Below are 210507 nucleotides of genomic sequence, written 5' to 3' on the forward strand. Positions count from 1 at the left end.
CCAGCCTGGAAGAACTGCCAGAGGTGGAGGTGGTGTAGAGTAATTAAGGGCTAGAAAGTGGCAGGAGCTGCAGAGGGCAGCTGAATTGTTGGTTGGGGTTTTTTTTCCCCTTGCTTTTAGTCTGATCCCAGTAGGATTTAAGTCCAATTAGGTTGACAAGGTAATGGTATCTTGGTGTCTGATGGCTGTAAAATAGCATTTAGCAAGATGTCAGCTGGATGACGTGTTCCAAAGAGCGTTCACATAGGATGCAGATTTGTCTGTCTCTGGTTGGGGTGAGGGACAAGAGCCACAATAGACAGTTGTGGATTTTTTTTTTTTAAATCAGATTAAGGGAAATGTTTTTAAAAATTAGCAACTGTCTCACATATTACCATGTCTTGCACAAAATGAAGTAGTAGTACTGGAAGGTGCAGGTGAAAATAGTGTTTTTACTCTGTAGGACTCATTCAGTAGCAGCTAATTTTGCACATGCTGGCACAAGGGACACTGAAGCACTTCTCAGTGTGTCCAACACCAGCTATTAAGAGTCTTCATCTGGTATTTCTGCAAAGTAATGGAGATCTCTAGTTAAACAGAACCAAAGTTGGGAAGCATTTTCTCCGTGCAATCTGTAAAGCTGAGCCAAGAATATATTTCTAGCATAACTCAGTTGTATGCTATGCAGACTTTCATTCTCTCTGCAGTATCCAAAAACTTTCTGGTGATGCTCTAAGGGGACTATGTTCTGTTTACATTATCCCATATTCATTCTCTCTCTCTCCTTCTCCCCTCTTCCCTCCACCCCCTCAAAGTACACGCGCTGGAGTGAGTGCCTTGTTTTGAATTGTGTAGTGATTTTCAGTCAGTATCTGCAAACACAGACACTGTGCTGTGCGTGTGTTAAGGTGGCCAAGATCGTGCTTTGTGTGTCATGTGGAAGGAAGCCAGATCTTTATTCATCCTTAGCTCCTGGGGGAGTTCATTCCCCAGTGTCAAGCCAAGGAAAACATTTTCCTTCAGAGGTGAACTTTCCAGAATAACAGTAATTTTCAGTGGTGCCAAAAGAATCACTGAGGTGGGAAGGAACCTCTCAAGATCATCTAGTCCAGTCCCCCTGCTCCAGCATTGGTTGCTCCATCACCTTCCCAGGGATTGAGATGAGGCTGACAAGCCTGTGGTTCCCCAGATCCTACTTCTTACCCTTTAAAGATGATGATATCCCAAAGGATCAGTTAAAACAAGGACCACAGCCTTGAAGACTGACACTTGCTTTCTTCCAGTCTTCAGGAAGCTCTTCTGATTGACATAGCCTTTCAAAGATAATCAAGAAATCTTTCTTCATGCTGAAGGCTTTGTGCATGGGTATTTTATAGTGCTGCAGTCTAGTCCAGAGATGAAGCCAATATAAATTACTGTGGGGTTAGGTCATGGTCCCCAACAAAAGGGCAGATGTTCCTAAGCGCCTGGCTTGGCAGAAGTGTTACTCGGTATTTACAATCGTTATTCACAGAAACAACGCCGACTTCCTTAGCAGTCGTAAAAATGCAGTTGCATTTGAGCACATTTCTGGCATGCAAATTTTCCTTTGCTGCCTCTTTCTTTCACAAGTAACTGCTTCTTGTCTTGCTCGCTTGCATAACCAACAACTGCCCTTGTGGCTCTTGCTGCCTGGGAATTGCAGTGGAAATCCTCTGTTCCTCCATTGTCTGTACCAAGAGCTATGTCAGGCTGCTTTGAAGCTGTTAATCTTGCATCAACTCAACAAGCAGATGTAACACCTTGTCATTACTGATGAATGAAGGGTGAAGCTGGACACTTACTTGTCTCTAAGTACCAAGGAGGAATGAATGAAAATACATTGCGTGTGGTAGGAAGAGGAAAAAATGGCAGGGCCCTTTTTGGCGAAGGGTGGAAGAAATTTTATTTCTTTAGCAGAATCACTATAGAGGATTAGGCACCAATTTCATTTTAAAAAAACAGATTTTTTGGTAAACTATGCATAAAGCAGGCTGTAATGCCTATACTAGATGGCAGAGATCAGAGGTGATGGGCTCAAGTCAGGCATCAGCATATACAAAACCCTCAGCAGCTATTTTAGAGCTTAATGAAAATTCTGCTTTTATAGGGTGCGTTGTATTCACTGCTGTTCCCTCTGATTTACTTTTCATGATAGGACTCGCTCATCTTTAACAGGCTGAAAAGCAGGTAGCCTGGATGTGCATCTCCTCCATGCTCAATAGCCATCCTTCATATCTATAGATTCAGGCAGCTCGGCAGTCACAGGCTCCAAGGCTGCAAACTGCTGTCAGGAGGACCTTTGATTGCTGAAGTCTGTGTTGGAGCTTTGGAAACACGAGACAGGTTTTGTTCCTGCTGAAACTGATGACAAATTTGCCTTGACTTAAACGAGGACAGCATCTGACCCTCCTTAGATAGTAGTTTGCATTATGAATAAATACTATAAAGTCAATTAGATCAGGAACTTTTCCTTTTGAGCTGGCTGTGACAGGCTGTAACTGCCTAGATGCATGTAGTACGAAATTACTTACGTCATCCATAGGATTCACCGCCAAAGAGGTTTATGACTCTCATTTATCGTTGTAGGAAACAGTGAAAACCATTTTAATTGATAATGTGTTCTGGTGGGTTAACCCTGACTGGATACCAGGTGCCCACCAAAGCTGCTCTATCACTCCCCCTCCTCAGCTGGACAAGGGGGAGAAAATATAACGAAAGGCTCGTGGGTCAAGATAAGGACAAGGAGAGATCGCTCACCAATTACCGTCATGGGCAAAGCAGACTCGACTTGGGGAAAATTAATTTAATTTATTACCAATCAAATCAGAGTAGGATAATGAGAAATAAAACCAAATCTTAAAAAAACCTCTTGTCCCCACCCCTCCCTTCTTCCCAGGCTCAACTTCACTCCCAATTTTCTCTACCTCCTCTCTGCCAGCAGCACAAGGGGACGGGGAATGGGGGTTGTGGTCAGTTCATCACACGTTGTCTCTACCGCTCCTTCCTCCTCAGGGAGAGGACTCCTCACACTCTTCCCCTGCTCCAGCGTGGGCTCCCTCCCACGGGAGACAGTTCTCCACGACCTTCTCCAATGTGAGTCCTTTCCACAGACTGCAGTTCTTCATGAACTGTTCCAGTGCGGGTCCCTTCCATGGGTTGCAGCCCTTCAGGAACAGACTGCTCCAGCGTGGGTCCCCCATGGGGTCCAAGTCCTGCCAGCAAACCTGCTCCAGCATGGGCTCCTCTGTCCATGGGTCCACAGGTCCTGCCAGGAGCCTGCTCCAGCATGGCCTTCCCACAGGGCTACAGCCTCCTTTGGGCACATCCACCTGCTCTGGCGCAGGCTCCACGTCCTCCACGGACTGCAGGTGGATATCTGCTCCACCATTAACCTCCATGGGCTGCAGGGGGACAGCCTGCCTCACCATGGTCTTCACCATGGGCCGCAGAGGAATCTCTGCTCTGACGCCTGGAGCACCTCCTCCCCCTCCTTCTTCACTGACCTTGGTGTCTGCAGAGTTGTTTCTCTCACGTATTCTCACTCCTCTTTCTGGCTGCAGTTGCTGTTGCACAGATTCCCCCCCCCCCTTAAATATGTTCTCACAGAAGCTATCACTGTCACTGATGGGCTTGGCCTTGGCCAGCGGTGGGTGCCTCTTGGAGCCGGCTGGCATTGGCTCTATCGGACATGGGGGAAGCTTCCAGCAGCTTCTCACAGAAGCCACCTCTATAGCCCCCCCTGCTACCAAAACCTTGCCATGCAAACCCAATACAAGTGTACTTCCAAAACTGTATTAAAACAAAAGTATAAGGGCATTTGAAGAGATAATACCTTGTGCTGCTCCTGTGAAATATGAGTCTGTTGATAGTTGTAGTTGTTTTTAAATGCTTCTTCCCATATGCTGCATTTCAGTGTTATACTGGAAAGGCTCATGCTGTTGAATCTGAAGCATGAAAATCTAGTTGTGTTGCACAATGAGATTAGGTAAAGAAATTAAATTATCAGGCTTTCTTAAACAGATATTTCTAGATATTGAATCTTTCTTCTCTCCTCCTCTGCCTCACCCCAACCTGTTCTTTTGTGACTGCAACCAGCCTTTACGCTGAATTGAATCAAACCATGTTACTGAATTCATTTACTATTCATTCAGTTACTACGTTACAATTCATGCAGTGGCAGGTGACGAGACGATTTTGTATATTTTGTTGGGGATGACTCCCAGCAAATGAAATCGAAAACTGGTCGCTGATTTCTGGTGTGATGTCATGCTTGTTTGGTTCTGGTCTACTGCAAATTTCTGTGTATCTTTTCTGGAAACAAACAAACAAACACCCCTTCCTATTTCTCTTTTTGTCCATTGTGATGGTGGCTGTATCGTCTCAAGAGTTTTCGTAGTAACTGTTGTCAGCACATGATCATGTATGAGAAATAACCTAAAAGGGGTTAGGAATATAAAACACTTAGGTCTATTCAAATCCTCATGGTAACACTTCTGAAATATTCCCGGTAGCTGAAGCATGAAAAGTAGAAAGGCAGAGTCTCAAAATATACTTGAGAAAATAGCATGGTGAAAAGGGATTTAAGATTATAAGGAAGTGGGTTCCACCTAAGCCGGTATGGAATTAAGTTTCTGGCACTGAAATAAGTTAGAGATGTTTTAAACCAAAGACTAACAAGGAATTTTGTTAGTCTTCACCCAGAAGACTCCAAAGGTGAAGTTACAAAAACTCTGTAACGCAAAAAGACAGATTTAATACATTTTGGGTAGGGAAGAGTAAAAAAAGAATCTTATAAAAAGAAACCCTAAAACCTGTAATTGGGTAACATAAAATTCAGAGCAAGTTGTAATGTATATCATAGAAGTGCTGTTGGAAGGGATCTCTGGAGGTCGTCTAGTCCAGGCTTGCGGTTTTGCTGAGAAGGTGTCACTAAGACACCGTGATACCAACGTTCAAGTTATGTAGAAGTATCAGAGAAAACGTTGTGAGTGAAAGGCAGGCACTGTACGTTTAGGGAAAATTAGAATCAAAGGAGGTAAATAAATGAATACTATCAACAGGTTATAAAGAATCAGTAATGACCCTAAATATTATGCCTGCATATAAAGCATAATAATAGTAGGGATATATTGTCAGCCACTCGACCAGTATGGTAGCACGGAGTGCAAGGAGTTGAGGACAGAAAGAGCAATAACACTGGCAGGCTTCAGCCATGCCTGTGGAAGTCACGATGAGACATGAGAAAACTCCATTTTCGGTGCTACAAATGACTACCCCTCGAAGCACCTCAGCAGAGAGCACAAAAGGAGAAGCAGTCCTTGATTTTTGCCCTGGGAATTGCACAGAACCTGAGTGCTACAACTGAAAGGCACTTAGTAAGAGAGTCCTGTGATCAAATTCAATGTCCTTGAAAGATGTAGAAGCAAGAAAGTAATCTGTCACAGTAAAGCTTAACTGCTCAAAAAAACAAACCAAAACAAAAGAACTATATAAAAGTGAGGGAGCAAATTAAAAGCTGTAGTTAAGTGTTTGTAAGTGGTATGAAAAATGCTAAATTCACGATAGTGAACTTTTTTTAAAAGCATCTCCCCTTTCCAAAGCAAGCCTTGATAGACAGCAAAGTAAAGAGACTGCTTAGGCATAAACAGATCTCCTTCAAAAAAATGCACATCGTGCCTAGAGAAGGAAAACAGAAAAGAACATTACGTTACATTCTGGCAGGTTAATGTCAAGCCACAATAAAGTAGGCCGAGAGACTCAATGACAAGCAATATGCTAAAACTGTCAAAGTTCACAATAAAAACCCCATCAGCAAGCTGCATATAAGGCCACCTGTAGAAAATGGAAGCAAAAAAGGGTTTCGACACAGAAAGACCCCAGCAGGAAAACCAAATTAATTCTTTGAAGTAAGTGTTGAATAAGTATTTATTATGGAAGTGTTCAGGGAAAGCCTAGAGTGGAGCCTTTTTTAACATGGAAACTTCTGAAATTAAACCGTTTGTAGAAAATGTAGGAAAAAATCAATAAATGGTATCAAACCACATGCATCAGTAGGTATTCACCTAAAACTTTGGTGGATCTCAAAACAGGATATTGCTATATGATTAACTGTGATGTGTAAATTGTCTTTAAAGTAAGGCCTAATACTAGAAGAACGGAAAGTAGTAAATATGACATTAATATTTTCTGAAAGGCTCCATGATGAATCCATAGAAATACAGACCAGTAATTCGCACTTCTTCACTGGATAAATCAATAGAAGTGCTATTTAGAAAAAAGACACATGGACATATCTATTTTATATCTTATATTGGGGAAAAGTGAATGCGGATTATGGAGGTGGAAGTTATGCCTCCCATTTATCTCAGTTTCTAGAACGACTTGATGAACCTGTGAATAACTGATTCAGATGTTATAGTGCTTTTACACTTGAAAAAAACCTAAAAGCTCATGTTAAAATCCTTCAACAGGATTTAAAAAACAAAAAAATCAGCCTTGAAACAAGAAGCAAAGGGTTTCTAACAGATTTAAATCTCTTTAAAATGAGACTTGATGTACGATCACTTTTCACAAGCAAAGAGTGATTGCTGGTAAAGTTCCACAAGGTAAGTCTTGGGGCTCAGGGTGTTCAGCACAATCAGTGATCATCCGGAAAAGGGCGGGATAGCAAACAGAAAAACATTTGCTAACAATATAAAAGCAGCCAGAGTCAAAACTGAAAGCTCAATGAGAACATTTCTTTATTAATGATCTGGATGCAGGAGTTGAATGGATGGTTACTACGTTTGCTGATGATTCCAAACCGGGAGGTGCTGTTGACTCTCTCGAGGGACAAGAGGCCTTGCAGAGGGATCTAGACAGATTGGAGCATTGGGCAATCACCAATGGCGTGAAATTGAACAAGAACAAATGCTGGATTCTGCACCTGGGATGCAGTAATGCCAGACACAAGTCTAAATTGGGAGGGAGTGGCTGGAGAGCAGCCCTGCAGAAAGGGGTCTGGGGGTGCTGGTTGACAGGAGGCTCAACAGGAGTCAGCAGGGTGCCCTGGCAGCCAAGAGGGCAAACCGCATCCTGGGGTGCATCAAACACAGCATAACCAGCCGGTCAAAAGAGGTGGTCATCCTACTGTATTCAGCACTGGTGCGGCCTCACCTTGAGTACTGTGTGCAGTTCTAGGCCCCACCATTTAAAAAGGATGTGGAGGTCCTCGAATGTGTCCAGAGGAGGGCACCAAAGCTGGTGAAGGGGCTGGGAGGCATCTCCTCTGAGGAGCGGCTGAGGACACGGGGTTTGTCTAGTTTGGAGAGAAGGAGGCTGAGGGGTGACCTCACTGCTCCCTACAGCTTCCTGAGGAGGGGAAGTGGAGGTGCTGATCCCTTCTCCCTGGTACCTAGTGCCAGGGCGCGTGGGAATGGCTCAAAGCTGCGTCCGTCAGGGGAGGTTCAGACTTGACATGAGGAGGCCTTTCTTTACCAAGAGGGTGGCCAAACCCTGGAAGAGGCTTCCTGGAGAGGTGGTCGATGCCCCAAGCCTGTCAGTGTTTAAGAGGCATTTGGACAACGCCCTTAATACCATGCTTGAACTTTTGGTCAGCCCTGAAGTGGTCAGGCAGTTGGACTGGATGATCAGTGTAGGTCCCTTCCAGCTGAACCATGCTGTGCTATGCTATGCTTCTTCCTACCTCCTCCTTTCCCTATCAGGATGCACTGAGGAAATCTCTGATGACATTTCTTCCCAGCCCTGCACTAGCAGAAGGCATTGAATACCCATAACCGTGTCCCAGCCTAGGCATTGGCTCTGTCACTTTGTGGGAAGGAGGCATGTACCTTCTGATGGGGGTGAGAGCTGTGGATCATCTCAAGATAATTGGACCACATGCACAAATTTGCAAAAAAGCAAGTGTGAAGTGCAGTTTTTGAAAGTCGTCTGTGTCCATCCAGTTGAGCTGGGTTTCCACAGGGTGGCAAAACCCCACATCTCTGACACTAGCAAGGCTCAAAGATCAAGCCCTCAGTGTGAAGCAGAACATGCTCCTCAACTAAATGGCTGCAAATCTTTTTGAGGTGAGCAATACCTGTTCATTTCCTCGTGGATTTTGTTTTCTCTTCCTTGTACTCATTTTTAGAAATGCCTGAGCTGTTTCCTGTGGAAAAACATGCTAAAACACAAGGGCCTGAGAACAACAGTACTCCCTCAGAGCAAAGGTCCCTCTGGCCCAATGCTCTGTCTCCAAAGTGGCCGACCGTCAATGTCTGAAGGAGAGCATATGAGCAGTGCAAGTCCACTTCTGTCGGGGTCCTGGGGGTGCTCATAGGCCTCAATGGCTGGGACCAGCCTCCCCCAGGACCCCCACCACACCGTCTCCTGCCAAGGGTGCAGGGGACGTGTCTCAACTCAGCCTGGGGCCTTCAGTCCCTGCCTGAGCCATGTTGTAGGTGTGTCCGGCACTGGCCACTTTTCTCGGTCAGCAATGTCAAAAGCCAGCTGGATGGCCTTTACTTCTGCAAATTGGCTCGATTCACCTTCTCCTTCAGCAGTTTCTATAACATGTCGCATAGGACTCCATACAGCAGCTTTCTACCTCCGATGCTTTCCCACAATACAACAGGACCCATCAGTGAACAGGGCATATTGCTTCTCATTTTCTGGTAGTTTATTATACATTGGAACCTCCTCAGCACACGTCACCTCCTCCTCTGGCGATATTCCAAAATCTTTGCCTTCTGGCCAATCCGTGATCACTTCCAGGATTCCTGGGCGACTGGGGTTTCCTATTCGAGACCGTTGTGTGATCAGTGCGACCCACTTACTCCACGTAGCATCAGTTGCATGATGTGTACAGGGGACCCTCCCTCTGAACATCCAGCCCAGCACTGGCAGTCGTGGTGCCAGGAGGAGCTGTGCTTCAGTGCCGATCACTTCCGAAGCAGCTCGAACCCCTTCATATGCTGCCAATATCTCTTTTTCAGTTGGAGTATAGCGGGCCTCGGATCCTCTGTATCCCCGACTCCAAAACCCTAGGGGTCGACCTCGAGTCTCCCCTGGTGCTTTCTGCCAGAGGCTCCAGGTAGGGCCATTCTCCCCGGCTGCGGTGTAGAGCACATTTTTTACATCTTGTCCTGCCCGGACTGGCCCAAGGGCTACTGCGTGAACTATCTCCCGTTTAATTTGTTCAAAAGCTTGTCGTTGCTCAGGGCCCCATTTGAAATCGTTCTTCTTCCAGGTCACTTGATAAAGAGGGTTTACAATCAGACTGTAATTTGGAATGTGCATTCTCCAAAAACCCACAACGCCTAAGAAAGCTTGTGTTTCCTTTTTGCTAGTTGGTGGAGACATGGCCGTTATTTTGTTGATCACATCCATTGGGATTTGATGACGTCCATCTTGCCATTTTATTCCTAAAAACTGGATCTCCTGTGCAGGTCCCTTGACTTTACTTTGTTTTATGGCAAAACCGGCTTTCAGAAGGATTTGGACTATTTTCTTCCCTTTTTCAAAAACTTCTGCTGCTGCGTTGCCCCACACGATGATGTCATCAATGTATTGCAGGTGTTGCAGAGCCTCACCCTGTTCTAGTGCAGTTTGGATCAGTCCATGGCAAATGGTGGGGCTGTGTTTCCGCCCCTGGGGCAGTCGGTTCCAGGTGTACTGGACGCCCCTCCAAGTGAAAGCAAACTGTGGCCTGCACTCCGCTGCCAAAGGGATTGAGAAACATGCATTAGCAATATCAACTGTGGCATACCACTTGGCTGCCTTTGACTCCAGTTCGTATTGAAGTTCTAGCATGTCCGGCACAGCAACACTCAGCGGTGGTGTGACTTCATTTAGGCCACGATAGTCTACTGTCAGTCTCCACTCTCCGTTAGACTTCTGCACTGGCCATATGGGACTGTTAAAGGGTGAGTGAGTCTTGCTGATCACTCCTTGGCTCTCCAGTCGATGAATCAGCTTAAGGACGGGAATCAGGGAGTCTCGGTTAGTGCGATATTGCCACCAGTGCACCGTGGTGGTAGCGATTGTCACCTGTAGGTCTTCGACCTTCAGCAACCCCACAACAGAAGGGTCCTCCGAGAGACCAGGCAAGGTGGACAGCTGTTTAATTTCCTCCGTCTCCAAGGCAGCTATACCAAAAGCCCACCTGTACCCTTTTGGGTCCTTGAAATACCCTCTCCTGAGGTAGTCTCTGCCAAGGATGCGTGGAGCCTCTGGGCCAGTCACAATGGGGTGCTTCTGCCACTTATTCCCAGTTAGACTTACAGATGGGTTCTGCCCCTATATAGCTTGATGGTATTAGGGTACACTGTGCACCGGTGTCTACTAGAGCCTTATACTCCTGTGGGTCTGATATGCCAGGCCACCAAATCCACACAGTCCAGTAAACCCGGTTGTCCCTTTCCTCCCCCTGGCTGGAGGCAGGGCCCCTCTAATCCTCATCACAGTACTCATTTCTCATTTCTTGTACGTACGAGTCAGAAGTCTCTTCATTAAGATCAGAAGTAAGATCGGCCCTTTTACTCTGTCTGGGGAACTGCCCGCTGGAAACTGGAGCAGCAATTTTTCTGGAAGAACCCCCTTTTGTGATTGTTTTTCCTTGCAACTCATGTACCCGTGCCCCTAGGGCTGCAGTAGGTTTTCCATCCCACTTCCTCATGTCCTCTCCATGGTCACGCAGGTAAAACCATAGGGTGCCCCGTGGTGTGTACCCTCTATATTCTCTCTCTTGAGCAAAAGAATGCTGACTCCTAATAGCTGAGATACTGGTCCATACAGCTGGGGAGTAGGACCTATTCTCTTCAAGTTGCTGGACCTCCCGGGACAGTTTCTCCACAGCCGAGACGAGGGAGGAAGAGAGACTTTCCTCATATTGCCGGAGTTGACCAGCCAATTCATCCACCGTTTGTCCTCTTTGTCTTTCCAGGTCATCACTGCCAATGAGTTGGCATATGACGATGGTGCACTCCTTACAAACTTGCGCCACATGGGTCGTGTGCACTTGACTTCATCTGGATCTTTGGATAGCTGTTCATTGTTCAGGTCATCATAAATCACCTCCAGCACAGCTAATTCTCTCAGAAACTGGATACCCTTCTCCATGGTGATCCACTTACCTGGGTGACATATGACATTTTCCTTGAAGGGATACCTTTCCTTCACGCTTGACAGGAGTCGCCTCCAAAGGCTGAGGACTTGTGTACCTTTTCCAATCACTTTGTCAACGCCCCCTTCCCTGGAAAGGGATCCCAGCTGCTTGGCTTCTTTACCCTCCAATTCCAGGCTACTGGCCCCATTATCCCAGCATCGGAGTAGCCAGGTGACAATATGCTTGCCTGGACGACGGCTGAAATCTTTTTGAATATCTTGCAGTTCACTCAGGGATAGAGATCAGGTGGTCACTGCCTCGTTTATGAGTTCTTCCTCTTCTTCCTCACCAGGCAGCGGCCGGCTCTCCTCCTCCTGTTCTTGTGATAGTCCTACTCCGGGGTAGTCTGCCTCATCCTCTTCTTCCTCTGGCTCCCTTTTAGAAGAAGCTTCTTCCTCCCTTACTAAACGAGCCGACTTCCGCTTCCAGTATTTCTTCTTGTGTACAGGGGCGACTGATACCGGCACAGGTTGGCTCTTTGGTTCAGCCGCAGGGCCTGTTGCCAGGGTCGGAGTGGCCGCAGGGCCTGATGCCGGGGTTGGAGTGGCTGCAGGGCCTGTTGTTTTATCATCAGATCCAGAGACCTTCTCTTCCCCTTGAGGGTACTGAATAGTGTTGAGCAGGGCTCGGTAGGCACGGGCCAGGCCCCAGCACATTGCAGTGATTTGTGTCTCTCTGGAGTTGCCAGGGTGACAGCATACTTTTTTCAAATATTCTACTAATTTTTCAGGATTCTGCACTTGTTCAGGCGTGAATTTCCAAAACACTGGGGGTGCCCATTGGCCTAGGTACTTGCCCATCCTATCCCACACGCCCTGCCACTCATAACTACACAGCCCTGGGGCAGATCTCTGGATGATATTCTTAAACTGCTTATTAACCTTAGACAAAACCAAAACAGTATTCCCAAGAGATACCAATAGAAGTATCTTAACCACCCAAGGATGTTCAAGGTATTGAAAAGTTACTGTAATGAAGGAGGAAACATCATAGAAGAAGGTAGCGATGCCGCCATTCTGTATTTCCTCCATAAAAAACCTCTCAGAGGAAGAACTGTAATTGCTAATTGTCTCCACGAAGTGGTACCCGAAGTACAGTAATGGCTTCAGTACAAAGCTCAAATACCAGATTAAGCTCAAGGGCAGTGTTTTAATAACAAACCTCCCAGGCAAAACATCACTAATCACTGCAGAGCACAGCAAACTGCAAAACCCAACACTAATCTTTAACATGTACAGCAAAAAAAAGAGCATGATGCAGATCAGATAAACTAATATCGAGAACAGATGAATCAATACTGTGACCCGCAACTATTAACAGATATAAATTCCTTAATGCGCTCTGGTTAATGTTATTATCTCAAACCCTTCGTGCCCCACGTTGGGTGCCAAAAAGGACTGTCATGGTTTAACTTCAGCCGGCAACTGAGCACCACACAGCTGATCGCTCACCCTCCCCCCACCCGGTGGGATGAGGGAGACAATCGGAAGAGTAAAAGTGAGAAAACTCATGGGTTGAGATAAAAACAGTTTAATAATTGGAATAAAATAAAATACTACTACTACTACTAGTTATAAGAAGAAGAAGAATATACAAAGCAAGTGGTGCACAGTGCAATTGCTCACCACCCACCAACCGATGCCCAGCCAGTCTAATAATTCATATCCATTAAACCTACCTCGGGATAAGGCAATGGGTGGCGATGCTGATGTACCCTGTCTGAAGGGAACACTTCAGTCACACTCTGCTTGAGAGACGTGTGGCTGTCTGGCTGTTGAAAAAGCCCCTCTAGTAAGCACACAGGAAGATCTAGCATTTCTAAAAAAGAAATGTTTTGTACTGGAGGAAAGGGGGTGTGGGCAAATCATTGCATTTTGCTGCTTGGGGTCTTCCATGTTGCAGCTGCTCTTGGGGGGGGGAAGGAATGAGGTGTTGTGGTTTCACCTCAGTCGGCAACTGAGTACCACACAGCCGCTCGCTCACTCCCCCTCCCGCCTCCCCGGTGGGACGGGGGAGAGAATTGGAAGAGTAGAAGTGAGAGAAACTCATGGGTTAAGATAAAAACAGTTTAATAATTGAAATAAAATAATAATAACAATAATAATAATAATGTAATAATAATAATAACACGCAAAGCAAGTGGTGCACAGTGCAATTGCTCACCACCCGCCGACCGATGCCCAGCCAGTCCCCGAGCAGCAGCCCCCCCGGCCAGCTTTCCCCAGTTTATGTACTGAGCATGACGTCACATGGTATGGAATGTCCCTTTGGCCAGTTTGGCTGTGCCCCCTCCCAGCTTCTCGTGCACCTCCAGCCTCCTCAGTCAGTAGAGCATGGGAAGCTGAAAAGTCCTTGGCTAGTGTAAGCACTACCTAGCAACAACTAAAACATTGGTGTGTTATCAACATTGTTCTCATCCTAGATCTGAAACACAGCACTGTACCAGCTACCAGGAAGGAAATTAACTCTATCCCTGCTGAAACCAGGACACCCTCTCTCCTGGATGGGCCTGGGACCTGCGCTGCAGAGAGCTGCTCTCCTGGATGGAGCCCTCAGGCCTAGGTCATAGCTTGTCACGCAGAACTCCAGGCATAACATAGCATAACTGTTCTATTCTATTCTATTCTATTCTATTCTATTCTATTCTATTCCCTGCGCTCACCATGAGTCAAATAACGATGAGGCTGTTATTTGCCTGAAATGCCAGGGGTTTTTCAGCTCCAAAAACACTTCCAAGGACACATAACACAAAGGTTACAAGGGGAAACAGGATTTTATTTTATTTTTCTGAATCATTTCAGAGCCAATGCTCACAAGCATTAACACAATGCGCATGTGTGGCCAGGAGCAGGCTGATGCATTCTTCAGTTTAGCTTGACAAAACATCCCTTGCAGTCTGGCAAAGGCAAGTGACAGACCTGCAGAAAGTAGCAGCAGGAATACAGGCCAAGCAGTCCCTGCTTCCTGAAGAACGAGAACTTGAAGAACGAGCATCGGTACCAACCACACACAAAAGAAGAAGAAGGAGAGGAGGTGTGTGGTAGCGTGGGGTATTTTCCAAAGTATGACAGGTAGCGATGACAAGTATAGTCTTTGCCTTCCAAAACTTGCTCCGCTGTGTTTTGTGGCCAGCAATGCATGAAAAGCGCTCTCGTGCCTGCCCTGCGCTTGTATTGCACGCAGGGAGAGCTGAAAAGTGGCAGCTCCGGATGGTGCAGCAAGCCTGGAGCCCTTCCAAGCACAGGCTGTTTTGCACAAGCAAGAACCCCTGGGGAAATGGAGCCAAGGGAAGAGCAGAGCTCGCTCCCGCTCCAAACCTGTGATGGACAAGGGAGCCAGAGAGAGCCAGGGCACGAGTGGTGCCTTGGAGGTACAAGAGCAGCAGGCAAGAACCGAGCCGAAAGGGCCCAGAGGAGCCCTGACAAGGGGCTGTGCTCAGTGCTACAGAGGACAAGAAGCAACCCCCGGGGGCCACCCTGGGAGTCCAGAAAGCTTCCTCCCCCCGGATGCGGGGCACGAGGGCCACCTTCGTGGAGCATGAGCAGCAGGCACCTGGCCAAAATGGCCCAAAGGAGCCCTGGCAAGGGGCCGTGCTCAGTGCTGCAGAGGAAGGCAAAAACCCCCAGGGACACTTGCTAGGCCACCATGGGGGGAAAAAAAAGCCTTCCTCCCCCCAGCTGCAGGGCACGAGAGGCCATCTTCGTGGTGCATGAGCAGCAGGCAGGAACCTAGCCAAAATGGACCAGAGGAGCCCTGGCAAGTGGTCATGCTCAGTGCTGCAGAGGAAGGCAAAAAAACCCCGGGGACACCAGTGCCAATCTGCCCCGGGGGAAAATTCCTTCCTGACCCCAGCGCTGGCGATCGGCTATTCCCTGAGCACGTGAGCAAGACCTGCCTCCTCGTCCCACAGGCTGGTCACGCCTCCCAGGAGATGCCCAAGCCCTATTCTCCCTCAGCCTGGAGCCATCTCAGGGGCTCCCGAGAGTGGCCAAATGCCCCCAGCCTGACCAACCTTGGGGGCAAGAATCCTTCCCACGCCTGGCGGGACACCAGTGGGTGCTCCAAAGCACTGGGACCCCTTGCAACATCTCTGCATCCCATTTCTTATGGCTGCTGCCCCTGGCTCCACAGGGGATGATCACAGTGAGCTCTGCAGTGCTCCTCAAGAAGGCATTCCCTTGGTCTTGCCACTGCCATCCAGCTGAAAAGGCCTGATAGCCTCAGGCACCTGCAGGGCTTGGTGGTTCTTCTCATCTCCTGAGGGGCTTGCGTCTGTTCCCTGAAGGTTGAAGCAGGATTTCCGTCCATCAGATGGGCTTTGAAGGTGGCCCTGCCAGGAGGTGGCCTTGCAGCAGAGAACCTCCAGCAGCCTCGTTCAGCCTCTGTTCTTCCTCCCTTAGCCCCCTCCAAGTAATTCCACTGGCTCTTCAAGGATTTCCTCTTGGATGTCTTCGGGCTGCCCCCGGGCCAGCTCTGGAAGCAGGACGCAGGAGGATGCCCCCTTTTATCCTGCCCCGGGGCATTGTGACTGCTGCGTTGCCAGGTGGTGGCACTGTGACATGGGGGTGATGGGGCCCCCCATGCACAGCCCCGCCCACCACCCCTCTGCCCAGCATCCTTTGGAGGAAGGCCTCTGGGGTGCAGGCCCCAAGGCAGTCCCTGTGCCCAGGAGGCCCAGGGCAATGTCCCTGCCCTTGGTGGCCATGCACTGGGCACAGCTGCCGGGCATTCCTGTAAATTAATCTGTACATTTGGACTATGTAAATAAGGGCATTTATACCATAGACATTCATTTGGTTGTGGTGATGCCAGAGGTGAAAGACAGGGGTTTGGCTCCCTCCGCGTGAACATTGCAGAGATGTAGGGAGCATGCAGGATTTCCTCACCACTCCTTACTAATGCACCAAGGGACATTTGCTACTACACTGTTTATGGTGAGGTCTTCTTCTTGGAAAGAAGTCCTGAATTGTTTTGTGTTCTTTACCATATATTTCCTTCCACTTCAATAGCTCTTTTCCTCCTTTGGCCTCCATCCTTGATACCTTTCTTGAAAGTGATGGCAGCCCTCTCAGTCTTTGTCTTGCTCCTTCCAGTCATCATCTTCTTCTATAGGCCCTCCATGCCCCTAACCAACTGCTTAGTCTTTGTCTGCCTTCATCCCAGATGGAATTTGTCTTTCCTGAACCCAAGGAATGAGAAATGTCCATAGTGGTACAGGTGAGTTCTCACCAGGGCTTTGCACAATGTTTGCCTTCCTCGCCTGACACACAAGAACGCATTTTCCTGCATCACATTCGTGGCTCACGGTCACCCTGTGATCTACTCATGCCTCCAGGAACATTTGCCTACTCCAGTGTTTCCAAAGTGGAGCAGAAACTCACGGCGCTCCACCTGACGTTGTGTTACCTATTTCTGCCCTGCAGTTCTTCACACAGGGTTTATTGATGTAAGGGATATCTCTTCTGTCAGAGCTTCAGCTGGTAGGGAGGATGGGAGTCGTAGAACTATACCGTGAGACAGAGCTTTTTCTGCCTCATGGATGCCATGAAATCCAGAATACGATGTGGACAAGGAAACCTACATTTCTTGAACGATGGTTTTCTGCAATCTAAATTCAAAAGACCTGACCATGAACTTCACTCTTTCATACATTTGATGACAGTGAAGCATGAAGGGTGGAGCCTGACAGATGTGTTAAGGGGGCTTTCACCCATCAGCAGCCTGCTGGAGTCCAGCTCCATGCAGTCATGACCAGCAGATCCAGCCCTCCACCGGCCGGCTGGGCAACAAACGGGCTGTGTAGGTGGGCTCTGAGCATGCAGCTGGTGGTGTCCGTCCAGTCACTTTCCAAATGGATGTCTGCCTCCTAGGGAAGAAAATATCCACGGCTGGCATTAACTGAGCTTCCATTTTGGAGGTTTCATTGGAGAAAGTGCCAAATCAGCCCAGACACTGAAAAAGCTACAAGAGGCGAAACACGGGTGGGTCAGTGTGGTGCAGTTCGTGGCACTGCTGTCTGTGGGGAGATGCTTTGCTCTCCAGGAGTGTGAGTAAAGGTTGCTGATGATTTTTTAAATTAATTCTGCTGGCATTTAGTGAAGAGGAAGGCTGTTGCTGGTAATGCTGATATGGGTAAGGAGGTGGCTGGCCAGGTGGCCATCTGACGCTAAAAGGCAACTGCCTCTCTTTAAGCATCCCTACGCGCCTGTAAGATAGCTGCAAAGAAGGACTGAAGATTTTGCTTTTTATACACCTACCTGAAACCACCTGAGAATGTTGGTGTGATGAAATTACTGATGACGTTATTCAGATACAAAGGAACTTCTTTTTTTTCCTTTAATTAATGAAAGAAACTACGAAAAACAATCTTCTAGCACACACATGGTAGTGAGTTTGCAAAACTGGTGGAGTGAGTGTAGAAAGCTGCCAGACTATATCTGCTCAGTTAAAGAATCCCAACATTTTGATGCAAGCTTAGAGTGTCGAGACAGGCTCTTGCATGTGTCCAAACGTGGATCTGAGGGATCAGCAGGCAGAGCGAGGCTAGAGAAGGACTACCTTGCCATGAGAGCCCCCCTGTCCAGAGGGCTTTGAGGAAAAAGACAGTCTTTAAGCAGCAAGGACTTCAAACGACATGGGTTCTATGAGCTAAAACCTATGCTTTGAGTTACGCTTGAAAATGAACCGGTAGCCCGTGCATTTTCAGACCATGTTTTCCTCTCTGCTAAGGGCCACACAACGCAAATGCATGCTGACATAGCACATCCTGAAACAATTAGCTATAGCTGTTCTAATTGCATTCCTGTACTGTGGGGGATGCAATCCCGTAAATTAGGCCCCACCATTTAAAAAGGTTGTGAAGGTACTTGAATGCGTCCAGAGGAGGGCACCAAAGCTGGTGAAGGGGCTGGAAGTGCAACCTCAGTAAGTTTGCAGACGACACCAAGTTGGGCGGGAGTGTTGATCTGCTCGAGGGTAGGAAGGCTCTGCAGAGGGACCTGGACAGGCTGGATCGATGGGCCAAGGCCAACTGTATGAGATTCAACAAGGCCAAGTGCTGGGTCCTGCACTTGGGCCACAACAACCCCATGCAGCAGTGCTACAGGCTTGGGGAAGAGTGGCTGGAAAGCTGCCTGGCAGAAAAGGACCTGGGGGTGCTGGTTGACAGCCAGCTGAACATGAGCCGGCAGTGTGCCCAGGCGGCCAAGAAGGCCAATGGCATCCTGGCCTGTATCAGAAATAGTGTGGCCAGCAGGAGTAGGGAAGTGATCGTGCCCCTGTACTCAGCACTGGTGAGGCCGCACCTCGAATACTGTGTTCAGTTTTGGGCCCCTCACAACAAGAAGGACGTCGAGGTGCTGGAGCGTGTCCAGAGAAGGGCAACGAAGCTGGTGAGGGGTCTGGAGAACAAGTCTGATGAGGAGCGGCTGAGGGAACTGGGGTTGTTTAGCCTGGAGAAAAGGAGGCTGAGGGGAGACCTCATCGCTCTCTACAACTACCTGAAAGGAGGTTGTAGCGAGGTGGGTGTCGGTCTCTTCTCCCAAGTAACAAGCGATAGGACGAGAGGAAATGGCCTCAAGTTGTGCCACGGGAGGTTTAGATTGGACATGAGGAAAAATTTCTTTACTGAAAGAGTGGTGAAACATTGGACCAGGCTGCCCAGGGAAGTGGTGGAGTCCCCATCCCTGGAGGTATTTAAAAGACGTGTAGATGAGGCACTTAGAGACATGGTTTAGTGGGCATGGTGGTGTTGGGTTGATGGTTGGACTCGATGATCTTGGAGGTCTTTTCCAACCTTAATGATTCTATGATTCTAAGGCATGTCCTCTGAGGAGCGGCTGAGGGCACAGGGTTTGTCTAGTCTGGAGAGAAGGAGGCTGAGGGGCGACCTCACTGCTCCCTACAGCTTCCTGAGGAGGGGAAGTGGAGAGGGAGGTGCTGATCTCTTCTCCCTGGTACCCAGTGCCAGGGCGTGTGGGAATGGCTCAAAGCTGCGTCTGTCAGGGGAGGTTCAGACTTGACATGAGGAAACATTCCTTTACCGAGAGGGTGGCCAAACCCTGGAAGAGGCTTCCTGGAGAGGTGGTCGATGCCCCAAGCCTGTCAGTGTTTAAGAGGCATTTGGACAACGCCCTTAATACCATGCTTGAACTTTTGGTCAGCCCTGAAGTGGTCAGGCAGTTGGGCTAGATGGTCGTTGTAGGTCCCTTACAGCTGAACTCAACTCTCCTCTCCTCTCCTCTCCTCTCCTCTCCTCTCCTCTCCTCTCCTCTCCTCTCCTCTCCTCTCCTCTCCTCTCCTCTCCTCTCCTCTCCTCTCCTCTCCTCTCCTCTCCTCTCCTCTCCTCAAGGATCTTGTCCACTGACTGGGAAGTATTTTATTCAATTTTCACCTAATTTCATTAATAGAAGAGGAAAAAAATAAAAACCAAAGCAGCAACTCAAAGGTGATGATAGAGTTTAAATTAGGTCTTTGAGGATGGAGACCTGAGAGTCACTATATGCAGTTCTAAAAAAAGTCTTCCCGACACCCAGTGAGAGCCAAAGAACAAGCGGAATGGGGAAATTATTAGGAAGAGCAGAGTGAACACACCACAAAATATTGCTCTACTGCACATTTCCTTGGTGTCTCCACTTGTTGAGTTCCATATGAAATCCCAATTTCCATGTCCTCCAAGTCAAAAGGCCATAGTAAATTCTAACAAGGCTTCATGGACCTGATCTGGTGTGGTAAGTCTTGGTGTCTTATATTGAAGTGTGTGTTAGGAAGAAAAGGGAAACAAAAGGCAGGATTGTGGGAAAATACAAACAAGTAATTGAAGGGTAAATTGTAAGACAGACAATACTTTTGGGAAACTAGATGATAACTTCCAAAGTCCAGGCAAAGTCTTCACTATTTTTAATACCATTTTGTCAGATGTGAGAAAGCATATTTCCAAAAATACTTTGTGGCCAAAAATGTTTTCGTACCAAAACTTATAGTAATTCATATACGAAGAAACATTAAGTTACTTAATCTTCTGTCTTGTCACTGAAGAGTTGCTCCCTACAGAACTACCATGTTGTCTGGAGGTATAGAATCTGCTTTTAGATATTTCCAAACAATACCACATCCTACGAGTCCCTTGAAGGTCTACACGTAAGGTCTAGTAGATCATGCCATTTAAAACTTATACTGAGCATGTGAATTTCTTTTATCTTCTTTTGCTTCTCACCTGCTACAAAGACAGTTGTTCCAGAAAAGGTTGAGCTGTGCAGCTGAAATTGCTGTGGACACGAGGTAGCTACAGCATTTACTTCCTCTAACTGTAGCCTGTTTTTTGTGCTGGTGCTCCTCTTCACTGCTTCTTCACACAAAAAATCTTTGGCTAACTTTAATACAAGCTTCACAAACAAAAGAGAAATGATGTTGGGATTATAATGGCTCCATGCAAAGGTTCATTCAGTCCTTGATGAATCTCCTCTTCTGATGTGTGTTCATCAGGTACAAAGTCAGTTTTCCCATGATCCCTGCAATGAGAGAAAGAGATTTCCAGGTTAATGAACCAGAGTAAATATTTTTCCATTCAGATCTGTTCCAAGGTAGCAAATCTATTTTAAAGCCAATTTAAAGTTGGTTAAAATGTTTTGAAGAAGCAGGAAGGAGCTTCAAAAAAGTCCTTCTGTGGAACCTCAGCAATTTCTGGCATGGGGGTAAGTGTCCTGTGTCCAGGCGTAGAGCCCGCAGGGTATGCTCTGTGGCAGCGACTGGTGGCAGGTCGGTGTGTCAGCAGAAAACCCGTGTTTGTGTGTGTCTGGCAGGTTCTGCATCAGCACACTGTAACAGGCTTCTCTTCCCTCCCCTGATGTCAGATGCTGCCCCATCTACTACGGTGGCAGCTCCCTTAAGGGAGATGTGCCAGCCTTTGCTGTGCGCGAGGTCCCCTACCCTAGGCCATTTGACCTGCTTCATTTGGTACAAGCTGCGCCGGGATGCTAAACCCTCCCTGGTGAAGGAGCCAGTAAAAGCAACTTAGCATTCCTACACTAAGCATGAAGGAGAAGTGAAACAGGATCCATCATTTCATTTACTCAATGTAGAAAATTTGGATCCTTCTTTCTCTCAAGCCAGGACTTGTCCCAGGGTTTGTCTCTTTTCTCCCCTTCCGCTGCATCTCACCATAGCAGGCTTCTGGCTGGCTGCTGCTTGGGGTTTGGCATGGGGAATGGAGGTGATGTACCAGAAGGCAGCATTACAGTCCTTCTGAGGTGGTTGTCACTGCTCTGCTGTTATTAATTTCTCTTAAAAGGGTCATTGGCATGAAAGCAAATAGAATCAATGATTTCACTCAGCCAAAATTTGTCATTGAGAATGTCACACTGCAACACTTCCAGCTCCTCAGGCTACTGGGTGCTACAACAGAATCCCGTACCCAAGGTAAGGGCAATCCTGAGAATGCAACAGTTCAATTCCTGCTTCACTTCAAATGGCCAATAAATCTCACTGAATGACAGACGGTTAGGTTTCAGATGGACAATGAAGGAGAAAATTCATAGCTGGTGCTATTCTGAGAACCCTGGGCACCACAATGACTTGATACCCGCATAAAGGTCAAGATGACCTTGTAAATTGGAATTTTCTGGTTTCGTTTCATCCAAAAGGCATACGCTTTGCATGTTGTGACTGCTCTGGGGTGTGAATTGAAGCACAGCGAGTGGGGTTGGTTCAAGGATGGCCTGAACCACAGGGCCAACACAGATGAGTGACAGTCTGCGGTTGTGACCTCCACCTGTGAGAACAGAATAACAAAACTCAGCCAGAATTGCATGGAAACTTGGTTTGGCAGATTTTTAATGGTGCTTATGAATGAAAAGGTAAGGGTAGATTTATACTATAAGTGGTAATATAGTTAATTTAGTTTTTACAGACGCTATCCCTCAGACGTATGCAGTTTTATGTCTGCAATTTTTTGTTATTCTGAACTCCATTTGGATCACCTGTGTAAAGCAAGAATTTTGAAAGCAGAACCTCAGCACACTGATAGTTAAAATCACTGCAGTAATTTTAATTCTACTCAACCATTCATCCTTCTTTTCAATACAACATTTAAGCCTAATTTAACTATGAAAAGCAACAGAAAAAATGTTGCTATCTTATTCAACATATATTCTGGTTGTTTGTTCTCAGTTGTGTATTTTAAGAAGTGAGAGGGTAGTGCGTAACCAGCTACAGAACCTCCTCTTAGTGTTGCGTTAATCTGTTTATAAGATTGCTTCTTTGTGTCTGCAATAGTCTTACGCCTCAAGCTGCTGGTAGGTATTCTGCCAGAGTGCAGAAATAGCCCTGCTTTGCAAATTAAATCAGTTTCACTTGAATATTTTAGAGAGCACCTTGAAGAAAAAAAAAAAGGGAGTAAAAATGTTCTGGTTAGGCATCTTTCATGTGTTGTATTTTGATTTGCACATAAACACATTTTTCATCACTCTTTAACTTCATAAATAAAGCAGAAATGGGTGAGAAAAATTTCATAGTACAGTGTGATCTTTGTTTCCAGGGTTTTAGTATTATTTTATATTTCTTAATGCTCAGTAAAATTCACGTTGAAACCAAATGTCCAAACCTAGAGATCCTCCCTGAAATGATACTTCCAACTTCTGCAGTTTTAGCTACTAGCACTAATGAATATATAACGTGCTCTTTTTAGAGCAAACGGTTTGTTCCAAGGTGGACCTGTTTTCTCTAGCTTATCCTGTCATTAGCAGTCCCTCCTCTGTTACCTGCTGATGAGTGCTACAATGCACTAAATGTATTCCCATCACTAGCTCTTATCATCACATGCCCTGTGTCCTCATCTGCACATTACTCAAAAAACTCACTTGATTAGCTCATACAAGCCAGTTGAAAGAGTCTCATTGCCCTCAATAAACCTCAGACCAAATTCACACAATTCTGGCTAGCTAATATAATCTTTCTGATCATTCAACTTTTCAATTTCTCCATAGGCAGATGATTTAGCAAAGACTGGTAAGAAGATTTTCCTAATTAAGTTAATTATGCACTTTAGAAGGACTCTGTAGGTGTAGGAAAAAACCAGTGGTGTTCTGCTTGCTGCCTTTTGTTGTCTTGTCTATTTTGAAATTGTGTCAGCTCTCGGGCAGCTGCCTTTCCTTGCTCTGTGGTGAGTTATGCACAGCACCTCTTAGGATTAATAAATGGCTGTTCCTAATATGTTCCTCTCATGACAAATGTTCCAGTACAGTCGTAAAGCGCATGACATGATTTATTAAGATATTACAGTAAAACATTGGGACTGCTTCTATGAATACTTCACAAGGAATGTACATCTGGAATTTATAAACGCAGTGGTGTAACTCTCATGTACACAACGCATCACCGGTGTAAAAATTATGGCATCGAAATGATGTTGTGGTCCTGGGATAGTGAAAAATACTTTAAAAATTTAAAACTTCTGAACTGATGGTCTTGAACAATATTTGTATGGTTTCACGTTGACACCAGCATTACTTCTGCTTCCATTACAATTCACTTGCCACATCTCTTTAAACATTCATCATGGCCGTCTGCCTGAACCACGCTGGCTGAACTAGATACCACAGCGTCATTTGATATGCATCCCAACCTCCTCTTCTTCTTCCCTTTCCAGCCTCTGGCCTTTCAGGCACTAAGCAGCATCTACCTGGCTAGGCTTTTACTTTAATCTTCTTTGTGGCCTTTCTTGGTGATGACTTTGATTCATCAGTCCAAATTTTATCCATTTAAAAATGTTAGCTTTAAAGTTCATAGTATGTGGGCCACAGGCAATTGCTGTCATTTGCCTTAGGAGGACAGTGCTTCTACCCATTTGTCTAAACAGAGCCTAATTTCTATTCAGAGGTGTAACTTGTAGAGGGCTGCAGGGCAGGGAGATGAAACCCACCCTTAACAATTACTGTAAAGGCTTACAAAGGAATTTGATTTCCTCAACAACCTTAAACGCTGGCCTCGTGCTTTAATTTTGTTCCCTCTAGGATGCGATACAATTGGGGGGATTAGGCTTGGAGTTTTTCCATTCCAAAAGGAGCATGTTTTCACTTTCACCTAATGACACTGGCTCACTAAGGAAAATGTGTACCTTGAAACTCACATTAAAAACAACTTTAAAGTAACAGCTGCACTGAAAACTCAGAGAAAACCTGTTCATTGTCTTTGCATATAGGCAACTGCACATTAAGGTTGGGTAGTACCAAAGCCTACGTTACAATTAAAGTTGGTTTGTGTTGCATAGAGCCAAAACACGTGGATAGATGCATCCTCTGCCTCAGAGTATGAAATCCTAAGCCAAAGCTTATTCAAGTCAAACAGAAGTTTTTATTGACTTTGATAGTAGCTGGGACAGACCTCAAAGCCCCAGAACTTCAAAGGAGCTTTGTAGTTCTCTATGACTGTAATTAAAAGTCCATGAAAAATGTAAGCAATTCCACCTGGTCCTCTACCAAAGGCTGTTTCTTGATTGCATCAGATTACAAGGGAGACCAACATTAATTGGGCATTAATCTGTTTGTGGCAACCAGGCAATAAGTTTGACACTCTTACACTCATTCGTGTGGTCCTTTACCTCTCACTCCCCGTAAAGACTGAAAGCTTTTGTCCAAGTTATTTTCCCCTCTTCTTGCTTACTTCTAAAACCATTTTCATGGTGTACCTAAGTTAAATGTGTTCTATCTTAGTTATAAAGATGATAATCAATATGGAAAGCAGATTCTGTTCTTTTGCGTCGTGATATGCTTCAATATGAGCATAGACAACTTCTCCCTCTCTCCTGCCGAGTGCTGTTTACCTTTTCCAAATTCTTTATATAGGGGAGTTTTTCAAAGTAATTAATGTTGCGAAAGATGATGTCAACAGAGGGGTCTTGTTGGTTCATGCTATTGAATGATCCTATCATCTTGCTGCCCTTCTGACATCTGCAGGCTAATTTTGGAGCCCAGGAATTGGCAGCACTGCTCTTTTGGATCAAGGTTTTGAGTTATATCTCAAATCATGTGGAAATGTGTCATGTAAGCTCTACATGTTAAGCAATATTTTGATGAGTCATGTAATATAAAGCATGACTTAAAATATCTTTTCACATCTACACTACAACAATCTGGTTCAGCCTGCTTTTGCTCATCTTTATCACGTCCCATTGCTCCCTGCTCACCCTTGCATCTCCATATGTCGCCATCGCCTTTCATCTCCTACCTAGGTCGTTAGGCCCAGATGCAAATAAGAAGCTCAGCAGCTTAGTCCTGCAAAGTCTCCACTGCATTGCAAAGTTGGGTCTAGAGGGGCTAAGACAGTTTCCAAAGCTTCCTGAGCTCTAATGAGTGGGAGAGGGAGAAAAAACTCGTTAACTGTGCAACCCAGACTCCCTCAGTCACATTGTTCAGGCAACTTTTACTATGAGCAGATGGAAACTAATAGCAGGGTTTACACAGTATATCCCACATACACAGGACTTACACTTGCAAAGCAGTTTGCAAATTGCCTAGTTTTTGCCTAATAGCTAAGACTGGTGAGTTGCTGAGCTAATATGCCACCACCCCAGCAAGGCACTGGATGAGTCTTGGCAGGCCAAGGGCTGGCCTCCATACCTCCTTGCAACAGGGCTGAACCTTTATGTTGCTCTTTTGAGTCCTTGTTTTTCCTTTATATTTTAATACCTTTTCAGGTCACAGTTTTTCCTGTGAAATTTCTTCAATTTGCTGTCTATCCCAGTCTCAACAAGTTTGTCTCTGCCTGCTGTTTTGTTTTCCATGCTTTGCACGTCTCTAGCCAACGTCTAGAGACGTCTCACAACGTCTCCTCACGTCTCAGCCGTTATCTCGGGAGCCTGAGCCCGGGTTGTGAATCTGGGCTGTATCAAAACCAGCCCTCAGCTCAGGCGTGGCCACAACCTAGGGAGGAGGATTGCGAACGGGCTCTTCGGGGTGACTCTGACTGCGGGCACAATTCTGCTAGTTGCTATGAAATGCTGAAGACAGAGATGTTTTTCTCACGTGAACGTAGGTGTAGCTACGCGTCTTTGTGAAACCAGGACTCAGCGCCTGATGCCTTAAATGATGATTTTTCTTCTCTGGGTGGGAAGGGTAGGAGGTGAGATTGTTACCACCCACTTGTCTAGTAATAGTCTCGCATTTGGAGCATCTACTCTGCAAAGGGAGACATGGGTTTTGGGCCTCACTTAAAGCCTCATCTCTCAAACCCCATGAGAGCGCTGTCAGCACCGGGCTAGAGGGCAGTTAGTCTGTGGTCAGTGGCAGCAGCTGTTCCTGGCTTTGCAGTGGGTGCCTGCGCACATGGGGCTGCCCCAGCAGAGCTCAGGAATGGCTTTGCAGCAGCCCACACCCCAGCACGGCTCTCTACAGGGCTACCGTGGAGGCCATGAGGGAGTCTCCTGGCATTAGGTGGACCTTACTTCCCTGCAGTCCCAGTGAAATCCTGCAAATAGACCAAAAATGTGCAGCCAGGCTGGAATCTCTCAAGTTTTAGTTTGCCTCAGAAATCCAGGTCTGTTGGCACCCCAGTCTTTTTGACAAGGGATGAAGGGATCATGTGGGGGAAAACTCGATATGAATGTCCTCATAAAGCAAACTAGTATCCCTAGCCTCCCCATGAACTCTTGAGACATCATGTCATCTCCTCCAAGTTTTTAATCTCATTCCTTCCCTGGGGGTTAAACTGAAAGGGCAGAAGTTGCATGCCTGCTCATGCTGTGGGTCTGCTCCCACAAGCACCTCCAACATGGGTGTCATGGCAGGGTCAGGCGCAGAGCTGGACTTCCACCTGTCAGGTGGAGCCCCAGACATCTCACCTCAGCTCTCCCTGCTGCCAGCAAGGTGAGGTGAGACGAAGTCAACCTCACTCCAAGTCTGAGGTGGTGTAATGAGAAAAAAAAGACTTTCCAAGAAGACTCCTCTTCTTCCTTCCCAAAAATGCCCATATCTTTTAATCTTGTTTTTGGATTTTAGAAGCATTTTAGCAGATACTGGCTAAAAGGAAAAAGGGTTTTTGACAGACGAGAAGAGAAGGATCAGAAGAGACTTGTTTTACGCTTGACATACAGAAGCAGTAGAGGCTTCAAAGATTTGTTCACTGGTAGATATCAACTATGCTGAAATAATTAGCTTTGTGTGTATCACTGCTCTGACCCGTGCTTCCGCACGGTTTCTCAGCAGCCCCCTTGAGCTCCTTGTTAAGGTGCACGTCAGCTGGTGCACGTCAGCTCTGGCATAGTGAAACTATTGACGCCTGTACTTACACTACTAACCGTCTTAAATTTTTTTAATGCTCATCTACTATTCCATTAATCTTGATCAGAAATTCTTCCCTTGATGCCGAAGGGGACAAGACTGGATCTTTTGCTTCAAAAGAAAAGTAGGAGGGTACCTGAAAATACCATTTTTGAATGATGCTACACCAAGGTGAAGAGTAATCAGTGCACAGTGAAAAATATTGAATACCACCAGGTTCTACTCATGCCTTTTCTGCAAAGCCTTGCCCCGTCCACTGAAAACCTTTATTCCAGTACAGCACCAAGGGGCCTGAGCCTTCAGTCTGCTCTCTGACCCTGTTCCTCATTTTCCTTAGTATGACAGATTTTATTTTATCTCCCTGTTTTATAGGTGTTCAGGGAATACAGAGAAATATATCAAGTCCATGACCTCTCTCTACAGAGCCATGCATTCATTATTGATTATACAAGGTGTATTGGTCTAAAGGCATTTGCAGGTTTTTTACATTTAATTGATATAATAGTCATTATATCAATTATAGATAGTAATAGTCATTAATTCATTGGTGATTAAGATTTACTAAAGGTTTTCCTTTTAAAAGCACTGCTTCTAAGAGACATACAGTTAGAATATATCATTACTGTGTAGTTAGCTCTCTCGTCTTGCTGCATGCCGTTTCTGAGATACAACAGGGAGAAGAGTAGCAATGTGTGAACATTTCTCAGTACCATTTTGAAGAGGGGAAAGGGAAGGGAGAAGGTGTTAAAATGTAATTTGGATGATGTATAACTTTAACTTTTACCAAGGCTGCCGCTGATAAAAGCTGCAAAAAGCTGCAAAAAGCTGCTTCTAAAATAAGACTAGCATAACATTATTAGCTAAAGACTTTTTTTTTCCCCACAGTGTGAGAAAAATCACTGTCTCACATGCCAAGGACTAGGAAGCCTGCAACAGTAACAGAATTTGGTTCCTATAGTGACTGTTATAGCAACTGTTAGCATCCAAAGTGCCTTTTCATCTAATGATTGAAGTAGTTCAGAAAAATCTCCTTCCAGAGACAGCTGATGGGTAAGTGGAGTATTTATTATCATGCATACATCTATAATAAGGTGATACAGATCAGAAATGGAGTCTGGGGAAGGGCCAAAGAAAGTTTTGCTGGGATCTGGATGCACAAGCTAACTTGTCTCCAATCCCTGCTGTTTGCTTATAGCTCTTTTAAGTGCTGTGGAGATACGTTTCTGGAAAAAAATAAACAAACCTGGAACACAACTTTTCAAATACGGTGCAGAATACACTAGCCACAGCTAAATAACAATCTCTTAAGCCAGTCAGGCCATTTACAGGTAGGACTGCTTTAATTCATTCCAGGGACTGCTTCCCCCTGCATCTGTCCAGGACAACTTTGGGATGAATAATAATATAACTGGGGCCATTGTAAAGGAAAGATTTTCTTCCTGCAGATAGAAATATATGTTGTAACTTTTCAGTGTGCTGCTGTAATTTTTATGAGAGAGGTGCTGGCGTTCCCAAAGCTCTGATGCAGATCAGTTTGGGATACCTTGGAACAATTTATGGATTATGGCAAGAAACTGAAAAGAAGTCAGGACCAATCTAGTTCAATTAAGAACACGCCATGTATTAAGAAAGAAGAGTGAAGAGATTTGCATAAGGATCCTTGATAATCAAAAGCTAGGGGTATCTTCAGAGAGCCCATAGGTTTAAAACCTGACCTTAGGCTCCACAATTTAAAGTAACAGATGTTACAAAGTCTCTAGAGGGGGTGCCTTTTTGGAGTTTGGATTAATCTTCTGCTATGGTCTACGGTTTTCATTATTAAAGTGCCTCTCCTGTGGCCAGAGGTCACGCCATTCCCTGCAGACTCTGGCTTTTTAGGACATGCCTGGTGGGTCTAAGGCTAGCAGCAACAGCTGGGCATGCTCCTCTTGCAGGCAATCTTCTGTACCCCTGGAAGCAGATCCCTGGTTGCTCTAAATTGTTATTGCTTCCTTGAAATCAGTGAGTATCAAGACAAGAAGACCTGCTGCAGGAGAGGAGGCTTCCAACCTCCATAGCCCAGCTCCAGGTGACTAGGAGGAAAAATCTACTGTTATTTAGAAAATGCTGTGTCAGATATTAAATGAGCACAATTAGTCCATAACAGTTTATGTATGTTTCTTCTTGAAGAAAAACAAATCCTATAACCTTCCTAATAAAATAAATGTGTTTATCATTTTGCATGTATATATTATCTTGCATTTCACGGCCTTCCTAAATTAGGGGCACACACAATCAGAATAGTTATGGCTAGTCATCTTTCTCCGAATTTTAAACATTTCAGGATTAGGATTACACATCTTTTACCACACCCCTCCTCTTCGCCCACATGAATGGTGGAAGCGATGACACTGTACAAATGTGCATTAGCACTAGGAATAAAAACGGAGAGGCTAGATGATGCTATATGTGCTCATAATGCCATTATAATCCAATTTATAAGCAAAGAGTAATTTATGGAATCAAATTGATGTCATGCAGCTGTTCCCTTTACAAGTGCCTAACTTGTGACAGGAACTCACCACTGGTGAGGAATTCCCCAATAAAGGCGATATTGCGGTGGCATGGCTTTAAAAAAAAAAAAAAAAAAGAGGTTAAGTGTCACAATATTCATTTTTATTGTTATACAAACGAAAGGTGTGTTTTTCTAGATTCTCACTGTAAATACTGGGAATATCATAAATATATTTGATGGGAAAGAGGAGGTGTATGGAGAATCGCGTGTGAAGGAATACACTTTTTAAGCAAAGAGGTTGGCTTTTCTTTCAGGAGAGATCCAAAGTATGTCCTACAGAAAGCCTTTCTGCCCTTTTTAGCTGCCAGTCAAAAGGGCAGATATTTCTGGTTCTGGCCTGTGACCTTCTGACTGAGATGATGAAATGTGTCAAGCTCATCTATGCCCAGATTTTTCGAAAGCAATTTTTCAATGACCTCTGAATGCTGACCTCAGATAGACTAAGGGAGCCCGAATTTCAGCTAAGGGTGGTTGGTACTTTTCAGAAAAATTACATGCTTCTAAAGACTCTCAGTTTGGGAGCCTCCTTTTTTTTTTTTATTGTGTTGTGGGAGTTTTTCCTACTTAGGTGGGAAAGCTCATATAGTGGGAAAGTTCATATGTTGTCTGCATGATTCTCCAGAATTAATTTTCTTTACCATTGCCTGTGTTTTTCATTTAAAACCTGACACATCAGGAGGAGGCCAGCCAAAGCACGAGTATCCTAGTCAGCATTCATTCCGAATGCTGGAATTGTTACTGTATGCACAGACTGTGAAAGTACTGTTGCCATCTAAATGATACAACCTCAACCAATTTCTTTGCCCAGCCCCTTTTGCAATGGGTCCAGGTTGGCAATTATCCTCACCGGGGGAGGGAGCTGTGGATCCCTGCAGCTCTGGCTATGCAGAAACATTCTTGGATCTCAGGAAAGCTTGTCCTTCTCGTCACCCTAGTCTTTTCCTCACGTTTGTATTTTATAGACACTCCAACTGTGTAAAAAGTAAAAATGCTTGGTATTAATTAAGTGTTACTTAATTCCTCACTCCTACCCCCACCTGCTAACCCTAAAGGATTTTGGATCTCTTCTCATGTCTTCTTATCTCCTTTCACAGCCTCAAACCTGGAAAGATTCACCCAAAGGCAGCAGTAATTCCGAGTATTGTCTCTCTAGCTTCCCCCCCCAGCCCCCTTCTCAATTTGAAGCTCATTTCTCTACTTCCTTGTTTTTCAGGGAAGAGGACTTGGAGGAGGGAAGGAACACACCTCCTCCCTGCAGAAGTCCGGCACAGGCATCCGTGTCCCATGGGTGTTACCCAGGAGCGAATTTCATACAGAAGCATCACAGGTGCTCGTTCTGTGAGCAAGCTCTGCAGGCTCCTCGTTAGTGCTGCTTTCCCACGTAAGGCTCGTTTTGGGGGGTTTTAGAGCCTGGGGTGTCGACCCAGCCGTTCGCTGATTGAAGTCAGTGGCAGGACAGACCTCCAGGGGAACAAAGCGAGGCCAGTGCTGAGCAGTGCCTACCTGTGTGTAGCTCTGTGAAGCCAGATAGGTTCAAACAATGAAGCTGAAATCGAAGGGCACCATTCAGATAAAATGCTTCCCAGTGATGGAACTGGTATTCTGTGCCGGAATGTAAGTACAGGTTCAACATATGTTAGCATGTTAATGACTGAGAGAGAGGTGTTAATCTGAAGTTATGGCAGTGAAGGAAAATGTAAAAAAAAAAAAAAAAATCTATATCTGACTTTAATAATAAGAATTTTAATTAAAAGTAAATGCCTCAGTCTTTAAATATAGAACATGTATGTATGTTTTTTAATTTCGGATGTTTATTAAAAAATTTTGTCCGCACTAGATTTTTACAGGGTTTGGCACCACATTTATTTTATGAAAACATTTTTTCTTTTGATGTGTATTTTCCACTGTGTTCCTTGCTTTCCTTGTCTTGTGATTTGCACAGGCAGCTCTCCTCTCTGTGACCCACATCCAGAGAGTAGCGAGACCTACAGAAACTGCCCTGATAATTTAGCTAGTCTTTTACTGCCCATTATATGCTGCCCTAAGCTGCAAGTATAGTACCAAGCCATCGTTTGCAAAAGGAGATTTAAAATTCAGGTCCTTTACACCTGAAATCATTTAACTTCTCAAGTTGCTTTCCCATGATTGCTAATCTGTTTGTCTTGACTAGCGTTGAATTTGGGTCCATACGTTCTGCCTGCCAAAATCCGCAATTACAGTGCTATTTCAAGTCCTGGGCTGTCCTGCAGCTTCATTCGAATAATCTTCATTTCCCACTCCAATTTGCCACGGCAGTGACTATTAAAGTGGTGTGCTTATGATGGGGTTGTCTTTTATCTGCCATGTCTGGGGTGTGAGTTATGAGTCTCTGTACGCTGCTGTTTGCAGAGCTCTGTGAGGCGAAAGTCGCTGTGTTACTCCGAAGCAGTTGGTACCTATATTGGAGTTATCATTGCAATGGAGATGGCTGCAAGACACCTGCCAATTTTTTTCTCTCATCGATATTGTAAAATTGACTCCTATGGACCAGTGTCTTCTAATTTTATTGCTTTACATGAATGAAGAGTGCTCAGAAAAGCCGAAATATGTGATGAGAAGCCATGCTGTTGATGAGTCCGAAGACGCAGCTTTCTTCTTTTTCTGACCAACATTTTGGGTGAACAGGGATCGTCCCCTGGCAAAAATGGTGATGTAGCAGTAGTAGTAATACTTACCTTCTCCCTTCCCCTTAGAGATTTTACGTTCAAAAATCACCACTCCATTAGGAGCATTTTTCTATGAAAGACTGATCATCCCTGCTATTCAAGAGTGAAACTGAAGTGAAGTCTCATTTTAAAATAACGCCAAATGAACAACAAATATAAGGAGAAAGCAAGCAGGGTAAATTGTAGAAAATGTTTCTTCATTCTTAAACATCATGTATTCCAGACAAAGGTATCAGCAACACAGGGAAAGAAATTTGCTTTAAAATACATCTTAATGGGAAAGCTTTCTCTTAAGAGAGGTTAACAATAAATGTTATATGCGACAGACAGGGAGTACAGGGAGATCAGCCTGATTGTTTGCTGATAATTACTTTCTAAAATCTAGCTGATGGAGAGCGACACATGCATTGATAAACCAGCCAGTGAAAAAGCCATTTCTGGCTGTTGTCCAAGGCCGTTAAATGGGGCAAAGCCAGCGCAGGTCGACTGACTGAGGAGGAAGAGACCGGCTGTATGACTGAGTGCAGCCCACACATCTTCATGCTCCTCATCCACCAGCGTGAAAAAGCATTTTCGGGCTTGGTGGTGAGGGATCTGCTACTGTTATATCAGACGACTGGGCACAAAAAGGCACGGGAGAGTCTCCTCCCTCCCCCTAATAGCCCAAATGCAACCAAATACACTCTGCTCTGCTGTGATGTGCTACCTTGGTTATCCTTTGGTGAAGAAAATGCACGAGTAACCAAAGTTAAGAGCACCTCTTTTCACTATTTTTTTTATTATTAAAGTGGTGTGATCTTTTTGGAATCAGATGCCAAACTGGCCAGAAAGAGAAACTTTGAAGAATATGTGAAAAATTGCTTCAAAGAATTTGGGAGCCCTGTGCACACTGGGATTTTGTTTTGATGTTTCACCAGCCTAACAACATTGTAAGAGACTGCCTGCGATCTTTCCAATAAAATAGTTTCCTTGGTTGCTATGTTGTGTTTTCTTTGGTTTTTGCTTTTGTTTTTTTTTTTTTCTTTTTAAAAGATGCTTATGTGAGAATTAAGTGAGCACCTACCTTGATATAGGTCACAATTTCTTAATAAACATTGTTACTGCTGCAGTCGGTATGTTAAATCTGCTTCCTAATATTACAGGAAAATGTGTCATGCAGGTCTGGGGCTGGACGGATGTCAGAAATACAAGGTCTCAGGAAACAGCTGGACTTACAAGGTGTATGAGACATTTTCTTTTGGCAGGTACAAGACCTTCTGGCTTGTGTTTTGTACCGATCCAAAAAATCGATGGAAAGTATTACAAGCATAGAAAAGCTCCCTGTAGAAGAATATAGGTGCAGGCTCGGAGCCTGGAGCTTCAGTGTTTTGCTTTGTATTGCTTTGCAGTGTTTGCCACGGGGTTTCTACTCTGCGGATCAGAGAACTCCGTGCTTGGCCAAACAGCAGAAATAAATGCCAGAGGTGAACTTGGGGCCACAGTATCTAGGAAGGCTGACTTTACTAACCTTGAGTGACCAGTGCTGAGCAATTCTGTATTTGGAAGATTTTGGGGTTCTTGAGTGTCAAGGGAGGATGGAGAGTTTTATTGCAACTGCCCTCTAGTTTTGGCTGCAAGTTGTAATTTCAGGAACAAGACCAAAAACTTGAAACCAGTCTAGAGCCAGTTTATTGCTGTTGTCTGCTACACCAAGATAGGAGTGAGCGATGGATAGGAGGAGGGTGCCGAGAGCAGCGCAGTGGCAAGTCAATGCGTATCGCTTGCATTCAGCAGCGTGGGCACTGTGAGCCCAACACGGCTGCCGGCTGTGCCAGCAAGTCCCGCTTGGGCCCAGCTAGGGGTGCAGGTCCTCGAACGACAGCGCCCAACTACTGTGCTGAAGGCCCGTGATGCTGCAGCCCCAAAACCAGACCGAAAGGTGTCGAAGGAGCTTGGAAACCGGGAGTGACTCTGACCCTGTGGAAATTTCTAGGGAAATATGCGGGTGGCTCACACTCTCCAGCTGTACGAGGGGACCTTGTGCCGGTAGTGGATTTGGCCATCAAGCGCCGCAGCACTGGTGGCTTCTGGAAATCTTCACCCCCGTTATCTCTCCTGATATTTTTTATTATCTGGAGGAATCGCCTCATCTCCAGGAGACAACGCTGCCCGCCCTGCGGAGGGCCCAACAGCCGCCTCCCCGGGGGAGCCCGCGGGGGGGGCCGCGGCGGGGGGGCCCGCGGCTCACCTGAGGCGGCGGCGGCGGCCCCGCCTCTCCCCGCTGCGTCTTTAAGGCCCTCCTCCTCCTCCCCCTCCCTCCCTCCATCCCTGCCTCGCCACCGCCGCTCGGCTCTGCCTCGCCCGCCTTTCCCCCCTCACCCTCCCCATCCCCGCCGCCAGCCATGGCCGACATGAAGACCGGCATCTTCGCCAAAAACGTCCAGAAACGCCTCAACCGCGCCCAGGAGAAGGTGCGCCGCGGGGCGGGAAGGGGGGGGGGGGGGGGCTGGCGAGGGGCGGCCTCGCTCCGGCGGGCAGGAGGAGGAAGGGGGCGGCGGCGGCGGCGCCCGGGGTCCGCGAGGGGAGGCGGCGGCTGCCCCGCTCGCCCCCCGCGCCCGCCGCTGCGGCTTCCCCTCTCCCTGCCCGCGGGGGCGCGGAGCCGGGGCGGGGGGGGGCGTTATTATGTAACTGGCCCATTTAACCGCGCCAGCCGCCCCCCGCCCGGCCGTGCCGCTGCCCCCCGCGTCCCGGCGGCGGGTCGCTCCCCTCTGGGACGCGGCGGTGCGGGCGATGCCGGTGTCCACCTGCCGCAGGCCCGAGCGAGCGGCCGCTTCCTCGCCCTTCACGCGGAGCGGGGCTTCCCGCGGGGGTAGGCCGAGTGGCTGCGCACCGCACCGCGGCGGGGTGGCCGGGCTGCCGCCCCGGCCCGCGCGGGGAAATAAGGGTTTGCCTCGCCTCACCGCCCGCCGCCAGCCCTCCTAAGAGGATTGCATTTCCTTTAATACCCGCGCCGGCTCATCCCCGGCTGAAGCGATCCTCCTCGCTGCGCCCGCACGGCAGCTGAGCCGGCCGGCCGCAGCGGTGTGACAGAAACCCCCTTCGTGTGACAGAAGCCCGCGGGGGGCCAGAGCGGGGAGTGCTGGCGGAGGCCCACGCCTTCATTAGCAGCTGCTTCAGTTTTGGGGAGCTTCTCAAAATGTCATGAGGCTGGTCGAAATGTTGTGCAGCTGATGGTGTTTCTTGCTTAGAAAACTCGGCGCCGATTCTTGCGTTTACTGTAGCCTGGAAATGAACAACCGGCAAAGTCGGGGAGAATTTGCGGGAGTTTCTGATCAAAGATGAGGGCCTTCTTGGCCATTGTTTATTTTGTTCAGCTTCACTAATTAAAGCCGATAGGTATAAATGTTCTGCACAAGTAACTCCTGTTTAGCTGTCGGCTGTCTCAGAACAGGACCATAGATACTAGACATTAAACCAAGCAGAAAAGCGTTTGTGTATGACTGTATACAGCATCTGTATCAGCTATTAGTACGGTTTGTTATAAAGCTGTTCTCGGCATGAATTTGGGAGGCACAGTTGTCAGCAAGTGTTGCAAGTCGTCTCTTTTGAGGGCTAATAAAACCTTTATATCCCTCTAGCATGTATCCTGTGTTGTTACATGCCCTATATAATAGGGTTCTGGAGAATTAAGAGATTATTTTATGACCACTATTTCTCATAATTCACTGCCTATAAATCCCCACTTCCTTTTTGCCACACAATGAACTCTGTGGAGCTTTAAGGGAATAAAAATTGCAACAATTAATATGTAGAAAAGTCTCATATGTAATCATGTCATTATTTAGAAAAGTCTCATATGTAATCATGTCATTATTTAAGAATCTAATAGTTGAGGCTGTCACAGGCAGGTGGTGGATTTTCCCTTTCAAATACTCCTATCTAACTCACAAGGTCATAAAGTACTAGACTTTTCAATACCAAAGTCATGATACATTTCCATTCTTGCAGGTTTGGACTGCAACCGTTTTTGAGTAAAACGTATAATATACTCTTTAAGAGTTTGAACAGATCTGATGACTTTATGGTGTGAGTTAAGCTGGGCTGGCAGTTGGAGTAGAAGCCTAAAAATACTATTAATTTCCCTGCATCTGGTAAAGCATTGGTGTAAGTCTTAAAAGTCGGATGTACTGCTTCCAGGTGTGTCTGTTCAAACATGGGAGGTCTTGTTGGCAGAAATGTGTGGTTGTACCAGAGCAGACCTTAATCTGAGTACCTGAGGTCCTGGTATTGTGGTGAAGATGGCTCATGCACCAGCCCCGGGGTGGCTGTGTGGAGCCTGATGGGACACCTTGGGTGCAAACCAGGGATGCTGGTGGGCTCTGATGGCTGTGCTGCTCTACCTTTGCTTCAGTAATCAGCCATGCTAACAAGGGGAAAACTTGTCTGATTTGATCTGCATGTATTGCAATCGGGCATCTGGCAATTTTGGCCTCATTATGGTATCTGTGGTGGTTGTTTCTTGTGTCAATGGGTCTAAACATTGCTTATTTACAGGGAATAAAAGCTTTTAGGGGCCTGACACAGAACAGGTCACAGTACCATGTAGCTCTATCCTTGCATCCCTCTTCATGGCATGCATGTGTAGTTGTTGCGTGAGCTGTGCGCATCTGTTCTCTTGTGCCTACGCTTCTGGTTAGCTTTGAGTTCCTTTATGGTTATACAAGATAAAACTCTTCATTATTTTTGCTAAAACTTCACTTTAAAAAAAAAAAAAAGGCCCCCAAATGGGAATGATACAGAATGATTGTTTTTTTGTTTGTTTTCTTTGGGTACATCATAGAATCATAGAATCATTAAGGTTGGAAAAGACCTCTAAGATCATTGAGTCCAACTGTCAACGCAACACTACTATGCCCACTAAACCATGTCCCTAAGCGCCTCATCTACATGTCTTTTAAATACCTCCAGGGATGGGGACTCCACCACTTCCCTGGGCAGCCTGGTCCAATGTTTCACCACTCTTTCACTAAAGAAATTTTTCCTCACTTCCAATCTGAACCTCCCCTGGTGCAACTTGAGGCCATTTCCTCTCGTCCTATCACTAGTTACTTGGGAGAAGAGACTGACACCCACCTCGCTACAACCTCCTTTCAGGTAGTTGTAGAGAGCGATGAGGTCTCCCCTCAGCCTCCTTTTCTCCAGGCTAAACAACCCCAGTTCCCTCAGCCGCTCCTCATAAGACTTGTTCTCCAGACCCCTCACCAGCCTCGTTGCCCTTCTCTGGACATGCTCCAGCACCTTAACGTCCTTCTTGTAGTGAGGGGCCCAAAACTGAACACAGTATTCGAGGTGCGGCCTCACCAGTGCCGAGTACAGGGGCACGATCACTTCCCTACTCCTGCTGGCCACACTGTTTCTGATACAGGCCAGGATGCCATTGGCCTTCTTGGCCGCCTGGGCACACTGCTGGCTCATGTTCAGCCAGCTGTCAACCAGTACCCCCAGGTCCTTTTCCGCCAGGCAGCTTTCCAGCCACTCTTCCCCAAGCCTGTAGCGTTGCTGGGGGCTGTTGTGGCCGAAGTGCAGGACCCGGCACTTGGCCTTGTTGAATCTCATACAGTTGGCCTTGGCCCATTGATCCAGCCTGTCCAGGTCCCTCTGCAGAGCCTTCCTACCCTCGAGCAGATCAACACTCCTGCCCAACTTGGTGTCATCTGCAAACTTACTGAGGGAGCACTCAATCCCCTCATCCAGATCATCAATAAAGATATTGAACAAGACCGGCCCCAGTACTGAGCCCTGGGGAACACCGCTTGTGACCGGCCACCAACTGGATGTAACTCCATTCTCCATAACTCTCTGGGCCCGACCATCCAGCCAGTTTTTGACCCAGCGCAGAGTACACCTGTCTAAGCCGTGAGCCGCCAGCTTTTCTAGGAGAATGCTGTGGGAGACAGTGTCAAAGGCCTTACCGAAGTCCAGGCAGACCACATCCACAGCCTTTCCCTCATCCACTAGGCGGGTCACCTGGTCATAGAAGGAGATCAGGTTGGTCAAGCAGGACCTGCCTTTCATGAACCCGTGCTGGCTGGGCCTGATCCCCTGGTTGTCCCGCACATGCCTTGTGAGCGCCCTCAAGATGAACCGCTCCATAATCTTCCCCGGCACCGAGGTCAGGCTGACAGGCCTGTAGTTCCCCGGATCCTCCTTCCGGCCCTTCTTGTGGATGGGCATCACATTGGCAAGCCTCCAGTCATCCGGGACCTCCCCCGTTAACCAGGACTGCTGATAAATGATGGAGAGTGGCTTGGCGAGCTCCTCCGCCAGCTCCCTCAGCACCCTCAGGTGGATCCCATCCAGCCCCATAGACTTGTGAGCATCCAGGTGGCATGGATGACAAGTAAATTGTATCTAGGAGTTAAGTCTGATTTATCTGCTTTCTGATGGTGTGAATAGGATGGCATTGTGACAGGTGTGTAATATCACCCTGGCTTAAAGAGATTAGAAATACATTCTGAGTGGTTTTATCTTGTTGCTTATATTGGATTTGGGCACCTTCAGTTTACTTAATGTGTCCTTATAGTCAATTGCGTTTATAAAGCATTTATACATTGTTTTCTATTATGTGTTATTGATGTAACATAGGTATTAAAAACATGGAGTGGCTGTAAAATATAAACCTTCATCTGTGGAAACTATTTTTCTAATGATGCTATCATTATCTTCAGTTTCTTGCAGTCTAGGAGAAATTTTAGTTGTATGGTGTAGGTAGTGCATGTGCCCATATACATATGTGACTAGTCACTTTTTATATGACAAAAGCTAAATAACTGACATGAAAACACCTCATATTGTGCAAATCTATCTGTCTTGCATTAGAAGAGTTAAATCTGAGAGTTACATGAATGCATCCTTTTAAACTAGGAAAATAGTATCAACAAAAGCAATCATCCATCTGTGACAGAGCAGACTTGACAATGTCAATAATACTGGTTTTTTCCTTATAAGATTCCAGAAATATTTAGGTTACTCTACACTGTGGAAATTGGTGAGGTAAATGTGTCAATGGCTTGATATGGCAAATGACACTAAAAAAGATAGTGTAAGGCTAAAGAAAGTAAGAAATCATTCACTTAATCATGAACTGAAGTGCTAATAAGGGGAAGAAGGCAATTGTCCAAAATGGGCTGTACCAGGCTAGTACTCAAAATGAAACGTGATTTTAAACAAACAGAAACAATAATTGGTCACACCGTTTTTCACATCATCCAGAAGATGGTATTTTTGGTGGTAGCACATGTGCCCTGGCACCCTGATTTTTGAATCAATGAGTGTCCCATGTATTAAACTACACTGCTCTTCACTGCATTTCTTTAATAACTTTCCCCCAAAATTCAGGAAGCGTAGACGTGCTGAGTTGCAGCATCTGCTGTAAGTTGCCAACAGTGGTTTACTAGGCATAGTGGTGTTGGGTTGACGGTTGGACTCGATGATCTTAGAGGACTTTTCCAACCTTAATGATTCTATGATTCTAACAGTCAGCTGAAGAATCTGGATTAAAGGTTTAAAAGCATCAGAGCAACTTAGGAGCCTACACCCCAGCCGTAAAAGTAAATGAAACACTGATGCACTTAAATGTCTGTTTATACTGAAACCTGAACAGATGTATTGGTAATTGAGGCTGCCTGAGTCAGTTCTGAGGACAAGATTACTTGGATGAAAAGGATTAGTTTGTATCCCTAGGTTCCTCTGGAAATTTGAATTTAAGCTGCTAACCAAATTTATAACACTAGTTATCTCCTTGTCCTCCCCTTTGTAACCCAACACCTCTAAGTGAATAGAATAGAATAGTTCAGCTGGAAGGGACCTACAATGACCATCTAGCCCAACTGCCTGACCACTTCAGGGCTGACCAAAAGTTCAAGCATGGTATTAAGGGCGTTGTCCAAATGCCTCTTAAACACTGACAGGCTTGGGGCATCGACCACCTCTCCAGGAAGCCTCTTCCAGGGTTTGGCCACCCTCTTGGTAAAGAAAGGCCTCCTCATGTCAAGTCTGAACCTCCCCTGACGGACGCAGCTTTGAGCCATTCCCACGCGCCCTGGCACTGGGTACCAGGGAGAAGGGATCAGCACCTCCCTCTCCACTTCCCCTCCTCAGGAAGCTGTAGGGAGCAGTGAGGTCGCCCCTCAGCCTCCTTCTCTCCAAACTAGACAAACCCTGTGTCCTCAGCCGCTCCTCAGAGGAGATGCCTCCCAGCCCCTTCACCAGCTTTGGTGCCCTCCTCTGGACACATTCGAGGACCTCCACATCCTTTTTAAATGGTGGGGCCTAGAACTGCACACAGTACTCAAGGTGAGGCCGCACCGGTGCTGAATACAGTAGGATGATCACCTCTTTTGACCGGCTGGTTATGCTGTGTTTGATGCACCCCAGAATGCAGTTTGCCCTCTTGGCTGCCAGGGCACCCTGCTGACTCCTGTTGAGCCTCCTGTCAACCAGCAACCCCAGACCCCTTTCTGTGTCTGCTGTTACTCCGTCCTAGGTGCAGAATCCGGCATTTTGACTTGTGAAACTTCATCCCATTAATCATAGCCCAATGCTCCAATCTGTCTAGATCCCTCTGCAAGGCCTCTTGTCCCTTGAGAGAGTGAACTGCACCTCCAGGTTTAGTATCATCAGCAAACTTACTAACCGTGCATTCAACTCCTGCATCCAAATCATTGATAAAAAGATTGAACAGAACTGGCCCTAGAACTGAACCCCGGGGAACACCTCTGGTGACTGGTCTCCAGCCAGATGTAGCCCCATTCACTGCAACCCTTTGAGCTCTGCCCTTCAGCCAGTTCTTCACCCAGCGCACCGTGTACCTGTTCATCCCACAGTTGGACAACTTGTCCAGAAGGATGTTGTGAGGGACAGTATCAGACGCCTTACTAAAACCCAGAGGAATTACATCTGCTGCCTTCCCTTCATCCACGAGGTGGGTGACCTTATCGTAGGAGGATATTAAATTAGTTAAACAGGACTTTCCCTTTGTGAATCCATGTTGACTGTGCCTGATGATTGCCTTGTCCTTCAAACGCCTTTCAATAGCACCCAGAATGATCTTCTCCATAATTTTTCCAGGAACTGAGGTTAGACTAACAGGTCTGTAGTCTCCTGGGTCTTCCCTGATGCCCTTTTTGTAAATTGGAATAATGTTGGCTAGCTTCCAGTCAGTGGGGACCTCCCCAGACTCCCATGACCTTTGGTAGATGATTGAGAGGGATCCTGCTGTAACATCCGCTAGCTCCTTCAGTACTCTGGGATGACTCCCATCAGGCCCCATGAACTTGTGAACATTCAGCTGATACAGCTGGTCCCTTACAATTTCAGTGTGCACAAGTGGAGAGTCACTGTTCCCACAGTCGTGGTCTTCCAATTCAGAGGACCAGGCAGCCCAAGGTAGCCTCATGGATGTTAGTTCTGGTGCAGAGAGGGGACAGCTAATAGGGGTGGTCTCTGGGCTGCAGGGCTGGTTTCTGCCATGGCCTGAGAGGAGAGTAACAGCACGAGGTTTGTCTTTAGGAGCTGAGTGGCAGAGGATGCATCAGGGATACCCAGCAGCTGTGCCCAGTGCATGGCCACCAAGGGCAGGGACAGCCCCCTGGGCACAGGGACTGCCTCGGGGCCTGCATCCCAAAGGTCTTCCTCCGAAGGGTGGTGGGTGGGGCTGTGCATGGGGGGCCCCATCACCCCCATGTCACAGTGCCACCACCTGGCAACGCAGCAGTCACAATGCCCCGGGGCAGGATAAAAGGGGGCATCTTCCCGTGTCCCGCTTCCAGAGCTGGCCTCGGGGCAGCCCGAAGACATCCAAGAGGAAATCCTTGAAGAGCCGGTGGAATTACTTGGAGGGGGCTAAGGGAGGAAGAACAGAGGCTGAACGAGGCTGCTGGAGGTTCTCTGCTGCAAGGCCACCTCCTGGCAGGGCCACCTTCAAAGCCCATCTGATGGACGGAAATCCTGCTTCAGCCTTCAGGGAACAGACGCAAGCCCCTCAGGAAATGAGAAGAACCACCAAGCCCTGCAGGTGCCTGTGGCTATCAGGCCTTTTCATCTGGATCGCAGTGGCAAGACCAAGGGAATGCCTTCTTGAGGAGCACTGCAGAGCTCACTGTTATCATCCCCTGTGGAGCCAGGGGCAGCAGCCATAAGAAATGGGATGCAGAGATGTTGCAAGGGGTCCCAGTGCTTTGGAGCACCCACTGGTGTCCCGCCAGGCACGGGAAGGATTCTTGCCCCCAAGGTTGGTCAGGCTGGGGGCATTTGGCCACTCTCGGGAGCCCCTGAGATGGCTCCAGGCTGAGGGAGAATAGGGCTTGGGCATCTCCTGGGAGGCATGACCAGCCTGTGGGACGAGGAGGCAGGTCTTGCTCATGTGCTCAGGGAATAGCCGATCGCCAGCGCTGGGGTCAGGAAGGAATTTTCCCCCGGGGCAGATTGGCACTGGTGTCCCTGGGGGTTTTTTGCCTTCCTCTGCAGCACTGAGCATGACCACTTGCCAGGGCTCCTCTGGTCCATTTTGGCTAGGTTCCTGCCTGCTGCTCATGCACCATGAAGATGGCCTCTCGTGCCCTGCAGCTGGGGGGAGGAAGGCTTTTTTTTCCCCCATGGTGGCCTAGCAAGTGTCCCCGGGGTTTTTTGCCTTCCTCTGCAGCACTGAGCACGGCCCCTTGCCAGGGCTCCTTTGGGCCATTTTGGCTAGGTGCCTGCTGCTCCTGCTCCACGAAGGTGGCCCTCGTGCCCCACATCCGGGGGGAGGAAGCTTTCTGGACTCCCAGGGTGGCTCCTGGGGGTTGCTTCTTGTTCTCTGTAGCACTGAGCACAGCCCCTTGTCAGGGCTCCTCTGGGCCCTTTCGGCTCGGTTCTTGCCTGCTGCTCTTGCACCTCCAAGGCACCACTTGTGCCCTGGCTCTCTCTGGCTCCCTTGTCCATTGCAGGTTTGGAGCGGGAGTGAGCTCTGCTCTTCCCTTGGCTCCATTTCCCCAGGGGTTCTTGCTTGTGCAAAACAGCCTGTGCTTGGAAGGGCTCCAGGCTTGCTGCACCGTCAGGAGCTGCCACTTTTCAGCTCTCCCTGCGTGCAATACAAGCACAGGGCAGGCACGAGAGCGCTTTTCATGCATTGCTGGCCACGAAACACAGCGGAGCAAGTTTTGGAAGGCAAAGACTATACTTTTCATCGCTACCTGTCATACTTTGGAAAATACCCTGTGCTACCACACACCTCCTCTCCTTCTTTTGTGTGTGGTCAGTACCAATGCTCGTTCTTCAGGAAGCAGGGACTGCTTGGCCTGTTATTCCTGCTGCTACTTTCTGCAGCTCTGTGACTTGCCTTTGCCAGACTGCAAGGGATGTTTTGTCAAGCTAAACTGAAGAATGCATCAGCCTGCTCCTGGCTACACATCCGCATTGTGTTAATGCTTGTGAGCATTGGCTCTGAAACAGATTCAGAAAAATAAAATAAAATCCTGTTTCCCCTTGTAACCTTTGTGTTATGTGTCCTTGGAAGTGTTTTTGGAGCTGAAAAACCCCTGGCATTTCAGGCAAATAACAGCCTCATCGTTATTCGACTCATGGTGAGCGCAGGGAATAGAATAGAACAGTTACGCTATGTTATGCCTAGAGTTCTGCATTGCAAGCTATGACCTAGGCCTGAGGGCTCCATCCAGGAGAGCAGCTCTCTGCAGCGCAGGTCCCAGGCCCATCCAGGAGACAGGGGCAGAGACGGGCACACCCACAACATGGCTCAGGCAGGGACTGAAGGCCCCGGGCTGAGCTGAGACACGTCCCCTGGGCCCTTGGCAGGAGATGGTGGGGGTCCCGGTGGAGGCCGGTCCCAGCCATTGAGGCTTATGAGCACCCCCAGGACCCCGACAGAAGTGGACTTGCACTGCTCATATGGTCTCCTTCAGACATTGACGGTCGGCCACTTTGGAGACAGAGCATTGGGCCAGAGGGACCTTTGTTCTGAGGGAGTACTGTTGTTCTCAGGCCCTTGTGTTTTAGCAAGTTTTCCAAGGGAAACAGCTCAGGCATTTTTAAAAATGAGTACGAGGAGAAAAACAAAATCCACAGGGAATTGAACAGGTATTGCTCACCTCAAAAAGATTTGCAACCATTTAGTTGAGGAGCATGTCCTGCTTCAGTCTGCGGGCTTGATCTTTGAGCCTTGCTAGTGTCAGAGATGTGGGGTTTTGCCATCCTGTGGAAACCCAGCCCTGAGGCAGGAGATGAGTATCTGCGTGCAAAAATACATTTGTGAAAGGCATGTTACATATATTGTTCCTGTGCTGACCTGCCTGCAATGTGATGATACGGTTCTAGCAACCTCGGGTTCATAAAAGCAAATTACTGTCTAATGATTTAAAACATTGGCCCCACAGATGTTATACAATCTAGTCCACTGAAGTCATTACAGTATTATGACACACCTCAATGCTTAGGGCCCTGCTGGCACAAGCACATGCAATGAAGAGGCAAATTCGTCTCTGAAGAGTTAATTGTTAATCTCTGAGTTTACAAGCAAAATCAATTAGAAGTCAATTATTTCTCATGTGAATGGTGTGGTCTAAACTACGCAGCTCTGATTCTTCTAGCTTCCGGTTCCAGTATAATAAGAACTTGAATTTCCTTTTTTTAATTTCTTTTTTTTCCTAGAAATTGTAGAAAAGAGGGAGTGCAAGTGGCCATTTGGCCCATTCTTCTAAACCAAAGCAGAATCAGCTGTACTTAAAATTATTCCTTAGGAGTGATTTTCTTGCTAGCTTTTTTAAGTATGTAATGGTGGAGATTTTGCAGCTTCCCTAAAATGATCTATGCCATTACGTAGGCACCTCCAGTCAGAAAGTTCTCTTCTCAATAGAAATGTCCTTTTTTGCAGTTCAAGCCCTTTGTTCCCTGTTCTAGCTTTCCTTGATGTAGAGGAGTGTGTTCTTTCTTCTTGCCTCAAAATTTACAAGTGGTTTTCCTCTCTTGTCAGTGTTCCCTATGATCTAACTGGAATTATCGTATGACCCTCCCAACCAGGCCAAATAGTAGCTATGATTAAAGTATCGATTGCTTTCAGTTGTTTTAGTTTCTATAGTACAGGTTAAAAGGTAGAGGGAGATTCTGGTTGTCTGGGTGCTAGGCGTGGAAGAAAGGGGAGAGAAAACCCCCAGGGCACCTTCCTGCGATGTTCTCATGTGACGTTTTTCCTGCTACGTGAGGGAAGGTAATCAGTTTCTCCTGTTCCAGTTTTCTCCCTACATGCAATGTTAAGCATGATCCTGTGAGTTACTGTGTAATACGCTCTTCCTCATTGTCACTTAGTTTCCATCAAGTCAAGAAAGTGCTGTTTCTTCAGTTTTATGGGGATACATATCTCCATGTTTGCTGACCAGAGCATTATTAATATCAAGGCAACCTCCTCCTCTGTTCTTGCTTGACAATTTCATCTTTTCACTTTTACTCTTTCCCATTTCCTTTTTAGTTCTTGAGCATGCGTCCATTCCTCTACCGTTCTCTCTACACTTCGCTTAGACCCTCTCTTTAAAATAAAATAGAATTTCTAAAAATCTGCTGCTAACTTGTTGGGCTTGGCTCTGGACTCTCTTCTTCGCTATATCTTGCTCCTCTAGCAGATCCTCTCTCTTGCATTGTTGTGTTGTCTAAGACCCAGTGTTTCTGACCCAATGTCTGCCCCATGCTAGCCATCAGTGAGGCTGTCATCAGTGGTCCACAGCCACTCCACAGTGCAGTGCCACCTTCCTGTTGTGGCACAATTAAGAGTCTGTGAATTTACGGGCATGCAGTGGAGAGATGTTGGGGTGGTGATAACCTGTGTATCTGGAAAATACAGGAGTTCCTGCTCTGGATTGATCACCAACACCTGCCTCCTAGAATAGGATGTGATACTGGCCCCTGGTCCACCCAGCTGCTGTAGATGGTGAGGGTGAGAGAGCAGTGAATGAGGGCAGGAAAGGGAAATACACTTTGCCTTTCATCTCAATAGCCCAAGTTTCCTGCACTGGCTAGGAGGAACTATGAAGGAGACTGCTCAGCATCTGTCATAGCAGGATATTTCATTGGGGATAAATGGCGGAGAAAAGCGGAGGTAAGTATGAGGTGGGGGTGAGCGTGGAGGGGAGAGCAGCATGCCTGTGCCCCCGCTGCCTGCAGCAACTCAGAACGGCTGGCCAGGCTGTGGGGAGCCCCTCTTACTGGCTTGCCAGGTAACAAAAGCAAGTGTGGGATGACAGGCTACTGAGTTTGGGAGAAAATGAAAATAAAGAGTGAAAGATGCCTTGTAACACTTTTTTGCAGTTGCCCACATGAAGAGGACCATAGCTCCCTGAACTCGCCTGGAGATGGCAGGGGAATTTTTTCACCTACCTAAAATATGCACAGTGGGATTCACCCCTACCAAAACCTCTGATCAGGCAGCAGTCACTGCCTGCTATGCCAGTCCTCCTGCTCACCTCGGGGACTGCGGAGTGGGGGGAGAAGGTGTACTGATGGCTCTGCTGCTTCAACACGGAGAGCATTTTCCCTAGGGAACTGTTGTTTGGTTTAGTTCATTGGGCTCTGCTGCAAACTCAGCTGCTTGGAGCCTTCAATCCAAAGTGTTTCAAGTGCTGGGTCGCTCTTCCCTAAGTATTCTGCAGCGTCAGTGCTGTTCATCGCTGAGCCTTTGCTGTTCTCGAATACAAGATAATTTGTTCCTGACCTAATGAGTAGCTAGTTAGTTAATAGTTGCCAGAATCATAAACCAATGACCAACTTGGAAAAGCAATTGTGTTGTTTTGTCATGTTGAGTCTCTGCTAATTGGAGTTTATTAATCTGTTTAAGAGGGTAAGGTAAAACATAGGCCTGCAGTAAAGACGCATATAACACATTTCTGAAGTGTCCGTTTGTGCTATGAGAAAGCTAATGCAGGAAATAGCCTGTTCCTCTTCCTGGCTGCTCTACCTTTTTTTCTGTTTTCTGCGTAATTATTCTTCATTATCTGTAGGACAGGAGCATCTGTGAGACTCTGCAGAATTGGGGACTGGTGTAGATAAGCACTTTGTTGGTAAAATTTAGAGTAGTTGGTAAAATTTAGTTTAGATATTTTCTAAGAAGGTTGGTGGGGCAATGGGAGAGGAGTTCAGCAGGCTTTCTGGGGCTGGAGTCAGGGGCTGGACCACACTTCAAGTCTCTGGTCTCTGACTCCTGGTGCCCTGCTACTACTTCTCAGTTGTTTCTGTTGTGCCTTCTTTTTCTTACCTCCTTTTTTTCTGACAAAAAGCTCCTGCTTACTCCCAGATAGGATCTTCTGCTTTGTTCTCCCTGTCTCTGTAGCAGATTAATTCCTTTGATGCTCTCCTGAAGTCTCAGCTTGCAGTTACTTTCACCCCACTTTTTTTGTACCCACAAGATTTCTAAATCTGTGCTTTGTAGTGATACAGAGGCCAGTGCTACAGTCCATGAACTGCAATCAGTCCTCTTTACCTATGATACAAAAGAGGAGAGGAAGGCCTGCCAAAGTCTTGGGCTGTCACTAAAACAACCATTTGAAAAACCATTTCTAGTCTAGATTAGTAAACAAACCCCTATTATTTTTTCCAGAAACATTTCACAGAATGCCATCTTTATAGCGTGTACACACGTGCCTGCACAAGCCTACAAGAAACTGTCAATCCTACTTTTCCCAGGTTTCAATTTGAAAACCACTGTAAGAATAGACTGATGTCTTATTTTTAGCAAAATAGGGGTTTGAGAAAACAAAAATTGGCTAAACACAGAGAATCTGAATTTCCTTTCTAGACTGTGATCATCAGTAAGCGCTTGCTTGTGTCCTTACAGAAGTTTGAGGGGTTAGCGGTATGTAGCTGAGGTAGGTCATGGTCTGCAGCGCCATGGGAACACAGTTATTTCTACTGATGATTCACACTTTACGTCTCAGCAGAGCCCAGTTAAGTGACCCGGATGCACGAGGGTTAATACACATTAAGCACAAAGTAGGAGCAGATGAAACACCACATACAGAGAAGCAGCTTGATTGAATAAAGGTGATCCATTTTCTGTGGAGAGTAATCAGTCTTTGAGGTCTGAGAAATGACATTGATTTTTCACATAAAATGCATATATTAGGTTTAGATTCAGGAAGTTGTTTAAAGATTTTTTGCATGCACGGCCTGTAGAGGAATAAATAAAAATGTGATACTGTTATTAAACCTGTACAGATCTGTGTGTGGACGATGTTGCTTATATTTAAACTAGGCTTCCAGCTGTTCAATTTGCCATTATCACCTAAATCCTTGTTGGTTTTTGTGGGTGTTATCTTCTCACACTGGTGTAGTCACTCTATGCTATTTGGATGAACTTTTTAAATACACAAGGCACACTGCTGAAATGGATCTGCTGTGAGCACGAAATCATTTTTTCAAAATAAAGTTGTCAGTAATTTTAAGACAAATTTTAGTCCTGTAAAAATCATAAGGAATGGTTCATGAAGCTAATCAGAGAGGAAAGAATTTAATTGATTGCCTCATGTTTTTCAGATCTGTACTAACCATGTTCTTATCACAGGGGAAACAGAGGTGCTAGGATCAAAGGCAGAACAAAGGAAAAGAAAAATTCCTGGGTGTACTCAGGCCTGAAGAGAGACAGGAGCACGGCTCGGTCCAGAGGCACGTTGGTCTGGTGCAGGCTTAGGGCAGATGTTCCCATGGCTGACCTTGCTCAGGGAAGAAATGCATAGGGAGAAAAGTGCACGGTAGTAACCGAAGGGACCCCAGGCAGGCAGGGGATGACTAGCTGCTGCAACCACTGCACGGTCGCTGTGGGACCATGTTCAGGAAGCGGTAAAGGAGCGGATTCATTATATGTGAAGCGGCAAGTGGAAAACAGCCACAACAGAATGAGGTTAATGTCTAGGTGAGAAGGTGGCTGGCTGACATCCAAAAACAAGCCAGACATTTGGAGATGAAAAAAGAATTTGAGATCCAGAATTCGGGTTTCAAGAAATGTGGAAGTATAACAGTGCAGGGAAATGTCTTTGATTTTAAAAAATAGTACAGCCCTCCCTCTATATTCTCAAATAGTTTCTGGATTAATTAGTAAAGAAATTAATATATTCCTTATGATGTGACAGTCTTACAAACTGCCAAAATGTAACTTTCTTGATAGCACATCTCTAAACATTGTCTTACTTAATTCTCAGAAAAAATGTGTGGGCAGAGTTAATATCAGGACAGTTGTATCTTCCTTCATGTTTGTTCATCTCCGCTCTTCCTTCTTTGTCCTTCTCTTCTCCCATCATCCTTTCCTTGCTGCTTTCTCTTTCCCTTCCTCTCTTCTTGTACATCTAACCAAACAAGTTGTTGTAGACTTAACCACCAAAGCCATTTAGAAAATTATTTGACTTCTGTTGCGCCATCTGGTTACTTGATAGGTAAGCACAGCTGCACACTTCAGAGATGATTGCATGTTTAAAAATCAGTACTAAGCCTCCAAAAGTTGCAGGCTGTCAAAGAGTACTGAATGTTCATTTTGTTTTATTTGCCTCCTGTTGTGCATGAGAGGAGGGACAGATGGTACTGCTGGAACAGGGCTATTCCCTCAGGGTCTGCAGGGCTGACCAAGGTCCTCCCCGTGTGGTGGGAAGCTGGGAATAAAGTGGCAGCATCCCACATAGGCAGTGCCGAGTACCTGGGGAAACACTGAAAGACAGGGAAGGTGAAACAGAGAGCAAAGTTGCCTAGTAATTAAGACAGCAGTGCATGAAGTGCAAATGTGGAAGCTGAAGGAAGCCACAGTGGGCTCCATTCACAAGCTTTGTTTCTATCGTGAGCTCCAGCTGAGTCCACAGGAATGCCACCCAAATGGTCGCTTTAGGGTTTAGCCCAGCAGTGCTGTCACTCCAGATTCAGGGAAGTCAAGGTGCTATGTGTACCCCGGGGATTTTGAACTTACTTCTGCCCTCTGTTCTTGTAGTAAAATAACCCTCCTATGAAATCTGTACTTCCAGGGTCTGAAAAGCATGTTTCAGAGAAGGCTAACCTCGCTGACGTTTTGCAGAGCTGAAGAGGATTTTATTTTTAACACCACCCTGGCATCATGTTTTCCTGTAGCACCAATCCAAGATCATATTTGTTGCAAGCATAGTGCCAGCATCTTTTGTGCAAAGTTTCATATTAGGGTAAAAATAAATGGTAATTTAGAAGCTGGCTGAGAATTTGGGTTGATTTGACAGCCAAACTGAGAAACAAATCAGGGAGGAATTTAGGCAACCATTAGCTGACAAACACACGTGCCATTATGGCATCTTAACTCCTTAACGAGTTGCATCTCCAAGAGTCATGGCATAGCAATGGGGCAGGACAGGGAGGAACAAGCTCTGACTGACAAATATTTTGGATCAAGAACATGTGTTTGCAAACTGCAAGATGAATGCAAGTTTGAGTACGGTGTGTTTTGCTCAGTGTTTTAACTCGGATTGTGCTGTTCAGTTCTGGTTTCTGTACTGAGGGCTGTCTTCTATATGCAGTGTTTGTGTGGAAAAGAATTTTAAAAAATTGGACCCCATTAAAAAGTGTATTTTAAAGAAAGTACTGTCCGGTATTGAGGTTGCTAAGTTACTTCTCTGAAGAATCTATTTTTGTGAGCAATAAATCATTTTCCCCCCTTCTAGTATTCAATTTCCAGTTTGACTCAAAGCAGTTATACCAACGTCTGTTTGCTAAAGCCCATCCTACCAAAGGCTTACCATGAAGTACGCTGTTTAATACTGGTGTTGGATTGCTCAGTAGTATCTGTTATCAGAAGTGTTTGCAGGATTGAAGTAGTAATATAAACCCGGCACAGACTTTTCCCTCCTCTGGCTCAAAGAAAGGTATTTTTTACACTCCATTATACAGAAAGATTCCTTACTTGCATGAAAGCAGTTGCCATTAAACATTAATGAATCTTGGAATATTTGCACATGGATCTGGGAAGAAAAAAAAAAAAGGCAGTGAAAAGTCAGTCTCAAATTCAAAACACTTGTTATTCCTTCTCACTCTCTCTGAAGCTCAGGATATTTTCAGTTCTGCTTCAGGGAAGGTGTTATCATTAAGTGTTGACAAAAGAACACCTCTGGTGGATTGTCATGGATTTCTGTCTTTTTTTTTTATTAAGTCTTATAAAATTGGAAATAGCAGAAAGGTGGGGAAAGGCTTTCTAAAAAGAGTCACAAACTCCTTTCCACTCTAAGATATGTACACCAACAGGTTATGTCTACTCTAAACCAGCTTTAGCTATACCAGTAGTGAGCAGGTGGTTTCCTATCGGGCCAAAATGACCTGCTGTACTACCGAAAAACGTTAAATAGAGAGCATGTTTCACCCAAGGTTTTTAGCTCTGGGATTTTCAAATGAGCTCAGTTCCCGCTGACCTTCCCCATTTAATTTAGGGTTGTTGATAACTCAGTTCCTTATTCCTGAACGTGCCTTTCTGTGCTGCTAGCACCTGCTTAAGTGTTGTACGGAGGGTTTCCACCTTACGCCCCTCTGTTGCCTAGAAAGGGTGACTCTGGGGAGACGCAGAGAGTACAGTTTTAGGTTACTCTGTGAATGCATGGTGCGTTGTCTGCATCCTCATCTCCACCCAGTGTCTTCCCCAGCAAAACAGGAATTCTCCAAGCCTTCATTTGGTGTGGTATGAGGCAAGGTCTCACCTGAAGGTGTAAAGCCCCATGCCTGGGCAGGGGGGTATCTCTGTGCATTGCAGGAAAGAGGGATTGAATTCGTGTTCACCCAGGAAAAAATTGGGTCCGTGTCCTAAAGCAGTTGGTCTGGTCCTTACAGTATTAGCAAAATAAGTTGTGAGAGCACGTTGTTTTCTTATCCCTAACCTAATGCTTTTGTGCACAAAGAGAAGACTTTAGGGCCAGACTAGTTTGATGCACAACAACAAAGTTGCTGAAGAGTTACAAAACAGAGACATGTAAAAGGCGTATGCTTGACACTGATACATGGTCAGACTAGGCATCTATTGAAGTGAGTGAGAGTAATCACTGGGAAACTTAACTGAACACCAGCCTGCCATGGGATGTTGGTTGCAATGGGAAACTGGTAGACAATCAATGTTTGGTCAAGATAAACAATCACTAGCTAAGTTCCCCTGCTTTACCACATTTGCTGTAAGGGTCTGTCTGTCCTGAATGGGATACACATAGATTTTCTTTGTAGATCTTGTTCCACAATAAAATGCAGCTCCTATCCAAAGTTTTAGGAAAACATCATACCTCCTCTACAATGTCCTTTTCTGTGTTACTTAGGAACTAAGACAAAAAATTCTTTCACGTATGCAGTCTTAACAGAATTTTATCATAACTTTATGTGGACGTGGAGAGCAAGCACACTCATGTTAATATAAATTGAACCCAAACAGGTGGCTGGATAACTTTTGTATCATGTATGATGCTATGAGAATTACAGTACTAAGCCTTAAAGCATTTACAGTTTAGTAAACAATGAAGCAGCTGGGTCTGATACCCAAAAGATAGTGCTGATATAGCACTAAAGTGACACAATGGTTAATAACGGCCAGCACCTCCAAGTGAGAATTTAAGTTTTAGTGGGGCTACCTATTTAAAATTAAAGATAAAATTGGTAACTTCTTAATATCTTTCCACGTACTAAAAAATAAGAAAAGAGAAGGTTTCAAGTATGGACAAAAGAGGGGTTCAAATATGGACAAAAATCAACACTGATGTGTCTGGCATAAAATGTTTTTATAGCTGTATTAGAAAAAATGACAAATTGTTAAGATTTACAGTTAATATCTCATATTTTTCAGAAGAGTGTATGTGTTGTAGAATATCAAATCCAGTTACTCTTTGTGTTATGTAAACCTGAGCTATAGTAAAGAGCATAATAATTTCAAAACAACGGGTTGTTTTTTAATCCTGGATGTGTGGGCGTGTATTGTTGCTTGGCCCATAAAATCTGCGGTAGCTAATTTTACCAGAGACATGAGAAAATGCCTGTACTCCCATCTGGGATCTGACTGATTCTTTGGTCTCTGACGAGCGTAGGAGTGATAGAGCTCTTCCTGCCTCACCCGCCTCACCCACTCCCCCCAAAGAAAAGGCAGTGATTGATTTGTAGGGATAAATCAGGGGAATGGTCCTTCATCGACATTAATGTTTCTGTGATTCATACTCATACCAAGAGGTATTTTACTCTTATCAGTAATCTTACGGAAATGTAATGGACTATGCAGATTACTCCCATGTACATATAGCAGGAAGAAATGTGCAAAAAATACAGTGTCAACCAGCTTTCCACCTAGGTTCCATTTATTCCCTTTGTCTTTTTTTATTGTTTTGAGTTGTTTTAATACAAAACCTGATCTTAAATTGAATTGTGTGGGAGTTTAGTCTGAATAAAAGAATTCAGATCAGAGCCACACATTAAGAAACACTGCTTACATCCATCATAGTATTTAGGCTTTATGCCTATTACAAATTGTGATGAACTTGATATCAAATCCCTGTAGTAGCTATCCTTTAAAGATTTGATTCTGCTCGTGCCAGTTTTATTCTCAACAGGATGAGGCTCTATGGGTTAAATATAATCCAGTTCACTGTGCTAGCACAAAATTTAATGCTACATGTACTCTCTGTACTGGCTCTGCATGAGACTGGATTTAAGTCGTAGCAGGTTGCACAGCTTTCTGCAATTCACACCTGTGCTTGTAGGTGTAGTAGTGTGTACACATATATTCTGAGGTAAGAGGAATTTTTACTTTGAGGATCCCTTCAGTATCAGAAGCCATGCTGTGAAGTCTTGAGCAGTTATAAGCTGGGGTTTCTCCTTGCTCTGATGGAGTTTGTCTGGCTACGCCAGCAGCAAATCTGTCCGGGGATCATAAAATTCCTGGTTGACCTACCCATGGCCTGCATAAATCAGTACTTCTAATTTGCTGATACTGTGAGTTTTGCAGCTAATTATAAGTGTTTCAGCAAATTTGAGTAAGCCTGCACAGCTATTACATCCAACTGGGGGGAAATGCCTGACACTGACTTTGTGCTAATGTTTTGCAAGGGTGCATGCAGGTTCACTTGCTCAAGCCTTTTGCTTGCTCCCCTTGCAACGAACACCTACGCACAAGTACAGAGGGCTTAATAGATCAGTCTGGGGCCGTCTGTCACTGTTTTTAATCTTGCTAATTTTCCCTTGCCTGTTTGTACCAATCAGTTGATGATACTTGGAACATGTGTGCAGTTTGATTGCTCCCTTTTCTTTTTGTACACGTCAACGCCTTTTTTTACTTCTTTCACTTCACTTGAGGTCTGGCTGAAGGTATGCAATGTGTAGGCTCAACCCAAAGAATTACTAACCTAAAAGACAGTTGTCCTTCCGCTCCTTTGATTTTTGCAGGATAAATACAAACTGTTTATGTTGATTTGTTTAATAAAAAAACCCAAACCACCACAAAACCACAAAAAAACCCAGCATTGTCACAAGAAACAGGAAAGGTCAGCATACCAGACTGTTTTCTTCATATTTTGGAAAAAGGATAGGGTTAGATTTTTTTATCTTATAAAAGAAAAAGACCTAACATGGCTTTACTAAAAATGGGAGCAAATGTTTTCCCCTCCTTTCCCTTTGATTAGCATTTCTCAGTGCATTTCTCAATCGCTTATACAGCCTGCACAGTCCCCATTCCCATCCCTTCCTCTTCCTCTCTCTTTCAGTCAGAGCAGTGACTGATCTTTCATTTAAGTTTGGATTTAGAACTGTAGTATAAAGTAGGTTGGAAGAGACCTGTGGATGCTGACTCATCCACCTCCAGCTCAGAGCAGGGACAACTTCAAAGCCAGGTCAGGTTGCTCAGGACCGTGTCCAGTTGTGTCTTAAATATCTCCAAGGTTTGAGGTTGCCCAGCCTCTCCAAACAGCCTGTTGCAGCACTTCACCATCTCATGGTGATTTCTTTTATCCCTCATATCTGCTCAGAATTTCCCTTCTTGCAGCTTGTGACTGTTGCTCTATCCCTTTCCCTGTGAGGCTCTGAGTAGGGCTTGGCTTGGTCTTCTCTGTAATGGCTAGTTAGGTATTTGGAAATAGAAAACAGGTTTCCTTCCCTTAGTTTTGTCTTTTCCTGGCTGAACAAGCCCAGCTCCCTTCTTATGCCCAGTGCTCCAGCCTGCTGAGCATCTCAGTGGTTCTCCACTGGCCTCTTTGCAGTTTTCCCACATCTTTCTTACACTGAGTAGCCCAGAATTGGATGCGACAGCACTCCTGGTGCAGCCTCATGAACTTCAAACAGTGAAGAAGAATTGTTGCTCTTGACCTGTGTCTACGCTGCAGTCCTGGCCTTCGTCCCTGTGAGGGAGCACATGGCTCTCAGGGTGCAGATCCTCAGCGGTGGAGACCAGCAGCAGTTTTCTTTGGTTGGAAGAACTGAGAGTTATGAGAGAGGAACTGGGAGGAGGGAAAAAAACTACTGGGTACCTCAATAACTCTTGTCATTTGTGGTTTTAGAGCTGACTTCCTGAGACAGGTCCCTGAAATGCGTAAGTGAAATTCAAGGGCTGCTCTGCCCCTTTGCCAGCCTTTGGCTCATGTATGCGAGTTCTCTGGAATCAATGGAAATGTATTCGGTGTAGCTGAGAGTGTTTCTGGGTTTTGTTTTTTGGGGGTTTTGTTTTTTTAAACATGTAGATTCATCTCTACAACAGCTTTCGCTTAATCAGGGCCTGAGTTACTCCTTCTCTATTACATGGCCTCGTGAACAGTTCTGCTGAGCAGCAAAGCAATGGTAATACCTCCATGGAGAAGGTCAGGATTCAGTCCCGGACCACCTATTAGCCTGTGGGCCAAATTGCTAAGTGGAGGGACCATACGGAGTGGATTAGTAAATATAGGAACCCTACTTTGCACACTGACTAGGAAAACTTAGGAATTACTTCAACATATTTAGCTTCAGTCTATCTATGTGATGCACTTAGAGTGCCGTTCTGTCACTGTAAAATGCTTTTGTTTACAGCAGCAGCCAAAATATCATAATTATTAAATTGCAGCACCTATCAACTTTCTGGTGTCTGTGCTCTACTGTTAACTTGCTCTCATAATGTTTCTGGAGAGTCCAGTAACAAGAAATAACATCCTTGCGCATATGATATACCAGGTGGAAATGTTTTTGTTTCTCAACAAAACATTCCCTTCTTCAGGGAAGAAGGGCTCTCCGCAGACACCCTCCTTTTCCACACAGACATACTTTATGTAGAGAGCTGGAGATTTTTCACATTTTATTTGACACTTCCTGGATGCATTTACTGTGTGGGAGTAGTTTCAGGCTAGACTTTTTTCCATGCGTGCTGTATGATTGATTGGTAAGCGTACGCTGTATTGATGTGTTCAACACAGGAGCACATACCTTCCTGCCTGGGAAGATTAAGAATGGTTCTTCACATCTTGTCCTTACCTGCTGTGATGCCAGGTTTATGTTATGGAAACTTCTCCTGTGTATGATATATATAAAAATTACTAATTTGAAAGTAACATGGTATAACCTGAAGTGCAAATACAGGGATATATTCTCAGGTGCTGTAAGCTCACGTCAGCCTGCTGCCTTCACTGGCTTTATGTTGATTATCTTACACCAGGTGAAAAGCTGGCCAACTGCTGGTGACTCTACCTACGTTAAATGTAACGTTCTTGCTGCGGCAGCTTCCATGCCCTGGGAAAGTCCCACGTACATGCGGAGCCTTGCTGAAAATGTATTTAAGGATCACACATGCAAATACAGGAAGTATCATCATACATATGACAGATCTTGCCTGTCTGCTGAAGATTATGCTGCCCTGAGAGGTGGACAAAGATGTTCAGTTAGTCGAGGCAAGAGTTGTCCGTGATTCCAAAAGCAGTGGGGGGAAAAAAGGGAAATGCGAAAAGTAAATGTCAAAACTAGATTTTTGATTGTTGTTTCAGTGTTGTTCTAGCTGTCAGAGCCCTAAGGGGCATTACTGTCCCTACCCAGCCTTCCCCCATGCCTGCCCGTGGGGCCAGGACCTCATTTCAGCCTCCCAGCTTGGCCCCTTCATGGTGTGGCCCTGCTCACCCTGTGCCCTGACACCAGCAAACTCCCTCACAAACAGGAGCACTGCCTGAGCAGGAACGAAGTAAAATCTGAGTAAAGGCTTTGAAAATGGTTTTGTCGATAATGAGTGGCTACTGCTATTTGTATTATTTTTGTCTTACCTGTGTGGGCTCTGGGCCATCTCTGCATTTGCTTGTTTGCTGCTGAGAGATTTACACTATTTAATGCAGTTACAGTAGTACTTGATACTTAGCTGATTGTGCTTTACAATATGGCAGTAGATTGCATGCAACTTCAGCCATCTAAGCAGGGAGCGTTACCTGAAATTGTCATGGTCCGTACAGAGGACTGTAGTTGCTGTTGATACATCTGTAGCCTACTACTACCTTTGGAGAAGTCTTCTCTGGAAAGTGCTGATCCTAGGAAGGGCTCCAGACCATTATCAAGGATGAACCTGAGGCAGCAACTGCTAACCAAAAATTCATATTCCTCAGGTTTCTTATGTGGGTCCTGAGCATAGCCTTAGTAAGATGTGCTTTGCTTCATCTCCACTTAGGAATAATAAACCAAAAACCTAAAAAAAAAATGATCAATTAATCTGTGCTCACATCTGATCAGTTTAAAGCTAAGCACAAACTGAAGGGTTTGTCCGAACCAAGACCTAATGGCTCACAATATGTGTCTTTCAGAGGATCTCGCTGCCTGAGCAAACATATGCTGAGGGCAGTAGAGGGCTTGTCCTTCCCCTTCTACCATTCCCCTTTGCCAGAAAGTATAACTTCATTTTTAATAGCCCTTGACAGATTTTTTTTTTTTTTTTTACTATGTATATGTTTAGATTTTTAATATACTCATGCTTTTGCAGCATATTTTACTCTCAATTCTGTTACGTTCTTCTATTTTTTTTTTTTTTTTTCCTGACAAAACAGATACTCTGAAGCACAGGATAGACCCCATATGTTCTTTACCTAATAATTTTTTACTAATTGATTTTGCAAGCAGTGTGTATTTTGCAGTTTTTGGTCTGTGTTTAATATGCAGGTAACATAGTGAATGCCAAAACACAGACCAACTGTAAATCCACTGCTAAAGCTATGTTCTGCTGCAGGCTAGAGATCTGCACTAAGTAGTCTGTAGCATCCTTTTATCTTTAGGATGTTTACAAATAAAAATGTCTATACGTCATCTCTGAAACCGTTCCAAAGATTTGTGAACTGCTGGTGTATTTTGCAATATTAAGTGCATGCAATATATATTTTTATCCCTTCGATCAAAGCACAAAACAGAACGTAGCATTTCTTTTCTTTTTCTTCGATAGGTCATATTTATCTTCTATGTTTTCTCCAACCCCAAAGTACATGGGGATGGGAAAGAGTGGGCACAAGACCCTTAAGGCTAGGGCAGCTTAGAAAAAAATGTTTCAAACCTCTTATCTCTTCTGTTGAGTAATGCCATCAATTCTTCTCTGAACTTTCATATGAAAAGCTCAGGTTGAGTCCAGTGACAGTCAAAAAATACCTCTGATATTGTGTGCTTGCATACATTTTTCATCAGGGGTCATTGTTTTTCGCTATGGACAGAACAAAAGAGGCAACAGAAAGCTGTTAACCTTACACAGCCCAGATGATAAAAAGCTAGTGTCAGCAATTCTGCCCTTAGAGTGGAAGGATGTCAGGAAATCTTTAGATCTCACCAACTTTAAAAAGACTTCCATCTTTATCACATCTCTAATTTTTCTAGCCCTGAGCTTTATTTTTGTAGTGTTCTGTAGGTCATCTTTTGGGACGTGGGAAACTTTTCTGTGTTATTTTTAATTGCATTTGCAAATCACAGCACAACAACAAAGTAATTTGAATATTCTACAAGTCATTCCTCTGGTATAAATTGTGAGGAACACGAATACAATTATTATGAGTGGTAGAAATTTTCCCATTGAAGTTCTTTTCTAAGTTGAGAATGAAATGAAGCTTCAACTGAAAAGTGCCCCTTAGTCTATAAAATATTGAGTATACTTTGTTTGTCAATTAATTTCATCCTATGCTGAAATTATTTTCATTATACTTTTAATTCACAGCAAAATTAACAAAACTGATTTTACTTTTTGCTGTTCCATGAGCCCCTTATTTAAAAAGTCAGTCTCCAGCATAAAGTCAGGGCATCTCACTTTTTTAACTTTTATTAAACATTTCTACTGAAAGTTCATTTTCCATTTAACTTCTATGAATTAAACAAAATACTTTGGCAGCCTAACTGACATAAAACCAGAAAAACATCTATTTTCAAAAGTAACAAAAATATTATTTTACCCTGTTAAGTCAGAAAATTTTTGGGGAAAGCTTCTGATTTTTTCAAATAAGATACATTTTTAGGTAAGTGGTAGAAGCTCAACAAATGACTACTTCAAAATATAAGCAGCTCTCTTCTTTGCTATCTTAGGTGATACTGTGAAACAAGGTCTGCCATTCTGCCCCATTGATTATTTTTCTTACATTTTTTAAAACAAAATTTCCATGTTTCTTTTGCGATTTTGTCAGCTCTTCAGTCTTTACTGTTGTGTGACATTTCCAATGAAGTGTTGGTGTGTTTGGCTCAGGAGATTGTTTTCAGTAGTGTTCAGACAGGAGACTTACTCATCACAGCTGCCCTATAGAGGAATCCAACTACCTCAAGGAAAGTTCACAAAAGGTGTAGATATGATGAGGGAGTTCCAAGCAGAAAAAAAGATTAACCAAATGCTGAGCTGCAACGTTGTGAATCAAACAAATGTCTTAATATATGCTGGGCTGGATGGCATATAGCTTAGAGAAAGTATCTTGGGCAAATACGTATGCTTCTTCTAGAGCACTTTTGCCGTGAATGCTCAGAAGGTGACTTTAAATTCCTTCAATTTATGAGTTATGGGGGACAGGTGGGGTAGTGGAGGGGAACAGAGCCTGAATAGTCACTCCAGTATCTCTGAAATCCACCTACGTATAGAAGTATTGAAAATATCTCAAAACAGCTGACCAAGAAGTTGGGTTTGTATAAATACAACAGCTTGATGAGAGAAACAAACATTTCCATCCCGTACCTATGAAAAGGAGTCCTAAAAGGACAGATGAAAGTGTGATGGTTACTGAACCGGTAGAAAAGACATCAAGCATGTTACAGGGAGGAGGGTAAATCCAGAGATGTCAGAAAGTCCTGTTTTTAGGGGGGAGAGAGTGAGCAGAATCAAGGAGGACATCTATATAACGAGAGGTTTGTTTGGTGCAAACATTATCACTTCTGATAAGAAGCAGGTAGAGAAGAAAGACTCTGGCTAATGTCTCCAATGTCACGCTAACTTGGCCCTGTAGCTATCACTGCTTGATGGAATAGACAATGTGTGTGTTTGACTTCAGACCAGTGCGGGTTTCCCAAGGCAGAATGGAGCGTGGGATGAGGATCCAAAGTAATCTGGCAAACAGAACCAACAAGCTGAAATGCAGTAAAAATGAACCAAAGCCAACAGTACAAGGCAGGTCCAAGGAAGGAGAACTTCACTTTGGCATGATCAGAGCTAGTGGAGAAATGTTTATGAAAATACAGAAGGTAAATTACACAAGCCAGAGATGTTAAGATCTCAGTTGGTGTCCTTTGTATAGCTTTGGGCAACAATTCCTTGAAAAATATGAAGAAGACATACACAGAGGTTCAGGAAGAAAAAATGACACGTAATAAGGGGTTGAGGAAATTGAGTTTTCTTAGTCTAGAACAGAAAATGTTAAGTGCAGATATGATAAGTCTTCTCATGTGTGAAACTACTTGCTTTTGCTTACCTTTAAAGATGATGGTGATCGACTGTCTTCTTTGTTGACTGGCTGTAGGACAAGGTGCAAACAGCTTAATGTGAAGAAAGAAAGGTTTGGGCTGCTTATTAGGAAAAATATTGTCTTTAATGATAATGAAGCACTGAAATTGGCTACCAAGTCATGGAATGTCTTATGCTGTATTTTATTTACTCGTGTTTTATAGAACAGGTTTGACCAACATGTGTCAGAGTTGGTGTGGATATGTGTACCCTGTTTCAGTGCAGGAGTGTGGGAAAATGATGTGTTGAGGTCTATTACTCCTTACAATTCTGAGGTATAAATTAATCTTTACCTAACTGATGGGAGAAGTCAAAAGGCAGTAAGGGTAATTTAAATATAAGTCTTTTCACATCTTTATGCTATTTAATTTAGAGGACCAAACCTTTCTTATGGCCTGTCAAGATGGATCAAGCTCCCATATAAGAAGGTAGCTCAGAACCTCTTTCAAAGTGAGTCTCACTAAAGGCTTGAACCCACTAAATAGTATTAAGGATAAAAAACATATTAGCAGTAAAATTGGATACTTCATACTTGCCAAGGGTAAGCAAATCAGGCTAGTGGTCAGTACTTAAATGAGGGATGGCAGGTATCCTTGGACACTTTGCCTCAACTCGGAACAAGATTTGGGAAGTGGGTCAAAGGCTTTGAATTCTGTATGTGATTGTATGTTTTCATTTAGGAAAATAATTTTTAGTTATTTAAGTATTTTTCTTGCTGTCTTAACTTGATCTTGTTCTTTACTTGAAATATAAGTATTGTTCACTCTTGGGAAAGCAGTTGTGGGGCCAAGTCATACTTTAGGACAGATGTGCTCTGGCAGCCCGCTATCTTGTTTTCTACAAAGCAGCATACCTGCAAACTCTCAGCCACATAGATGACATGAAACAAAAGTGAGCTACATATTACTGGGCATGATGTATGAAAATTTCATTAAAACATAGATAGTTTTCCCTGGGAAGGGAAAATTGTCTGAAAATACTACATTTGGCAAAGCAGGGAGAAAAGCAAAATAATATCAGTAGGGAAAAACTAACCATTTAGGGGGTTTCAGGCACAGATGCATTCTGTCATAATCCCACAGATGGTAGCCTTGCACCAGTGGCTTCTCAGCTCTGCATGTACATCAAATGTTTTTTTTTATATATATATATTTTATATAGACAGAGGAGAAAAATCAAATTTTGTATTCATTATTGCCTAATAGTGCATGACATGGTAATAACAAAGCCTGAAGAAGCACAAGTTCCTCACGCAGGTGGGATCAAAGCTGCATGGTGAGCTTCTAATGCATGTGGAAACTTAACATTTTCATGGTGAAGTTATTGGACATGTGGGGTCTCACGATCACCAGAAATACTGAAGCCTGGTTTCCAATGGGTTTGTGTCTCTTGTTCCAGTTGATCGGTCTGTGTTGTGATTCGAAGATGGATTATGTCAAAGTTCAGCCTACAAGAAAACCTTCAATTGCACCACCCAGGACTCCAGAGAGTCCACATGTGGAAAATACCATGACTGAGGAAGGAATTACTCTATTGTCTTGAACTAAGATTCACAGTTAGGGCATTGATAACAATGCTTTTTTATGTGAGTGTTGATTTTCTGTTGTCTGTTTCTAAGAAGCACGCTTGCACATGCTCTTTACTCCCATTAGGAGCGCTGTAAGGTTTGTGTCTTCTGTCATGTGGAAGAATCATAATCTGATAATGAGTTTGGAAATACTTTCCTTTTATAAGTAGTATTTCTGGTGATTGTGCTTTCTCAGAAGTTTTCTGGTTTTCTTTTGGAAGCAATTTTTAAACCAGAATAGAAATTACAGACCTATCTTCCCCAAAGTTCGGCACCTTGACTGTACACTTTTTATGGGCTTAATTGGGATGGCTGAAGAGAGCTCGTTGTCCATTGAGCTCACGGGAACTTTCTTCTAGATTATCATTTATTTAAGAGCATATATGTAAAATTTAATCATCACACAACTTTAAAATTTTGGTCCATAGGTTGTGGCTTGACTTGAAGGGTATTTATATAAGGACTGTGAATTCACTAAGATGGTTTTAAACAGGAAGGAATTAAATCTCACCAATATGAGACTGAAGTAAGACTGGAGTTCATCCCAAAATATGAACAGTTGTGTGCATTTGGTGTATTTAAAATGCAAAATAGAGCAACTCCCATGTTAATGGAAGGGGGATTGTTGTATCTTCTGAAGCTTTAGACTTTTCTTTCCCTAAACCGCTGTCATGGTTTGCTAATGAAGGTCTGTGCTAGAACATGACAAGTTGCAAAAGCCAGTCTGTAAATATTTATCTTGAATGGTCTTGAATCTGAATGCTGGCATGAACTTGTTTATGAACGAGATTAAATTTGTGCTGCTTTTAGGCAAAATATGAGCCATTGGAATCATTAATGCCTGCAGGGAAACCTTATTAAATATTTTTTAAGTTATTCCACTTTTGCTGAGCTGACAGTCTTTCCTTCTTTGGCTGGAATGCTCTTTCCTGCTAGACTAGATTTCTGAGCATCCACAGGGAGACTGTAGCTTCCCCTGCTGGTGTGGAGGGAAGAGGGATAAAACAATAACATAAAATACCCTGTCATTTAGGATATCTCCGTCATTTAGAGACAGACTGTAATAACACTTATTTCTCCTTAAATTTTGCTCTGTTAGCAGTATTAATGTGTCTCGCTACTTGTCGCCATGGAAAGCGAGAGAACATGTCACAGAAGTTGATCCGTTGTGACATGGCGTAATAATGATGTCAAAATTTGACTGTTAGACCTCTTTAGGGTATTGGGAGGATCCAAATGGAAATTTCCAACCTTAAGGTGCCATACGCTAGAAGTGCTACCTTCAGTTACAAACCGGCCTGCGTAGTCTGCGGGTAGCATACACTTAGTTTCCTTCTCACAGAGCAGTGTGGCACTGTTTGCAGTATCCGGACTGTGAGTGAGATTCTAGCTTACAGATCAATTACAAGGAGAAAAGGACTTCTTCAAGCCTGATATTGTCTTGCCCTGTTCTGACAGTCCTTTGGAGGCTGCAGAAGGCACCAGGCTTGGTGGTATATCTGTGAGCTACTCCCAGGATAGGGCTCTACCTCAAAGGCACAATACAGCCCTTAATTATTTATTTCGAGCATGAATTATTTATTGACTTGAATGCTATTGTCTTCTGCCAAGGCTGGAATGACTTAATGTGTTGATTGCTCACAGTTTTGCTCTCAAGCCTTGATTGTGATGTCTGAATCCAGGGAACATATTTTACTTTTGATGAATGTGTAACTCCCAGAGAGCAGTGTGTAGGCATCAGGAACAGGATGCACCTAAATGCATAAGCTATAGACACAGCCAGCTGTGAGTGAGACATTTATTGAGCAAATACTCCCTTTGTTGTAAAGACCATGAAAAAAGCTGAGGAAAACTGTGTGATGGGTTACTAAATACGTGTCTGTAACTAGTCTTGCATTGCTCTGATGTACCTATGCCACTTCACTAAACTACAGTGGAGTGACATGGTTACAGGGGGCCAGCCTAAGCAAGGTGATGACCCCACACTGAAATTTGCTAAATGGCTGTGATCTCCACTAGCAAAAGTGCCCCAGACATTAAACTAACATGTTTTCCCAGTACCAGCTTGCTGAAGGACTGGGCATGCTCGCTTGCTGACCCCAGTATGGTCTTGCTAACTCATGCCCCCTACAAATGAGGTTCATTTCCCAGATCCCTATTGCTCACAAGATACTTCTAGCCTTCCTGCAATCATGTTGGCCTCTTCCTGCATGGGAGAAGAGATTGGATAAAAATGGCATGATAGACATCAGGTGGAAATAGTAAACACAACTGGAACAATTATGTATGGAGCAATCGTTTGTGTAGAAACACTGAGTCTTACGTTACTGTGGGGTGAAATATAATCAGAAGTGTTAATTTACACTGTAGATTACAGTACTTGCTGCTTTCTCCCCCCCTTCTTTTTAACATCAAAGGGAATTGAGTCAAACTGAAAGAGCCCATCTGAATAAATGTAATCTTGAAACAACTATCTATATGGATATTTTCAAATGAAGATACATTTGCCAGTAGCTTGGAGAATATTGCATGCCTCTCTTCAAATGTCCAGGTCTTTATTGATTGGGTTCATCTGAGTTTTCTTTCTATTTTTAACCAAAAATATTGAGATTTCAATAGAAAATAAGCAGGAATAACAGGTCGTTGGCAGGATGCATTTTAAGGTACAGACGTGCAGTCTTGTGTCAGCACTGAGCCTCCAGTGAGTGCTGACTGGGGTGTTTGGCTCTACCTGGGGTATTGTGGCTGAAATCAGAGGTGTAAAACACCAAGACTAGAGCTGGTGTCTGTGGAGATAAACAGAAGAGGAGAGTGTCACCTTCTACGCTCTCCTCGTGTCATGCGCTCTCTCCACCTGGCATCATGAAGTTGAAATATCTGGCATCTTGCCATCAGTATTTTTCCAGGAGCTTAAAAACATCCAAGGTTCTGCATGTGTCGAAGCATCTCTAGTAGGTTTATGGCTGGAAATACAACTTTTGAAACTGTATGCAGATGATTTCATGGCACTCTTTGTTCAACATCCTCATGCTTACTAGTTTCCAGAACGGGTGGTCCAAGGTGGCCCTTGGTGATACGTGTGTACCAAACATTGAAGTCCAAGCATGGTATTTCAGGACTGCCCTCCTAATACCTGCTTGGGATTGCATTTCAGTTTGTTTGTTTGTTTTTCTTAAGGCCTTTGATACATTGTTCGGTGAGTTTTAATCCCAAGCGGTGATTTTAGCTCAAGGTTTCTATTGAGGAAGCATCTGCACTGGGAGAGCAGGTGAACTGGGCCATTTGGGTGTATCCACTCTGCGCTGTGCAGCATCGCGCAGTGGTATCCAGCTCCCTGAGCAAGTGTCTGGGCACCTGCGGCGCTGTGGGAGTGAGACCCCATGCTTCTGGTCTGTAGGTCTGCTGAAATACTTCCGCATGGTTCTGCATCATGCTTGGTAGGTGCACCCTTTCTGTACGCAGAGGAAACACGCTGTTAGGCAAATAAGAAAACTCAAACTGAAATTTGTCTTTTTGAGCAATTCTTACATTTCGTGGCTGAACAGATCAGAGTGGAGTTACACAGCTGCTGATATATTCTGGTTAGTATAATCCTTCACTGCTGAGAAAAAGCTTAAATTTTTACAGTATTGGCTCACCTCCTCTATAAATTCCCAGACTAAAACTATTATCTGAAAGTATATAAATTGTCTTCCCTACTCTCTCTCCCATACTGCCTCAAAGCTTCGGACTCCGATGTGCACTGCCCTGCGAGACACTGCTCTCACCTTGCTGTGTTTCTGTTGAATAGCTTTTTTGTTAAATTTTGGCTTACATGAAGGAAGTAAACATGTCAAAGAACCGTATATGTATTCCTCAGAAAAGATTGATCACTTATACCCTAAATGTGATTATATGTAAAATATTTATAAAAATATAGTATATGAAAGGCTAATGCATAGATGAACTAGTCACATTACCAACAAACAGCAGTACTTTTATATTCCACTTTAAATAGGTTTAGATAATCCTCTGTGTTTACTTTAGGCTGCAGTTATATTTAAAGAAATAAATGCTTTTTGAGGCGCAATTTAGGCTATTTAATGGCGAGATAGTAAAATGTTGAGATAAACAAGGAGAACTGAGATAAGTTAATTGGAGCATTTTTTATTTATTACGAGCTACTTTTTCTGAGCTGCTACTGATTTGTACACTGCTAATAAGCATTTCATGTGATTAACTAGCAATTAGTGCTTCATAACTTGTTAATGAAGAGTAGAAGCTGTCTGTTGCTACCAAGGATTTGAAAGCGTGATGAACAGCCAGCCTTGACCATTCTGAGGTCTGCTAAGTTAGGATAAAGAGCCTCAAGCCGTGATTTTATTCATAGACCCATCTTCAAAGGAGGAAAAAAACAGAATGGTGCAGGAAATAAAAAATAATGCAAATCAATTCTTTGATTAAAGTTTTCACCATAGTTTGTAATGCAATTTCCAGATCAGGCAGTTGTTACTATTATTTGCTGCTGTTAGGAATAACAGCAATATTGTGTACTGATTGTTGGTTGAGGGGGATGGACACTGAAGCCATTTTCTTTTATAGTTGTCTTCATGGTCCTACCCAAAAATCTGTTAGTTGTTCGACCCTATGGCAAGAGATGCAGAGCAAGAAAAGCACTAAAACAGGATCTTCCTCCTGAAAGTTAACAGATCAAACAGTAGCAGGCTATTCCTGCAAAAATACAAGCCTCCTGTGACTTATTCCCAGGAGAGGCCTTACAAATATGAAACTGTTTACCATTATTGCATAAATATGGGTGTGATTCCCAGTCCTAAGAGGCTGGCTAGTGCTGCTGTGACTGCACAGGGAGGTCTCCAGGTAGCTGGAGATGACAATACCAAAGCATGAGCAGGTGTCCAGTTACAGCTGAAGGAATTACTCTTCTGGAAATAATATATATTTCTGAATTTAATCTGATTTTCTTCTTCTTTTATATTTTTGAACAGATTGCAATCTCTTGAAGTTAGTTATTGCTGTAGTGCACTTTTTAAATAGTTCTTCAATTATTTTTCCTTTCGGTTTGCTAACCTCCAAATTGAATTTCTTTTAATTGTTGTATTCCATGGTCACTCACTGCCTTGCCTATACATAGGCTGTATTTTTTTAAGAACCGATTGAAAAAACAATAATAGTTGAACTAGTCATGCAGGTATTTTTTATCATTATAATGTAGTTTAAATAAATTATTAGTATAAAAAAATATACTTGATTTAAACTGGCAAGAGAAGCTCATTGAGCTGCATGTGTAACTAAGAGCTAAAAAATTACATGTCTGGTTATGAGCGAAGCTTCTGTTTAATTGAGGCAATGGATCTTAAAGGCAGTGCCAAGGTAGGTTGTGCAGTGAGATTTTTAGTTGGAGGTGAAGAGCACCTATCCTAAAAGAAAAGGTGATCACAAAGATGGTGAGGGGAAAACAAGTTGAGGAGAAAACATCTTGAGAGAGAAAGGAATGAGAATTGGACTAAGGACAGAGCAAGAAACGAGAAATCTTGGAGATGCTGGTACAGAATAAAAAGGAAAAACAAAGAATAAAAGAGGAAACCAAAAGGGAACATTTGAAAGGAAACAGGCGGTGATAGTGGAGCTGTAGGTGGAGGGAAAGGGGCAGAGAGCAGAGCTGCACATCACTTGCACATCACTGATTACTGTCTGTACGCGTGTTTAATTTGGGGGAGTAGCAGTTGTTTTCTCTCAGAAATGCTGACTAGTTTTGTTGTTTTCTTGCATGATTTACCTTGGAGGCTTGATGCAGTGTTTCACTCTTGCACAGGAGTATGTATTAGAGGACAGCAAACCCTGATGTAACTTTGTATGCTACGTGTTTGTAGTTGATGGGATTTTTAACACACGAAGCCATGATTCACAGAAGCAATTTGACTGTGCGCTGTACTGTTAAAGGTGCCCCAAAAGATGATTTTCTGGGTTAGCAAAGGTTACTTAGCTAAAACCCCAGTCATTGTTATTTCCTTAAACCTGTTACAACACAGAAAGCCACAATAAATTTCCCCAGGTTTTTCGTATCTGGGTAAGGTTGCCCCTATTTTTACAGCTGCCAGTCTTTTCTTCAAGTATTTCTATTGCTAACATTCAACCAAATTTGTAACCAAGTGTGCCTGTGTGATAAAATAAAAGACAGTGCAGCGATACCAAAGCTATGTCTCCAAGAGCTGTACAGCCGTGTTAGTGTGCCCACTGGAGCTGAAGAAGGGTTTCATTAGCCAAGATGGAGCTGCTACTCTAGCAAAGCCATGCAAACCCACCCAAGCCTGGTGTCTCTGCACACCCCTACACTTATGCTTTTCGATAAGCCATCTGGTATTCATTTAACTGTCGTATCTGCCTCCTTCCTTTGCTGTAACAGCTTCCAAATCCTTTAAGTCAAACAACAACTTTAGACATTTGACAGCAGGGTAATTAAAATATCAAATTATAAGACATTAAAAAAAAAATGAGATCTCTTTTGGATTGTAATTTTCTGCAGCAATCTGGTCTTTCCAATAGCAGAAATGAGTTTTTTGGGGTTTTTTAATAAGAAAACCAAGGGCTCAGTTAATGGGCGAGTATAAACTGAAAACTGCATATTGCTAACAGTACAGCCAGTACATTTTTTCAGGAAGAAAATACTCCATGTTCTTTCCAAAAGTCAGTGTAAATATTCCACCCCGTGGGTCACTGGTATGCCTATGTGCACAGAGGCTCTGAATATATGTCTGTCTTGGTGCTCCCCTCTGCTATATTAAATGAAACTAAGAAGCAGGTAACCTTCAGCGAGCGCTTCCAGCTAAGCTCAGCTGCTCGTAAGTTTTCTTTCTGGCAGCATCCTCCTTCCCGCAGCTTCCTCAAGTGGTGACAGTGAGGGTGTATTTCCATTCCCATTCTCAGCCTTTTCCTGAGCTGGCAGCGACAGCACTCACCTTGCCCAGGGACGCGGTGAGTCAGCAGAACAGCTCAGTGCAGAGGAGCTCAACCAGAGCAGCAGACCTCGGATGAGCATAGTTGTGAAAAATGTTTGTTTACAAAAAGCCCTTTTCTTTTTCAAGAAGGAAAAACAACTGAACAGATGCTTCAGTCCCACAAAATTTCTTTTCCAAGAGTACATTTTTCTTACATAATCGACAGCATCTTCCCATCAGAGACTATATTATCATCTGGGAAGCGTTTATCTGATCTTTAAGGAAAAGATTAAGAAAATGAAGATACACTGTTCTGATACCACCTCAACCACTACAGAAATATCAGAGGATCCTTCTAATCTGATGGCTGCAAACAAGGTCATGTAAATTACCCAATAAATGTTGAAACACATAATAGAGGTTTTATTGTATACCAAGATGTGCTTTCAGTTTTTCAGTAATATTCTCTCATATCTTTCTTTCCCCTCTACATGTGAAAAACTTGTAAATTTGGGATAGTCTGGAGAAGAAAGAAATTCTAGAAGTGGCACAGTTGCTCACCATACTTCTCAAGGGTAAAGTGTCTCAATTTACAATTTAAAAAAAAAAACATGAAAACTTTCCTGGTCTGATATCTTGGCAGACACAACCCAAAATGTAGGAATTAAATTAAGTTCTTGCTGTCATACTCATTGATGATAAAATAGACTTTTCAACCAGAATTTCTTTCTCAAAGCCTGTGGGTGAATTTAATGTAAAATACAATCCAGTTCTCTACTGGCACAGCAATTCTAACAAAATGAGGTATAATAATTGTATTTTAAAGGCCAACATTAGACACGCTTCTTGAAAGGCATTGGAAATTGTTCTGCTAAGTAAGGAGGTATTTTTATATAATGGGTTTTAATCACACAGGAGCTGCACTTCTTGAATGAAAGGTCAGTGTAAGCAGAAGTGGACTTCAAAAGGGCAAACCTTGTAGATAGACAAGAAAAAATAATTTCCGGCTTTGAATAGGGGAATTCTGATTCTCCTTAGTTATGGACTCTTGCTCAGTTTCTTGCGTAGATTACTAAACTGTATGAAAGCGGTTGACTGAGCGGATTAGTTGTTCTTAAAAGAATTTCATCCCTGAATTGCTCAGCTCTTACCTCAAATTCCAGTTAAAATTTGGAGATGTCAATGTAATGGCCTCTGTGCAGTGTACAAAGATCGGACTCTCTGGATCTCACAGAAGAAGATTAAAGCCCACAGCAATGAAGCAGTGTGGGTTGGGACTGCAGGGCAGCACCGTGCCCATCATGTCTCTTTCGCTTAATGAAAATTGTTCCATCCTTGTGTTTTAGAGACAGAGAAAGCTTTTTTCTTTGCCTGTGGTTTGCTTGATATGTGACAGCGTATTTATATTTGATCTATGGTACACCGTAGTACTTCACAAAAAGAGAAAGGAAGAATTCTGGCTGCAAAAGGAGATCTAGGACCTGCAAGCTGGGGAGAAATCTCAGCACCATTGGTGTACAAGGGGAAAGCTAGAGGTTCTGCTGCCCTGTCCCTTGCTACACGTAGTATGAAACGCTTTCTCCCGACATGGAGTCCATCTACTATTTTGAGGAATATATATTTCTTTTAAGTTAGTCCAGGTACAAAGTGGCAACTCTGAAGAATTGAATAATCATTACCTTTCATATCACAGCTATTGCTAAGGCTCTTCAGCTATTTGAAAGCTGTATGTGAGTTTCCAGATTTGTGATTCGGAATGATACGGTGTAGAGGGAAAGTTCTCAAATACTAGTTTTTTTGAAGGAAGTGTTTAGAATGGCCCTGTTGGGTTCAGATTAACCCTTGTTAAAAATCTGTGCTCACAGACTATTAACTTTTCTCATGCCTGGTTATCTACACTAAGTTTTACTACAGTGTGTTCTGAATTGAAACTGGTAGAAAAATCTTTTTGAGGGTAATTTACCTCATGACATAGGAAACTGGCAAAAGATGTTATAGCTTTTGGACAGGCTAAAGGGTTCCAGCTTATCCAAAGTTGAGGTTTTTCTGTCCATAACTAGACATTGAGATACCTTGCAATTTAATTTCTAAATATTTTTTAATGCAACTCAACTTTAGGGTCATTGAACTGTGGCCATATGAGTGTCTAATTATCTTTCAGTCCTCATCTCTTTCTGTTGGCATCTTTACTCTATTGGCATCTTTTTGGAATGTAAAATCTGCTCAGAGGAGAAATAATTGCATTGAAATTAACTGGCAATAATTGCATGGTTGTTTGGGCAGAATTAGATTTCTTAGGTTTATGGGTAAAATGCTGTAAAGTTAAAGCCTTACATTTTATGGCATGTTATGGAAAACACATTGTATTCCTCTCTTACTTGTTTAATAATCCCTCCAGTACTTCCTGGGCTTTCTATCCTGTACAAAGTAACAGGGTAAATTCCCCTGTGGCTACTTCAAATTCTTTTCTAAATTATCCTGGCAGCAGAGTTAGATGTTGCATTCTTATTCTTAATCTCTTTGATTACTTGATTGATTCCCTTCTGATATCCCTTCAATTTAATAGCGATGGCTTTCCAAGTTGTCCTGACTTGGAGGTGAAGTTTTGCAGGGTCCCCTCTAAGCTAAAAATAGGTCTGCTGTTTTTTTCTGTTTTATTTTAAGTTTAAGCAATATCTCTTTGAGATTTTTTTCCCCTTTTTTTGTTCTTAATAGAATGGACAGACTCACTACTAGGAAAAACCAAACATTCTTAATTTTTTTTTTTTTCATCAGAAAGGGTGTATCAAGAAGAGAAGAACTCCTAAGCATAAAACAGTGTTGAATGTGCGTTGCGTACTGGCAAGGGGAGATGTGGGAGTGATGGGAAAATCCACTCTGACCAGAGACTAGCAGATTTCTTAGGGGTTATTCAGCAAATCCGTGAATACGCCCAGCGCTTTCCAGCTGCTCCTGACCAGCACAGGCTGGGAGGTAGGACAGCACAAGAGCTGTTTCTCTCCAGAAGGAGCACCTTTGGCGTACAGGGCTCAGGCTGAGCCTGAGACAAGTCATTTAGTCTAGGTGCTCTGGATGTTGAGTGTATTTCGTAACCCAAATACCGTACAAAGACCAGGATCTAGCTTTATTTATTAAGATTTTTGCATTGATCACACGTATTGCATTTGAAGTGCAAATTCTTGTGGTACTGCAAAATCTTACTGTGGCTCCTCATATATTTGCGGCTGCTTAATGCTATCTAGGATGCAGGGTCCTGCATTCTGCAGTAAATTGAACTCATCTCCACGCTGCTTTTCTCACACTGTTTCTCGATGAATGTGATTTACTTGCAGTGATTTTTATGCACAGTCATGAGTTCTTAATCTGTCTAAGAGGTCTGCATTGAAGAAAAGAAAAGGAAAAAAAAAAGAAAAAAGAAAGGAAGGTTAAAAAAAAATAAAAAAACCAAAAAAGGCAGCAGCTCTTGGGATCTCTTTTATATTTCTGGTCTGTTCCACTGATTCTTTCTATTGTTTCAGGCTATTAATACTTGAGTGTGGGTGCTGTGATGAGGTGGTCCTGCTCAGCAGGGTGAGGAGGAGCGGGTAGCGGTGGGAAGGTCTCTGGATGCCTTATGTAAGGCTCTGAGCCTGCAGCGATTTGCGTGTGGCAAAGCTGACTGAATTATGCCATGTGAAAGAGGAGTCCAGAGTGGTGCCCAGCATTGCCTGCAGCAGCTACGTAACCTTTTAGTGAACCATCAGTGTTTTCCCACTGTGTGGACAGCCTGGTGGATGTAGGAAAGTGATCGTAAGAAAAAAAAATAGCTTTTTGGGTGACCAAGCTTGGCTCCTGTTACGGATAACTGGTTTTTAGAAGGATACTGCTTTGAGCAGTATATGTCTGTTTACTTGATTTCTGAACACCCAAGCTGGATTCTTACCCATCTTTCTCCCCGGGTTGAGAAATTCTTCATCTGGTCTGTGAATTTTTAATAGATTTCATATACTTTCAAATACTACTTTCATACGTGGTAATGAAAACCCTTCCTTGTCCATAATCATAAGGAGTCTTGTATCGCTGTGGTAAAACCATCTATTTTTTTCTTACCCAAACATGACCCTGAAATCTCTGAAACATTTATATTTAGACCAGTGTTGTAATCCATGCGCAGTGATTTCCCAGGAATCTGAGAGATCTTCAGGCATTCACAGATGCATATTTATTCTGAAACAAAATAGTAAATAGCTGAAGGTTAGAACGAGAAATGCTGTACCAACATGGTAGTTTGAATCTCAAAACCTTGCTTTAAATAGCATCATCCTAATTTCAGAGCAGATTTAGAATCAATTAAGTTAATTATGGAAAGAGAAAGCAGAGGACTCATGTTGTGGCCCTGTTAATCACACTGACTTGCATTTAATCACACAGTCTTACATTAATCACACAGCTTTGCATTTATATTGTTTTATGGTGCATGAGGACCGCAGCGTTATATGCAGAAACCATTTCAGGCACTACTGAAATGCAGCTTCCTTTTGAAGGATGTGGCAAACGTCTCACAGCCCATAGCAGTGTTGACAACGGCTGAGGGCAGGAAAGAGGAGAACAGGAGAAAGGAGAAAGTTAGGAAAGGTAGAACATAACGGTTTTATTCGTACTGCTGTGAAAAACATGCTGTGATCAATACCTGGGACTAACAAGATTTAGCTTTGCTACTTTTATGAAAATGTAGCATCTCTGATGGCCTCCTAGCAACCTGATGAGGTGCTGGGATTAATTTAAATTTGAGGAAGCAATGGCATCTACTGAATAACTAACATGATTTTTTGCAGCATCCAGTATTTCCACTGTGGTTATCAATCTCAGTAGATATCTAGTGCATAAAATTCATCTCCCAAAGAAAAAAAAAAAGGATAAAAGTTATAAAAAGGCACAAAGCTAAGATTAATAACTCTGTCCTGTTATTACTTTGGATATTCATAGAATCATAGAATAGTTTGGGTTAGAAGGGACCTTTACAGGTCATCTAGTCCAACCCCCCTGCCATGGGCAGGGACATCTTCAACTAGATCAGGTTGCTCAGAGCCCCGTCCAGCCTGACCTGGAATGTTTCCAGGGATGGGGCATCCACCACCTCTCTGGGCAACCTGTGCCAGTGTTTCACCACCCTCAGTGTAAAAAATTTCTTCCTTATATCTAGCCTAAATCTACCCCCCTTTAGTTTAAAGCCATTCCCCCTTGTCCTGTCGCAACAGGCCCTGCTCAAAAGTTTGCCGCCATCTTTTTTATAAGCCCCCCTTTAAGTACTGACAGGCTGCAATAAGGTCTCCCCGAAGCCTTCTCTTCTCCAGGCTGAACAACCCCAACTCTCTCAGCCTTTCTTCATAGGAGAGGTGTTCCATCCCCCTGATCATTTTCGTGGCCCTCTTCTGGACCCACTCCAACAGGTCCATGTCTTTCTTATGCTGAGGGCTCCAGAGCTGGGCGCAGTACTCCAGGTGGGGGTCTCCCCAGAGCAGAGTAGAGGGGCAGAATCACCTCCCTCGACCTGCTGGTCATGCTTCTTTTGATGCAGCCCAGGATACGATTGGCCTTCTGGGCTGTGAGCGCACATTGCCGGCTCATGTCCAGCTTTTCATCCACCAGTACCCCCAAGTCCTTCTCGGCAGGGCTGCTCTCAATCCCTTCATCCCCCAGCCTGTATTGATACCGGGGGTTGCCCCGACCCAGGTGCAGGACCTTGCACTTGGCCTTGTTGAACCTCATGAGGTTCCCACAGGCCCACTTCTCGAGCTTGTCCAGGTCCCTCTGGATGGCATCCCGTCCCTCTGGCGTGTCGACGGTACCACTCAGCTTGGTGTCATCTGCAAACTTGCTGAGGGTGCACTTGATCACGCTGTCTGTGTCATTGATGAAGATATTAAACAGTACCGGTCCCAATACGGACCCCTGCGGGATGCCCCTCGTCACCAACCTCCATCTGGACATTGAGCCATTGACCACCACCCTCTGGATGCGACCGTCTAACCAATTCCTCACCCACCGGACAGTCCACCCATCAAATCCATACCTCTCCAGTTTAGAGAGCAGGATGTCGTGGGGGGACCATGTCAAAGGCCTTACAGAAGTCCAGATAGATGACATCTGTAGCCCTTCCTGTGTCCCCTGATGTAGTCACTCCATCATAGAAGGCCACTAGGTTAGTCAGGCAGGACTTGCCCTTGATGAAGCCATGCTGGCTGTCTGGAATCACCTCCCTGTCCTCCATGTGCCTTAGCATAGCTTCCAGGAGGATCTGTTCCATGGTCTTCCCAGGCACAGAGGTGAGACTGACTGGCCTGCCCGGGTCTTCCTTTTTTCCCTTTTTAAAAGTGGGGGTTATGTTTCCCCTTTTCCAGCCAGTGGGAACTTCACCGGACTGCCATGACTTCTCAGATACGATGGATAGTGGCTTAGCAACTTCATCCACCAGTTCCCTCAGGACCCACGGATGGATCTCATGGGGTCCCATGGACTTGTGCACCTTCAGGTGCCTTAGATGGTCTCGAACCTGATGTTCTCCCACAGTGGGAGGCTCTTCATTCTCCCAGTCCCCGCCTTTGCCTTCTGTGGCTTGGGCGGTGAGGCTCGAGCACTTGCCGGTGAAGATCGAGGCAAAAAAGTCATTGAGTACCTCCACCTTCTCCGTGTCCCGAGTTATTATTAATTATAATATTATGAGCTTTTGATGCAGAGCACTGGGTCTTTATAAGGAGGAGCATGTGGGTAACTTGGCAAGAACTACCCTCAGAGGAGTAACACCATTATTCAGGCAACCTTTCCTTTAGGTTGCATCTTGTCAGCTTTCATTGCCTTAACACTGCCACAGTTTAGGAATACCTCACATAATCACCTGCCCTTATTTTTATGAATTTACCTGGAGGTCTACAGGAATCATAGCAGTCAGAAGCATTGCATGGATTAAATTAGCATGAGTCACATTGAAATTACAATGGAAGGGTCATAAATAGACCAGGAGTGCTGATATAAAAGTCTTGTTCTAAATTTTTATCACTCAGCGTGACATGAAGTCTAAAAGAGGCATCAGATTTTAATGTGTGTTTGTAGTTTAGATTGCAACAGGATAGGTCGTAAGTCAATTTAAGGTTTTTGTCTCCTAGCTCTGGGATCGTTATCAAGAATTAGGAAATTACATCTGTAAAATTACACTCACTAACAGCTGATTCCTTGAGTTTATAATGTGTGTTAGATAAAGCTTTTCCTGCCTTATTTTCCCACAGCATTCTAATTTATTAATGGAGTCAGAAGAGGTTTGTGTGTGGTACTTGATGATGTTACATTTCCTTAATGTCGTGGTTTAGATTTCGGTACAAATGGAATTCTCTGCATTGTAAAAGGAAGTCTGATAAACATGACAGATATAGACAGATTTTAAAAAAATGTTTTGCTCAATTTAGTGTATTGACTTGCACATTATGTATATATTAGTGGAATTTTTTTAGAAATTATATTTCAAGGAGACTTGAAAGAGTAGTTTTATGTTTTTAATTATTTTATAATTATGCAATTTTAATATTTATATTCTTATTTAAACTATTTCATAGCAGCTGTAACATAACGGATGAGTAGAAAAATAGTCTTCTATAGAATCTTTGAAAACAGGTGAACAGCAGAATTGTGCTTATACGATCCACACTCATTTGTGATTTCTTAATGCTTTTTAAAAAAAAACCAACACCAAAACTCCAAAATTGGGCATTCCTCGAGTACCATGAGACCGGGATGGGACTATACCATCTACTTGTAGCAGAGGTGCTACGTAAGCTGGGGTGAAGTTATGCCACACCACCCAGTTGTGCCTACCTGAAGGAGAGATTGGTCCCAAGCCTCTCCCATCCAGGATGAAATGGCACACAGTGCAATTGGTTTTGTCTTTATCAGTTCCCTGGAGGCCAGGACACATGGGCTTTGTCTACATTAGGATTGTGAACTGATAATGGTCTATCTCTAGATCAAAACAGTAGGTGTTGAGGACCTGGCACTCTACACATTTCTAGGTTTTTTAACTTAGATTAACTCTAGTACCATGGATTGAATACCTGTTTGAGGCTGGAGCGTACTGGAGAGTATGTATACAGGTATGGGTGTGTGTGTGTGCATGGATATAGATATATGTGTATGTGTATATATATGTGCCGCTGGACAAACACACACACACACACATACATGTGTGTGTACATATATGCCATATATATATGGCTGGCTGTCTGTCTGTATGTGTATATATATCCCTGGCCAGACTTACCGATGGATGCCTCATTTCCTGCAGTCCTTGCAGGCTTACAGGCTTGTGGTTACAGTGGGCATCCCATATGCAAGGTCAGAGCAGTGGTGATACCAGTAGCTTGCTCTAGAATAAGGATTTGCAGTAAAGTACAAATTGACCGTTTAATGTTAAACTGCTCCTATGACAGGAAATCAGTGTAATGGCCCCATTCTAAAGTTTGCAAACATATATACATATCTCTAAAGTACCTATTGTTTTGCTGAGGAGAAAAGATAGTCTCTGCTTAAAGACTGAAAATGCTTATTTAGAAGGAAACTGGGTACCAGAGTACTGCTACAATAGTTGCATTTCATGAAAAAAGCATGGGTTAGTTAATTTGGGAAAGTCCAATCTAACTACAACACTAATGACTTGGTACCTTTTCCCTTATAGGGAAAAAGCTGGCCTGACAGCTTTTTGAAATCTCTGGTCCATAGTCTAAGGATGTAAACTGCCTGCAGATTAAGCAACTTGATCACTGCAAATACCTGGAGGGACTTTTTTCCCCATAAACAGGATTAGACAAAGATATGCCATGATCCCATTGACTGATGGATTGGGGAGGCCTTTAAAGACTTGTTCCTAAAAATTCATAGATGTGGGTACCATTCTTTTTTTTCTTCCCATAGTCCCCATGGAGAACCGCAGTTATTTTAGCTCTATCAGCAATCTCACTGTCTGTGCAGAGATAAGCATTGGGCAAAACTTAATAGACTGCATCTTATAGTGTGTAATCTAATACTCAGAGATAAATTATAAAATAAGCAAAGTATTAACCAGCTTCCACAACTTCTAGATGTCAGCTATTATGGGACTTTTTGCTGTGGAATGCATTAAATCTTTCTATTAGAGTATTTTGTTACTGTTACAGTAGATAAGATTTTGAAAATAATAATCTATTTCCCTGGAAACCATAGTCTTTCTGGGAGCTGTTGCCTTCAAGTACCATCCTAATCATCTTGTAAGAAAGGAGCGGGGAGGTGGAATTCAGCAACAGGGAGGTGCTGAGACTTAGACTGAAATATAAGTACTTCCTCATAGGTACGTTGGATCAAGAGGGAGTCTATAATACTCCTCTCCTGTATTATAATAATTCGGAATCATGTGCAGAAAAAGGGTTTGCATACCATGGAGCAGGGTACATCTCCCTCCTTTTCAGCCTTTTTGTAGCCATCCCTTCTTCTGCATGCCTCAGCAGCCAGCCATCAATACCTTCTACCACGGAGCAGAAAGCTGGCTTTCTAGGGACAGATCTGATGGTCAACTATAGTATATACTTTGCAACCCTAAGTTGCGTGTCATATAGATATTTCAGATAAAAATGAGACTGATTCAGTAGCAGTCTTCACCTTGACATTTAAAAAACATTTCATCAAACTTCTCACAAATTCTCTTGATACTATGCTTCATAGCATCTGGTTAACAGAGTAAAATACCAGATAAAGACAGCAATTATATTTGGTTATAAAGGGTGATGCTTCCATCCAAGCTGAAGGGGACCTCTAGAGATCAGGGAGTCCACACATGTTTTAGGGTGCAAACAGGAGAGCTTTCTGCACCATACAGGCAGGCAAAACAGAGACAGTTACAAGTGTGGATCACTTCCATCTGGTTTCAGTCTCTATTTTGCAGGTTTTAGAAGGAAAGTTCCTTCCTTTTTTGTATAGAGTTGTTGTTTGGATCCATTTTCATTGCAGTACTCAAAGTCCTAGACGTTGTTTTCCTGTTACCTTGCAACAGCATAAGGCATCGAGTAATCAGAATATTCACCCTGATACTAAATGCTAGAAAGTCTTTGGTGTCAGGCTGGATTTTCCAGAAGCCCTCAAACGAGACTGGCGGGCTTTGATTCTGCTACACGTGGGCCAAGGCCTAAACAGCACAGTATAGTTCCCCCTACGTGATTAATCCCATTGGCTTCAAAGGGATTTACATCATTAAAGCTGTGATCTTGTTCAGTCAAGGGAATCCTGAAGATACTTGAGATAAACATCGCTGGACAGACAATTTATCCCTGCAACTTTAGTTATTCCATTAAACAAGCTTCTGTGCTATTACAATGCATGGGGCAATCTTTGTTAGTCGGAAACAATGTCTCTATAGGTTTAAATAAAAAACCCCAGTATTTTCTTTAAAGACATCCAAGAACATCATGCATTTCCTAAAGTACTCCTGTCTAACATCCTTCACTACCCGTGCGTGACAAATACTTCTATATTCCTAGAAAAACTCCTTTATATTCCTATAAATGAACAAAATGTTATAACTGTGGTGCACTTTTAACCTGTTAGTAGCTGCCAGAGGTTAAATCTATGTTTATAAATGCCTACAGTTCTGATTGCCTTTTAAGGTCATTATAGTTCATTATGTGAAAAGCATCCTTTATGAAAGCATATAATCAAAATCACTTAAAAAATGTCTTTGTTAAGAAATTACTTGCTGCAGAAGCTATTTTACACAGCTGAAAATTTCAGGGACTGCATTTGATACAAAGAAAAAAAATCAAATCAGGCTTTACAGTTACAGAAATATTCCCAGTAAGCTTTGATTTACTTATTTTGGCACTAGTATCTTTAACTTTTAACTTTTTTGCTACAAGAAATATGACAGCTTGAGTAGGTATGATAGACAATATTAAGTAATTGTTGCCGTATGTATCACTTTATTTTTGGGAGTGATAGAGAAACTAATCCTGCTTGTCTTTCTCACACGTTCAGATCCACAAATCTAATTACCTGAGTGAAATAGTAGAGATTTGGACCTTTTTATATACTTGTACTCTGTTACATGTGCTTTTTTAGTTCTTTGTGTTGCTCAACAGTTGTTGAGAGAGGATTGTATAGGCACAGTGTTGATAAGCAACATCTACATGTTCAGTTTAAGGCTCTCCTTTTGGCATATTGCATGATTAATTACAGGCTGGCACAGATGCTTAATCAATTCCTGTGCCTCAGTTTCCTCCCTTAGAAATGGAGGTGTTATGATCCAATCCCAGAGTGATTGTAAGAGGTGTTTGGGAGATAGTCACTTACTGTGGTGATCATGATGGATAGGAGTATTTAGACTGACTGTATATTTGAGTTCCAAATGTAGTGAGACACTGAGGAATGGATATCTTTTTGATGAGAGATGTGCAAAGTGTTTTTTTCATAGATTTAGCCCTGAATATCAAATTGTTGTAGTTTAATCTCCTTTGCTGCTTTTTCATGTCCGACACCATTTTCAGATCCATTTTCACATGTAATCTGATTTTCAGTGCTTAACACATTGCTTTCTACCACTGATTTTAAAATACATTGAGTGTTTTTCTAATTATTTTCATACATATGACTGATTTTCAAAGCTGCTGAAAAGATGGGAGAATCAAAGGAAATTCAAGGACCTGGAGTAATTTAAGGAAACCCTAATTTAGACATATTATTGCTAGAGAAGAAAGTTACCTACAATCTGGAGACAGTCTAGAGAAAAGCCAAGAGAATAGTTGAACATTAGAAAACTTGACCACAAGGGAAGGTTGAAGTCATGGTATTTGCTCAATGTAGAAAAGAGTAGACTAAAGGCAGGAATGATATTGGTCTTCCAATTTATTTAAATAAGTAAATCTTTTAAAAAGTTATTTTAAGGAGAATGGTGATCATTTTTTCCATCTTTCCCACTGGATGCGGGACACCAGCACAGCTCATCTTCAAAAGAAAGACTAGAGTTGTTTGCCACTGTCCCATGCTGTTCCATGACACTTAAGGTGTGAAAGACTATTAACTTAGTGTCCCCTTCCCTCCAGCTGTACCAGCTGAATTCAGCTGTGTATTCCTGGTGATTTTTATTAGTAGCTAGCCTGTGCCTCTTTCCTGCGGAAGAAGTTCCTTCCATCTTATATGCAATGATGAAGATCTCTGTTGAGCTGTTCACTGAAGCACGGCTTCAGTCTCAGTGCAAACAGTTTGCTTCTGAAGAGTTGGAGAGGCCTCACAGCATAGGACTTGCTGACGAAGGTCACTCCAGCTTGTTTTTGTGGCTGCTGTTTCTCTAGCATGCCCTGGTGACTACGCTAAGAGGTCATATGGCCACAGCGTCGCACTGTTATTTTATTTTGTCTCAATTCTGGAAGTGCTACTTTCTAAATTTCCTTACGCTTACAGAGTTTGTGATATTTTTTCTTACCTGTCTTAAACACCTCTCTGTACTGAAAATGTCCTTTGTCCAGATCCTGAGTTCTCTCTCCTTGTTAATTGTGCTCACACTGTGGTACATTCCTCTGACTTGGTGTTTGTCTGAGTAAGGACCATTGAAAGGCATCAGAGTGTGACTCAGATAAGCAGCGACCCCAGAAGAGATGCCACCCCTGTGGCATCTCTCACAGTAAAGCAGTGCTTGCATGCCAGTTTTTTTCCAGCATTGGCAGATAGGCTCCTTTTCCGGACACCTTTTTCCTGGAACCACCTGTGACTGTTAGAGAGCTCTTAAATGTGGTGTTTTTACAGAAGCACATTGAGTAGAACAGGACTGCTGTTTGCTCGGCAAAGAAGTGACTTCCCTGAAAAGCAGGCCTTACCTGTGCTCTGCATGCTGCTGATCAGAGCAACACCACATCTGTTTCCATGTTCAGCAGCTCTGAGCTATGTCCAGAAAGGGCTAATTCTGGAGTCTCATCCCCAGGCCCTATGGAAGAGGATGAAGCCCTATTTGCCTGCAGCATCTCGTGCAAAATCTAGGTGTCAAAGCTGGGGCACTGACACTACCACTGCTGGTAGTCCTTGCTAACCTCAGCTTCAGTTCAGAGCTTTTTTTCCTTTTGTCTATCAACCTAACGTCCTGTTTCATTTGTGTTGTTCCCCCCACCTCGGGTGTCTGCATGAATGTGGTTGGTTTTTCCTTGCTTTTGAAATAACTTCTGAATAATTCCTTCAATAACTAAAAGGCCATGACCTGGGGTGAGCGTGAAGAAATGATGCACGTAAACTCCTGAGAACAGGCAAGCTTATCCTTAGCAGCAATTAATGAGCAAAGTACAAATATGTTATGTTAGCTGGGCAGCTTTAGAATACTTTAACATTGTGAGGTACTGTTTGACCTTCAGTAATGCAAAAATGCTTAATAATTCTAGAAAGCAACGGGAAGGAAAACTGGTAACTTTCTTCAGGAATAGCTGACTAGCACATAATGCTAGCCATATTATGCTGGTTTAATTATTCCTTTATAGAGCTGGTCTTGGGGAATTTGTGATTGTAATGAGATTATGCCTTCACAAATTCTTCCAATAAGTCAGAAATAAATCTCTCGTGGATCAGTAAATTTTTTAAAAAGGAAGACAGACCTGGGTGGCTTCAAAGATTTCCTGAGTTGTTAAACTAGTTGAACCAAGTCTATGAGCTCTCATCTAATTTTTCATACTGTTGGGAAAGAAGTTCCTCAATATTTTGAAACAAACTTATTTCTCATTCCATCTAGAGAGGATTGAATTCAGCTGGAAGTGTTATTTTAGTGTCACTGTCTTCCTCTGGATGAGGAGAGAGGAGAAAGGTCTAGAGCACTCCAAAGGTGAAGAGTAGCTCATCAGCAAGTGTTGCCATGTCAGGCACATCACTGATATTTAGTGTGCAATATATTCATGATCTACAAAGAAACAGTAAATTTCTCCACAGATGAACATCAATCTGGAAAATGTTTTGCAAAGTACTAGACAAAGTTATCTTCGCGTTCTGCGTTGCTATGTGTGGCGTGACATGAGACTGTCTTAACAGGTGGTGAAATATTCTGTTGGCAAGCCATCAAACCATGCTGTAAACTTTTGGGTTTATTTCCCCAGGGCTCCACTATCAGTCCTGTAATGAAGACTGCCCTGAGTCTGCAGAGAGAAATCCCATCCTTGCTGGATGTGAAGGAGCCTCAGGGTGGGCAGCATCTGCACCTCAGTGTGTGCTGGACCAAATGTGGGCATCTCTTTCTAGCCTCAGTCAACACCTTTCTCAAGAAGTAAAAGTATCTGTGGAAATGTCACAGCTCAGACTGGAGGAGGTAGTCAAGATTAGGCATCTGTATTGCTACTTTGGGCATATGGATTGATTTAGAAGCCAAACTGATAAGACACAAAAACACTAGCAGCCTGTCTTGTAAATGTAATGGTGAAGTGGAAGGAAAGTAAATTCACCTGTTAACTCTTTGAGGCCGTGCAATTAGAAATGTGTGAGCTCTGTTGATTACCCATGTCAGGAATGGCTGAACTCTCTGTCATCATCTCTGCATGGTTACTGATGTAACTGTAATTTTCGGTCTAAGGATGTGGATTATAATCTCACAGGGAACCATTAGAAAAACGTATTATATCAAACCAAAATATCTCTTTTAAATCAGATTTTTTATTCTCCCCAGCAATTCTGATTTTTTAAAAAACTTTTATCTAGTTCTTCCTCCAGGTTGAAGAAATTACTTTCATTTGTAAATTACCTTTTGTCTCTCTTTTGTGATGAGAAGTAGCCTGGAGATACCTATAATGCTATCAAATGAGACTTGCCAACTTCATATCATTCTACTGTGGGGACACTATATTTTTACCACTAACACTCTTTATCTGCTTAGTGCCAAAATCCATTTCTTTTATTATAAATTGGTTCAGTCTGAGTTTAATCAAGACCAATAAGAAATATTGTTGCTGGATCTTGGAACTGAGTACAGAAAATCAGGTACCACAATGTGAATGTAAGAGGAAATAGCCTGAAAAGCATCACTACTTAAAGTGAAAGCCTGGTTTCCTTAAGTTCTTTGATCCACTGAAAGCATATCATCAGAACTAAATAAAGTAAACAAGAGTCTGCTATATATATCCTGTGGAACTAGACAGTAGGAGAATACATGTGCATTTTAAATTCAAGGTCTGTTAAACTGAATGTGATCTTCATTTTGGCCTTGTGACTGAAAAGCTTTTTGCTTGATTATTTCTTATTTGACTCCCAGCAGACAGGAAGAACATCACACACTTGCTGTGATAAATCCAGAGAGACAGTCTGTAAAGGACAAAGTTGTCTTTTTCCAGGTAGAATTTAAATGTTCAATTAAGAAAGTGAAACTATGGTAGCCACAGATAAATTACAATTTTATATTTGATATCTCTCTTCTTGGCCCAGGAAAAACTTGATTAATTTAGACATAACAGACTGCCTGTCACGTATCACTGCTGAGGACTTTGGTAGGATAAATTGTATTAGTTTCCTTGTGCGAGGATGACCTTTAGTAGCCCTTCTGTACAGGAGACATATTTGTTTATTGCATTGTGGCTGCTTCCAGCTTAAAAGATTTCTGTGCTAAATGTCTTTGTAGTTGATTTTAATGTTCTATTTACAAGATCTCAGAAGTTAGTTTTGAAAAAAGTTCTATATAGGCAATCTACTCCTTTTTTTTATAATTTTCCAAATCTAATTTGAATAATTAAAGTTTCGTGAATGGTAATTATGTTACAGTTAGTTCTATGCAACTTTTTATGCGTTGAAAATATGGTGAAAAAATTTTTTCAAATGGCTGCTTTAGCCTTTTTTCTAGTTTCTAAGGACTAGTATTATCAAGTAAATAGCACAAGAACTAGCTGGTTCCGGGTGAATGTAAACATCAGAAGAGAAATTATTATTAATCATGGCTTTTTGGTAGGATCTTCAAACAAATCAAGATGATGGTCCCCTTTTCTTTGGTGCTGTACATGGGTAAAGGATCAGATGGTGTCTCCTTTGAAGAGCTTGCAGCCCAAATAGGGCCGAAAGGGAATAGAAGATCAGGTAAATGAAGTTGTCACATGAACAGAGTGAAACGTTATCAGGGTAGTAAATAACATATTTCTTACATTGTTGGAGGGAGCAGTATTAAGGAAAGTGTCTGCTCAACAGAAAGTGCAGAGGACAAACCAAAAGGGAGTTGGAAAGTGGAGGAACTATTAAGAAAGAGGGAAATAAAGTGATGAGGAGAGTGTAAGTGAGCCTGGATGCACAACCAGTTTCTACAAGTTTGAGATGATCTGGTCTCTACTAGAAAGATATCCAGGTACTTTTCAGCTAGATGAGTAAGTTAAATATAGCAGAAGCAGCAGCGACTGATGGGATTTTTGACTAGTTCAGCAGAGTAGCTTTTTTATTTATTTGGGGTACAGTAAAGGACACAGAAATTCAGCCAAGGATATTATTGCTAATTGTGCAGGCAGTTAAATTTAGCTCTTGTTCAACCGAAAGAAGTGATCAATCTTTTCAAGAAGTGTGAGAGCAACAAAAGCCAGAGAAGGGCAAACAGATTGTCTTTCCAGTTCTTTAAGATGCCTTTTTGTTCACTCTTCCTCTTCTGTATAGCTCTGATGCAGATAATCTGAACACAGGAGATTTCTGTACTACAAATCTCCTTTTCACAGGAGGATAGCCCAGAGGTTAAGATGCTAGTCTAGAATAATGAAATTTGGTACCCTGCTTGTGATTAACTTCCTCTGAACTTGGTGTAGAAGTTACTTGCCTTTCCTGTACCTTGTTTCCCCAATGATAAAGTGAGCAACTATTATTGCATTGAGATTTTGTGAGGAAGAATACTCAGAAGTTTGAGGGTTGTAGATGTTGCTGTGATATTAATAGCTCAATTCAGCTGCCCACACATAGGCTGCTTGAGTTGTATCCTGCCTCGCCTCAAGCTGCTATTCCAGAAGACACTTCCATAGGTCCTGTGTCATGTTTGCCACCTGCACAGAGATGACATCCTGTGTCATCTGAGATGCCTACAGGAAGGCAAATGAATCACACCCATGGTTTCTCAAAGTTGATTCTTTCCTTTTAGCTTGGTCCCTATTCTCTCTTAATGGTTTTTGTCCCTCTTAATTCCTTCTCACTCTTTTTTTTTTTTCTCTACATCTAAGCTTGGTCTATGTTGGTTCTTGTTTCTTTCCATTTTGTTTTCCTCTTTAAGCTACATCCCATGAAAATCACCTGCCGTGCACCATTCCAGCATCTCTACCTGGATGCTGTCCTCTATTATATAGGCTAGTTATACAGAGCAGGCTGGGGAAAGCTGGTCTAAGAGCTTGCCCCTCTAGTTTATTTTTTGAAGTACATGGCAGTTCTTTGAAGCTGTGCCAGGCTTTCACATCCACTGGGGATAAGCACCTTTCAGATTACATGCAGAGAGTGTCTGATGAGCCACCTTACCATATGGGAGAGCCCCATAGCATTAAACCCTGTGAAGGTCCCCAGAAACAAGGAGGAGAAGTCCCTAGCAGTACGTTGTCATGGTTGTTAGTATCCCTTCCTTTCTCACCAGCAAAGCAAGGCCTTGCGAACTCCAAAGCCCATCCTTCAGTCTCCTTAAATTCCTACTGCCCAGCTAAGCTTTACTGCTGGACCTCTTAGAATCTCACTTACGCAGAACGATAGCCAGCTACTATTATGGTAAATTTTGCAAGGGTGCCTACTTCCAGTAGACCAAATTTGCTGGATGTTATGAGGAAAGGGTGAGGAATGGTCTATGCATTGTGGTGGCCTGTGATGTGCAAGTCAGTGCTCTCTGTAAAGTACTTTCTGGTTTTAACCAAATGACCAAGGACTAATGTAGAAGTCTGTGGCTTCATTCTGAAAGGAGTCATAATCTTGTTTATTTTGTGGATCTCTCTAGAGCATTTTTACATCATCTGGGCAACAGTGTACAATTTGATTCTGTAATTTGCAGAAAGGTTTTTATAATCACCTCTCATAGCATAATGTTCACATTTATCATTTAGGCTGTGTAGAAAGACCACATTTCCCTCTTTCAATTTTGATTAAGATAACATATCTTATCATAGTATTTTATGCTTTTCTGGATATTATTCAGTACTATTCTCATTTGTTAGCAAACTGTGCCCATGCATCATGATATTTTACAATACTCAAAAGCACCAGCAAGCAAAAGCTGACAAAAAATTAACAAAAGAAAAGCAGCCGTGAGAAAAGTGAACCTTCATGCTTCTTGAAACAGCAAATACCTTACCAGAGCTTCACAAACAGCAGGAAAATCCATCAATAAGAAAAATCCATCAGGGCTATAAAATGTAAAGAAGCCACATCACGAATTCATTGAAATGCAGTTTGTTAGGAATTGGGAGAGGGTTCTGCAGGAGTGTCACTGCACACTTGTCGTTTATCTTCCCTAGGCATCTTCTTTGAGAGGGTGTGGAGAGAGGTTTGTAGATTATATGGACAATTAGTCTGACCTGTAAAGTCATTTTTATGCTCTTCCATACTGGAGAGTGCCTGGTACCTAGCAGCTGCCCTCTTCCATTGCTTGGGCCATATTTCAGGTATTAATGCAGTTCAGGATATGACTTCTCTTTTGCTTTGTGACCCTGTACAGCAGAAATTGCCTCTGTCATATACTAGGATAGCAGTTGTGGAGTTGCAGTCCTCCACTAAACGGTACATTCCCAAATTGCAGTTTACTGTGATGGCCTTTCTCCTAGTATATGATCCAGTGTGTCAAACTTCAGCAATGAAATTCAACTGTAAATGGTGGGCAAATAAGGATTATTTTGCCCAGTTTAAGAGAAGACCTAAATGGGAGGCTGGGGAACAAATACCAGTACAATAATAGAGATATAAGATACATTACGAGACAATGAATATTGGCTGTAATTTACCGAATGCTCAGAAGTTCTCTATATCATTAATACTGCAAGTGTGCACAGAAAAAAAGAGGTGGTAACTACAGATCACCTAATGTTTATCTGGAAACCCAAGCTAAGTTTAGTCATTTCTTAACATCAGTAATGGAAACAATCCGGACTGCAGATTCTGCTGAAGATGAGGAAGAGGAGAGTGGTCAGAGGAGCGTGAGAGCATAGGTGTTTCTTGCAAGTCTTCTGTTTTCTTCTGTGTCTGATTGAGCTCTTGGAAATTTATTGGCCATCTCCACAGCAATTCTTTCTTTAAAAAAAAGTGTTGTGTGTTCTGGGTTGGAGGGTCATTGTTTGCTCCTTAATGATTTAAAGCGTGTTTTCTTAAATTGTCATCTCTGTTTTACGCACCAGTGGATCTTCTTGAGACTTCAAAAACAGGCCACAGCATCACCCTTCTTGACTCAGCTCCCGTCTCTGCCTGGTGGCCAGCTGCAGTCCTTGGGATGCCTGGAGTAGTTCTGCGATAAACCGGCACCACACGAAGCAACTGCTTATCAGTGAAGAGCTTTATTGTAGTGTCTTTCTGCATTTTCTATAGCGTTCTTAGGAAAATGCTCAGTGTGCTGTTTTAAACAGGTTTTCAGGCTTTTGAGAGGCTGTCAATGACAAAGGCATTTTTTTCCACAACTGTCCAGCAGATATGAATGAGAACGGAGGCTTGGGCAAACGTTTGTCACTGTCAGTTGTTGTTTCTGCAGTAACACAACGGTGGAATAGCAGCTGCAGTACAAAGGCAAGCCTGAGTTCTTGGAAAGTGTAAGGCTGTATAGCATGGAAAGTATGAAATTCAGTCAACCTCTTGGAAAAGTGAAGCGACTGAGCTTGTTGTATTAGAGCTGTGTTGGGATCAAAATATTCATAGCAGAATTGGAACTGAGCAGTACACTGTTCTATTTCAGACACGTGTATCTTAACTCCATGATAAAATGGTAATTTATACTTATTGGGTATGTTCTGGTTGCTGATCTACTTACTTTACAAAATCCTAATAATGTTGAATATGGTATGGTTTCTGGCTAGGCCAAAAAATGGAGCTTGTTTGGAAAGCCAAGACTTTCACCCTAAAAAGAAAGTGTTAAATACTGGGGTTTTTCCTCCTGAAAGTGCTCAACTGCCTAACTTATTAGCATGAAAGCCAAAGAATGTTGATCTTTTGCTCTGTTTAGTCAGAAACTTACTCCAGCACTCTCAAATGGAAATTCTTGGAGCAAAAAACCTGAACACCCCCCCCAAACAAAACCCACCTTTTTTACCCCATGACTCGCTTTCCCCACCTATGATAATAACAATTGCTTTGCACACATACTCTGAGACTTTAAGTCATATTCTATGTAAATTAATTTCTGCAGAAATTAATACAATACCAGAAAGTCCTTGGACTTTATATTTTTAAAATGCATATTACTTATATACAATTATAACTTCGCTCAGGAAAAAAACCAAAAAAACAAAGTGGAAAAAAAAGAACAGCACTAGGCAAAAATTTAACAAGTTTTTAAAGAATCTTTTATTTATTATTTTTCTAATTAGGAAATTCCATCTAATTTTTATGAAATACATTGTGCATATCTTAATCTTACCGTGTAACAATATTGAAAAATACCTCTCTGCCCATCTTCTTTCTCTGACCATATTTTGAGATTTCAGTACTGGAGTGAAATAGAGGCAGGGATAAGACTGTTGACTTTGACATTGTGGTAAAAAAAGTTTTGTTTTGTTTTTAAATGCCACCCAAGTAGATCTTGAGTAGTTAGATATGAATGTTACCTCTCTGGAGAGGAGACTTTTTATTAGGTGGACTAAACATGTAGGTCCATCCACATTACACTTACATATCTGTAATCCAATTCACGGTTGTCTCCTGCCCCTCTTTGCAGAGGAATGGCCGAGTAGCATCCCTGTAATGATTCTCCCTCTGATTTTACTTCAGCTACCCATGTGCTAACAGTGAGGAGGTGGGAATCTCATGTGGCTTCAGTGAGTCTTGAGTTTTTGTTCTATTTCTTGTGTTTAGCACCCTGCTGTAACACTTGAGTGAGAGTCAGTAGATACATTTCGGAATAAGTTCTGTTGCAGATTTCATACTTCGATATGTTGTCTTCCAAGCCAGCTTTTATTTCTGGAACAAACAGGGTTTCTTAAACTTTGTTCCTACACTTCTCAAATACCAGCTGGGTATCATGGATCGTGCTTCGCTGTTCTAATGTGACAATTTTTTATGGTTTTGTGGTGTTGGATGCTCTGTATAGCAGCCCATCACATGAAAATTTTTGTCTTTTTAAACCTGGAGGTGCCTGTGTGGGGTTTTTTTTGGGGGGAGAGGGTTCGGTTTTGTGGGGGTGGGGGTTTTTTTGTCTGTCTGGAATTACTGTCAGGCTGTGGTAAGCTTGGGATCATTGTTTGTCGTTTGAGTTGTCATATACTATTTTGTAGTTAGGTAAGTTGAAATACAGTAATGTTTACTTCAAACTTATCCTGGTGTGTTTCTTTTTTTCACCTCAGATAAGTGTTCTTGTCGTGCAACATAAGCAGCTTCTTTCAAAGCTTCTATTTTATATTGAGCAAATACTTCTTTCAGTTTTGTGGGCATTTGCTGAAATCTATATAATGTTTTGCACATAGATAACTCTAAAATGCTTTCTCCTGAATGGTCTGCTTTCATTTAAAAAAATTTCTGCCTAGAAGTACCATATCGAAACTCCTTTGTAAATCTGCACCTATTACTCATGCAGCCCTAGTATTTCTTTTACAGGTTGAAGAAGAGTATGGTATTAGAAAAAAAGTGTTGTGGAACAGTGTTGTAGGTGCATGAGTTTGCATCTGTTGAGATCCAGAGCACTTTGCTATTCTCAAAAGATTTTGGGCAGTGAGTCCATGACAACGGTTTTGGACTCTTACAAGTGTTTGTCTTGCTTTTCATACTGGGGTTATTCTGTAATATCCTTAAATAGTGCTACTTGTGGCAAGCTTAGGTTTTCCAGTGTTTTAACAGTCCTGGGAATTTCTGATAAAGTCTTGTCCTGGGTAGTCCTGTCTGATCAGTCATGTCTTCCTGCCCTGCGTGACTTTGAATGTGTTGGTTGTTCTTTAAGAATACTGATGCATAACTGAGGATGACGCGTGTTGGGATGTCTGATGAGGTTACTGTCAACTCCTGTCCACCCTGCTGCTGCTGTGCGGGGAGCTGAGCTGCTCTTGAGGCAGCTGCTGGGTGGCCACAGTTTACATCAGAGAATCAGTTTCTTTAGTTTCTTTTTTTTTTCCTTTTTTTCTTTCTTTCTTGAATTGTCATAGTCTTGGAAACTTTTTTAGGGGAGGATGGGTAGGCCTGTTAGGGTGGTAGTCTCAGCAGCTATTATAACACTGTGCATCCTTGCCACAAGACATGAGTTTTCAATATAATCAAACTTACTCAAGCTCATCTGTAATTTTTTCTATTATATCCCTTTCCTTTCTTTGGCATGTTGCAGACGTTTAACAACATTCACTTCACAGTCATTGTACGACTGATCATTTTAATTCAAGATCAGCAAATTATTGACTTTCTGCTCCTAACACTTTAGATCCTCATAGAACGTAAATGTATTATTTGGCAAGTGAAGGTACTTAGATGACTTTAAAGGGAAACTGTTTAGTCTTACGTCTTCCAAAAGGGTTACTGAAGATACAACAACCCCAAATGGAAATATTCTTGCATTTTGTGTCCAGACATGTACTCTTGATGACATTTATGAATGATATCAGACATGCTTGATGTCCTTACTCAAATTTATGTGTTTGTGTAGAATCTGTCATTTATTTATCTCAGTACCACGTTGCCAGACAATTCATCTATACAAGTATTCACTCAACAGCATCTAGGTTTACCATCAGATCAAATTTAGCTTTTACTGCATTCTCAATGCTAATTGGACTTAATTATTTAGCTCATATATTCTTAGTGACATGCTGGGTCAACACTGATATTCATTTTAGATCCTTAATGTAATTCAGTGCATTAAGCAAATATGGTATGCTATCATGTTTGGATACCACAGTTAAGAAAAAAATAAAGCAGCTGTTTCAAATTCTTCTCTCCTTTTTTTTTTTTTTGTCTTTTTATGGCATTTTAAGAGAAGAATTACTGTAGTTGATTTAGTCTAATTGTATGAAATGGGATAGCTTTTTGCCTATTTCTTTTTTGGATAGGGTGATCATGTTCACCAACTATTTTATACAGTCTTCAGAGGGCTACAGAGTACTTGACTGTAGAATGTTTCTTGAGATTCATTTCATGTCTGTTTCTTTAATTTTTTAAAAATTATTTTATTTTAAATGATACAGGCTGTTCATACACATTGATAGATGTTCCTAACCCTAACGCCAAATATTATTTCTCTGTGTGAGCATGCTAAGAAGAAAGAATAAAACCCATGCCAGCCACCTGCCTTCTCTGAGTCCAGGCCTCGTTCTAGCCTTATGGGCCATTGAATGTTCAGCAACAGCTTTGGTTCCTCTGCTCTTTCTTTTTCTAATGCCTGAATCCAAATCCACAATATGGGTTACCTACTACATGGACCTAAAATAAAATATTAGCCACTTATCCGTCCAGATCTCCTTTCTTTGCCATATTGTAGAGCACTCCAAGGCTGTTGTAAAACACTGTCCATTTACCCTTCTCCTGTCCTCAGGGGCCACCAATAAACCGAGCTATTCCTGTTACTAGATCTAATCCTTATCTAGAAGGGTGGTTGAACTGAAGCTTAAGGGGGAGGCCAGGCACTTGCTGCTCCTGAGCACAGCCTTCATTTTACCTTACAGGGCCATCAGATGCTTTCCAGTAACCTGAGCATTTTAAGTCTACTTTCCCTTGACCAATATTTAAACCTAATGCTAGTAGGCTATCTACTTTCCTTTTCCTAACCCTAGCCCTGAACCAGACCCTGACTCTAATCTTGACCCAGGTATTCTATATAACAAGATTAACAATGTGTCTAAAATTTATTTCAGCGTGTCCATAAGAGGGGTTGGAGTTAGAGGAACCTGTGTGTAGCATAGACAAGGCTTCATCTGGCCTTCAGCCTATCCCAAAGACACCTTATAGGTAGGAACCAAACTGAGCAAAAATAAACTACAAACTATAGACTTCTGTTGACAAGACATTTCCACTTTGAGACAGAAGTGCACAAATAAGTGCTGAAAGGTAGGTGCAGTTAGGAAACGGTTGGTTGTAAAAGGCTGAGCTACACGTTGAGTGGTCCATGGGGCTATATGGATGGGATTGAAAGGGACCTGTGAGGAACAGTTTATTCTAGCCCCAGTCTGCTCAACTGCCTCTATATAAGATTGTAAGGTTAAGATTAGGATTGCATTTAGGAAAAGAGTGACTGAACCCCAGTTATCTGTGTGTGTTGCATGGGCTGCAGGACTTCCATGAGGGCAAGTTTCATTAGCTGATGCCAAGCCTCTGGCTTGGAACTTATAGTTCCAAACACATGGCATATCTATGGTGGTTTGGGTTAGGATTAGGAAAATTGGGAAGGTATGTTATTAATGGTTTAAGATTAGGGTTGGTGTTTGCAGAGGCCAAGTTCTAACACTGCATTTTAGTCTCAGTTCAGCTAAATACCTGTAGAGAAATTGAAAGTTGTTGATAGAATAAAAAACCCAAACCACAGGAGGTAAGTGCTGTGAGAGGTAGGTTGTTCCCCTCTGAGCCTTGCGCTCTTGGACCTGAGTGCGCATCTGGAGACATGGATATGTACCATTAATATTTTGGGAAAGAAAAGAGTTTATCATGACAACCTTTCTTGCCGTGGCTTGTTACCTATGTTATGAATTGCTCAGGGTCCAATCAACTATTGGAGTTACTGCCTGCTACTTGTTCCTGTGAACATGGCTTGAATGTATTGCTGTGGTCAGGAGGCTTACCTGGCAGCCACCTCTTTGAAAAGTAAATGTTGGATTTTCAGAGAGCCGCCTGGTGTGGATCAAAGTCGTGCTGCAGTCGGGGGCAGACTGTTTAGCTCATTGGTGACAAGGAGCAATGTGAAGGCCTGTGATGAGTCAAAATGTTAAATTAAATGATTCCTCTGTAAAACCATCTGTGATACTTTTTAATATTTTATGAAGAGATTGGTGATGAGAGCGTATGAAGTCTTTGGGAGTAGTCAGCAGGCTTAAAAGCAACCCAAAATGCCCAAATGAGCCAGGGGAATGAAAAGCTAAAACACAACTATAGGCAGCAAAATGCTAGTCTTTGTCTTTTTTTCCTCTCTGATGTCATTCTTTCTGCTGTAAATACATCAAAACTTCCTTGAAGTTCCACATGCCAGGTCCACAGGTAGTGTTGCGTCACCTTCATGATCATCTTGATCCCCAGTTTCCACTGTGGCAATGCTCACCCCACCTTTGTGCAGCCCGGTTTTATGGTGTGGGGCTGGCTGGGGTTGGGAAAGGCAGGCGGTCGGGGAGAGAACATGCCAGGACTGTTTTAAGAAGAATAGGAGGGGATGTTTGCATGTTTATTCATAGTATCAGGTAATTGCTACTGTTTCAATTTTGTGGGGTTTTTTTCACTTGTTTTTGTTTTTCTCCTGTGAAAATAGAAAGTTTGGACACTGTCGTGGGAGAGCAATCCTAACATCACTGTGTGAGATGGTTCATCCCGTATATACTACTCTATAAAGATTTGGGGGTTGCTTGACAAGAAGGGTGAAGCCTATTTGTAGCTACGTATAAGTCTTCAGTATTAAAATGAATGGATAGTGCCGGGATTTAGTAATAGAATGCACTTATTGTAGTTAAATACAGTGTAAACTGTAGCTGTGTCAAATTACTTTTGAGATTGCTATCACATGAATAGCCCTTATTGCTGACATATTGCAGTACGTTTATTATCTAGTGGATGTCAATCCACTGCTGAATTAATGAGGGGAGCAAATATGAACACCAATAGAAGTTTTAAATAAGCATCAGCTGTAACAATTTCTCATGCAGCCTTACAGTTCTTTAGTCTCACTATATGACTTGATGTTGAAAATCATGCAGACAAGGATAATGTTAATACTGTTCGATGTAATGAGCCATAAACAGAAGAAAAACCTAATGAAGTTTGATTTTTTTTTTTTTTTCTTTCTCTGTCTGAACGGGAGGACAACTTGCAGTGCCAGCAAATTTCTCTCATTATTCCTTGCTTTGAAACCCTGGGATTCTTTGCTAAAAGAAAAGTTGCTTCATTAAAAACAAAAAACCACGTATGCCCCCAAGGACTCCATACTTTGAAGTGTATTTCCACACACACATACACACACCATACTCCTGCTTTTATCCTTTTTTATTTTGACAAAATAGCTTCCTGTGTGAACTTTGGAAACAGTAGTGCATGCAACACCCACAAAAATAAAATGCTATTTAAGGCTAACTGCAAGAACAGAAGTGTTGAAAGTAGCAGCGTTTTTGTTTTGTGACATAAATATTAAGTTATTCCTTTTTCTCTTTATTTTCAATATAGGTACTTCAAAAACTAGGAAAAGCAGATGAAACAAAAGATGAACAGTTTGAAGAATACGTTCAAAATTTCAAACGGCAAGAGGTCAGTTACTTTTTCAATTTCTTATTTGTGTCTTAAGAAGAATGCAGTGTATTTGAACATGACGATTTTGAAGATGATGTTGCAGGGTAACAGGTAAAAAGATATTTTTTTGGGGGGGTGTAAGATTTTGTTCTGCTATTTTCAAACAGAAAGAACAGTTGAATTTGTGCATGCAGAGGGCTAAGAAATGTGATCATAATAAAAGGACATATTGTAATCATATATAACACCATCATGTTCGACCCGCTTGGGATCAGCGGAGAGACAGCACATTTTCAACAGTGTAATTGAGAGCAGAACCCAACCCTGACTAAATACAGCTTTGCAGTTGCCTTCTAACAAAGAAGAGATGTATTTCTTTGGTTTCATTTTGTGGATTGTTTCCATCAGCGGTATATAATAATACCGGTTTTATACAAAGTGAATAGATGAATAGTTTCAGACTGCTGTGTGTTGTTATGCTCCCTGTCGGTGCAGGGATGACGGGGGCTGTGGTGGCAGTGCTGATGAAGCACTACGGGGGAGCAACACTCAATTGCTCTTAGTGTTGTAAACACAAGATGTGAAAACGAATGTGCCCTGAAGAGTTTATAATCTATTCCCAATGCAATCCTAAATTCTAACCTCAATTACTCCTTGCTTTGTTGGACAGACTTTTTGGCTCCGAGGTGATTAATTATGATTAATTATATAGTAGCTTTCTAATACAGATTAATGCCTACCATGAGCTGCATTAATGCCACCAAGAAAATAGTCTTGTTATGTAAGTATGAACTGAGATACCTGTCGTCTTTGTGAGCTATCATTTAGAGCTCATATAGAAATGCATTGGAGGGTGAGAAAACTACTCCCATGCGTTTTACAGGATGTAAAAATTGGCTCATGTCAGTGTTTGCAATTTCTGCCCTGAATCAGTCCTATCTACCACATGCACTTCTGTCCTTTCCATGTAAACACAAGCCCTGCATCCTGACTGCTGGGATGCTTATTAACTCTTTTGCATCTTATGGTCACTTTGCCTTTATTTTCCCCTCTCAGTGTAGAAGGGAGGGAGGTTTCAGGAGCCACTGGCCTGTTGTGTAGATCTTTGTTCTTCCCCAAAGATGACAATGATGGGAAGTGAAAGAACCTGTTTCTCTGAGGAGGGTGGTTCCTCCCTCAAATTTCTTGAGGTCAGGAAGATGGTGGGATTTAATAGGCCTGAAGAAGCACTCAGAAGCTTTGAAACTCTGCAGAGATGTTATATTTTCCCTTTTCTTCCCCTTCCTCTTTTCCAAGTATGCTGGGATATCAGTGAAGCATTTCTTTCTTCTTGATTGTCCTTATGGTGCCGCTTATCCTTGCTGTCAATATCCCAGCTGTTTGTACAGCTAGTAACTGTGTTACTAGAAATAAGTTGCATCTGTAAGGTTCTTATTGGGTGCAGAAGGAGCGGCTGGAGCATCCCCATAAAGAAACAGAGTTTTGTGGGATATTTTTTTTAGCTAAAAATTCTGAGTGAAATTAAAAAAGAGAAATGGAAGAGAAAAAAAATTATTCTTAAGCAAAATTATGTCTCAAGTGTTTGTTTTATCTGTCCTTTACCAAGAATTTTCTGTCATGGTGATTTTCAGCTGAAAGTCTTGCCTAAGGGCTAAGGAGAATCTTAGCATTTCTTCCTTTTTATTTCCTCCTCCTTTGATGTACGAAGAGGCAGTAATGAGCAGTTGAAGGACTCTGCAGGAACTGCATGATGCTAAATCCGGATGCAAACGTGACTTGGGGCCAGGGGAGGAATTGGGTAGGGAGGAGTGAGTGCAGAGGGAACTACTACAACTCTCTTGAGGGGCACATGCAGATTAGGCTAGGTCCACTGGCACACCAAATGAGATAGACTGCATATTTATTAAACGAATCACATGTGCTTACTGTGCTCTGCTGGGCTCGCTCTCAAAGGAGTTGTGTTGTGCTCAGTTCTTCAAGTACAAGGGGGAAAAAAATGCTGCAAAAGCACTTTCTGCCATGTTCACCAATAAGAAGCATATAAATTGCTTACATTTTCTTAGTTTTGTCCATGCTTTGATCTACAACTTACTAGCAATGCGAAGATAAAAAGCATAACAATGTGCATCTGAATTATCACTCTTACTGATTAATACCTTGCAGAACTGCTGTCTTCTGCGAACTCAGGCAGCCCTCTCTTCCTGGTTTACATTCCGTCCTGCTTTCAAGACTATCTCTGCAACTCTAGAGCCTTTAGAAAAAGAAAAATTAAATTCTAGGTATTAAAGAATAAAAAGGCAGTCTGGGTGATTGATCCTTGTGCTGAGGTCCACCGAACTGTTGATGTGGGCCATTCAGGTGGCTTGCAAACAGAACCGTCCCTCTTAGAGGCTGTCCCATCTTTTGCAGTTCCCTCCCGGATTATTTGTCTCTGTGGCCATTGCTGACCTGATCGGGCCTTTCTATGGCAGAGGCAGTTTGAGAGAAGGTCCAAACTTTACTTTGTTTTTTGCAGTCTTGTTTAGCAGTGATTTGGCTGTTTCCTGGCCATCTCATCTACCAACGTTTGGTTTTGAGGAAGGCTGTCACTTCAGTTCTGTCTCTTTGTAAATTGTTTGTAGCAGCTGGTGCCATGTGGGCTCTGGGAATCCTGGTAAGCTGAAAGCTGTGAAAATGGTCTATTTTTCTTGTTTCCCTGCCTTATTGAGCCTGCAACACTTGGGAGGTCAACTGGTCTTATGGATAGAATGATCTTTTTATTAATAGTCTCCAAAGATAATAAATGAGGACTCCCAGTTCTAATAATAAATTGAAATAATGATTGAAAAACTGAAATCTTAACATGCTATTCCTTGCCTGAATAGCAGATTGGATGGTGGGTATGTACCAAACTCAGCAAAAGGGTCTGTGTAAGGATATGTCCAGCAGACCTATCTGTAGGAAAAGCTCATTTAGGCTCCCCAGTGATCCGTTCCCATCTCTTTCTGAATACAGCTGGATAAAAGCCCCTTCTGGACTTGACAACCCAGAGTTGAATTAACCAGATGAATCACCATGGAGAAACTGAGTCATCCCATGTCTGGAGAGAACAGAGCACAGTGGCTTTGCAGAGCCTCAGGACTTCCCCTAGCAGAAGCAGTAAGCTGCCGCAGCTGAAACCAACAGGAAAAACATTTTGATTTTTAACAGTGAATACAGCTGTTATTCACCTTCCACTTAAGTTGTAAACTGGAAATTGCCACTCTAAATCAAAACTTGTGGAGCAAACAAAATGTATATAAACTCATATATGACACAGATATTCAGTGTATTGCAAGAAATTTCTTGAGGCTTAGACATTTCTCTCTGCACAGCTAATTGTGGACGTGCTCAGCCTCTTAATTGACCCTGAAGTTCAGAGAGGGGGAAAAAAGAGACAATTCCTGCATATTTCTCTCCACTGTGAAAACATTGTCAAGTCCATTGGGGTTTTACCTGAAATTTCATCTCTATTCTCTTGTTCAAGCAACTGTATCTTACACTTTCTTTTTTTGACAGGAAGTCCCTTATGCCCAAGTATATTTTAATGACTCACAGTTCTTGCTTCATTTTTGTAAGAGATCAATATTCTATTTCATGTCTATGCATATTTACATCTCATTATTTTTCCATATGTAATTATGAGACTTCTTTTATTTTACAGACTACAATTAAAATGTTTTAATGTTTAAAACCATTATGCATTTTATATGCACACACAGATATACCAGTTGCTACTACAAAAGCAGCTGCCCATGATATGTTGTCAGAATAAAGTAAAATGTCAAGTGCTGTTGTTGCTAGTTTATAGAATTAGGTGAAAATGAAGAGCCTTTTTTTTTTTTTGCTGTTGTTGAGTGAGCAGAACCTGCTTCTGTGGACTGCTTTATTTAATGTGTGCTTCACAGTAAGAGCTGCTTTTTGGGTGTAATTGTTAGGGGTCCTGAAAAGTTTTAGCCTGGCTAGGTCTTCATTTCATGTAAACATGCTTAGCTGCCTTATAGCTGTGGCATGACATTGATTTAAAGTTGTTCTGTGGGACAATTAACATTCATTGAAGTGCTCTTTTTGTGTCAGACATGCCACTGATTTCTTACAATTCATTAATGACCTAAGACACCAAAGATGAGATTCACCACCTACACATAGGCACCAGATGAGCCCAGAGATGTCTCACCTGGCCCCCAGTGGTTTCTCCAAACAGAGGCACATGGCTCTGCCTGCAGTCCTGTGTCATACCTGCTGGCTGCCTGGTTCTCTTGAGCAGCACACAGCATCTCCAGTGGCAACAGACACATGTTTTGGAAGCTGAACCCTGCCCCTGGAGGGTCATCCAGTTCCAGATTGCAATACCTGAATGTCCGTTTCTGTGTTTGAGTTGGGTCTTTCCAGACACTTGTGCTGAACTGGGCAATGTGGTCTGGAGAGCCAAGACAGAAACCCATCAGTCACCTGGGGGCGTTAATGTCCCCATTAATGTTGCCTCAGGGCCTTAATGGCTCTGATCAGCCCCATGTGGGACCCCTAACCCTGCACATGGACCTAGGAGTCCCATTTTAGCTCAGCCCTGGTCCCACCATCCCTCCCTGAGACGTGTCATAGGCATGAAGGTCCGCATGCCTAGGGGACCCATGCTTCAGCTGCATTTCCTGCTGCTCCCATCTGGATCTCCCAGACAGACCCTGGACCTGGTTCAAACCCTCGTCAGGTCAGGGGATGTCAGTGAAGACTCTTACCAGCCACCAGCTCTGCCCACCTGGCCCAGATCCTGCAGGATGGCACCTGTTAGTGAGGGCATGGCTTGTGCTGGGGTCACTCGTGGCTCCTGGCACAGCCCCACCAACCAAGTTGAGCAGCTACCGTGAGGGTTGTGAGTCAGTTGTCTAAACGTTGGCATCTGTTGCCACTTGTGGGGCCCTAGTATGTCCTCCCTGGCTTCCAAATGCTGTTCAACAAAGCTGGAAGGTCCCTTAGGACAGGTTGTGTTTGCCATTTGTGGATGTCTTGCAGGGTATCACAAAAGGCACTAGACAGCTGTGCTGAGTGAATGGTTTTGGCTTTAGAGTTTTCTTAATTGCCCTCCTGACTCCACAGGTTGCACTGAAGAGATCTACATTGGCTCTAAGAGGAGGAGAGGCACCCAAATCATGTAGACAGTCACAGGTGTCTTAATCTGTAGTTGAATGAAGGACATGACGAAGAAGGGGAGCTTCAATATGTGTTGTAAGCCTGTGAAATTCAATGTGTTCTACACCACCTTCTTTCCTCTGGGAATTATTAGGCATCCCACATGTCTATTTGACCATCTTTAAACCTACCTTATGTCCTCCCCTTAGACCCCTTATTTTACTGATCTTGTGCATGGGCTTGAGATGGAGGAAAGAATCCAGGCAATAAACAAAAAGTGCAAGCATTAAAATTCCTCTGACTAGGAGACACTGTTTTCCCTTAGCTGATACCCAGATTTCCTTGGTTGTCTATGGAATCCTATACTAAACTGCAGGGGATTCTTGATACTTGTGAGACTCCTTTGCTAAACAAAGTTGATGCCAAATGCTGTCCCTGATAGATACCCTGAAGTAAGCCAGACACAGGAAAGCACTATCTAGACTAGTGGGAGGGAGCTTCTTTTCTGCGCGCCAAGAAGTAGTTGCAAAGTGCATTCAGAGGGACTACATCTGACAGGCATCTTTTCAGGGGCAGTCCCAAAGCATACTTCAGATACTGGATGACCACTAAGCCAAATAGAAGCAATACAATGTGCAAAGTATTTTGGGGGCTAAATGGGAGGGAGTTCTCTGCTGATTACCATTTCATCCTGACATGTATGTTTAATAATTATCTCATGTCTGAGGGGCCATTTTTCCCAGGATTAGAAGAGATATAGTGTGCCGTTAAATCTCATCTCAACCTCACTAATTTCCAATCAGGCAGGATACCCAGGAAGGTGAGGTCCTTTGGTTTATGCTACAAAATTATCTCTGCAGGAACAGCCCAGATCCATTCTAACTAATTCCTCACTTCAAAGGAGAGAGCGCTGATCCGATGTTTTGCTTTTTTGATTCTGCCTATTGATTGATTGCTCCAAATCTAAAGTCTAAACTGGGCTGGTTTTGATTGCCCCTTGGATATAAACTATTATGCCTCTGCAGCTTTAGTAACTGTGCTAATTGTTTTCTCCCAGGCAGTGCAGTTGAATGATCCAAGTTATTTCTGACTATTTGTAAAGCAGACTGGTATGTATTTCTTCAGGAGCGCTTTGGGATAACTGGCCCTGGGCATAGTTGACAAAGCCCAGCTCTTGGATTTACCACACAGGCTGAACGTGATCCAATTCACAACAAACAGTTCTGGACAGTTTTCTACCAGACCTGTTAATACAGAGCTTATACATGTCATTTAAGAATATAGTTATAGATATGCAGCTATAGGCATAAACAGAGGCCAAGCACACGTTCAGAAAGTCTAGCTTGACATTTAATATGTATAGATTGCTTTTAGCTATAGACTTGTAGACTCTGCACTTGCTCTTTGCACATCCCAAGTTTTCATTAAAACCATTAGTTTGGGCCCTACTTTGAGGACGCGAGTATGCTTGTAGGAAGATGTAATAGGTAATGAAGGTAGGATCCTAGCTTGGAGAGGGAGAGGTTTAGTTGTGAGGCAAGAAGTTGGGATTTCATTTAAGGAGGATGCCAAATATTTTCTGTTCAGTCCTTGTCTGAAACAAGAGACCGTCGGTTCAGTAAAAGGGTGGGTTAGTTAAGCATCACTGCAGGCACAGAGCTTTCTCACCTGACTGCTGGGAGTCACTACTAACGTGGAGCAGAGCTTGCTGGTCTTACCTTTAGAGTGCATACTTTTTGGATTAGTCCAAATTGTCTGAGGAGCCTGTTTGATTTGATGCAGTTTATTTCAACTCATCACGTTACTTAATAACCAGAATGATGACATTCTTACTCTTGAGCCTTTTTAGTGGCTGGACCACAAATTTGGTGCTATCCTGGTAGGTACGGGGATGCCAAAAACCTCTGTGTTTCCAGAGAAGGCTGCAAACCCAACTTTTTTCAAGAGATGCACTAGACAAATAATTCAAAACCCAAGTCTCTTACAGCTTGTAGAAAGAGAAAAGAAGAAATGTATTTCTTGAAGAAAAAGATTCCAAAATTTGGGAGACAGTTCTAGGAACTATAACGAGACTGAGAAATGGTAAAATAGGGTACTCTAGTATGCAGATATATTTCATACTGAATTATGGATTTGTCCCAATAGCCTCTTATCTTGTTAAGCTTCACTTAATGCAATAGTCCTTTGCATTCATACTTCTGAGTTCCCTAAAAGACCTACCAGTAAATACTACCTAAAGTGTTTGCAAACAGAGAGACCGTGCTGCTTTATATTCTGGCTAATAACTGCACATTGCAATAAAGGATGTCTTCCAGGTGAGACAGAAAATGCTTTCTTTTGAGCTATTTCCCTGATGTCTTAGTGATGGAATGGCAAAATTCCAGTATTGGACTTAGAGCTGCATTAATAATTATCTGGTTTGCATTTCTATGGGGCAGGTTATTAATTAATAATTAATTAACCTATGTTCAGGGTTCAGCATTGACAGTGCTCTTGACTCTTGCTAAAGTGGAGTGATTTATTTGTTTTTGGTATCAAGCACATGCTGTGCTGACCTTTTCTGTAAAGAGGTATTCCATTTACATCCTGTATGTGACATGATAGAAAAATCAAACTCTTCTGTTCTTCCTGGAAAGCTGTGAATAAATGATGCCTGGCAAATAAGTCATCCAATTCCAGCTTTCATGGAGGTAAGGTGGCCTTTAATTTCTGAGTGGAAGCAACAATTTTTCTAACGCATCAGAAAGCAAAAGCTGGTAAGACACAAAGCATGTTTTTTATGGTTTTAATCATTAAGTTTTTGTAGGTTTCATCAGTCTTCCAGCCAACTGTGTTGTTGCTCTCTTTGTCTTAATTCCAGTGCTAAGACATGCTTAAATACTATTCTTCAAAAAGAAAACCAAAACTAACCACACACAAGAATCAGTAGTACTGAAAAGGCTTAATGCTGCTGTAAAGGTATGTGAGACCTGTGGCTGTAGATGGCAAGATCCTGAAACACCGAGCCTCCTTATCTCACTGGGTGCACGTCTTTACTGTCTACATAACACTGACCATGTAATAAGACCAGAGAGTAGAAAAAGGGAGCTGACAGCAGCACTGACTATATGCTACAGTGTTCAGAGTAACTAGTTGTTGTTTGGGACATTGCTGTGGAGAGCTGTGTCAGTTTTCCTAGTGAGGGATGTTTTCGGGTTGATGGCATGCCTCCCTTGCTCTTATGTGCAGTTTAACAGGATTGCCTGACAGATTCCTGGAAATTTGTATGTTGAGTTTGACCAGGTGAGCTAAGAGTAGTGATTTCTGGTGCTGGAGTCCGCTGAGAACGTGTCCGCTGTTATCAAACAACCTGATTGTGAGAAGTTTGCTATTAAGTATGCTATTGAGATTTCTCTCTGGAGTTTTCTTGCATGTTATGAAACTCTGACTCATTTTGCTGCCTCATGTAGAACAAATAAAAGAAATTATGAAATGATAAAGGAAGCATCAGTGCTCTCTTGGGAAATCTCATTTCAGAGGAGCACAACGTCTGCAAAATGACACCTACTTTTCATTCTGCTTCAAGAAGCTGCATCTCAATTAACAAAATTGATGGCCTTAATGAAGATACTCGGAGCAGTAGTTTCAGAGCCACCGGATGCTTTCATCTGATAGACCAGAAAGGAGAAAAAGTGTATCAGTGAGCATCGAGAAGGGGCGATATTAAATATGTGGCAATCTTAAAAACAGTGTGTTTTAAAACCACTATGGTTTGCCATGATTTGCAAGGTGTGCAGAGCCAGCAATGCAGTATTTTCATCCTGTGAATACTAATTAGTCTGTGAGGTGAAAAAAAGTCTATCTACCTTCACTAATAGCGTGTTTACTATAGCAAAATGTGTACACCAGAGGCACATTTTACATAATTCACAGGGCTGAGGACTTCTGATGCAAATTTTTATTTCTGGTATTTTATAGAAAGGTCTAATTCTGTTGCCATTGAAACTGAGAGATTTGCTCGCAAATTCAGTGGGAGCTGGCCCCTGCCTATGGGTGCTTTAATGTCACGTGTCATACAATGTTTGCTAATGAGGGAAAATTCATATGGCTCTACGCTGCTTAAATATTTCAGTGGCTTGTGACCTGATAATAACCTATACTGAGGGAGATTTGTGCTAAAATTATTCTTTTGAATGAATTGTCAGAATGCATAACAGCACATATGGCAAAATATTTGCATCATGCTTTACTGCTTTGACTTTTTCTTTTACGTTTTCCTGAGCAGTGGTTGCTGATTACTTGCGGCGCTAACCAGCCACAATAGATCTCACGGTGGTTTAGGGTACCAGTCGTAAAACTACATAGCAGTGCAGTTATAAACATGGTGTTTGAGCAATGCGTCTCCCTGACACGCCATTTGTGGTGTGCTAGTTAGTGACAAAATGGCACATGTATGAGTAAATATAGGTCTTTTACTGGACATGAGGACAGCTAACGGGGTTCTGAGCCTTCCAGTTGTGGTTTGCTGCTTCTGAAACATCAGAAATTCTTCAATAACTAAAAATTGTTATTGTATGGGCGCCTGTTCAGTTGGACCATGATGAAGAACTGAGTTGCTGTGAATATCTGCTTCCCATTTTCACCACAAGCTAAGAGGCTATACTAGCGCTCAGGCCAAAGAAGATATGAATTGGAAAGATAATCAGCCTGACCTCGGTGCCGGGGAAGATTATGGAGCGGTTCATCTTGAGGGCGCTCACAAGGCATGTGCGGGACAACCAGGGGATCAGGCCCAGCCAGCACGGGTTCATGAAAGGCAGGTCCTGCTTGACCAACCTGATCTCTTTCTATGACCAGGTGACCCGCCTAGTGGATGAGGGAAAGGCTGTGGATGTGGTCTGCCTGGACTTCGGTAAGGCCTTTGACACTGTCTCCCACAGCATTCTCCTAGAAAAGCTGGCGGCTCACGGCTTAGACAGGTGTACTCTGCGCTGGGTCAAAAACTGGCTGGATGGTCGGGCCCAGAGAGTTATGGAGAATGGAGTTACATCCAGTTGGCGGCCGGTCACAAGCGGTGTTCCCCAGGGCTCAGTACTGGGGCCGGTCTTGTTCAATATCTTTATTGATGATCTGGATGAGGGGATTGAGTGCTCCCTCAGTAAGTTTGCAGATGACACCAAGTTGGGCGGGAGTGTTGATCTGCTCGAGGGTAGGAAGGCTCTGCAGAGGGACCTGGACAGGCTAGATCAATGGGCCAAGGCCAACTGTATGAGATTCAACAAGGCCAAGTGCCGGGTCCTGCACTTCGGCCACAACAACCCCATGCAGCAGCGCTACAGGCTTGGGGAAGAGTGGCTGGAAAGCTGCCTGACGGAAAAGGACCTGGGGGTGCTGGTCGACAGCTGGCTGAACATGAGCCGGCAGTGTGCCCAGGTGGCCAAGAAGGCCAATGGCATCCTGGCCTGTATCAGAAATAGTGTGGCCAGCAGGAGTAGGGAAGTGATCGTGCCCCTGTACTAGGCGCTGGTGAGGCCGCACCTCGAATACTGTGTTCAGTTTTGGGCCCCTCACTACAAGAAGGACGTTGAGGTGCTGGAGCATGTCCAGAGAAGGGCAACGAGGCTGGTGAGGGGTCTGGAGAACAAGCCTTATGAGGAGCGGCTGAGGGAACGGGAGTTGTTTAGTCTGGAGAAGAGGAGACTCAGGGGAGACTTTATTGCTCTCTACAACTACCTGAAAGGAGGTTGTAGCAAGGTGGGTGTCGGTCTCTTCTCCCAAGTAACTAGCGATAGGACAAGAGGAGATGGCCTCAAGTTATGCCACGGGAGGTTTAGATTGGACATGAGGAAAAATTTCTTTACTGAAAGAGTGGTGAAACATTGGACCAGGCTGCCCAGGGAAGTGGTGGAGTCCCCATCCCTGGAGGTATTTAAAAGACGTGTAGATGAGGCACTTAGGGACATGGTTTAGTGGGCACGGTGGTGTTGGGTCGACGGTTGGACTCGATGATCTTAGAGGTCTTTTCCAACCTTAATGATTCTATGATAATTTCTATACCTTCATGTGGCTTCTCAGAGTACATAGGATCCTCCCAGGAGGAGACTGGCACGCAAAAAAGGGGAACTTCCCTCCTCTTTCTGCTGCATGTTTACCGATACTCCTCTTCAGATCTTAGAGCAAGAAATTCTGCCCCCAGGTTCAGTTTCCTTTCCTGTGTGGCAGTGTTGTTCACTTAATGCCTTACTCCATGCAAAGTCGACAACTTCTGTCATCTCTCTACCTCCCATTCTAGCATGGAAAGAAGTAGAAAAAATTCAGCTTCTGAAGTATGTTAGGATGCTACTGTGTTATGTAGGATGATAAAATGTGTTGTTATGATGCGTTTAGGGTGGCACTTTTTACTAAACAGTATGAATATGTAAATGTATATATTTTCTTAAGGGACACAACATCAAGCTACCACTACTTTCAGAACTTTCTATTGTGTTATAAGTAGTTAAGCCTGAGGTTTAATCCACTGATTACTCAACCGGTGCCTGTCTGGCTCCTGCTTTGATATGTAACTTTGATCCTGAACCAAGGGAAGGATTTGCCTTTTCTTGGAGCATCAAATAGGGTCCCAAACCAGAGACAGATTGGTGGTCTCAGTGCTGCTGTGCTCATGCTGTTACTCAGCAGCTTCTCAGATATCACCCTGGTGGGTCTATTCCTGTAGTCAGAATTTAGTTGATTAATGAATTTAGGTTCAAAAACGAGTTTTGCTTCAGATCAAATTACTGCAAAAGCAACCTTCTATTTGTTGAATCCATAAAGTGAATTCAGTCTGCCCACTCAGGCATTTTTACCTTTTAAATTCTTTAATATTTCCAGGACCTTAAAACAGTTGTTCTCTTCTCATGGTGCATTGTCATTTGGGGGCTTTCGATCCAGTTCTAAAAGCCTCCAGTTCCCTGCAGGGAGCTGGGAGAGGCAGGTGAGTTTAGTGGATGTAATCTGCAAGTGTGTGTACGGGGGAGGCAAGTGCGTATTTTTTGAGAATCACGATTTGGATTTAACATGGCTGCAGGTAGATGGATTCTAAGCTCCAGATGGTCCCTTTCAACCTGAATTTCTTATGATCCCGTGTCTGAATGCTCTGAACATTGCTGCCGCTGATGGCAAATCCTTTACTGACATCAGAAGTCCTTTGACTTAATTGGAGTTACAACAGCTTATACCAGTTGAGACTCTGCCTTCTAAAGTATTCACACATGCAGCCTTTTGGGGTCTAACTTTCACACGAAAAATATGAGAAAAACTCCTAAGCAGTCAGTCATATTTTGCAGCTGATTTTTCCATATGGTGTAACTGTATGTGAGAAAATGTGACTGCAAGCTGATATTCCTATAGTTTCCAACTGCTTAAATAAATGATTTGAAGGATATTGGGAACTGATAAACGTGGAGTGTTTCCAAAATCTTCAGGCTATTGAAGGTGGCCTGGACAACAGCTTTTTAGCAATAAAGTATGTGCTATAGTGTAGCACATACTTTATTGCTAATCCTAGGGGCTGTGAAGTCCAACTTGTGATACAGTCAGAGCCAAAATAAAGCAACCCATTTTGTTTTGTCTACCCTGAGTTTTTCAAAGGCTGTTGGTATAAGACAAAGAAAGATCATTTTGATGTATTTGCCAAAGAAACAGTTGAGATTTCACAGCAGACTGCATGATGCACTAGCCAAGCTAAACAAAATAACTAATGCTATTGTTTTTAGTAGTTATTTGCTTGCAAAATATTAAAATGTTAAAATACTTGGAAAAAAGTTTGCAGAAGTAGTAAGCCATTTATGTAAGGGCATGGATTCTCTGCAGTCTAGACTGGCCTCATTTGAGTGGTTTCAAGTGGAGGTGATTATACTTCTTTATGTTTCAGGTTAGGACATTGGCCAGGCTGACTTGAACTGGACCTTGGCTGTAAAATATACCTGTCTTTCTTTGGCTGGAGTTCTTCCCTGTGCAGATGACTGATAAAATAAAGCTAGAAATTTTACCCTAGAGAGTACACTATGCATAGCATCTTGGCCTGGCCACCTTTTCTGTATGAACCTGTGCATGCTTGCAACGTGTGACACTATTCACCAGATAGCTCCCAAAATTGCTTTTTGTTGTTGTTTGACATACTGTATGCACGTTTTAATGCATAAAATATAACTGAAATATGTTTTCAATAACATAACTGAAATGTGTTTTCACTTCCTTGCTTTTTTTCTGTTTTTTCTTTTCCAGGCAGAGGGTTCCAGGCTCCAGAGAGAACTGAGAGGATATTTAGCAGCCATCAAAGGTGATTTTTAAGTTTTACATCATGTTTTCATAAAGCAAACTTTTTTAAAAAGTTGAGACCAGTAGGCTTGTTTAAAGTATACAAAGACAAATACAAGTAATGCTTTTGTCATTACTAGTCCACATTTCTGCTTTGGATCTGGCATAGGCTCTTTAGCCTGTTGCTAGGGATTCTGCACCTTTGATGTCAACTCATGTGTGTACAGTCTTGCATGCGCGGCTCATCCTTGGCTGTCCTTTGTGTGCAAGACTGCTGCCCAGATTCTCACGTTGCATGCATTTTGAGCACCCACAAAATCTACGCATCTTGGTACTCATCTTTGCAAATGCTAGAATATGAAATACCCCATGCAAGGCAAGGGATTGCTTGACCTCCGCAACTGTAACATTTCCAGGTATTACTAGTTGGATGATATCTCCTCCCTCCAAAACCACACTCCCTGCAATAATGTGATTTCTCATCTATTTCTGCCTGCTTAATCCATTTTTTTAAGTTTAAAAATAAAATACGATCTCTTTCAATACTACATTGAAAATCCAAGTAGCAGAAGCTCACCGGTCAGTGCCTAAATATCAGAGATTAAGTAAACAGCTATTTAAATCCTACTGGACATTTGTAAATCCAGCACACTCAACTTAGCACCATACACAGAGTGTTCTCTTTCTCATGCCGCCTCTCTTTGGAGGAGTTGGAGGCCAGGTGCTAAAGGGAAGAGAATAAGAGTTGGTGACTGACAGAGACACATTAATGGCTTCTTGATATAAATATATATATATGTGATAAATATGTATGTGTATATATTTTTAACCTGGCTCCAGTCCATTCGGGAAAACATTACAAACCAATATTAACATCCTTGGAAATCACTGTGTTATAATAAAGCTTAAGCAGCTGTTGACAGGCAGGGAAGAAACCTCTTTTTGATGGGAATTGTAAAATGGGGATCAAAGCAATAGCTTAATGTCTTTGACCATCTATTATTTGCTGGATGGGCTGGGCAAGGAAAATCCTGTACCAGACAAGAGGTATTTTGCCTTGTAGGGATTTAAACAATGTCTTTTGTTCTTAGAGGAAATTTCAGCATTGGTCATTTGTTTGGGACCCATTGCATGCTGATTTTTACATTCTTATTTTTCAGTCATCCCTTCCCCACACCCATTATCAGATGGATACTCAGAAGCAGCGTGATGAGGCTGTTTGTTGGCCAGATGGCTTTTCTGTCACGTAGGCTGACTGTTTACATGCTGCTTTGATTTCCGTGTTGGTTACAACAATCCTCCTCTCCATGTTGCATTTTCTTTCTCTCTCTTTTTCTCTCTTCTTTTCCTAGTACTTTGTGCATTTGTGGTCCTTTTGCTGGTTTACTATCTAGTGGGCTACGCTTTGCACCGAGTTTTGGTTTTAACTTGGCATGAAATTTTTCATTTTGCAACTTTTGCCTTTTTAGCCATGCTTTTCTGTGCCGCATCTTTCTCTTGTTACAGCCTGTAAGTCCATATTTGAAAATAATTTGGACTGACTTTCTTATTGAGAATGAAAAGTCTTTGCTAACACCTCAGTATCTTCCTGTCTTAAAAAAGACCCAGTCATAAGCAGCTTGCAAAAGCTTTAAAAATGTTATTCTCCAAAGCCAACAAGCCACCAGTGGGCATCCTTGGCTCACGTGTTGGCACACCTTCATGCTGTGGAGTGGGAGGACAGCCCAAGACAGTAGTCTACAAACACAGCTCTGGCTGGGGCTTCCCCAAAGCTGACTAGCTCAGCAGTGGCAAACGCCCTTCCAGATGTTGAACGGCAGGAACAAATCTGCTGCTTGTAGCAGCTGCTACAGCCTCTTTGTTGCTATTCTTTGAAGGACTGACATCATTAAAACATTTTGGGGTGGTTATGCACAAAAGCATGGGAACTCCTGAATTTAGGCACTGGAGTGGGATTTCTGCACTTAGGGCATCTGAGCCTTGGAGGCATGCTGTCATCAGGGGCTCATTTTGCAGGGAAAAAGATCAGTCATATCACTGGAAAATAACGCACTTGACATCCTTGTACTCTTATGGGTGTGAGAAAAGCAGTTCATTTTAAAGGGATCAGGAATTGGCAAGATAGCTAACTTTAACTAAAAGCATTTTATGAAGCTGGTAGGTTGTGAACTCTAGGAATAAGTTTCATTTTGCTGCATGACTTTTGAGTGACTGGATATTAGAAGTTGGAAGTATGAGATCTGGGCACAATTTAAGCAAGAAATAGTCAATTGAGCCTTCTTATAATGCTCTATCCCTTCATTTTAATATACTTGACAGTTTGAGGTTTAGTGTCACACATTCTTAAAATAAAAGGATGTTTGCTGTGTTCAGACTCCTTCCCTCACTCAGGGGTGCTTCTTAGTCTTAGCTCGATCTTGATCTTTACTGCTGGTTACTCAAGGACTCGGAGGAACCATGTCATAATGCTGCTGAACTTGCAAATGGCTTTTATGTGCTGTTTTATTTCACCTGCATGATAGTTTAATGTCTGCTATGTATCAGTGGTGTTTGTACTGACGAGACTGTGTACTATTCCCCATAGCTATAATCATCTCATGCCTCAGTCTTCCGTCTCTTCCAGTCTCCTTGGCAACGTGTATCTGGGTTCTCTACTTCATGATTTATTTTTTTAAGCTTTTGAGAGCTGTAGGTGACTTGAATGGTTTTATGGGCCAATTGTTAAAGAAACCCTAAATCAGCCTCCCATTCTGTACCCTGAACTCTTTGCAAGTACCAGTGCAGATGGGGAGATACAGACCTGGATCTGCACGCAGGTGGCAAGGTGGCAGAAGTGAAAAGGAATCCTGCATCATGAAAAAGAAGCACCGTACTTTTCAGCTGGCTTAACGTACTGAGAAATAATAACAAGTCTACAGGAAAGAAAGGGGAGGTTTTGGAGGTCTGTAAGCAGTTTTGCTGCCTAGTTGTCAGTCTGTGACTGACAGAACTGCACATATCCTCCAGATACACAAATCTTAAAATTAATCTTGTAATTTCTTAGAATTCTTAGAAATCATCTTTCTGTAAGACTTAGTAATTAATTATGAAATGATTTAATTGTTCCAGTGGAAACTCTAATGGATAACTAGCAATATCAGATACAACCCTGATAGGTCATTTCCCTGGAGAACCTCACATGAAGCTCTCTTTCCCACTCAAATAATTAAATATCAAGAGCTAGACCAAGGTGCCTCACTCCATCAGGAAAATGGAATTTTCTCCATGATTCAGTCTAGATTTCCCTGCCAGAGAGTGAGGAAACCCCACAGTATATGGGTCCTACAACCGACATGGAGTCCCAGGCCAGTCTCAATCTCCATGGGAACTCGAGTACATTGGAATTGTGATGGCAAAGAGTCACCTACCCTCTGCCATCTCTAGGGAACTGTAATGGGAACATCTCTGCACCACCACCCCCAGGATCCCTAGCATGTGGGGGCCTCCAAGAGTCCTTTGGGGTTCCAGGGACAGGGGCCCTTTCACACAGAAAGAAGGATGATTTCATGCAAGAGCCTCAGACTTCAGTAACTGGATTATTTAACATCATTTTTCCTAAGCGATTAAATTATTTTGGCATTTGTAGTTATTAAATAAGTGACCCAATTACCAAGAAGAAGTGGTATTAAATGAAACAATTCATATTAAATATAAATGTCTAACTGTTCATCAGCAGTAAAAATTCTTTTCACATTTCTTAGTACTTTAATGACTTGCTTTAAACAATTCATCTTTCTCAGTGATAGCAGTTAAAAAAAGCAGAGAGAGCCTGCAGTCTATGGCTGACACTAATCCTCTTAACTTTAGTGCTGAATAATGCATAAAAGTTATCAGTGCATAAGAAATAATTCTATGTGAAAACCAGCCAAATAAAGAAATCATTGGACATTGTAAGTTTATGCCCACAGGCACGAAAAAGAATGGGAAGCCACCAGATTGGTATTTACCTATGCACTCATTTGGGCTATTGCAGTAAAGCTAGTATAGATGCAGTATTAGCGGAGTAGGACGGATGATCTTGGTCTGTGGAAATTTCAGACTGAAGCCCCTGACGGAGGAAACCAAGTACTGTAATGCCCACTTGCCTCACGCTGCAGCTGGATTTGATTGATGTTTTTTACAGGAATGTGGTAGAACGAAGGATTGCCAGATTCTCAGAACTGAAACAAGTGTAAACCTTGGTGCAACTTTGATATGACTCAAGCGTGGGATATTGTCTTTTACTTATTCTCTTAAGCAGATATATGCCTGAGTCCTGTAGTATTTAAAAAAGAAAGTCTGCATAGGAAAAGGTGCTCTACCCAAGCCTGGTCTGTGACTGAGCTGAATGTGTGCTGCAGGAGGGATTAGCGAGCAGCTGTGCTAGCACGCCTGCCATAGGAACGTACGTGGGAGGTTTAGCACACAGCGTGCTTAAGGGCAGAAGTTCAGGTATCAGAAAGGATCAAGCGTGAGCAGGGATGCACAAACCTTCCTGGTCTGTGTGTTTGCCCTGAGTGGACAGAAGCAGCCTTCTTAAGCACGGCGATACTGTGCTGGTTTTGCCTTACCTCCTGAGTGGATTAATTCGCAGTGGCATTAAAGATTTTAAATGAGTCCTGCCTAGAAAAATATGCATTCGTCATCTGTATTTTACTGTAATCTGGCATATTCTAGGCAAAAAAAGCCCTTTCATTCAGGAACCTTTTCTTAGCTAATGATACATCATCCTAAGCATTAACCATGAAGGAGAAAAGGAAGAAATGCATCTTAAGTTCTTGTGCTATACCAATTCTCTGAGCTGAACTCTGTCATTAAAAAGCACCCCCAAGACAACCCCTGAAGAGATCAATTATTCTGTTTTGGCACAGCACCTTTGGATTTAAGGGTGAAAGCTTGTACCCTCTGAATACCAGGGTTTCCTTTGTACTTGTTCTCCCCCTTTCCCATGCCATTCTCTCCCTTGAACCCAAGGTCTGAGAACAGCCATCTACTTTCAGCTTTTTTCAGTATCTTTTTTCCTATCCTACCCATTCCATAGACCACCATTTTTATATTAGGAAGTGTGCATTACTGCATTTATTTTCCTATCGTGTCTTGAGTGTGTGTTTTGGAGTGCATGGTGGAATAGCTGCTGACTAGGTCAAGTCTGCTCTTCTAGACATTCAAGTTTCAAGTGAATTCTCCTCTTCCGCTCCTAAACATTTCTTTGTGCAGAAAACAGAAATATCGATGTCATTCCTAAATTCAGCCACCGAGAAGTTAAATCTGAAGATCACGCTAGAGATATTTTCAAGACAGCACAGATGTGCTGCAGCAAACAGACTTTGGCTGGAGAAAAAATGTGTTGGTTTTTTTTTAAAAAGTTAATGCTAGGTAAAAAAATTAGCAGTCAGCGTTGTTCAGATTTTGCAAAGTAGTTGAAATAAAGTTGTCATTTTAAAATTACTGATTCTGAACTGACTCTTAGCATGTTAGGTGAGATCAGGTTTGTTTTACTGGATTCAGAACCGTATTCAACATCTAATGTATTTGTGCTCCATCAAAATGGAAAGGCAAACTCTGGTGCCTTCACTGAGGGCAGTAATTTATTCACTGGGGTCAAAGTGGTCTCTCTGAAGATAGGTTTAGGCTCTTTCTTGTAATATCAGTGAAGCTACTTTACATTTAAGCCAACTCCTCTGTGTCTTACAGAGTGATAACCATCAACAGTCCCTGTTCTTGTTTCACCTGTGGTAGCAAGAGCTCCAAGGGTGACTGATGCAGTTTGGCTCAGTGCACTTCTCTGTAGACACCACCTTGCTGCAAATGTAAATAAGTGCTGGGCTCCACATATTCTAAACCTACTAGGTGTGCATACAAGATAATAATTGTTCATAAAACCAGGTCCATTACGGCACTCTCCCCAGGTTCAGGCATCTCTTTTCCCTAGCCTTGTGGACACTGCCTCAGTTCTTGCCAGTCCTTTGCTTCATTATTTGCATTCCTTCAGGTCACCATCATTACTGTGGGCACAAGAATAACAAGCTTCTTTTTCTTAACCATTCACTTTACATGTGAAAGCTCCTGAGACTTAAATATCTTTGAAAACAAGGAAAGGAGAAATCCTGAGATATGTTCTGCCTGTGTGCAAACTCCCTCATTCTGGGGAGCACTTTTGGTTAGCACAGATGCCTTCTAGCTTTTCTCCTAAGTCAATTTTTATAGCCAGCAAATCCCATAAATCTCTGCCATTTTAGCTGTGCCACCCTGGAGATGCCTCCTTTTCCACACAGGTGGGCATGGTACTCATTACAGACAAGGTAGGAAACTGTTCTGTAGGGTGGAAGAGCTGAGAATGACCAAAGGCAGGTTTCTGTTTGATTGCCTTCTCGGTGATAGTCTTTCTGTTGGGTATTAAATGTCTTTAGTGGGCAGGACTACCCTCCAAGTTGTTATTCCTGTTCAGATATGTTTAGTTCAGAATAGAAAATGAAATCCCTAATCAGATCGAAATGTTTTTCCTGTATATAAATATGGGTTAATCCTTCTGTGAGGGACATTTCTCATTAACCTGGGGGAGCTGGCTGAAAATAAAGGTTTTGTTTCAGTTCTTGAGAACGATATTCTAAACATGCCAGAGGGAATAGTATAGTGGGTACATGTGGGTTAAAATAAAGATATTTAGCAACTGTTTCTTGTAGTTTGCAGTTATATGTTCCTCCTTCTGTCTAATTACAGGGATGCAAGATGCCTCAAAGAAGCTTACAGAGTCTCTTCATGAAGTGTATGAGCCAGATTGGTACGGACGAGAAGATGTCAAAATGATTGGAGAGGTAAGAGCTATGGAAAGAGGAAAAAAGTACTTTGGCTGCAAATGGATTAATCTGAGCTGTTGAGGAGAAGTGTACATCTGAAAAATTCCCTTAATTCTTCATTGTATGTTAAATCCTGTTTTTTGAGCACAGAAATTATTGGTCTTGTGAAATACACCTCCTGCTGACCAGATGGCGCATTTGCAATGTCTGTTTTACGAACTAGCTGATGTAAGCTCCCACTGAGGTCAACGTCAGTGATAGCAACTGATTGACAAGTTTGTGCAAGGTATCTTACATGCAGTGTTACAGTCAGGATTCTTAATTCAACTGAATGTTGAAAATTATTAAATCTGCTTATCCTTGTATGCTGTGTAACAACTGTTGAGCCAGTGGCGCTAAACAGGATACCTGATGGGACACTCACCTTTCTCTGACAAGAATATGGAATTTAAGGCCAAATTAGGCTGCAGGGTACTATTCATTTTAACCTTTCTGAGGTTCCTTCAGTGATTAGAGAAAAATAGGTTCTTCTAGAGGACATTGCAGGAGCTTAGCTGGAGGTGCTCTGAATTGCCTGCTTAGAGCAGCCTTAATTCTGGGGCAAGTCTGTCAGCAATTGTGCTGGTGGTGACAAGAAAGTGCGAACTGTTATCAGTGCAGCTTTTAACCACCTGGCATTCAGTTTGCAAGGCCTCCTGGATAATATAATTAACAAGAAACTGGAAGACAGAGCAATCTTCCTGTATCTGTGTAATGATTGCTTTTCTTCTCTATGGCTGCCTTCCCCTACCCTTTCCTGCTGCTGAAGGCATGATGTGTTTCTGATTTTAAAAGCACTCAACTTCCAAATTGTGTAAGTTGAGATACCATATGATTTATATTGTCTTAGGTTAAACAGCTGGAAGATCTCCTGCTGCATCTTGCTGTAGCACCTCATCTTGTATTTGTAGGCTGTTAGATTTTACACTCAGAAATTCATAATTGTGTATGAAAGGACCAAAAGTTGGCTCTTAATCTCTATTAGATATAGGGATAAACGTTAGATGTGTCTTCTTAATAAGAGACTCATGTGGACAACATTACAAAATTGCTGGTCCTGATTTTTTCCCTGTACAATCACAAATGTAGATTTATGCATCCCTCAACCTGCAATAAAAAACAATGATATATTTGTGCAGTCCATGATATAAATGATCATTCTAAATGGCCTTATTCTGTATGGTAGGAAAGATGATGGCTTAAAGGACTCTTCAGCAACGGTTTTGGAGCCCATTAGCTTTCAGAAAACCTCCATGATTTTAATTTTTCCAAAATATGTATCAGCAAGATACAAAGGCAAATGCACAAGGCTGGCAGTTGCTTGCTATGATCTAATGCTGTGCTGCTTTGTAGACCACTGTGATTAAATATTGTGTTAATAAATAAGGTATTTCTTTTAAGCATGATTAATAGATTGTAATAATTCATTAGGGACTCTATTAGGGTAGGAAATGAATGAACTAAATGCTGGCATCACACAGCATTTATAATATGCCCTATAGTGGCTCATGATAAAACAAACACTAGGGAATAGCTTTCCGGACTTGCTGGTGAGGATAACAGCCCTGCAAAGCAGTGCTCGCCCGCTTTAAGCCTCTCTCCCATCAAAGGAGGGAGTTCAGTGATTTTTGAAATGTGCAAAGAAAAGGGGAATCAGGATGTTTAACACGTGCTAATGACTTGTTCAATTGAGAACCTGAAGAATTGGGACCTCCAGAACTATGTCTCTATGTAACAGAATTTGCTTCTGGCAAGGAATCTCATCCTGCTCCCCATGGGGTCCTTGTCACATCAGCTGCATTAACATGTTCTTAAAAACCGGAAAACTGCAAGGGATGTCTCCTGGTGACTACCCCAGAGCTGCAAAGAGGACTGGGGAAAAGCACTATAGCTTCTGGGGGGGATTTTGTTTATTTTGCCTGCTGATGTTGGCATGTTGCAGATCTGGAATTGCAGTTCTCTAGCAGTGCGAGGTAGAGTTCTTGTCTGTGTATCAGCCTTTTCATCAAATGTACCTTAATGGCACAAAAAGTATGGGATGGAAAGACCTTTCTTAGGGTGGATCTCCACAGCATTTATTTTAAAAAAGACCAAGCAAAGCTAAGCTTACAAATCCTTGTAATTGATGGGAAACCTGCTTTATTTTCTCCTTTATTTTATTTACTCTTCTATTTTTAGTTGTACTTCTTTTCTCTGTAAGGAAGGTTCATCATCAGTGAACGTACTTAGGTGTAAGAACTAGGGCAGCTTCAGATTCTGTGTTGTTGACCCTCAGGGACCTGAAACCCTGAGGAAGACCTTGAATCCGTGACATCCTTATCTTCACATAGCAGTTACTATTTGAAAGAATGAAAACACAAACTAGTTCTTAAGCTAAAACTTCTTTTGTTGTGAATTAAAACTTGCAATGTCAAGGTATTCCTTTTCATTTACCTTGTAAGTGCACCCTAAGTCATTGCCATAAAGAACATTTTAAAACTTCAGAAAGATTAATCTTTACCAATTACATTTGTATTTCTCCTAGGTTTAGAGTGGAATTAAACTACTAAGTGCATTTTTCTCTTTTCTACCTTTACAGAAATGTGATGAACTTTGGGAAGACTTCCATCAAAAACTGGTGGATGGGTCGTTGTTGACCTTGGATACATATCTAGGACAATTTCCTGATATCAAAGTACAGTAATGATTTCCTATAAAGGACAATTTGTAAAATTACTGTTGAGTCATAAAATAAATAGAAAATGAGATTACAAGCAAAAAAAAATAGAAAAAGGGGGGGGAGGTAGAAGTCATTATCTTCTGCAATGTAAAAGATGTTGTTCTGTAAGTAAATCCCTGACATCAGGCTGCACTGATTTTCCAAGTGAACAAAAATATTTTTCATGCAGTAGGACTTGGAAGTAAATTAGCCTTTGTAGATAAAACTTTTATAATATTTTTTTCCTGCTCCTATTTATTTGGTATGAGATAATTCTCACTGACTTCAAAAGGGACAGATCAAGTTCTTCAGCTGTTAAAATGCAGACAAATTACAAGATGAAAAGCAGGCCTTTTGTTATTGGCTAGATGCACCTGTAGGTATCTAAATATCTTTCTCTTAACTAAGCCATGGTTCCTGTCTTTTAATTAGTTATAAAAAGATTTTGTAATACACATCAGGAAAGACTGTTATGCAGATTCTAGTTTCTCCCAGATGCCTGTCCAGTGTATAGTCCAGGGAGATGGTTGCTAAAAGAAAAGTGTGGGGATAAAGAATCATTACAGGTGAGAGGTAGATACTTTTATATTCGGATGTGACTTTGTGGACATAGCTGGAAATTATTTGTGATGGTTTATAATTGAGTAGGTATCACACAGTCATCCCTTTTGTCATTTACATCAGGGGCTAATACTGAAAAAAAAAAAAAAAATCCCAACATTACTGATGTTCAGTCTCAAACTTGATCATAAATCACACTGTGCTTATGCCCTCTCAGCATGTGGAATTTACATATAATATACAGCTTTGTAAATTCAGTATATAACAAAAGACACTTTTTTTGGTTATAAAAGAATTAGAGCAGGTAGATTAGAATTCCTATTGTATGTTGAATTCTAGTTATCTTAGTTATGTGTCAGAGCAACTATACTGAGAAGTATATTTTAAGCATTTTTCCAACTCTGGAAAAAAAAATGTTAATTATTCATTAAATTTGCACACTATATATAAGGGAAAAAGATGGTGTTACCATGAGTTTAACAGGTCCACTTATTCTGGAGAATGAGACAAGTCTTGCATAACATTGATATCTCACTTCTAAGGCCTGTAAGCCTTACGCCCACAAAAAACCCTTCCAAACCATCTGTAAATGGATTCCTTATTTAAAATAAGGTGATTAGTTTGTCTCTTTTACCATGCCCATGTTCCTGTATGATATTATAGTAAGTCAGATATGAACAGCAGATGAGGGATAATAAAAATGTATCAAAAACTTAAATGATAACTTAGGTAAAAAAGCTTTTAAAAAAGCACCATTTGTGCTGACTTTCATTTCTACCTCTGTACAGACTCGCATTGCAAAACGAAGCAGAAAGCTGGTGGACTACGACAGTGCAAGGCATCATCTAGAAGCCCTGCAGAGTTCAAAAAGAAAAGACGAAGGCAGAATTACCAAGGTAGCACACTAAGAAGGATGCTGGCAGAAGACTTCAGGAGCTTGGGTGGCATTTGTTTCTGTGCAGAGACCGAGTACAAAGTTTCTCTTCTTTGTCCTCTCTCAGAAATGGAACTAGCGATATCCTTAAGCATTTTGGTGGGTAGGGAGGGCGCGCTCAGCCTCTTTCAGGAGTGAGTCCCGTTTGAGCCCTAACTTTCTCTCTTGATGAGAGTGAGGGGATAGCAAGTCCTGTGTTGGACTGTGTGGTGTGGGACTGAGTCACATCCTTTGTTAATAAAAATTGTAAAAGACCCACAAAAAAACAAATGCACAAAACCAACTTTGGCAGGTTTTGCTATATCATAGTGATTGCAGAAGTCACCCTGTTTCATTTTGGTTTAGGCAGAAGAAGAGTTTCAAAAAGCACAGAAAGTGTTTGAAGAGTTTAACACTGATTTACAAGAAGAGTTGCCATCTCTGTGGTCACGGTAAGCCTATGCAGATATTGTCTGGAAGGCCTAAAGGGGGACTAAGGGAAGGGAACCAGGGGATTTTAACGAGCTGATAGAAAATGTTTTGATGGCTTCTTGAAGATCCCATCCATTATCTTTTTTAAATAATAACAGGGAAAATATCTGCAAATGATCCAAAATTATACTTACTGTAAGTGTATTTATGCTTATTTCTTTCAGTGTATCTTGGCACTTAAGGTTCTTTATCATATCTTCATTCTGAGGCGCAAAAAGGTCTCCATTTTATGGATAAAGAACTGTGGCAGAGCACAGAACAGCTGATCGTGACCACGACCCGCTGCTTCCGTCACCTTTCACAGAAATCTTGGTGATGGATACTTGATCCTTTCAAGGGGAAAAAAAAAGCCACTTGTTAATAAAAAGGATCAAACGCTTCCACTGTCAAATGTAACTGTACAGAGCAGCTACACGCTTTTCTAGAAGATTTGCAGTGGGTCTATTTATAGGTCATTTTTCTGTAAAAGGTGTCAAAATGAAGAACCTTACAAATGTGTAAAGATTTTATGGCAGTTGTCATTTCCAAGTTCCTATAAAATACTACCAAAGCAGTAGAAGGAAGGGAAAAGTATTATTATAACTACTTCAGAATACACATTTCATAGTTTTGTGCTATGTCTGCGATGTAAAAGCATTTGGTGGCATAGATCATTCATTTGGGATGTATAATCATAGATTGTGTTTATACAGAAAATCCGGACAAAATGAACAGGAGAACAAAAGCAGTAGAAAAATGAGCATCTCATTAGTGTGCTGTGTTCTTTAACAAATGACAGTCTGGAGTGGAACTGTATTGTGAGTCACTGAAGTATTCTTTGTCTTCTCTGCCTTCTAAATTAATTCCTGTTAAGTTTCAGATCAATAGAGGGTTTTCCTGCTGTGTTTCTGCCTATTTCAGTTGAAAAGCTTCTTAGCACTTCAAGATATTTATTTTATGGGCTTACTAAAAGTAAAACTGCGTATGAATGATTTAGAGTAAGGGCCCTTTTATTTCAATATGTGTTGCCCACTAAATAGTCTCAGGGAAAGGTAGAATTTAATTTGAGCAATAAGCATAATTCAGAAAGCAATTGCTTTCAGTCCTTTTTTTTAGTTATTACAATTCTTCAGGAAGAAAATGGTCCATTGAGTTGGCATTTTGAAGGCTTATTCTTATGCCAAAGATTATTTTTGTTAATAAAAGTTTGGAGAAATTACACGTGAAAGTTTTAAATAGGAAAACGAATAATTCAAAACCTAAGAAAACACCTTCTACTTTTGAAGTGTACAAGAGGTATGTAATCACTCCAAGCAAGCAGATTTTTGACTGCATGTGCAAAAATGTCTAGCCTATATTCGAAATTATTTTGTCTTACATACATATGCATGTATTTCAGGGCTGATTTCTTTAAGAAGGGCTGAGCATGGGACACCCACACCCCCAGGCCATACTGAGCTGTATATCTTAAAGCTGCCTCCAGATGCACCTGCATCACCTAGGTGCTGCGATAGCATCTAGGGCGCAGGCGCTCGCAGTGCCGGAGTGGTACCTCTCTCTTTTCAGTCAATGGCTGCCTGCTGTCCGGTGGGAGACAGCATGCCCAGAGCACCTTGCCTTCCGTGTGCTTGTGCCACACTCGTGCCAATCCTTTTCCAATCCTCCCCTTCTCTAAAACAAGCTGAAACCCCCCGCTATGGAGTAGTCTCAACTTGGTTCACTCTGTGCGGTGTGAAATGTGATGGTTCTTAACACAAACGGAAATAATCATGAATGAACTAGTCTGAAATTTTGACATTCGATCCAATTATTTGCTTTGCTGAGAATAATAGTCAAGAATGTTGCTTCCTGTCTGGAAAAAAAATAATTAATTTTCCTTTCTGGCCCTCCCACCCCTATCTTCTATTCTCTTTTTCCTTTCTTTATGCCATCCTCTGTAGACGAGTTGGCTTCTATGTGAACACCTTCAAAAATGTATCCAGCCTCGAAGCCAAGTTTCACAAGGAAATAGCTTTAGTGAGTAAAAATGAATATCTCATGTATAATGGATTATGTGATATGCATAACAGCAAGCAAATGTCTTGTAATGCAGCAGTAAAAATCTAGCAGAGACACACGTGAGAATTTGCCCTAGATCCAGATTTGTAGCATAACCTTTGTGTTGGTTTCGACTTGCCATTTTTGTACACTCCTTAAGGAAAGGGCAGCCCATACAGTTTTGGGTTACAGTGCATTATCAGTTGTAGCACTAAATTCACTTTCTATTTTGATAACTTCTCCATTCTTTTTAGTATACTATTGCCTTCAGTATTTTTTCTGTGTCCAATTGCTAAGCATCTCATTGCTTTAATCAGTACAAGAAAAACATGTCAAGCGTTCCCTTCAAGACTGCTATATACGTTGTCAGCAATGCAACGTTGTATCTGGGACTGTTAGGCAAATTGAGCAGTTCCAGTGAGGATCTTTTTAATGTACCTTGCTAAGTGGTAGTGTATTATCTGCAGTAACCTACTAATAGGAACAAAAACGGTAAGGAGAACTCGCTTGACTGAAGTCCCATGTAAATTGGGGGTTAGGATTTTGAGGGGAAAACATGAATCTTCTCAGCTACCCATATTGCTTTAAACTTTAGGCCACCTCCTTCATCAGAAATCAGGCAGCAGTCAGTCACGCTTATAAACTTGTTCTCTGAAAACCAGCTTATGTTTTTGAAGAACTGCTGTTATCTTTGATTCTATGGATTTTGATAGGTTTCCACTTAGGCTTTTGATATACATGGCACTGAGTAATTTTGGAAGGATCTATATGCCATTTTAAGGTTATCAGATTACGTGTTATCAGGTTATCAGTTATCAGACCAGATTTATCACCTGTGGTTTTAATCATGACTGTAGTGCTTCATATAAACTCAGGCAAGTGTTTTGTTTTCTCAGCTATGTCACAAACTATATGAAGTGATGACGAAGCTGGGAGATCAGCACGCAGACAAAGCCTTCACCATTCAAGGGGCACCAAGGTGAATTTATTGCTTTTTTTAATGAATTGCATTGCAGCAGGCTTTGTGGGTTTCAGCATATGTAGTAATCACCCACACCACGTGTAGCAATTGCTGCACAACACGGTCACTGGGTCTGTTCGTTCAGGGTACTAGATGAAGGTACTTCAGATGAAGTTCTTCTCAGCATGAATAAAGGTGCAAAACTTCCTTCATCACCCACTTATTTTTCCTTTCAAAAGATGAATAAAGGCCAGATTCTCAGCTGTTGCAATTTAGCCTAGTTCATTGTAGACCGTTACACCAATTTACACCAGATATATAGCTCATTTATTCTTAGATGATTAGTCTACAGCAATGTTACTAACGCTCATAAATTTTTTTTAAAGCCTTGAAATATTTAGATGATTTTTAGCTCCTAAAGGCATATGATTAGGTGAGAATCCCAGCCTTTGTAAGTCAGCTTTTCTCTCTTCTGCTCTTGGGGAAAAGTCAAGAAATGTGATCTGAGAGTGCATCATAAAAGCTGAAAAGCTGAAGTAAAAAAAAAGTCACAAAATACCATATTTTAATGAATTTCAAGAGAAATCTTGTCTTAAAATAAAAGTAAAAGCAAAAAAATTTTAAAATCAGATGGTGCTTTCTTAAGGTCAGTGGATGCCAGTGCAGTATTTCTGATTGTTTGCTTGCAACAAATGTAGCCTTTCTGCCATAATTTGACCTCTCGGTACTGTAATAGCGATAGGCAGAAGAGGTTGAAATTATAAAACATAAAACAGTGAGACTTACCAAAACACAATGATATTTAGAGTGAATACATAAATCCTGAATTTCCAGCCAATCCCAGCTCATCAGAAGCAATCAGAACAATGTTACAGCTACTGCTAATTTGCCCTCAAGCTGGACCCAGAATAGCAACAATTAAGACTGACCAAGCAACGTAACATCTGCCTCAAACATATAGCTGATATTTCTGCATTTGTTTTGATCTCACTTTGGAATAACAAAGAATAAAATACTGAACGTTCTGACCTAATGCAAACTTCAGAACTACTTTATTAAGAGTGTGTTCAAAATTTTTGTTTTGCATTAGCTCAAGTGTTAATCCATGCTCATATATACTTACACACTGTCTCCAAGGAGTTGTTAGCTCATGCATCACCACTTCCAGCCCCTTTAGGATGGACTCACAAGCTGGACTATGTTTCCATAAAGCATTTGTAAAATACTTTTATGGGATGAAAAATAATGTAGTGTTGGAAAACTTCAAGCAGTTTTTGTAATAAACAGGTATTTTGGCCACCTCTTTCTCCTAGACCATGTCCAGCATGCACATGCTCATTCCCACTGAATTACTCTTTCCATCAATGAGAGAAAAAAAAAATTCTTGCTGCAAATGAGTAAACATAGGTTAATGCCGTGTGATCATCTTAACTTATTTTTAAAATGCTTTTTAAAAATACATTATTTTTTTAGTTACCGTGTTACTCTCTTTTGCTGTACTGTTCACAGAGCCTTATGTGAAAATCTGGATAGATTTTGACTTCCATTATTAGTTATGGTGCTCTAAAAGACTACTCAGGAGTAGGTCTTTGTAAGATAAAACGGCTTTCCTTTTTAGATGCATGAGAAGTAGATACTAGACAAGTACAGTACCTAATCTTTCCTTTAAAGAACTGTATAAAAAGAAACATCTTAAAAACTTGTATGCTACTGAATACTCTATCCTGAAGGCAAATATTGTACCTGGGAAAGAAATTTCTTAATAACTGCTTATTTTTTCTTTTTTAATATTTCCGCAGAAAGAGGTGGTGAGTGTGAGCTAAGTCTATCCTTTCCAAAGAACAAATTTTTCTTGTGTTAGCGTTAGGAACATATTTATGGTGTGGTCTCCTCAATCAGGTAGTGCTTCTGTTCTCCCTGAAGATGCGTAGGAGTCGCTCTTCTCTTACCAAGTACTGTGGTTGTTGAGTGCTGTAGTTTATAGCCTCCGCGAGTTGTAAGCTTTCAGCATTTCTAGGTAGCTGAATATGTCTCAGTGTTTGTACCAGGTCCTTTCATGGGAAGGGCAGATCCTTTCTCAGGACTTCATCAGATCTTTTCTTAGTATCAGCAGAGCTCTGTTGAAGTCACTTGACTACTGCTTGTTTATAGTTGTGGTGAGTCATCCCTCTAAATAGTGATATCCTTATAATAATCTTGGTTGTGCTTTATTTTATTGGAACCTTTCTGAAGTTGCTGAGCTTTTAAAATTATTTGCATTATTCATTGTTATGCCTTCCCCTGAGATTTTTATCTTTAGAGCCTTTTATTCTGAGAACTGTGTGAAATGAAGACAACAATTCCATCTCACATTTTAAGATAGTTACAAACTTATACATGAAAGACTATTTCAAATACAGAATCTGAAAAAATGCAGGTACTCTGTTTTCCTCAAGTTATAATGATCAGGTAAACAGATGTTCCAAAAATCAAGATCACTCAAAATTAAAACTTCTTTTGACACTGTAGATCACTGAATTTTAATTGCATTTAATTGCAGTTTTAGTTTTAGCCATTATATAATGGCTCAGTTCATCTCCAGTGTGTACTGCATTTTGTGGTCACTGGCATTACCTCAGGGATGCAGCTCAACTATTGCATCAAACTGTCAAGGTGATAAGTCAGCATGATATGTATGTCCTCGCCATTGCTTTGTTTCTGTCTAGTGATTCAGGTCCACTCCGCATTGCAAAAACTCCGTCACCGCCAGAGGAGGTCTCTCCCCTGCCTAGCCCTACTGCTAGTCCCAATCATATGCTGGCACCAGCATCTCCGGCACCAGCCCGGCCTAAGTCACCCACACAGGTAAGCGGAAACCTAACAGGAGAAACTGGCCTGTTTTGCAGTAAAAGATAGCTGAGATGATGTATATAGTGGATTTTTCATTAGGTTGTGTGACTGAGAAATGACAGGGAGGCCACTGGCTCTGTTGCACTCTGTTCTGTTCATTGGTTGTTCATCCCTGTGTCACGAGCATGGGTGCAAAGTGGTTTTTATATAAGGGGGAATGAAGAAAGTTTAAGGTGCCTGGTGAACTGAGGGGACTTGTGGTGACAAAGCAAAACACTTCTTAAGAAGTGTTAGCAGTGATAGTTTGAAAAACCTATTTCTAAAACCTTCTCATGAATTTCAGTACATTATATGTTTCTGCTCTTCATTCATCTTAAAATTTTTGCTTACCCTGGAAAAAAATTAGCCAGTGAGTATCACTGGTCTGGCCAACCTCTAAAACAGTAAATAATAGAGCTAGCTTAAATACTGCTGTGATAACTACTGATAATTAAAAGCTTATTGGTTGTTATTAACACTGGATTGAGAAGTTTGACACTGTTGGAGTCACTGGAGTAATTTCTATTCTCACCAGTATCGGTGAAATAAGAATCAGTTTCGTGCATCAGTTTCATCTGTAGCACAAGAGCTATATGTGATACTTCGTGAACATATCAAAGACTGGTGTCGATGTTACTGATGTTTTCAGAACTGGGATAGCTTACGTGCTGATTGCTATTTCTATGGTGGGAGAACATCAGAAGAAATTTAGTTTTGCATTTAGTTAGATGTGAGCACACTTGTTTCCTCTGGTCTCCCAAAATGGTGCTGTGGTTCCCAGAGATGATATGGTCTTAGCATTAAGTAGGCTTTAAAGGTAGCAACAGGTGGGCAGGGACAAAATTGCAAAGCTAAACAGGAATGAACTTAAGAAGCCAAAAAGCTACAGAGGCCTGGTTCTGTGCAGCATCGCCCTTCCAACTATGAGCTGCATAGGAGAGGAAGTATCTTGCACTGTGTGCCCGTCACAGCAGAAAAAAATCAGCCAAGAAATGCTTTTGTGTGAAATCTTAACCCTTGAGTTGGAATGAGTTTGAAACATAGAGTTGTTTTGCTTTTCCCACAATGTTTATTTCAAGGCATTTGGTGGCGAACAACCAAACAGTTCCTTTCAACCCATGGCTTATTCCCACATTTAAGGTGAAGCAGCAGAGATAAAAACCTAACACAAATTGTTTAGGTCTAGCTTAAAGCTCTTTCTTTTATCCCTGAACTAGTCTGTGACATTTTTGCTGTCTGCCTAGCTGAGGAAAGGTCCGCCAGTCCCACCACTGCCTAAGCTCACACCCACGAAGGAGTTGCAACAGGAGAACATCATTAACTTATTTGATGACAACTTTGTCCCAGAAATCAATGTGACGACTCCATCACAGGTAAGCTTCAGAGGATGGTGTATGGGTCCAACCTTGCAATCACCCTAAATTCTCCAGGATAGTGGCCTTGGGGCTGAACTCCATGGGGACGGAGGAGGAGGGTACGGGTAGAAGGCAGAGGCACAATTACCATTTTCAGTTCTCTTGAAAGGGTCACACGTATGGTATTTTATCTTTGAATAGGCCACACATAATCACTCAAAAGGGCTAACATTGCTAACATATTGAAAAATATGAGAGATTTCCTGAGAGGCCTGGCTAAAAATACTGCAAAGCAGCCATGTTTGAGATTTAACTGCCTCCAGGTTGCATTACAAGCTGAGAGTTCATCTAAGATGCTTTTTTTTCTAATCCTAAGCATCTCAAGTGGCACTTTACAGTGATCCTTCATTATTTCTGTTTCTTCCATCAAAATCATAAAAGTATTCCTTTTTTCTTTTGAGTGATTTAAAAAAAAATGGAACTTGGCTGTTTTAATCAACTTTTTGCAGGTATAAAAGGCTGCTCCAGCCTTTTATGAATGAAATGAAATGAATGAAATAATTCATTTGTTTTTGACTCATAGAAACATTAGTTACACAGCAGAGAAGTGATCAAAATTACTTTTATCTCATTATTATGAAATTATAATTTTTTTAAAAATTGCATATAACAAACAGAAAAGCCACGGTTGTGTAAAATAAGTCTGTATAATATGTATTCGGTTATTCAGCTTTTATGCAGTTACGGTAACTGCTGGTTGTTCAATAACGGACCCTTTCTATTACAGTAATTACAACTGAAATCTGAGCCTGCGTCTGATAAACTGGGGAGAAATATGCAGATCTGAAGCTTATGCAGAATGTTTATGAATTTTTGTTTTCATGTGAATTACTGGTTTTGTACTAAATCATTTGGCAACACAGGATAATGTAGGCACAGCAATGAAAAACAAAATTATTTTAGAGAATTTGAACATGTGATGTTCTGTTTTCTTGTGGAGGGGAGAAAAAGGCATCGCCGTCCATAGGGATCTATTTGGAAGAGAAGAGAGTTATTTATAGTTAAGTCGCCATACAGTTAAAGAATTAATGGCATCTCCCAGTATGCAGCTGCTGCTGGGCCCTCCTGCTGAAGGGAGGTTGCAGGTCTGTTGCATCATTGTACCCTGACTTCGTGGGAGTTATTACTCTGGCAGCATGAGCCTTGACATCAGTGGTAAGAGTCGGTGTAACCTGTGCTAGATGTGGCCTCCTGCATTAAATGCTGTATCCGCCTAACCTTCACCTGTCAGGCCAGCCAGGGAGGCAGAAATGGAACCAGTTTGCTTTTCCATTAAGAGCTGACACTGGAATGGGGCTTTAAATGGGTGTAAGTCACATTTCCAGAATCTTTACATCCTTTCTACGAGAGATTGGTATAAAAATGGAATGGCATAATCAAGGTGGGGCATGCTCCTGAGAACTGAAATCTCTCCCTTGTCTCTCAAGGAAAAATTGATCTCCCTTCAGTGAGTGATTTATGTCCCTCCCCCCTCCACAGTCAGTGACCTGGGAATGACCTAAGCTATTCCCTGGCCACCTTCTCATGAATCATCTGCATTTCTCCCTCCGCAAAACCCACCCCCATCACTAAAGCATCCTTACTGTATCTGAGATCTCTGAGTATGTACAGGCATACCTAAATAGTGTGACGTATAGGTTTTATATCCTTCTGTAAGAGAACCAGTTATTGAAAACATATTGTATGAAATCCACTGAAAACATGGACAGCAAACATAAGCTTTTGGTGCTTGTGGCATCTCCCAGAGCTCTTGTTGGGCAGTATGGAGGAAGCTATTGAGCCTGCAAAGCTGTCTAATGGTGCAGGACTTCCCAAAGGACCACCGCTGGTGTCCCTGGCACTGTGCTCACACGGAGGCACAAAACCAACAGGCTGATGAATAGAGCTTTGCTGCTTTAATCCCATGTTTCACAGAGGATTACGAACAAGCCAAACAGTTTTCTCCTCTGGAACACAAATAGCCTGTAATTGTTGTTGCTCATCTTTCTTTACCAAGCAGTACTAATGCATTCGGTGTTGTGCAAGATGCTGAAAGACAGTTCTGCTTGATGCTGTTGAATATTTTGGTCCTGATTCAACAAAGCAGCTCACACTTCCAGTTTATTAATTGTCAAGAATGGATTTAATTACTGCTAAGTAAAAGAAAGCAGTGAGAAGATGTGATATCTCGGTGACCGGATGAAAGGATCATTTAGAAATGAGTGTTCCTTGCTTTATCTCGTTTTCTTCACATCACATTGCTCCCTAGTGTCCAGTTACTAGCTTGGACATTGTAGGCCTTTATAATATGCCCCCTCCAGGTACTTAACGTGTCTGAGTGTGTCTGACAGCTCTGGAGTGAACAACCCATATCTGCCAGGGCTATTTTAAGGCTTGTACAGACTGTGTGCAGAGTGGTGGCAGTTCTGGTGGTCCTTGCAGGTTTCTTGTGCCTTCTCCATCCCTTGTGCATACATGTCCTCCGAGAGGTACAGCCTTGCTTCTGCCACAGCCACCTCTTTCAAATGTGGCATTTATTCATGCTTCATCATGCTATGGTGGAATTAACACAGGATGATTGGCAGACCTTCCTGTCACAGCTTTGTCCATTATCGAGGGATTTCCTGAGGTTCCTGTTTCTCCTAAATCTCCATCTAATGTGATATCTCAGTTACTCCATATGGTTTTTTGGCCTTTGCTCCTAAGGTTATGACAAGTGTTCTCTTCATTTTGGTCTGAGGGTAACGGATGATGGTAATATTTGCAGTCAGCGATCAGTAAGTACCCTGTCACTACAGATACCTTAGCTGTCATCTCGCATGGCCTCAGTTAGACTCCTATTCATTTGATTCAGTCCTCACAAGTAACAACTTCATTCTTGAACCTCACTGAAAGATAATTAACTTTTCCCTCTCCATCCATTTCTGATTATATGATAGCTAATGCTGTGTTGTTTCATCAAGCTGTATGACCATATGAGTACTAGTGCCTCAAGGGCGTAAGTGATGAAATCTAAATACATCGGATGAAAGGCATGACAGAATGAATGTAATACTGGTTACTGGTGGGGAGGGCTGTTTTGGTTTTGACTTGTTGAAATGTGAGACCGTAACACTGGCTTCAGTGTGTCAGACCAGTTATCGAGTTATTTCTCATCACCAGTAGCCAAAAGCAGAAGCCAAGGGAAGAATATAAAACAAGGCAAGAAAAGTTGGTATTCCTTACACCACCTGTTGGAGCGGGTCCAGAGGAGGGTCACAAAAATGATCAGGCGGATGGAACACCTCTCCTATGAAGAAAGGCTGAGAGAGTTGGGGTTGATCAGCCTAGAGAAGAGAAGGCTTTGGGGAGACCTTATTGCAGCCTGTCAGTACTTAAAGGGGGCTTATAAAAAAGATGCCGGCAAACTTTTTAGCAGGGCCTGTTGCGACAGGACAAGGGGGAATGGCTTTAAACTAAAGGGGGGTAGATTTAGGCGAGATATAAGGAAGAAATATTTTATGCTGAGGCTGGTGAAACACTGGCACAGGTTGCCCAGAGAGGTGGTGGATGCCCCATCCCTGGAAACATTCCAGGTCAGGCTGGACGGGGCTCTGAGCAACCTGATCTAGTTGAAGATGTCCCTGCCTATGGCAGGGGGGTTGGACTAGATGATACTTAGAGGTCCCTTCCAACCCAAACTATTCTATGATTCTGTGATTCTCCTATAGTCTCCCAGCCTCCAGCCATTTGCAGCTCAGGGGCTTCCTCAACATAATTTCTATGTATTTAGTCATCCTCAACAGACTGCTTTGCCACAAGTTTGTTCAGTCTTTCAGCACATGTAAATTTTTTGCATTCACACTACCCAATGGCAAGGAGGTCCCTAGTTGAACTCTGTGCCACATGGAGCACCACCACCTTTTCTTTATTCCACATCTGCCCCCATTAACTTCACTGCCACCTGCCTTCCTGCTTTGGAGGAGTCATGGAGCAGCTAAACCCCTGTGCCTCTCACGCTGGTGTAAACTCCGCTCACATCACTCCTAGCACTCCTCTTCCAGACTGGAGTGTTCCAGTCACTCTGTCATTCCTAGCATGGGAGCTGAGGAGCTGTTTTGATCACATTTTCAGGTGACACAGAGAGCTCAGATGTCTTGTGGCATATGGAAGCCATTAATTACCTACATTTAAACATTTGTTTACCAATAGTAACACTAATTTGGAAAGTTTACACTCTTAGATGTTTTAATAATAGAAAGGCTTTGTTTGTTTATTTTATTATCAGCATCATCATTTTTATTATTATTATCTCCTAGTTTTGCTGTTCTTATGACTGCCCTGTTTTAGTAGACTTCCCCTGGTGTACACTTCGGTCACAGTCAGGAACAGGACATTGGGCTATGTGGTCTGATCCTGTGTTACCGTTCTTACATAAGATTATATGTGAATGTACGTGTACAAATAATTTCCTATGGTATCATTTCCAATTTGAACACTTTTCAAAATAGCATTCTAATTAATACTTTACTGTCTATATATTCTGTACATCAAAAGACAAGCTTCTCTAACTATTTAATAAACACTGAGCAACTAGCAGTAGGCAGTACTAGCCTTGTTACCAAAACAAAGATGCTTGCCTAGAATATTTATCATTAATGATAATTAAATCTCAGCTACAGTTTCACACTAATGTTGGAGCACACAAATTATTTGTTCGTGTTACTTTACAGAGGGAAAGACCTGTAGCCCATTGAACCAATCTATATATTTATGGTGACCTCAATGGCTAATTCATTAATTGCAAACAAAAAAAGGCTCTACCACGTAATCCAGTTTTGTAAGAGCAGATCAGTGTAGCAAGATTTAGTTAGTGTTACGTAAGATGTTTCCTAAAGTTTAGAGCTAAGGGCAGCATTAAATGTTAATTGGTATTCATGTTCAGAATTGAAATTTAATTCAAATGCACTTATGTCCTTCTATATTGGCTTTTTACTAATGTTTGTGTTTGGGGAGAGATTCACTTATTAGAATGTATGGACATTGGGTGCCGTTTATGTAGTTTTTAATTTTGATGTCTGACTCAAAGCACTTTAAAAGGGCCTTCACAGTCAAACGGTGAACACTCAGCACTTTTTCAAAAGGGCTGCAATTTGTTTAGCCTGAAAAGGCAAAGCTGCACTACATAGAGAACAAAGGCGTCATAAGAGTGAAGCTCATAAAAATAAAATTAAAAGTTACACTCGAGCTCAGGAAAGTCTTCAGAACTTCCTCCCTTCCTGGCTTGCACTGTAGCTGGAAAGTCTGTGATGTAATTTTTTTTTTCTTGGGCCTTTTAATATTTTGCTGTCCAGGGCAGCTTTTGAAAGATGAGTTTTTCAAGACTTATGTTTCTTTTCTAACAGAATGAAGTTCCTGAAGCTAAGAAAGAGGAATCTTTGCTAGATCTGGACTTCGACCCTTTCAAGCCAGAAGTTGTATCAACAGGAGTTACTCATTCACCCATGTCTCAGGTATCTCTTTGCCTTGAGGTAGGCAAAGCATATAGATGCAACGTGCTGTTTGGTAGCAAAGATTTGCCTCGTACTAATGAGTGGTGTATCTGCAGTGTCTGAAAAACTTGATCTTCGTGAGCAGCTCTTGTCAACCATCTTATCTTTCCCCCTCAGTAACCCTGTAGTTGATGATGTACTGGAAGGAGAAGAAATTGTCAAGTGGTAAAATGAGAAGTCCGCCAATGAGAATGGCTGCTGGTACCTTGGCCTTGACTTCAGCATGCCGTTATTTTCCATCTTTAGAATAACTCTTAATGCCAACATTATAATTCTCCAACGCCTGTTTTTCTGACAATTTTTATGACCTGGCTTTGACTCTTCAAAATATTAACACACTGTTAGCAAAATCTTTTATCCCTGTGGCTATCACTAACCTGGGTTATACTGTGAGACGTGAGAGGACTAATCAGCTGTTCAGGAATGCAACACTGGGAAAGGAGTGAGAAGACAAGAAGCTTTAAGGCTGAGATAGTCCTGGTTCTCTGCTGTTCTTTTCCTCAGTTAATTAATTTCTTATTTGGTGTGCCGTCCTAGTTATATAATGAGATCTGTAGTGATCTCTGGGTTATGCACTGACAGATAAACAGCGTATTGTCAGCACTCTGAACATTAGCTGAAATTTCTCATTGCTGGTTTGTTTAATTATAACAGAGACTTTGTGCATCTTTCTTGTTATTTTTCTTGCTCCCTCTAAACAGGGAAGGGGAAGGAAATTCTTTGACATTCAGTATGACAGAAAACTCTAGCTGTGACTTTGCTAACTCTACACTTTCAGCTTGTCTTGTAATAACACTAATTAGATCAGTGGGGTCATTAAACCAAAGACATTTAACTTTTGTGACAGAGCACGTTTGTCCTGACATCATATTATACTTATTGTAGAAGAGTTTATTGCTTTAGCGGTAAGGAGTTGGTTTAGATTCAGCTGTACCATGAAATACAGAATATAATTCAGTGTAGAAAAGTACATTGTATTTTTTCATCTAGGTGCATAGGAAGCATTCACTGAGTGCCTTCAGCCTCTCCTCTCCTTTCACCTTTCCTCCCCACATACATATGAGAAAGGATGGTCCACAGGAACGTGTGGATGAGTGAGAGCACCATGTTTTTAGAGGAAGGGAAGACAGCCCTGCAGTCTGTGTCTTGGTCTCACTGGATGTGGCAGGGTCATTGCTATGGCAGCACAGACAGAATGAAGTCACTGGTCGCAGTCTTTGGAAAGCCCTGTGCTACTTTGCAGGGAGATTAAGAAGAGAGACTTAAGTGGCCATTCCATATGGATATAGTTTTTGCCTCAGTCATGGATATTTTCCCTTCAGCAAATTGTGCTGAAGTAGTGACATGAAGACAAGAGTAGTCGTCTGTGCCATGATGCCTCTGGAGGCCTGGCGTGACTTCCCTATTGATCATTTAATTAATTACCTCCCTCCACCGCTCTACCAGGGTGATCACATCACAGTAAGTGAGCCCCAGTCTGCCCTTCCTCACTTGCTTTTCTGTTTCTCTGACTGCTTCAGAAGTGGCCCTTCTAAACGTGCCTGGCCCTCGCCTCCGTTTGCTAGCTGTGGTCTGTCTCGCCTTTCCCTCAGTATGTTCCTTCCCCCTCATTCTCAAAGTCTCATCAGCAATGAAAAGGAAAATGAAAAAATGAAAAATGAGCAATCTGGCCTTCCATGGAAGTCTGTAGGACATCTAGAGTCTGCACCAGTTAGCTCTATAGGAAGAGACCTGTCATTTTTGCTTAAAGCTTGAATGTTCAGCTAATAATGTTACAGTGGAGTAGGCAGGTACCCTTGTGAATTACATCCACTGAAGAAGCACGTACCTGGATTTAAACAAAATTAAACTGATTGAGAAATGGCTGTTGATGTTAATTTCCTGTAAATCTGAGTAGTGAGTTATTACTGTGTCTTTTGTTTGTGAAAGCAGAAGTTGTTCAGAGAGACATTCTGTCCTTATAAAATAAGAAGCAGGCAAGAAGCTCAATGCAGCAATCCTTTCTCTTAGGCAAATGTTAGATGTCGCATTTAACATTTGCAAATTTTTCAGGAACAGTTTTATGTTTTACTTTATGAACATCTTTAGTTTCTGTTTTTCATGGACTTTAACCTAGGTGTAAATATAGTAGATATGTTTTGAAGTATCTCAGACAGCTTTTAAGACCTACCAGCAGAGTTCCTTCTCATGGCGGGGGGGGCTATTAATATTTGGCATGAAGTCTGCTGCTTTTCTTTCATCTGTCCATTCAGCTTTTCTGCTGAGAGGTCACTAACGTTTATTTCTTAACGGACTGAACAAGAAAGTTAAAACATTAATCAACTTTCTTGTTTTCTTTCCCAAAAAGCATGCCATTTTCCTTCCTGGTGCTGGAGTTATGGGAAAACCCACTTGTTCTCAGTGGATAGCTGGACCATTTTTTATCTGGCTAAAAACCTGACCCATATAAGCTCTTTAAAGCTTACACTTTGCAGAGACTCCTGTACCCATTGAAAGTCATTCAGTCACCAGCTCAGAATCTGGCTGTTACTCAAGCACCTGGTGGTGTGAGTTTGTTGGGAAGAAACAACTGCTTTGAAGTGGGAAACACCACAATTCATTGCATACTGCCCATCCCTTTTGACCAAAAAGCATATGCAGATATGTACACACACACACGCATGCACACACACACACGCACTAATACATAAAATATGTATGTTATAAATATGCATATAAATAATTTCTGTCTTTTTAGTTAATGCACACAGTTATGTAGCATGTAGTATATGAACAGTATTTTTCTAAAGCCTCTTTTTTCTGCTCCTTTTTTCAGACATTGCCATGGGATCTATGGACGGTAAGCCTGACATTTATCATTGCGAATTGGGATATTTCTGTGCCTCTGATTTTGTTACACCCTAAACTCAGATTTATAATGTTTTTACCAAAAGCCAAGACAAAGAATTTACAGACCGTCACAAACACTTTCAAGTATATGAAGCCACTGGGGATCTTTTAAAACACACAGCAACAAAAAATAACCTCTGTTGTTTGGCCTACAAAATCAAAATGATATCAGAAGTCTAGGCTAATAAGATTCACAATCATTATAGCTAAGTGTGCGTTGTTTTTAGTCTCATGCCTGAATTACAGCTATTAGAGGGTAGGAATGGATGCTAGTCACCTGTCTTAATTATTTGAAGGTGTAGTCCCTCAGGACTTTAACCCAATGGACAACCATTTTCTCAAAATGCAGGAGTGAAGAGAGAATTTAGCTTGTCTTTGTGGGCATACATTGAACTGGAGTTGTTCACAAAAGAAGCTGCTACTTTAGGAAACTGCATCAATCCTTCCTTCTTCCTCCTGGTGCCAAATCAGATACAATGATCTGCAGGAAGAAAACAACTCATTTTTGTGAGCTTTCTTTTGACTTTATGTCATGGAGATAGCTGTGTTGGCTTGACATGGAGCCTGATATGCTCATTTTTGACCTTTTGCAGCTTCAGCCAGCACAGAAATCTGTGGATGCTTCTCATGCATTCAGATTTGCAGCACTGTTTTGTGAACACATGGCATATGTGATGTATATTAAATGCTCATCTCTTTCTATTGGGAAAGGTTAAATAAAGCCGGAAAAAACAGTCACGTATGCAGGCTAGCCAAAATTTCAAGGCTGCCAATATCTAGACCAGCTAAAATAACCCAGAAATGTTTTGAATTTGTTGCTCTAAGCTTATATTAGATGGCTTTATCAATGTCTTCCTTTCACACAGTTTTATTTATAGCTTGTTAATATTATATATGTATTCTGTATTATAATTATTTTCCTCTTTTGCTCTAGTTTAAAAAAAAAAAAGTAAGTAGTGAGCTTCATGGCTAAATGTTTGAAATTAGGGATACTCAACCTTTTACTGAGTTTATCTTAATAAATTGAGTGCAGAGTAATTGTTGATCTTCCTTGCAGCATTTGTATCTGTTCAAAGTGTAGACAGCAGGCTTTGTGACTTGATGCCTTACTCTGTGTGGATGTAAGTGCCTCTGCATGGCACAGGGTGATGGAGAATCAGAGCTGCACACTCAGGGCTCTCTGTACTGCCTGAGTGATGCAGCGATGCCTTAGTATAAATACAAGTAAGCTCCGCTGCCACTTGGATTGCTTCCTTCCTTGTTCAGCAACTCACAGAGCAACCCCTTCTTTACAATTGAGAAGTAGTAGGGTACCTGCGATAAAAATGTCACTGGCTCACAGAGGAAAGCAAGGTGTGATGAATATTCAACATACATGTAGAACTTCTTTTATAATGTAATCCAGAGGCTGGAAGTGTGGCTTAAATTCAGAGGCCTGTGATTAGTCTTCAGTGGAGTGGCAGGAGAGGACCCGCTGCTTCTTCCCCATGCCAATTTGGTAACTGCTGCTGGTTAGAGAGCTACTAATTAAAGAACTGCTGCTGTAACAAAGTACATCACATGCTTATTTTCTGTGTTTTATATGTATGATTTTCTTCTATACAGACAAGCAGCGAATTGGTGCAGCCGGTAAGCAAACCTCCCCCTAAAACCACAACCACTCTAGAGACATGCTTTAATCAGTGTGGTGTAATATAGTTTTCTGGTTTTGCCTATCATTGCTGCTCTTTTACATTGCAATCTACTGCCTTCAAATGTTGCAAACCACATAACTTTTCCTTAAATGGCTTAATTTAGTCACTTTCATTCTTTTAATTAAAATTGCTCTAGTAAAATATAAATGTTGTGTTTTCTCATCAAGTCCGCCTTTATCTTTTTCATCTTGTGTTTTTTCTTTGCTTCTCTGTCTGCTTAAAGCCTGATTCTTCAAAAAGTCTTTCCCTGTGTAACCTGATCATGGAGGAAACCCCAAACAGTGGGTCATCAGAAGATATTAACAGATCTCAAACTAATCTAGGTTCACTCAACTGGGGCCTAGATGTTAGCACACCCAGTGTCAGCCAGGAAATTACTGCAGGCCGTTCTTTGCTTTCCCCTGGGGCAGAGCAAACCTCAAGCAAATCCACGGGTACTCTGCCTGCTAGTGTTTGGCCTGCTGTAGGTGAGCAGGAGGATGCTGCACAAGGGTCAGCTTCTGTAAACGAAAACCAAAGGACTTCACTGGAGGACCAGCTGGATGCCAAAAATGTCCCATGGGAAGATGCGGTAACCAATCAGCCTCTAGAGACCATAACCAGTTTTGAGACGCCCATCCTGGGAACCGATAGCTTGTTGGATGAACCCCTCCCATGTGATGTGCAAGAAGCAGAGCAGGAGGAAGAAGAGTGGGCAGGTGTCAAACCAAGTGAAAAGGTAGAGACCAGAGCTGTTAACTACAAGGAGGTAGAAGTTACAGAGGAACTGGAAGAGCGAGCTTGTGAAACCAAAGGAAACAGTGAGGTAGAACTTCATAAGGGTTTAGTAAAATCGGATCTTGAAATTTTAGTCAGCACAGAGGTAGAAAATTTATATGAGTTGGAAGATAATGGTGGGGATGCTGGGAGAGGTAGTGGTGCTAACCTAGAAAACCCTAGGGAAGAAGAATTCGAAGGGGTCAGTGTCATTGAGGAGGCAGATGGAGAAATCCCATTGTTGAGCACAGGGCTGGAAGGTGGGGACAAAATAGTAGTGGATAACTGTAAAACTGTAGAAAATGCTGGCGCTGAACCTGAGAGAGTCTTTGGTATCTGGGATCAGGACCATGAAAGGACATTTGAGGATGGCTTAGACCAAACTGACAATGGTACTGGAGAGAGTACATCCATGGAGTGTATAAACATGACGGCACATGTTGACCTAGAGGTAACTGACCACACAGAAAAGGACCCTACAAATACTGGAAATGTTCTGTGTGATGCTGAATTATTCAGTGCAGAAGAGTCTGGTAAAGGAACCGAAGACAATAGCATCAGCCTCCTTCCAAATGGTAGTGCTGCTGCTGAAGGTCAAGTTGCTGCTGAAAAAGAGCAGGCATTGCTGCCTGAGACAGCTGGTGCTGCTAGCACAAGCTGCAGTAATCCTTGCCTAGATAATGCAGAAGACCAAGTGACAGGTAGGGCAGGAGCAGTAGTCACTGAAGAGCATCCTAGTAGCAGTGGTGTTCCTGAAGCCTTGGAAACAGACCCCTGGTTTGCAAACTGGGATCCAACAGTTACTAATGATTCCTGGGGGTTTTCTGATCTGCCAGATGGCCAAGCCAATGGACTGGATAATTGGCCCTTTTTCCCCCAGCAGCAAGACTCAGAGGCAGGTAACATGGAAAATGTTTGGTTAGGCATTAGTGATAAATGGTCTACACAAGACCTGGGAGGGACTGATAACAGCTGGGGAGAAGTAGGTGCGAGCACAAGCAATAAAAGTGAGGAGGCTCCAGTAAAACAAGGCTTGCCTGGGGAGCAGGCAGGCATTAGCAATCCTGGACCGAGCAAGGAGATAGCTAGACCCTTGGCTCTGTTTCAAATGGGAAATTCCAGAAATGTTAGCACCGAGAGTTCAACTAGTCCTAAAGACAATGAGACCAACAACTCAGATTTATCTGAAGATGAAATTGCTAACCGGAGATATGGATTGTTGTACCAGGAAATTGAGGCTGATAAAGAAGAGGTACCTACCCCAGTGTGTAGCGTAGTCTAGACAAAGAGTTCCTTAGGCCATGCATAACCTTGTCGTTTAAAAACAATCCATTTGTGTGTTTCCCACTGCCCCTCCTAAGCCTGTGCTATTCTTTTTTTGAAAAATTGCCATGCAACTGTTCATAGTGTGGTGCCCTTCAGCCGTGCAATGAAGCAGGCTGACAAAAGTGCATTTCAAAATGGTGAATGAAGCCTTGAACTGTGAAGGCACATTGTGTCTCACAGGTTTTGTGTTTTATATGTTTAACTTTAAATGCATCTGGTCTTTTTTATTATTATTATTTTATAAAAATACTTAAGTTACTCTGCTTTTTGTTTTTGTTGTTTTCTTTAAGCCTGTGACACCTGTTATCAAGTAGCACTGTCATCAAATTTCTTGCTGCCTTACCCTTCATTTTATTATTTTTTTCTTTTTTTTTTAATGTCTGGCCTACATTTTTATTTTGCAAATAAAAATGTTGTGACTCATGTTCTGATTTAGTAAACAAATGATAATTTGTTCTGATCTTCACTTCTACTTAGGCATCCAGCACAGCATTTAATGGATTTGCACAGGTAAGAAATAAACATGTTTTGAGATTATTTTTTTTCTGTGCTGTTAGGAAGGGATTAGGACTAGCTGTACAATTTCAGGAAATCTGTTCTACAGACGAGCTGCACAGCAATGTCATACTGACTCAAATCCAAACCTTGTCTCTTCTCAGAAATTATTACTCGATGTTACTAGAATGATGCTAATACTCTTGGTACTCCTGGCCTGACTGAATTTAATAGCAAAAATCCGACTACCTTAGAGGGACTGATTTTTTTTCCTCCTAAAAGGACTGGTTTAGCTTTTTTATTGTGCTTTTTTGTGGATTTTTCTCACAATCCCCAAATCCTGTAAAGCGTGGCTTCCTCAGTTTCACATACTTTCAGTGACTCTCCGTGTATATATATAAAATCAGTTTTATTTGTTTCTGCATCTTTATTTTCATTTAAGATATATTTTAATCTGAAAGTTAAACCTAAATTATTTGTTTGCTGCTGTGCTGATGTTGAGACTCTGTGTTAGGCATCGGAGAGATACAGTGCATGAAGATACTTTGTTTATGCTTTCAAATTCGAGGGCTGTGCCAAGATCCAAAATTTCAGGTGGATAACCTGGGGCCTCATTAATTTCCAGCGTCCTTTTAGAGACTGGCTCATCCACAGCACACACTGTACATCATTTTTTAAAAGCACCCAAAAGAGCTGAGCTTATTCAAGGGTGGAAACGAGTCTTTCAGTGCTTAATCATTCTGCTCCAGGACGTTTAAATTAGTAAAGGATCCAGAAGGAAGGGGCAAAGCTCAAGGCTGCCACCTCTAATATTAAGGCAAAATGTTTGCCCCGAGGAAATAAAAATTTGATGCCCCCACTGCAGTAGGAAAAGGATTAGGTCCATCAATATTTTGCAAATTAATTGGTTCTGAATGAGTAAGATGTTGGAAAACATCTCCATTTTTGTACCGCCTTAATGCAGGTAAAATTTTGTAGCCATAATTACTATAGTTACTATTCAAATAAAAGCCCAGTATCAAGAGGATGTGAAAGTAGCTTGGAGCTAGTGTACTCCCCAGGCACGGGCCCATGTAGTCTGCAAAAAAGATTGAGTTTCACAACTTAGAAGTGCATTGTGCCTGAAACAAAGTCCTTGCAATTCACATGTATTTAATGAAGGGTTTTTCACTGCCTTTAATAACATTGCATGGTTTAGAAGCATAGAATATATAACTGAAGAAGGAATGTCTTTAATATTAATAGTACTTAACTAATAATTATTATTAATACCTATTTAGATTATGTCATCTTATTCTATGTGAATTTACTTATGACTTTACCTGAATAAACCATTAAAAAAAATGAGGTCTTTGATAGACACCTGCAAACATCCCGTCTCAAATACCTTTGCATCATTGTTTTCCATTTCTATATCTAGGATACCTCTGCATTTACAGTGCAAACAAATGAGAATGTGACAGAGCCTTTGGTAAGTGGTGGCTTTTGCTTCCTTTTTAAATGCCTTGTAAAAAATGGCACCATTTTTCCTTTGTGCAGAGATATTTTCTCTTTTTTTGTGTTTTTCCATCCTCTAAATTGCAAAACCTTAACCTGGAAGAGTTGGTGGGTGATATCATTGTAGTTGTAAATCTTTACCCACTGAAACAGTCTTTCACAAGGATAGCACAGAGAAAAAGAAAAGAAAACCAGGATATTACTTTTCAAAGGTATAGTCAAACAGTTTGTTCATTTATTGCATTTAAGAAATGACAAGAATGAGTTCTATGGTCCAGTGTACAGCAAGCAGGTGATACTACGTGATGGCTGTTTAAATATCTCCAATATCGCTGCAGTTTTATCCACTCTCCACATAGAAGTAGACTGTGCCTACTATTACTAAGGGGTGGAGAATCTTTTTGGAAGTGATCATACTTGGGCAGTTTCTCAGTTTCTCTTACAGTCTTTGGTTAGCTTGGAGTAAGGATGTGGAATAGCAGCATTGCTGGGTGAGTGCTATAGCTATTTAATAGCAGCAGAGTGATCTGCAATATTATTTAATGTGGCTTTTGTGCTTGTAAGCACAAGCACTGGTGGTGCTTGTGTTCATAATGGTTACTGAATACGGTGAGAGTATTTTTACTTGTAGCTGAAATGTGGTAACTAGTCTGAAAACTGCTTGTCCACAAGTGACTTGAAGCACATCAACACAATCTGCATTATAACATTACCTGTGATTTTAAGCCTGAAAGTTTCTTCCAGCGTTAAACCTCAGGAAACTCATTAGTCATCTTACCTGGGATAAATCTACTTTGTGTTTCTTATTTCAGTCCTATTTCTTGAATTGTGAAATTCCCTAGAGCTGGCATTAATACACTACACAGAGAGATTTCTGCACAGCATGGTATAATACAATGAATGTTTGTTTATGCTATGCCAAATCCTGAAGGTCTTGCTTAGGCAGACTTCTCTGTACCTCATTAAAAATCAGTCTGCTTAAGGAATACGTGAGAAAAGTAGTGAAGAGGTTGTGGGTTTTTTCCTGAAAAATATCATGGAGGAGAAGATTTTAGTATCTTTAAGAATTTCATGGAAGCTGTCTCTTCATCACAGGAGACCTTCTAGCCAGCTGCCTGTTATCAACTGCAAAGCAGCTAAATAGCTTTTGAGCTTCATATTATGCTGAGCAATTTGTTCATGGCAAATTAATCTACCGGGGTTATTTTATCTGGTTGAGTCAGCCATCTTTATAAATGGAATATGCTGAGCACAGCTTGCAGCTCTCCCCTTGTATGCACATGTATTTGCAAAGTGATGTCTCCATTGGAGATCGCGCTTTTGCTGTGAGCTATTGTGCCACAGGACTGAACGTGTCGCAGGGCTGGTGGTATTTGCTAGATCCTCTTGCTAAAAAACAAGCTTAGGCCAGAATTTAAAAGGGCATAAATCCCAATAGTGGGTTGACAAATGGATGACTTGTAGGTGATTGAGAGCTCAAGAGGGAATGCATTTTAATGCATTTTAAGAAACCAGGTATGATTTTCACACTGCCAGAATTCAAGCAGTCAGTGGTTGCCCTTGTACATATAAAAACTGAGTCTCTGCTAATTGCTTCTTACCTGTACTGGAGAAGGGACTGTATTGTCTGAGAACAGACAGAACCAGGGAATAGTGGCTAATTTTAAAAACTCATATTTGAAGCCCAGGGTTGGTACACGTGAGTGCCAGTTTCAACTCCTGGCCTTGCCATCAGTTTCTGGAGCATTTCTGAGCAAACTGAGTGCCTTCCCCCCACTTCCATCAGCCCTTTCTGTAACTCAGGAAGCTGATGCTGTCTTTCCTTGCGAGGGAGGGATGTAGGACTGGCTCAGTTTACGTATAGAACATTGAGGATGAAAATGCCCTTTAGATGCTGTAAGGCCGAGCACTGCCATCCTCTCCCCGGCAAAGCCCGGCAAGATTGAGCCTGAAGCAGCACTGTGCCAGGCACAGTTCCCATTCCCCTCCTCCCTCCCCACTATCATGTGCTCCTCAACAATTTTTCCACTATCTACTTAAAAATCAATAAAACAACAGACTGAGGCCGAAGAAGCTCCACCTGGGGAACCCAAGGTCGAGGAAACCCCTGCTGCTGCTGTTGCGGAAAAGGAGGCCATCCCTGCTGAGCCTGCCGAACCAGCAGAGCAGGCTGCGGTGAGTGACCTGTCCCCCATGCCACCTCCCGGGCCTCATCCGAGCCACCTTTCATCATGGTGAATGTGCCTGCTGCATTTCAGCCATCCTTTCCATTCTTCACCGTCCGTCCATGGCTGGTTTCCCCAGTGCCCGGCTGTGTCACAGCATGCCTCTCCAGCACACGTCCTCCTTTCAGCCCTAAAATGTCATTCCTCTTACGTTTGGCATTTTAGACTGAAGTTCAGCTGAGTGATTGTGGTTTCACAGACTGTTTGATTCCAGATGAACTTCAGAAGGGGAAAGAATCAATGCCATTTTTAGATGACCTTATTAGCAATTTTCTCATTTCATTTGAAGCTGAGCTGTAAGCACTAAGCCAATGTACATCCTGTATGGTCCTAGCTAGAGCATGAAAATGCCAGAAAAAAGTGATTGTAATATGAATGTCTACAAGGCTCATGGTTTTAGAAGCCAGCCACGAGCTGAAGAAGGAACTCCAAGTGCCAGTTTGGAGATTTTTACATGTCAGCATTCAGGAAACAGTGGGAGGAGAAAAATGACAGCTCTGCAAGAAGAACAAAGGAGGGCACATGATATCACTACAAATTAAGAGGTGGTCTGAGATGGTAGGTGTGGGGGTTTTCTGCTGACTAGCATCCCTTTTTATAACAGGTATCCTAGTGAATATCCTTTTTATCCAACTGAGGTTCCTCTTCTACATACTGCTGTCAGAAGGTCTTGGAGGTGGGTGATACAGGCTAAGAAACCCTGGAGGAAAAATGCATCTGTTTTTGTAGGCTGATGGTTTTCATGCTTTCCTCGAGACAATTACATGTTCAAAGTCTCTAATGAGTGTTTGTCACTGTCAGAATATGCAGATTACTACTGAAAAACGGGACAGAAAAAGGAGTTGTTTTGTGGGTTGGTTCCTCTGCCACAGAAGCCAGTGGAAGCTGTATAGCTGTGCTTTCTGACCATCAAGCATAGTCTGGTGCTGCAAGTGTTCCCAGAAGAGCAAGGTTCAGCTTGCTGAACCGCTCTTGGCCTTGGCTGAGTCCCTGTGTATCTTCATCTGTTAAGTAGGGATGATGATACCCAATTCATCATAAAATTAGATGTTTTTCAGTAAGCATTTGATACACTGCCATGTGGGAAGCAATATTAAGTAGGCTGATGTAGATGCAAATTAGCTGAAGAAAGTGGAAGTAGCTGGCATCTATAGATGTGGCAGTGCAGAGCGTGGACAGAAGACTTATCAGATATGTGGCTACCATAGCGTCTCATGGATCTGTCTCTGGAGCTGGTCTTGTTTAACATTTTTATTAATGGCAATGGCTCAGACTCTGCAAGCCTGATGGTGACATTTATCGATGACTCCAGGTTGGGTAGTGTCGTTAACTTAGGGGGATAGCATTAGGCCCACTAGCTCTACCCCCAAGGACAGGCTGGTTATCTGCTGGCGGTATTGGACCCATGCAAAAGCCACAGGTGTTACTAAGCAAACTGCCTTCAGCAGAAAGAAGGAAGTACTAGTGGTGGTGTGCAAGGCTCTGGAGTACAAATGTAGTTTAATTAAAGACCTTCTTAAAGACAGATTGATGAGTTTGCCTGGGTGGTTCCAGCTGTCTCTACCATGGGAGTAAAAAATGGTATCCAGCATGAATGATACAAAGAGGCAAGTTGAGCTTTAGCTGTAGCACCTGCTTAGTTATTATTCCTTCCTTACTCCCATCTTCCCAAGAGAGGTGTCCTGGTTTCGGCTGAGCTAGAGTTAATTTCCTTCCTAGTAGCTGGTACAGTGCTGTGTTTTGGATTTAGGATGAGAATAATGTTGATAACACACCGATGTTTTAGTTGTTGCTAGGTAATGCTTATACTAGCCAAGGACTTTTCAGCTTCCCGTGCTCTACCGACTGAGAAGGCTGGAGGTGCACAAGAAGCTGGGAGGGGGCACAGCCAAACTGGCCAAAGGGACATTCCATACCATGTGACGTCACGCTCAGTACATAAACTGGGGAAAGCTGGCCGGGGGGGCCGCTGCTCGGGGACTGGCTGGGCATCGGTCGGCGGGTGGTGAGCAATTGCACTGTGCACCACTTGCTGTCGTGGTTTAACCTCAGTCAGCAACTAAGCACCACACAGCTGCTCACTCACACACACACCCCCAATGGGATGGGGGAGAGAATTGGAAGAGCACAAGTGAGAAAAACTCATGGGTTGAGATAAAAACAGTTTAATAATTGAAATAAAATGATAATAATAATAATAATATAATATTAATACACAAAACAAGTGATGCACAGTGCAATTGCTCACCACCCGCCGACCGATGCCCAGCCAGTCCCCGAGCAGCGGCCCCCCCCGGCCAGCTTTCCCCAGTTTATGTACTGAGCATGACGTCACGTGGTATGGAATGTTTCTTTGGCCAGTTTGGCTGTGCCCCCTCCCAGCTTCTTGTGCACCTCCAGCCTTCTCAGTCGGAGCATGGGAAGCTGAAGAATCCTTGACTAGTGTAAGCACTGCTCAGCAACAACTAAAACATCGGTGTGTTATCAACATTATTCTCATTCTAAATCCAAAACACAGCACTGTACCAGCTACTAGGAAGGAAATTAACTCTATCCCTGCTGAAACCAGGACACTTGCTTTGTATATTATTATTATCATTATTATTATTATTATTAGGATTTTATTCTATTTCAATTATTAAACTGTTTTTATCTCAACCCACGAGTTTGCTCACTTTTGCTCTTCCGATTCTCTCCCCCATCCCACCGGGGGCAGGGGGAGAGTGAGTGAGTGGCTCTGTGGTGCTCAGTTGCCGGCTGAGGTTAAACCACAACAAAAGGAAAAATAATTTATTGTGCAAGGAAAGGAGGGCAGTGCTGGGTGGGCTGTTCTGGAGGACTTTGGGGGAAAGGGAAGATAATCCCTGTCTCTGCCCAACCCTTCCCGTTCTCTCTGGACTCTTAGCAGCATCGCAGCTATGGAGGGAGGCAGTCTCGGTGTGTTCCCCAGAACTATGTTTAGGGTTTAATTCTGATTACAGTTGCATGAATTTTGAGTAGTTATTTCATTTTTTTAAATTCACTTTTTGTTTGGTTCCATGGTACATACTGGAGCAAGTGACTTCAGGATCATCCCCTTACAATAACATAACTGAACTAAGAAAGCCTCACGGTCTGTGGAGACCAGGCTCTTCCCTTCCTGTGTGTTTTCTTTTCAATTGGTATAAATCACAGTAATAACTTGTCAACTCTCTAGTAAGGCCAACAATGAAATTGCCTGTCTGAGGCACATTGTTTTGTCACACTCTTGTCCAGAATGCCTCATGTCTAGTCAGAGTAAATTTGATAGTTTGGAATAAAGGAGGAGGGAGGGAAGGTGGAGAGAGGAGGGATGGGAAATCAGCCTTTGGTCTGGACCTCTCCTCTTCCCGTGACTGAACAGCAGGGAATAATGTGGAAGAACAGATATTAATGAAGCTGAAAAGGTGGTTTCTAGATGGTTTTATTTTGATTATCTGTAAGGATTTAATGAAGAAAAAAATCATAAAAGAAGTTCACCATTTTTCTAAAAGGAAGCCAGCTCCTTTTTGCCTTGCACTAAGACAAAGCAATGCTCTGAAGCCTGTTGCACATCTTAAACACTAATTAAATGACAGGCTGTGGCTGCAGCACCACGCATCCACTCATCGGCCGACACAACCTTTTCAGATGATCCGTTTTGCTGCCTGACCGTCCGTGAGGAGTTCTGGATCCACAGTCTGTTGGCAGCTGCTCTAGCCGAGGCACCGGACTGCAGAGCTGTTGGGAGAGAGGCAGAGAGAAACATGGTGCAAGAGCCAGGCAATTTAAGAGCAATAAGGAGGAAGACCGTAGGCATTAAATAGAAGTTAGACAGTTTTGATTAGGTTTGTGCTTGGTTTTTTGCTGCTTTTTGAATATGAAGTTGTCCTTGCTGATTTGGGAAAATGAGATAAATGTGTTGATTTTAAAAATGTCCGAGGTCTGCATTTGGCTCTGAGAGGTTGTTATTTCGGGAAGGGCTTTCCAGGACTTACAAAGAAGAGTTTTGAAGATCAGGATTAATGACAAATATGATCAAAGCTAAGGAAAAGTACACTGAGTTGCAAAAGATGAAAACATGTCATTTCTCGACAGCAGTTCTGCATTCGTTTGCTTTATGAGTGACAGTTTACTTTAAAAGTGGAGTTGTAAAATATTGATAGATACTTTCTTATTGGGAATCTTTTATTGAGTTTAGTAACTTCCAGTTTGGAGTGACAGCCACTAATCAGTTTAATTTTTCCATGGTAAGTTTCCTGTCACATCCCATTAATCCAGAAAATTTACGACATGCATTCTTTATTGCAGGAGCTTCGCAGTAAATTTTCTGGTAGGGATTTCATTTAAATTAGGGAGAGAATGGTCCAGGGGATAGGGTACTACTTGCTGCTCAGGGATTTTTGGATTCAGTTACTTGCTGTTTTGTAGTCTGCTTGAACAAGATTGCCAAGACTTCGTTACAAGAGCTCGTCAGAATTGCTGCCTGGGATCTCATTGCGTATTTTTGCCTTGGTCCTTCAGGTCTCAAATGCCATAGAACAAATAAAGTTTTTATTAGTAGCTGTCAACAGTTGATCCTTTTTGGGGAGGGGATAAAATGTTTTATAATTAAAGGGACAGAATGACCATGTACACTGACAGAAGCAAAGTTAACCATGGTAAAAAGTCCTGGATGGACTTCTGCACACCAAAACAGTTGTTTCCCTATTTCCATAGCATCCCCAAAGGCAGCTGTAAAATCCAAAGGATACAGTCTAAAGGATATAATGCATTAACCACAGATTTATTTCTTTTTCAAATAATACTACCCCTCTTACCACATCAATTTTTCACATTCAAACAAAGATGACATGAGGACATTATTATAAAGTGAAAGCTTGTTATTTCCCTTTCTTCTTCTCCTACCTGTGAGACATAGCACTTGGAGTTGAGAGCACTGCTTAGAGATCAGCTTTTTGACTTCCGTTACACTCATTAGTTTGGAAAGAGCCTTTCAGTGCTTTGGGTCTGATGCCTGCCTGGACTCCGATGTTCTCCCATTAAAGCACTCAGCTGAATAATGTGGTTTTCAAAGCTGTGTATAAGCATGTATGAAACTACCTCCTGATAAGCTGTTTGCAGACACTGAGCTAGTACAGCAGAGGCCAGGAAACAGCCTGCTGCTTTGAGGGTATCTAATTATGGTTGAATCCCACTGTAGGTACAATTCACGGTGTCCAAATGGTGGATCATGTCATTTAGGAGAGCAATACAATCGTTAGATACAGAAGAATAGTCCACTGTGTCCAAATTCTGAAGGTGCAGCTAAGTGCAGGTGCAAAGTTGGAGCATGAGGCCCTTAAAAATGTATGGCTCTTGTATACGGGAGAGAACTGATGTAGAATAGTGTCATTCTGTTGAAGTCTGCAGAAGCAGATTTTTCTCTGTTTATGGAACTAGGGTGTTACTTTACTCAGATGTTATTTCAGTCATCCTTTTTACTAGGCCTTCATGCCCTAAAAATGGTAGAGTTTATGCTACCGTGCCTCTCTTCCCAAACCCCACCATCCACAAAATGCCAACTTCTAGCTAATCAAAAAAGCAAAAGCAAAATGCTACTAATTTGACTAGTGCACAACAGTCAAATTAGCTTTGGGAAGTCCCAAGCTCTGGGAAGCAAGGGGAGCTCTCCTTACTTTCCCCTTTCCCACCAAAACTGTACTTTCAGTTAGCCTGGAAAACAGTCCTCATTTAAAAATATGTATACGTCTATATTAGATTCTTCTGCAAAGAGGCCCAAAGCTGGGCTGATGGGATTCTTACCAGAGAATATTGCCAGGATATTATTAAGGGAAGGGCAGAAGCTGGCGCGTTCCTGACTATAAAGTGCAGGATGATGCTCATTTCTGGAAGGCAAATTGACTTGTAAATACAGCTGATGGCAGAAATTCAGCACTTTTTAATAGTAAAAGTAGGGAAAGCATCTATCTAACAACTTGCAGTTGGACATAAAGCTTTTACGTTCAATAGAAACACTTGTGTACATCTTAAAAAAAAAAAAGTGAGACTTCTATGGGTGGCTGTGTGCATGCATGCATTGCTAGAGTAAGACATAATTATATTTTGCTGTTGATATTTGTTTTTTCTATTTGAAGACCCTCTACAGTCTGCCATGGAGAACTCCATGGCAGAGGCTTGGAAGCTTAAAAAAAAAAAAAAAAAAAAAGAATTAATCATAAAGAAAATGTTATATAACACGGTAATTTTAATGGGATAAAGCTGTGAGAGGTTTCTATGGTAACGCTGCTGTCAGCACTGTCAGCAGCTGCCTTGCCCTGGCATCTGGACATGTTTGGGGCTTATGAGGTGACTGCAGGCAATACTAGAAGATTAGAAGAAACACGAGTGATATGAAGTTTGAATACAACTCAGCATCCTTTTATTAAAAAAGAAACATGCAACGATTTCAGCTGAAACTCGTAGAAATTTTGGAGTGACAGTTGTGGGCGTGTGAAGGCAGTTAGCTGGAGCCTGAGTACTTGAGGTCTCCTAATTTCTGATTGCTAAAGTGGATGGTCCAATCTACCATGCCCTCACATAGGTTTGCATAACTTGTCTTCACCCTTACAGCTCTTTTGAAAAATCTGACCTAGCTGTGTTTGCAAAGCAGCCTCAAACTTTATTAGCAAAGCGGATTTCCATAACGGGGCTTTGATTTGCTTTTCCTCGGCAGAGCGTCTTTAGAAATAGCCTGTGCCCTCAAGGAGTCAAACCTGAACAGAAAAAAAGCGCTTCCAACCATTCCAAACCAGGCCTGAATTTTAGCAATTTTGACTGTAGACCTTCTGTGGAAAAAGACCTAGTGTTAGATGGCATCTGTGCTGTAACAAGTACTATTTGGGGGGGAGTCCATTTACCGTTCAGTGTATTCAATCCCTTGAACACCTAAATGGGTGTCAGATTTGGAAAACCACTGACACATGTCTAATTTTTTAAATGTCAGGCACCTGCTGCATGTACCACTGAATATGGACCTAGAGAAAGGTGATTCTGCAAAAAAATTACGAACTTTGTGACCCACCTCTCTTGAACAGCCCCTTTAAATGAGTTGCAGTCCAACATGAGTGGAAGTAAGTGTTTTAGAAAGTTTACCTTGAAACTCTGGTGAGTTGCAGGGGCAGCAGCAGGTTATAATGGGAACAGTTTGAGTCTTGGGTGGGAGAAATTTGAGCTTGTTGAGAACTGCAAGGTCAGCAGTGTTGTGGGTTGTTGCTTACTAAAAAATTCTTCAAAGCTGGTGCTATTATGAGAATAGTGATAATAAAAGTTAATAAAATTGTCCTTAGTACTTACAGTGTGATGATGATGACGTATGTAAAAGGTTTTATTTGTTGGCGTTTAGCCTATAACTACTTTTATTTCAGATTATATGTGGCAGCAAGAATCTTTCTGCTTGCTATATACTATCCCATTTAGTTGCAGCCATTCATTTCATTGCATCCCATACGTGCTGTGCTTCCATTCAGCTTGATTAATACCAATTTCTCTGCAGCCATTGCCTCAGCATGAGTAAGGTGATGACCATATTTCCTCTTTATACAGGACAGTGTCGAGGCAGGGGATAAGGAGACAACTGGCGTTGCTGAGAAAGAAAGCGAGGTACATATGAACAGCCTCAAGAGTGTGGTCGTGCTTTAATATCTTCAAGATGATCGTGGAAAAAAATGTATTTGTCATTTGCATGTCGTCAATATGCAGGCCGATACGATGCAACTGTGACCTAGCTGCGGTATCTATTCTAACACTGCACAGATATATCTATATCTGCCGTATATATTCTAACACCAGAGCACCTTTCATTCAATGCAGGACCTGCCTTAGAAACTGCCTGTTGCAGCAGTATAGAGTGATAAATATCTCGGGGCAGCAAACAAAGCAGCTGCATGGTAGAAGGAGGTATAATGCTGTTTCTATTGACATTTGGAAATATGTTGCATAGATTCCCAGTAGCTTTTACACTTTCCATAAATTTGTTTGCCTAGCCTTCCTACAAACATCTTTATAAAAAGAAAAAAAAATTATTAATAATTTATTTTTCCTAGCACATCATTTATTTTTCCTAGCACAATATGCTCTGAACTAAAACAGATATTTAAAAATAATCATGTTACAAGTTTGTTTGCTAAAGCACAAATCCTGCATCAAGTTAGATACAGTTAAAATCAATTGCGAAGCAACAGAAAAGCTCAATGACATACTTTAAGCTGTGCATGTGTGAACTCGAATGATTGTATTTTGCTTACATTTCTTCAGAGGTGATAAAACTACTTACCCTGAATCCTTCTATACTAAAGTGAAACTATAATGTGTTCAAACGTGCACAGAGAGCAGCACAAGAGGAATGGCTACATACTAAATTCAGGGATAGAAGTGGGGACTGAGAAAGAGATTGTAACTCATTAATAGTCATTAATCACTTAGGATTTGTATCTCGAGGTGCTGACTACCTCCTTTTTTGTTGTTATTCATTCTGGTGCCACAATGTATACAAAAAGATCATGAACTGGTCTCCATTCACTTTGGTTTCAGAATATGGTAAGTCCAGCTGTCCAAGCTTGGGTTTGTTACTCTGCTGTAAAACAGCATTAGCTCTGCTACGATCAAGGATATATCTGTGGCTCCAGGGTATCCCAGTGTCACTGGGAAGCTAGTTTGGAGCTCACTGGTGCCGTACTCCTCACCAGCGCTGCCACATCCATGTAGAAATCAGTGGAATTATACTAGCAAGAAAGTACAGGACAGCAGTGGTAGATCAAGCCCAGCTTGGTGTTGACACAGTGCAAGAGTGTTGCGTTGCTTCTCTAGTGTTGGCTTGTCACTCCTAATAAGTCTGGTCCAAGTAGAAACATGCAAGAAATTCCTCACTATCCTGTGAGAACCAAGGCTAAGTCTTTGAAATCTTTCCCCTTTTTTCTAATACCACTTGCGCTTATAAATTTGAGGTCTGTTATCTGGTGAGTTTGACCCTGTGTTCTGTTTAAAATAGCAGTATTACTGTATGCAAGAGTTGCCATAAGAGATCAAGCTATTTGCTAAACTGATATCTGGCCTTCAGTGGCGGGTTGTCCCTTTGATGGTATAACTTGCATAATAAATTCTTCAGTACTACCCCAAAAGTCTTCCAAGACTTTGCAAGCAATTGATGTATTCCCTAAAGCATGATGATTAGTTCCTCTTGACATTATATTAGCTAGCTTAGCTGCAATTATAACCAAATGTCATGAAAATTACCCCGTCCCTTTCTAAATCCAGCCATGGGGCGAGATCTTCAGCTCTGGAAAACCGGCATAGCTCAGGGAGCTCCTCTGGCAGACCCCCCAGCGGCAGGCTCAGTACCCCTCCTTCTCCTCTCCCTGGGCTCATTCTTGCTGCTGCCGAATGTGTGGCATTGTGTTGAGCTGACAGCGGTGTTAATGAGAGGAGAGTGCGACCGTGTGAATCGGCTGCATCCTGGGTAAAGAAGCATTCACTTCTGCTGCAATTAAAACAGTCAAGTGGTTCTTCTATCGCAGCCCTCATTGTACTGGGTGACCCTTGCTTTGTCCCCTGTGTGGTTGGTATAATGGGACAACTGTCCAAATTTCAATAATACTGCTAGAGAGAGCTAATTTGGAATACCATTAGGCTGTCTAGTATTATGGATGACCTATGGAAAAGAGGTTTGTAGGACTGGTTTTCAATATGAAGTAAGGTAATACAGGTAACTATATCTGCAAGTATGCGGTTCACTATAGCTGGGTATGAATTCAGTGGGACGAGCCTCCCTCTTTTTTTTTTTTTCTTTTCTATACTAATCAAATATATTTGAGGCTGATAGTGAGATTCATTCTGTGCTACCTCACATGTGTTTTTGTAAAAGCTTTTTTTAATCATCTAGCTTGCATTGTTTTCGTACTCTGAGACACAAGAACAAATGATTACGCAATTGTGAGCTGTGGTATACGTTCAATGACTCATGGCTAAAGGCTGTGAGAGCGTCACCTTTTCAGTGCAGGGCATTTGAGAGCTTGATGCATGCAAATTAGTATTCTCCTCCTTAGTGAAATAAAATGGGCTATACAAATCCAATAAATAGAAAAGAACTGTTGATCCTAATCACAACAGACAGCAAGATCAATTTCTGCAGCATGCTGTTGGAAGCACATGGTATAAAATCAATCTGATATGCACTCTGTTCCCCCTCTTTCCTACTAGCCTCTTCCAGGGCTTTTACACTCATCATTTATTTTAATATCTTCTTGGGCCAAGGCTGCTAAAATTGGTAATACTATGAGTGGCAGGCTTGCATGCCTTACAAGTCACAGGAGAAGATGTCAACATCTGCCCATGTCTTTTGATGTTACTTCTTTTTACGATAGGCTATCCTTCGTCAGCAGCATTTTCAATTTAAACTAAAGCTTCTCCAGTGATTTCTACAAAACCCTATAGTATTTTCTGCCTTCAAGGTCTCCGGAAGGATTTCTTTATCACATCAATTAACAGCAGTGAATAGGAGTAGTGCTGAATATTAGATATTGCTAAAAAAAAAAATGCCTGAAGAGTGCCCATGAGCAATTGCAGATAGTTCAGTTGAGTTCAGGTAGCTGAGTTAGCCTCATCCGTGGAGGAAAGATCAAACTGAGGAAACAAAGAGTATCAGGCTGTTAACTGGAGATCAGAGATATTTCTACTAACTGTAGCCTGACATTGGTACCTAGAAAACAATTTTTCTTCAGTGTTTTTACTTTATCCTGGTGCTATCTGCCATATGTTAAAAATTCCATGTTGAAGTTAATTGGATTAACAGAATGAGTTTTGTCATTTACCTTCCACCCTCCAACTCTTAAGATTAATCCACTGTAAGTATGTAACAAATATGCTACTGTAGGCATATACCAGTATATACCAATACAAATATTAGGGTGATACATAGATTACAGCAACAGTGTCTGCTGGATGAAGGATTCAACATTGATCTATAGGCAGGTACTTTTCTATCCACCTTTCAAGAACTGGAACAAAACACTCATTAACTTTTCAACATGGACTGATCGCAAATGGTTTAGTCATATCCAGACTGAATGAGCTTTTATGTATGTTTCTTTTTTTTATGCTGACCTAGCTATAGATCTTTACAGTTATATTTTTTGCTGATATCTGATGGAATCTGAAGATTTCTGATCTTTATCCAGCTGTAGAATGTATTTGCTCACTGATATAGCCCGATTTGCAAGTCTCTCTATTAGAAAGGAGCGTGTAATTAAGGCGATATTTTTGAAGTCAGCCTGGGTCTAGAGGTAGGTGATAGTAGCTGGAGAAGGCTTGGAGACTCTTCCCAAGAACAGACTCCACTAGCAGGGTTCTGTGGACCCCTGGACAGCTTGCAAGCTCCTTCTCAGCAGAAACCTGTGGTGAATTTCTTCCACAATACAGCTTGAAGGCAAGAGAAGGAAAAAATACTAGAGCCTTGGCAAACTGTTACTCCACCAGTAACACCTGAGGACTCTGCTAAATGTGCCTAGTGAGGTTTCATAAATTTCCCTCTCCCAGCTGTTAATCATCTCCACCATGCAAGCTTACCCTTATGCTCCCCGTGCCATGCATCAGGGCAGGACGGCAGCCCCTGGTGCTGCTCTGCCCCACAAATCAGGAGAAAACCCAGTGAAACCAAGGCCACAGGTTGGCACCACCCAGGGAGGTCGCAGAGCAGAGGCTGGTCCATGGTCTTTCCAGCAGATATCCAGAACTCGTATCCTGAAAGGTCCCTCCCTCCTGTTGTTTGTAGGGAGTACCTGCCACCGAGGGGGCTGCGGCAGCAGAAGATAGTGCGGCTGTGGCAGCAGGAGCTGGTGATGGCGTTGCTACCACTAAGCAGGAGGGTGTTGCTGAAGATGACAAAGCTCAGGGAGAAGAAAAGGACGCTGATGTGTCTCAGGTAACTCATGTCGTGCACGGGAGAGTGTGTTAGGGGAATCGGGACAGATCCAGAAGCCTGAGAGAGGCAAGGCTGCTGCAGCTCTGTGCCCCCACGTCCAACAAGTAGCAAGGGTGAGGTTCTCCTGGGATAGCCCTGGGAGGGGCCCACATGGGGTGTCCCTTCTTCTGAGTCCTTAATTTGGGTTGTGCCTGCCTCTGTGCCCCTGTGTTCCCCTGGGCTTGAGGAGATGGGACTTGATGGGCTGATGGCTCCTGTGATGGGCACAGGAGCAGCATGGGCAGGGTATTGTTTGCGTTCCCCCTTCTGCTGTTGTCTCTCTGTGCTCCTCTGTGGAGACGACCTTTATCACATAACCTAACAGGGCTTTGTGGAGAAACGGGCAGAGAAAGTAATGGATTTTTCTTGTCTTCTGGCACAATGTCCTATCAATAGCATTACTTTGTTTTATGTAAATCATGGTGGTCAAGCTATGTATCTGTATCTGGCCTGCTGCCTTTTCTTCTGTGACCTCTGAGGAACTGCCACTGGAGCAGACCCTGCAGCTGGGCAGCCAGTTGCCACCTCCTGCCATTGCACGTTGTATTTCTTCTGTGCACCAGAATAGGATGGTCTGGCAGAGGATTGGTGAACGTGCTCTTTTCAGGTTGGATGCTCCAACAAGTTTCATTAAATGCTTTTTGTCCTAGGCTTCGTTATTGGTCAGATGCTACCTATTTAGCCTTTTTGCTTTCTCTGCTCCCCGTTGTAAATCAGGAGAACTCCCCTCAATCAGTCAAAGAAATAGGTCATGTTTCCTTCTTTCATCTCCTTTATATCACTGTTATCCTGCTGACTTGGATTCCCAAAGAAATATAGGACAGTGACTCCTGGAACTTGTGGCTTTACCCAAACCCACCCAAAGTTAAGAGCAGAGTGGAAGAGAAAGGTCTGTTAATTTCCATGCACATTCAAAATGAAACCCAAACTACCTGCAGAGCATTTTTATTAATTACTGCAATAATTTGTGGTAATATAGAAAGTAGACTTAGGACGACTAAGGGGAACAGTGAAAACAGGGAAGTGATTACTCCTTTACGTTCTTGCACAAGTACTGGTTTTTGCCTTAATGTAAGAATCCACTGTGGAGAAGAAAGAAAACCCCATTCCCATATTTGCCCTGTGCAATAAACAAATAATTGTGTTTTCCTGCTTGAAATAAAGTACTGAATACTCTTATGGTGCTTTTGTGGTTTGTTTTTTTTTTTCCCCAGGAAAAAGTCAGCAGCATCCCTTCAGTAGTAATAGAGCCAGCATCAAACAATGAGGGGGAGGGAGAAGAACACGAAGTCGTCGTGAAGGAGTCCAAAGATGCCGCAGCAGAGATGGGCACTCAGGGCACTGACACTTCTCCCAGTGAAACTTCCCAAGTTGAAAGTGAGCAGAAACCCACCGAAGAAATGCAGGCCGCACCTTCTCAAGATCAACCTGTTCCAGCAGAAGATGCAGCTTCTGCGATGCCACCCGGCTTTCTCTTTAAGGTCTGCTTCTTCATTCTTCTTTTACACACCCCTTCAGATCTAGCTTCTGTGGATGTGTCTGTCTGTGCCGGCAGTGTGATGATTTCTTGAGGCCAAAGGACGCTTAGTTTAACAGCCAGACACGTGCACACACAAATACACACAAACACAACTTTAACATTGTGTTGTTGCTTCATACATGAAGTCCGAGAAGATACATTTTCTGCACACCATTGTTGCTGTGCATATCCTTATGTAGCTGTAAGACTCACTGACATACAAGAACCCTTTCATCTCGCCAAATGACTACTGACAATGAATATATTGAGTAAAACTGCACTGCCACAGAGTTAGTCAGCAATATTGTATGATATATGCTAACAATATATCTGATATACTAACAATATATTTGATCTTCAAGGTCCCTTCCAACCCAAACCATTCTATGATTCTGTGAATATTAAAAAATGGCATTTTTCTTGCCTGAAAATCTATAGTGGAAGTTTTGGTTCTGTTGAAACCCATGGGACTTCTACAGTTCACCATAATGAAGCTAAAATGTCATTCTGTGACTTTAGTAATATTATAGTTATAAACTGTTAGGGTAATCAAAAAGAAAAGTTTAATGAGGCGTAAGAGAAATTCTCTCCTTGGCTGGCAAGACCCATAGGGTTTCCTGGTTCACAAGGTTCTTTGATGATGCTTCTCACTTCAGAATCACTGAGCAGCAGAAAAGCTCCTTGAGGATGGATGAACTTTACATGCCTTCCTATTATAATTTGCATAGTTCAGACTGATTAGTCCCGTAGCACTCCATAAGTATGCCATTCTTCTTGGTCTATTCTCATTGCTCAATATTTTCAGCAAACTTTGAGAGTAACATTAAGGTGTGGGTGAACAGTATCGTGCAACTCTGACTCAGACATGCTGACCTAGTTCATCTTTTGTTTTTCATCACACTCTCTTGGGTCAGACATAAATAAGGAGAAGCCTGCCATCTGGTTCTTGATACCGTTTTCTTTCATTATTGCAGAGTTACCATGGAACTGGCTGTGCTTCGAGAAAATTAGAATAGCACATCTCTTAAGGAGGTAGAACCATTTAGTTAAAATGGACTGTTCAGAACAGCATGCTGATCCTGCCAATGTTTTAATAATAGCCCCTTTGAAAGACAGGTATTTTTGGCATGCCCATCTGCCAGTAAATGGGAGCTCTTTCCAGGGCAAACATAAAGTAGGGTTACCATTACTCGTCTCTTTGATCACCTATTGAAATTGGTGCTGTACATCCCACTCAAATTTCCATGGATGTTTACTGCAAGAATAATATCCAGTGGCCACAACAAGAGAATGAGGGAGAGTCTGAAATATCGGTTCCTGGGAGTCTTTCCCAAGTTTATTTGCAAAATCCTGCCGTTCCTCTCTCAGATCTGGTAATGCTAGTGGGGAATGAAAGCAAATTGCTTACACAGAAGAAATAAGGGTGGCAGGACTTGTCTGAGAGGCAGGACTTGTGGGGTGTTGCAGTATCATCTGTCCTTGAGATCCTGTGACCTTGGGAAAGGATCTTAGGTTTCCTTCGATAGTTTCAGGAGGGCTTACTTAAGCTGTCCCCTGCTTCCAAGGATATGAACAGAAAACTTTGACATGAATCAATGTCAACATTAATGATTTGAATGTACCTAACTATAGCCATATGTTTGCATAAAGAAGGCACATTGTTTTTTTTTTTTCAATAAAGGTTTAACAGAAAATTTTGTTGAGAAAATGTCTCCATTTAGATCATGTCTATATGTTTGGTGTTACTTTCTTCAGGTTGAAGTTTTACACGATTTCGAGGCAGCTAACAGTGATGAGCTTAATTTAAAACGAGGAGATATTGTACTAGTAATTCCTTCTGAGACCACAGCTGATCAGGTAAAAACATGTGGTTCTTTCTTTTGTTGATGCTTTTCTTTGTTTCATTTTATTTCTCACAGATTATAGTTAATGGGAAATGTGTATTCAAAATGTCATTACTGTTAGAAAACATGAAGTTAGTAATTTTGTCTTTGTACTTGGTTCCATTTGAGACTAAATGGCACAGTTGGCTACAGCTAAAGTCCCGGATATATGCTACTAACAGGATCTGGCCTCAGCATATTTTCTAGGGCTTTTTTTATGCTACTTTGTAGTGGATTTTATACAGGCACACATGCACACAACGACTTAATATGGAAGATTAATTACAAACTGCGCCTCTAAAACTAACTCTGCCTTCTGGAAGTCTGAACCTGAATTAAACAACAGTTTAATTTAAGACATCTTATTTTGTTTTAAAAATGCATTTTTAAACAATTTTATTCCATGTGTTAAATGGAATTGCAGTGAAGTGAATTGATTTTTGGCCACTGCTTTAGAAGACCGTACTGTACACTGTTAGCACCAGCCACTTCGTGGGCATCTGTTAGTGCCAGTAGTGTTGGTGAAAAGTCTCCCGTTGATTTGGGGGTTGAGAGGTGGGGGACTGGATCCTGCCTAGTGAGGTAGCTAAGAGCACTGCTCTGAATGAAGAATATTTCTTAAAATAGGTCTAAATACTAACGCTCTAAGCACATATGAGTGCTGGGGACTGTATTTGAAATTGTTTCGATGGTTGATGCTGTCCAAAGGTGGGTAATAACCAGTGTTCATCATCTCAGCTGAGCTTTCTTTTAATACAAGAGACAAGTAATTGGGTTTTGTGTTGGGGTTTTTTATTGTTTTTATTTCAGAATAAAAGATTTTCCTTTCAGCAGGGCACTTTGCTCTTTTTATTGGGATAGATTCTGTTATCCTTACTCAAATTATGCTGCATCTTACCTCATGGGCAGTTTAACTGATTTCGTTATCAGTATTTGCAGAATAGGACACTGCTGTAAGGATAACAAAATCTGCTCTCTGTCTTCAGTCTGGGTTTTTTAGGATGTTATGTATTAAATATGCTTAATCTTCACTTGTGAATCCATGAAGTATATTCTTCTCTTGTGGTGTGCATCGAAATTCCATTAGCATTAATTGGAGTAAATTGTGTGCAGTGAGGGAGAAAATAAACCTTTATGTATTCATGTTTCTGAAACCATTCTGGTCATATCTTTATTACTCAGTACCTATTTGCCCTTTGTGTTTAACATCACCATAAAGCTTACTCTTTTTGTCTTTTGCCAGGTACTTTGTTGATTTATATAGAGTCTTTTTATCTTTGTTATTCTTTATTCTCCTTCAAAATTGGCCTGTCTAAAACCATAATTCTAATATAGCTGGTAACATCAGCCTGTGTTCCCCATTTGAAGCAAACCAGTCCCACCCAGGGGCTTCAATTTTTCCATTAGTCTTGAGTGGAAGTTATTACCCAGTAAAACTGTTAATTCCTTCATACAATCTACTCTGCCTGTGCTAGAAAGCTGTAGTTCCTCTCTCCTTTTTCTCAGATATTCCACATGCTTCAAAAACGTGTCCCCAGTTACATGTACCCAGCCAATGCCATACATAAGCTCTATCTGCTTTAATGACGCTTATTTTGGGGAAGAGAGCCAGTACACCACCATATGCAGCCACTGAGCAGTCATGACTTGCTGTTGTACGTGAAGATCCGTTCATATTACTCTATCTCCTTGTGTACTCTCTGTGCAATAATAATATGGCAGCATTAGAAATTCCCTGTTCATCATGGCTTTGCGCTGGCTCCTGTTCTTAAAAGGAACAAAGCACAGAGTTAGTGAGATGAGAACAGGTTGATCGTTTTAAAAAAATACTGAATTGGTTTTATTCCAGGTAGAATTGATAACATTTAAGAGAACCCAGCACTTTCCAATAAGAAATCTCTCTTCAATTGCTTGGGCTCTGGGTTTGGTTCAAAATTTTGCATGTGAAATTCTGGTTTAGGTTTCCAGGAATTTTTGGAAAAATAGCTTAATACCAACTAAGTTTGAGTTTCTAGATATAGTAACTCCAGAGGATGCAAGAACTGTTATTTCTTCTGACTGCTGATACATGAACGAGAGAAAAGAACTCTCAGGAAAAAAAATTCAGATTGAAAACTATTTCCCCCCTCCATCTATGGTATTGTGTAATGTTTCTGGCCCACTGCTATGCTCTTACTGCGCAAGTGCACCAATATTATTGTGGGAACTTTGAAGAAGTTTCAACAGAGATTTGCACAAATGCAGATCTGGTATAATGCTGGATGACCTGGAAGACTGATTATCCAGTTTTGAGTTCAGCTGGGGGTTAGATGGGCTAAAGGCCATACAATATGCTCACAGTCACTCAGTCTCACAAAACTGGGGTCTGGCAGAACAAAGAAAACAGCCTGTGCAAAATCAGAAGCTGCTTTTTAACCAAAGCACCAAATCTTTTAGCCATGTGACTCTGAAATGTCTTCAGGTGTGAAGCTCATAGCAAGGAAGGGGAGAGAACTGAAGTTTAAGAGACACTGTCTTTTTCCTTGCAGGAGGCTGGCTGGTTGACAGGCATTAAGGAATCCGAGTGGCTTCAGTACAGAGATGCAAATAGTTATAAAGGACTTTTCCCAGAGAACTTCACGCGCCATCTGGAGTAGTTCTCCGCTCATGCAGACGAATGTGGTACGAAGCTCAGTCAGTAGGTTTTTAACCTCTTTGAAACACAGGAGCCCACGTTTTTGTAGTTTAAGCTGTTGATGGTTTACAGACTGGTGCCAGACAAAGCTTGTTGAAACATATCGAAATGAGCATGAATGCAAACAGTTAAGCTAGCAATTTCTGAAGCAGTACACAAAAAAAAATCAAATAAAAAAGAAATGTCCTTATTTGTTCACACGTACGTGGCAACAGGTTTGTTTGTGCTTTGTCAGAGCTATGGTGATCCTGTATTTGGTCCTTTCCCATGAAATCTGAAATTAGCCTCCTCGATACCAAAACCTTAACTTCTCTGCACTAAGTGTATTGTATTGAGTTGCACTGCAGAAGATTTAATTAGTTATCCTGTAGTAATGAGGTCAAACTATTATAAGTTTCATGTGTTTAAAAAAATAATTAACTGCTGCAACGTTTTTCAATGTTATTTTTGGACATGCATAATATATATACACACAAGAATTTATATGTGTATATATAAGTGCATATGGATATATATGCATTTTCACAACTTCATCGTAGTTCTTTGACTGTGTAGTACCATCAGTACATGCATTGCTCTTTCACTGTCTGGCATTACAGGAAACAGTTTTGTTCCAAAGCAAAACTAGCTGCTCCATTGCCAAAACACGATACAGTATCTGTGTTTGTAATGTGAAATTTTCATTCTGAGATGATGAATAACACCGTGTTCAAAGCTGCTAAACCTTTGAGAAGGCATGGCTCGGTCTCCCAGCTGCAGTAGTTACAATGAGATAATCTGGAGGGGGAGCTGTTATGATGCTAATCTATACTTTTTTATTTAATTGGCTGAATAAATAAAAAAAAAAGAAACAGAACTAACCTCTGAGAAGAAATAAACACAATATATTTTCACTATATGTATTTATGCAGTGTACCCTCACAGATCCTTTTAAAATAAGATATATAATGTATCCTGTATCAAAAAGTCATCTGTAACTTATGTTTTCCAGTGCTGTGTCATTAAAAATAAACCTTTGATCCAGAGAAGCGGTTTCATCTGTGGTGCTTTTGAAGTTTTGAAACACTGATATTCATATTGTTTATATTAGAGAATCCAATCTTAATTTAATACCGCTTTTTCCAAAGAAACACAGCATAACAGGTGCACCATCTAAATTCTTGCTCTCAACCCTAGTTGTGGCCAGAGCTCCAAAAGGTCTGAACCCCAGCTCAGCACATCTCCTAGCTGCTCTTCCTGTTCCAGACTCTGACCGCCAGCTAATACCTGTCCACGAGCACCAAGGGAGCTTGTCTGTGCTTGACCATCACTCAACTGAAGATTGCTACCTCTTAGTAATTTTTCGCTTGTCCATTTATTTTGTGTGGAAAGAAAGTTCTCCATGAATCTGCTCTCTTGTTTTTGCTGATGCATGGAAGCTGCAAATATTTAGGAACATCTATATTTTCCTAGCAATTCAGCTATTTGTCATGATATATCGGTTGAGGGCTTGTTTTGTGTGCAAACTGTATCTGTTTCCACTCTATTCCTAATTTGTCAGATTTCAGCTGAAGAAACAGACTTTTTGTTACTCTGGAAGAGGAGGAAAGCTGGTTTCTCTGTTTTTCAGAATACAGTAGCTTTCAAAAGCAAGTCTAATGATAGCTGTGTATTGTGAAGAAGCTGAATGGCTCAACTGTGATAGCTGGGATTTCAGCTTTGAAATGTCACAATGAGCAATCAGAGTCTAAGGAGGTTGCAGGAAAGCTCTTTGTTTTCTGTTCATTCCTTTAACAGGTTTGGTGGTCAGTAGTGATCCAGGGCCAAGAATCTCACCAGAGAAACAATTTCTTTTGGTTTTCGTGCGTTACAATAAATTCCAGACTCCAGTGCACTACTTTGAGGTCATCGTAATAACGTGTTACACCTGATTTATGGTGAGACTCTGATGACCTCCAGGCCAGTTTCCTGCTTAACAATATCTCAACACTTACATTTTAGTAATAACTGCTCTACGGATCACTGCAACAGACCAGCACTGGACACTAGATCCTCAGTTTCCTTGTGGACGCCATGTCACCACTTCTTTGACTAGGGCCTACAATCAAGGAAGACCATCATGCGTGACAGACATAACCCTAAGGAAGCAGAGGACACTATGATCAGCCCAAAGCATTTCTTTTCCCAGTGCTGATTGTGTGCAGTTACCATTATGCCCTCTTGGTACTAGAAGTACCCAAGTCAAAGTCAACACCCTTGGCCTTGATTCTTCTAATGTCCTTGGTACAGGTCAATGTGCCAAATTCCCTGGTAAGGGGTTTGCAGCACACTTGAGGTTGTATATAGATAGGAAAGGTCTCTGGTCTACAGCAAAGAGCTTTCATGGTTTCTTCTGACATGCTCTTCAGAAATACTGCTTGACTCTACTCTTCATTTCTTAATTTCCAGCTCAGTATAAAGAAAAATATAATTTCAAAAACAATCAAACGTCCACATCTCGCTGCAAAGACTGTCATTATTTGCTGGCAGTAAGATGTACTGATAATGCCCCAACAGCCATGCTATTGCGCATGATGCCTGTGTCATTTAAGTGTTGCAGGTTACTGTGGATATGGCATACCATTGTGACATTAAATATGTCTTTGTATCTCACACATGCGCCCCAGAACCACAAAGCAAATAGGTGTCTTGCAGGAAGGATGTCAAGAATTATTAATGTTATGTCTTCAAAATTCCTTGCAAAATTTCATTTACTAAGATGATAGATACTAAAGGAAGGACATTGATAGGCTAGCTGGAATTTTCCTAATTTTCCCTTCTAACAGAAGGAGTTCATGAATAGAAATGTATTTATCATTTGGGGTTAACAACTGTTTCTCGTATTCAATTTCTTCTTACTCTAGTTTTGTTAGACAATCAGACTTATCACTCAGACACTTTTATGTCTGCAGCTCCTGAGATGAATAGTATAAAATAAGTGTATTTCTCTGTGATCTATAGATGCTTATTCTAGGGCAAGCAAGGGAAATTCTTTCCAGTATGTATTACTGTTACATACCAGTGTATGTACCCTTCCCCCTGGAGTTATATTAGCCCAGAATTATTTCCCCCTTTTCTTGGATTTTTCTGATTAACACATTACATTGGACTTGGTGAATTACTGAATTTCATACTTTTGGGGTGATTGTAAAGCAATAACCCATTGTATCTTGGTTTCTGTTAAGACTTATTTATGCCTAAGACAGCACACGCAACTAACTTTGTACAGCAGCTGTAATTTCTAATTCTACATCGAATATACACTTGAAAGATTTAGGGACCCAATCTCCTGATCCCGCAGGCTGATTATGCATGGTGTGGCCTTGGAAGTAAAAGAAAATAACTGAAGATGGAGGAACATCTCACGTGAGCGAACTAATAAATTGTGTATTTGCAGCTCATCTATCCGGTTTACAACCTTCCATGAATAATGAAAAATGCATAAGCTGAATGACACTTCTGTCCCTTTTCTCCTTCTCTTCCTCCTCTCCCCACCTTGCTCCACCTCCTCCAGGTCATGGAATCATAGAATCATTAAGGTTGGAAAAGACCTCTAAGATCAAGTCCAACCGTCTACCCAACACCACCACGCCCACTAAACCATGTCCCTAAGCAACTAAACCACATCCCTAAGCGGGACTCAGACTTAATCAGATCTCACAGCTGGGTGCATCTGTCCCTGCCACAGGAGGGAGGGGAGGCTGCAGGGTATGGTCCTACTCAGATTGCATGTTATTTGATTCCAGAATGCTCTGATGCCCTAATGCCAGAAAGATGTGAAGTAAATCATAGTCTCATTAAGCTCATGCTTAATGAAAATTTTTTAGTGTCTTGCTGACACAGGGAAAAAGGCATCAAAAGAAAGTCACCGTGATGGGTGGGTTAGATGGTTGGGGGTGTGAAAGAGCAGTCACTGGCTGTAGGAACAGTTTACAAGGCTGTCCCCTCTTGCACACCCATGTGCAGGCAGAGCATGAGCACGTATTACAGCTGTAGCAGCCAGAAGAACCGCAGTAGCCTCCAGAACACCACAGTTTGCTGCTTGAAGGACAAAATCAGATTTTATTTTTAGTTTTTAAAACAGATTTAAAAGATCTATCTTTTTGTATTTAAAACACTAAGGTGACAGTTGATGAAACACCACCTGATAAGCCAATCCCTGGCTACAGAAAGTAGTTAGTTCAATTAATTAAAGGTCACATTTCCAAAAGCAGCTCAAAAGAGCGTGAAGGTGTTTTTCCAGCCAGCTGTAATCAGCAGTGTCACTGTTAGCTCTGATGTGCTCTCTAGTGGTGAGATGTTTGCTGCAGATGAGAGGACTGCAATGGACTTGGTGCAAGAGAGTCCGTGACGCTACGTGGCAGCCACTTTGCTTCTGTTTTAAACTCCAGCTCTTGCTGGAGTAAAGAAATCCTGTTTAATTAGGAAAAGGAATTTTAAGAAACGGCACATTCTCAGTCCAGGTTCAGAATTAGAGAGTATGAAGTGGGCTGTGTTTTTGGACTCAGCATCTCTCTAAATGTATAGATGTATGATGAGATAGTAACTTTTCAAAGACTCCTCTCTTAGCTCTTCACCCCTGTGATTTCAGCTCTGATGCTATCTTTGTGTATACCGTGTCTCAGGCAGCATTTCAAATACGCCTGTGTTTCTCTTGCATGGACATCTTCAGTCTGACCTGTTTAATCAGCGCAGAAGCATCGTATGGGGAAAACTACAGCGCTTTCCAAACGGTGTCTCCCATAACCGACAGGAAGACCTCATAATTAACATTAATTTGGCAAAGCTGAAATCATCCTAAAGGGAATTGTGCTGCATATTCAGATGCTTAATAGCAGTTAAAGGAAACTTTAGTGAAAGAAAATACCTAGACAGTAGTAAAAGTACCACTCCATGTATATACACAATTCCTGTCCAGCCACAGGCACTAAATGCAATGCAGAGAACAAGAAAGCAGCACGTAGCCATCAGAAATAGAGTCTCCAGGAGTCACTGGGACCCACATCTGCTGAAGAGGGTCTACAAATGCAAAAGTCCTACACGTCCTCAACCTGGCTTCAGAGGAGAAAACAGGCTGGGGTCTCTTTTGGGACTAGAGGAGCACAGGCTTTGGTGCAAGCCAGGCTAACCCCAGGTAACTAATCGCGCCTCTATATTTGCCTAGAGAGACTGCTTGTAGTACAAGGTAAAACTGGACCAAGAACATCAAACCACTGTAAAGGTAAGTCGTTGTGTACTTGAATTATTACCTTTCCAGGTGACATGCTACAAAGGTGAAGGTGAATGTACTCCAGGCTTCCTATATTTCATGTACTTCTATTCAAAAGAAGGTCAAAATTCTATGTAAAAGTTTTTTAATTTAAACACATTGAGCTGCAATGGAAGGAAGAATCTGGCTATGTGTCAGTGAATGAAAAAACTGTGTAATCTTAAGGAATAAGCTGTGCAGGTTAAGACAAAATGGCCAAATGAGAAGGTCATACAAAACTCTCTCTCTCACTGGCCAAAATCTGACAGACTCTGTACCTGGCACGGTGCTGTCACTCCCAAAGTCTTGTAGAGATATGAATGAAAGTGGAAATTGTCCATAGTCTTTTGCAGGGATTCAGAAGACCGTATTTTAAGCCTATAAGGTGTATGTTTTACAGGAGAGGCTTTATAAATGCTGAGGATCTTCATTTATCTCCTAGCCCAAGAAAGATCATCACACTGCTGTCCACTTAAAAAGTGGTCATGAAAATAAAAGTGACCGATGCACAACTGTTTTCCTTAAAAATTTCAGAGTATTACAGGAATTCTCAGTGTCCAACCATGCCTATGGATGCTGTATAGCATCCACACAGCTGCTCAAAAAGGGCTTCTGGGGGTTTTACTCCTTCATACCCAGCAGAGGGTGGTAGATGCTAGAATTTGCATTTGCCATAATTTGGCAATTGCTGTCATTTGGATCAATCTTCAGCTATGAGTTTGTTTCATTAATATCTCTCATTAGCTGAGAGATATTAATGTTGGCTCATACCTGCAGACACACAGGGCAAATTCAGTGCAGCAACAGAAGCAAAACCAGTTTCATGTACACAGTAACTGGCTACTTCAACCTGCAGGCAAATGAAGACAGAAAAGCACATTATCAAGCTGCACCACAAGTCATTACAGCAACACCTCCTTGCATCTCATACATATTAAAACTCATGCTGAATACCAAACATGGTAAATCTGCACCAAGTAACAAGTTACTTAGCTGATTCAATTCAAAGAGACAATGTTGGTTTAAGAGGAAAAAAAAAAATTGTAAGCTACCTCTGCTTAAAATAATTTTATAGTCTACCTGTGTTTAAATAAATAGCTAAATTATTAACTATGGGAAAACATTTTAAAACAAAAAATGTCTCCATTTTCTAGCTCCTTCACACTACTTTGAACTTGTAAAGCCAGTTTCCCTCGTAATTTTCTCACGTCTCCTCCTGTCTCTGTCTCTTTCTGTTCAATGTACCCATGGTTTGACCTGGTTTCACTGGGGTGACTGAAAACCCTACTCAGCTTGTGGTTTTTAGGCGTTAGTGCTGCAGTATTTGACTTTCAGCCAAAACAGCACTGGTAAATGAATGTTTGCAGTCTTTTAATGTTGGAATGCTCAAAACCAGCAAGCCAGTCAGTCCTCAGTTGCCTGACACTGGCTCTTGAGGCTACAAAAATACTGCACCAAACCACCTCTCCCCTAAATGGAGTCCTCAAAACAGTAAAGGAGGTAGAGAGAGAAGACTTGTAGGGATAACACCAGTAAATAAAATATTCCACTGTTTTTCTATACCGCCTGCTAAATTTAGGTCTGCGAAATAGCATACAAATTCATAGTATTCCTACCCTTTGGTTTTGCCCTTTTCTGAGAGGTCTGGGGGGAAAAAAGGTACCGCCAGGATACGTGAGGTGAGGGTTTCTAGATAGACCTGAGTGATGCAGGGTCTCTGGCCAAATGGCGCTGGCTATTCCGCAATGGCTTCCCCCCCCCAGCTTTTTCCTGGAGTAAGGAAGAGCCCACACATGGTTCTCATCATTCTCACAGGGTTTCCTCTCCAAGATGTAGGTGAGTTAAAGCTGGGAATGGATGTCAGTAGGAGGCAATGCAGAAGTCCAATAGTGCAGTGTTGGGGGTCAGAAGTGAATTGAACACAGTGGTCTCTGCCTGCTTCTTGTCTGCCTTTCAAGGAAATGCAGTGTAGAGTCTTATCCTTTGAAGACTCTTTCATTCCTCCGATTTACCAAATGGGAACTAATCTGTCATTTTGTCTAGGTTTTTTTTCCCCCCTCTCAAACACCAAACACTTTGTAGAGCTCCCTTTTAGTGGAAAGAGGCACCCCCCACCACAGGCTTTCACACCATGATGACGTGACCATGCATCCCCTCTCAGCCCTGGTGTGTGTCCATGTCCCCTTTCTTTTGCTGTCAAAGCCTGAAACTTTCCACTAGGCTTGAAGCAACAGCAGCTGGTGAGCCTCCTTATTTTCTTATCAGAGGGTTTAGGACTTTGTCACCTTGCTCTTTCAGCCCTGGAGTACTCCCTGCCTGGGAGCGCACAACGCTGCTGGCCCTTGAGGAGCAGCAGTGGGGGCATGGAAGCCTCCTGGAAGCCTCCTGAGCTTGTCTCTTTCCCTGTAAGTACACATTTCTTTCCATGTTTTTAAAGGTCCTGGTCATTGTTTATATAGGGCCATGTGTCTGATGCCCCACAAGGTAACATTATATTCCAGAGAGCAAAAATTGTTCTACTGTGCAGAAACTAGGGAACGGAAAAGAAAATTTCGGTCCACAGGTGGTCAGAGAAGCATGGATGGACAGCATGCTCGTGCACTGATTCGCCAAGGCTGCAGCATAGCTAGGTACTCCTCAGTGAGTGTAAGATATCGTTGTGAGACTTCTCTCCTCTGTACCGTCAGTGATGCGCATTGCCCCGGAGACAGATTCACCTCCTGTGAACCCCAGCTGCACAGACCCAGCTAAGGGGTGGACGTTGCTGCCCCAGGTAGGGGCATATTTCTAACTGTGGCCTCCTCATCGCTGCTTTCTTTTCACTTTCCAGACGTGCTGTGGGCCGTTAGCCTGGAGCAGGGCCCTGTTATAAACCAGGCACACAAGGACAGCAATGCTGAAGTCTCTTGCAACGTGATGGCCAGGTCAGAGGTGACCTACATCCATCGGCACTGAGTCCTCCCAGGGAAGGCTCCAGAGAAGCGGCTCCACCTCCACCTCTCAGGCTCTGACCTCACTGGGGGAACAGCCATCTCCATAGAGAAAAATCTCAGTCTCTGCACAAGAAGACACCTGTGTCCTTCTAGGATTCACACGGGACAAGGGAAGGCAGCAAGTGCTGCTCCTGTGCCGTGTGGGAGCGGGCACCAAGCCACAAGCCTCTTCTAGTCTGCAAACCCTGCCTGCCAAGGGATGGTTTGTGGGGCATCTTCCACCAGGTTTCCTTCGCCTCAGCCCTGGCCATTAGACTAGCCTCAGGAACCAATGTAGAGATCGAGCAGGAGGAATATCATTTCAAGCTGGAGAAATAAATGATAAATGTTGGCGTGTCCCTGTAACAAAACAGTATGTCCTCAGACAGAAGGTCACTGCAGCTATCTGAGAGATGAAATTCAGTGGCAGCATATAGGAATAGAGGAGAAGAAATGAAGAAAAGGTACAGTATCCATCCAAAACTGAAGTGCATATAGGTAACCAAAATGACTAGACGATATGGAATGGTGAAGGACATATGGATATTAGTGAATGTTAAATGCCCAGATGCACTTAGGCTCTAACTGTGATTATAATAACGAGTGAGGCACCAAATTGTCCTTCCCGATCTGTGTAATATGCCCTGCCTCTGCAAAAGGTCCCATGAATATTTAAATATACTAAAGTACCCGAGGCCTGCATTGCTCTGCATTTTATATGAAGGAAAGAAAGAGCAAAAGGAGAGGTGGGAGCCAGCAGAGACTCCCCCCAAAAATACCTGCAGGGGCCGGTTCCCAAAGGGATGCCTCCCTGGCCGCCTGTGCATGTCTTCTCCTGCTCAGCAAAGCCCATAGTCACCCTTAGCCTCACTGCGGCAGCCCCAGGGCCATGTCCCCTCCTTTCCCTCCCAGCTCCCAGCCTCCATGCTGGGGCCGGAGGGAGGGATCAGTGCTGTTGTCCTGACAGCCTTCCCAGCCTCTCCAGGCCAGGGAAAGCCGTGATGCTGAGACTGGTAGGAGGACAGGAGACTAAAAATGGATTTCCATCCAGCATCTCCTCACCACCACTCTCTCTCCCGTTTGCCTCCAGACCTGCTGTGGGCCCTCCTTGTGGATCAGCATCCGGCTTTTATCGACTGGCAGCCACAGCAGAGCAGCGTCGGCCAAAGACGTGACAGCTCGAGCTCCACCTACATCCACTGGTACCAAGCCCTGCGCAATGGGCCACCACTCTACCTCCCCTCAAACCCAGTTCCTGTCCAGGACACCGGTGTCCCTCCTGTGAAGGTCACAGCCTATTTCCCACCCAGAGACATCTGCACGCTGAGAATATGTAGAGTGGGAAGCTATTGAAATGCAAGCCTGGCTCCAATCCAATTGCAATTCTGTAGTATAAATATGTTTCTACCTACAACACAGGAGGTTCCTGTTAGTTCCAGAGGCTTCTGGCTCCCCTTAGGGGTGTCAGGCTCCTAGGTGTGGCCTGGCATTGGTCCTCTTTGCTCTGCATCAGCCCTGGGAACCCTGGTAGACAAGGGCAGCAAGTTTTATCAGCACAGGAGAGGATGCTCTGATGAAGTAACTTGGTTTCCAGGGATAAACGCTCTTGGCAGAGCTTAGCAGGTTTAGTGGTTTGTGACACAGTACCATTTTTTGACAGATTTCAAACTCTTCCTAACAAAGAAAGGAAAGGGAATGAGTTTGAATTTTTAATCTAATTATGTTCGCATCATGAATGAGCAGATGAAGAACAACATCTGTTTTACATAACATTACTTCTGCTATTCAAAGATTTTACTCTTATAGAAATGACCTTCTTTTGAGCAAACCCTCATGCCCTGTGGAATTACCGAATGGTTTATTTGTGTGCTCAGTTTCTTTGGGTCCATCACCAGACGGCCACCAAATGCAATGACTCTGGAGGTAGATTCAGGGGGTAACACCTTAGGGAATGTTGTGGTAGTTTCTCATTAACATGACAGATTTCCGGATTGATTATTTCCTTTCACCCAGTTTGAATGTTTGAAGGCTGCAGAGGTTAGTGCTCACTTTGAAGAGGGCAGACTTAAATATCTTTGCTTTCAGCACCGATGGAGAAGCTGCAATGATGTTATAGTCCTGATTGCCCATGGCTATTAACAAGCCCAGATTAGCACAGGATGCCACTGTCTTTCCTTCCAACTATGAATGTGACTGGAAATAAGTGCATAAGTCTTTGGTACACCCTTTTGCAAGCTTTAAGGTGTAATGATATTTTTCCTACATCAAAGTGAGTAGCACATGTGCTGATCAGACATTTTGCTTTAGTCCTGAAAACGTCCAAACTTTCCTCTCCTAAACGTTTTTTTCAGTCGATGAAAATAATGTTCCCTTTATGTTCAATCTGACCCTTTCTCATTTGCCCTCTAGATACAATCTGATTACCAATAATCCAGGCAGGAACCAGGCTGCTCTTCCTCTCTGAACAAAACTCAGGACCACTCTTAATCAAGATTCCCCCATGTAGTAAAATGAACATTTAGCAGGAAATTAATTCAGTCATTGTGATTGCTGTCGTGGTTATATCTGGTTTGTGATTGACCTGTTGCTGTTAGGTGCTTCAGAAGAATGCTCTGTGAAACCATCCCTACCCCTGGGGAGTTGTACTCTCAACCAACAAGCAAAACAGATGAAGACTAGGGAAAGGGTGAAGAATTACTCTTGTTTTTTTCCAGTCAGGCACTTCAGCACAGAGAGGTTTCTGGCTGGGTATCACCGAGCATTTACGTGCCCGGCTGAGCTCGCTGCAGGGATGGGCATTCTCCACTGCTACAAGCCCGAGCTTTTGCAGCTGGCCTGAGACCAGGCAGAGAGGGAGAGGGGGCTGAGGTCAGGCTTCAGTAGTGCCCTTTCACCAGGCTGCTCACGGACATGCCTGTGCCAGCAGAGGCAAAGCAGCCGAGCATGAAGCCATTCCTCAGGATGGAATGGAATTCCATCTCATCTGAAGAACCATCCCTACACAATGCATACAGTGGTGAGACCACAGTTACACAGTGTGTGTGACACCCCCCCCCCCCCATTTTTTTACAGGAAACTAAGCCTGCACAGTAAAACACCACCAATGTCTTCATTGGTTGGTGTCCCAGACACTGGATGGTGCAGGAGTTTTATTGGGGTGGGGGGAAGCCCTACCTACTTATTGTGCTGTGCTTTATATGGCAAGACAGGAGGAGTATTAGCCACCTGGAGCTGTGTCCTCCCTGCCCACGATGAGAGGCAGGGCAGTATGCACAGGAAGAGGTGAAATGGTATTGTGAAAAAAGAGAAGATCTGAGGCACAAAGCATTTCTTACAGGGTATAAGGACATTGTTCCTATTTTTATTTATGTTCTCCTAATAAAGTCCTGCTACACTGAATGTCTTATCACTGTTATGTTGTCACACTCGACTTCAGACTGACCTGCAAGTGTGTTAAGTACGTTAGAAAACACACAGGCTAGCTGTCTATATGTCTGAGCGCTCACAAGCTCAGGCAGCACAACGAGCAAAGGCTGGAGGAAAGGGAGGAGGATGGTGCTCATACAAAGGTGAGTGTAGCCGGCTTTGGTTTGGGGAGGTTTGTGGGCTGGGTGCCAGGAGAGCAGAGCATGTCTCTGCCCAATGAGACCCGCATGGGTGCTCCCCAGCTCTCAAAAACCTGTCCCTTGGTCACTTGCCTGAGATTATCCAGGAGAGTAGTGAGGGGGCTTGGTATTAGCTGTACCCTGGCACAGAGGGGCAGAACAGAGAAAGATGCTGGTGCCTGCCGGGCAGGACTGCAGTGCAGTGACCTGGTCTGGTTAGAGGCTTGCAGGTGCAGGCAGCACTTGCCAATGGCATCACCAAGTTTTCACATAGGCACACCCCTCTCTGCCTCTTTTTTAACAGGAAATTAAGCCAACGCTGTAAAAAAACCATCACTTTTCTCTTCACCAATTCATTTGCTTTTTTTGGAGGGGCAAGGTATCAGTATATATATTTTTTTAATTTTTTTGTTTCATTAGGGTTGAACTATCCCGGCATGTCTGAACTTCCTTTTCTGAGGAGCTGTGGCAGAACTAGAAAAAATGATGGGCTTCTTGAAAACCCTCCAAGCTTGTCTCTTGCCTTGTACATTGTATGTATTAGTTACTCTTAATTGTGTCAGAATGTATTTCTTCTGGGTATTATATCACACTTCCATTTGTCCCCCAGCCTAATTATGCAATTTAGTATCTGCAATCTCCTATTACCCAAGCCCCAAGCTCAAATGACACTTTGCAGATAAGCTTGATTCCCCTGTGTGATGGCTGACAAATGTGGGCAATACAACCCACACGCTTGTCCTGGTTTCAGCTGGGCTAATTTCCTTCCTAGTAGCTGGTACGGTGCTGTGTTTTGGATTCAGCATGAGAGTAACGCTGATAACACACCGATGTTTTAGTTGTTGCTAGGTAATGCTTATGCTAGTCAAGGACTTTTCAGCTTCCCATGCTCTACCAACTGAGAAGGCTGGAGGTGCACAAGAAGCTGGGAGGGGGCACAGCCAAACTGGCCAAAGAAACATTCCATACCATGTGACGTCACGCTCAGTACATAAACTGGGCAAAGCTGGCCGGGGGGGCCGCTGCTCGGGGACTGGCTGGGCATCGGTCGGTGGGTGGTGAGCAATTGTACTGTGCATCACTTGCTTTGTATATTCTATTGTTATTGTTATAATCATTATTATTACTATTTTACTTTATTTCAATTATTAAACTGTTCTTCTCTCAACCCACGAGTTTTTCTCGCTTTCACTCTTCCGATTCTCTCCCTCATCCCACTGGGGAGGGGGAGAGTGAGCAAGCGGCTGTGCAGTGCTCAGTTGCCGGCTGAGGTTAAACCACGACAACACTAGAGATAAGGTTTTGCATTTCTCCCCCTCCTCACATTGTGCAGCACTATGTGCCTTTGCCAGCAGAAGCCGGGAATAAAGCTCAGTCTCTCTTCCTCACGGATGGGGTGCCTGTGGTTTGAGGATACCCCCATGGCCCCAGGAATGAGGATTTCTTGCTGCAGCCTCATCCCTGCTGCGTCCTCTCCCTCCAGGTGTGCTCTGGGCCCTCCACGTCCTCTCCCTCCAGGTGTGCTCTGGGCCCTCCACGTCCTCTCCCTCCAGGTGTGCTCTGGGCCCTCCACCTGGACCAGGAGCCAGTCTCCATCACAGCCCAGCCACTCCCAGAGGACACTGTCAAATTTACCGGCAAAGTAACTGGAGGGTCACAGTTCACCTACATCCACTGGTACCAAATGTCACCGGCGACTCACTCCGCACCCAGAGAGACCGGTCTGTATCACCCTTTCTGGGTCTGATATTAACTGGGACACAGATTTCCCTCAAAAGAAATATCTCGTCTACACACAAAGACACCTGCATACTGCTGGTGCGCGAGCTGGACAACCAAGTCAGCAGGTGGTACCACTGCGCCGCGTGGGACTGCACCCACAGCCATTCCCTTAACCTTCTGCCATTTACTATGGCAGTGATGTGTTTGCAGAGGAAACATCCCCACAACACCATGAACTTTTTGTGTAGAGTCATTCCAGCTTATTTGTCTAGACATGGGAGAACAGCAGGCAAAAAGGCCAGAAAGTGCTTGATAGGGGACTAGGGGCATCCAAGAGGGAGAGAACAAGGAAGGGAGAAGTGCTATCGTAAATGACTAGGGAACAGGAGGGCATTTTGGATTAAATTGCTGAGTTTGCATGTCCCGGGGCAGTTTTCAAGTTTTACCCCAGGTAAGGAACTTTATGGATGCAAAATCCAGAGGGATGAAGAAGCAGAATGTTTTCCGGATGTAAATAGGGAAGGGCACGGTAAATGCTGGGGAATCCTTACGGGAGAAAACCACCTCCATCTTAGAGTCCTTTTCAAACTATCTTCAGTTGAAGACCTGGGCGGGAGCAGGAGGGACTGCATAGTGCCTGTGATTTCCAAGGGGCCATCCTAGGAGCCATGTAGCACTGTCTGCTGCAGCTCCCTCTTGCTACTCCAGAGCAATTCAATATAAGTGCAGTCTTCGGTAGAGTCACTGAGAAGTATCCTACTTTGCATGATGCTGAGCAGCTTGTCGTTCCTTCCTAGGTTGTTGACTCTTCCTTCCTGGGCTGTTGAGTGATGTGAGGTATGAGGTACGCCACACAGTTGATAAGCAGCTGAGAGGAGCTGCTAAGCTGCTATGGTTTATTTATCAGATAAAAGTCAAGCACAAACAAGAGCTATTTACAGAAATATGGTATGTAAATATACACTCTCAGTGGCCTTTATGAAGTTGTATCAAAAGTTTCTAGAACTGGAAGTGAAATTTGAAGACACCTGTCAGATCCTGCAGTCCATCTTGTTTTCCATGTAGGATTATTTCGTACATTGTTTCTATGATAATCTAGTTTTAGCGGTCCCCAAAATGGAGTTGCCATCATCTCCAAGGGGAAATGATGGGCTACAGCCTGGCTTATCTCAAGATTGGGACATTGTCTTTATTGACAGCCTGAATTTGCTGTACCAGCAAGGGCTACTAACATTGAGTTCACTTACTCTTCTAGGTCACAGGAGAAAAGATTCACTATTTTTGCCTGCAACAGCTAAAGAATGCAAAGCATTTTGGGAGATTCACAAGAAAGGGGTCCTTGTCTGAAAACTATTTTTAACTAACACTAATGAGAGACAGAGAAAGCCAGTTCTTCTGAAGTTGCTCGGGGCTATATAGATTTAGGTTTTCTGAACAAAGCATTCAGTACTTTATTGCATATTAATTTTATAAAGCGAAGATTTAAGGAAAAAAAATCATTATTTGAGTCAGAGGGTGGATATTTTTCAGCTGCTGAATTGCAAAGAACCCCATTCCCAGGTTTACCCTGTGTTTGTCTACACCTTCCAACAAGAGCCAAAGGGTAGACCAGGATCTATACTGGAGCAGTCCATCTTCTTTTTTCAGGCAATGTTGCCTCTTACAGCTCACATGGAGTGAGTGGTCAAGGTAAGAAACTTCTGACGTGTATGTCTCCAGGATCAGTGATGTGCAAGTCCTGGGCCAACGCAGCACTGCTGTTGACCTTGCAGCTTTTTGTAGTTTTACAAAATAAACTCACATAATTTTTTTTTTTTATCCCACTCAGAAAGCCACAGACATAATTTCCAATTGCAACAGGCCTTCACTTCTGATTATTATGCCATTAAGACAGGAAACCAACAAAGTGCTGTTTAAAGATCTAACAGCTATGGATGCCAAGAGCTATACCGTGAAACGATAAACAGTTGTTTTGATGTTAAAGTTGCGCTTCTAGAAGGTACTTTTCCCACAGTTTGTATTGGTAACGGGATTTTCACTGTTAGTGGGAGCTAGAGCCCCTTCTTGTGACTCCCTCTGGACTCGCCATCAGTGTGAGTGCTCAGCACTTTGCAAGGTGGACTGTTCAGCCAAAGCCCAGGAGAAATAGAGAAAGAGCCCCTTACCTCGGTAGGATTTGTAGCAAGCCAGGAGACAGCCACAGTGCTCTCCCACACTCGGCTCAGCTCCTGCTGGAGTGGAAATGACCAGCTTTCCCTGCGTCTTGGGTGTTTTATGCTCCCAAGAAAGGGCTGGGTTGACTCTGCTGAAGTCAGTAGTATCTTGAGTATTGACCTGAATGGTAGCAGATACAGGTAACGGAAGGAAGGAGAGAAAGAAAGAAAGGATGCAAAGCCACAGTCAAAGCACTGGGGAAGGGAGGAACCTGCATTCAGGTGTCTCCAATGCAGCAGGGAGCAATGGGATGGGGTGACTGAGGTGCGGAGCAGGATCTTCCCTTATTCGAGATGGCCATGGTGTTCCAGATAGGCCTAAAGTCTCCTAAAATCTGAAGAATGCTCTCATGCATTTCTTTACAGTTCCTTCCTTGCAACGCACACCTCCTCATCTTGTCTGCCTCGGTGAAATAGCTGACGTGATTTTCATGTCTTCTCAATAAGTTGTAAGTTTTGAAGGTGAATATTTTGTCAAGATAGAAGCATCTACAAAGAGACTGTTGGAATGCAATCCTTAAGTTATCTAAATTATTAATCACTGTAATTGATTACTGAGCATTTGATTGGCTTTACATTCTCTTCATAGTTGCTGTGATACACCTATCATCAGATGTATCAATGCAGAAAGTACTATTAAATTGTTAACTTAAAATTTCCTAGCTGAAATCAGAACAATGACCAAGGTTGAATTCAGTTCCACTTGTTATAGAGCCCTGACCACTCATGTCTCAAAAAAGGCTCGAACAGGCTCATCAAAACCATGTGCTGGTTCTCTACACTGAGCTGGATTAAGCCATCCAAAGTCAGACTTGCTTGTGGACAAACTTGTATCTAATAGGTCATTTAATACTATGAGCTGTACAGAGCTATACAAAGACCCTGATGACATTATGATTTTATATCACATATGAGAGAAACCCCCGGTACAGTTTTGGGTTTGCAGGAAGAAAGAGTCAAGATCTTTTTTTCGTAAGAAATGGTTGATTTGCTGCTTTCCTCAGCAGAAACTCTTTTATACATAAGAAGCTGATAGGAGTTAAGCCAGGCTGAAAAAAAAAATCTCTGTGTGTAGGGTGTCTCCAGTTATTTGAGTGTGTTCCAAATCCCACTGACCATAGAATCATAGAATCATTGAGGTTGGAAAAGACCTCTAAGATCATCGAGTCCAACCGTCGACCCAACACCACCATGCCCACTAAACCATGTCCCTAAGTGCCGCATCTACTCGTCTTTTAAATACCTCCAGGGATGGGGACTCCACCACTTCCCTGGGCAGCCTGGTCCAATGTTTCACCACTCTTTCAGTAAAGACATTTTTCCTTACATCCAATCTAAACCTCCCCTGGCGCAACTTGAGGCCATTTCCTCTCGTCCTATCGCTTGTTACTTGGGAGAAGAGACCAACACCCACCTCGCTACAACCTCCTGTCAGGTAGTTGTAGAGAGCGATGAGGTCTCCCCTCAGCCTCCTCTTCTCCAGGCTGAACAGTCCCAGTTCCCTCAGCCGCTCCTCATAAGACTTGTTCTCCAGACCCCTCACCAGCCTCGTTGCCCTTCTCTGGACACGCTCCAGCACCTCGATGTCCTTCTTGTAGTGAGGGGCCCAAAACTGAACACAGTATTCGAGGTGCGGCCTCACCAGTGCCGAGTACAGGGGCACGATCACTTCCCTACTCCTGCTGGCCACACTATTTCTGATACAGAAATATATGAGTGGGAAGACTCCCTGTGACTTTGGATGAGAAACTTCAGTCAATTTTGGGGCAGAAACAGGAAGTGTGTGAATTACTTCACAGTGCTGGGAAAATTATATCTTGTGTAATCGACTGATTTCTACTTTAAAAAAACCAGAACCCTGATAGCATCAGTATCAGTAAACTGTCATTATAAAGTGTATTTTTCAGACGCTCTGGATGAGGAAGCAGTGGAGATGCTAGGTAGCCGGGGGAGAGGGCTGTTCATCAGCAGGTTTTCAGATCTCAGTATTGAACTTTTTTTTAAATGAGATTCTGGCTTGTTTCATTAATGCCAGCCGATATAAAAATACTTAGGCCCATGTGCAGCATTTGGCTTGGGAAGCGTACGCTATTTTGAATAGAAAACCAGATCGCAAACCATATGAGATGCATAGAAAGCATGTTCTAACAATGGCTTTCTTCCAGGTTTAAGAACATAATAAGAACATGAAAATGAGCATATTCCTACTGATGTCCTGCAATTGTCATATAAGTTTATATTATAAAGCATTTCCATTTAAGCTAGAGAGCTAAATATAGATTCTAGCTTGCTAAAATTTGTAATGGTACCAAGACCATGGGAAATGGTCGAGTATGAAGACAGCTGCCCCTGATAGACAGGGAGAAATCCCACTTTCTCAGTAATGTGGGAGCCAGCAGCTGGTAATGGAAGATGTTTGCTGGACAGGCATACTTTTTGATGCATATTTATGGGGTTTTTTTAATTACTGGAGCTGCCAGTAAAAGTTTGAAAACACTGGAACTTCCTTTGCAGTACTGGGTAACTCCACACACTGACCATAGGAACAGGGATTTCAGGTGGAAGCTATGTCACAGGAACCCATTTGATGTTCAAGGTTCAAAATGAATGGGACAAATTGTTAAAAGAAGAGCTTTGGAGGTATTGCCATGGGATGAAAAATCATTCTACACTTGGAGCCTCCAACACCTCAGTGAGTAAGAAAGTCAAGGAACGAAGCTGATCTCTGTCTAGTACCATATCTGGGGAATAAATCTCAGAGAACAGGGCGCTCACTACAACAAGCAAAGATATATCCAGGCAGAAATGAAGCAAGGGGAACTCAGGCTACAAATAAGGCATAAATCTGTAAGAGTGGGGCAATGAACTGCTGAAGCAACTTGCCTGTGACTGTGGTACAGTCTCTGTTGCAGGTCACGAGGCAGTTTCCTTAAAGAAGAACTGTAGTCGCTCACACAGGGCTTAATTTTGGGAGCTGTTGTGGGTGGTGGTATCCATTTGCAGGGTACCACCACGTGCAGGAACTTTCATACGGGGACAGAAGAGATCTCTTGTGGCCCCAAAAAGCTCAAGGCATTTAGAGGAGCTGCCACTGGGTGATGGGAACCTGTGTCACTCATTTCTCCTCCTTAGGTGCCTGCTCCCTCCTGCCAGGGACGGACTCTGCTCCTGGCTGGTTCAGGGAGGCAGGCTCGGCATCACGCGATGCACATGCTGCTGCAGGTGCTTCTGGCTGCATCAGCCCTTCACTGTAGATATAAGTTGCGGGGGTTTGGGAGAGTCCCAGGCTGTGAGCTCCAGCGGCTGGTCACTGCTGTCACGACAGTGCCATTTCTCTGCTTTCTTTGTAGATGGAGCTGCGAAAAGCCTCAGGCAGCCGAAACCTTCCACCGGCAGAGACGTGCAAACGACTGCACGGATCAGCTGCCATTTTTCTGGGTCAGACTTTCTGAATCCCTTCATCCACTGGTACCAACGTGAACCTGGAGAAGAACCAAAGTGCATTCTGTACGTGCAATCAGGGGAACTTTATTTTTATGAAAAATCTTACAGAGATATTTTTTGGGCCGAGAAGGCAAGGACAGAGTCCATCTGTATTCTGACAATAAATAAAATCACAAAGCAGCAAGAGGCTGCCTATTATTGCGCTTACTGGGACCTCACATCCTTAGAAAACCATCGGGCAGCTAACACAAGACCTCCTCTGTGCTCCCAAGGGCTGGAAACCTCACCTGACTCCAGGGTCCTGCTTGCCAGGCTGGGCTCGCCTGCAGGAACTCATTAGAGTGACAAGTTGTGAAAAATAGCATACAAATGCTGCTTGTCCGCTTTAGATGACTAAACTGGAAGGAAAGGCAGAAGGGATTTGCACCACCAGTGTGAGGTAGACTCAAAGTTTAACCCTACGTCCCTCCTTGCCGGGTGCAGGGTGCAGCCCAGCGCTCTGCCTCCAGCAGCAGGCAACAGCAGGTGCCTAGAGGAGACTGTATGAACAAACAGCGACAATGCTTCCTGATCTCATGATTTAGGGCAGCAATTTTGCCTGCTTTCGAGGGGCATCTCTTCTGTTCCATCCTCTGATAGCTGATGTACCTTAAAAATCCGGATATGAAGAACTGACTTTAAAAGCTAGTGCACATAAATCATACGTTGAGAAAAAAAAACAAGGTGACTCATTACTCATCACGTGAGCAAATTCCTTGGGGAAAAAAAGAAAAAATATATGTTTGCCTCAGTAGTGAGCTCTCTTCTTACAAGGGTGTTTTTTCTGGGGTTTTGGGGGTTTTTTGTTTGCCTTCTATTTAAGTGTTAATCAAAGGAAATGGCTTGTGCATAATTATTTAACACATCTGCAGCTGGCACAGCCTCATTGGGTGGTTTACTGCCACTCAGATCTGCTTTTGCCACCACTGGCCCTGACCCTGTCCCTGAAAGGAAGCCATAAGGAGGGCAGAGACAATGTGGCAGCTAAGCGCTTTCATCCTGGCAGCTGTTTTTTTTTGTACGTGCCCTGCTCACCCTGATGCTTGCACGTCTGCCAGTGGCAAAGGGGATGCTCTCTTGTCTCAGCCTCATGTTTCTAATTTTTCTCTTTCTTTCACACAGGCGGTTCTGCACAAGTCTTGCAGCAAACCCCAATATCCATCACCAAGCCAGAAAGCAAAACGGTGCTAATCAACTGCCACGTCTCCGATCCTGATTTTAACAATGTTTTCATTCACTGGTACCGAAAGAGGCCCAACGCAGCTCCCAAGCGCATTGTTTACATGTCCTCCAGGCTATTCCTCGAAAACAAGTCCGATGAGGGGAAATTTAGTATCGAGAAGGACCCCGCCAAATCTGTCTGCACCCTGACAGTGAGCAAAGTAACTCAGCAAGACTCCGCTACCTACTACTGTGCTAGGTGGGATGCACAGCAGTAGAAAACCATAGCGGACCTGCACAAAGACGTGCTCTGCTTTCTGAACCAGGTCCTGAAGTGTTTGATGACATGCAGGAACATCCACACTCTACTTTCCCCATCAGCCTTGAATCAGACACGCTGTACAGGCAGCCAGATAGAAAAGACACTGCTGAGCTAGTGCGTGCTTTGCAGACACGCACTACAGCCAGCACCAGCAGAGCTGTTATTTCACTTTACCAACAAAAAGGGCATTTTCATAGGTCTGGCTGGATTGCCTCTGGCTGGGTTTACAGGATGGCAGGGTGGGCTAGCTAAAAGAAGGAAAAAATCTTTCTATTCCCACTACCCTTCAAGCTAAATCTTTGGGATAAATCCCCAGTTACATCATTTGTGTGGCAGAATAGAAGGATACAAGTGAAAATAAACTTGAAGCACTGTTCAGGACCGCGGATATAATATACCCATTTTGTACTTCTCTGCTGGTAGAGAATCTTGGTTTAGTTTCTCTTTGTTTTCCATCTGGAGCTGATCAAACCTTCATTTAAGTTAAAATACAAGTCTCTTAATTGACTTCAGTGGGACTTCTCATCCAACACGGCAGCAAGCCTGCAAAACAAACAGCAACTATACAACAGATATTTATACTTCCATTGTGCAAACAGAAAGACATTAATTTAAGTTATTTCACCCCTTTTCTGTTTACAGCCAAACAACTGATTGTTAAAATCACAGGACCACTGTGTTCTGATCCCAAAGGACCCAATATTCCCAGTCTCTGGCACAAGGTCCATTTGGAGATGCAACCCTGGGGTGTAGCGTCTCACCTTACCTGTGACAAGAAACAGTTACGAGCGCAGCAATCCTGCTTCTGAGCTCCCAAATGGCTGCTGTGTACGTTCCTGGCCTTTGGCATTCAACCTGTGTGATGGGCAGTAATTTGAGAGCCTTCAAATTCATTAAGTTCCATGTTCTTATTTTTTCTTCCTTTTATTGGCAGTGGACCTGAGGAAAAGTGTCTGACCTCAGGCATTGTTTAGCAGCCTTCAACTAGTCTAAAAGCAGTGGTAAAACTGCTTCAGACTACTAAATTACTTTGTGAACGAGTTAAAGTGATTTTGTGTGTGTGCATATGAGAGAGAGAAAAAAATGGTGAATTTGTGCTGCTTGTGTAAAAGCTATAATCAGGCTGTTAACATTTAGCAGGGTTCAGTCACGTTGCTTTATCTCAACATCACCCGCCTGCTGCCAGGGCAGCCTCTCCGGATGATGCCCAAGTGAGTCATTTCCTTTCCTCTGTTGCCTTCCTCCCAGAGGCAGACGCCAGCGAGAGCCCTCGGGATGCTGCTGCTCCCGCTCCTGGCCCTGGCTGCAGCCTGGTCTCGTAGGTTCCCCTTGTCACCACAGCATGGCACGGGGCAGCGGCAGGAGGCACCCCGTATTTACGAGTGTATTTATGAATAGCAGGCTAAGAGTGTTTGTTGTGCTTTCTCTCTTTCTTTCTAGATGGACAAGCACAAGTGCTTCTGAAGCAGAGTCAAGCATCCATTACCAGAAGGCTAACTACAACTGCAAGGATTGAGTGTATAGTCGAGGGCGTATCTAACTTCCAGTCTGAGTATATACATTGGTACCGACAGATACCCTCCAAAGCTCCTGAACGCATTCTGTATATTGGATCGGATCAAGCTTCTTATGATCACGATTCCTATAAGACCAAGTATTCTTCTTTGAAGAAAGGTACAAATGTCTGCACTTTCTCAGTCAATAACATCAACTCCGACGATGAAGCTACCTACTACTGTGCCTGCTGGCAATCCCACAGAACTAGCAGACCACAGACAGCCTGTACAGAAAGCTGCCTGTACCCTGCGTGGCAGGCTTTCTGTCAAATGCAGAGAACCACGATTGCACCTTCCTGCCTTTAAAACATCCTGACAGGTTTATGCTGAGTATGTAAGTATAAATAATAGACAGAGAGAATAGCAAAGAAATGCAGCGTGCTACTACTCAGCTGGTATAATGCACCGTGCTGGGGAAAAGAAGCACTCCTGTGGGTGATGGTAATGACAGCTGAATTATACAGTAACACAGATTGTCTTTGCTGAATATAGATACTTTCCAAATACAGTCTGAGCTAGCAAAATGAAGCAAATGGCAGGGAGGGAGCATAGGAGGAGGAAATTTGCACTGAAGATCTAGCCTGGGAGACTTCAAATCCAGGTCACGATGGAGATACTGGTGATAATCACCACTGGTCACTCCCATCTTAATGATTATGATGGTGATGACTGCTTATAACACCGATACCCCTTAAGATCCCTTGTTATAGGGAAGGATCTGTTGCACTGGGCAACTCCTGAAAAGACGGCCCCAAGAAAGGGTTGCGAAGACCATTTACAAGAGAAAGCTCCAGACTAAAGCAGGGAATATATAGAAACGGTGACACAGCACTGCTCAGCCAGACAGCTGGGAGCAGAGCCACAGTAAAAGTTCACTTATGTGGCAATGGTATTCACAAACCCATGTCCACGTGTGTGTTTCATGCAACTCGAGTGTATCATTTCCTCTCCTCAATGGCAGTTCATCCCCCACCTAATGAACTTCAATTCCTACAGGCCTAGCCGTCTTCTCTGAAAACATCATTGCTGCAGGTTCTTCCTGTAGCTTTAGTTTGGCCTTGGAAGATACCTTCCCCTCTGGCCTTCACACTTAAATGGACTAATAGTAAAGACAGAGTCTTCAAGTCAGTAAACTCCATGCTTATAATTTTTTTGTTGTTGTTCTTTCATTGTAGATATGTCTACACTACAGGACCTGACACAAGTTCATGCATCTATCACAAGGACAACAGAACAATACGAATTTTCTGTACTAGTTGTGAGATGAGTTTTAGTTGTGTACACTGCTATTGACAACTAAAAAAGATCCAGAGAGGATTGTCTCTTTTGAGTCAGAAAATGAGAAATTTTTCTCAGGGAAGGGCATGCTGTGTGGTGACTGCTGCCCAAGGGACCATTTGCCATGAAGTCTTTGCAGGGCACCTTGCGTGAAGTCTTTGCAGGGCACCTTTTCAGGGCTCTGTTATGAGGGAAAGTACAAGAAAAAGCAGAGGGCAGCAAACAGCTGGCTGGGAGACATGCATGCTTCACTGTGTCTGGGGTAGATGGATAAGGCTTACCAGACAGTTTGGAGCTGTTTTAAGTAAGAGTAAGAGATGATATTTCACTATGACTTATCCCATTTGTGCTACCAAAGCAGGCAGTATGTTCTAGGAAAGGCTGGTGAAATGTGCTTCTGGGACAGCTTTGGGGTGTCTGCGGAGAGGAGAACATCCTTGGGAAGGGCCAGACTGAACAACTTGAGTTTTTATGTGTGAGCTCAGCAGGTAAGTCTGAGAGAAATGTAGCAGATTAATAGATGAAGAAAAACTATTTCAGTTTGAGTATCTTAGGTCCTTTCTACACCGTTAGTGATGTGGTTTAGCTTGTTAGTAAATTTAACCCCCTCCATGGTAGCGAGTTGAAGGACGACCATTGGGTGTGCCAAATGAGTCATTTCCTCCTCCCAGCTGTTTGACGCTTTCTCCACCTGAAGGGCTTCATAACGTTTCTGTCTTTGTTTATTTCATTTCCAGGTTTAACCCTCACAGGCAGCATGTTGCTGCTTCCAGTCCTTCTTGCAACTTCATTGTGGTCCTGTAAGCCCTTTTTCCTCTCCCCTCTCCTTCCCGTGTGCTGAGAACACAGTCCTGGCTCCAAACTCCAGCGGTTTCTTCCCCTCACACAATTTCTCCACTTCCCCTTCCAGGTGGAGACGCGCAGGCAGTGCCAGTGCAAACCCCGGAGCTGCAGAGGCAGGTGAAGGGCAGCTCTGCCAGCATGGCGTGCCGAATGAGCGCTGAAGCCACTGTGCACTGGTACAAGCAGCTTCCCGGAGAGCCGCTGAAGAGGATACTGTACGTGTCGGGACAGACACCTTCATTTGATGACAGAGACGGTGCAAGGAGATTTCAAGTTCGGAAACATCCTACTGAGCCTCTCTATGGTTTAACGATAGTTAATTTAACCCCGAGGGATTCTGGCACTTACTACTGTGCATATTGGTTTTATGGCAGCATCACAGCATTAGATGGGCAAAGATAAGCCATACAAAAAGGCGTTTTGCACTCTGAACCACAAGATCTGAACTCTGCCAAAATGAAGATACTTCCCTAATCCACCCCTCACTCATGATTTTTCTGTAACAGGATAAGAAAAACAGCAATTTATCATGACAGCTGCTAAATATATCATGTTAATAATCAGTATACCATTTCAGTACTCACACATATCTGTAACACCCAGAAACTGGAGAGTCCCAGTCACTTTAGCATAAATATATTGAACTTTGCTCTTAAGATGAAGGTTTGATTGTACTGAAAGCACTCACCTGACAGTGAACACGGCCTGTCTCTCTCTGTGTGTGTGAAAAAATGTGAGCTGTAAATTTCTCTTCTCTATTAGAATCCTTGGAGCAAGCAGAGAAACATATCTCCATCCCCTCAGTGCTTTCTCTTGAAAAAAAAAACATGAATATAAAAGAAGGAGAGAAGACCAGATGATCTTGCACACACTCCTTCATATTTTTCTTTTGCCTTCCTTTGCATTTCAGTCTCTACAAATTCCTACAACAGCCCAGAAAACCCGATTTTACTGTCACAGTTTCTCACCTGATGTGTCCAGGACAGAACTGAAATCCTCAGCCACGGGCTATGCCCCTGGCAAGCAGAGACTCTCAGGCCCTTCGGGATAAGCGTACTGAGTTTTATAAATCAGGTTCTATGATCAAAGACTTTTTCTAGGAAAGCTGGCATTTGCCTGAAAGCTAAGTCAGAAAACTGAGATAGTTTTGTGCCTCCGAGTTCCTGAGTTAGGACAGAGTGCACATGCTCAGTATCCTGTAAGATACCCCACTAATGGATCTGGACCTTCAAAAATGAGCACAAATACCTCCATAGTGGTTGTTTTCCAGTTCCATGGTCTCCAAACATCATTTTTGCTGGACTTTTGGAAAGATTTGGATATGTTACGGCTTGCTATAGATGTTTCTGGCCTCCCTAACTATTTGAAAAATAGGTTGTAGTACATGTGACCTCAGATGTTAACTTCAGTCAGCTTGCCTTCTGTCTTCACATTGTGGGATGTGAGGATTCCTCACAATCAGTCTAGGAGTGAGTTGACAGCAACTTCCTAACACAGGTGGTTGAGCAGCCAACAAGGAAGAGTGCTCTGCTGGACCTCCTACTCAAAACAAGGGAGAACTGGTTGGCGATGTGAAGGTCAGGGGCAGCCTTGACTGCAGTGACTATGAGCTGGTGGAGTTCAGGCTCCTGAGAAGAGGGAGCGGGGCAAAACCAGGACCACAACCCTGGACTTGAGGAGAGCAGACTTCAACTTCTTCTGAGATCTGCGTGGAAGAATCCCATTGGATACAGCCCTGGAGAGAAGAGGTGTCCAGGAAAGCTGGTTGATATTCAAGAATCTCCTCCAAGCTCAAGAAAGACTAGGGAAAGCTGCTGAATAAGGCAGAGATACTGGTGATAAATGACATGGAAAAAGACTGAAGTACTCAATGCTTCCTTTGCCTCAGTATTCACCTGAAAGATCAGCCTTCAGGAATCCCAGGCCCCTGAGAACAGAGGGAAAGTCTGGAGCAAGAAATACATACCCTTGGTGGAGGAGGATCAGGTTAATGAGAACTTAAACTGAACATACGTTAAGTCCATGGCACCTGATGGGACGTACACGCAAGTGCTGAGGCAGATGGCCAATGCCTTTGCAAAGCCACTCTCCATTATCTTTGAAAGGTCACAGCAATCAGTACAGGTTCCTGAAGACTAGAAGAAAGCAAATGTCACTCCTATCTTCAAGAAAGGCAAGAAGGAAGACCTGGGGAACTACAGGCAGGTTAGCCCCATCTCAATCCCTGGGAAGGTGTTGAGCAACTAATCCTGGAAACCATTTACAGACACATGAAGGTGAAGAAGGTGGTCAGGAGTAGTCAGCATGGATTTACAAAGGGGAAGCTATTTAGGTAGCTTTAGATAATGAAGCTCTCTGCAAAGTGGATGTTGGCCATTTCATCAGTGACAAGTCTGTTTGGTGATAATGTGAACCTGGAAAGGTATATTGTTGAAGAAGGCTCCGGCCACTGCATGTGTCCTCTTGGCATAGACACCACCAAGTTTGATCTGTAATTATTCCTACTGGGAGACTTTCTGTGTTAGACAGCTACAGTACAAAATGTAGACAGTATCTGTAATTTAGACGTTTAATTGTGTGAGACTCAGTCACTACCGTATTCCTTGACTCTTCATCTGGGATCAGGTGCCTGACAGATTTCTGCTGTGTGATCAGAAGAATAGCAACGTACTGCTACTGTTTTATACAGCATGGCCTGGTAGTTTTTGACAGCAGGGGCTTGATTTCACGTCCTCAACATACAATCGCCAACACAGTTTTCACTCTGACTAACTATAGTTGGTCATGCAGGAGATTGTCATGGGATGCTGCTGGGATGAGTGACCTTTTCCTTGCACCTCCCTCCCTTCATCTTAAAGTCTGTTTCATATCTCCCTTCCTCGTCACTTTGTTGTCACTCACCACCTAGTCACTTTGTTGTGCCTGCTGGTCCTTAAGCCATTTCTCCTTCTCATCCCTCTCAGGGTGGCCTGACAGGAAATTAAACAGACTTTCCCACGGTTATTTATTGGGAAGAGAGGGACCCTTTCCATTGCCACCGCACAGAGGCAGGTGTCTCTCCTTGCCTGCCTCTCCCTGGAGCCCTGCACTTGCGGGCACCTTTCCAAGCTGGTTAACAACACGTGCTTACTGCCGGCTTGCTGCATGTGGCCAACTGCCAGCAGGAGGGAGGCCAAAGCACCTCGTCTCCCTCGCGCCCAGCGAGCTACAGCCCAGGCTCACCAGTCACCGGGGAGTGCCCCGCAGCACCAGCCCCACTCATCGAGATGCCCTTCTGCAATGGCTGTTGACAGCAGCCCTCACCAGGTTCGCTTTTGTTTTCCAGTCTTCCCTTCCAAGAACTGTTTGCACCTCATCTGAGCTTTGAAACTGAAACCCTGTGGCTGTACATTTCCTCCCGCACTCGAAACCAAAGCGGAGGCGCATCCCCGCAGTGCAGCTGCCCCGCTCACTGCAGGCTAATGGCCTCCAGCTGCTTTGGTGGAGGGCAGCACCAGCATGGGGGCACCCAGGGCACTTCAGCATGCCACAGCTGGGTGACTAAGCTGAAGAAGCAAAAGGAGGTCCCTAAGAGGATGGGGGAATGCCTCCTGCCTGCTCGGGCACTGTACATCTGTCCTCACCCCTCTGGTGACGGCACGCACTCACCGCCCACCGGGGTGACCTCCAGACTGAAAACTTCACACCCCGCTACACCGCTAGAGCTGCTCTCGCTTGCAACCCTTTCTCAGTGGCTCTGGCTCGAGTTTTCAAGGGCCACAATCCTAGGATTTACCAATGTTTCTCATATTTACCGGAAAAGCAGAGTGGACTACAACCTCTAACCAATTTTAGCATTTGTCAGCTTGGAGAAGGTTTTCTGCAAATGTGCCCTATCTGCTTGCGCACAGAAGACCCGTCACTGAAGGAAGCTCAAGAGAGTCACCTCCTCCTCGAACACAACACTGTCCCCATCTGGGGTCCCTTTCACCCTCCTCTGAGTCTGAACGACAGCAGAGTGTGACAAGCAAACATGCTGCTGCTGGCAGCGCTTGTGGCCACAGCCGCTTGGTCTTGTAAGTCCTTCCTTATTTTCTTACCTTTCCTCACAGGCACCTATGTCTGTGCTAACAGGCGTCTTCCCAAATCCCTGCATTCCAGCTAATGACATCATTTCTCCTTTTCTCTTTCCTAGATGGATTTTCACAAGAAATTCCCGTGCAGAGCCCTATATCCATCACCAAGTTCAAAAACAGTGTACGGATGACATGTAACATTCAAACATTAGGGGAAAATTTTGATCGCACCGTCATACACTGGTATCAACAGAAGGAGGGTAAAGCTCCAGAGAGGCTCCTGTTCTTTTCAGAAGGGAAAGTTTCGGTTGAAAGTGGCTTTCAAGAGAACAGGTACATGGTTGAAAACGTTTCTGGCCAGAAACGGTGTGTTCTCACAATAAATGATGTACTTCCAGATGACACTGCTACTTACTACTGTGCCTACTGGGATCCTCACTGTGATAGAAATTCAAAGATCATCAAGGCAAAAAAAAAAAACCCACCTCCCTCAACATCTGAACCACAGGGTTGTCTCCTCTGATCTTCTCACTCCATCTGGTATCAGCTGCAGAAAGGCCAAATCTTTTTCTGCTACCCAAAAAGAGCAGCTAACCCTGCACAACTGTCCTTTTCAAAGTCTGGGTTGTCAATAGTCTTCAAACACACGACTACTATTTTAAGGACAAAGGAAGTCTTCACTGCCTTAAGAATTAGCACATAAATACAGGAAGCTCACCTGCTCCTTTGGTGCTGTTTGCACAGCCATGGCAGAAGTATGGTGGTCCTTGAGGGGACCAAACATTTCATTCACTTTCTAGTCCAGCCACTTCTCCCCTAGGAAAGAGTAAAAGAAAGTCAACATGCTGAAGAAAGTACCTTGGTGGTGGGAACAATATGCTTGCCACCACCTAGCACTTCTAAGAAAAAGCTCTCCGTGTTCCGCACTATAGTCTTCCTTGCTCTATGTGTAAGCAACTGTAAGTCCCTGGAAATACTGTTTACCTAATTCAGATACTGCAAAATCCCACATGGACCAATTTAAATCAGAGATTTACAGTCTCTTATCTACCACAGCTGATGATGTGCTGCTTATAACCATCCTCCTCTTTAATTTCATGTTAAGGCAAATAGGATAAACAGGTTGGAAGGAAGGAAGGAAGGAAGGAAGGAAGGAAGGAAGGAAGGAAGGAAGGAAGGAAGGAAGGAAGGAAGGAAGGAAGGAAGGAAGGAAGGAAGGAAGGAAGGAAGGAAGGAAGGAAGGAAGGAAGGAAGGAAGGAAGGAAGGAAGGAAGGAAGATTTGCTGAAACTGTCAAGTTTGATGGACTTACTTCAAATTTGCAGTGAGTTAGATACGGCCCTGGGCACAGCATGCATTTCACAGAAGAGCCTGAGAGGAATAATTTTTGCTTGTGCCTTTACCCAAGTATGTGCCTACTCATCAGCTTTTCTTTTCTTGATGAAGAGTGTAATTGGATACCTGAAATGCTGGACCATTACACATAATGAACTATGGGACTTTAGAAAGAAGGTCAGGCTAGGTGCAAAAAAACACCAAACACCAGTAGCCTCAGGTAGAGAAAGTCTTAAACACAAAGTGAAGCTAAGCACGCAAGCACTCACTGATTTCACTGAATCCTGTTGGTATCTTCAGGGCTAGTCAGTGGTGTGACGCACAACTCAGCCAGAAATTGGTACTCTCACATGCTGTCTTTATTTATAGGATCTCCTTTCCAAAGAGTTTCCTCTTAGTTCAGTGAATCATCCTTATTTTTGTTGCTTTCTGCCTTCCACGTGCAGTGGCTTCCAGCATCCATCACTACTGCACTTGCAGTGCTGCAGTCAGCGTTGATGTTTTTCTCAGGCACCCTTCCCTTGTGGTCCTGTCATGGTGTCAGAAAGCATCCTGAAGCAGACCTCATCCTCGTCAGAGCATTTGGCATCACTATGCCCATTTTATGACAGCAAAATTCATGTGGACCATTAAGTCACCCATCTCCAGTGGTTTCACCACCTGTAGAAAACTCCGGATGTCTCACAGGGGACCAGCACTTCCCAAGCTTCACAACAGCCGTCCATGGTCTGTCACGGAGCAAAGTCCCACGCAAGGGACAGTCTCCTTTTCCCTTCCCTTCCCTTCCCTTCCCTTCCCTTCCCTTCCCTTCCCTTCCCGCTTGCTACCCCATCCCCACTGGTCCCTGCAGGAGCTCAGGGGACATGTTCATCTGGCTTGACGCACAGTGTCACCAGCTGCCACCCAGTGGAGTCCCCTCCTCCTCCCACATGGCATTGCTCACTCTGAACCAGGGCTGGTTTCCTTCTCCTCTGAGTCACAACGACAGCAGAGCGTGACAAGCAAACATGCTGCTGCTGGCAGCACTTGTGGCCACAGCCGCTTGGTCTTGTAAGTCCTTCCTTATTTTCTTACCTTTCCTCACAGGCACCTATGTCTGTGCTAACAGGCGTCTTCCCAAATCCCTGCATTCCAGCTAAGGACATCATTTCTCCTCTTTTTTTCCCTAGGTGGATATGCACAAGAAATTCCTGTGCAGAGCCCTCTGTCTGTCACCAAGTCTAAAGGAAGTGTACACCTGGAATGTCACTTTAAAGACTTCTCTGGAGATTTTGATGACACCGTCATACACTGGTATCAACAGAAGGAGGGTAAAGCTCCAAAGAGGATGCTCTACTCATCACAGACGGAAAGAGTAGATGAGGGCTTCCAAGCGCACAGGTATAGGACTGAAAAGGTTTCTAGCAAGAAACTGTGTATTCTTAGAATAACCGATGTCATTCCAGATGACACTGCTACCTACTATTGCGCCTACTGGCATAGTCACCATGGTAGAAACTCAGAGATCACCTGACAAATACTCCCTCAGCGTCTCAACCACAAACAGCTTGAAAGATCTCAGCTCAGTTCCCCTGGTGTGGATGAGCTGCCTGGCCTCACATGCAGGCTCTGGAGAAGCAGGACATGCTCGGTGCTGACCAACTTCTTGGAAGCATCAGCTGCCAAAAGCTAGAAATTTCGACTGAGCAAGTGCAAAACGCAAAGGGGACGGTGAAGGTCCAATATCTAACCCATCCTCTCCATTCCACTTTTGAGTCCTTTTCACTCAAGCATGTCAGTGAACTAGTTGCAAGGATTTAATTAATGGAAAGGGGGTACTTTTCCATATTGTTGTTCCTGGAAATAGGTCAGCACATTGTACTGGAGCTCTTCAAAGCCTTTGGTCTGGCAAAGAAAACTGAAATAGAGAGCTTTAGGCTGAAGGGTCGTAAAATTTTAAGCAAAGGAAAAGGAGTCTTCTTTTCACTTAAAAGTTAGCAGCTGTCAGAGGAGGAAGATTTTCTATTTATTCCTCCTGAGAAGTGGGCATTTTTGTTCTTTTTTTTTGAGTTGTGTCAGTCCCTTTCCCTCTCCTTCTTGCTTATCACTGTCTGTGTTTCACTGGTGTTCATCATAGTAGTGATGCATCTGAATCACCCAAAAAGTTGGAGACAGAGTTACCAAAGCTAGTACCAAAGAAAAGACCTTTCCATAGTTAAGAACAACTTTTCATATTTATGTCACATATGCAATGCATCCTTCCTAGCTACTGCCTCATTGGGCATGCTGACCCTCATGCCTGAGAAATTAATCCACAGAGGTTTTTCTCTACCATCAAGCCTCTTCTTAATATTTTCCTTTGTTGTGGTACCCTGATACTCTCCTCACTTGGTTCATTGAAGTGTAACTCATTAAAGAATATTAGTCTGATGGGATGAAAAAGTGACACAACAATTTCAAATATGTATTAGGTCTCCAAATGGCTACAGGTCAGTTTTGTCCTCCTCAGACTTGCAAGCCAAGATCATATAGGGGAGTTAGACAAGCTGCCTGCAACATGCAGTGTTTCACTTTTTGTTTCTTCTAATGAGACCTCCCAGCTACTCACTGTCGTGACCATAATCAAACAGTCCCAGCAACTGCAGGTGAGATGGTAGTGGCCTCCTTCGCTGTGTGTCTAAGGATGCGGCAGGAAAAGCACTGGTCGGCACCATTCTCTGTCTACATCACTCCTGCCATTGCTTTGTGGTTGCGATTACGATGTTCCTGCCCAGGAGCCTTCAGAGTACACAATTGCTTTTGTTACACCTAGTTCAGTTGAAAGACCTTCACCCTCAGTCTAGCTCCTCTAGCCACAAATCATAATTTCTTAACGTTGTTTTGTGGTCGGTATGGCACATGAGATCCCAGAAGCACTCAAACTCAGTTTCTTTTAAATGGCAAACTAAGCATGGAGGCTTAGTTTGATTGACAGCAGCTGTGACTCCTCTGATGTTATCTTGGTCTGTTTTGTAAGAAGCCCATGCACAAAGGAAAAGCCTCCTTCTCCCACCAGCTAGTATATGAAAAGTGCCGGTGAGCTGCTATTGCAGAGCCTGGACTGGTTCCAGGAGATGGGCGGACAATAACCACATACCAGGGGCAGAAAAGGCAACCTGCAGCACACGGACACCTTCACGATGCTTATGGTGCTGGCTCTCCCTCCTTTCCCTCTGCTGAATTGTATTAAGACAACTAAGAATGAACTTCATGCTAGTAGTACTTGATGTCACTTAATTGCAGGTGAGGGGGAGTGTACCCCTTTGGGAAAGAGCAGGATCGTCACCTGAAGGTATGTGTTTTTTAACATGCACAACCCTGTGCACCTATTTGTGTGTCTAAAACTGAAGAGAAACCTTCACCTAATTCTTAGGTGTTAAGCGGAGGGGTTATCTAACAAATTTGCAGCCCTTCAGGAAAGAGATTCGCTCCGAAGGGCATTAGGTATCAGCTGAACAACCAGGTGCAAGTCTGAAATTCCTGACATCCTCCCTGTAGCCAAGGGCCAGGCCTTCACTCAGTCTGCCGGGGCTGACTGGGGAAAAAAATGGCATTTTCTTCAACAATGGCATAGCAAGAGAGCACGTTAGCTTATTGCAAAGTCAAAACGTAGTGTGGACCACCTGGATCAAATACTTTGGCACGGGAACCAAGCTAATTGTCTCTAGTAAGTACTGTTATTATTCATCTGATTTTCACAGTGTCATTCACGTTCCCAAGAATGAAAGACTGTAGGAAAATGAATTTCTGCCTGATAAATCATGTTTTATCTGTGAACTGTGTGTGGTGCCCCAGTTGTGCGGGTTGATGTGCCATAAATGTATCGACCTCTTGAATAGAGAGATCACCTCTAGAACAATTACTGAATACTTATTAAGGACGGGGGAATGGAAAAATGAGGAGAGGTAAAAATTTAAATATTGGGATGGATTCATTCCTGTTCTGGGAAAGAAAAGTGAACTACTTGAAAGTTTACTCTCAGAACAGCAAGTGAGAAACGCAAAAAGTTTCTTATTGATAGAGGTGGTTCAGTCTAAGTTGACTGGGAAGAAAAATTGCCTGGAATGTAATAAATTTCTAATTCCTGGCCCTACTGAAAGTAACTGGTTTACTTTTGCATTTGTATTATTAGTTGTGGTGAAGCTATGCAATCAATAGGATGAATGCTGTTTTCAGTATAAAGCATATAGCAATGCCTACAGTATGTTTCTTAGAAAATACATGCTATATCAAGGTGACTATAATTAAGTCAAATCGTAAAAAGCAGAGGAGAGTTACAAAGAAATTTAAAATGTTATCCATGCCTCTGACCAAAAACGTTCTCTGCTGCAATTTGCAATTAAACTGTGCCTGTGTAGAGGCAGCTGCTTTTGCCAAAAAGGTGACAGCGTAACCTCTTACCAAAGGCATGAACTTAGTTATGGGCGTCAGCAAGTTTCGTTTAGAATATGGACTTTGCATTTAAAATATGGGCTTCAAAATATGAGTTTGATGAAACTTTAGTTAAGGTACTTTCACACAATAAGTAATTTGCAAGATAGTACACTTAGGAAAAAAAATTGTTTATCTGTATATTTAAATCAACAAATAACTAGTAAACTTTTTAAATTTCCTTTGGGAATCATAATGTAACTGCATTTCTTCTTAAAACAGCAAAAAGAGGTTACTTCAGAGAAAACCTAGCAGATCAGAGGCAACAGATCTTTCTTAGAGAAATCTCAGAGCTGGAAGGATTAGAACATAGTTATAAAATAAGCACGGCACTGCTTTCTTCTCAGAAAATGCTGGGTTTAAAAACCTGAACTTTTTACTCACTACAAAAATCGAAGTATTTCTAAAAATGGCACTCTAGTCAGTGTTGAAAATTCAGCTATTGCACTGGGCCAGATTTATCACCAACCTCTAAATCAGAGAGACTTTTTCTGTAGTCTATGCAAGAAAAGTGCAGTGGAGGTGATATTGCTAAGCATTATCGGACTGTGGGATGCTGATGTCAAAATATTTGGAAGTGGAACTAAGCTTATTGTTTCAAGTAAGTACAAAATGTAAAACTTAACTACTTCTGAAATGCTTTTCATACTGTTAGATGCTGGCTGCATGAAGTGCTCTGCTATTTTAGCTCCCGCTAGTTTTAACCCTACTGAATGCTTTGCAGGATTTTCCTCTTAAACAGCATTTCCATATGCAGAACAAAACATAATTGTTTTGTATTTATGTATGAAACGGGGGAAAGAAAACAGCTATCGCAGCACAGATGTATAACTAACCCCATTATTATTTTCTTTTTAAAGATGAATTTAAAGATGGCAAAGATAGCGTTCGGAGAACAGAAAGATGTTTTTGTCTTTAAATATGCATATTCAACCTTTGTGATATTTCTAATTCATTCTGAAAGAAAAGTGTCAAACCTTGGGTTACTCAAATTCTTTGAAAAGCAAAACGTTTTCCTTTAGGGCTACGTCTGACTATACCAAATGAAAGGAGTTATCTGAGATATGCCCAGAACTGTCTGAAGATACACATAGTTGAAAGGCTGCTCTCTCTTCCTAGCTTTTGCAGAAACCGCTTATTACCAGTTATTACTGTTATTAAGGAAGAATGCCAAACTCAAAATGTTTTGACATACTCATCAAAATTACTTTGCTTCAAGTAAACTTCAGGTGCTTTGATACTTGCCTGTGATTCAGCTCAGCTAAGCACCTGAGATGAAAACAGTTTGCCTAATCTTGACTGTCTGAAAATGGCGTATCTGGTTAGTGGGAGGCTCGATTCCAGTCCATGCAGGGTTTTGCTTCATGTTACTGACAACAAAAATATTGGTCAGGGGTCTTGTGCTGCTCAGATCTCAGCATAATGTTCGCCAATTCTAGGTTTGATTTTATGAGGGTGTATAAGGAGCAAATTACTTGGCCAATATCTGATCAAATAGATCTTCTGCTGGTGCTGCCTCTATCCAGAAAGCACAGACTGAGCCAAGGTGCTCAATCTGCACCGTCCGTCTAAACTTTCAGAAGACTAAAATTAGCTGAGATGAATCCTGTCCATTTAACAACATACATGCCCTCAAAAACCTCCACACTTTTTTTTTTTTTAAAGTTTAGTTTAGGCGACTGCTCCTTTTTTACTTTTCTAGGGTCTCAAAATTTATTATATAGCAAATCTTATTTTCTTTAAAGAATACTATTTATCCATATAAAAATAACAGAGCTGCATTTTTATTGCAAAGACTTTATTCACTGTGATCAGTTATTACAACAAAGTGTTTGGCTCCGGTACAAAAGTCATTGTGTCAGGTAAGTTACATGCTATTTTCCATACAATAAGCTATAGGAGCTTGGGGTGGTCATGTAGATGAGTGTTAACAGTGTCCCAGAGGGCACTCAGCTCACTTAGAGCCTCAGTTGGCATCATGCTTGCGCAGGATTCCCCTCCCTGGCCTGTCATTCCTACAGTGAGCCTTGTTGTATTTGTAATGCAGTGGTTTAGGATCACAAACATTTCTGAAAAGGAGCTATTTTGAGCCACTTTTGATCATACTCCTCCTTGGAAATGTGGTGGAAAATGGCCTGTAGTAGTTTCCAGAGCCCTCATTCTTTCTTCCAGCTGTACTGAAGGAATAAGCAGGGAATCAAGCAGCTGTGAATTAAGCATAAAAAAGAAAACCTCTTCCCAACACAGATACAAAGAGCCATACGCAATGGCCATTGCCAAAATCCTTTTTTAATCAGGCTAGTAAAAGTGAAATAACTTGTCCATAATTATTTTTCTCATGTACACAGCACTTTGGCAGTAGAAATGAATTAGTACCTCCAAATGCTCTTCTTATTGCTTAGTAACACGCATATGAAGAAGTGATCCATTTTTTTGCCTTTCCTGCAGAGACATTTATTTAATGGAAAGTGGAGGACAAAAATCTTCTTTTTTCCCATTAAATGTGCTTTAAACACCATAATCCTGGAGTCAACAACTAGACAAACACAAGGCAGAGGAACTATTGCTATCAAATGATTTAAGCCTGGTTAAATACATAAACTTATATTAGCATATCAAGCAAAGATTGTTTTTAATGATTTATGTCAGAAAGACTAAGTAAATCATAACTATAATTCAACAGAAATATCCATGCCAGTTTGTGGCACACATAAGCGTGTTGTTTTTAGTGAAAATCCTTACCTTGTTAATCAGGTAGTTGCCATGTTTTTAGTATCTACAGTTTAAAATAAATTCTTTTCAAGCATCACTCTAATTCTGTAGGATTTTGTCTTTATGTGGCCAAGGCTTCTAACTGATTAATAGAGTAAAAAGGCTGTAGTTACCTCATGCTTAAGATCAGGCATTTCATCACAGCTTGTCTTTTCAGAGGTGACTATCCAACAGTACCTCAGTAAGTTACTCGTAACGGAAAGAAATGGAGAAAACCAGGACTTATTCTAAGCGACCTTAATTCAATTGAATCATCAGGGTTTGAGCTTGAGCAGAATCTTTTCCCAGATCTATACTGAAAGAGTCAAATATATAAAGAGCCAAACTCCCATCAACTTGTAATGAACTTGATTTTTTTCTTGTTGGTCTCTTTTAATTAGTTCTGACTAAAAGAAAGTTGCTCGAGACTTACAATAATGCAGGTAGCAGAAGGGCTGGGATTTGAGACACTGGTTTGGCATTTGCATTTGGTGGAACAGATGAGTTTCTAGAAGCTTACAGCAGAACAGGAATATTAATCCAACATAAACTGGCAATACAGGATTCTTCTGTGAGTATCTTTCCAGGGAATTTAGGCACTCACAAGGTCACAACAGGGAAGCCAAGACTGAACCAGCCTCTCGAAATCCAGGTTTTTTCCTTCAGCACAGAAGCGGAGTAGCTTGCTCAGCCAGCGTGGGGCTGGTTTCCCTTTGCCATCTCTTCTGCTACAGCTCCAGCTGGGTCTCCCTGGCAACTCACAAGCATATTGCTAACTTATTTTGAAGTGATAAAAAGAACAATCGACTAACATTTCTAGGAAATAATTTCATAGCAGAAATTATGGCAGCAATATTTGATGTCTTTAAACGCTATCTCCTAAATATTACTGAAGTATCTACCTTGTTTTCATCAAATGCATTGAAGTTCAGAGTTCAAAAAGCTACAATTATTTTTTGTAATTATATATTATAAAATATATGTTGCCTAAAAATGGATTATACTTAAATTTATTTATACATTACCTGAAGTTGGATTAAACTGACTTTCTGCCCTTTTAAATCAAAATAGTGAAGATTAATGTATGCATTAGTTTGCATTAGTATTTTTTTTTAACAGGTTAAAACATGAAGCCCTGAATCAAAACCCAGTAGACTTGAAAGTCCAAATGAGTGTTAGTGCAGAAGGGTGGAGCTGTAAGATATAAATAAGGGAAGATGTGGCCATTCAAAAGAAATCTGTGGAGTGAAAGCCTCTTACCATGATTAATCTTAATAGGAACATTTGCTAGCAGCTTTAAAATAGCAAGAATTTCATGGGCATGAAGATGAATTCAGTACCCGATTCTTTTAAGTCAATGTTCAGTGTGAACATTTGCCTGTTCATAATGGTCTCTGTTATCCTAAAACCATGGCCCAAAAAGATCAGCTTGAATTGGTGATAGCATGCAGCGCTAGGTTCTCATTGTAGGATATATATTCATACACAGGTGTACATGCACATATATATAAATGCATTATTTCCCATGTTGCCAAGGTGATAACCTTTACTGTTCCTCACGTTTTCCATAGAAACATCAGGGGATATTGGAGGAGTCTCAGTCTAGAAAATTACAAATCTCAGGTGTGCAGGATCTGCTTAAATATTTCCGTGATTTTGAATGCCCACTGTTAAATTAGGGCTCCATCCTCCACTTTGTCAGTATTCCAAACCCTTAGTTTTTGTGTACATGCAAGCTTATTTATTTAAACCTGAAAGACTAACATAAGTGAAATCTGTTGTATGAGCAAACACAGGTTCATCCATACACCATTTTGTAAGGAAAGTTTTAATTCTAGAAGTCAGTGTCAAAAGAAACGGGTGTATTTCTAATAAGGAAATGAGGCTAGGCTGGGACACAAAATGAGGTTTTTAAAAACATTGAGATTAGGTGGGTTTTTGTAAAGCATTTGTATACAGTGACTATCACAAAGTCTTCGGAACTGGCACAAAGCTTATTGTTTCTGGTAAGTTTTTTAATATCTAAGAAAATATGCCTTATTCTGATAATCCAAAATCTAGAGGAGAGGGAATGTGATATGCTATTTTAAAATTATAATACGATTAAAATACAGATTTAAAAGTATGCAGAAAAGTGATGTGGATTCTTTGCAGTAGCAGAATTCATTTCTTTGGCACCCAAAATGCTTGTATAAGAGAGGTCAGGGTAAACTGTAGGACTTCACATAAACCAGAAATTGCTGAAATATAACCTCTTTTGGATACTTAGGGCTACATCAGGTCATTCCCTTGTGCAAAGCTTACTGCCCAGAGCAGCAGGGTCAAGGTAACTCAGAAACACGGCTGTAGATCGCCCCTTGGCCTCAGAGCAGGGGGAAGAGAGGTGCTATACAGGAAAACATTGTGAGTGCCAACAGATCGCCTAAAGCATGGCTGAAGCTCTGCATGTCTGTTTGGTCAAGGGGAAGGTCTTTCCCCATGGATTTGTCCAAACAAAGCTGATTTATTCCATCCAAGAGGAACTGAGCTTTCTTGAATGCACTGCAGCACAGTTTAGCTGCAGGCAGACAATAAATAATCAGAAGATTAAAATGTGGGGGGAAATCCTGGACCTTTGGAAATGTTGCCATTGTCGGCAGGATTTCATGTGAGGTGCACATGGTTTTCCCTGGGGAGAAGCCAGAAGGCCCTGGGGAAGGACGTGCATGGGAATGATGGAAGTTGATGCTTCTCTACAGCACACTTAGATGCACGTGTGATGTTTCCTTTTGGTACTGACTACCTGCTATAGTACTGCGTAGGCAAGTACGGCGGGATTTGAGGGTGAACAGTCCCGATCCCGCATCCAGTTAAGCAGATTACAGTAACCTCAACATGCAGAGGATTAGGCCCAAAATGAGTTAATGCCCCTTCACTAGGCTTGAGAGCAGTCGTGGCTGTTCAGGACTGCCTTTCATTAATTCAGTTAAACAGTGGTCTAGCATGTGTGTATTTTTAAATTGTGTGGTCAAAAACACTCACCATCCCAGAAAAAAATTAATTTTTCTAGAAAAAAAATCTAGAGGAAATATGGTAGCTCTATCAATGCCCTGGACAACAACAGTTTTGGTTTGTTTTGATATTTTTTTAAACAAGTGATGGCAAAGATTAGCTCGAAACTGAATTTAAAGTACATATCACTAAAGGCTCTTTGGGAATAGCAGCATTAGCTGAGATTGAATTCAGATTTTCTACATTCATGTAGCAAAGTGAATAGACTCTTATTGTTCATATGATGGTTGTTAAATCTGGTTCTTGTCCGGCCAAAACGTCCCAAGCAGTTTCTGTAAGGGAATGTACCAGTGGGCGTTCAACAAGGTATTTGGCTCTGGCACAAAACTCATCATCTCCAGTAAGTGTTTTCAAAGACTCATTTTTTTAAGTTTTGTAACGGGAAAGCTTTGGAGTGAAGGTTGACAGCTCTTCATGGTATCTGGGGAGGCTCACAGTAGGTCAGGACTATACTGTGTTATTATCAGTGATAATACCTGAAGTCGCTGGCAAGCAGGACAAGAACACTGTTTATGAGCTGAGTGTGCTGAGTGCTCTCAGCTCCCACTGGCTTGAAGGGGAACTGAGGAGCTTTGAGTATCAGACAAAATTACTCCATTTTGTGGGATCATCCAAGTAATGAGAATTAAAATTTCAGCTTAAAAACACATTGACCTTATTTATAGATCTTATTTATAGACGCTTATAAAGACACTGTACAGGAGTTTAATTAAGAAAACTTTTGATAGTTAATCTATAAAAACGTATATTTTAAACCCAAATTCGTTATAGCTCATTGATTACGAGCCTCACTCCAGAATTTTATTTGCACAATGTTTCGCAGGCTTACTGCATTATTACAAGAGAGAAAAGACAGATTTTAGCTTCAGAAATATCTGCACATGCTTATATGTTAACATGTGTACCTCTTAAAACCTGCCTTAGAAAACTGTTTAACAAAGTAAACAGCAAAATTTTTGTAAGTTTAACTAAAACAAAAAAGACAGTGGAGTGGAAGCTCATACTTTAAAATTCTTCAGAAAGGATCAGATCATTTGCCCAGAAAAGACAGTGTAAACTGTCTTGTTGACTTCAACGACTTTACAGATCAGCCTGAAAATACAGCAAAATCTTCAGCCAATTCTACAAGTTTTCATCCTTTTTCCATAAACGTACCTACAGTTTATGAAGATATATTTTTTTTTCCCTACGCACAAACATATATATACATGTATATATGCAAACCTTAATTTGTTCAGTTCTCCACTGTCACTCATTTACCTATGTGCGTACATGCGACTGTCCCACGCACGCACACAGTTGTGCTTATTCAAGCAATGTTTCCTCAGTATTGTGATATGATTTAGGTGTTTCATTTAAGCTAAGCACCTGGCGTCTTTTTATGGTAAATGGAAAGACATTGGCAATTCCAGAGATGGAAATTATTCCATCTTAATAGAAGTCTCTAAAATGGGCAGGATGAACTAGCAGCTGGAAGCATCTCTCTCTGCTTCTCTATTTAGATTTGATAATCCAAAAGAACAACATCAAACTAGACAATTAAATTTTAGCCTACTGTCAGGGTAACTTACTAAGCCTTGAAAATCTAAAAGAAACATCTAAAATAGTCATGAGGCTTTGCAGAGTGCAATGTCACTGGGACAGGAGCTACATCATGGTTTTCTGAACATATACAACTCTGGAACAAATAAATCATTCTAGAAATTAGTTTAATCTTGCATCCTTGGGAGGACTGATGCATAAAGAAGATAAAATTAACCCCTAAGTTAATGTTAGAGAACCATAAAATTGTTAGCAATTTTATTTCTGGTACAACAGAACTCAGTCCACATCTTCATTTCAATGACAAATGTCCAAAATGAAGGAAATTCATAGTTCAAGGGTTATCTTTTTGAAGGTAGACAGCCTTATGCTTTGGTCCTCTTTGTTTTTAAACACCCGGTATGAAATACTTCAAAGAATCACTAAGTTGTTTTAGGCGGGATGCAATGTAGAAGATTGCTCTAGAATAGCCAGATCATTTAAAGAAAGGTGGAAGCTTTTTGACAAAAATACATGTTTATATTAATGTGTTTTCTCACAATGCATGAAAACTGCACCACTCAGCCAGACCACACTTTAAACACCATGCATCTAGCTGCTCAAATTCAGTGGCAGAGGAATCTAAAGAGGAAGAGTGGTGTAAGGAGATGAAGACCTAAAATCTCTCTGCTGCCTTAAAAAAAATAGTCAGTACCTTCTGACTATAACAAAAGTCGATTTTGAAAACTGTATCTTGTCTTCACTTCCAGTTAGGCATAGACAAAAATGATTGCCCATGAGCACTGCCTATGCACGCACTGCAGAAGTTCACGATTCCTATAACAGACTCTTAAATTTACTATCCATTTTTATAATATCAAAAGGTCTTCTCTGTGTGGGCAAAATCTGGGTGATTTGGACTCCTCCTAATAACATAAGGTTTAATCCAGAGAGGCAAATGAAATGGAGATTACCTACAGTTATCTTGTGGAAATGGCTCACATTTCATTTAAAATATATTCACGTATGTTCATGCTGAGCATGTTTCACAAAGCACATCACCTACAACAACCCTGGTATGGATAGATACGCTATTTGTATATAGAAATGTTCTCTAGATATACCATGTTCTTCTGTTTTAGTTTAGTTTTGGTTTTTCCTTTTCAGATGTGTTAGTTCAAACATTTAAACAAATCTAGTATTAAAGGAACAGCATTGCCAACCTTTGGGGTCCAGAGCATTTTGTGATTCCATTTTCCTGTCTTTATCAAGATCTTCACCTGGCAAACACATAGAATGTCTTCAAAAAATGGCAACAATAAATTTTTGTTGCCTTTTTTTCCCCAAAAACCCCCACAAAATTAATATCAACTTTTAAAAGATTAATTAGATATAGCAGATGTTCATTAATTAGCAGTGGGGACTTATACTGGGGACATAAAACTGCAAAGATTTGAAAGGCAGGTGGTCTACCTTTAACATTCTGTAAACAAAATTTTCATGTAGTTGTTTTTGCATAAACATTATAAAGCAATATGAAATTCCTCTTATCAAATAAATTAACAAAGCTCTTTCAGGAACTATTATTATTATTTAATAATTGTCAAAGACTTGTGCAGACAAATACGCGTTCTGACAGCAGTACTGCTTGGAAGGCTGTGGGATTTAGGCTCTCACGTAGTTGCCTGAAGTTTTCTAACTCAGTTTCAAGGGAGATTATTAATGTCTTCAACAATACTTCAGTTTCTTAACGTTTCTCAAAAATAATTTTTCAAACATTGAGTAGGTTTCTAAGGTTTTAAATAACCAGACTTAAATTTATTTTTCTAATAAAATACTCAAGAAATCTTTTGTGAGATACTGTTCAATCTACTCTAGTATTAGAGTATTAAAGAGTAGATCTAGTCTACTCTGGTCTCCCTCTATCAGATGTGCTGCTTGACAAGAAGCATGAATGAAGCAGTCTAGATGTTAGTGTTTACTAAACAATTTAGGACTTAAATAATGTTTCTCCATGCACATGGCACAGTATCAAAGCTTATATCAAACATTCTCCAGACTCTGGAAGACTCTATATTGTCTAAGCAAAAATGACTTGAGAATATTTGAATTGAGTCTTGTCTTCTGATTTTGAGCTTGATTTTCTGTACCATGCTCATAAAAACCTCTATTCATTTTAGTTCTCTATAAAATAACACATTTAAAAATAAGGTTAAAAGTCATATTTTCTATTCCCAATTATTCTAAAGAGTATTGTAACTGTTTTGGACTGAAAATTAAAACTTGCCATTTGGGTCTATTGAAATAATATTTAATATAAAGTGTGTTTGAATGCCAGGTTCGTCCAGCTGGCCAGAAACTTATTTTTACTTCCAGGATGGAAACAGCTGTAATTCATCCATCCTATTACCTAAAATTCCTTTCATACATGAGACATTTCTATTCCCATCCTAAGTATTTCATAACAAATTAGAAAGCTAAACCATTTGTTAGTCAGACATTTAGCTTGTTGCTCTTCAGAATTTGTATTTTGTGGCTGCGTATTTATTTGCTGTACACTATTGATCTTCCAACTCTCTATTGTGTTAATTTTTTTCCTCCAATAACCAATCCAGACAAAGGAGTATCTCCACCGGCAAATTTTGAAATCCTACAGAAGAAACATGAAAATCAGATAACATATGTTTGCCTTATTGAGAAATTCTACCCAGAAGTTATTCGGGTGACATGGACCGATGGAAAAAATGAGGTAACAGACAACGTAGTAAAAGGAGACATTTGGAAACCCACAGAAGAGGATAAATACTCAATCGGCAGCTGGTTAACTGTACCACTGGAGAACAAAGACAAGATCTATCACTGCAAATATGAGCATGAAAGCGGACAGCCATTACTGTCGACAGAAGGTATATACTACATGTTAAAAAATTCATTCTATGTATTACTATAGACATCACTTCTTCTTTGCAATAATATTATAGAAATAATGCTTTCTATTACTGTTCCTGAAAGCATCTGTGCTCCTTGGCACAACAATAGCTAAAATACACATCTGGAGAAACTACCAAAGTTTTCCCAGAAAAAGCAACCCAGCCTGCGCTATGCTCCCCATGTGAACGGCCCTTTGCAATAGGAAAACAGCAGTTCTTGAACCTCATCAGGTGTAAACTAGCATAGCTCCAAAAGGTCTGCACTGAGCCGTGTCAGTTACTTTCCGGTCTACAGAAGTTTCTGAAAAGACTATTAGCTCTGTTACCCATGGCTTACCGGTATAAGTCCCTCTGACACCTCCTGACATTAGTCACAGGTATAAAAAACTAAGGAGTTAAAAATGAGGTTGCTGGGGATGTAGAGCAAGTTTAAATATATTACTTACCCATAGTCCAGCAATAGTGAGATAATAACCATGTATGAAAAAAAGATATCTCATTTAATTGTGGAAAGATTGATTATGCAAAGCAAAATCTGAAAGACAATGCAATTTTAAAGAAAAAAGTAACCTATAATCAATGCAAATTATTTCAATCATGGTAACATCTTTAAGAAAAGCTGCCCATTTAGATTGATTTTTTCTCAGTACCTACCTCTGTTCAATTTACTATAGATTAACGTAACTCCAATGAGTGAGAGCATGGCCATAAATAACCATTACATTTTAACCTTCAAAATGTATTCTGACAAAAATATGCTTTAAGTTTAGTTAGATGAAGGATGTATTTAGGGATGTAATACGGATGTCTTTAAGCTCATGTATCAATGCATACAAACACCATAACCAGGAACAAACACAAAGTTGCTGCTTCAAGCACAAAAAGGGTTTATTTTAGAGAACAACCACCACCAAAATAGCAAATTCCCAATAAGGGAACCTTAGGTCATACACTCCTCAAGATTATTCGTTAATGTTGAGCAACCATTAAGTAACAGACTAATTGAGGTGCTTTCCGATGTAAATTATTCTGCATTTCTAATAACAGTAAGTCGTGAAGGCAGACCCCAGCTACTTCAGCGACAAGATCAGGTGGTCAAGCTGACTGCAGTTCCAAATAAAAGAGACTCTGCAAAGAACAGCCTAATGGACACATTCCTAAAAGGGCAAAGGCAAACCTCCCACTTACGGCAACAAATACCCAGTCACTTCTCTACGAGCATTTCCCCCCTTCAAATTCTCTCTGCAAATGAATCCTACTTGTGAACATCTGCTCTGCAGACAGATCTTAAACATCCTTCTTTTGTTGTTTAACACTAACTTCCCATTTCGCTGTTGCTGTACTGCCTCTTTTTCCCCCTATTTCTCAATTCATGTTTGCTAAAATTAAAGAAAAGCCTAATTGGGGCATTTAAACTCTCTTTCCATTAGATTCTACAAAGACTGTTCCTCAGGAAGAGGTCTGCAGCACATATCCTGGAAACAGCACAGTTTTTAATAGAGGTAATTAAAATGTATTAAAATGTGGGAAAGCGATGCATGTCAGGCAAGAGTTAGATATTGCTACATATGTTCAGAACATCATGAAAATGATCTTTCTAAATAGCGTACAAGAAATCTTTTAAGTCTGGGGTCTGTAACTTAAAAACGCTTCAGTGGTACTCTGAATTAACTTCTGTTGTGGATTATAAGAAGGGGCTCTCCTACCTTTATTAGGTAGCTTTATTAGAACCCTACAGATGCTGTTCGGGCTACTAAATTTTTAGCCTGCATTAAGTGCCACTTTTTTAAATACCTGAAGCAGTTAAATGTTCAACGCTTCAGCTGATGCTCTATCAGCCAAGCAATTGCCCAGCACTTTGGACAAAGAAATTTTCTTTTAGCTTGAATGGGGATTTAGGAAGAATCGTGAGCACTTATGTTCAAAAAATCCAACACAAAATGATTCAAGCAAACACGGTGCTACTGGTAATCAGTGCTGGAAGCACTAGAATGATGTTCTTGCCTTTGCAGGGAATAATAATTGAGAGGCAGTCTAGTGCTAAGAAACCTGCTTGGTCTAGAACTTATTAGCAGTGCAAACCCACTCAAAGGACAGTCAGACATTGTATGTGTTTATACACTGTCCACTGGAATCAATGTAATTGCAGCAGTAAACAGACTACATAGTCCCAGTTCTACCCGTCTTTTAGGAGGTTGTACAATATTGACATTAAACAAGACTTTCCTGTCGTATGTTTGTTACAGATCACTTAATGCACAGGGCAGCACATTTAGTGTACCTCGTCCTTCTTCTGAAGAGCTTCATGTACTATCTCATCGTACTCTTCTTCATCTACAGAATGTGGGCTCCAACCAAGCACCAAGGAAAGAAAGCATAAATGCCGGTTTAGGAAAGGCTTACAAAATTGTCTTCAATTTGCTTTGCTATATATTTACCCATATAGACTCCCCTGCTCTCAGTGTTAGATGTAACAACAAAAAAAAAAATCCAAAAATAATTTTCTAGCATTAGTGCATAGGGCTTGTTTTGCTTTACTGCTAGTGTTTTTATTTCAGTCTGATTTTCCTCATTTTTCTGAGTATTGAACTGCGGTGGACAATAGGAGTAAGGTTACATACCTTGGATTTTAATCCAAAGTCCATATTGCAAAATGAGGAAGGTACTTATGTTAAAAGTAGTTATGCATGCAGAATTTTAGAGGTGTAATGGGGCTTTTGAC

At 42.5% G+C, this 210507-nt stretch overlaps 2 protein-coding genes across 2 annotated transcripts in view; both read left to right on the forward strand.

The window, feature by feature from the left end:
- The first annotated feature begins 34990 nt into the window (after positions 1-34990).
- On the forward strand, positions 34991-164295 carry AMPH (amphiphysin). Its single transcript, XM_076330789.1, has 22 exons — positions 34991-35123; positions 96551-96631; positions 110003-110057; positions 116774-116868; positions 119468-119563; positions 120937-121044; positions 121428-121513; positions 123473-123548; positions 124466-124548; positions 127236-127374; positions 128643-128771; positions 134177-134284; positions 137139-137162; positions 138818-138841; positions 141466-141498; positions 142904-142954; positions 145039-145155; positions 152787-152843; positions 157009-157158; positions 158412-158678; positions 160472-160573; positions 163128-164295. Exons 1-22 carry the CDS (start codon positions 35055-35057, stop codon positions 163233-163235), a joined length of 2058 nt encoding a protein of 685 aa, XP_076186904.1. The 5' UTR covers positions 34991-35054; the 3' UTR covers positions 163236-164295.
- Positions 164296-194090: 29795 nt separating this feature from the next.
- The window catches only part of TARP (TCR gamma alternate reading frame protein), a 17086-nt gene continuing 669 nt past the window's right edge, over positions 194091-210507 (forward strand). Inside the window, exons 1-6 of the mRNA XM_076330790.1 lie at positions 194091-194133; positions 194253-194573; positions 202230-202289; positions 207471-207761; positions 209216-209287; positions 210032-210507. The exon at positions 210032-210507 is cut by the window's right edge and continues 669 nt beyond it. Of these exons, the coding sequence (XP_076186905.1) occupies positions 194091-194133; positions 194253-194573; positions 202230-202289; positions 207471-207761; positions 209216-209287; positions 210032-210165 (921 nt within the window). The 3' untranslated portion in view covers positions 210166-210507. The remainder of the gene's footprint in view (positions 194134-194252; positions 194574-202229; positions 202290-207470; positions 207762-209215; positions 209288-210031) is intronic.

Source organism: Aptenodytes patagonicus, chromosome 2 (genome assembly GCF_965638725.1).
Source record: "Aptenodytes patagonicus chromosome 2, bAptPat1.pri.cur, whole genome shotgun sequence".
In the NCBI taxonomy this organism is placed as follows: Eukaryota; Metazoa; Chordata; class Aves; order Sphenisciformes; family Spheniscidae; genus Aptenodytes; species Aptenodytes patagonicus.

Coding starts and splice junctions, on each gene's coding strand:
- AMPH (XM_076330789.1), top strand. CDS start 35,055: ATGGCCGACATGAAGACCGGCATCTTCGCCAAAAACGTCCAGAAACGC. Junction 110,058..116,773: donor ATATTTAGCAGCCATCAAAG/GTGATTTTTAAG, acceptor GTCTAATTACAG/GGATGCAAGATGCCTCAAAG. Junction 134,285..137,138: donor CTCATTCACCCATGTCTCAG/GTATCTCTTTGC, acceptor TCCTTTTTTCAG/ACATTGCCATGGGATCTATG.